The following is a 283,076-nucleotide window of genomic DNA, read 5'->3' on the forward strand; positions in this document are numbered from 1 at the left end:
CACTCATCCACACATAGACACACACACACAAACATACATGCATGCTACATACAATACACATCACAGCTGCTGCTACGTGACTCTTAATATGATTGCTAAATACTGCAAAGCCCTATCCTTGTTTGCTCCATGGCTCAGGCAGCCAAGTGGATACAAGGCTGTTTGGCTCATCTCAGTCACAAAGTGGAATAACTTTGCAGCTGTTTCTGATTATTAAGCAATGTCATGCTTGTGGGTTGTAACATTCAAATAAAGCCCTGAAAAGAAACGTAGGCTGTAAAGAGTGGGCATTTCAGATTTGTCACTTTAAGCCCAATTACATGAATATCAGACCTTGACTAAAACAATGATTTATTGACTTAAATCGTTGTGCAACATCGTGGGTAAGCTCTGGCCATCGTCTTTCAGCTCCAAAAAGTGTATTTCTGCTGGTGTGGGCATGGTAACACTTGTCCCCCAATCCCCCCTTCTGCAAAACACGTGTAGATATTGTATTATAAATTGTGCCTTCCTGTATTATACTTATGCTAAGATATTTATTCTATTCTACTGCTATTTACTTTATGTTCTTATTCTCATCTTTTCTTATTTTTTTATTGTTGTTGCATTGTATAGAAGGAACATGCAAGTAAGCATTTTGTTGGATGGTGTATACCATGTGTATCTCGTACATAGGACTCATACAACTTGAAATGTGAAACTAGATCAATGCACAGTCTTTAAAGCCAACACTTTGCCTTCAGGGAGTGTGTGTGTGTTATATAATCATAAGTGAATAGCCAAGAATATTAGAGAGTTGGTACTGAGTGCAATTAAAAGTTTCATTCTTGAGAGCAGAATAGATATGACAGAACAAACAATTATCAACAGGTGTAACCATAGACTTGCGGCCATATTCAAATTTTTGAAGATGGTGCCCGACAGAGATGGTCGCCTCGCTTCGCGTTCTTAGGAAACTATGCAGTATTTTGTTTTTTTTATGTATTATTTCTTACATTGTTACCCCAGGAAATCTTAAGTCATATTACATACAGCCGGGAAGAACTATTGGATATAAAAGAAACGTCAACTTACCAACATTACGACCAAGAATACGACTTTCCCAAATCGGTTCCTCTGTTTGGACCACCACCCAGGACAATGGATCGGATCCCAGTAGACTGACCCAAAACAACTGCACCGCAGAAGGGGCAGACGGAGCGGTCTTCTGGTCAGGCTCCGTAGACGGGCACATCGCTCACCTATCCCAAGTATACTACTCACCAATGTGAAGTCTCTTGACAACAAGGTGACAAAATTCGAGCAATGGTTGCCTTCCAGAGAGACATCAGAGATCGTAACATTCTCTGTTGCACGGAAACATGGCTCAATCGGGGTATGTTACCAGTGTCGGTACAGCCACCCGGTTTCTTCACGCATCGCGCCAACAGAAACAAACATCTCTCTGGTAGGAAGAAGGGCGGGGGTGTATGCCTTATGATAACAACATAACAACCTACAGGAACTCAAGTCCTTTTGTTCACCTGACCTAGAATTCCTTACAATCAAATGCCGATTGTATTATCTACGAAGAGAATTCTCTTCGATTATAATCACAGCCGTGTATATCCCTCCCAAGCAGACACCTCAAAGGTCCTGAAAGCACTTCATTGGACTCTATGTAAACTGAAAACCATATATCCTGAGGCTGTATTTATTTTAGCTGGGGATTTTAACAAAGCTAATCTGAAAACAAGGCTCCCTAAATTTTATCAGCATATCGAATGCGCCACCCGGGCTGGCAGCATTCTGGATCATTGCTACTGTTACTTCTGCGACGCATACAAAGCCCTCCCTCACCCTCCTTTTGGCAAATCTGACTACGACTCCATTTTGTTGCTCCCAGCCTATAGACAGAAAATAAAACAGGAAACGCCCGTGCTCAGGTCTGTTCAACGCTGGTCCGACCAATCAAATTCCACACTTCAAGATTACTTCAATCACGTGGACTGGGATATGTTCCGGATAGCCTCAGACAACAACATTGATGTATAAGCTGATTAGGTGAGCGAGTTTATTAGCAAGTGCATCGGTGATGTTGTACCCACGGTGACTATTAAAACCTTCCCCAACCAGAAGCCGTGGATTGATGCCAGCATTCGCGCAAAACTGAAAGTGCGAACCACTGCTTTCAATAATGGCAAGGTGACCGGAAACATGACCGAATTCAAACAGTGTAGCTATTCCCTCCGCAATGCAATCAAACAAGCTAAGCGTCAGTATAGAGACAAAGTAGAGCCGCAATTCAACGGCTCAGACACGAGACGTACGTGGCAGGGTCTACAGTCAATCACGGATTACAAAAAGAAAGCCAGCCCCATCACGGACACCGACGTCTTGCTCCCAGACAAATTAAACAACTTCTTTGCTCGCTTTGAGGACAATACAGTGCCACTGACACGGCCCGCTACCAAAACCTGCAGGCTCTCTTTCACCGCGTCCAATGTGAGTAAAACATTTAAACGTGTTAACCCTCACAAGACTCCTCAGAGCATGCGCAGACCAGCTGGCTGGTGTGTTTATGGACATATTCAATCAATCCCTATCCCAATCTGCTGTTCCCACATGCTTCAAGAGGGCCACCATTGTTCCTGTTCCCAAGAAAGCAAAGGTAACTGAGCTAAACGACTATCACCCCGAAGCACTCAGTTCCATCATCATGAAGTGCTTTGAGAGACTAGTCAAGGATCATATCACCTCCACCCCACCTGACACCCTAGACCCACTCCAATTTGCTTACCGCCCCAATAGGTCCACAGACGACGCAATCACGATCACACTGCCCTAACCCATCTGGACAAGAGGAATACCTATGTAAGAATGCTGTTCATCGATTACAGCTCAGCATTTAACACCATAGTACCCTCCAAACTCGTCATTAAGCTCGAGAGACTGGGTCTCGGCCCCGCCCTGTGCAACTGGGTCCTGGACTTTCTGACGGGCCGCCCCCAGGTACTGAGGGTAGGAAAACATCTCCACCCCGCTGATCCTCAACACTGGGTCCCCACAAGGGTGCGTTCTCAGCCCTCTCCTGTACTCCCTGTTCACCCATGACTGCGTGGCCATGCACGCCTCCAACTCAGTCATCAAGTTTGCAGACGACACTACGCTGGTAGGCTTGATTACCAACAATGACGAGACTACAGGGAGGAGGTGAGGGCCCTCAGAGTGTGGTGTTAAGAAATTAACCTCACACTCAACATCAACAAAACAAAGAAGATGATCGTGGACTTCAGGAAACAGCAGATTGAGCATCCCCCTATCCACATCGACGGGATAGTAGTGGAGAAGGTGGAAAGATTTAAGTTCCTCGGCGTACACATCACGGACAAACTGAAATGGTCCACCCACACAGACAGCGTGGTGAAGAAGGCGCAACAGCACCTCTTCAACCTCAGGAGGCTGAAGAAATTTGGCTTGTCACCGAAAACACTCACAAACCTACAGATGCACAATTGAGAGCATCCTGTCGGGCTATATCACTGCCTGGTACGGCAACTGCACAATGAACTGCACAATGAACCTGCCCTCCAGGACACCTACAGCACCCGATGTCACAGAAAGGCCAAAAAGGTCATCAAGGACAACAACCACCCGAGCCACTGCCTGTTCACCCCACTATTATCCAGAAGGCGAGGTCAGTGCAGCTGCATCAAAGCTGGGACCGAGAGACTGAAAAACAGCTTATCTCAAGGCCATCAGACTGTTAAACAGCCATCACTAGTATTGAGTGGCTGCTGCCAACATACTGATTCAATCACTAGCCACTTTAATAATAAAAAAGTGGATGTAATAAATGTATATTATTAAAGTTACACATGCATGCACACACACACACACACACACACACACACACACACACACACACACACACACACACACACACACACACACACACACACACACACACACACACACACACACACACACACACACACACACACACACACACACACACTGAACACTGTCCCCCTCTACATTCGATTTGTCACTCTAATTGCATTGTCTACATTGGCCACACCTTTGTAACCATGGGACCAGCTCAGATGACCGGTCAGCCTATAAATAGATGGTGGAATCCAGCCAGGCTCTCTGGCCCTCTTCTGCTTGACGTGACCCTCCTCTCCTCTCTCGCTCCTCTCTTTCCGCCTCTCTCTTCCCTCCCTGGGTTTCTCTCCTTGGCTCATCTCAGTGTGTGAGATGGGGTTCTGACAGTAGCAGTCACGATCTTAATCAATGAGAGTATCGATGTAGCACTCATCTCTGCTGTACCCGGGGTCAATGAATTGGAACCCCATTCCCACAGAGTCCTTAGACAGTGTGTGTGTGTGTGTGTGCTTGTGCTTGTGTACGTGTGTCTGTACATGTCCCAGGCATTAGACAGCGGTACAGCACCTCGGCAGTGAACTCATTTTTTTTCTCCATCAGAGACGATTGATTGAAATCCACTGATTTATCATTTTCTTATTACATTTCTGTCCAAGGTGAGAGAACACCTAAATAATGTGTTTCAGGACAAGCTTAACCTCGGGGGAGTACTGCCATCATAGTGTGTAAAAATCCAGTGTCATACATTTATATTAGCTGATGTCTTATTGAACAAGCAGGGGACATTTACAAAGTGTCTAGTAGGATACAGTAGCCATAATGATCAGTTTGGGGAGGCAGAATCTCTTTGGTCATCTAAGATCAGAAGGCTCGGTCCTACATTTACATGTTATATTTCCCTACAGGTCCTGCTCTTTGATTCATCAAAGTATTCACAGGAGTTTTACAACATCTCAAACTTTGGGCAAATGGAACACTGGTATTTCAATGAGATAAATTATTTACAGCTGAGGGACTCTCGTTGGAAGATGTAAGAGACCACTGCAGTGAAAAGGGCAACTTGATAATTTTAGGATTTTATGGAGGTGATCTGCAGTATCTGGAGTACCACTTTATAAGAGGAGACTCAGCATGCTCAGACTACCAAGGGACCTCTCATTTTACAGTTTAGTGCAGAGTGATGACATCTGATAAGTGCATAAAAGTGCATTGCACTGAAATAGATCTCTGTATATCTGCGTTCTCCAGTTTGGTGTACACCTTCAAAGCAGCGACACGCCATTGAGTTTGTTGGGAGTTGACTGTACTATTATTATACTTAGATGTCAAAGGCTTTGGCAAACAAATGTCCCTCTTCACTGACAGTGCCACCAGGTAAAGTGTCCGTTTAAGGCAGCCCCCCACACCTCTCTGATTCAGAGGGGTTGGGTTAAATGCAGAAGACACATTTCAGTTCAATGCATTCAGTTGTACAACTGACTAGGTATCCCCTTTCCCTTTCCCTTCTAAGAGGTCAATTACACCCTCTTATACCTCTATAATCTGACATAACCATGCTTACTCTGCCCACTCCGTTGTGAAAGCACAAGCACTTTACTTTCTACTTACAAAGCTAGCATCATTGATGGTTGGCTGGTAGTGCGACCCCTATTCCCTATATACAGGCCCTGGTCAAAAGTAGTGCACTACAAAGCCAATAGTGTGCCATTTGGGATGCGGACTCTGTGACTCCCTCACCTCCCTCCTCAGTCAGGAGTAGTGTGAAGAGAGCAGGCGGTTTGTCCATCCACTGAGCATCTGTGCTGACCTCATCGGAGCATCTTCCGAACTCACTCTTTGTGTTATTAGAGAGCTGTCCGAAGTCAATTGAAAACAGGACATGAAGAAAAACAACTGAATGAGAAGCATTCGTTATGGAGCCGTCATCGTTGGTCCTCCCGGTCTTGCCAGAGGGGGAACGCATCAGTAGTTAATGGTGGCACCACTACCACAGGTTCTCTCTTGAAGCGTAACTTTGGCTCTAAAGGGATTTGTTATTTATGACTCAATGCAGCGTGGCTTGCAGGAAACTCAGAAGACTCAGATAGCTTTCCAAAAGGAAAGTGTGTGATGGACTGACTGGTTCCAAGTAAATAATGGTAAAGAGGCCTAGGCTGGTTTCCCATTCAGTACCTTAGTAAACAGCAGATGATTGGTCATTTCTCTGGTGAAAGTGACCATTACTGCTTTCTTCATACTTTCAAGGTAAGTGCCCATCATGTAGACAAGACAACACTGGGGTCATTTCTCTATGTGGCCCCCACCGTGAGCTCGAGTGCATCACAATACTCTTAAGTGGTTTCTTCTCCTCTCCTTCATCTGCAAGGATGTGAAAGTACCAACCCGTATGACACCTAATGCTCGCTGACTGAATGCCCTCCATGGTAGTAGCCAATGACATTTCGACACATCACACAGGCTTGGAATGGCAACCAGATGCTGACAACACTGGCATGTCGACGTGTGTGTTTGTGTGATGGTGTGTGTGTTTGTGAAGGTCTATGTGTATTTAGGTGTGTCCGTTCAGCTTTTAAAGTATTTTTCTCTCTATTGACACAAGCTTTGGCTGTATCCTGCAGATCAAAGAGCACTTAAAAGGCTGGAGGCAAACGTCCACTGAATGTTAAAGTCATGGTTGTGAATGGGGTGCGTGTCATGAATTTAAATCTTATGGCAATCGTACGGGTAATAGGATTCTGTCCCTTTCCCCATCTCCATGGGACTCACATATAGAGCTTTGAAATGCATGAGAGACAGAAGATTTCTATGTGGGAGAACAGTAGAGGGAGAGAGAGAGAGAGAGAGAACAGATTATGACTAAATGGTGGAGAGGTAAATTAATATGTCGAAAATAAACCAGCAATGCTATATGATTTTTATTACATGACAGAATCAGACAACTAGGTTAAGTTTCTATTTTAGCTTCCCTAATGTCTTTCCTCTAGCTGGGACAAAAAGTTAATCGCTTCCCAGTTATTATACTCTGGGGGAGAAATAATCGTTTTTCTTCTGGAATGAAATGTGTTTTACACATCTGTAAATGACGAGATGATTGAGGACCTGGCTGTGCTGGAAGCTGGAGTCTGTATTTAAAGCAGTGGTCTGGAGTCTACACACACACACACACACACACACACACACACACACACACACACACACACACACACACACACACACACACACACACACACACACACACACTACACTACACCCTAGACCACAGACAGAGAAGAGACAGAGTTGGGAAAGGAGAGGGAGGGGAGAGGAGAACAGGGTCTTCTTTAGGGGCGTCTGGACAACTAATTCCACTGTGGTTATATAACCATCTTTCTGTGTGTGTTGCTGTGTGAGACAGGCAGTCTTTCAGCATATGTATAGAGCTACATAATATACTGGGAACATGCAGAAAGCATTGATGTATTGATGAACAAGCTTTCATCTTGCTGGTAGACTTCAGCCCATAGCAAAAGCTTTAAACTACTGCAGATGAAAGGGTGGTCCTACCCTGTGGGGTGTAAAGGACAGCTCCTTTCTGGCCTGCTCACACACCAACACCTCACCTTATGAGGCCCAGAAGCACAGAGAAGCCAGAGACACACACACACAGTGGTCTAAAGTACTTAAGTAAAAATACTTCAAAGTACTACTTAAGTAGTTTTTTGGGGTATCTTTACTTTAATGACTATTTATAATTTTGACAACTTTTACTTTACTACATTCCTAAAGAAAATTATGTCATTTTTACTCTATACATTTTCCCTGACATCCAAAAGTACTTGTTACATTTTAGCAAGACAGAAAATGCTCCAATTCGCACACTTATCAAGAGAACATCCCTGGTCATCCCTACTGCCTTTGATCTGTCGGACTCACTAAACACAAATGCTTGTTTGTAAATTATGTCTGAGTGTTGGAGCGTTACCCTGGCTATCCATAAATAAAACCAACAAATTAAATTGTGGAGTCTGGTAGGCTTAATATAAGGAATTTTAAATTATTCGTACTTTTACTTTTGATACAATACTTTCTATATTATATGTAACTATATTTTAGCAATTACATTTACTTTTGACATTTGTGTATATTTAAAACCAAATACTTTTAGGCTTTTATTCAAGTAGTATTTTACTGGGTGACTTTCACTTGAGTCATTTTCTATTAAGGTATCTTTACTTTTAATCAAGTATGACAATTGAGTACTTTTTCCACCATTGCACACACACACACACACACACACACACACACACACACACACACACACACACACACACACACACACACACACACACACACACACACACACACACACACACACACACACAGAGCTTTCCCAGGGGAACAGCTTTAATCCCAGAGGTTCTCCCTCCAGCTAGTTGGAGCTGTGTGAGGGAACCGGTCTGTAACAGGTCTGTGAGGTCTGGGTACATGACATGCAAACCATCGGAAAATGGAGCCCCCACCCTATGACACAGGCTAGAACCTGCCTCCTCTTTATGAGTCAATCCTTCAAACTACAACCTGTCAAGAGTAATAACTCACCAAATACATACACCACATGACCAAAAATATGTGGACGCCTGCTCGTCGAACATCTTATTCCAAAATCATAGGCATTTATATAGATTTGGTCCCGCCTTTACTGCTACAAAAGCTTCCACTCTTCTGGGAAGGCTTTCCACTAGATGTTGCAACATTGCTGTGGAGACTTGCTACCATTCAGCCACAAGTGCATTAGTGAGGTCGGGCACGGATGTTCGGTCGATTAGGCCTGGCTCGTAGTCGGTGTTCCAATTCATCCTAAAGGTGTTCGATGGGGTTGAGGTCAGGGCTCTATACAGGCCAGTCAAGTTCTTCCACACCGATCTCGACAAACCATTTCTGTATGGAGCTCGCTTTGTGCACGGGGGTATTGTCATGCTGAAACAGGAAAAGGCCTTCCCCAAACTGTTGCCACAAAGTTGGAAACACAGAATCATCTAGAATGCTGTAGCATTAAGATTTCCCATAACTGGAACTAAATTGGCACAATGCATTGGGGCAGGTAGCGTTCTCCTGGCATTACCCTAAACCAGATACGTCCGTCGGACTGCCAGATGGTGAAGCGTGATTCACCACTCCAGAGAACATTTTTCCACTGTTCCAGAGTCCAATGGCGGCAAGCGTGACACAGCTTGACCTGACGCTTGGGATTGCGCATGGTGATCTTAGGCTTGTGTGCGGCTGCTTGGCCATGGAAACCATTTCATGAAGCTCCAGACGAACAGTTATTGTGCTGACGTTGCTTCCAGAGGCAGTTTGGAACTCGGTAGTGAGAGTTGCAACCGAGGACAGACAATTATTTTCAGCACTCGGCTGTCCCGTCATGTGAGCTTGTGTGGCATACCACTTCGCAGCTGAGCTGTTGTTGCTCCTAGACGTTTCCACTTCACAATAACAGCACTTACATTTGTCCGGGGCAGCTCTAGCAGGGCAGAAATTTGACGAACTGACTTGTTGGAAAGGTGGCATCCTATGACGGTGCCACGTTGAAAGTCACTGGCCTCTTCAGTAAGGCCATTCTACTGCTAATGTTTGTCTATGGAGATTGCATGGCGTTGTGCTCGATTTTATACACCTGTCAGCAACGGGTGTGGCCGAAATAGCCGAATCCACTAATTTGAAGGGGTGTCCACATATTTTTGTATATATAGTGTACATGTACAGTACATACAAAATATAAAAGGAAAAGGTCAAACAAATAAGAATCACAGAGCTGAATAATATCCTTGACTCCAATAATGTTTCCCCTCCAAATCTTAATACAATCATTCTTAATGTCCCTGGACAGTGGTCAAAAACATGTTAAGAACATCTCTTTGACCACCGCGGACAGTCAATTGCCCTCCAATTTCACTTTGAATCTCACGCATGATAACAAAAGGCAGAGAGCTATGATTAGCCATGGTGTGTAGAGAGGCTTTAGTTAAAGGGGGAAATTAGCTCTTAACAAGAGGAGAGAATAGGGAGCGTGTGTAGGGCATTTGAACCACTCAGTACCACTGCAGAATGAGTCTATGTAATTTCTCTATTTACATAAGGGGTCATAATGGGCGCGCAACTCCATTAATCTTCCCCCAATTTAATTAATATTTGTGGTGACAGGATATTTCCTGTAGGAACCATTATTATATAACACTGCTGATGAAACAGGCCAGGGCTGAGCAGGCTAATAAGCACTGAGCCTATAGTTATTTGATGATATGGAGTGAAGCTAAATACAAATAAATCTAAAACAAACAAAAATATTTTTAAGTGAGCATAGGCATTGGTTTGAAGCCGAAAAAGAAAATTCCCATTTTTCCAGTTTACTCCATATTTGCTTAAATTGGTTTCTGTCTTTTTCCTTCCCTCTGGAAAATCAGCTGTTAATATTAAATAAATAATAACATCTACATTATTTCTGTTGCCATTTGTCATTATTGTTTACTATTAATTATCTTTTATTGCTGTATTATGCTGCTGTATTATGTTGCATAATCACCTTCCGGTGTCAAAACCATGGAAATTAGAAACAAAAAAAACGATGTTTTAAGTGAGAAAATGAAAATGAAGTATCCAATGCCAAAACACAAGCAACTCCCCCACACTTGGGAATGGGTCAGACTGGCGTTCTGTAGAAAGAGGTTCCTTGGTGATATTTGGTGTCTAGACACTTAGAGGCACTGTCTGTCATGTCTACATGACCACACTTGACTGTGACAGCGAAGTCTCTCCCGAGACACACACGCCCCTCGATGTGGAAACGATAGTGCTTGGCTTACAGAAGTTTCATCATCTTGTCATGCAAAGAAAAGAGTGGGGTTATTTGAGAGCGACCAGAGTGTACATTCTTCGAGACTGTGTGTTTAACACAAACAAAAGGCGGATAGCAAACATACCAATGTGTGGTGATGGACAGATCTATTTGACATGGCCTGTCATACAGTACAAACACACACACACACACATTGGTTTCCTTGGATACAAAGAACAAGACTTGTTTACTTCTTCAGCACCATATGCATAGCCATTTTAACTCTAGTACCTACATGTACATATTACCTCAATTACCTCGACTAACCGGTGCCCACGCACATTGACTCTGTACCGGTACCCCCTGTACAGTGGCTTGTGAAAGTATTCACCCCTTGGCATTTTTCCTATTTTGTTGCCTTACAACCTGGAATTAAAATAGATTTTTGGGGGGGGGTTATATCATTTGATTTACACAACATGCCTACCACTTTGAAGATGCAAAATATTTTTTTATTGTGAAAAGAACAAGAAATAAGACCAAAAAAATAAACTAGAGCGTGCATAACTATTCACCCCCCCAAAGTCAATAATTTGTAGAGGCACCTTTTTCAGCAATTACAGCAGCAAGTGTCTCAGGGTGTCTCTATAAGCTTAGCACATCCAGGCACTGGGATTTTTGCCCATTCTTCAAGCCAAACTGCTCCTGCTCCTTCAAGTTGGATGGGTTCCACTGGTGTACAGCAATCTTTAAGTCATACCACAGATTCTCAATTGGATTGAGGTCTGGGCTTTGACTAGGCTTGGACCTGCTTGGAGAGCTCCTTCATCTTCATAGTGCCGCTTGCTTGGTGGTGCCGCTTGCTTGGTGGTGGTGCCGCTTGCTTGGTTGTGGTGGTGGTGGTGGTGGTGGTGGTGGTGGTGGTGGTGGTGGTGGTGGTGGTGGTGGTGGTGGTGGTGGTGGTGGTGGTGGTGGTGGTGGTGGTGGTGGTGGTGGTGGTGCCGCTTGCTTGGTGGTGTTGCAGACTCTGGGGCCTTTCAGAACAGGTGTATATATACTGAGATCCCGTAACAGATCATGTGACACTTAGATTGCACACAGGTGGAATTTATTTAACTAATTATGTGACTTCTGAAGGTAATTGTTTGCACCAGATCTTATTTAGGGGCTTCATAGCACTTTTCAGTTTTTTATGTTTTCACATTTTTGGAAACAAGTCATTTTTATTTCACTGCACCAATTTTGACTATTTTGTGTATGTCCATTACATGAAATCCAAATAAAAATCCATTTCAATTACAAAATAAGAAAAACGCCAAGGGTGGTGAAAACTTTTACAAGGCACTGTATGTAGCCTCGCTACTGTTATTTTACTGCTGCTCTTTAACTATTTGTTATTATTTTACTTAACACTTATTATTCTTAAAACTGCATTGTTGGTTAAAGGATTGTAAGTGAACATTTCACTGTCATGTCTACACCTGTTGTATTCGGCGCATGTGACAAATACAATTGTATTTTATTTGATACAAACCCCATAAACACATCCATGCTAATGTGTGATCAGTTCTGATTTAAACTGCAGCAGTGTGTTTGTCTGCTGTAAATATTTCCACCAACAAAACCATTAGGAAAAGCCAATTACAGTGAGAATGATTAGCAATGTTTCTCTCTCTCTCGTTCTCTGCTTTCCTCAGCAGCTGTTCAGCCTGCTCTGCCTGATATGAATCATGTTAGAGCCAGATGCTCTATACCGTCGGATTGATTAGGGAGTAATGGCTCAGAGCAGTAGTAGTGTCCGTGTGCGCATGGTGTTATGAATCTGCACAATGTGTGTGTATAGGAGTTGCCAAGGAATTCACGAAGGAATTCACAATCCATTGGGAACAGGTTAACGTGTCTTTTAGGTGTTCCAACATTCCTAACACATATTCCCTCTAGGGCTGTCATTCACTCACCCTTATGTGGGAATGTTTTCCTCATCAGCCTACATTAGTATTCAAGCACACTACTTTTTTAGCATTGAACGACAACACACGGGAACACTAAGGTTATCATCTATTGGTGTGTTCGTAAATTCAATCTGGAGTGCGCTCAGAGTGCACTCTGTGCGTTCGTAAATTCAGAGCGTTGTCATATAGTCCATTCATAAGTTCAGAGCGTTTCGCAGTCGGAGCGTCCAGAGCACTCAATGGACGCTCTGGCCGAGGAGTAGGGTTGATCCAAGCATTCTGACCTCACAACGGCAGTCAAGCACCCAAGTTACCTGGCTAACGTTGGCACAAATGAGAGAACACCTAATTCTGACCATTTTACTCTCCCTAGCAGAGCTGGTTAGGCTGTTTTCATGTTACCCAGTGCTGTGCTGCTGGCAACAATTTAAGCTTTCATGCCGACATTTACTGACATCGGCCATATTCAACGGGTGTTGAGCGTTCGTAAATTCATCAGTTATTCTGCGCTCTGGCACACTCAGACGAGAGTGCTCTGCAATCAGAGTAGATGGCCAAAGAACATTTACAAACGCACCCTATGTCTCTCTAGCTATAGCTCAATAATCATAGTAATTTTAATTCTATGCCTATAACACCCAAGTCATCCACCGTTGGTCAGTTCAGATGTGACTGTATAGCAGTGTAAAGTGAAGCTGAAATACTGGCGTGGCCGTTTGAGGAAGTGTTTGACTCTCATCTCATGGTGAAGCTGTATGTCACGGTTGTCGAAAGGAGAAGCGGACCAAAGTGCAGCGTGTGTGTCGTTCCACATTTGATTTATACTGTGAAACTATGCAATACATAAATAAACTGAATGACAAAAACAAGAACCCGTGACGCACAGTTGAAACATACACTGCTCAAAATTAATCTCCCACAAACCCAGGTGGGAAAAAAACCTACTTAAGTATGATCTCCAATTAGAGACAACGAGGACCAGCTGCCTCTAATTGGAGATCATCCCAAACAAAACCAACATAGAAATACAAAACTAGAACATGAACATAGAAATAGAAAACATAGAAAAACACCCCCTGTCACGCCCTGACCTACTCTACCATAGAAAATAACATCTTATATTGTGTGTGTGTGTGCGTGTGTGTGTGTGTACTGTAGATAGAGGCTGGAGGAAGGGAGGGAGATGTGTTACAGGGATAGAGAGAGGGATGGAGATGAACAGGGAGGTGTAAATTGCCAGTCTGCTTTATGGGACTGGCCCCAAAGTAAGCTAGGAGAAATGGAAGAGGAGTGGAGGAGGGTGTTATGGCCTGTGAAGGGGCTAAACTGCCCCATTCCACTTCTCACAGATGGGTTCATGCAAAACAGGACCGCTTCTTCTCCAGCCTCCCAGGCTAAAAGCCCCATTGATCCAACATGTTACTTTACAGAGCAGGGAGAGAGAGAAAGGGATATAGGAGGGCGGATAAGGAGAGATATAAAGTAGTACATGGGGGGTAGGAGAGGGATTGCAGGGTAAAGGGAAGTCAAGGCAGGAGTTCAGGGGCATGCAAATTAGCAGCAACACAAGGCCTTGGACTGGAGAACACTGTGTGGGCTGGTCTTAATCTCAGGTGGAAGTTGCCTCTAAACATTGAGAAATAGCATTGCTTTCGCAACTAATTAGGAACATCAGGTTAGCTTCACCATATTCTGTTCTCACCCAGGGGTCTTGAAGAGTGTTGAACGTTCTGCCTCGGTGGTTTCCTGTGGTGTCTCATCAACTGCCACCCGGGACAATACAGCCCACGGCTACACTCGTAGCCCGTTACTCACATTACAGCAGATTCACACCTTCTAAGATGCCATGTTTTGTTCATCTCTAGAGATTAGGCGTCTATAAAGACATCGAGCCGTTGCCTTGGGAGACAAACATGGAAATTAAATGATTACGCATCTTAATCAGCCCTGTTATCTCCACTGCCCAGTTATCTTCAATCCCTAGTAAACACAGGCACGTGCACGCACACATGGATGTGTGTGGATAGTGTTCTCTATCGAATGCACTCTAATCAGTCCACACAACACACATATGCACACGCACAACTGCACGCACACACACACACGCACATATGCATGTACGGACAGACACAAACATATTCCTTTTTGGTATTGGCTGGGTGGAGATAGATGTTGGTAAGCAATGCCGACAGTATCTGCGGTATCCTGTGTGTGTGTGTGTGTGTGTGTGTGTGTGTGTGTGTGTGTGTGTGTGTCAATCAGGGCCTCTCACTGCCCCATCGGTATGCAGGTCTGCTTATCCCCCCGAGGACAGTGGGAGTGTGAGATAAGGTGCGTATGTCTTTGTATGCTTGCATACACATACAGGATACCTCAGGATACTGTCGGCATTGCTTACCGACATCAATCTCCACCCAGCCATGGAATACTAAAAAGGATATGTTTGTGTGTGTGTGTGTGTGTGTGTGTGTGTGTGTGTGTGTGTGTGTGTGTGTGTGTGTGTGTGTGTGTGTGTGTGTGTGTGTGTGTGTGTGTGTGTGTGTGGGTGAGGATCTAAGGGCAGCCCATGATATGTGGTCGATCTCTGGCTGTGACCATGCTCCCCTCTCCCCTCCTCTGACCGTGGTCTGGTTCCCTGTTTAGTACAGGATAGATGAAAGGAAGAAAGAAGAGGGTCTGTTATCTCTTATTGTCAATCTGTGCTTCTGCAGACCTCTCCTCTGTGTGCAGTATGGAAGACATGTTTCTTCTCTACAACTCTCCAACACCACTCTGCACTCACCCTTTCAAAAACTGAAACAACATATATTTCTCTCTCTCCCTCCCTCTTGTCCTCCCTCCCCTCCCCTCCCCTCCCCTGCTCCTTCACCTCTCCCCTCTCTATTTTATCCTGTTTTTACTCAGGAGTGTTCCATGTAAAGAGCACCCAGCCTGTCATCAAACAGAATGTTTTTCTCTCTCTCTCTCTCTCTCTCTCTCTCTCTCTCTCTCTCTGTCTCTCTCTCTCTCTCTCTCTCTCTCTCTCTCTCTCTGCAGCGTGCTGTGGTCTCCTCTGGCAGGTTGTGGGAAAGAATGACTGATTAGGTGGGCTAGCTGCTGGTTTCCCCTCCTTAACTGCTTCTCTGACTGTGAACAGAGCTCAAACCTTTAACTTTCACCACAAGGTCTTTGGGGTAGTAGACGTCATCTGCTGGCTTGTTTTGAGGCTGTTACTCAAAACAATGACTATGTAGTTCATACTTGAGAAAACCAGTGTGCGTGACTACACTCAAGCAGCAAAGTAGTTTAAGAAACTACTTGTGAGGGAATCCTGTCCTGCCTGAGGAGCTCAGCAAGTGTCTTTGTGTGTCAGACCTACAGCGTTTCTCTGGATTAATAGACTGCGGAAAGATCAATGTTGAGGGCCAAATGAGCTGGAAAATAAGAGACTGAGAAGAAAAGAGAGGTTTTCTGCAACTGATGTCACTTTTTATACTGTGGCTTTTTACCTCGCATTAACCAGCTATCAGGGTGAATTGTATTAGTCATGCACAATTTCACAATGTTCTGCACATTTTTTTTTCTTAAATGATAGAAATTGTGCCTGACACTGGCCTTAGGTTGTTGCAAGTGTAATGTTTGTGAAAATTAGAACCAGAGCCATATTCCGATGCATTGGAAATATGGAAATATGAAATACAAGGTAAATCTTTTTCAAAGGCAGGAAAGGTTAAGCATCGACTCGTTGCCCCTCTCTGGAGTCAAACATTAAAATTCATCTATCGACCCAAAACGTCTTCACAAGCGTCTGAATTTAATTTAAGATGTTCTCTCAGTGGTTCCCCTGGCGCTATTGAATCAATGATATTTAATTCTGTGTTAAAGATGTTGTACAGGGAATACAGATATTCAAAGCGGAAGTCACAATCACCCGAGGTAGCAATCCGCCAGCTGGTATTAGACTTGTTGTGTATCCAGCCTTTAGCATGTATGACCTATTAGCAGATTAGTGGATCCAAGTCATCCAGTTCTGGGTCCATGTCCATAAAGCATCTCAGAGCAGAAGTGCTGATCTAGGCTCAGGTCCCACGTCTCCATGTGATGTTATTCATAAAGATCTAAATGGTTAAACTAATCTCAGATCAGCACTCCTACTGCGAGATGCTTTTAACACTGGCCCCGAGTGTTTGGCGGTGAATCTGTATTTGTGTTGTTGGTGTCTCTCTTACAGCCTAATCTACTCTCCTCTCCACAATGCAGCTGTGGATTTCTCATCACCATTAGTTCATGAGAGGGGGAGGTGTGACCCTCCATAATGGTGGTGTGTTGAGTCTTAGCTGGCTTGACTACAGTAGCATTATACCTCTGCTGTGGTTCACTTTTTGCTGTTACTAGGAGCTAATAACATCTGTGTTCTTAGCCTTTGATAGCTTGCTGCTGTACAGACCACACATACTAGTCAACAGGCCTGGGCTCAAATTTTACTTGAAATAATACTTTATTTGGGCTTGACTGAGCTTGTTTGGTGCCATGGAACCAATGGAATGGTTGCAAAACCATCCACATGCGTGTGTTCCTGGGAGCTCTGATATGATATCCTCTGTATTTTATTGGCTCTCGTACCATATTTCTGATAAGCTGGAAGATTGGCTGATCAAGTCTCCTCTCATTAATATTTGTCATATGTGCCTGAGTGGTCCAGGAAATTACTTTAGGACTAAAATAAAGTAATTACAGTTGCCTCTGTCTTCCGAGGTACGAGCGAAGAATTCAAATTGCATTCCCACCCGAGAGTCAGAAAGTGATGCATTGCTGTATGTATCTACTGTAATGTTTTACTGCTGCTTTGATATATCTACCCCAAAGATGTAATCTACATTATAAGCAGTGTGAGGTATTGTTGTCCGGGTACATAGAAGGGAATCTATGGTATGGTGAATCTGCTCCAGCAACACAAAGCTTTGTTGTGCTCAGAAGGAATTGTAAATTAAAACCCTGGTTAGACCTTACAGAGAGAAATGAGAAGTATACACACACACACACACACACACGCACACAATTATATGAGGATACACACCTCATTATGGGGTAGTACATAACTTTAGTAGCCTAATCATACATTCATAAATATGATAATTAGAATTCAATGAATACCAACGACATTATCATAACCACAATATCTTGGGCCATATGTCTCGCTTTAGCAAATAGAATGTGGGTGTTATCTGAGGTTACTCGAGCAATTGAAAGTATTTCTGCAGTTGATGTCTCATCGTGTCTGTGTGTGCTGGGGGCCTTAGCCTCACCAAGTTAATTTGGAGGAACTCAGCGATCCTCTGAACTGAAACTAATTCCCCAATAAGTGACTGTTATTCAGGGTGAGGGGACAGAGGACTGACTGATAGCAATGCTGCTGGAGGTCTGTGTCAAGGAGGAGAGATATAGAGAGCGAGAGAGAGAGAGAGAAAGACAGATATGGCTGTATGTTGTATTCAATGGCACTAGCAACCCAGATAATAACCATACATAACTGTGTGTGGTAAGAGATTCGTGTTAAAAGCAGTTCTTTAAACACAGGGTCAGAGTGGTGTGTGGCAGGTTGCAGTATCTATCTGCTATCTTAGGAGAGCATGAAACAAGTGATTAAATACAGACAGAAAATGATTAGGTCTGTGGTGTGTGTGTGTGTGTGTATTTCCATGTCGGTGTGTGTACACCTCTAGGGCTAACTGGCTGCAAATCAAATCCCTGCACTAATCTCATCAACCTCTGTGTTACATTTGACAGATCATCTCAGCGAAGCATGGAGTGAAAAACACAGTAATGACACATTCAAGAGACTAATGACTAATTATAGAATATTACCCTTAATACCCTGGCTGTTAACTAACTGAGTGCTACATGGATCCAAAGCTGAGATCCTGCTGAAGATAGTTCATTAGATCCTGCTGAAAGCCTGGCTGGAAGATCAAAGGGGTTTCTGGAGACGTACTAACATCGAGAGGAACATGGAGACTCTATCCGTCAACCAAATGGAACGGTCTTTACCTGAGTTAGACACTGCAACGACCCCTATCTTTATGTCAACATGTAAGGAGGATTACATCTACTGTGTGTATGAAACGTGTCTGATTAACATGGCTGTTCGTGATCTCTCTTCTGACATGTTTCATGACCGCGTTACACAGGTCTTAGAACTGAGTGTTTGAGATGTGTTGTAGAGGCACTCTGTTGGGAATTCTAAGGCAGAAAGATGATGGCCTCAAACATAGCTACATGTACACACAAACACGGTCCCAGATGTGTGTTTTTACCTCATGTTGAAAATCCTCTGTATCCCTGCGCCTGTTCTCCGTCGTTTTGCCCAAGCCCAGCGTGCGCACGCACGCACGCACGCACGCACACACACACACACACACACACACGCACACGCACACGCACACACACACACACACACACACACTTTGTAGCTGTATCAAAGCATTAACTATCAACATGCTGTATTACCCCTAAGCTTTACAGATGGGTTTCTTATTTTTACTGACTACGATCAGCGGTCCAAAACCTGATGCATGAATAAAGGATAATGAGGAAAACGTGTGACTTCAAAGGAGTGGGATCAGTTAAAAAGCCTTAGACTTGTGGCAATGTGCCTCGCAACCAATTTGTTTACACACGACTCCAACCCCAAGAATTGAGACTGAAAGAAACACATTTGTGGAAAAATTGCTTTCTGTTTGAGAGAGAGAAAAAACATGTTGCTTTGGCAAATGTGTTTTGGAGCTATTCATAATCAAATCGGTCACATACACATATTTAGCAGTTATTATTGCGGGTGTAGCGAAATGCTTGTGTTCCTATCTCCAACAGTGCAGTAGTATCTCACAATTCAGCAGTAGTATCTCACAATTCAGCAGTAGTATCTCACAATTCAGCAGTAGTATCTCACAATTCAGCAGTAGTATCTCACAATTCAGCAGTAGTATCTCACAATTCAGCAGTAGTATCTAACAATTCAGCAGTAGTATCTCACAATTCAGCAGTAGTATCTCACAATTCAGCAGTAGTATCTAACAATTCGGCTGTAGCATCTAACAATTCAGCAGTAGTATCTAACAAACCAGCAGTAGTATCTAACAATTCAGCTGTAGCATCTAACAATTCAGCAGTAGTATCTAACAAACCAGCAGTAGTATCTAACAATCCAGCAGTAGTATCTAACAATCCAGCTGTAGTATCTAACAATTCAGCAGTAGTATCTAACAATTCAGCAGTAGTATCTCACAATTCAGCAGTAGTATCTAACAATTCAGCAGTAGTATCTAACAATTCAGCACTAGTACCTAACAATCCAGCAGTAGTATCTAACAATTCAGCAGTAGTATTTAACAATTCAGCAGTAGTATCTAAGAATCCAGCAGTAGTATCTAACAATCCAGCAGCAGTATCTAAGAATCCAGCAGTAGTATCTAACAATCCAGCAGCAGTATCTAACAATTCAGCAGTGGTATCATACAATTCTAAAAATACCAATTCAGAACTGGACTCCAATCCAGTGAATATAAAAGGCTTTGGAAAGAAGCCTGCTTCCCATCTGTCCCCATCCATCCTGTTACTGTGGAGCAGGTGTGTCTCATGTGTGAGTAACGATAGGTCTGATTTGAAGGCTCTTCCACTTCATTGGGTTGGTTTGAAAGCCGTCTATTTTTATTGGCTAGTTTGGCCAGTTCCTTTTGTGAACAACCCCGCCCCAGCCCTGAACTTTGATGCCTGCTGTGGCGAGGATAGTAGCGCGTGAGTGTGTGTGTGCGCGCGTGGGGCGTGCGGGTGTGTTTATGTCCGTGCCTATTCGCGTGTGCACGTTTGAGACTGTGTGTGTGTGTGTGTGTGTGTGTGTGTGTGTGTGTGTGTGTGTGTGTAAGTGTGTGTGTGTGTGTGTGTGTGTGTGTGTGTGTGTGTGTGTGTGTGTGTGTGTGTGTGTGTGTGTGTGTGTGTGTGTATTCCTCTGGATGAATGGACTCCGTCCACCTGTCTCGTCTCGTGCTATGCTGCCTCTCTTTCTATCATGAATCACAGTTATGAGAGACAGTTAGTCATGTTTGGGTTAAACTCAGTACCTGTTCCCATCAATACACTGCCCTCGCGGTGGAGACCAGACATACAGTATGTGCCCACACCTTTCACCTATGTGGGTGTGTATCTGCTTGTGTTGTGGGGTTAATCAGCTTTAGTGTCTTGACATGCAGGTTTTAGGATGATGGGGTTTCGTTTTCCTAACCATCCATTCACTCCTCCTCTCTATCCTTCTCTGTCTTCCTCCTCCTTTCTCTATCCCTCTCCCTCTCTCGCCCCACTCTCTCTGTCTTTCTCTCCATTGAGGGAAGCCAGGAGTGACGGATGCAATCATGGATGGAGAGTGACAGGCGGTCGCAGGAGTGATTTGTTATGCAGAGGCCAACTCCCTCTCTCACACATACACTGGGCCCCTCTCACCTTCAGACCAAGGTAGGATTTGCTTTCCCTCTCTCCTTCTCTCTTTTCTCTTCCATCCCTCTCTCCCACCTTTCCCTTACTCTCTACACACACACACACACACACACACACACACACACACACACACACACACACACACACACACACACACTGCATCAGGGCCTCAGGTAAGGGACCTCTTAGTGCCAACAGATGTTTACAGTCAGATTGAGGAATATTCATGACCTGTTGTTGACATTTTCTCCGAATCCTCTAAACGGAGATTCATGCTTGTTTACAAAGCGCTTAACATTGAAAAGGTTATGAAATGCACATACTGATTATTTATGGTCACATGGGGCTGAAACAGGGGCAATTTTAAACCTAAATATATGAATTAAAGTATTTACCGCTTTAAGATTCTTGAGTTCCTCTCAACCCTCCCACACGACGTAGCAGCCTACTGTACATCACGTTAACATTCACCACAGCAACCATTTAATTACAGTAAAATGGCTCCACTTTATCATGTTATACTTATCATAGATAAAATACTGTCAAATAATGAATTGTTCACCAACTAGTAGAGAGTTTACCGTAATTACCCCCATCTTGCTCGTATGTGTTCTACAGTATATTCTATAGTCTTTTTAATTGAACCTTTAATTATACCGGTTATTCTCATTGAGATAAAATCTATTTTTCAAGAGAGACCTGTATATCTGGTACTGTCAACACACGATTTAATGTCTGAGAATCCAAGCCTGAAAGCCTGAGTGTATTCCAGTCCCAGACACAGTGTTATATTAGCATGCTGCTCAGGCTGGACCACCGCTCACTGCTCACACATTGAATTAGTGTGTGTGTGATATAAACACATACACACACATACACACAGCCTGCAGCTCTTAGATCAGACATGCAGCACAGGGTTCGATGAGGAATCCAATAGTGTCATGCTCCTTTCTCTTTCTCTCAATCTCTCCCTCAATTCAATTTCAGTTTAAGGGCTTTATTGACATGGGAAACATATGTTGACATTGCCAAAGGAAGTGAAATAGATAGTAAACAAAAGTGAAATAAACAATAAAACATTAACAGTAAACATTACACTTCCAAAAGTTCCAAAAGAATAAAGACATTTCAAATGTCATATTATGTCTATATACAGTGTTGTAATGATGTGCAAATAGTTAAAGTACGAAAGGTAAAATAAATAAACATAAATATGGGTTGTATATTTGTTATATTTTATTTAACCTTTATTTAACTAGGAAAGTCAGTTAAGAACAAATTCTTATTTACAATGACGGCCTACCAAAAGGCAAAAGGCCTCCTGCGGGGACGGGTGCTGGGATTAAAATATATATATATATATATATATATATATATATATATATATATATATTTAAATATAGGACAAAAGACACATCACGACAAGGGAGACAACACTACATAAAGACAGACCTAAGACAGCATAGCAAGGCAGCAACACATGACAACACAGCATGATAGCAACACAACACGACAACAACATGGTAGCAACACAACACAGTAGCAGCACAAACATGGTACAAACAATATTGGGCACAGTCAACAGCACAAAGATCCAGAAGGTAGAGACAATACATCACGCGAAGCAGCCACAACTGTCAGTAAGAGTGTCCATGATTGAGTCTTTGAATGAAGAGATTGAGATTAAACTGTCCAGTTTGAGTGTTTGTTGCAGCTCGTTCCAGTCGCTAGCTGCAGCGAACTGAAAAGAGGAGTGACCCAGGGATGTGTGTGCTTCGCGGACCTTTAACAGAATGTGACTGGCAGAACGGGTGTTGTATGTGGATGATGAGGGCTGCAGTAGATATCTCAGATAGGGGGGAGTGAGGCCTATTTACAATGGTGTTTGTTCTTCACTGGTTGCCTTTTTCTTGTGGCAACAGGTCACAAATCTTGCTGCTGTGATGGCACACTGTGGTATTTCACCCAATAGAAGTGGGAGTTTATCAAAATTGGATTTGTTTTTGAATTCTTTGTGGATCTGTGTAATCTTAGGGAAATATGTGCAGAAGATCTAGGTGCTGCTGTTGGCCCTCCTTGGTTGGGGACAGAAACACCAGATCATCAGCAAACAGTAGACATTGACTTCAGATTCTAGTAAGGTGAGGCCGGGTGCTGCAGACTGTTCTAGTCCCCTCGTCAATTTGTTGATATATATGTTGAAGAGGGTGGGGCTTAAGCTGCATCCCTGTCTCACCCCCCGGCCCTGTGGAAAGAAATGTGTGTGTTTCTTGCCAATTTTAATTGCACACTTGTTGTTTGTGTACATGGATTTTATCATGTCATGTTTTTCCTCCAACACCACTTTCCATCAATTTGTATAGCAAGCCCTCGTGCCAAATTGAGTCTAAAGCTTTTTTGAAATCAACAAAGCATGAGAAGACTTTGCCTTTGTTTTCTTTGTTTGTCAATTAAGGTGTTCAGGGTGAATACGTGGTCTTTTGTACGGTAATTTGGTAAAATGCCAATTTGACAATTGCTCAGTACATTGTGTTTGCTGAGGAAATGTACGAGTTTGCTGTTAATGATAATGCAGAGGATTCTCCCAAGGTTGGTGTTGGGGTCAAATTTGTGTACACTTTTGTGGATTGGGGTGATCAGTCCTTGGTTCCAAATATTGGGGAAGATGCCAGAGCTAAGGAGGATGTTAAAGAGTTTAAGTATAGCCAATTGGAATTTGTGGTCTGTATATTTTATCATTTCATTTAGGATACCATCAACACCACAGGCCTTTTTGGTTTGGAGGGTTGGAGAAGTTCAATGTTCTGGTAGTCTTTAATAGTTGATTCTAAGATTTGTATTTGATCCTGTATGTGTTTTTGCTAGTTTGCTCTTTGTTCTTTGTTATAGAGCCAAGAAGATTGGAAAAGTGGTTCATCCATACAGTACATCTCCGTTTTGGATAGATAACTATTTGTGTTGTTGTTTGTTTAGTTTTCCAATTTTCCCAGAAGTGGTTAGATTCTATGGATTCTTCAATTATATTGAGATGATTTCTGATGTGCTGTTCCTTCTTTTTCCGTAGTGTATTTCTGTATTGTTTTAGTGATTCACCATAGTGAAGCTGTAGGCTCAGGTTTTCTGGGTCTCTATGCTTTTAGTTGGATAGGTTTCTCCATTTCTTTCTTAGGTTTTTGCATTCTTCATCAAACCATTTGTCATTGTTGTTCATTTTCTTAGGTTGTCTGCTTGACATTTTTTGATTTCGTAGGGAAGCTGAGAGGTCAAATATACTGTTTAGGTTTTCTACTGCCAGGTTTACACACTGAAACAATTTGTCCAGGAAATTATCTAGAAGGGGTTGAATTTGTTGTTGCCTAATTGTTTTTTGGTAGATTTCTACACTACTCTCCTTCCATCTATAGCATTTCTTAATATTATTCAGCTCCTTTGGCTTTGATGCCTCATCATTGAGCAAAGCTCTGTTCAAGTAGACTGTGATTTTGCTGTGATCTGATAGGGGTGTCAGTGGACTGACTGTGAACGCTCTAAGAGACTCTGGGTTGAGGTCAGTGATAAAGTAGCCTACAGTACTACTGCCAAGAGATGATCTATATGTGTACCTACCATAGGAGTCCCCTCGAAGCCTAACATTGACTATGTACATACCCAGCGTGCGACAGAGCGGCAGGAGTTGTGACCCGTTTCTGTTGGTTATGTTGTCGTAGTTTTGTCCAGTGGGGCATACGGGGGAGGGAATGTTGTCTCCTCCGGGTAGGGGTTTGTCTCCCTGTGTGCTGAGGATGTCAGGTTCTTGTCCAGTTCTGGCATTTAGGTCGCCACAGACTAGTACATGTCCCTGGGCCTGGAAATTGTTGATCTCCACCTCTAGGATGGAGAAGCTGTCATCGTTAAAATATGGGGATTATATTGGGGGGATATAGGTAGCACACATGAGGAAATGTTTCTCTGTTGAGATAATTTCCTTATTAATTTCTAGCCAGATGTAAAATGTTCCTGTTTTGACTAATTTAATAGAGTGCTCTAAACCAAATTAGCATACCCCATGAGTCTCTTCCCTGTTTCACACCTGGTAGTTTGGTGGATGGGACTGCCAGCTCTGTGTAACCTAGAGGGCAACCAGTGGGTCCATCTCCTTTATACCATGTTTGTTGTAGGATGACAATGTCTGTATTTCCAATTTCTTTGATGAAGTCTGGGTTCCTGCTCTTTAGGCCAAAGGCAGATGACCTCAGACCTTGTATATTCCAGGATGAGATAGTAAAAGCTTTGTGTTCCATATTGTCTAGTAGTTGTTTTTGTGTGGTTTAGGCCCGGACCATCACAGTAGTCTCTCTATCTCTCTCTATCTCTCTCGCTCTCTCACACACATGCAAACACACACACACACACACACACACATATCCTAAGCAAACTGCATTACAATAATCATGTCAAAGTCACAGCATTGGTATCCTGAGGATGTGTCAGTGAGAAAAACAAGCCTGTAGAGGTGTAGAAGGTGCTCCTCCAAAGTGAGACGATACACCAAACAAATGATCTGAAATAATGGTTACCCCCTTCACCATAAAGTACAGGATATGAATAGTATGATGCAGGGCTATGGTTATGGACATCATGCTGCAATGAGGACTATTTTAGGATTATTTGCAGCTAAGATTAGCTATCTGACAATGAGGTGTGTGGGATGACCATCTCTGTCTAGAACTGTATAATATCTATTTCACACACACACACACACACACACACACACACACACACACACACACACACACACACACACACACACACACACACACACACACACACACACACACACACACACACACACACAGCTTTATATTAAATAGGGCCAAGGGGATTGAGAGAGTAGGAACTGCCTCCGCTCTCAACATAAATCCTCTGAATGGTGATACAGAGCTACTATGTAGGAGGTTAGATACACCAGGGAGCTGAAGCATGTACGGACCTTTCACTCAGTGTGTATGTAGTCTGTAGCCTGCTGTATATACAGTAGAATCCCAATGCATATGTACGTAAGTCTTTATTCACCACTTACTTTGTCATTAGCCAATCTACTCCCGTCTGAAGTAGCATAGCATGCACACACACACGCACACGCACACACTCTACACCAGACAGACAGACACTAGCCACCAGACAACTGAAGGCTCTTTGAGGATTCCTCTTTTCATTTGTCTTGACTTGAGAAGGAGGTTTTATATATTACTGACAACGGGAACAAACAAACACAGTTCTCGCTTTGATGTTCTCTTCTGAGTGTCAATCGCATCCTATTGTGTGCATAGTGTGTGTGGAGGATGTGGGAGAGTGTTGTCTGTTTGGGTTTCTGCTTGATACAGGGTTCTCCTATAGTGGGGTGAGAGGTGTCTGTGGGTGGGTGGGTGGGTGTGTGCATGTAAGCTCATGTGTTTGTTAATATGGGGTTTTCCTGCCGAGCTGTTAGGTGTGTATCTAACTGTCCCCCCTGTCTAAAGGGTATGCATAGCAACATACAGCAGACAACAGACTCAGGGTGCACCAACATCCTCACTGATCAGCCCTACAGGCAGGCAGCGACAGACTACAGACCACACACAGTAATTTACCCCTCCCTGTCCTCCCATGTGAAGGATCTGCCCTGCAATTTACCCCTCCTCGCCCTTTGGCACCATGTAATACACATGTCCCAGCACACAGCGCCATGTAATCTACCTCTCATCTCCCGCTTGACTTTGCCTTGGAGAGGAACACACAGACAGAGCTACACTGGGGAATTACGACCTCGATGACGAAAGCAGTCAAAACAACAGGGCTGTCTGGCATTTGGCCTTTCGCTGTTTAATTATCTGTGTGGATGATCTCAAGCTGTTATGACTAGAGACTAAAGGATATCAGGAGGGTGGGGACGGTGGTAGGGGGTTATGTCATCTAAAGCGACATATATTTAACATGTAATAAACTTGCAACCATCCCTTCGGTTTAACCAAGGAGGTAAAATGAAGAGCCATTGCAGAGAAGCAGAGGAAAATAACATATAGTAAATGGTGGAGAATGTATGTTTTTGGTGTGAAAGGGGGGATTTAGCGATGCGCTCTCGGTTGTCTTGGAAACTGACTCGCATCCCTGCGTTGCCTCGTTTTGCCGAAAAGAGTAAAAGAAGGAGAGAGACTGAAACATCCGAGAGAGAGGGCAACCGAGAGAGAGAGCAACTGAGAGAGAGCAACCGAGAGAGAGAGCAACCAAGAGAGAGAGAGAGAGAGAGAGAGCAACCGAGAGAGAGCAACCGAGAGAGAGAGAGAGCAACTGAGAGAGCAACCGAGAGAGCAACCAAGAGAGAGAGAGAGAGCAACCGAGAGAGAGAGCAACCAAGAGAGAGAGCAACCGAGAGAGAGAGAGAGAGAGCAACCGAGAGAGAGCAACCGAGAGAAAGAGAGCAACCGAGAGAGAGCAACCGAGAGAGAGCAACTGAGAGAGAGAAACCGAGAGAGAAAGAGAACAACTGAGAGAGAGCAACCAATAGAGAGAGAGAGCAACTGAGAGAGAGCAACCGAGAGAGAGAGCAACCGAGAGAGAGAGAGAGAGAGCAACCGAGAGAGAGAGCAGCCAAGAGAGAGAGAGAGCAACCGAGAGAGAGAGAGAGAGACATTAGAAGATTCATGTCATTTGACAACAGTCATCAAAAGGTGTCTTAATCGTCTTGATGTTTACGTGACAGTAAAACATATGGCTTCAGTACATCAAAGAAACAAAAGCAACAACAGAATGGTTCTCCAGAGGGATGGCAGCCAAACACTTGTGTCGTACAGTAATCCAAGAGATCCTCCTCAAGGGGAGAGAGAAAGAGGAGGGAGAAAGAGAAAGAGTGTATCTCATTTAGCCCACCCTAGCCTGGGTAATAGATACGCCACACAGAGAGCATAGACACACACACACACACACACACACACACACACACACTCATGCACACAACTCATGCGAAGTAGAGGGGATTGATAGACTGGATAGACTCTCTCTCTGCGAGCAGAGACAGTGGGTTTGGCTGGAGGAAGACATTGTGTGGAAAACCCTTCCTCTGGGATCACTTACCACCAAAGTGAGAGCAGTTCTTCCTGATTCTGCTGTACAGTAAATACTGTACAGACAGACTACATACTGTACAGTACCAGTCAAAAGTTTGGACACATCTACTCATTCCAGGGTTTCTCTTTATTTTTGCTATTTTCTACATTGTAGAATAATAGGGAAGACATCAAAACTATAAAATAGCACATATGGAATCATGTAGTAACCAAAAAAGCGTTAAATAAATCAAAATATATTTTATATTTGAGATTCTTCAAAGTAGCCACCCTTTGCCTTGATGACAGCTTTGCACACTCTTGGCATTCTCTCAACCCGCTTGAAAAGGTAGTCACCTGGAATGCCTTTAATTTCCAGGTGTGCCTTGTTAAAAGTTAATTTGTAGAATTTCTTTCCTTCTTAATGCGTTTGAGCCAGTCAGTTATGTTGTGACCAGGTAGGGGTGAAATACAGAAGATAGCCGTATTTGGTAAAAGACCAAGTCCATATTATGCAAGAATAGCTCAAATAAGCAAAGAGAAACGACAGCATCATTACTTTAAGACATGAAGGTCAGTCAATCTGGAAAATTTCAATAACTTTGAAAGTTTCTTCAAGTGCAGTCGCAAAAACCATCAAGCGCTATGATGAAACTGGCTCTCATGAGGACCGCCACAGGAAAGAAAGACCTAGAGTTACCTCTGCTGCAGAGGATAAGATCATTAGAGTTAACTGTACCTCAGATTGCAGCCAAATAAATGATTCACAGAGTTCAAGTAACTGACACACCTCAACATCAACTGTTCAGAGGAGACTGCGTGAATCAGGCCTTCATGGTTGAATTGCTGCAAAGAAACCACTAAAGGACACCAATAATAAGAAGAGACTTGCTTGGGCCAAGAAACACGAGCAATGGACATTAGACTGGTGGAAATCTGTCCTTTGGTCTGATGAGTCCAAATTTGAGATTTTTGGTTCCAACTGCTGATTCTTTGTGAGACGCAGAGTAGGTGAACGGATGATCTCCACATGTGTGGTTCCCTCCGTGAAGCATGCAGGAGGAGGTGTGATGGTGTGGGGTTGCTTTGCTGGTGACACTGTCTGTGATTTATTTAGAATTCCAGGCACACTTAACCAGCATTCTGCAGCGATACGCCATCCCATCTGGTTTGCACTTAGTGGGACTATAATTTCTTTTTCAACAGGACAATGACCCAAAACACACCTCCAGGCTGTGTAAGGGCTATTTGATCAAGAAGGAGAGTGATGGAGTTATGCATCAGATGACCTGGCCTCCACAATCACCAGACCTCAACTCAATTGAGATGGTTTGAATGATTTGGACCGCAGAGTGAAGATAAAGCAGCCAACAAGTGCTCAGCATATGTGGGAACTCCTTCAAGACTGTTGGAAAAGCATTCCAGGTGAAGGTGGTTGAGACAATGCCAATAGTGTGCATAGCTGTCATCAAGGCAAAGGGTTGCTACTTTGAAGAATCTCAAATCTCAAATATATTTTGATTTGTTTAACCTGTTGGGGGTAGGGGGCAGTATTTACACGGCCGGATAAAAAACGTACCCGATTTAATCTGGTTATTACTACTGCCCAGAAACTAGAATATGCATTTAATTCTTGGCTTTCGATAGAAAACACCCTAAAGTTTCTAAAACTGTTTGAATGGTGTCTGTGAGTATAACAGAACTCATATGGCAGGCAAAAACCTGAGAAGATTCCTTACTGTAAGTGGCCTGTCTGACCATTCCTTGAGCTTCTTGCCTCTGTTTATTGAAGACTGAGGATCTTTGCTGTAACGTGACACTTCCTACGGCTCCCATAGGCTCTCAGAAGGCGGGAGAAAGCTGAATGATGTAATTCCAACCCCAGGCTGAAACACATTTGCGCTTTTGGCAAGTGGCCGATCAGAGGACAATGGGCTTAGGCGCGTGCACGACTCGACCCGATGCTTTATTTTCTTTCGGCTTTTTACCTAAACGCAGATTCCCGGTCGGAATATTATCGCTTTTTTACGAGAAAAATCGCATAAAAATTTCTTTTAAACAGCGGTTGACATGCTTCGAAGTACGGTAATGGAATATTTAGAATGTTTTTGTCACGAAATGCGTTGTGTTCGTCACCCTTCTTTACCCTTTCGGATAGTGTCTTGAATGCACAAACAAAACGCCGCTGTTTGGATATAACTATGGATTATTTGGGACCAAACCAACATTTGTTATTGAAGTAGAAGCCCTGGGAGTGCATTCTGACGAAGAACACCAAAGGTAATAACATTTTTCTTATAGTAAATCTGACTTTGGTGAGTGCTAAACTTGCTGGGTGTCTAAATAGCTAGCCCTGTGATGCCGGGTTATCTACTTAGAATATTGCAAAATGTGCTTTCACCGAAAAGCTATTTTAAAATCGGACATATCGAGTGCATAGAGGAGTTCTGTATCTATAATTCTTAAAATAATTGTTATGCTTTTTGTGAACGTTTATCGTGAGTAATTTAGTAAATTTATAGTAAATTCACCGTAAGTTTGCGGGGGGTATGCTAGTTCTGAACGTCACATGCTAATGTAAAAAGCTGGTTTTTGATATAAATATGAACTTGATTGAACAAAACATGCATGTATTGTATAACATAATGTCCTAGGTGTGTCATCTGATGAAGATCATCAAAGGTTAGTGCTGCATTTAGCTGTCTTCTGGGTTTTTGTAACATTATATGCTAGCTTGAAAAATGGGTGTCTGATTATTTCTGGCTGGGTACTCTCCTGACATAATCTAATGTTTTGCTTTCGTTGTAAAGCCTTTTTGAAATCGGACAGTGTGGTTAGATTAACGAGAGTCTTGTCTTTAACATGGTGTAAAATAGTCATATGTTTGAGAAATTGAAGTAATAGCATTTCTAAGGTATTTGAATAACGCGCCACAGGATTCCACTGGCTGTTACGTAGGTGGGACGATTTCGTCCCGCCGACCCTAGAGAGGTTAACACTTTTTTGGTTACTACATGATTCCATATGTGTGATTTCATAGTTTTGATGTCTTCCCTATTGTTCTACAATGTAGAAAATAGTAAAAATAAAGAAAAACCCTGGAATGAGTAGGTGTGTCCAAACCTTTTGACTGGTAGTGTACATTCTGAGTGAAATCTCCATAACCTGCCTCTAGCCAGTTCCCTGATGTATCCAGCCTCACACAATGTGGCCCTGCTACTATGACCATGGAGAGGATTTACTTTCAAAGCCGAGTGGTCGTTCCCCTTCTCTCAATCCCCACGGCCCTTATTTCTAAGTACTGGGCCTACATGGAGAGTTCGGTGTGTTTGTGTGTCTGTGTGTGCGTGTGTGTGAGAGAGAATAAGAGCTCAGGGAGGGGAGATTAAACCGTTTTATGGGAGTGGGAGTCAGAGATGGCCATGTCATTATGAAATCACCCTTGTGATAGAATCAGAACCCCGCAATGAGCCACTGGTTAATCAGTATACAGGGACCACTTTGTCCAGAGTATGTCAGTCAACCAGGAAACTAATTATGACCATGGAGATAAAGGTTTTTCACTTGTGGTGCCAAATTGTCGACCTCGTGTATGTTTTTTGCGAGCGTGCAGAGTCGTGTCTGTTTTTTGGCTTGGATGAAGGGCTGTGTTTTGCCAAGCATATGTTCCCAGGCTGTCTTCACACTCTGCACGGTCGCATGCACGCACACACACACACACCACATGGTACAGGTTGTCACACTGCCGTTAGAAAGTGGGAGATTATACAACTAAATTGACACCTGGGGCGAGCGTCAAGACACACACATGCCATGCACCTTTTATCTAGGTGTTTCAAATAATAATTATTCAGTAACTTGTTCCACAGCCTATTTTAGTTTCCATTTAAAGTGTTACCTGAACATTTTTAGTTGGCTCAAACTTCGCTTGAACTTTAGAAAACTCAGTCAATTTAAAAGGATGTGTGTCACGATTCCCACCGACGGTGGCGCCCCCTCCTGCTCGGGTGGCGCTCGGCGGTCGTCGTCACCGGCCTATTAGCTGCCACCGATTCCCTTTTGCTTTTCCCTTTTTTTATTTTGTGACACCTGTGGTCAATTAGCCATTAGAGGGGCTATTTAGTTTAGCTGGCCCGCTCCTGTTCGTGCGGGATTAATGATTGTTTCTTGACAGATGGCTTATGTTCGTGTCGACGTTGTTTGACGCCGTATGTATTTTCTCCCCTGTGTGTGGGAACATTTGTTTTTTGTGTGAGTGTATATTAAAAACACCACTACCCTGTGTTCGCTGCTTCCTGCGCCTCATTCCTCCTCCACGATTACCAAGGCGTAACAATGTGTTTGCTCAACTTGTCTAATACAGTATGTTAATCCAACTAGAAATGTATATTTGGGCATCTTAACTAAAAAGGCTGTCTGGAACACACAACCAATGCTTTTAACAAACAATGTTTTCAACTTATATATTTGACACACGCCGACCAGTGGAGGCTGCTTGAGGGGAGGACGGCTCATAATAATGGCCGGAACGGAGTAAATGGAATGGCATCAACCACCTGGAAACAATGTGTTTGATGTATTTGATACCATTCCACTGATTCCGCTCCAGTCATTACCACGAGCCCGTCCTCCCAATTAAGGTGCCACCAACCTCCTATGACACTGACATACATGATTACATTGTGCATGTTCCTTTATGCAGTAATTATTATTCAACATGTCCTCGCCTGGGATTTGAACTCACAGCCTCTTGGTTCACGGCATTCCTATCTTCCTGCGACGCCCCCATGGCTGTGTCAATTATCAGTTAATCTGATTATTCTCTCATCATTGATTTGCTTGACTTAATTTCAGCAATCGTTGTGTTTTCTGTAAAGTTGTCTAATGTTGGTGAGGGTATATTTATCTGTTTTATTGTTACCCCTTAATCACTATGATATATAATCGTTTTTCATGTGTACTTTTAACAGAGCTCAGATTGAAGTGCAAAAATGTAGCAATACAGGTGAAATCAGTAAAAAACAAACAAACATGGTGACATAGCAGGAAGATAGGAATGCTGTGAACCAAGAGGTTGTGAGTTCAAATCCCAGGTGAGGACATGTTGAATAATAATTACTGTATAAATGAACATGCACAATGTATGTCAACGTGTGTCGAATATGTAAGTTAAAAAAAAATGTCTGTGTGTGTGGGTTTCCCTAACCTTCCCCACAGCCTTGTTAAGTTAAGATGCCCAAATAATTATTTCTCGTTGAATGAACATATGAGACAAGTTGAGCAAACGCATTTTAAGATAATGGAATTTTAGCCTAAGTGAAAAGTTGAGTAAACTAAAAAAGTTACTTTAGGGTTGAGGAAGTTAGAATTTTGTCCTCATATGTACCCACATTTCTATTATACACTGAGTATAAAAAACATTAAGAACACCTGCTCTTTCCCTGACTGACCAGGTGAATCCAGGTGAAAGCTATGATCCCTTATTGATGTCACTTGTTAAAGCTACATCAATCAGTGTAGATGAAGGGGAGGAGAGGTTGAAGAAGGATTTTCAAGCCTTGAGACAATTGAAACATGGATTGTGTATGTGTGTCATTCAGGGGGTGAATCGGCAAGACAATAGTTTAACTGCCTTTGAACGGGGTATGGTAGTAGGTGTCAAGTGCACCGGTTTGTGTCAAGAACTGCAACGCTGCTGGGTTTTTCACACTCAAGAGTTTCCAGTGTGTATCATGAATGGTCCACCACCCAAAGATGACCCAAAGGACATCCAGCCAACTTTACACAACTGTTGGAAGCATTGGAGTCAACATGGGCCAGCATCCCTGTGGAAACCTTTCAACACCTCATAGACTCCATGCCCTGACAAATTGAGGCTTTTCTGAGGGCAAAAGGTGTTCCTAATGTTTGGTAAACTCAGTGTATGTAAATATTTTATGATCAGTGAATGCCATAATTTAGTTATTTTGTTAGATACTTATCCATATTAGCTGAAATATTTATTCCTTAAAATTTCAACACAATTTTCGCTGTCGCATTAGCTGTTCGGTACGAACATGGCATTGAATCATTGGAATTTGTCATGATATGCAGAAGTTGCCTCCCTCCCAGGCACATGTGGCTAGGCAACCCCCACAGACTTGCCCAGGCAGGCCATGGCTAAAGCTAGTGTGAGAAACTTGCTACCAAATGTTTGTGCTATAAAACGAAATAAACACTGCACTCTGATCCACCAAACTTATTTGCTAGATTCGGGCTAGTTTTGTTAGACAAAGAAAGGAATGTAATGTAGTTTTAATGGGATTTGCAGCTGTTGTTGGTAAGTAATGAATCTGATCGCTTCTGACATAACTTAGTCATCCTTTAATAATAGTTAGTTGAAACATCTTGAATTGTTTAGTGTGTCTGAGATTTGGCTTAAAATGTGTTTTTGCCTGAGGTGTTTACAGTGGTGATTTTAGCATGTAAATCTTGGTGGGGCAAAAAAAAATTATGTGGGCTGCCTGCTAGCAAAGTCACCACACAACACTAAACAATACATGAACTGCACTATAACGGTGACAAATGGTGCCCTCAAACTGTTAGGGCCTACATGAAGCTGTCCCAACAGCAGAGTCCCAACAGCAGTCCCAACACCTTACCACTGCTACAGTTCATTCAGCCTCATTTACTGCCTTTAAAAAAACATAGCTGATATGGCTGACTTGCTTAAACAAATGTGGCTTCTACTGACAATTGAGATGTACAAACTATGGCATAAGAGGACGATAAGAGGCAATCCGTAATTTTGATTAAGACATTAATGGGCGAGCCAGGACAGACGTAGTTTGTTCAGCACTTTTGAAATGTACAGCGACAGAATTCAGAACATTGGCCTTTCTTACAGGGGGCATATAAGCAGACAATGAAAGCTCTTACAATATTCAATGATTACATTTCTCAAAAACAGGTTATAGGCTACATGTGCACCGCCGAGACCAAATAGACCAAATTATTAGGGTGAGGCTCATGGGCTACTAACAACATACATTTAGTATTACCTTCTTAGCTACAGTATACATATCTCCCTGACATACTACATCCTTTATGCAGCAGCATATAAGACATTTTTGGAATCACCTTGTTGTGATGTGCTCACTTGAACAGGTGGGTGGCGCGGCGGTCCTTCGTGGGCAATTTTTGTCATCAAAGAAAGAGAAAGAGGCCAGATTTACAATTCTGAGTTGGATGACCATTCAAAATGTATTTCCCAGTCTGAGCTCGTTTATTCCCGACTTCCAAGTTGCAATGCTGGCAGGTAGACACTGTCACCGATTCCTTCCAAAACACTCCTTGTTGAATTTGCGATTTCCAACTTGTTGTGTAATGTTTATGTCCATTAGCACCGATACGTTTTATCTCTAATTTCTCTTCATTATTTCTCTTCATATGACAAGGATTAAAAAGGATTTGCCAGTAGATTGTTGACTTGATTCATGATGATGACTGCTGGCTAAAATTTTGAAAGTAAGATGTTGACATAATCAGTCCAATCAAAGCTACTGTACATATAACTTGATTTGACATCATTTTATATGTGGCCAATGACCTTGAGCCTTCTTGGAAGGGCACTAATAATGTAACTCTATGGCAGGACCCAAAGGGCTTGAATCTTTGGTGACGTAGTGTTCCCATGAGTGACAGAACGCTGAGCCAATCACGGCGCAACGCTCCTATTTTCAGCTGGCTTGCCCCAACACCACAGAAAGCACTGAGCTAGGCTGAAACACCTGCATTTTGGAGCTGCCTTACTCAAGAAAACAAAGAGACCATGTTTGTATGACCATGTTTTTTTTTACATTGTTTGCAAACTGATATGTGATTCGTATTAATGCCAGAATGTTTATGAGTTGCACGTGCTGTAATCAATGATGAGTATAAACCCTGGATGACTGATATGGGCGCTGTATTGAAGCGCCACATTTTGGTACTCCTCATCCGTTGTAAATTTTTTTATTTTGGAAGCCATGGAAATGCATTCGTTTTTGACTAGTACATTCTACTACAAACACATTAATGCATACTTTTAAATTATATTATGTGAACTGAACATAAACATTTTATATTTATGGAAACCTATTCCTTAAAGTATTTTTTGAGAGTACTTATGTTACTGTCCTCACTACAAAAAATAAATACTAAAATTACACGTAATCTTGTCCTTGAAATGTTATTGAAGTACTGTAGAATTCCATTCGTTCTGTCACGTCCTGACCAGTAAAGGGGTTATTTGTTATTATAGTTTGGTCAGGACGTGGCAGGGGGTATTTGTTTTATATGGTTTTGAGTGTGTGTTTATGTAGAGGGGCGTTTTATTTATGTTTCCGGGGTTTTTGGTTTAGTTCTATGTTGTACAGTTCTATGTCTGTTTCTAGGGTGTTTATTTCTATGTTTAGTATTTGGGATTGGGGCCTTCAATTGGAGGCAGCTGGTTATCGTTGCCTCTGATTGAAGGTCCTATAATTAGGAGTTTGTTTATTTTGGGGATTGTTCTTTGTATTGCTGTGTGAGCCTACAAGACTGTTTGTCGTTCTTGTTTTGTGTTTAATAAAAATGAGCATTCACATACCCACTGCGCCTTGGTCCATCCATTACAACGACTGTGACACATTCCTACAGTATGGAGGGCTGCTCCTTCTGAGGAGTACCAATATGGCGGCCGGGTTGCTTCAAAGCCTCTATACACATCCTTGGTATTAATGTCTTGTCATATTAGGGTTTGGGGTTTGGTAACACCTTAGAACTGTCATTAATAAGCCATTCTAAAGGCTCATAAATTGCTTTAGAAATGCTATTTACGGTCTCATCTATCTTTATTTTTTACCCACCATAGAAATACTATTTCCACACTGGCACTCATGTACGTACGCACACACAACCTCAGTAGGCTACAGTGCGTTTTGTGTTCAGGATAGATGAGCCTGTTTCTTGCTCATGTCTTTGAGTGAAAACGGCCCGACTATGAAAGTGCCTTTTTTAGTTGGAGAAGTTCTGCTCCAATTCCCCGGACGATATATTCACCCTGCTGTTTGAAAATAGACGAAATCACCTGAAAGTACTGCTTTCCATTTTCTTGTTGGAATCACTGTTAAGATTTTTTGTCTACTACACGTATGGGCAAAATGGAGAAAAGACCAGTTTAAAAACAAGACAAAGGTTTCTAAACCATTGGATCAATATAGTAGGCTAGGCATTTATTCATTGTTTTTGTAGTCTTCTGATATTATAGGATGTTCAATGTTTGGCCAATCAGTTGGTATTTGGAAACATCTCATTTTGGACTTGGTGTCAATTTACACTGAGTGTACAAAACATTAAGAACACATGCTCTTTTCATGACAGACTGACCAAGTCAATCCAGGTGAATGCTATGATCCCTAATTGATGGCACTTGTTAAATCCACTTCAATCAGTGTAGATGAGGGGGAGGAGACAGGCTAAAGAAGGATTTTCAAGCCTTGAGACATGGTTTTTGTGTGTGTGTCGTTCAGAGGGTGAATGGGCAAGACAAAATATTTAAGTTCCTTTGAACGGGGTATGGTAGTAGGTGCCAGGTGCACTGGTTTGTGTCAAGAACTGCAATGCTGCTGGGTTTTCCTGTGTGTCAAGAATGGTCTACCACCCGAAGGACATCCAGCCAACTTGACACAACAGTATGAAGCGTTGGAGTCAACATGGGCCAGCATCCCTGTGGAATGCAACTCAATATTAGGAAGGTGTTCTTAATGTTTTGTACACTCAGTGTATAGTTTATACAATACATGCATAATCTATTACCAGAATTACTTTCTTACCTCATTTAGCCACGCAATCCATAGTCTGTCAAACGTCTGGAACCACGGGCTGACATTATCCCAACATACGGGTCATAGAATCTCCACAAATGTTGATGACGTATACTGTCGCGTTCCGGAGCTTGGGCCTCGCCTCCTAACCATTTGGTGACAGCCAGACAGAATCACCTGAAATTGCACACACACACATGCACACACAATTCTTTTTTCTCTTTTCCTTTCAGAGTACCTGTCATCCCCCCTGTGACGGCGGTGAACTTGACACTTCCAAAGGAGCAGGAAATTACGTTTGGGGGTTTTGAAGGGACTTTTCTCCTCAGTCTCCCATTGAGAGGGCCAGACATGGCTGATTTGGGCTGCTTTCTGACTGGGAGCTGCTCTCTTCTCTCCCTCTTTTCTCTCTCCTTTCCCTCCTCTCAACTCACCTCTTCCACTCGCCATATTCCCTCATGTCACTCTCCTGACCCTGTCGTTTCCTTTCCCCTTTGTCGTTCTCCTCTCCTTCTAGCTGGACCTCTCCTCCCTCCATCCCCTCCCCATAGCTCCGTGCCTGCACCAGTGAGGTGAATAACATGAGGTCTAGATGGCACCTAAACTATTCATCGCCCCTGTCACTTAGCGCCCGCCTCAACCTAATCCTTTTAACGGGGCTATTGAGGGCAGCCATTGGGCTGGGGAGAAAGATGGCTGCATCTAAAATGGCACCCTATTCCCTACATGGTGCACTCCTTTTGAACGCAGCCCTATGGACCTTGGTCCAAAGTAGTGCACTATGTAGGGAATAGGGTGCCGTTTGGAATACGTGCATAAAGTCCCATCCATTTTTCTCAGCCGGTGCTTGTTCAAAGTGCTAATGGCCATGACAGCAGCATGTGTGTCTGTGCACAGTTCTGGTATGAATGAGTACACATGTCTCCTGTCTGGACTGGTCTACTACTCTGCTCTACTTCATAGTGAAGGCTCACCTGTTCACACGCGAGTTCTTGTTGATAAAAAATACTTACTTTAGGGGTGAAATATCTTCAGTAGTGTTGTAATCCAATTTTTATTTAGTAGTAATGCCATCAAAATTTCTCTCTCTGGCTTGTGGAAAAAAAATCACACACTCCATCTTGGCAATGGAAGAAAGTAATGATTTAAAACATGAGCATGGCAGCCAAGGTTACAGAGACATTATCACTCTGCATGGGGGTCTGTGGTTTTACACAGCGGCATCCTACACTGAAATCTGGCTGAAACAGGAAACAACACACATTTCCACAGACCTGACCGTGTTGAAATCCTCATACTGTCACGCTCTGACCTAAGAGAGCTGTTTTTTCTCTGTTTAGTTAGGTCAGGGTGTGATATGGGTGGGCATTCTATGTTTTTTGTTTCTATGTTTAGTTCTATTATTCTATTTCTATGTTGGAGGTTTTTGGGATGATCTCCAATTAGAGGCAGCTGGTTCGCGTTGATCCTAATTGGAGATCCTATTTAAGTTGTTTTTTTCTATTGTGTTTTGTGGGTAGTTGTTTTCTGTTTTGTTTAAGTACCTGACAGAACTGTCGGCTGTCATTTTATTTATTTTGTAGTGTTCGATTTTTTCATTAAACTTCAAGATGAGCACTCAACACGCTGCGCCTTGGTCCCCTTTTATATGACGCCTGTTACACATACAACTCAGGACTAGAGGAAAGCCCAGAGAGAGAGAAATGGGAACAACAGTATAGTGGTTATAACCTGTCAGTAGTTGTTATAACCTGTCAGTAGTGGGTATTACCTGTCTTAGAAAAGAAAAGCAGCACAGTCTCATGCCTCAGATGCAATACGTTTAATAAACCAACATTTTTGACAGCTATGCTGCATGCTTTCCTCAGGGTTACCTGTCTGAACCTGTCAGTAGAGGTTAAGATCTGTCACTCTGTCACTATGTCTCAACTCGGTCTCAGTTCAGTCTCAGCCCTGTTTCAGCTCCACAGCCAGAGTGTGATTGTACAGCCATGCTGGCAGCTGACAGGAATTCTAATGGAGAACACTGGGCTCTCACTCCCAGAGCAGCGCATGTACAAGACAAGGAGATAAAATGAGAGCATGAGACGTATTCTTGGACGAGAGAGGAGGAGAAAAAAAAGAGATGACGTCTGAGGTGGACTGCAGATCTGCGCTGGACAATTTATTTTCTGAAAATGTGTCTATGAAAGGGAAGGAAAGGGAAAGGGGGATACCTAGTCAGTTGTACAACTGAATGCATTCAACCGAAATGTGTCTTCCACATTTAAACCCAACCCCTCTGAATCAGAGTTCAGCTTTCAGTATGCAGCATCTGGAAATGGATGGTCTTATGTAATTATTTTTATTCCCTTCTCATTGCTAAGGTTGGGATGTGGAAAGGATATGCTGATCCAAGATCTGTGGCTAACTGGAGTTTTTCAGCAGTGACTGACCTGCGTCCCAAATGGCACCCTTTTCCTTACATAGAGCACTACTTTTGACCAGAGCCCTATGGGCCTCACTCCCCCCTATCTGAGATCCGTGCTGCAGCCCTCATCCTCCACATGCAACACCCATTCTGCCAGTCACATTCTGTTAAAGGTCCCCAAAGCACACACATCCCTGGATCGCTCCTCTTTTCAGTTCGCTGCAGCTAGCGACTGGAACGAGCTGCAAAAAAACACCCAAACTGCATCGTTTTATCTCCATCTCTTCATTCAAAGACTCAATCATGGACACTCTTACTGACAGTTGTGGCTGCTTCGCGTCATGTATTGTTGTCTCTACCGTCTTGCCCTTTGTGCTGTTGTCTGTGCCCAATAATGTTTGTACCATGTTTTGTGCTGCTACAGTGAGGGAAAAAAGTATTTGATCCCCTGCTGATTTTGTACGTTTGCCCACTGACAAAGAAATGATCAGTCTATAATTTTAATGGTAGGTTTATTTGAACAGTGAGAGACAGAATAACAAAAAAATCCTGAAAAACACATGTCAAAAATGTTATAAATTGATTTGCATTTTAATGAGGGAAATAAGTATTTGACCCCCTCTCAATCAGAAAGATTTCTGGCTCCCAGGTGTCTTTTATACAGGTAACGAGCTGAGATTAGGAGCACACTCTTTAAGGGAGTGCTCCTAATCTCAGCTTGTTACCTGTATAAAAGACACCTGTCCACAGAAGCAATCAATCAGATTTCAAACTCTCCACCATGGCCAAGACCAAAGAGCTCTCCAAGGATGTCAGGGACAAGATTTTAGACCTACACAAGGCTGGAATGGGCTACAAGACCATCGCCAAGCAGCTTGGTGAGAAGGTGACAACATTTGGTGTGATTATTCGCAAATGGAAGAAACACAAAAAAACTGTCAATCTCCCTCGGCCTGGGGCTCCATGCAAGATCTCACCTCGTGGAGTTGCAATGATCATGAGAACGGTGAGGAATCAGCCCAGAACTACACGGGAGGATCTTGTCAATGATCTCAAGGCAGCTGGGACCATAGTCACCAAGAAAACAATTGGTAACACACTACGCCGTGAAGGACTGAAATCCTGCAGCGCCCGCAAGGTCCCCCTGCTCAAGAAAGCACATATACAGGCCCGTCTGAAGTTTGCCAATGAACATCCGAATGATTCAGAGGACAACTGGGTAAAAGTTTTGTGGTCAGATGAGACCAAAATTGAGCTCTTTGGCATCAACTCAACTCACTGTGTTTGGAGGCGGAGGAATGCTCCCTATGACCCCAAGAACACCATCCCCACCATCAAACATGGAGGTGGAAACATTATGCTTTGGGGGTGTTTTTCTGCTAAGGGGACAGGACAACTTCACCGCATCAAAGGGACGATGGACGGGGGCATGTACCGTCAAATCTTGGGTGAGAACCTCCTTCCCTCAGCCAGGGTATTGAAAATGGGTTGTGGATGGGTATTCCAGCATGACAATGACCCAAAACACACAGCCTAGGCAACAAAGGAGTGGCTCAAGAAGAAGCCCATTAAGGTCCTGGAGTGGCCTAGCCAGTCTCCAGACCTTAATCCCATAGAAAATCTGTGGAGGGAGTTGAAGGTTCGAGTTGCCAAACGTCAGCCTCGAAACCTTAATGACTTATAGAAGATCTGCAAAGAGGAGTGGGACAAAATCCCTCCTGAGATGTGTGCAAACCTGGTGGCCAACTACAAGAAACTTCTGACCTCTGTGATTGCCAACAAGGGTTTTACCACCAAGTACTAAGTCATGTTTTGCAGAGGGGTCAAATACTTATTTCCCTCATTAAAATGCAAATCAATTTATAACATTTTTGACATGCGTTTTTCTGGATTTTTTTGTTGTTATTCTGTTTCTCACTGCTCAAATAAACCTACTGTCACGGCTGTTCGAAGGAGCGGACCAAGATGCAGCATTTTCGTAGTTCCACATATTTATTTAAACGTGAAACTTAATGCAATACATAAATGACTTGAAAAATAGGAACACAACAAACCGTGACGCAGGAGGAACAAACACACTCACAAAAGATAATAACCCACAAACCACAATGCGAAAAACCCCTACTTAAATATGATCTCTAATCAGAAGCAATGAGAATCAGCTGCCTCCAATTAGAGATCAACCCCAAACAATCCCAACATAGAAATAGACAAACTAGAACCTAAACATAGAAATAGAAAACATAGATTAACCAAAACACCCCCTGTCACGCCCTGCCCTACACTACTATAGAAAATGACGTCTTACTAGGGTCAGGACGTGACACCTACCATTAAAATTATAGACTGATAATTTCTTTGTCAGTGGGTAAACGTACAAAATCAGCAAAGGATCAAATACTTTTTTCCCTCACTGTATCATGGTATGCTGCTGCCATGTTGTGTTGCTACCATGTTGTTGTCATGTTGTGTTGCTATCATGCTGTGTTTTCATGTGTTGCTGCCATGCTATGTTGTTGTCTTAGGTCTGTCTTTATGTAGTGTTGTGGTATCTCTCTTGTCGTGATGTGTGTTTTATTTAATGTTTTATTTTTAATCCCAGCCCCTGTCCGTGCAGGAGGCCTTTTGCCTTTTGGTAGGCCGTCATTGTAAATAATCAATTGTTCTTAACTGACTTGCCTAGTTAAATAAAGGTCAAATAAAAAATAAAAAATAAAAAGCAGTGCACTATATAAGAAATAGGTTGCTTGGGACGTACCCCAGGTGTAATAAAGCTCCAAGCAGCAGTGGTCTGAGACCAGGAAGTCATCTGACTGAAGCTCTAATAGAAGCTGACACGTCTCTTCTCCTAACAGGTGGAAAGTACTCTCCTTTCTTCTTCTACCTCTCATTTTCCCCTTCTTCCTTTCTTCTCTGAAACAGAAGCCCTGGAGACCTGATTTCCACTGCTGTCTCTTTCTTCCTTTCTCTCTCTCTTTCTCATTCTCTCTCTCTCTCTATTTCTCTCTCTCCACCCATCACACTGACTCTTTGACTCTATGCTAGACAGCTGAGGTAGAACTTTCTGGCCCTTATATTAGCCTGTATGAGAGGAAAATACCACAGTAACCCACCCTTATGCTGGTCTTTTAAATTTCCTCCTTGGGAGGACAAAATAAACTATTATATTATAAATTACAGTTGACATATTCAATACAGCATAAACCTGAGCTAATGTATATAACATTCTACATCACCGCCACAATACTACTGCACATTGTGGCAGGGGACATCGATTAGTGAGTGTCACACTATGTGAACACAATCAATCACATCATTTCACGGGAGAACAAACTGCAAGGGAAAAAACGTATTGCATAAATGTTATGACACTGCAAAGTGTTGGTATGGCTGCAGGCTGTGTTGCCTTTACATTTTCTGTAATATGTAAGTAATGATGCACAGGAATCGTGGAGAGAGAACAGCCATTCATTGTAGTTGGAGGCGTTTTGTCATTGTGGCATTGAGATCTGTTTGTGGACCCTGTTTAGTTTTCTCATAGGTTTCTTCATAGAGGAAGAGAAGCAGCATTTAGGGATGGAAATATGTGGATTGTTGGTTTATTATGTATGCTGTGAAATCTTCTCTCCATTGACAACAGAGGAACCTTATCGTCAATATAGTATGTTCAACATCAAAGCAAATCTTATGTTTTGTGACAGCCTCAGAGCAGACATAGAAAACACACACACACACACACACACACACACACACACACACACACACACACACACACACACACACACACACACACACACACACACACACACACACACACATACACTGACATTCTTCTCCCTGTAGTGAAACCAGAGCTTAGTGCTTCTATTTACACACACACTCACACGCAAATACACGTGCACACACAATCCTCTCCGTAGCGCTGTGAGTAACTCTGAAAATACCATCAAATTGTGTTGCCTGGTGTAATATTGCAGTTTTGTCTCCTCTCTGTTGTTCACTTCCCTTATCTCTCACTGGCTTGTTTTCAATTGAGACCAATGCTAGAAGGAACACAGCTCCTTTCTCTCTCTCTCTCTCTCTCTCTCTCTCTCTCTCTCTCTCTCTCTCTCTCTCTCTCTCTCTCTCTCTCTCTCTCTCTCTCTCTCTCTCTCTCTCTCTCTCTCTCTCTTCTCGCTGTCTCCTCCCTCTCTTTATTCTTTGTCTCTCTCTTTCTCCTCCTCTCTCTCCCGCGCTCTCTGTCTTCTCCCTCTCTTTCTCTATCTCCCCTCCTGTTCATCTCAGATGGCGTGTAGGATTCTCCTCACATCCTCAGTTCTCCCTCCCTCTTTCTCTCTTTTCCTCTTTCCCTCGCTCTAACAGCGTGGTGTATGACTGCAGCAAGCCACAGTTCCTCTCCAACCTACCTGCAGCACACACACGCACACACACTGTGTTTCGAGACAGCGTCGACCTATGTGCAATGCAGTCTCAAACAACCCAACTCTCAACCCGTATGATTGAGCACGTCTGGCAAATGTATTTTTCGTGGTCAAAACCAGGGGTTGGAACCAACAAAAAAAATCCAATGGTTTTGTTATGAACATAACCATATTTCTTTTCATTCCGTTCGACTGTTCCGGCCACTGTTCAAACAAAATAAAGTAACGGTTTACATCATTCCTTTCTGTTCTTTTTTAACATTTAATTAGACATTAAATTACTTCAACAATCAGTGTGGATAGAGCAGCTTGCGATGGAGAGGGCAAGCTATTCTTAATGTGCATTGAACAGACAAATGTAGGGCGCGAGATGCAACTAAAATTTTGCGGGTGGGGAGAGAGCCAGAGATGATGGAGGAGGAGGCTTGGCTTGAAGTGCTGGGCATCATGTTATGACATGCATTATCTGAATTAGGCCCACACAATTAGGAGCGGCTTTTAAGAAGGAACTTTGAATGTCTTTGAACTTCTGAGAGATGGGTTAAAGGTCGACTTTGGACATGTAAAACTCTGCCCCGTTCTACATTTTCAAACAGAAATGGGGTGTGCCTTTGATGGTTTGTCGATGTGTCATTCTGGTCAGGCGCGCCGCGTCAATCATATCTAGTTCGTTAGCTAAGCTAGCCAGTAACTCTTTCAGTATGTGTTGATGTCATTTTACAGGAGTGGTTTTTGGATGGAAGCATTAGAGATCAGTAAGAAATGGCACTTCTGTAGACAAATATCTTATCCATCTTTTTTTATAAGCATTAAATGGCCTGGTATGATGGTGCATTGATCAGTTATATACTGAACAAAAATATAAATGCAACATTCAACAATTTCAAAGATTTGACTGAATTACAGTTCATATAAGGAAATCAGTCAATTGAAATAAATTCATTAGGCCCTAATCTACGGATTTCACATGACTGGGCAAGGGTGCAACCATGGGTGGGCCTTGGAGGGCATAGGCCAATCAGAATGAGTTTTTCCCCACAAAAGGGCTTTATTACAGCCAGAAATACTCCTCAGCATGCTGTGCTGAGGGAATAAACACACGCTCATGCACACACACAGACACACACACACAGTCTTGTATAACTAACCTTGTGGGGACACACAATTCAGTCCCATTCAAATTCCTATTTTCCTTAAACCTAACCCTGACCTTAACCCTAAACCTAACCCTAAAACTAACCCTAGCTCCTATCCCTAACCCTAAACCTAACCCTAATTCTAACCTTAACCCTAAACCCCCTAGAAATAACATTTGACCTTGTGGGGACTAATAAAAAGGCCTCAGTTGGTCAAATGTTTGTTTGTTTACTATTCTTGTGGGGACTTGTGGTATAGTTAAACACTCCCCCCCCCACCCCCCCCCCCACACACACACACACACACACACACAAACATGTCAATGTCAATGATTCAATGGAGGCCACGTCATTAAAAACACACACTAACCTGCAGAGTGATAAATGATCACATCTAAATTTGGAAAGACATAGATACAAACAGATCACTCTGGAGTCAGATGTTAACAGAATGTGTCATTTAGCCTATTCAAAACAAAAACTATGTTTCAAGTCAGAATTGGGCAGTTCTGATGCCGAAAAATATAGGAAATTCTTGGCTACTTCAACTATATTTTATTTTGGCAAAAAAAGTTTGGCTAGATGGCAACAAAAACGTACTGAAAACCCTACCAAGATTATAATTTAGTTCAACTACCACCAAGCTACTGCATAATGTAGTTACAGCTTTTAAGAATCACTTTGGCACTAATTTCAGAACCTTGTGGTCATTTTTCAAAACTCTTGACACAAAACTCAAAACGGTCATCACTTGTAACACAGGCTGTCCACTGTTCAATACATTGCATTGTGCATTCATTTCTTTAAAGAAACCTTGCACTTGCAGAATCATTGGTTCAAATAAGTAATTTATCATGAAATACCATAGGAACATTAATTTAGATCACACACACACAAGAGACCGATAGTTTCACTGTGTAGTTGTTCATACAATCATTAAATATTGTAGTACAAAATATGTGATACATGTTTCATTACGCTACTACATGTAAATACATCACTGTAAAAGGACTAGTAGAGAGAATACTACAGACACAGTGGAATCATTGAACAAAATATGACATTTATTGATGAAATACAATAAAATCACAACATAGGTTTCTTTGAATCAAAGCAAAAATAATTAGCTACAAAAAAAGAAAAAACAGTTAAAGGTCAACTGCAGTGTTACTGTAAAAAGCAAAACAAAAGATTGATTACTGTACTTCTATATTTCCATCAACCCTGTCTTGTGGATTTGGCCACAGGTTCTCATCCACATCACAATGGATGTTTTCATTGGCCAAACATCTTGGGAAGAGTCTTCGGGCGTGGCAAATCCAGGCCTGACGCTGGTCTGCCGTGATGTCATTGCATGCGTCATCCATGGCCTGGAGAAGGGTGGCTTGTTCGTGAGGGCGCATATCATATATGCGCCCTCCTCCATGTGGAGAAAAAATCCTCAATCGGGTTAAGGAAAGGAGAGTATGGGGGTAAGTACAGGGTGGTAAATTGTGGATGGGCCTGAAACCATGCTTGCACCATTTGAGCATGGTGGAACCTGACATTATCCCACACAATGACATAGGTCATGCCATCAGCTCTACAGACCTGATTTAGCTCATCAAGGAAGGTTACATTTGAACAGCAAATCATGTGGCTGCCTGCAACTCAATATATAGAGTATATAGAGTAGAGCACTTTAGTTGTTGTTCGACCTAACATTAGAACGGGCAAGATGCGTGATCTAAGCAACTTTGACCGTGGTATGATTGTTGATGCCACACCTGGTGATTCCAGCATATCAGAAACAGCTGCCTTCCTGGGATTGTTACGCACTACAGTCTCTAGAGTTTACAGAGAATGGTGCGATAAACAAAACACATTCAGTGAGCGGCAGTTCTGTGGGCAAAACACCTTGCTAATGAGAGAGGTCAGAGGACCTCCATACTCATTCAACCTAACAGAAAGGCCACAAATGCTCAAATAGCAGCTGTTTAAAACAGTGGTGTGCAGAAGGGGACCTCTTAACGTACAACACCGTGAATAATTCAGGCTGTTGTGGAGGTAAAAGGGGGTCCTACACAGTACTAGATAGGTGTACCTAATAAAGTGGCCAGAGTGTACAGTAATGTCGAATCTGAAAACATGGTCTGGAAAAGTGGTAAATGGGACCATAGAAACAGTGTCTGATAAAGAATGATGATGAAATATTACATCCATAGATAATGTAGTCCAATTGGTTCATGTTCCACGGTAATTGGTGTCAATGGATCTTGTTATCCTGAAACTTTCATGATCTAAACATGGAATATTGTTTGTCAGTTTCCATAAAACTATGCATTAAGAGTAATGTAACAGCTACTCATCATTTTGATCAGTTGTATCAATTGATAGTTAGATCATTGTAATGAAATGAATAGACAGTCATTTCAGATGTAATGTGTGAATTGCATTTTGAAATGGTAATACTTTGATGTTAAGTTGTGTCATTTTGAACAGGTGATTTTAGTTCAATGAACAAATGATCTTTACTGTATGTGTATTGTATCCAAGCAATTGGAAAAAGTGTTAGAGTTTTGAAAAATAGGCATTTTGATCATTAGTTATGAGTTTTGTGTCTAGAGTTTTGAAAAATGACATCAAGGTTCTGAAATTAGTGCCAAAGTGATTGTAAAAAACTGTAAAGTACAAGTTCAAATTAATTCAAATCAAATGTATTGGTCACATACACAGGGTTAGCAGATGTACTGCTAACCTACAAAGCATTACATGGGCTTGCTCCTACCTATCTTTCCGATTTGGTCCTGCCGTACATACCTACACGTACGCTACGGTCACAAGACGCAGGCCTCCTAATTGTCCCTAGAATTTCTAAGCAAACGGCTGGAGGTAGGGCTTTCTCCTATAGAGCTCCATTTTTATGGAATGGTCTGCCTACCCATGTGAGAGACGCAGACTCAGTCTCAACCTTTAAGTCTTTACTGAAGACTTATCTCTTCAGTAGGTCCTATGATTAAGTATAGTCTGGCCCAGGAGTGTGAAGGTGAACGGAAAGGCTGGAGCAACGAACCGCCCTTGCTGTCTCTGCCTTGTCGGTTCCCCTCTTCCCACTGGGATTCTCTGCCTCTAACCCTTTTACAGGGGCTGAGTCACTGACTTACTGGTGTTCTTCCATGCCGTCCATGGGAGGGGTGCGTCACTTGAGTAGGTTGAGCCACTGACGTGGTCTTCCTGTCTGGGTTGGCGCCCCCCCCTTGGGTTGTGCCGTGGCGGACATCTTTGTGGGCTATACTCGGCCTTGTCTTCGGACGGTAAGTTGGTGGTTGTAGATATCCCTCTAGTGGTGTGGGGGCTGTGCTTTGGCAAAGTGGGTGGGGTTATATCCTGCCTGTTTGGCCCTGTCCGGGGGTATCATCGGATGGGGCCACAGTGTGTTCTGATCCCTCCTGTCTCAGCCTCCAGCATTTATGCTGCAGTAGTTTATGTGTCGGGGGGCTAGGGTCAGTCTGTTACATCTGGAGTATTCTCTTGTCTTATCCGGTGTCCTGTGTGAATGTAAATATGCTCTCTCTAATTCTCTCTTTCTTTCTTTCTTTCTCTCGGAGGACCTGAGCCCTAGGACTACCTGGCATGATGACTCCTTGCTGTCCCCAGTCCACCTGGCCATGCTGCTGCTCCAGTTTCAACTGTTCTGCCTGCGGCTACGGAACCCTGACCTGTTCACCGGACGTGCTTGTTGCACTCTCGACAATTACTATGATTATTATTATTTGACCATGCTGGTCATTTACGAACATTTTAACATCTTGACCATGTTCTGTTATAATATCCACCCGGCACAGCCAGAAGAGGACTGGCCACCCCTCATAGCCTGGTTCCTCTCTAGGTTTCTTCCTAGGTTTTTGGCCTTTCTCAGGAGTTTTTCCTAGGGAGTTTTTCCCAGCCACCGTGCTTCTTTCACATGCATTGCTTGCTGTTTGGGGTTTTAGGCTGGGTTTCTGTACAGCACTTTGAGATTTCAGCTGATGTACGAAGGGCTATATAAATAAATTTGATTTGATTTGATTTGATGTTATTGCGAGTGTAGCGAAATTCTTGTGCTTCTAGTTCCGACCATGCAGTAATATCTAACAAGTAATCTAAAAATTCCACAACAACAGACTAATACACACACATCTAAGTAAAGGGATGGAATAAGAATATATACATATAAATATATGGATGAGCGATGACCGAGCGGCATAGGCAAGATGCAGTAGATGGTATAAAATACAGTATGTACATATGAGATGAGAAATGCAAGATATGTAAACATTATTAAAGTGGCATTATTTAAAGTGGCATTGTTTAAAGTGACTAGTGATCCATTTATTAAAGTGGCCAATGATTTCAAGTCTGTATGTAGGCAGCAGCCTCTCTGTGTTAGTGATTGCTGTTTAACAGTCTAATGACCTTGAGATAGAGGCTGTTTTTCAGTCTCTCAGTCCCAGCTTTGATGCACCTGTACTGACCTTGCCTTCTGGATGGTAACGGGGTGAACAGGCAGTGGCTCGGGTGGTTGTTGTACTTGATGATCTTTTTGGCCTTCCTGTGACATCGGGTGATGGAGGTGTCCTGGAGGGCACCGGTGATGCATTGGGCAGATCGCACCACCCTCTGGAGAGCCTTGCGGTTGTGGGCAGTGCAGTTGCCGTACCAGGCGGTGATAAAGCCAAACAGGATGCTCTCAATTGTGCATCTGTAAAAGTTTGTGAGAGTTTTAGGTGTCAAGCCAAATTCACCACGCCTTCTTCACCACGCTGTCTGTGTGGGTGGAACACTTCAGTTTGTCTGTGATGTGTATGCCAAGGAACTTAACATTTTCCACCTTCTCCACTGCTATCCCGTCAATGTGGATAGGGGGCTGCTCTCTCTGCTGTTTCCTGAAGTCCACAATCATCTCCTTTGTTTTGTTGACGTTGAGTGAGAGGTTGTTTTCCGAGTGCCCTCACCTCCTCCCTGTAGGCTGTCTCGTCGTTGTTGGTAATTAAGCCCACTACTGTTGTGTCGTCTGTTGTGTCGTCATCACTTGATGATTGAGTTGGAGGCGTGCATGGCCACGCAGGCATAGGTGAACAGGGAGCACATGAGGGGGCTGAGCATGCACCCTTGTGGGGCCCCAGTGTTGAGGATCAGCGAAGTGGAGATGTTGTTTCCTACCTTCACCAACTGGGGGCGGCCCGTCAGGAAGTCCAGGACCCAACTGCACAGGGCGGGGTTGAGACCCAGGGCCTCAAGTTTAATGATGAGCTTGGAGGGTACTATGGTGTTGAATGCTGAGCTGTAGTCAATGAACAGCATTCTTACATAGGTATTCCTCTTGTCCAGATGGGATAGGGACATGTGCAGTGTGATAGCGATTTCATCGTCTGTGGACCTATTGGGGCGGTATGCAAATTCAAGTGGGTCTAGGGTGACATGTAAGGTGGAGGTGATATTTAGTTCAGTTACCGTTGCCTTCTTGGGTACAGGAACAATGGTGGCCATCTTAAAGCATGTGGGGACAGCAGACTGGGATAGGGAGAGATTGAATGTGTTCGTAAACACAACAGCCAGCTGGTCTGCGCATGCTCTGAGGACGCGGCTAGGGATGTCGTCTGGGCCGGCAGCCTTGCGAGGGTTAACACATTTAAATGTCTTACTCACGTCGGCCACGGAGAAGGAGAGGGAAGGCCCGCAGTCCTTGGTAGCGGGCCGTGTTGGTCACACTGTACTATCCTCAAAGCAGGCAAAGAAGGTGTTTAGTTTGTCTGGAAGCAAGACGTCGGTGTCCGTGATGTGGCTGGTTTTCTTTTTGTAGTCCGTGATTGCCTGTAGACCCTGCCACATACGTCTCGTGTCTGAGCCGTTGAATTGCGAGTCCACTTTGTCCCTATACTGACATATCGCCTGTTTGATTGCCTTGCAGAGGGAATAACTACAGTACACTGTTTGTATTCGGCTATATTCCCAGTCATCTTTCCATGGTTAAATGCGGTGGTTTGCGCTTTCAGTTTTGCACGAATTCCGCCATCTATCCATGGTTTCTGGTTAGGGTAGGTTTTAATAGTCACAGTAAGTACAACATCTCGAATGCACTTCCTTATAAACTCACTCACCGAATCAGCGTATAAATCGATATTATTCTCTGAGGCTGCCCGAACATTCCCAGTCCGCGTGATCAAAACAAGCGTGGACGCGTGGATTCCGATTGGTCAACCAGCATTGAATAGTTCTTGTCACGGGTACATCCTGTTTGAGTTTCTGCCTATAGGATGGGAGGAGCAAAATGAAGTCATGGTCAGATTTGCCGAAGGGAGGGCGGGGGAGGGCCTTGTATGCATCGCGGAAGTTAGAGTAGCAATGGTCCAGTGTATTGCATGCACGAGTGCTACAATCAATATGCTGATAGAATTTAGGTAGCCTTGTTCTCAAATGTTCTTTGTTAAAATCCCCAGCTACAATAAATGCAGCCTCAGGATATATGGTTTCCAGTTTGCATAGAGTCCAGTGAAGTTCCTTGAGGGCCACGTCGCGGTATCTGCTTGAGGGGGGATATACACGACTGTGACAATAACCAACGAGAATTCTCATGGCCGATAATATTTTCGGCATTTGATTGTGATTCATTCTAGGTCAGGTGAACAAAAGGACTTGAGTTCCTGTATGTTGTTACGATTACACCATGAGTTGTTAATCATGAAGCATACCCCCCACCCTTCTTCTTCTCAGAGAGATGTTTATTTCTGTCGGCACGATGCATAAAGAATCCTGGTGGCTGTACTGACTCCAACAACATATCCCGAGAGAGCCATGTTTCCGTGAAACAGAGTATGTTACAATCCCTGATATCTCTCTGGAAAGCAACCCTTGCCCTAATTTCATCTACCTTGTTATCTAGAGACTGGACATTGTCGAGTAATATACTTGGAAGCGGTGGGTGGTGTGCACACCTCCAAAGTCTGACCAGGAGACCGCTTCGTCTACCTCTTCTGCGGCGACGTTGTTTTGGGTCAGCCTCTGGAATCAGATCACATGCCCTGGGTGGTGGTGTGAACAAAGGATCCGCTTCGGGAAAGTTGCATTCCTGGTCGTAATGTTGGTAAGTTGACGTCGCTCTGATATCCAATAGTTCTTCCCGGCTGTATGTAATAACACTTAAACTTTTCTGGGCTAACAATGCAAGAAATAATACATTAAAGAACAAAATACTGTATAATTTCCTAAGGACTAGAAGCGAGGCGACCCTCTCTGTCGGCGCCATCTTGCTACTAGTTGAACTACAGTACATGAAGTTCACTATTCCCCAACACTGGTATGCACATGGCATGGTATGTGTGTACGTGCGCGCCCGATGTGTGTGTGTTGGATTTGATGAGATGAGTCAAGGACTGAGTTCAGTCCTATGTGGGCCTTACAGTACAGCTAATCCCTGACTCTGGTTCCAACTCACTGACTGTCTGCATCTCTCTCACTCGCTAAGTCTCTCTCTCTCTCTCTACACCTATTTCTCTCTCTCTACAGCTCTTTCTCGCTACACCTCTCTCTCTCTACACCCCTCTATCTTTCTCTCTCTCTTTCCATCTCTTTCTGTCTCTCTTTCTCTCTTCGAATCCCAAGTCCCCAATTGAGCAGTGGAGGCTCCTCAGAGGAGGAAGGGACCGTCCTCCTCAGTGAATTTCATAAAAATAAAAATGGTCAAAGTTATCATTTTTAAGTAAAACTATGCTAAATATAATCACATCAACAAATAATGTATTACAGTTTTTCCCAATTGTTAACACAAGTTTGCTGAAGCTACATCTCATGTACTCAAAACTCTAAACACAAAACACAAAACAGTTAGCCAATTTCCCCAAACCCCACAGTATCACGCCCTAACCTCAGATTGCCGTATATTTTCTCTTTTTTGGGTTAGGTCAGGGTGTGATGTGGGGTGGGCATTCTATGCCATTCTATGTTTTCTATTTCTTTGTGTTTAGCCGAGTATGGTTCCTAATCAGAGGCAGCTGTCTATCGTTGTCTCTGATTAGGAATCATACTTAGGCAGCCCTTTTTCCCTCCTTCTGTGTGGGATCTTGTTTTTGTCAGCTCAGTAAGCCTGCAGTACGTGACGTTCGTTTTTCCTTGGTTTGTTATTTTGTTTGAGTGTTCTGAGTTACAATAAATATAAATATGAGCACTTTCCACGCTGCACCTTGGTCTACTCCTTTTGACGATCGTCACAGACAGACATCTTGCAAAATGAAACACAGCAATCAAAATCATGTACTCCCTGCTCAAAATAGAACTCTGCCTACAAATGAGACACCCACACACATCAAATGAATCTAACTTAGTGACAACCCGAGATCGCACTAATGTGACATGTTCGAAACACTAATATGAGAACCTATTTCAGTGTAAAGACTAAGATGTTCTTGTTATACTGTATATTGTTTGTGTGTACTCAAACAAGAAAGGAACACAAATGAAGAAAATGTGGTTTTATATTTCAACATGACTCAATACATGTCAAACAGCATACTGTAAGCACACAGTAAAATTGCAAAAATACAGTAAATATATGTTGCATATGCAAAGGAATAAAAATAGGCCTATATTGTACTGTATGTCAGATCAATTGTACGGAATAGATACAAAAAACTGTCGAAATACAGTTAAATCATAAATCAAGAAACAAATACTCCATTGCGAAAACAAAACCAGTCATGTCTGTTTTGGTCCAGCCACAGTTTTTCATCAACATCAGAGGCGATATTCTCCTTGGCCAGACAGCGAGGGAAATATCTTCTGGCATGACGCATCCACCCCTGACTGGCATCCACCACAGGCCATTGCCTGGAGATGGGCCATATGTTCATGGGGTTTGTGATCATACACCTTCCACCGCCATGCTAAAAACAACTCCTCAATGGGGTTGAGAAATGGGGAATATGGTGGGAGATGTAAACCAGTAAACCTGGGATGGTCATGGAACCAGTTGTGGACCTGAGCAGCCCGTTGTCTCAAATTAGAACATACATTTGCTACTCAGGATCACATGGCCCTCTTTGCTCTGGCTGAAAAAGATTATCATGTAAGGTGTTGAGGAAATGAAAGAGATGGGCAGTGTTGTATGGTCCAAGGGTGGCATGGCGGGGGAGGACCCCATTGTGGCTCATAGCTGCGCATATGGTGGAATTTCCCCCGCGCTGGCCAGGTACCTTAACGATGGTGCGTTGACCAATGATGTTCCTTCCTCTCCTCCTCATCTATGCTAAATTGAATCCAGCCTCATCTATGAATAATAGTTCCTAGGGGATGGTACTTGCATCCAACTCCATGATTCTTTGAAATGACAGTATATACTGTAATTGCTGTGTAGTAACGTTCACTGGCAACATCAATGAGTCTCTAATGTTTCAAGAGAGTAACACTGGTACATTACCTACTTGCACATATCGTACCGTTTATCCTTCACTCTTTGGGAATTCCTTTCAAATGGGTCTCTGTGGATCTGCTTCCTCCGAAGACAGTGCTTCTTAAGGATGGTTATAAGCTCACTCTGATGTTATGGAAGACGGCAGTGTTTTCAATAATCTGTCGTTGGAGTTCACAACGGCAGCCCCCTGTTGGTCTGTAAATAGACGCGTTCTACAAAAACAAAATAGCATCCAGTACAGTAAACACTACAGTAATACAGTATGCAAGATAAACATGTTACCAAGTACTACAGCTCCCAATTGTATACATACAGTAAAACATGAAACGTTTACTTTGTTTCCCCTTACAGTATGTATTGGAATCTACAGTCTTTACTGTGCTTTATGTTGTACTACTGTTAAGTAGTAAAAGTAGTAGATAGGTATGTATGTACTGCAGACGTTGGACCTGTTCTCATCTTGGAACGTCCAGATGATGGATGCTATGGTGAAGCTGCTCAGATTGGGCTGCACTCTTTGCCCAGTCTCTCTCAAGGTCAAAGCATGGTTGACCACATGGTCCACCACAGTCGCCCGAATTTCATCAGAGATTACTCTCTTTGTTCTTGGTCTTCCTCCACCTCCACCTCCACCGCTACCTCTACCTCTCTCTGCCAAGTTTTGCTTCCATTGTTCTCCAAACACAGGAGTACTCACCTGTGGCCTTTTTATCCATACCAAAGGTCTGATTGCAAAGTGAACATTTACGCATTTAGTGTGTGCACGTGAAAAGGGATAGTGATGAATTGGTAATTGAGCCTGGCTTGTTGACAATGTGGCTTTTAATTTGAACACAAGATATTTTAGTTGTGAAGGTTGTGCCAAAGGTAGAGAATTGTGTGTTGTGTTTTGCCAAATGTTTGTTATAGAATTGAAATCTGAGTGCAAAACAAAACAACACTATTTTGCACTGTCTGTCACCTGTGTCAAGATACAACTGAATGCTCCAAAGTCTCATAATTATTGCACAACTTAAGATTTCACTGCACAAATGCCATACACGGACAAACACACAGGGGTTTTAGCACCATCATAGAAGACACTCTCTGGCGCAGAGCGGGCCGTTGTCTGGAGAAGACTTTAATAAGATGAGAGTGAATTACCCTGCTCTTGTTCTCCAGCCTCGTCTCAGAGCAAAACGTATTATATTTTACAAAAATCCATACCACTCTATTTAGTGTGATATGTTACTTTATGATAGGTTTCAATATTTTATCCGTTTAGTATGATCTATTACGTTCGACTGTTTTAGTTTGGTATGGTTACATAAGACAGTAGGATACTTAAGGCAGAAATTTCAAAAGGGTTTTTGGAGGGTGGTTGGTTGCACATGGCGTCTACTGTTACCAACCCAAAGGTTGCATGTTTGAATCTCATCACGCACAACTTTTGCATTTTAGCTAATTAGCAACTTTTCAACTACTTACTACTTTTTAGCTACTATGCAACTACTTAGCATGTTAGCTAATACATCTCCTAACCCTAACCCCTAACCTATTGTAGCATATCATATTAAAGCAGTCGAATGTAGCATATCATAACGAAGCAGTCAAACGTAATATATCGCTAAACAGGTCAAAGCAAACTGGTTCAATCAAGATGTAGGATACACTACGTCCTACAATTCGGAATATATTGTGTGACTGCAATTACATTTGTAGGCCAATGTCATTTAACCTAATGTAAAGTAACATATCATACTAAATGGAGTGGCACGGATTTGATAAAAATATAATACGTTTTGCTCTGAGACCAGGTTGCTCTCTCTCTCTCTTCCCCTTGTAAGACAGGATCATGTAATAGCACAAGTACTCTACTCCTCTAACCTCTTTCTCTCTTTATTTCTCTCTCTCTCTCTGGCCTCACCCATTATCATCCAACTACTACGCACTATTCACAATTATTATATCTACTACATGGAGGGAAAGGAGAGAGAGACTAAGAGATGAGAGAAAGTCCCTCATTCACTGTGCTATCTATCTCTCCTTAGACAAGGGACAGAAGGGTTGAGAAAGAGAGAACTCCCTTGAGAAGCCTGTACAGCCTCACTAGGCCAATGCAATCTATTTGTGAATCTGGGGGCCTGGTGATAGGACATCTGCTCCTTTCTGCATTGATTAGTTTGCCTGGTCAGATAAAACTGGAGGATGATGTAACAGTGAGGACAAATGGAGAATGTGGGATCATGTATGAAATGTCAAAATCAAATCAAATTTGATTTGTCACATACACATGGTTAGCAGACGTTAATGTGAGGGTAGCGAAATGCTTGTGCTTCTAGTTCCGACAGTTCAGTAATATCTAACAAGTAATGTCTTCATTATTTTGGAACTTTTGTCAGTGTAATGAGAGAGAGAAAGAGAGAGAGAGAGAGAGAGAGAGAGAGAGAGAGAGAGAGAGAGAGAGAGAGAGGAGGGTCATACAGACAAGATACAGCACAGAGGAGCAAAGAGAGGAGAGGAGAGAGGAGCGCAGATGATAAGCTTCTGCTAAAGATGTTCCCTCCTGTCCCAACTAGTCCAAGTGATTAATGACGTTCTCTCTCTCTCTCTCTCTTCTCTGTTTTAGCACAGTGGACACTGCCTCTCTGAGTGTAGTTGGAGTGAGCAATGTTGGTTTGGTGTATAAGGCTGCCATCTAGAGGTGCAGTAATTGTAAGAACACAATTGTTATACAGGATCATCTTTCTCTCCAAAATATCCACCCAGAATTTTAGATGTATCGCTTTGGATAGAGCAGGAACATCCATCTCCTACTTTACCACACACACACACACACACACACACACACACACACACACACACACACACACACACACACATCCTTAACAGAAGAAATACTCCCCCCTCCACTCTCTCTCTGAAATATATATGAATACACTTACCACATTGCTTTTCCCAAAACAACTTTTATATTTCTTCTCTCTACTTTATTCTGTGTTTCCCAACTGAGTCCCTAAGTAGGAAGTAGCTCCCAAAGTTCCTGTGGGGTTCTGGGAATCAGCTCTGTGTAACATTTTTTATTTATTTAACCTTTATTTAACTAGGCAGTTAAGAACACATTTTTATTTGGGGCAGCAGGGTAGCCTAGTGGTTAGAGTGTTGGATTAACAACCGAAAGGTTGCAACTTCAAATCCCTGAGCTGAAAAGGTACAAATCTGTTGTTCTGCCCCTGAACAGGCAGTCAGCCCACTGTTCCTAGGCTGTCATTGAAAATAAGAATTTGTTTTTAACTGACTTCCCTGGTAAAATGTATAGTGATGGCCTACACCTGCCAAATCCAGATGATGCTGGGCCAATTGTGCGCCCCCCTATGGGACTCACAGAGGGTTGTGATACAGCCTGGAATCAAATCAGGGTGTCTGTAGTGATTCCTTTAGCACTGAGATCTGGTGCCTTAGACCGTTGCGCCACTCGGGAGCCCAACATGAATACTAACGTCATTTCCTGGACTAGTGTTGTCTTATGGATACATGAGACAGAGTAGAACTCATAAACAGTGACTTTCTTTCTAATGACCACATGGAGGTGCTATAAAACCCCACCTAAGTCAGGTCCTAACTGCAGAGCCTATCACTGGATAGAGGGTGCATCCCAAAAGTCTAAATTGGCTTCCTCTCCTCCTCTCCTTGTCTCCCCTTCTCCCCTTCTTATGCATTGAAGGAGACAGAATAGACGAAAGCAGCATAACAATGTTTACCTATCAGGTGTTCGCCCCAAACAGAACAAATCTTCCATATGGGTGCAAAGGAATGAGAGAAGATGAGGAGAGGAGGAGAGGAAGCCAATTTAGACTATTGATACGCAGCCAGAGTTCACCAAAAGGCCACCAACTATTCCGTAGATAGATAGTGTTATTAAGTCAGCTAATTGCGCATCGTAAACCAACACAACACGTAAACACATGAGCCAAAACGCTATTATGATCAATGAACACATTGATCTTTTCTGGGCTTTTCTAGTAGCCCCATCCTCATTATGAGGTATCATTCATTTTGACTCATTTTGCAATTAAACACAAGGACACCTCGGAAAATAGAATATCATTCCGGGGATGTTTATGAGTTTGGCAAAGAGGTTTAGCTGGCTTACTCTGGTTGCTAAATCTCTTTCTGCTGTAGCCAACTTTGTGGCATGTCAACAACAAAGAATTTGGCCCGAGCAGAAACAGAATTTATAGCTTATAGCTTAGCTACACTCCTGAGTCTTAAATGATCAAATGATAATCTTCAAAGTTTCTCGACATTGAATGAGAACAGTCAGCTGTCAAGGTAAAGGAGTTTATGGCAGTGTGTGAGTTACACAGTAAACCTGCTCCTCCTTCTATTGATCCCAATGATCCACTGTATTAGCCTACAGACCCTATCTGTCTTTACCTGGGGACACAGTTATGACACCTGATAGGAGTTACACGACAGAGAGGTAGCGAGACTAGGAAGGAAGGTAGACAGACAGAAATCGACCTACGGCGAGAGAACAGGCTGGACAGAAAGAGACACAGAGAAACAGACAGAAGGAGGTATACAGATAGAAAGGGAGGAAGAGAGAGACCGAGAAGAAAAGAGCGATAGAACAAGACAGCGAGAGAGAGAGAGAGAGAGAGAGACACACAGAGAGACACAGAGAGAGCGAGAGAGAAGCAAGTCTGAATTCTAGACTACAGACAACCAGTGAGGGGACCAGGAGGTGTGACAAGGAGACAGTTGTACCCCGTCTACAGAGCTCTGATTAGCAGGCTGGGTCACCCTCTACAGAGGAGACTGGAAGTCAGTGGAGGGGAACCAGATAGGCCGGTGGTGCAGGATATGTCAGGGCACCATGGAGTCCCACAGAGACAGACTCCAGAGTGTGTCCCCCCCCAAGGTGTTGTCTCACTCAATTGAGCGGATCCTGAGGAGAGCACCGTGTCTGGATGGGGAGGAGAGGGGGGGCGGAGGAGAGGAGGAGAGAGGGAGCATGGCGGGAGAGACGGGGTCTGTGTGTGTGAAGACCACCGCTGAGCAAGAGCCTAAAGTCAACAGATGCCCAGGTGTGTTTAGTCAGTGGTTCCAAAGGCTCAGTTTGTTGGAGCACGCTGTGGATTTGATTAACTGTTTGCTGCGGTTTTGATCAAAGTATCTGCTAAATGACCCTATTAGTAGCAGTAGAAAACTTGAATATCCAAAATACAAGGGGAAAACTCATTTCAATGAAGCAAGATCAATAGATAAGGACATCATATTTTCAATAGTGTGGATTGTGTTTCTTGTGCTACAGCCTTCTAAACTGTGGAGTTTAACTCAGAGTTTGGAAGCAGAGTAAGTGAATGGAATTGTAACAGTATTGAATGAGGAAAGAGTGCTTTATATTTCATTTGAAGAAGGTTTACATTTGTTCTGGCTAAGTGTTTCTATCCTCTCCGGTGTACTAAAGCTCAAGTACAGCAGAGGCAAGAGTCAGAGGTTGTTTTATGGTTTTGTCCTTTTTTTCTACCCTTTTATATGGTGGTGCTTTGATGTTGATTTTGAAAAATGTCTTGTTCGTGATTCATAAATGCTCAATGCTCCGTCTTTTCTAAAAAGCCGCTTAGGGAATTGGATTACTTCAAATTCCATTCTGGAGGAACATAAAAAACCGACAATAAACAAAACAATTATGATTAGAAATACACTTGAGACACGGTAATGGGAATTACTGTATAGCTATGGGTTGTTTTAACCTTTACTTAAGGACAAAAATGTTCTGCAAATGTGTTTCCCCCTGTATATTTAGTGCACAAATAATAACTTATTTCCTGTCATAACCGTTTCTGTAACTGTCAAGGTCTAATTGTATTTGGATAGTTACCTGTAAATACTGTAGACTTTAAGTGCCATATTTAGCTAAACGGCCAAACACATTTACAGAGTTTGCTAAATATCTGCTTTCCATTTCGAAAGCAATAAATTGTGTTTGTGTGTGTGTGTGTGTGTGTGTGTGTGTGTGTGTGTGTGTGTGTGTGTGTGTGTGTGTGTGTGTGTGTGTGTGTGTGTGTGTGTGTGTGTGTGTTTTGTTTGGAGTAGTGTCACGGAGAAGCAGTCGGCGGGTACGAACCACATTCAACTCGGCCCAGCTAGAGGTGCTAGAGAGGTCCTTCCAGGATAGCCAATATCCTGACATATATTCCAGAGAACTACTGGCCTCCCAAACACAGCTGTCAGAGGCACGAGTACAGGTACGTACACTACTGTGTGGATTTGCGCGTGTGTGTGTGCGCATGCATTTCTGTGTGTTTGGTTGGTTTCTTGATGGTCCTCTAACATACAGTGAGCACCATAATTCATTGGACAGTGACCATTATTTTGTTATTTTGGTTCTGTACTCTAGCACTTTGAGTTTGAAAGGATACAATGACAATGAGGGTGAAGTGCAGACTGTCAGCTTTAATTTGAAGGTATTTTCATACATATCGGATGAACCGTTTAGAAATTATAGAAGCTTTTGTACATAGTCCACACATTTTCAGGCATCAAAAAACATTGGACAGTTTAACATAATGTAGAATAAAGTAACCATTGTTAATATTTGGTGGCATATCCTTTGCATGCAATGAGTGCTTGAAGTCTGCGATGCATCGACATCACCAGACGCTGGGTATCTTCCCTGGTGATGCTATGCCAGACCTGTACTGCAGCCATCTTGAGTTCCTGCTTGTTTCGGGGACTTATTGCCTTCAGTCTCCTCTTCAGCATGTAAAATGCATGTTCAATTGGATTCAGATCCGGTGATTGACTCGGCCAGTCAAGGATTTTCCACTTTTTGGCCATCAAAAACCCCTTCGTTGCTCTAGCAGTATGTTTAGGGTCAATGTCTTGTTGCATGATGAAGTGCCGTCCAATGAGTTTGGAGGCATTTGGTTTTATCTGAGCAGATAAAATATTTCTGTAGACTTCAGAATTCATTGTTCTACTTCTGTCTGCAGTCACATCATCGATGAAGACAAGTGAGCCTGTTCCACTGGCAGTCATACAGGCCCAAGCCATAACACCCCCTCCACCATGTTTCACGGATGAGGTGGTATGCTTTGGATCATGGGCATGTCATTTTTTCTCCACACTTTCCTCTTTCCATCACTCTGGTACATGTTAATCTTTGTCTCATCTGTCCACAATACTTTTTTTCCCAGAACTCTTGGGGCTCTTTTAGGTGCTTTTTAGCAAACTGTAATCTCGCCTTTCTGTTCTTCAGGCTTATCAGTGGTTTGCATCTTGTAGTGTACCCTCTGTGGTCCTGCTGGTGTAGTCTTCTACATATGGTAGACTTTGACACATCTACACCTGCATCCAGGAGAGTGTTTTTGATCTGTTGGGCTGTTGTCAGGAGGGGTTTCTTCACCATAGAGAGTATTCTCCGGTCATCTACTACAGTGGTCTTCCTCAGTCTACCGGTACTTTTAACATAATTGAGTTCACCGGTTGTTTTTTTCTTGTTAATGATGAACCAAACTGTTGACTTGGGCATGCCCAGGGTTTTTGCAATGTTCCTGATTGATTGATTTTCATTTCTGAGTCTTATGACGGCCAGCTTCATTTGCATCGACACTGCTGTCCTCCTCATGTTGTCACACACCAACAACAACCTCCAAAGGCAATAGCAAAGTCTAGAATCAATACTATTCATCAACAGCTCTCCTGCATTCACTAACGACACAAATGAGTACACCTGCCTAACGACACACATCTGTGAAGCCAATTCAGCAAATGCTTGTAGTACCTTAAAATGTGTGGACCATGTACAAAAGGTACTGTCATTTCTAAACGGTTCATCCGATATGTATGAAAATACCCTCAAATTAAAGCTGACAGTCTGCACTTCACCCTCATTGTCATTGTATCCTTTCAAACTCAAAGTGCTAGAGTAGAGAACCAAAATAACAAAAAAGTGGTCACTGTCCAATGAATTATGGTGCTCACTGTATCTGCTGTGTGTTGTCATCCTGACCCAGATATGGTTCCAGAACCGCCGGGCCAAGTGGAGGAAGACTGGAGCTCTGGGAGAGAGCAGAGGATTGGACAAACTCTTAGACATCAACCAACAGCCTGAGAGGATTGTGCCGCTTCCTCCCCTGATTGGATCCTTCCAAACCAGGCCACACCCACTACGGCACAAGCTCTTCATCTCCAGGCCACCCTACCATCCCATTGGTGTTTACCAGAACTTCCTGCCCAAGCTCCACCCAGCCCTGGTACCCTACTCTGAGCCCTACCTGCTTCCCCTCCCAGCCCAGTCCTAATTGACCCCAATGACACACACCATACCTGGACACACACTCAGCTGACAGACGCACATACCGGACGCCTTGTATGTCAAATATGTCTGTCCCTGTACATATGTGTTTTCTGTACGTAAAACAATTCTACTCATACAGAAATCGGCTATTTTCATTAATTTCATACAAAGTATCATAAATAAAGGTCTTCAGTCTGAGCATGATTAGCTGAATCAGGTGTGTTATTGTAGGGCTGGAATGAAACACCCAGTAGGTCTCCAGGACCAGAGTTGGAGACCCATGTCCCAGACTGATCCTGGGTTCTCGGGGATTCTGAGAAACACTCTGACTCAGTCATCATCATCAGTGTTACGTCACTTCCATAGTCAACCATATAGTTCCTTGAATCTGAGTCGTCCTCTCAAAGGGTAAAGTAGTTTATGTGATATGATATGATTAATAGGACAATGCTCTGGAGTCTTTAAACAATGAACATTTATGGGTGACGATTGCCAAGGAAACTATTATATATTATCTTGAGGTATTTATAGTAGAAACTCAATAAATTACATGTAGCCCACACATACGGTGCCAGGGTTTGAGAGAAAGAAAGATAGAGAGAGAGAGAGAGAGAGGGGGAGAGAGAGAGAGGGTTATTTCAGATGATATGGGGCCTATAAAAGGGATACTGTGTTGAGATTTCAGATTATTACTCAATCGATTTATTGCACTCTACGTATATGGTACTACCTTATCTTAATTCACCTGGGGTGAATCTGGGGGCAGGGCGTGTGTACAGTCATCATCTGAGACACACACACACACACACACACACACACACACACACACACACACACAACCAGGTGTAGAGTCATCATAAAACAATTGTGTAAGATGGTTCAATGTTTCAGTGTTGCAGACAAAAATAGAGTAGATCAGTAGATCTCTGAGAATTATGTTTTTAACTGCAAGTTCTGGAAATGTCATCCCAACTGAACACATGATCATCTACAGTGCCATGCAAAAGTATTCATCCCTCTTGGTGTTTTTCCAATTTTGTTGCATTACAACCTGTTTTATTTGGATTTCATGTAATGGACATACACAAAATAGTCCAAATTGGTGAAGTGAGGGCATTAATCAGAGAGGCAACAAAGAGACCAAAGATAACCCAGAAGGAGCTGCAAAGCTCCACAGTGGAGATTGGTGTATCTGTCCCTAGGACCACTTTAAGCCGTACACTCCACAGAGCTGGGCTTTATGGAAGAGTGGCCAGAAAAAAGACATTGCTTAAAGAATAAAATAAGCAAACACGTTTGGTGTTAGCCAACAGGCATGTGGGATACTCCCCAAACATATGGAAGAAGGTACTCTGGTCAGATGAGACAAAAATTTAGCTTTTTGTCCATCAAGGAAAACGCTACGTCTGGCGCAAACCCAACACCTCTCATCACCCCGAGAATACCATCCCCACAATGAAGCATGGTTGTGGCAGCATCATGCTGTGGGGATGTTTTTCATCGGCAGGAACTGGGAAACTGGTCAGAATTGAAGGAATGATGGATGGCACAAAATACAGGGAAATTCTTGAGGGAAACCTGTTTCAGTCTTCCAGAGATTTGAGACTGGGACAGAGGTTCACCTTCCAGCAGGACAATGACCCTAAGCATACTGCTAAAGCAACACTCGAGTGGTTTAAGCGGAGACATTTAAATGTCTTGGAATGGCCTAGTCAAAGCCCAGACCTTAATCCAATTGAGATTCTGTGCTATGACTTAAAGATTGCTGTACACCAGCAGAACCCATCCAATTTGAAGGAACTAGAGCAGTTTTGCCTTGAAGAATGGGCAAAAATCCCAGTGGCTAGATGTGCTAAGCTTATAGAGACATACCCCAAGAGACTTGCAGCTGTAATTGCTGCAAAAGGTGGCTCTACAAAGTATTGACTTTGGGGGGGGTGAATAGTTATGCACGCTCAAGTTCAGTTTTTTTGTCTTATTTCTTGTTTGTTTCACAATTAAAAATATTTTGCATCTTCAAAGTGGTAGGCATGTTGTGTAAATCAAACGATAATAACCCCCCCAAAAAATGTATTTTAATTCCAGATTGTAAGGCAACAAAACAGGAAAAATGCCAAGGGGGTGAATACTATCGCAAGCCACTGTAATATTTGCTCAACTCCAGACCTAGAGAAACAACTGGTCAATGGCTTGATGATTAGTTGAATTTAATTGAATCGGGTGTGTAAGAGTCAATGAATGGGCTGGAGTAAACATGTGCAGCCCTATGCTGTGAGACCTCAGGGCTGGTGTTGAGGAACCCTGATTTAAATATTTCAGTGAGGTGGTTTGTTCCATCCTTCGCCTGACCAGGTTAGTGTAGCACTAGCCTATTTACGACGGCGCTCTTGCTTTGACTCAACAACACTTCTTCCCTCTGCTGAACTTTTGACCCCCTCTTATCTGTATTTTCAGGCGCTTAGCATTCGGGTGAACCCTGTGTTATAACAGTCTTATCAGACGAGCTATGATGTGTCCCCATCCACAGGCTAACGTTAGAACACGCACACACCAGTTTGGCCAAAGGCTGGCAGATTTTTGTGGGTGTTATTGAATTTTCCAAGAATTTGTTTGGTGTGTTTCCGAAAAGCCTGAAGTGCTGAGCTTTATCCAACGTCCAAAGTTCAAAGTCATGCATTCCAAATGGAGGAACATTTCATTTTTATTTCACAGTTCTGTATAACTGGTTTATTATGGTGTGAACAGTGAGTGGTACGCTGTATATATATATATATATATATATATATATATATATATATATATATATATTAATGTATTGATTTATTTTTAAATAAGTTGTGCTTGTTGCTATATCACTTCATTTTCAAATGTATATCAGGAAACAATAAAAATAGCTAATGGACTGAAGTAGGCTACTGAAAGCTGATAAACATTACAAAGACGGATAATTCAAACTCATATTTGAAAATAAATTGGACATATATTTTGATGAGCTTGGCATGTGTGTCCTCTTGTGGTTCAGTAAGGGTGTCACAGCTCTGACATCGTGGTGTTCCTGGTTTGAACAGGTGGTGGCGCTGTAGGACTTAGAATAAGCTACTGTAGAGATGCTATCTCCACTTCTGTTTCCTCTCCTGGCTCGAACATTATATTGTTTCCTGTCATCTTTCTCACAATGATTTGTATTAGTGGCCTATCTGGAGCAACTTATAAAAGAACATCATAGGGGCATTGCAGTTGACAACTTAGGATATAGACTAAAATATACCAGGGGTCCCAATAGGGACCATATACAGTGCCTTCAGAAAGTATTCAGACCCCTTGACTTTTTAATTAAATCGTTTTTTTCCTCCTCCTCAATCTACACACAATACCCCATCATGATAAAGCAAAAACAGGTTAATGAATGTTTTGCCCCAAAAATATAAATAAAAAAAATGAAATATTACATTTACATAAGTATTCAGACCCTTTACTCAGTACTTTGTTGAAGCACCTTTGGCAGCGATTACTACAGCCTTGAGTCTTCTTGGGTATGATGCTACAAGCTTGGCACACCTGTATTTGGGGAGTTTCTCCCATTCTTCTCTGCAGATCCTCTCAAGCTCTATCAGGTTGGATGGGGAGTGTTGCTGCACGGCTATTTTCATATCTCTCCAGAGATGTTTGATCGGGTTCAAGTCCGGGCTCTGGCTGGGCCACTCAAGGACATTCAGAGACTTGACCCGAAGCAACTCCTGCGTTGTCTTGGCTGTGTGCTTAGGGTCGTTTTCCTGTTGGAAGGTGAATCTTGTCTCCAGTCTGAGGTCCTGAGCACTCTGGAGCAGGTTTTCATCAAGGATCTCTCTGTACTTTGCTCCATTCGTTCATCTTTCCCTCGATCCTGACCTGTCTCCCAGTCCCTGCCGCTGAAAAACATCCCCACAGCATGATGCTGCCACCACCATGCTGCACCGTAGGGATGGTGTCATGTTTCCTCCAGATGTGACACTTGGCATTCACGCCAAAGAGTTCAATCTTGGTTTCATCAGACCAGAGAATCTTGATTCTCATGGTCAGAGATTTTTTAGGTGCCTATTGGCAAACTTCAAACGGTCCATCGTGTGCCTTTTACAGAGGAGTGAGTGCCTTCTGTCTGGCTACTCTACCATAAAGGCCTGATTGGTGGAGTGCTGCAGAGACGTTTGTCCTTCTGGAATGTTCTCCCATCTCCACAGAGGAACTCTAGAGCTCTGTCAGAGTGACCATCGGGTTCTTGGTCACCTCCCTGACCAAGGCCCTTCTCTCCCGATTGCTCAGTTTGGCCGGGCGGCCAGCTCTAGGACGAGTCTTGGTGGTTCCAAACTTCTTCCATTTAAGAATGATGGAGGGCACTGTATTCTTGGGGACCTTCAATCATGCAGACATTTTTTGGTACCCTTCCCCAGATCTGTGCCTTGACACAATCCTGTCTCGGAGCTCAACGGACAATTCCTTCAAACTCGTGGCTTGGTTCTTGCTCTGACATGCACTGTCAACAGTGGGACCCAAATCATGTCCAATCAATTGAATTTACCACAGGTGGACTCCAATCAAGTTGTAGAAACATCTGAAGGATGATCAATGGAAACAGGATGCACCTGAGCTCAATTTTGAGTGTCATAGCAAAGGGTCTGAATACTTATGTAAATAAGGTATTTGTTTTTTTTGTATACATTTGCAAACATTTCTAAAAACATGTTTTAGCTTTGTCATTTGGGGTATTGTGTGCAGATTTGTTTTTATTTAATCCATTTTAGGTTAAGGCTGTAACATAACAAAATGTGGAAAAAGTAAAGGGGTCTGAATACTTTCCGAAGGCACTGTATAGGGACTATATACAGGGATATATCAGGGGTCCTTCGGTGAAAAGGATTGGGAACCCCTGAACCTCTGGTGTGGGGGGATGGTATAAAACAAATGATTAGGCCTATAGCTTTCTTGCCACATTTGTTTATTAATAATCCGTGATCACCAACGGTGAAGAAAGGGTGTAAAAGCAACAGATGTCATCATCAACATAAACATGGTCCTCCTTGTCTGTGGACCAACAGCGTGACGAGCAGTATCCATACCGTACAGCAGAGGGAGAGATGTGCGGGTGAACGGTCGACGTCACAGCCATAGGCAGCAGAAGGATGGGCGAGAGTTGTGTGTGCCTTGCCGCTGCTTCATGGCAATAGAGAGAGATGGCGTCCGCATCCCGATGAATAAGCAAAAAAAGAAGAGGAAAAAGGGTGATGCTGGACCCTACTACGCCTAGAGGGGAAGCCGTTTAATTCAACACATCAGCTATGGAGGGATTCATCTCTCTTTCACAATCATTTCGCTCGGGGGATGTTAACGCCCTTTTCATGCGTTTTTAAACTCCTCGTCTGATTCCTTCCAACGGAGGTGTGGGGATTGTTGTCCGGTAGGCTACATCTGTTGTCTTCCTCCGCTTCTCTGCCCATCCGACGCAGGGGCGAGGAGAAGAGGAGAGAAGGGGAAGAGAGGGAAAGCGATGGCTGCTGGAGGAGGATGCGGGGAGACGGTGGAACAGTGCCGGGCAGAGGTGGAGCGTTTGACCCGTGAGCTGGCGGAGGCAAACCGGGAGAAGATCCGGGCTGCGGAGTGCGGTCTGGTGGTTCTGGAGGAGAACCAGACCCTGAAGCAGCAATATTCAGATCTAGAGGCCGAGCAAGAGGCGCTCCGACAGGAGCTGGAGCAGCTACAAGAGGTATCAACCACTTCAAACACGCTATTAAATAACACCCTAAGTTAACCATAAACATTGGCGCATGTGATATAAGTTCAGTGCTTCCTGGAAATGTATTCGTAAACATGCATTTATTAGTTAGCCTCCAAATCCAACTTCCTTCTGCCCCCCAGGCGGGTAGGCTTCATCCCTTCCAAGGAATGGGTGATGTCACCCCCTCCCTCTCTCTCCTCATCCACAGAAGTTGGCACCAGTGTCTGACTGGTGCCTGAAGTTGGCACCAGTGTCTGACACCACACAGCGGGTCTGAGTCTGTCAGAGATACACAGGCCTCAGCAGAGAACTGGGAGGGGACGGAGAGGGCTTTGTTGTCCGAGCAGGGAGTAGCGTAGTAACTTGATGCTATGCGCAAGTCTGACGCGCAGGTATGGGCTTTCCAAGGTGTGCTAATGATGCGCATTTTGGTGCAATGGAATATCATATATTTGCGGTGGTAGGCTACTTTGTGTGTGTAGATGGATGTAAACTATGGTTGTTAATTTTGTGTCAAACAGCTTTTGCATGCCTATTTTAACAGATTTTTAAAGAGATACTGAATTCTGCAATACACTTGAACGCCTATGGGGGGAAGTGTTATCCGTCTATTCAAAAAGTAGGTCTGTGGAACATTGTATAAGTTTTACAGTACTTAGTACCACTGTAGTACACAATTCCCTATCTGGCTGGCAGACTCACTAAGTGCTAAGTGGCACACCCACATTTGGGTTAGTCATGTCCTACTCTAAGAGACACACCTCTCTAAAATCATTGGAGGAGGACAGTGCTCTCTCTCCTCTCCTCTCTTACTCTCTTCCTCTCACTCTCTCTCTCTCTTCTCTCACTTTTCTCCCTGTCCTCTGTTCTCATATTTTTTTCTCTCTCTCTATCCTTTGTTCTCTGTTCAGAATTGGTGTCTGTCTCTCTTCTTCCCCACATCTTTTTCTCTGATTGTTCCCAGTGAGCATGTGCTTCACAGTAAATCAGTTAGTATTTGTAAATTCACTAGAGTTTGATATTAAAACAAATTGACATTACAAAGCAAATCAAGAGCATCATCAAGCCTGACAGAACTTCATCTAACCAGAATGCTATATTACTGGTGTAATCAAAGCAAGCCTTTTCACCTTTACACTACATATAACCATAATACATATTTCTCCATCCGACCTGGGTTCAAATACATTTGTATATGAGTATCTGGTGTAAAAGTTTTTAAAAAATCGGAGTATTTGAGTATTTTCAAATACACAGCCCAAAACAAGTACTTTTTAAAAATTTCAATGGTTATCTGTATAAACCAAACAGTTGACCAACTACTCATTTCAAATACTATTTTCAAATACCTGGGTAAATGCATGAGAGTGTATTTGAGTCAGTGTACTGTATTTAAATTTTTCAAATACTTTCCAAGAGTATTTCCAAATATATTAAAATTACTTTTCTTTTCAAAGATTTTTTATTTTTTTGGAATAATTCGAATATATGTAAAAGTAATTGAGATATTTTAATAGTATTTGAACCCAAGTCTGTTCTTCACTACCATGGTTGGTAATTTATTCCTGTTCATTTCAATAATCAATTCATGCTAATTAGCTAAACTGTGCCAAGGTGTAATATATTTTTTACAAATACTCCGTCGATCTGCAACAAACAGTATTTTCTTTGCCGTATGGAACCCTATGGCAGTATTCATTCGCTGGTTTGCTAGCTATAATACAGATGGGTGTGTCTGTAGGCAGCTGATGATGCATTTACAGTAACTGAAGGTCAGTGTGTGTGTGTGTGTGTGTGTGTGTGTGTGTGTGTGTGTGTGTGTGTGTGTGTGTGTGAGAGAGAGGATTTGGCATACATTCTGGAGTGCTATTAGATTGGTTTGGACGTGGTGTAGGGAGCCAACAATGAAGGCATGCCTGTGACTTGTCCTGTTCACTCTGTATATGTCGTATGCATGGCAACAATAACGCCACACAGTGAGGCCATTTTAAGACATCTCAGGTCAGTTTAAACCATGTGTATTTAGATGTCAATCAGCTCAGCATTTGCTGTAGTACCCCGTCTTCCACTCTCTCTATCTCCCCCTCTCTTTTTCCCCCCACCTCATTCTGTTTTCTATAATACTGTGAAGGACATCACACTGCTTGCTGAAAAGCTATATATTCACTGGTGCAAGTGGGGACACTTCAGGCTGAGGAGTAAGTTTCACACATCCCCATTTGCTACACCACCACCAGTTCTCTCTCTATTTCTCTCTGTCCCCCTTCTGCTCCTCTCCACCCTCTCCCCCTTGCCTCTCCTCCTCTCTCCCCCTTGCCTCTCCTCCTCTCTCCCCCTTGGTCATGGACACTGATCCTTAGAGAAAGTCTTCATCTGGTCTAGGTTTCCATCAGAGTCAGCTCAATACCTAATTTCATCTCAATTAACTCCTATCGATCACTAGGTTTCTCAGGCATACCGCTGCTACTGGGGAAAGGGCTAAACCGATCGCAGAATGACCTATCTAGATTGGACTATTTGTTGACAGTTATCTCACGTCGTTGTAATAAGAGGTTGTCCTTACCACGTTGAGAATAGGTAGATTTCCTACCTTTACCAGTCCTGTGGGTAGTAGTCTTCCACACGGTGGTCTGGTCCACTTGGTGTAACAGGGAAAGGCTCATGTAGCTAGAATTGCCTCATCAGCTTCCCTGAGACCTGAAGTAACTGAATGAACTGTCACTTTGTAAACTGAAGCTGAGCTTTGATTGGTTTATTGGGGCTGACAGTTGGCTATGGGGTGCAGAGTTATACTTGGGACATATGGCAGTATGCAGGGTTAGTACCTGCTACAATTGGAAGTATCAAACATCCACTTCTATAGGTTTTTCTTGATGTGTTGTGAGCTGGACTACTCTGTTCCTCATTGCTCATTTAGACCAGGTTCAGTTCAGAAGGAGAGCTACTTTAGCACGGACGTGCATGCTGGAAACAGTCCACCGTGTTCCCTCTCTGAGCTTTACTGGAAACAGTCCACCATGTTCCCTCTCTGAGCTTTACTGGAAACAGTCCGCCATGTTCCCTCTCTGAGCTTTACTGGAAACAGTCCGCCATGTTCCCTCTCTGAGCTTTACTGGAAACAGTCCGCCATGTTCCCTCTCTGAGCTTTACTGGAAACAGTCCGCCATGTTCCCTCTCTGAGCTTTACTGGAAACAGTCCGCCATGTTCCCTCTCTGAGCTTTACTGGAAACAGTCCGCCATGTTCCCTCTCTGAGCTTTACTGGAAACAGTCCGCCATGTTCCCTCTCTGAGCTTTACTGGAAACAGTCCGCCATGTTCCCTCTCTGAGCTTTACTGGAAACAGTCCGCCATGTTCCCTCTCTGAGCTTTACTGGAAACAGTCCGCCATGTTCCCTCTCTGAGCTTTACTGGAAACAGTCCGCCATGTTCCCTCTCTGAGCTTTACTGGAAACAGTCCGCCATGTTCCCTCTCTGAGCTTTACTGGAAACAGTCCACCATGACCACCGTGTTCCTTCTCCGAGCTTTCCTGGATGAAAGGGCAAAAGAGAGACTCTGTCATAAATGATTCATCATAGCATGCTCCGCTTTCATCATGGTAGTGTTGTGCTAGACTGTCCATTTTATTTAATGGGAATGCACAAATCTGATTGGTAATTATCAACTCAATTACCTCACAAGGTCTCCTCAGTGTAGAGGCAGCAGGAGTCAGTGTTTCTAAGCACTATTGGGTCTGCAAACCTTTCATCACTAATTGCTATCAGCAGGTTTGATGAAAGGATGCTCATGAAAAAGCAACGGGAAAAGTTAACTTTTGGTGGTGGTCGTGGTACAGAATGAGTCACAGATTAATTAGTTAATCAATGGAATGGAAATGTCTAATTACAAAGGTTCAATTGATAAAATGACCATATATAATAACACATTTGGGATGTATAATTTCTTTCTTCAAGAGAATGTTCAGGTGCCAAGTGGTGATGCTAGATATTTCCCTTAGTCAAATTGAAGCCTGCATTTAAACCACCATTTTCTATTCAGACGTTAACCTACAATGACATAGTCTGTCTTCTGCTCTTCTGATTCTAAAACATTAGGTAATTGAGTCCTGGTATAATATAATCTAATAGCCATTGGTTAACAGCAGGATATGACCCAGAAGGACCAGCCTTGGCAGTAAAGATCTACTGACTACTTAATGTTAATCAGCTTGCTCCACAGTAGCCCATTAGATTGGTTTTGAAGGGAGGTATATTTAGGTCTCCACTCATGTTATTTATTGCTTTAGGAACATAACGTACACTCACTCCATCCAGGAATTGGTGCATTAATTTGTTCATTGGAAGTGGTTTTCAAAGAGTAGGCTATAGTACTATGTACTACAGTGAGCTCCAAAAGTATTGGGACAGTGACAATTTTTTTTGTTTTGGCTCTGTACTCCAGCACTTTGAAATTATACAATTACTATGAGGTTAAAGCTTTAATTTCAGATTATTTTGTGTTCAGTAGAAATGAATGGGAAATTATGTTTTGTGTCATTTTGGAGTCGCTTTTATTGTGAATATAGTATGTTTCTAAACACTTCTACATTCATGTGGATGCTACCCAGTGGCGACCCGTTATTCAGGGCAGAGCCCCACCTGTTTTGAGCCCAACACTTTTAGGTAAAAAAGTGTTGGGGGGCTTGCCTGTTTTGCTTGTTATTTTGGCATTAATACGTGTCATATATCAGTTTGCAAACAATGTAAAACAAAAAAAATGTAATTGAGTTAATAAAGCCGCATACAAACATGGTCTCATTATTGCTTTCTTGAGTAAGGCAGCTCCAAAATGCAGGTGTTTCTGTGGTGGTGGGGCTAGCCAGCAGAAAATACAGAGCGTTGTGCCTGATTGGCTCAGTTTTCTTTCATGATTGGCTCAGTTTTCTGTCACTCATGGGACATTATGTCATCCCCAATTCAAGGTTAAAGCTCGAAAAATGTTGCCCCTTGGGTTCTGCCATAGAGTTAATATTAGAAGTGCCCGTCCAAGAAGGCTCAAGGTCATTGGTTACAGATAGAATGACATCAAATCACGTTATATCTACAGTAGCTTTGATTGGACTGATCATGTCAACATCATACTTCCAAAGTCTTAGCTTGCAGTCATCACCATGAATCAAGTGACAATCAAATCTTTTTCAGTCCTTGTCATATGAAGAGAAATTAGAGATAAAACGTCTCGGTGCTGATCGGCCATTAGACATAAACATTACACAACAAGTTGGAAATCGCAAATTCAACAATGAGGGGTTTGGGAAGGAATCAGTAGCTAACTGTGAGTTCAAGACAACTGGGAACTTGGGGGAAAAAACGAGCTACGACTGGGATAATACGTTTTGAACAGTCATTCAACTCGGAATTGTAAGTTCAGCATCTTTCTCTTTGATGACAAAATTTGCCCACGAAGGACCGCCTCGCCACTTTCATGTTCAGTCACATCACAACGTGAGTCCAAAATGTCTTGTGCTGCTTCATACATTTTATAGGATGCCAGAGAGATATGTATACTGCAGTTAAAGTAACACTAAGTGTATGTTGTGTAGTACACCGTTAGTAGCCCATGTACCTCACCTTAATAATTTGGTCTATTTTCACCAACCCGGTATTGTAAACACATCGTTCGTGGCCGGTGTGTGCTTGTTTGCCTATAACCTGTTTTAGAGAAATGTAATAATGGAATATTGTAAGGGCTTTCATTGTCTGTTTATATGTAAGAACGGCCCATGTTCTGAATTCTATCGCTGTACATTTCAAAAGTGCTGAACAAATAGTTATATTGACTACGTCGGTCGTCTCTCGCTCATTAATGTCTTAATCAAACTGATGAATTGCCTCTTATCCGCTTGTCGTCTCCTTATGCCATAGTGTGTACATCTCAATTGTCAGTAGAAGCCACATTTGTTTAAGCAAGTCAGCCATATCAGCTATGTTTTTTTTAAAGGCAGTAAATGAGGCTGAATGAACTGTAGCAGTGGTAAGGTGTTGGGACTGCTGTTGGGACTCTGCTGTTGGGACAGCTTCATGTAGGCCCTAACAGTTTGAGGGCACCGTTTGTCACCGTTATAGTGCGATTAATGTATTTAGTGTTGTGCTGTTGCTTTGCAGGCAGGCATCCCACATTCTTTTTTGTTTGCCCCACCAAGATTTACATGCTAAAATCGCCACTGACGCTACTATGATTACAGACAGTCCTGAATTAATCGTGAATAATGATGAGTGAGAAAGTTACAGACGCACAAATATCATACCCCCAAGACATGCTAACCTCTCACCATTACAATAACAGGGGAGGTTAGCATTTTTGTGGGGATATGCCTATAACTTTCTCACTCATCGTTATTCATAATTCATTCAGGACTATCTGTAGTCATGGTAACATCCACGTTAATGTAGAAGTGTTTAGAAACATATTCTACAGTAAAAGTGACTCCAAGATGACAAAATAAATTATTTACCATTCATTTCTATTGGGCACAAAGTAATCTGAAACACAACCAAAACAAACAGCAAATGCATCCAACAAATGTGTAGAGTCACAAGCTTGATATGGTCATTGTGTGCTAGGAATATGGGACCAAATACTTAACTTTTTACTACTTTAATACACATTTAAGTGAATTTGTCCCAATACCTGACAGTCTGCACTTGTATAATTTCAAATCCAAAGTGCTGGAGTACAGAGCCAAAATAACTTAAAATGTTTCACTGTCCCAACACTTTTGGAGCTCACTGTATATGTACTGTGCTGTATGTTTACAGAGCTACTATAAGGCCAGGGAGAGAGGGAGGGAGGGAGGGAGAATGAGAGAAGTGTTTAAGGAATATCAGTAACTGTTAAGAGTCCTTGAAGTGAGCGTTTTCCATTTCCTGTGTAAAGTGCCTCAGTGTCTGGGAGGAGCTGGGTGGAGTATCTACACCTCTCTGCTATACATTCCTTTATCTCAGCCTGTAAAGCCTCCCTCACTCTATAGCTATACATTACACACATATTACATCATGCTACATACACACACCTGTATCTAAATCTGCCCCATATTCCTCTCTGCTATACATATTGCACACACACACACCTTTGTGGCCCTAACCCACTTAGAGTACTGCTGTGTTATCGACTATATTCTCACCATCAACATTTTCCTAAATCCATCCGTCTCGCCATCCTATGACGTGGTCCAATAGTCTTTATATTGTTCAATAAACCCTAGGCTATCAGTGATAGTGTAATGAGCTTATTGGAGTGCATTGTCTCTCTACTTGTCTCTTCTTGCATTAAGAATAAAAAAACTTCAGCGAGCAGGCCTTTCTAATCGACCTGGCCCGGGTATCCTGGAAGGATATTGACCTCATCCCGTCAGTAGAGGATGCCTGGTTGCTCTTCAAAAGTGCCTTCCTCACCATCTTAAATAAGCATGCCCCATTCAAAAAATGTAGAACTAAGAACAGATATAGCCCTTGGTTCTCTCCAGACTTGACTGCCCTTGACCAACACAAAAACATCCTGTGGCGTACTGCATTGGCATCGAATAGCCCCTGCGAAATGCAACTTTTCAGGGAAGTCAGGAGCCAATATACTCAGTTAGGAAAGCTAAGGTTAGCTTTTTCAAACACAAATTTGCTTCCTGTAGCACTAATTCCAAAAAGTTATGGGACACTGTAAAGTCCATGGAATATAAGAGCACCTCCTCCCAGCTGCCCACTGCACTGAGGATAGGAAACACTGTCACCACCGATAAATCTACGATAATCGATCATTTCTACGGCCGGCCAACAGCTGATGTTCTGGAAGAGCTGCAAAATCTGGATCCCTACAAATCAGCTGGGCTAGACAATCTGGACCCTCTCTTTCTAAAATTATCCACCGAAATTGTTGCAACCCCTATTACTAGCCTATTCAACCTCTCCTTCGTATCGTCTGAGATCCCCAAAGATTGGAAAGCTGCCGCGGTCATCCCCCTCTTCAAAGGGGGAGACACTCTAGACCCAAACTGTTACAGACCTATATCCATCCTGCCCTACCTTTCTAAAATCGTCGAAAGCCAAGTTAATAAACAGATCACCGACCATTTCGAATCCCACCGTACCTTCTTCACTATGCAATCTGGTTTCCGAGCTGGTCATGGGTGCACCTCAGCCACGCTTAAGATCCTAAATGATATCATAACCGCCATCGATAAAAGACAGTACTGTGCAGCCGTCTTCATCGACCTGGCCAAGGCTTTCGACTCTGTCAATCACAGCATTCTTATCGGCAGACTCAATAGCCTTGGCTTCTCAAATGACTGCCTCGCCTGGTTCACCAACTACTTCTCAGATAGAGTTCAGTGTGTCAAATCGGAGGACCTGTTGTCCGGACCTCTGGCAATCTCTATGGGGGTGCCACAGGGTTCAATTCTCGGGCCGACTCTTTTCTCTGTATATATAAATGATGTCGCTCTTGCTGCTGGTGATTCTCTGATCCACCTCTACACAGACAACACCATTCTGTATACATCTGGCCCTTCATTGGACACTGTGTTAACAAACCTCCAAACGAGCATCAACGCCATACAACACTCCTTCCGTGGCCTCCAACTGCTCTTAAATGCAAGTAAAACTAAGTGCATGCTCTTCAACCGATTGCTGCCCGCACCCTCCTGCCCATCTAGCATCACTACTCTAGACGGTTCTGACTTAGAAAATGTGGACAACTACAAATACCTGGGTGTCTGGTTAGACTGTAAACTCCTTCCAGACTCATATCAATTATCTCCAATCCAAAATTAATTCCAGAATCGGCTTCCTATTTCGCAACAAAGCCTCATTCACTCATGCTGCCAAACATACCCTGGTAAAACTGACCAATCTGTAAATAGCACACCCAACTACCTCATCCCCATATTATTACTTACCTTCTTGCTATTTTTCACCCCAGTATCTCTACTTGCACATCATCATCTGCACATCTATCACTCCAGTATTAATGCTAAATTGTAATTATTTCGCCTCTATGGCCTATTTATTGCCTACCTCCCTACTCTTCTACATTTGCACACATTTTACATAGATTTTTCAATTTTTCTTTTCTATTGTGTTATTGACTGTGCGTTTGTTTATGTGTAACTCTGTGTTGTTGTTTTTGTTGCACTGCTTTGCTTTATCTTGGCCAGGTGGCAGTTGTAAATGAGAACGTGTTCTCAGCTGGCCTACCTGGTTAAATAAAGGTGAAATAAATCAAAAATAACTGAATGATTAATGTGTGACCCTTGTGAAGGGGGTTTAAAATGGGAAAGGTTTTATAGTCACATGTTGGAAGCAAGGTCTGTTAAAGGGGAAGTAGGGGGAAAGGGTTTGTGTTTGATTGAAAAAGAAATATGAAATATTGAGCGTGCGTTAGCACTGCTGTCAGGCTAAAAGCAGAAGCGCCCAACCCAACCCTCAACTCCCATGATGTCATACACAACCAATGGGATGTATCCTTCTCTAGCTTGACAACTCTATTATGAACTGTATATAATCAAGTTGTCCCTAGACGCTGATCCCAGGTCAGTTTTGTGTTCTAAGGCCTGATGGTTCATTTTAAGCTGATCCTAGATCAGTGTCCGAGAGCCACTGCTACATGGACCTTACCTTGACAGGAAGCAAATGGATCCATGTCTGCACCTCTGTACTAAGGCATTAGTGTGAGTTATGGTATAGCTACTGACGGTCTATCATTGACTCTCAGAGCAAGTAGAATGGCTTAGATCTATTAGGAAATACCATTAGCCACACTTGGGTACCCAAATGCATTATGTCTTTCCCACTGTGGGGTATAGTGTAGTTGGCTGGGAATCTATCCCTCATCTGATCGTGCTGCTACTGTGCAGAATGATCTAACTTACAAAAATATGTACTTCTTCAACCTTACTGTATGTAGTATGTCAGTGAATCTTTTCAGTTTATTGTGGATTCACTGTGGGCAAAAAAATAAGTGAGGCCTACTTTGACTGAATGGCTAAAGTCTCACAGACCTTTCAATCCCCAGAGTGGATGAAATCCCTTAACAGTAGGCTAACTGTTTTCTTCAACAGCTACTGTAGCTGGGCTGCATCCTAATGGCACCCTATTCCCTACATAGTGCACTAATTTTGACCAATCAATCAAATGTATTTATAAAGCCTTTTTTACATCAGCTGATGTCACAAAGTGCTGTACAGAAACCCAGCCTAAAACCCCAAACAGCAAGCAATGCAGATGTAGAAGCACGGTGGCTAGGAAAAACTCCCTATAAAAGGCAGGAACCTAGGAAGAAACCTAGAGAGGAACCAGAATCTAAGGGTTGGCCAGTCCTCTTCTGGCTGTGCCAGGTGGGGATTATAAGAGTAAATGGCCATTAAGGCCAGATTGTTCTTCAAAATGTTCAAACATTCATAGACGACGAGCAGGGTCAAATAATAATCACAGTGGTTGTAGAGGATGCAACAGGTCAACACCTCAAGAGTGTCAGTTGGCTTTTCATAGCCGAGCATTTAGAGGTCGAGACAGCAGGTGCGGTAGAGAGAGAGAGTCGAAAACAGCAGGTCCGGGACAAGGTAGCACATCCGGTGAACAGGTCAGGGTTCCCTAGCCTCAGGCAAAACAGTTGAAACTGGAGCAGCAGCATAACCAGGTGGACTGAGGACAGCCAGGAGTCATCAGGCCAGGTAGTCCTGAGGCATGATCCTAGGGCTCAGGTCCTCCAGGAGGGGAGAGAGAGAGAGAGAATTAGAGAGAGCATACTTAAATTCACACAGGACACCAGATAAGACAGGAGAATTACACCAGATATAACAGACCGGCACATAGACTATTGCAGCATCGATACTGGAGGCTGAGACAGGGGGGGGGGGGGGGGGGGGGGGGGGGGTCGGGGGACACTGTGGCCCTGTCCGACGATACCCCTGGACAGGGTCAACAAGGCAGGATATAACCCCACCCGCTTTGCCAAAGCACAGCACCCACACCACTAGAGGGATATCAACAGACCACCAACTTACTACCCTAAGACAAGGCTCAGTATAGCCCACGAAGATCTCCTCCACCTGCCCGAGCCTGAGGGGGCACGAAACCGGACAGGAAGATCACGTCTCAACCCACTCAAGTGACGCACCCCCCTAGGGATGGCATGGAAGCACACCAGTAAGCCAGTGACTCAGCCCCCGTAATAGGGTCAGAGGCAGAGAATCCCAGTGGAGAGAGGGGAACCGGCCAGGCAGAAACAGCAAGGGCAGTTCGTCGCTCTAGTGCCTTGCCGTTCACCTTCGCATCCCAGAGCCAGGCTACACTCAATCATAGGACCTACTGAAGAGATGAGTCTTCAGTAAGGACTTAAATGTCGAGACCGTGTCTGCGTCTCTCACATGGATAGGCAGACCATTCCATAAAAATGGAGCTCTATAGGAGAAAGCCCTGCTTCCAGGTGTTTGCTTAGAAATTCTAGGGACAATAAGGAAGCCTGCGTCTTGTGACCGTAGCGTACGTATGTACGGCAGGACCAAATCGGACAGCTAGGTTTGAGCAAGCCTATGTAATGCTTCGTAGGTTAGCAGTAAAACCTTGAAATCAGCCCAGAGCCCTTTAGAGTGCCATTTGGGACACAGATGTCTCTGCACCTCTCGTTAAATGATGGATTCTTCGTCTAGGTCACATGTTCACAGGCACTTAAGTGACGTCTGGAAAAACCTCTGGATGCCTGATGTCAGTCTGTATTCCCCACATAGAGCACAGGGATAGGCTGAATAATTCAACAATATGAGGGGGGGGGGGGGTGGAGAACAGTATCATAAGTGTCCCTAGTGTGGTAGTTGATGTGGTGGTTGGAGGGAAGGGGGAGACGATGTGACCTGACTGAAAGATTCATGTTAGTGTTCCTCCCTCCCTCCCTATCTCAGAATACCATCCAGCTGTTTCTCATTAGAGACCCCCCCTACAGAGAAGGATATGGATACAATACATAACTCTGTGAATGAGAGACGCATATTTGCAGGTAACTGCCAAAGTAAAGGAAACACCAATATAAAGTGTCTTAATAGGGCGTTGGGTCGCCACGAGCCAGAACATCTTCAATGCACCTTGGCATAGATTCTACAAGTGTCTGGAACTCTATTGGAGAGAGGTGACACCGTTTTTCCACGGGAAATTCCATCATTTGGTGTTTTGTTGATGGAAAATGCTGTCTCAGGCGCCGCTCCAGAATCTCCCATAACTGTTCAATTGGGTTGCAATGGTGGTGTTTCCTTTTGAGACCCATATTTCCAAGTCACAGATCTCTTCTTATAGCCATGGTAGTCAAGATAATGGGCAACTGGGCATGACCCTAAGCATGATGGGATGTTAATTAACTCAGGAACCACACGTGTGTGGACTCACCTGCTTTCAATATACTTTGTATCCCTCATTTACTCAAGTGTTTCATTTTATTTTGGCAGTTACCTGTACAGTGCAATGTCTACAGAATTAATTGTCCTTGAATCCCCACACCACTCCACTCCCTTCCCTCCAGCCCACCTCGTGTGTTTTAGAGCTGGGCTGGAATGAAATCCTGCATTGTGCATACTAGGGGGTAGAAGAGGGGCTGTGTATCTAACAGGAGTGTTGTAACGGTTTTGACTTGAGGTTATAATTTATAGGGGTGCCAGGTAGGTTGTGCCTACCAGAGAAAATATTAAGTTCTCCTTTTAGTTTGATAGGGAATGAGTCCCATCTGGTCCGTCAAGTCTACACCAATACAAAGGACTCATGTAAATGTCAGGATGGACATACACTTTTCATAAACCCTTAAAACAATGGAAATAACTTCAAAACAACTGGATTCTTTTGCGTGGTTGTATTACCAACAAATGATCAAACATATAACAATAATGAGCTTTAAACAGCTCTGGTTCCTCCATAAATGTCCTGTACCTCGGGCCTAAAAAGAGTCCAGCCCGGTAAACAAGTTCAGGGAACTCAACTGACCTTAGTCACGCAATGGTTGTCCGTTCATACAGTGTAGCGTAAACCCAGTGTCAATCATACAATGAAAAGAACAAATATTTTACCACACATTTCAATAAATCCTCAACTACAACTAACTACATAAATCATCACAGTATACATCCCACCCAAAACAAATGAAATACCGTATACAAAAAAGGTTGTAGTCAGTCGGTCAGTCAGAGAAGCCAACCCGCCGACAGATCTCCAGCAGAGAAAGGCCACAAAAACCAACGGAGAGGTGTAGTCCACAGACGCAAGAGTGGATCCGATCCTGGGTAGATTTTCTATTAGGCTACACAAAGCACACTTTTACATCAACACAACAAACGGAAGAGCGAAGCTTCAGACTTGAGGGTCGAACACATCCTCATTCATGTTTCCATCACAACTCCACTTTTGCGCAGCTGATGCTGGCTATTTAATTGGGAATTAAAGGGGAAGCGCCCTATTGGAAGGAGAAGCACTAATTAATTGAGAATTAAAGGGATAGCGCCCTATTTGAAGAAGCACTAATTAATTGGGAATTAAAGGAAAAGCGCTCTATTGGAAGGAGAAGCACTGAGACGGTTCAGGAAAATTCAGGGCCGTCACAGTGTGTGTGTCCAGAGCTGTAGACCAGTGTTTCTCTCCACAGGTGCTGTATTAGTCTGGCACGGGTCAGATGGCTCCTGACAGATCCAAGATGGCGTGAAATGGAGAGTTTAACAGGGTGTCACTGTGCCAGAGCATGGCCCTGTGTGAGCTCAAAGAGCTGCTAATGATGACATCGTCTGAGGGAGAGGGGACGGGGAAAGGGTACTGTCCATCCATGATAAAGAGAACCGAAGAGTGAAGAAGGGTACAGAGACAGGGCAGTATGGTGAATCCGTCTATTGTCTTGGGAAAGGCCTGTCTGTGAGAATGGTTGCTGAATGCCGCTGTGTGTATGTGAGTGTCCACTTATGTAACATAGATTTTTTTTAATCATTCGACCCCTTTGGTTGACGTGTGTTGTTTGGTCTGTTGATACCTCAGCTGAAAGCTCTGTGAATCCTTGGCGCTGGCAGTCCACAACACTGGCTAGCTCTACGGGGAGGGACAGTGTGTGAAACTCAGAGGTACGGCCCACTACTGGTCTCTTAGAGTAGTTGTCTAAAGACACAAAGGAGAGGGGAAAAAAGGAGCGATAAAGAGAAATGGAAGAGGGAGGGAGAAAGGCAAAGTGAAGAACCAATTTCAAAATGCTAATATCTCTCCCATTCTTTTCTGTCTGGCTGGCCGTGAGAGAAAGAGAGAGAGTGGTTGGGAGAAAGTCAAATAGTCTGTGATTATAGTAATCCAAAAAGCGACTTTCCCTGCCATCCTCTCCGCAGACCGGGGTATCCTTTGAGATAATAAAGACTGCGAGGGCCTCTGTCAGAGGAGCAGACAGTCTGTCTCAGAGGGGCAGACAGTCTGGTGGCTCTCTCCGCAGGGTGTGGTCTTTTAGTCTCCGTGGTCCAGTCCCGTGTGGCTCAGTTCGATTACTGGAATTTTCCAATACTGGAAATCTATGTGTAAAGGATTTCACGCTGCTTGCTTAGCGAGTAATGCGTCCTTGCGATTTGGCCCATACCTGACGCCAACTCGGGACCTCTGTCTCACAAACACACGTGACCATCCTCCCTCAAGCGTCTTAGCTGATCGCGCCACCTAAAAAGCTAGCTAAGGAGGCGACGCAAGCGGGACACCTTAAGGCTGAGGAGTACGTCTCACACATCCCCATGTGCTACATATGCACTCACTACTGTGAGTCGCTCTGGATCAGAGTGTCCGCTAAATGACAAAAATTCTCTCTCTCTTTCTCTCTCTCTCTCTCTCTCTCTCGGAGCGTTACACCTCCGTTTGCATGAGGGGGGCCAAGGGCCGGTGGACATTGGGTCCAGAGTGACAGCTTCCTGTGCTTTGGGTGTTCACAGAGACGTTTCAAAGCCAGGAGCATGGATAATGGCTGAGCAACATTTTCACAACCCACTTATCCAGATCAGAGTGCTGACCCTGTGAGAGCGTCGTTCACTAAGTCGGGTGACCTGCAAGAAGAGGCTGGGTGGAAATCTGCCAGCGACATGGTGGAGGATTCCTCCATCAAGTCCACCAGGCTGCTTCAGCACGTGGTGGAGGGCGTCCATTCTGCACTGCCATGCTTGTTTGGAGAGATGCTGGGGATTAAGCAGAGATTGGACTGTCGGGGGAGATTGGACCGTCGGGGAACACCATGAGGGTGAGGGAATGATCCTATGGTTCAAGGCTCCGGGCTGAGGATGGGCTGAGGGCAACATGGTGGCCGGCCGGGGGGATTTGGGACCTGACTATTCTCTGAGAGGATGTTTGCGCTCCCTGTATACGCCTCCGATAGAAAAAGCGCACTGTTGATCTACAGTGGAGGATAATTATCACTACGAACAGATACGTGTCGCACCTTCATCCATCTGTGGGGAGGCGGAGTCTTCTGCTGGGAGGAGGAGACAGTGCAGCGTCTGGTTTTTGTTCTGTCCTGGGTGGGTGGTGTCCAGGGCTAGGGTCGGGGGTTGACTCTGGACCTATACGTTGGAGGGCCTAGGTCTAACGTAGCCAACGGAGAGGGACTGCCTAGTACACTACCTGTTGGGGCAGATAAACATGTCAATGTGGAAGACCAGGAAACATGGGGGCGGGGTGTACGGACACCAGAGCTGTGCTGCTGGGGCTGGGGCTGCTGCGGGCTCGGCTCACACTGGAGCATGTACAGTATATGGGGGCTGGTGAACCGTCTGGGGGACTGTGGGGGGCATCAGGGGGTTCTATGTACAGTGGACAAGGAGGGAGCTTAGTTTGAACTTTCTAGGTGCGTTAAAATGAAGTAAAGTTTTAGCTTTTAATGATGGAACTATTGGGCCAATAAAGGTAGTATTTTATTTTTCTAAGTTGAGTGGGTGACGGAGATGTCCCTAAGGTACTGTGTCAGCGGGACTAAAGCCCTAAAGCCTCTGTGCTCTTAATACCTCTCTAGACTACAGCCCTAAAGCCTCTGTGCTCTTAATACCTCTCTAGACTAAAGCCCTAAAGCCTCTGTGCTCTTAATACCTCTCTAGACTACAGCCCTAAAGCCTCTGTGCTCTTAATACCTCTCTAGACTAAAGCCCTAAAGCCTCTGTGCTCTTAATACCTCTCTAGACTAAAGCCCTAAAGCCTCTGTGCTCTTAATACCTCTCTAGACTACAGCCCTAAAGCCTCTGTGCTCGTAATACCTCTCTAGACTACAGCCCTAAAGCCTCTGTGCTCTTAATACCTCTCTAGACTACAGCCCTAAAGCCTCTGTGCTCTTAATACCTCTCTAGACTACAGCCCTAAAGCCTCTGTGCTCTTAATACCTCTCTAGACTACAGCCATAAAGCCTCTGTGCTCTTAATACCTCTCTAGACTACAGCCCTAAAGCCTCTGTGCTCTTAATACCTCTCTAGACTACAGCCCTAAAGCCTCTGTGCTCTTAATACCTCTCTAGACTACAGCCCTAAAGCCTCTGTGCTCTTAATACCTCTCTAGACTAAAGCCCTAAAGCCTCTGTGCTCTTAATACCTCTCTAGACTAAAGCCCTAAAGCCTCTGTGCTCTTAATACCTCTCTAGACTAAAGCCCTAAAGCCTCTGTGCTCTTAATACCTCTCTAGACTAAAGCCCTAAAGCCTCTGTGCTCTTAATACCTCTCTAGACTAAAGCCCTAAAGCCTCTGTGCTCTTAATACCTCTCTAGACTAAAGCCCTAAAGCCTCTGTGCTCTTAATACCTCTCTAGACTAAAGCCCTAAAGCCTCTCTGTGCTTCTCCCTGACTAGATCATCCTAGCAGTACGTCTGCTGACTCACCCTCTTCCTGTAAATGATGTCATTTATTTATCTTTAGAAGGAGCAGAGAAAGTGTCCTCTCCTCTGAGGACTAATATACTGAGACATCTCTTCTCCTCTCCTCTCAGCACTTCCTGACATCAAAAAGCAGGAATTCATGTCAATGACTCAGTGTATAACAAACTGAAACGTGCAAACCAGGTGACCAGTTTGTAAGCGTTTGTACCGTTGCTGTCGCTGTCCGTGGTGCTGAAATACTAACAGTCATGCTGAAGTGTTAGCCCACGGATGCAGTTCAACATGATCTCTATCCCATGGAATGGGACAGCCAGGCAGAGACATAACCGCACTAGGATAATGTCTGTCCTAGCCAGGCAGAGACATAACCGCACTAGGATAATGTCTGTCCTAGCCAGGCAGAGACATAACCGCACTAGGATAATGTCTGTCCTAGCCAGGCAGAGACATAACCGCTCTAGGACAATGTCTGTCCTAGCCAGGCAGAGACATAACCGCACTAGGATCATGTCTGTCCTAGCCAGGCAGAGACATAACCGCACTAGGATAATGTCTGTCCTAGCCAGGCAGAGATAGCCACACTAAGATAATGTCTGTCCTAGCCAGACAGAGCTAGCCACACTAGGATAATGTCTGTCCTAGCCAGGCAAAGACATAACCGCACTAGGATAATGTCTGTCCTAGCCAGACAGAGATAGCCACACTAGGAACATGTCTGTCCTAGCCAGGCAGAGACATAACCGCACTAGGAACATGTCTGTCCTAGCCAGGCAGAGACATAACCGCACTAGGAACATGTCTGTCCTAGCCAGGCAGAGACATAACCGCACTAGGAACATGTCTGTCCTAGCCAGGCAGAGACATAACCGCACTAGGAACATGTCTGTCCTAGCCAGGCAGAGACATAACCGCACTAGGAACATGTCTGTCCTAGCCAGGCAGAGACATAACCGCACTAGGATAATGTCTGTCCTAGCCAGGCAGAGACATAACCGCACTAGGATAATGTCTGTCCTAGCCAGGCAGAGACATAACCGCACTAGGATAATGTCTGTCCTAAGCCAGGCAGAGATAGCCACACTAGGATAATGTCTGTCCTAAGCCACGCAGAGATAGCCACACTAGGATAATGTCTGTCCTAAGCCACGCAGAGATAGCCACACTAGGATAATGTCTGTCCTAAGCCAGGCAGAGATAGCCACACTAGGATAATGTCTGTCCTAAGCCAGGCAGAGACATAGCCACACTAGGATAATGTCTGTCCTAAGCCAGGCAGAGACATAGCCACACTAGGATAATGTCTGTCCTAAGCCAGGCAGAGACATAGCCACACTAGGATAATGTCTGTCCTAAGCCAGGCAGAGACATAGCCACACTAGGATAATGTCTGTCCTAAGCCAGGCAGAGACATAGCCACACTAGGATAATGTCTGTCCTAGACAGACAGAGACATAGCCACACTAGGATAATGTCTGTCCTAGACAGACAGAGACATAGCCACACTAGGATAATGTCTGTCCTAGACAGACAGAGACATAGCCACACTAGGATAATGTCTGTCCTAGCCAGGCAGAGACATAGCCACACTAGGATAATGTCTGTCCTAGCCAGGCAGAGACATAGCCACACTAGGATAATGTCTGTCCTAGACAGACAGAGACATAGCCACACTAGGATAATGTCTGTCCTAGACAGACAGAGACATAGCCACACTAGGATAATGTCTGTCCTAGCCAGGCAGAGACATAGCCACACTAGGATAATGTCTGTCCTAGCCAGGCAGAGAGTGCCTCGAGAGAGGCTACATATTGGGATTTGCAACAAATAAAAAGGCTTGGTGGCACCGTGGCTTGTTCTGCTCTGCTCTGTAGCGCCCCATCTGTCTCTAGTCAAGCGGGGAGAATGTTCTACTCTACTGTCAGAGGAAATTGGATGACCAGCGTTAGGGTATGCATCCCAAATGGCACCCTATTTCCTATATGGAGCCCATATGGCTCTGGTCAAAGTATTGCACTATATAGGGAATAGGGTGGCATTTGGGATACTTCCTCAGCTTCTCTTCTCCACTTAAAGTGAGTGGCTGCGATAAGAGTTGATGCCATTGTAATGACATTGGAGGGGGACATTGTTTCTTTTAGGATGACATTTACTCAACCCGTAGAGGTGTAAAAAACAACAACTATGATTTAATGTGTCTTTTAGCTTGGTGTATGCAGTCATAGTGTAAGTTATTCCTCATGCATGTATATAGGTATGACCCACCTCTTCGACCATAGATTGGTAGACCAGTTGCTTGCCATGGGTAATATATTCACTGTATTTTACTTTACTGTGTACTGTACTGTACATGCGTTTTGGAAATCCATCTTTTTGTAAGCTGAAATTTGATGTGCTCTCTTTATTAAAGGACACCTTTCATAAAACGCTAGCATATAGTGACATCTGACTGTGTGTGTGTGTGTGTGTGTGCGCGCGCGCGCGTGTGTGTGCGCGTGCGTGTTTGTGTGTGTTGGCAGATGAAGGGCAGTGTATCATCATCAAACCACACACGACCTTTAAACCTTCAAAAGCTGGAGGACAGGTCTCGTCCCTTTTCAGCCGCAAACAGCTTCAAAACAGAACATATAACAGCCATAACGTCAAGACTTCCGCCCAAGTCGGCTCCTCCCCGCGTTCGGGCAGCGCTCACCGGTCTTCTGCCAAATAAAGTGTGCGCCTGATCACAACTCTCTGCTCTCCTGCACCTGACTTCTATACCAGTAGCGCACAACCTGACACACAAACTACACAACACCCGAACGGTCCTCAGGATCTCCAATAGTTCTTATGTTTGATTATGCTGAATCTGTTAGTTTACACACATACAAATGTGCAAAATCATGACTCTCTCTATTACAGTGTGGACATGTGAGTCTGAATCCCACTGTTGAAGCTGAACTAATAGGAGAGTGATGTGGTGGTCTACTGTGGTGGTCCTCTCACCCTGTGGTGGTCTACTGTGGTGGTCCTCTCACCCTGTGGTGGTCCACTGTGGAGTCCCTGCATGGCTGTTTCTGTAGACTGTACTTATTCAGTGGCCCTGTAGGGAATATTACCATTGTCTTTCCTCTTGTCCGACTTTACGTTAAGTGCACTTAATCCTATGTATTTACATGATCATTGTATTTAGGTTCAGCGCCACATCATTTAAAGTGCTTCCCTCTACACTGAAAAGTGAGTAAAATGTGCTTTGTCTTTCACCTGTGTTCTGTTGCTAGAAGCTCAGAGGACAGCAGGATTCTTTGCCTCTCTCCGTTTCTCTATTTTCCCCCAACAGTCTTTGTTTTATCCCTCCTTCCCTTGAGTTCACCGTCGCTCTGCACCGTAAATAGATGTACCTACTCTATGATGTTCTTCCCCTCAGCCTCTTGCTGAGCTGTGTATTGATTGGTGGAGGTGTGTGTGTGTTTTGTGTGTGTTTTGTGTGTGTTTTGTGTGTGTGTTTTGTGTGTGTGTGTGTGTGTGTGTGTGTACACCAGACCAGACTAGGCCGTGGAACAGTTTCACATGGTGGTTGCTCTTTACCTCTCCATGTATGTTGTAGGAGTCCGAAAATAACATTTACATAACCAGGACAAAACAAAAGGCTATGCTACTGAAACGTCATAACTTCTCTCTCGCCCCTCCTCTGCCCCTGCCCAGGCGTTTGGCCAGACCTTCTCCACCCAGCGCAAGGTGGCTGCGGACGGGGAGACCAACGAGGAGACCCTCCTGCAGGAGTCAGCCACTAAGGAGGCGTACTATACGAGTCGCCTGCTGGGGATCCAGTCAGAGCTCAAACAGAGCCGGGCCGTCACAGTCAACACGCAGGCCGACAACGAACACCTCAGTACCCTGCTGCAGGAGCTCAGAGAGGTGAGGCACCAGGGGTTAGAGGTCAGGGAGGGTGGGGTTTAGAGGAGACTCAGAGCAGTGGCTACTTACTGTATACATGTATGCACAGTTACTGGTGGTGGTGGGGCCACTATTTGATCTTAAACACAGTTTAGTATGTGTGGCTTATATATCCCTATCAATGCCAATCGGTCAATCAATAAAACGTATTTCGGATATCCTAGGCTATAAAGTCCTTTTCACGTCAACATTTGTCCCAAAATGCTTTACAGTAAATCCTTGTTGTGTTTGATAGTAAACAGGTCCAGTGTTGTTTTGTGATAATAACCACAGGTCTTGTGTATTTGATAGTAGCCAGGGTTGTGTGTGTTAACTAAACCCTGGTGTTTGTGTCTGTCCTGTAGGGTAATGAGATGTTGGAGCTGCAGCGGAGCCGGATGAGAGAGGAGATCAGGGAGTATAAGTTCAGAGAGGCTCGACTCCTACAGGACTACACTGAGCTGGAGGAGGAGAACATCACCCTGCAGAAACTCGTGTCCACTCTCAAACAGAACCAGGTGAGAGAACACACAGTACATACACACGCATGCGGTTGCACACACACACACACACACACACACAGAAACGTACACCTACACGCGCATGCACACACAGACACACTCAGACTTACACATACATGCGGTTACACGCACACACACACACACACACACACACACATACACACACACACACACACACACACACACACAAACGTACACCTACACGCGCATGCACACACAGACACACTCACACTTACACATACATGCGGTTACACACACACACACACACACACACTGTGTCCCCATCCCTAACACCACATTATGCCTCTCCCTCTCTGCTTACCTCTTCCTACCGTCCCCCCTTCCTTCCCTCCCTCCCTCCTTCCCTCCCTCCTCCCTCCCTCAGGTGGAGTACGAGGGGTTAAAGCATGAGATCAAGGTTCTGGAGGAGGAGACCGAGCTGCTGAACAGTCAGTTAGAAGACGCCTTACGTCTCAAAGACATCTCCGAGGCCCAGCTAGAGGAGGCCCTGGACTCCCTGAAGAGCGAGCGGGAGCAGAAGAAGCACCTCCGCAAGGAGCTGGTCCACCACCTCAGCCTGTGTGACGTCCAATACACGGGCAGCGCCCACCTCACTTTCACCTCAGCTCCACCTAGTGGCACGGCTACGCCTGTCTCCGCCCTGTCGCCCAGCTCAGAGGAGCCGGGCAGGTGTAACGGGCATCTACATGGAGGGTCAGGAACTGGGACGGGGACAGGGTCTCTGCCCAGGGCCAACGGAGAGTGTCGGGGAGCGGGGAGGAAAGGAGAGGGGATGGTGTCGGACCTGTTCAGTGAGATGAACCTGACAGAGATACAGAAGCTCAAGCAGCAGCTGCTACAGGTGGGTGGAGAAGTACAGTTCACTCAGTTTGAATGAGTAGAGTGGAGTTTCGAGCCTCTACAGTTTGGGGTTCAGATTTCTCAGTGTTATAAGCATGTAACAATGACATACAGGAGGACATCAGAACAATGTGGCAAACAAACATAGTCATTCTAACTCATTAATGTATATATAGACAATCTTGCAAAGTGAACCCACCGATGCCGTACAAATGAACACGTCAAGGTCCCCTCAGCAGCCCCATATTGTAGATGTAGGAATAAGTGTTGAATTATTCAGGGTGAGAGAGACGGCTGACATAACCTCACTGCACACAGCTCTCTCTCTATTCCTGCTCTCTCTCATCTCTCGCTCTCTATTCCTGCTCTCTCTCATCTCTCTCTCTATCGCTCTCTAACTTCTCAGTCTCTCCCCATCTCTCTCTCTCTCTCTCTCATCTCTCTCTCTATCGCTCTCTAACTTCTCAGTCTCTCTCTATCTCTCTCTCTCTCTCTATCTCTCTATCGCTCGGCCTGCCTCTCCCTTTCTCTGCCTCTTTTAAGACTATAAATAATAAAGTTTATCCCAGCAGTCAAATAAAGTGTTGTAGCACCAGTGAGAAGCTCTGGGATCAGCTGTTACTGGACCACTGGCTGTTACATGGACTCGAATCAAAATGGCCACCATTTTGTTTCATAGTGGGTTATCTTCTGTAGTTTCCTCCAGCCCAGTGGGCCAGTGAGATGAAGATGCAGTAGGATGTGTGTGGGGTTGATGTGTGTCCGACCATTTACTGCAGTCCCTATAGGTGAAACTGCATCTCCCTACACATTCCCTCAGCCTCGCTCCGATTGCCTGGACTGGAGGAAAGGCTTATTTATATCCTCACTGACACACTAGACTATTGATTCACCCTCAGTAGTGTGCAAGGTTCACTGTTCCCTCTGTAGTGTGCAGGGTTTAGGCCCTGCTGAAAAAAACAGCATAGACCAGCATACATTTCAAGCTGGGATTTGCTGGTCTATGCTGGTTAGTGCTGGTCAAGCTGGTCTGACAAGCATGGTCTAGCTGGTCAAGCTAGTCTGTCCAGCATGGTCTAGTTGGGTATGATGGTTTACTAGAATAGTCGAGCTGGTTTTGCTGGTGACCAGCCTTCGCTGTGTTTTGGTCACTGGTGACCAGCCTTCGCTGTGTTTTGGTCACAGGTGACCAGCCTTCGCTGTGTTTTGGACACATACCAGTTTATGCTGGTGATGTTGGTATGCTGGTTACCAAGCTGGTCAAGCTACCTTGACCATGCCCATCATTATTACACTTCCCAGCATGCTCTATTGCAGTAGATTTTTGAAATTGTTTGTCTCAATATCTCTCTTGTTTGTTGTTTTTGCATGTACATTGATTGATTAATTAATCTTATGCTACACAAAGATAAATAACATAATTATTTTCTAAACTAATACAATATGTTAGTTGGACTTATTGCTCCAGTTTAGATAATTTGGGTAGTCTCATTTATTCTTCTTTCTGCCCCTGGCAGTCATTCTGAATGCATATTGTGGGTGAAGAAAAGTTACAATTATTGGATATCCCCACACTGGCTGGATTCCAATAGAAATTAAACATCACTTTTAAATCCAGCATGATATGACTTGATACTGGTTTTGCTGGTGACCAGCTTATGCAGGTCACTGTGTCCAAAACACAGCGAAGGCTGGTCACCAGCAAAAACACAGCGAAGGCTGGTCACCAGCAAAAACACAGCGAAGGCTGGTCACCAGCAAAAACACAGCGAAGGCTGGTCACCAGCAAAAACACAGCGAAGGCACCAAGAAATCAGAGTGAAGGCTGGTCACCAGCAAAATCAACACCTATGCTGGACCAGCCTATGCTTGTCTGTGCTGTTTTTTTCAGCAGTGGGGTGCCTAAGGGATGAGGTGGACTGTGCTGAGTGTGCAGGGAAATGATGCAGCTTATTTAAGGTTATGGGGCTGGAGATGATAAAGAATGCCACTAGTTTAACAATAGGCTGAAAATAGCTGTTTGTGTGTGTGTGTCCATAGGCAGAGCGGGAGAAAACAAGGCTGTTGATCAGCCTGCAAGAGTGTCAGACGCAGCTGCAGCATACACAGGGTGCCCTGAACGAGCAGCACGAGAGGGCCCTCCGCCTCAGCGAGAGAGTCACCGCCCTCAGGCACCTGCACCGGGAGGCCCATCTTGCCCAGGAGGCCCAGCACGACCAGGAGGCGCACCTCAACCGAGAGGCCCTGATGGAGCAGGGAGAAGAGGAAGAGGAGGAGAAAGAGAAGGGATTAATACACAGCAGGGGCCAGGCATTCTGCCACCAGACCCCGGGTCTGGAGATCCTCCAGTGTAAATACAGGGTGGCTGTAACCGAGGTGGTCGAGCTAAAGGCTGAGCTGAAGTCACTGAGAGAGAGGTATAACCAGTGTGTGGAGGGCGGGGTGGAGGAGAGGACGCGCGGAGAGGCCCAGCACAGATCTCTGGAGCAGCAGGTGGGGAGGCTGGAGAGGAGCTGCCGGGAAGGTAGGGAGAAGGTGGGGGGCCTGGAGACGGAGCTGAGAACAGCCAAGAACATGGCCAGCGAGAGCCAGGGGGCGCTCAATGCAGCACAGGACGAACTGGTCACCTTCAGCGAGGAGCTGGCTCAACTTTACCACCACGTCTGCCTCTGTAACAACGAGACGCCCAACCGGGTGATGCTAGACTACTACAGGCACGGCAGAGGACTAAGGGGTATCAGTGCCTCGCTCAAGGGTGACGACACCCGCGTTCTACTCACGCCCCGCCTTGCCCGGCGGCTCGCAGCCGTTGCCGCTGCAACCTCGTCGCCCACGGCGGAGTCTCGTAGCCCCTCGGAATCCCCATCCAAAGAGCGGTTGTCAGGAGAGGGAGGCCGGGACGGGGGGAGGGACAGAGACAGTCCTGTACCCCGCACCCCTCCTACGGGCTCCCCCAGCATCAGTGCCTCTTCCTCATCTTCCTCATCATCATCGTCGCCTGCAGTAGAGCCACCTGGAGACCTGCGTAGGGAACCCATGAACATCTATAACCTCAACGCCATCATCAGAGAGCAGGTGACTCCGTTTGAATCATTTGAATAAACATGTCAAACTGTGTCTTTGCCATACTTAAACAGAATATAGTTTCACTATTCGCAATACATTTACTAGCAAGCATATTTCGTTACACCTTTTGATTTCATTGGCATACCGTTTGTATGCCAGGTGTCACCTTTAACCTTCCAAATGGTCATCATGAAGCTTAACAGACACAGATTTCATTGTATATGACTGACAACATTAGCTAATGTTCGCTAACAATCTCCCTTGATGAACATGCTGTAGGTGAGGCACCTCCAGAGGGCAGTGGACCGGTCACTCCAGCTGTCCAGACAGAGGGCTGCAGCCAGGGAACTGGCCCCACTGTTTGACAAGGACAAAGAGGCCTGTATGGAGGAGATACTGAAGCTCAAGTCCCTGCTCAGCACCAAGAGAGAACAGATAGCTACCCTCAGACTGGTGCTCAAAGCGAACAAACAGGTCAGACATGGATATGGTATCCGAGATATGGATAGCTATGGACTTGGATTAAGCATCACGCTGGCCGTTCGCTGTCTAACACGGCCTTGCTAGAATCTACTTTGAGGCTCGTCACAAGAAATCTCCGAAAGCTGTCGATGGGTCTCACAAGGCTACCAGGCTACAGTAGCCATTAGGATATATAGAGTATACAGAGGCTGCTGTCACAGTCACACTAATGTCATCACTTTGAATTTTCTATTGTTTTCTAACTCCCTTGGGGGAAAAAATGTATTCTGACATCAATGGGACTTCCTGTTGAAATAAAGGTTAAAGAAATGTCCCTGTTCCCTTGTTCTTACAGACTGCAGAGAATGCCCTGGCCAACCTGAAGAGTAAGTATGAGAATGAGAAGCATATGGTGACAGACACCATGATGAAGCTGAGGAACGAACTGAAGGCCCTGAGGGAGGACGCTGCCACCTTCTCATCGCTCAGAGCCATGTTCGCCACCAGGTGACTATTTCCCTCCTCGCTCTATCCCTTCATCTCGCTTTCTTTTATTGACTTCTAACTGTTCACTACCAGGTGAGAGACCAAGGACCAGGGATAGATTGTTAAAGGGATAGACTAGTTCTACATCCTACCTTTACTATTTCTCCCTGGCTCTCTTCATTCTTCTCGACTTCTTCTGATCACGTTATTTCTACTGAACCCATCTCCACCTACGCTGTGTAACCAAAACTTTTGTTTTTTGCAAGCACCCAACCCCTCTCCTTGAAACTTCTCAGGTGTGACGAGTATGTGACTCAGCTGGATGAGATGCAGAGGCAGCTGGCTGCGGCGGAGGACGAGAAGAAGACGCTCAACTCCCTCCTGCGGATGGCCATCCAGCAGAAACTAGCCCTGACCCAGCGTCTGGAGGACCTAGCGTTCGACCAGGAGCAGTCGCACCGCACCCGCGGCGGCAAGGTGGCCCGCATGAAGAGCAGCACCCCCAAAGTAAGTCCTGCTCCTCCCTCCAGCCCCACCACCGGCGCTGGCGCCCCCTTAAGCCTGACCTCTGCTACTACAGACGCCCTAGCTCTGAGCTCCCCTACGTCACATCATAGACACTCCGTCAGCCCCTCCTCCACGGCCCCCTCAGACCCTAAAGTACCAGGCAGCCCCCCCTCCCTGGAGGCGCCCTCCTCCTCCTGGACCCCCCCATCCACTCCCCACAGGCTGGCTCACTCCCAGTGGGCACTAGGTGTCCGGACGTTAGAGGTCGACTCCCACAGTTTCGGTTTCGACTCCCATAGTTTTAGTTTAGAAAGTAGCAGTACTGGCCTCTCCAGGCATTACTCCTCAGACTCACGGCCGTCTCCTAGCAGGGGTGCTCAGCCTGGCTCGGCCCCCTCCTCCCCCTACCGTTCTCCCATACTGGGGTCTCGCCGGTTGACATGGAGCTCCCCTCGAACTCGCCCCCTTACCAACCTGACGCGTACCTCAGCCCTTTATACCCCCTCTTCTTACACCCCTCCTAGTTCCTATACCCCTTCTAGTTCTTACACCCCTTCCTCCCTTTATACCCCCTCCAGTTTCTACACCCCTTCATCTGCTCATTACTCTCCTTCATCATATACCCCGCCCTCTTCGTACACCCCCCACACTTCATATAGCCTCACCAGCAGCTACAGTCCACTCTACCCTAGGTACTACGGTTCCCATCGGCCCCCTCACTGACACTAAACCACAGTTCCCATTAACCTCCTCACTGACAACACTACAAATCCCATAAGTCCCCTCTCTAAACAGAACTACAGATTCCATCGGCCCCTTAGCAGACAATTCCCATCAACCTCCTCACTGACACTACTACAAATCCCATCAGCCTCTTTAATGATGCAAAACTACATTTCCCATCAGCCCCTGGGAGAGTGGGTGGGGCTCACAGAGAGGAGGACAGACTGGTTTCCTGTTTCTTGTGCCTATGCCTCTGGCCTCGATGCAGCATGTGGATGTGGCTCTGTATCGGCGTGAATGTTCAGACTGACTCTGCTCAGGGATTTAACACAACATGGAGCACAAGTGGCCCTGCCTTCCTCTTATTCACAGACTGTTGATCGGTCTAAACTACAGGAGAGACAGGACCCTTTACAGACTATACATACACGGTAGTTTTGGTCTTGCCCTTTAAATCAAATCACCATCCACACAAGCAAGTGAACATGTGTGCAGGACCTTACTGCTGTATGGAAAGACGGATGAGAAGGACGTTTAGGGTAACTGGACATTTGAAGGAATTTGTTCACATGTTGGACTGAGGTCTCCACAGATCAACCACTTGACAGTGTTATTCGCTCTCTCTGTTTTTTTTAATGAAAATCACAGATACTGTAACCAAATGTCATTCAAAGCAAGTATTGGATAAGACGGATCAATGATTATGCATTGTTTGCTATTTTTAATTGTTCAGTTATTACTCACAGCTCTGTACACACTGTCCTCACAATGCTATTGCAGTCATCCTCACATCTGCTGTGTAAACCTGGCACATATTTAGAGTCTAGCACCACCACTCAATGGCAGTTTGTAATATCACTGTATATTCAGAACTTAGACCGAAGACTTCCGTCGAGGTTGAATATCATATTAAACCTGTAACATAAACGACCTGGAATCAGCACACCGTGATGGTTTTAATGTTAGCATTATGAGACAGCGCGAGATGGGTGATTCTGGGTTTCATATCAGTAGGCGAGACACAGTGAGCTGTGGCTACGTAGCGCCCCTAGTGCCTCGGAGGGTAACTCCAGAGGAACACAGCAGCATAGATGGATGAATGTAATCGATAGAGAACTCACTTACCACCAAACTCAGGGAAGCTGACACACACACACACACTTTTCAACTGGGGTTCAACAAGGAATTATCCTTACACTGTTCTAGAAATATAGACAAACATTTGAATGACATTTAGGCTATGGGTTAGTTAGTATAGAGCTACTGTATGATGCATAGATGGGATTCCACCGTTTCTGCACACGTGAGTGTGTCACCTGTGTATGTGTGTGCCTTAACAACTACGCACCTGATCAGTACAACCTGATCGTGCCAACAACAGTTTTCATATTTTTATTTGTTTTTTTTTTGGCCCTATCCAATAGGTTAGAATGGACAATAACAAAGCCTTGCCAAATGATCCGCATAAGTGTCTGTAGACAGTCCTCTTGATGAGGGATACACTGCTACTGGGTGTTGGCCAGTGAATAGCCTTTGCCAACTTTGGCCCAATCCATGCACAGTTTGGCTTTGACGGGAAGAACTAAGGGGACGTGGCTGACGTGCAAACCGATTATTTAATTTTTGAATTGGTTAAAACGACGTTAAGGTTATGAGTTTGGTTAAGGGTCAGTTCTAGATTTTGGCTAGTTGGGTTGTCAATGGGATGCTGGTCAGAAAAGTCTCCTTAGTCTCTCCCTCGTTTTGACTCCCGTCTCTAGTATTGACCCAGTCCGGTCTCCCCCTCCCCCACCAATCCCAAGTCTGGAGCCCAGAGTACCACAACAACACTGTGTCTATACTCTAACAACTCCAGTCTCCATTGGTTCAAGTGATCTACATATACCCCAACATGTTGTTATAACATGCAATATGGAGCAAAAAAAAACGCATTTGACAGGACTCCTCTCAGCTACTTTGTTGACAACATTAGGTGAACATTTTACATATTTCTCATAACAGAAATACTCACTGTTCTTGCACTCATTGTTGGGCTGATTGAGCTGGTTGAATGTTTTTTTTCTCCCAATAGTCATCTAATGGTGACTGTACAGAAACACAATGAACACTGTAGATTTGGAGTGAGAACCACCTCAGTGACCTTCACGTTTTTATACATGGAGTTTGTATTACTCTGCTTTATTTATTACGCTTCATCACGTTAGCAACTACTTGACCTGAGTCTGTCCTACACTCCAGTTTCTACATCTGCACCATCTACCTGCCTTGACACAACACTGTATGCCTGTTACTTTGAGCAGAAGACCTTTGTAGTTGTGGTATAGTGTAGGTTATAATATAGAACATTTCCATCGTAGGGTAAATTAGCTGGATATAGATCTATTCTGCAATAAGGGAATGAAAAGTGAAGGATTGTCAAATATCAAATAGATGCTAGGGGTCGCTGCCTTAGCTTCTCAAGAAAGGAAACCGGTGTGACCTCCTCTCTGTGAAACCCTCCTCGTTCCGCCCGACTCGCACACACATCACACACCCACCAAAACTCATTCCAGTTTTCGGTCCCGCTACATCATAATTCCATCCGTACATGCAAGAGGATTTTAATCCTGTCAAATGCGTTTTTTTACCTCCTTCCCCTTTCCGATTTATTCGTTTACCACCGCATCTATTGGCCTGTGATTTCTCCCTCCTATGTGAATACGGTGAATGCCATTTTCCCCTTCTGCTCTCTGTTTCAGGAGTCTTTCATAATGTGGAACATTGTCAATCTAAACATCCTTGCCTGTGCTAACGACATATCCATTTCCAGGCAGACTGTTAATAGTTACCACTGATTGTCAGCCTGTTAGCTTTTGAGCACTTTATATGCATGTGTATATAACACAGAGTATTGGAAAGCTGTATGCTGTGTGCAGTGCTATGTTCATACTCTTCGTATATACTGTAAATATCATGTATAAATGACCTGTATTTTGTGTGTCGTCGTCTTTTCTGTTTTGAGTGGCCTTGAGCATCTCTCTCATGTGTTCTAGGGAGGAATGCCTTATAATCTCAGTTTCATGAAGTAGCTGTCTTGTGTTCCACTCAGATATGAATAGGCCTACTTTACACAGCCTGCTCAGTTAATGCACAAGCACACGGGTTCATCATAGCATACTGTAAGCGTACATTCCATTGAACAGTACAATATATCAAATACATGAGTTGTTAGGCGTTTGGCAATATTTAAGAATAGGAACATTCTTGCAGAATGTTTTTTTTTTTTTTTACTAAATGTACTTCTTGAAAACGCTGACACTGGGATGATTTTCTTGGTAAGTAGTCTGTATTTTTCCCTTGGATATGATCATCTGTGATGTCCCCTACTCCTCATCCCCGTCACCTCTCTACAGTACTGTCTCTCCATCTAATCTGTCAGTCTCTCATAGATCGTCAGAAGTCTGCTGCCACAGTGCCGCCAATCTCCTCACAGCTAAGGTGGGAGAAGGCCTCCCAAGCCAGCAGGTAAACAATTTAGACCGGAATTTAGTGCCAGTCTGTTTGTGCTATCATCCCAACTCCTCACTCATTGTCATGCCACAAAGAAACAATGAGTTGGCAAGAGCACAAACAGATCTGGAACCAGGCTAAAACTGTACATGGGACTGAAATGTGTTTACAGTATATGTTAATTATTCCATGTCATTTTGCTTGTACAGTATAGCCAGGGTACAGCATCAGGAAATCAATCCTGTGTGTTTTGGGTGTGTGAGTTTTTTTAATGCCTTTCTTGACCTTCCATGAACACTATAAATGAGTCTATTTTAAATACTCATTGATACATCCTTTTGTCTGTGAGTGATTGAGGTAGATGTCAGAGATCTTGATGTCTGAGATCTTTGTCAGGTACAGTGTATCTCCTGTTATCTCCTCTTGTCTTCTGGTTGTCTCTGGTCATGCTCCTCCCAGACGTAGCATTGTGTCGGCTATCCGGGAGTACCGAGCTCACTGCCCCCTGAGCAGCTACAGCAGCAGCCCCCCACGAGTGCCTCTCCTTTGGCTCGCCCAGCCGCCTTGTCCCCCTGGTCCTCTATAACCCTGGAACTCCTACACCCTGACCCTAACACAGGACTCTGCAGGGAAGAGCCAGAGCAGTGCCTCTCACTGTGGAAGAGAAGGATGACACTCACAAAGACTTATAAGAGACTGTCTGACTGAGGGTCTGTGGGAGAAAAAGAGCGACGTGCCACCATCTTTACTACCGCGCTTGCTATTAGTCATTATTCATCATGTATTTGTCTATGGTGTTTTGGGGGTTGTTGAAACATACTTTTATGTTACGACCAGTGATGATGATTTTGTTGGGTTCAAGAGGTGGACAACTGTTGGGTTTTGCTGAATGTATAGCTAGCTGTACAATCATTAATGGTACCGTACAGTATGTAGTGAACACCAAGGTGGCAGAGGACAAAGCCATAACTGTGTATTTGAAATGCATGTAAAAGGTATTAGCTTTCGCAAACCCAGATTGTTTGAGTCATTTTCTGCTCTTTTTGGATTGGATTCATTGCTTGTCCCCACCCCTCCCCAAGATTGTAGCTTGTTTTTTAAATTCTATGGAATTTCTTTAAAATGCACTTTCCTCACACACCCTACGGTGTGTGTATATATATATATATATATATATAAATGTTTCTATTGCACTTTGAATGTGTTTTACAGGATAAGAGATTTCCAAACATTGTAAAAGCTGACAGTGTTTGTACCGTTATCATCCTTCCTTGGTTCTACAGCATCTATGTTGAAACATACGTCTACGTCCCAAATGACACCATATTCCCCCAGAGTAGTGCACTACATAGGGAATAGGGTGCCATTTGGAAAGTACTTTTGGTCAACCTGTTTCTCTGAAGGCCTCAATCAACCTCCTGATTTACAAGCACAAACTGACCAATGCATTCCAATACTAGTTGTGATCGACTGTTAACCCCACTGGGTTAAATAATGATGTTGAAAGTACATCTCTATCCAAGATTGCCTCTTGTTTTCTACATCCTGTATATGGAAGTGACCATGCTGGATTGGCGTGTAGACAGATTTCACTATAGAATAGTAGTACTAGTAGCACTGTAGTTGTAGTAATAGTAGAGGTAGTTGGCAGTTTATGCTGTACTGTATTCAACCATGATGCTATGTATGCTAACCTAGAAATACCATTTTGGAGCTTTTCTCAAACCACCACCCAGCAACTTTTAACCATCTATATAAAACGTCCACTCACAGTCACAGCTCAGATGCGTGGCAATGGTATGAATTCACACACCTCAACCTGGCTTTAGACTGAACATTCTGTTTCTACAGGATCTCTGACCAGACCTGTGGTTGCTAACTACAGTAAGGTTTGAAAAACGTTGGGTTTTGTCATCCTTTTGTGTTATTCTGGTGAATGCTGTCCTATCTGCTCCATTCCCTACATCTATTGCAACCGGAAGCCATGTAACAAACTGCCAAAGATCGCACTTGGCTTCTTAGACATCACATGAAACAGATGAAGGAGAGGGGTCTTGTGTAACCCGCCAGAGACTGTATTAAACTACAGAGCTAAAACCCTAGGCATTAGTTTGGGAGAGCAAACTGGCTTTGGAGCCCAAGGGCGAGAGTAAGGGAAAGGGGAAAGGAGTCCGTTTCACAATTGAACGCGTTCAAACGGAATTTGTCTCCCGCATCTGTTTAGCGGATGGCACAGTTAGCAGTCACAATGTCTCCTCAACAATGAGGATATCGGGAGTATTCTGTATGTTGTAACACCGGTTCGCTCTGTCAATTTTCCCCACCATATGTATTTCTCATGTATATGAAGGTTTCTTTAAACGTATCAGATGGTTCAAAACCATTGAAGTTGTACATAGGCCAACTGGACATACTGTAAGCTATGGAGAAAATTATGAATGTTACTAGCTACTTCTCCTAGACCTGGAGAGTGTATAGTAGACGGGGCACAAAGACGAAGCACTGAACGTGGTTTGCACAATTTCAACACTACTCGACAACTCAATAAAAAACATTAGACATTCGGACAGCAATATATAAAATGTATGGTATCTTCAAATCATTTTTATTGCATATTAAACCATGTAAATCCTACATTTCAAAATACAATAAATTCCCCCTAATCTTATAGGGGACTGCTAAACACGTGTGTATCTTTTTGTAAAACATTACCATCAACACCTTTAGGAAAATGGCCTAGAGTTTTGGAGTTTCCTCTACCAAAGGCTCACAGGGGCGGGGGGTTTATAAAACGGGGGCGGTGTTTGTGCCATTGTTAAGATCTATCGGATGCCATTTCACTGATTGAGACTCATGGTATGTGAAAATCGGTATTGGACTTTTGGAATTTGGTACGCTTATTTACGTTTTTGTTGGAGGAGCAGCTCGGTAATTACCTGCGTAAAGCCCTCCGGCGTTCGTAGACAACGCGCCTCGAATCCGATCATTATTCACGCTCAAGGGAACAACAAGTGGTATAAAGGTTATCATTATAAATCATATTACCATGTTTGACGGTGACCCGAGGGAGAGTGTGAAGACCACTCATCGTGAGACGGAGGAGTTTAGGCGGACGGCGGTGAGGAGAAAGTCGAAGGGAATACAGCGGGAGACTGAAGGTCAGCCTTCTCAAACTGCAGTTGTTTTAGGAAACTTTTGGAAACGTTGAGTGAGCGCGTTAGCGCAAATATAACTCACTGGACAGATTTCAAATGTATCCTACTATAGCCTAGGTTGTCTGTGTGTGTTTTTTGCAATGCATGTTATGATGGATTTAACTCATTTTGAGCAGAATAGTGAAGATGGACTCCAATGTCATATTTTGAGGAAACGGTGAAGCTGCTACAGCCAAGTTATCTTTAGATAGACATTCTGACCAGAGAGAGGCAAACACTGGTGTGCTGTGTTGACATGGACGAAGTTTGCATGTCATTGGGGAGCCCAATCTAATGCTGTAGGAACTGTCTGCTCAACCCTGCACAGGAGTGACGGCCCCAGTGGCTCCTATTTAGTCTCTAGCTGAGGGCTTTCAGTCATGGCCACAATGGAGACCCGCTATTAGCGCCTATTCTTTACAAAATAATCCACTGTGCCATTCTCTTATTGTAAACTACTCAGGCAATGTATTATTAGTGGTTGAATTACCCTACACTTGTTTTTAGTGACTATCTCAAGTTCATTGAACTGGGTGAACTCAGCCATGTCTAAGGCAGAAGAGGAGCATGTCAGTAGTTTCACTGGTTATGCTAATCTACCACTGGCATGCCCTGGAGGCTGTGTCCTGACATAACAACACTGGTTATGCTAATCTACCACTGGCATGCCCTGGGGGCTGTGTCCTGACATAACAACACTGGTTATGCTAATCTACCACTGGCATGCCCTGGGGGCTGTGTCCTGACAACAACACTGGTTATGCTAATCTACCACTGGCATGCCCTGGGGGCTGTGTCCTGACATAACAACACTGGTTATGCTAATCTACCACTGGCATGCCCTGGAGGCTGTGTCCTGACATAACAACACTGGTTATGCTAATCTACCACTGGCATGCCCTGGAGGCTGTGTCCTGACATAACAACACTGGTTATGCTAATCTACCACTGGCATGCCCTGGGGGCTGTGTCCTGACATAACAACACTGGTTATGCTAATCTACCACTGGCATGCCCTGGGGGCTGTGTCCTGACATAACAACACTGGTTTTTTGTTAACAACGTTCTAGGTATTGTGTGTTTGTGTGTGCAAATTGTCAGCAGCTGGGCTCAGCTCTTCGGATTACTGAAGTTGAGCTAAACTGAAGTCTCCTTCTTTCACCTGCACAAATCTGACTGGGTTTTGCCTGTGGCTCTCTAGACCTAGTCTGTGTAGTTCTGAAGCCATAACATAGTGTCTGTGATGTCTGCCAAGGCATTGACTGAGCACAGCTGACTGGTATAATATGTTACAGTGATTTACTGTCCTGTAGACGCTGATGTACAGCTTGTCTGTGGACATAACTATATTTCTCATCAACGTCTCCTCACTGGACAATAGTCTGACGTTTCTGTTATTTCCCCCAGTAATAAGCTGGAGGCGGTGGGGAAGTAAAAGGTTGTAGATTCAACCTATGTAAGATGCTAACCAAATACTCTGAGTTATTGATGGAACTGTTTTGTCACCTGATTTCACTCAGGAAGCTCCTCCCCTTTCACTTCCTCTGAGGAGACAGTCATACACTGACCACTCAGAGTCAGAAAGGACACTCGCTGATGAGCAGGGAGTGAGTGTGTAGGAGTCTTCGAGACCGATGCAGGACTCAATTCAAGGTGTGTGTGTGTGTGTGTGTGTGTGTGTGTGTGTGTGTGTGTGTGTGTGTGTGTGTGTGTGTGTGTGTGTGTGTGTGTGTGTGTGTGTGTGTGTGTGGTGCTCCTCTGTCCTCTCTGGAACAGTGTATATGAGAGGAGACTTCTGTCAGAGACCGACAACCCGTCTTGTGAATTTAAGTTGTGGTCTTTTTCTTGATCAGGAACATGCAAACGCTGATCGTTCAGTGTGTTTTACTATTTCACAGTGCCATTTTAAACCAGCGAAGTAACGTTAGATTTAACCGGCCGCTGTATGACAAACACAGGGTTTGAGTGTGTCTGTGAACACAAACTGTGCCAATACCGCAGAGTCAGTGTTATTATGCTAAACTCATGTGTTGGCACTTTCCATCAAATGTTGACCTAGCCTGGGTACCGGTCTGTTTGAGTTATCATGCCACTCCTTATCATGCTAAACAGCATGACACAGAGTGGAATGTTAGCCTGAAATCCAGAACCTGTTTTGCTAACTTTTTACCCACTTCAAAACAACAGACTGTCAGTTTGGCGGTCCTCTCCTCCTCTGTAGACATATAGACACTGACCGCAGTCTGTTAAGACATGTCGCCTATTATCTCTCCAGCGACGAAAGAAAGGCTTTAACGTGTTGAGGGAAGTGAGAATGAAAAGCAGTCCGATGACAGGGAGGAACACCATCTCAGCAACACGTTGTTGAGTTTAGCTCTGTATCACTTTGATTCCTGGCATCAGTTATAATATCAGTGAGCTTGGCATTGTTTATGTCCAGGGATGCGGTTGTTAATCTTTCATCTCTCCTCACATCATTGGGGGAAACTCCTGAAAGCATTGGAAAATCGTAGAATAAGCACGCTAACGACTTTAGTGAAAGAACAATGTCCTCTTACCATAAATAAAGGCCACTTCATTTACAAAGGAATTCAGAGGCACCACATTTGGAGTAGACAACAGTCGAGTAGTGAGCTACACCCTATGAATACTGTAACAAGGTGACACAGTTCTCCTGCTCAAACACTTTCTTCTTATTTTACACTGTTTATTCAGTTTTACACACAATATAATTAAAGAGGGGAAAAAAAGCGGTGGGGGGGACAAGTCAAAACTTTTAAAGATACCCAACTTTACACAAGGTACAACTGTTAAATGGGCAAGCTGCAGTTCAAACAACAACAAAGCAGCCACCGTGCTAATGTTCCTGTAAACAGCTGACGAATAGGGGTGGAGAAATGCAACCACTCTCACATTCATAGGCCGCGCTATGGATGCAAAGACTGACCATCCACTGGACCAAAACTATATAGTTTGACCAATTTTTCTGAGGCTAGGGTGTTTGTTTTCAAGTACATTGTTCACAAACAACGGCGCGAAACAAGCTTACGTTTTGGGTTCGGTCTGGGTAAGACGGTTGAACCCAGCTCATGAGGCATCTTACATTGATTCAAGAATCAATGGGCACACATCACCAATCTCGAAATCCCAAAATGGATGTCGCAAACACAGATTGCCCCTCTAACCAATAAGTCACAGGGGCGTCGATTTACAGATTGATTTAAATTGAACCTTTTATTTAACTAGGCAAGTCAGTTAACAACAAATTCTTATTTACGACGACGGCCTAATAAGTATGCCATCAGAGGATGGACTGTTCAAAGTACGGTAACTTCCTCATACCCTCACTGTATGTCACTATGGCAGGTGTCCATTGTCACTCTAACTAGATCTCTCGCTGTCCCTCAGTACTGAGCAGCAGTACATGTGGCTCTGTGTATAGAGGAGGTCAATGGAAAGAGCCCTGCTAAGAAATCCCTACTCAAAGCAAAGCACAGTACGGGGGACTGAGGGGAGTGTGGTTGGTTTAAAATGCTGTGTTAAATACCACTACAAATGCCCAGTAGACTGCACTGCAAGATAAATGTAGCCTGGTCCTAAATCTGTTTGTGCTGTTTTGCCAACTTCTATGGTCATTGTCATGCCAATACACTGAACAAAAATATAAACGCAAGAATTTCTAAGATTTTACTGAGTTACAGTTCATATAAAGTAATTAGTCAATTGCTTATTTCAGCTCAAGAAACATGGGACTAACACGTTGCGTTTTATATTTTTGTTCTGGAACCCGGCTAGGATAGATCCCTTACTCAGCTTCTCCCTCCCTGTCTCCAGTGTCTCCTAAACCTGCCCATCCCCAGAGCCCTGGGAAGAGCCCTGTCAAGGGGCCAGAAGGAGCTCTTCTCACAGGGAAGGGATCAGGACCCCAAGCTAGGGGGCTAACAGTCCACAGCCCAGGAAAGTGTCATGGGACCAGGCCAAGCCACAGCCTGGTGAAGGGGGTATCACCAGGGACCCAGAGCCCAGGAAAGGGTCTACGTGTCCACAGCCCAGGAAAGCGCTTCAAACTAGGATCTCCGTCCCCAGGGAAAGGAGCAGGATCCAGGCTGAACCAGCTGAGAAGCCCTGGGGCCAGGATGAAGAGACATGGACACGTGGCAGGATCACCCTGCAGCCTGCCTGACCTCATTCACCTTGAGGAAAACCAGTCTGTGCTCAGATCAGCTAACAGCAGCCCAACACATACCACCACCTCTATAAGCCTGGACCAGCCTAGAGACCCAGACAGTGGGTCTACCGACAGCTCCCACACAGGACTGGATGCTCACAGACACAGTCCAGACAGGGCAGTAGTAATGGCCCATAGGGAGGGCAGAGAGAGGGAAATCTCTCCCATAAATATGAACAGTTTGGACCTGATGAGGGACGCTGTACTGGTCGATGGCCATGTAGGAGACGGAGGGAAGGTGGATACAGGGCTCAACGTGGACCTGTCCCCCTCTCACAGAACTGAGATTGGGACTGAGGAGACCAAGCTTCAGGAGAGCTCTTCAGATGAGAAGAAGATGGAGGGAGGGAGTGAGGAGGTGAGGGTGCAGGAGAGCTCTTCAGATGAGAAGAAGATGGAGAGAGGGAGTGAGAAGGTGAGGGTGCAGGAGAGCTCTTCAGATGAGAAGATGGAGGGAGGGAGTGAGGAGGTGAGGGTGCAGGAGAGCTCTTCAGATGAGAAGATGGAGAGAGGGAGTGAGGAGGTGAGGGTGCAGGAGAGCTCTTCAGATGAGAAGAAGATGGAGAGAGGGAGTGAGGAGGTGAGGGTGCAGGAGAGCTCTTCAGATGAGAAGAAGATGGAGAGAGGGAGTGAGGAGGTGAGGGTGCAGGAGAGCTCTTCAGATGAGAAGATGGAGGGAGGGAGTGAGGAGGTGAGGGTGCAGGAGAGCTCTTCAGATGAGAAGATGGAGAGAGGGAGTGAGGAGGTGAGGGTGCAGGAGAGCTCTTCAGAAGAGAAGATGGAGAGAGGGAGTGAGGAGGTGAGCGTGCAGGAGAGCTCTTCAGAAGAGAAGATGGAGAGAGGGAGTGAGGAGGTGAGCGTGCAGGAGAGCTCTTCAGATGAGAAGAAGATGGCGAGAGGGAGTGAGGAGGGGAGGCTGCAGGACTCCACTGAACAGAAGCTATATAAGATTGCTAACGAGCTTCTACTCACAGAGAGGGCCTATGTTGCTCGCCTTCACCTGCTAGACCAGGTCAGTGTGTTTGTGTTCATCCACTGTCGTTATCACCACATGACTTGATCATTATGTATTAATTAGCAGTGTTTTAACACTGCGTGTGTGTATGTGCAGGTGTTCTGTGCGCGGCTGACTCAGGAGGCCGGTAAAGGCTTGTTCCCTGTAGATGTGGTGAGGACCATCTTCTCCAACATCTCCTCCATCCACACCTTCCACAGCCAGTTCCTACTGCCAGACCTGGAGACGCACATGGGCCAATGGTGAGACAACCCAAATAGATGATGTTGCAATTGAAGTACATGAAGTGATTATTTACAATGGAACTGAAGGACATGATTGGAACCTTGTTATTAAATGAAAATATTTTATGTAATTCATCCAGCCTCACAAAGACCACAGTGGTTTTAACATTCCTACTTTAAATCATATCTAAACAGTGATTAAATAATCATTTTTTGACCTTTGATCTCCGACCCTTGACCACACAGGTCTGAGAGCCCTCGTCTGGGTGATGTCATGCAGCAGCATGCTCCCTTCCTCAGGATGTATGCTGAGTACGTGATGAGCTTCGACCACGCCATGGAGCTGCTTAGAGTCTGGACGGAGAGGTCCGCGCCATTCAGGAACATCATACAGGATATACAGGTATAATGGCTGGGCAGGGACACCAAGTAAAACCTCTTCACACTTTACCTGAATATCTTTATTCATTCTCTTAATCTTATCACCATTCACCCAATGGAAATCAATAGCTGCTGACTTGGCAGTGGTGGAAACATTTAGTCGGTCTTGCCCTGTTGTTGATTTTGAGTTATCTTCCAGAGTCAGGAGGTGTGTGGTAGTCTGACCCTGCAGCACCACATGTTGGAGCCGGTCCAGAGACTACCTCGTTATGAGATGCTGCTGAGAGACTACCTCAAGAGACTGCCTGATGATGACTCGGACCACAGTCATGCAGAGAGTGAGTTGACACCTGCCTTACTGTAGCATATAGTCCAACATACTGTAGATCCACAAAGGCTGGCCTCACTCTTACTGTAGCATATAGTCCAACATACTGTAGATCCACAAAGGCTGGCCTCACTCTTACTGTAGCATATAGTCCAACATACTGTAGATCCACAAAGGCTGGCCTCACTCTTACTGTAACATATAGTCCAACATACTGTAGATCCACAAAGGCTGGCCTCACTCTTACTGTAGCATATAGTCCAACATACAGAAGATCCACAAAGGCTGGCCTCACTCTTACTGTAGCATATAGTCCAACATACTGTAGATCCACAAAGGCTGGCCTCACTCTTACTGTAGCATATAGTCCAACATACTGTAGATCCACAAAGGCTGGCCTCACTCTTACTGTAGCATATAGTCCAACATACAGAAGATCCACAAAGGCTGGCCTCACTCTTACTGTAGCATATAGTCCAACATACAGTAGATCCACAAAGGCTGGCCTCACTCTTACTGTAGCATATAGTCCAACATACAGAAGATCCACAAAGGCTGGCCTCACTCTTACTGTAGCATATAGTCCAACATACTGTAGATCCAAATGCTGGCCTCACTCTTACTGTAGCATATAGTCCAACATACTGTAGATCCACAAAGGCTGGCCTCACTCTTACTGTAGCATATAGTCCAACATACAGTAGATCCACAAAGGCTGGCCTCACTCTTACTGTAGCATATAGTCCAACATACAGTAGATCCACAAAGGCTGGCCTCACTCTTACTGTAGCATATAGTCCAACATACTGTAGATCCACAAAGGCTGGCCTCACTCTTACTGTAGCATATAGTCCAACATACAGTAGATCCACAAAGGCTGGCCTCACTCTTACTGTAGCAGAGATCAGGTAGTCCTCATCGCTAGCGAAGACTCACGCAGTGTCATCACAGTTACAAGTCTGAGGAACTGTCACAGAAACCATAATAGAGGAGGTTTTGTGGTTTTGCTATCCTAAAAAAAAAGAAATAAGGTGTTGATCTCTTTGTCTGCCTTCAGAGTCTCTGCAGGTCATCTCCATGGCAGCAACACACTCCAACAGCGCCATCCGCCAATCAGTACGTGCAGAACTAATATGCTAATCCTCTACTTACTGCAGATAACATTTGTCCGTACAGTATATCTAGAGACCATTTTTCTTTAGGCATCGAGAGTAAAATGTTACTACTGTTAACCACTGTTACCATCCTGTACTTTGTTATTTTGCTATCGGTTGGGACAGAAGTTTGTGATCTGCTTTGTTGTCTAACATCCTCTGCTGTGTTGTCCTCTAGGAGAATCTGAAGAAGCTGCTGGAGATATACGAGATGTTGGGGGAGGAGGAGGATGTGATGAACCCCTCCAATGAGTTCATCCGGGAGGGACGCATCCTGATGCTGGCTGCCAGGCACTCCGCCACGGAGAGACACCTCTTCCTGGTTAGACCAGTTCACAGTATTTTAACCTTTATTTTACCAGGAAGTCACATTGCGATCAGACCACGTCTTTGACCAATGGAGACCTTATGGCATTTAGGAGGACGCAACATTACATAATGTTGCTCCAGAAATGTATAGTGTAGAACAGACATGATTTTCTGCTATGTATAATCTGAAATTAAATCATCTCTATTTCATCAGAATCTTGCACTTTACTGACTAGGAATCACTCAACATCTATCCATTTAACCCACGCATGTCAAACTCATTCCACGGAAGGCAGGATTTTGCTCCACCCTTGCACTTGATGAATTAAGGTCACCAATTAGTAAGGAACTCCCTCACCTGGTTGTCTAGGTCTTAATTGAAAGGAAAAAAACGGAAATCCGCAGACATTCTGCCCTCCGTGGAATGAGTTTGACACTCCTGCATTAACTGGTCATTCAGGAGACACTTAAACTCTCATGTCTGTCTTGCCTCTCCCTCCCCCTGCTGTCCATCCAGTTAAACAACATGCTGCTGTGCTGCACTCCTCGGTTCAGCCTGGGGGGGCAGCGGTTCACCGTGCGGACACGGATTGATGTGGAGGGCATGACGGTGCAGCGCACCACCAACGAACACCACCCCCACACCTTCCAGGTATCTGGCAAGGAGAGGACCCTGGAGAGGACCCTGGACCTACAGGCCAGGTGAGGGGGGGAGGGGGGGTCACAATAATATAACTCACCTGCAGGTCTTGGATGGATGTATATACGCTGCTCAAAAAAATAAAGGGAACACTTAAACAACACAATGTAACTCCAAGTCAATCACACTTCTGTGAAATCAAACTGTCCACTTAGGAAGCAACACTGATTGACAATAAATTTCACATGCTGTTGTGCAAATGGAATAGACAATAGGTGGAAATTATAGGCAATTAGCAAGACACCCCCAATAAAGGAGTGGTTCTGCAGGTGGGGACCACAGACCACTTCTCAGTTCCTATGCTTCCTGGCTGATGTTTTGGTCACTTTTGAATGCTGGCGGTGCTTTCACTCTAGTGGTAGCATGAGACGGAGTCTACAACCCACACAAGTGGCTCAGGTAGTGCAGCTCATCCAGGATGGTACATCAATGCGAGCTGTGGCAAGAAGGTTTGCTGTGTCTGTCAGCGTAGTGTCCAGAGCATGGAGGCGCTACCAGGAGACAGGCCAGTACATCAGGAGACGTGGAGGAGGCCGTAGGAGGGCAACAACCCAGCAGCAGGACCGCTACCTCCGCCTTTGTGCAAGGAGGAGCAGGAGAAGCACTGCCAGAGCCCTGCAAAATGACCTCCAGCAGGCCACAAATGTGCATGTGTCTGCTCAAACGGTCAGAAACAGACTCCATGAGGGTGGTATGAGGGCCCGACGTCCACAGGTGGGGGTTGTGCTTACAGCCCAACACCGTGCAGGACGTTTGGCATTTGCCAGAGAACACCAAGATTGGCAAATTCGCCACTGGCGCCCTGTGCTCTTCACAGATGAAAGCAGGTTCACACTGAGCACGTGACAGACGTGACAGAGTCTGGAGACGCCGTGGAGAACGTTCTGCCTGCAACATCCTCCAGCATGACCGGTTTGGCGGTGGGTCAGTCATGGTGTGGAGTGGCATTTCTTTGGGGGCCGCCCAGCCCTCCATGTGCTCGCCAGAGGTAGCCTGACTGCCATTAGGTACCGAGATGAGATCCTCAGACCCCTTGTGAGACCATATGCTGGTGCGGTTGGCCCTGGGTTCCTCCTAATGCAAGACAATGCTAGACCTCATGTGGCTGGAGTGTGTCAGCAGTTCCTGCAAGAGGAAGGCATTGATGCTATGGACTGGCCCGCCCGTTCCCCAGAACTGAATCCAATTGAGCACATCTGGGACATCATGTCTCGCTCCATCCACCAACGCCACGTTGCACCACAGACTGTCCAGGAGTTGGCGGATGCTTTAGTCCAGGTCTGGGAGGAGATCCCTCAGGAGACCATCCGCCACCTCATCAGGAGCATGCCCAGGCGTTGTAGGGAGATCATACAGGCACGTGGAGGCCACACACACTACTGAGCCTCATTTTGACTTGTTTTAAGGACATTACATCAAAGTTGGATCAGCCTGTAGTGTGGTTTTCCACTTTAATTTTGAGTGTGACTCCAAATCCAGACCTCCATGGGTTGATAAATTGGATTTCCATTGATTATTTTTGTGATTTTGTTGTCAGCACATTCAACTATGTAAAGAAAAAAGTATTTAATTAGATTATTTCTTTCATTCAGACCTAGGATGTGTTGTTTAAGTGTTCCCTTTTTTTTTTTGAGCAGTATATTTTGTATCAATGTTAACATGTGGCATTGTCTTTCTAGCTCTGAACAAGACGAAGAGGACTGGATAAGGGTAACAGTGCTTTGTCATATTTTGAAACGCGTTTCAATTACCAATGGCACATAATGAGTATATAGGGAGAGTACACAGGGTCTGACGCGCCTTGTACTTTCAGGCTTTCCAGGACACCATCGATGTTTTCCGGCAGAAGAATGAGACTTTTAAGTCAGCTTCTAAAGAAGTAGAGGTATCTGTAATGATCCCTTATTTTTGTGCAAAACAGAGACCAATAGAATATTTTCTTCCATTCTTTTGTGTGTGTGTTTCTCCATCTGTACAGTATGCTTGCTGTAATCATATAGAGGGATAAATCACAGGCAAATGGGTGTGGAGGGAAACTGATCATTTAGCAAAAGGGAAGGAGAAGCAACTCATTTGAGATCCTCTTGCAGGTACGGGTGGAAAAACAACTTGGCGAGACAAACTGATTTTGTGTGTGTGTGTGTGTGTGAACAGACGGAGGAGCTGGGTCGGCGTGCCCCTCGATGGATCAGGGACAGTGAGGTGACCATGTGTATGAAGTGTAGCGAACCCTTCAACGCCCTCACCCGATGGAGACACCACTGCAGAGCCTGTGGCTGTGTGAGTTACACACACACACACACATATATATGCACACATTCACTTTACCTAAGGCTGGGGGTAGGATTAGTTGAAATGGCGTTCACGTTCCGTTTCCTTCCATTCTGTCTAACATAACCAGACCGATATGACCATGACTTCCTGTGTGTCCACCTGTTTGTCAGGTGGTGTGTTGGAGGTGTTCAGACAACAAAGTAACTCTGGAGTACGATGGCAACAAGGTGAACAAGGTGTGTCTAGACTGCCACTTCGCCCTGACCCTCCGGGCCAACAGAGGGGAGAGGGCAAGGAGGGGGGCCATTGTAGAGGTTCCACACCCCACCTCCCCATTTCCATTCCTTTCCCCAGGATCCGAAGGCCTTATCTAGGGTCCCCTTGCAGGGGACAGGTGACGGCGGTCGTCAATGAAAATGGGATGGTGGTTAACGGGATGACAACGCCATGGTTGGTAATGGCAAGGGGACTTTCATCTATAGCAACGGAAGTGTCACTGGTAATGGTTACGGGAGTGTCACCAATAGAAATGGGATGGCTGTCAATGACAGTGAGGAGGCTCGCTTGAACAGCCTCCGTGTTCACACACTATCCCCAAGTGTCTGTACTTGTGTTCAGTGTTATGGCCTTAATGAGATGGTGAGCTCAAAGTATTGGGACAGTGACAATGTTAAAGTGCAGACGGGTGACACGTTTAGAAATTACAGCACTTTTTGTACATAGTCCCCCCATTTTAGAGAACCAACAGTATTGGGACAAATTCACTTATGGGTATTAAAGTAGTACAAAGTATTTTGTCCCATATTCCTAGCACACAATGATGACATCAAGCTTGTGACTCTACAACCTTGTTGGATGCATTTGCTGTTTGTTTTGGTTGTTTCAGATTATTTTGTTCCCAATAGAAATGTATGGTATATCATTTATTGTGTAGTTTTGGGGTCACTTGTATTGTAAATAAGCATATAATATGTTTCTAAACACTTCTACATTAATGTGGATGCTAATACAGATAAGTGAATTTGTCCCAATACTTTTGGTCCCCTAAAATGGGGAGGACTATATACAAAAGGTGCTGTAATTTGTAAATGTTGGATGAAAATACCCTCATTAAAGTCGACAGTCTACACTTTAATCCCATAGCCATTGTATCATTTGAAATCCAAAGTGCTGGATTACAGAGCCAAAATTACCAAAAATGTCAATGTCCTAGTACTTTTGGAGCTCTCGATACTGTAATGGGTTGGCAATGAGATGTATTTTGTAGAAAAACTCAAGAGATGCAATGTAAGAGTATTCTGGCTATTCCCTATCTGGATCAGAAAATCAAGTAACCTTATAGTTTGTATTTGAAATGATTTACCTTTTGAAAAAATAAAGTTCAAGTTGTTTAAAAGTGAAGCAAGGTGTTCATTGGACTAGAAAATAAAAGTTTGAAACTTATCAGTTAAGTTTCTTATGTTAGCAAAATGTGTTATTAAAGAGATTCTCCTATACTTTTTTGCCAGTAGTTCTGAAAGTAGCACTCATGACCCAACAATGGTCCATCACATGTGCAGGTACAGTTGAAGTCGGAAGTTTACATACACTTAGGTTGGAGTTATTGAAACTTGTTTTTCAACCACTCCACAAATTTCTTGTTAAACAAACTATAGTTTTTGCAAGTCGGTTAGGACATCTACTTTGTGCATGACACAAGTAATTTTTCCAACAATTGTTTACAGACAGATTATTTCACTTACAATTCACTGTATCACAATTCCAGTGGGTCAGAAGTTTACATACACAAAGTTGACTGTGCCTTTACACTGCTTGGAAAATTCCAGAGAATGATGTCATGGATTTTAGAAGCTTCTGATAGGCTAATTGACATCATTTGAGTCAATTGGAGGTATACCTGTGGATGTATTTCAAGGCCTATCTTCAAACTCTGTGCCTCTTTGCCTGACATCCTGGGAAAATCAAAAGAAATCAGCCAAGACCTCAGAAAAAAAACAACATTTTAGACCACAAGTCTGGTTCATTCTTGGGAGCAATTTCCAAATGCCTGAAGGTACCACGTTCATCTGTACAAACAATAGTACGCAAGTATAAACACCATGGGACCACGCAGCCGTCATACTGCTCAGGAAGGAGACGTGTTCTGTCTCCTAGAGATGAACGTACTTTGGTGCAAAAAAGTGCAAATCAATCCCAAAACAACAGCAAAGGACCTTGTGAAGAAGCTGGAGGAAACGGGTACAAAAGTATCTATATCCACAGTAAAACGAGTCCTATATCGACATAACCTGAAAGGTAGCTCAGCAAGGAAGAAGCCACTGCTCCAAAACCGCCATAAAAAAGCCAGACTACGGTTTGCAACTGCACATGGGGACAAAGATCGTACTTTTTGGAGAAATGTCCTCTGGTTTGATGAAACAAAAATAGAACTCTTTGGCCATAATGACCATCATTATGTTTGGAGGAAAAAGGGGGAGGCTTGCAAAGCAAAGAACACCATCCCAACCGTGAAGCACGGGGGTGGCAGCATCATGTTGTGGAGGTGCTTTGCTGCAGGAGGGACTAGTGCATTTCACAAAATCAATGGCATCATGAGGGAGGAAAATGATGTGGATATATTGAAGCAACATCTCAAGACATCAGTCAGGAAGTTAAAGCTTGGTTGCGAATGGGTCTTCCAAATGAACAATGACCCAAGCATACTTCCAAAGTTGTCCTTAAGCCATTTTGCCACAACAAAGTCAAGGTATTGGAGTGGCCATCACAAAGCCCTGACCTCAATCCTATAGAAAATTTGTGGGCAGAACTGAAAAAGCATGTACGAGCAAGGAGGCCTACAAACCTGACTCAGTTTTACCAGCTCTGAGGAATGGGCCAAAATTCACCCAACTTATTGTGGGAAGCTTGTGGAAGGCTACCCGAAACGTTTGACCCAAGTTAAACAATTTAAAGGCAATGCTACCAAATACTAATTGAATGTATGTAAACTTCTGACCTATTGGGAATGTGATGAAAGAAATAAAAGCTGAAATAAATCATTCTCTTACAATTATTCTGACATTTCACATTCTTAAAATAAAGTGGTGATCCTAACTGACCTAAGACAGGGAATTTTTACTAGGATTAAATGTCAGGAATTGTTAAAAACTGAGTTTAAATGTATTTGGCTAAAGTGTATGTAAACCTCTGACTTCAACTGTATGTGCACCACGTCATTGCTCTCTTGATTAATCCCGGGTGCCCGTGGAGGTGTGTTTTGCATCGGCTGGAAGTTGATTGCCTTCTATTTGAAAGGGTTTGAGCCAGGTGCACTTTTCTAAGCCCCCTGCCTTCCTAATTAGACATTTTTGGAAAATTCTAATATTTCATTTATGGAAAAGAGATGCACCATGCTGCCTTGTTGACAAAATGACAGCAGATTACTGTTCCATTTGAGAAAGGCGCTCCTCCCTCCCCGCTGTCGCCCAATGATGTAAGAGGACATAGACCGGTGCCTCGCCAGTTTATAATAATTGAATACGCCCTTTCTCTACTGTGGTCACTGAGCCGTTGGGCCCGCCCTGCGACATCATTGGATAACGCTAGGCAGGCCGCTTGCTAGCTCAAATACGAGAGGCTGAAGCTCATTGGCTAGAACTTGAATTGCCAGGAGGCTGGCCCATGTAGGGGGAAATGTAGGGAAGTGGTGCAACACAGCTTCAAGAAAAGTCGCTTTCAATGTAGGGATTTCGTGGCTAATTGATGTAGAAAAGTAATTATTCTCATAGATTATGCATGTATGAACTAGAGCGTTGGGCCAGTAACCGGAAGGTTGCTGGATCAAATCCCAGAGCTGACAAGGTAAAAATCTGTCATTCTCCCCCTGAGCAAGGCAGTTAAGGCAACATATCTCCAACATATCTCAAAGGTGTTCAATTGGGTTGAGGTCAGGGCTCTGTGCAGGCCAGTCAAGTTCTTCCACACCGATCTCGACAAACCATTTCTGTATAGACCTTGCTTTATGCACAGGGGCATTGTCATGCTGAAAACAGGAAAGGTCCTTCCCCAAACTGTTGCCAGAAAGTTGGAATCACAGAATTGTCTAGAATGTCATTGTATACTGTAGTGTTAAGATTTCCCTTCACTGGAACTAAGGGGTCTAACCCGAATGATGGAAAAACAGACCCAGACCATTTTTCCTCCACCACCAAACTTTACAGTTGGCACTATGCATTTGTGCAGGTAGCTTTCTCCTGGCATCCGCCAAACCCAGATTCATCCATCGGACTGCCAGATGGTGAAGCGTGATTCATCAGTCCAGAGACACATTTCTTCTGCTCCAGAGTCCAATGGCAGCGAGCTTTACACCACTCCAGCCGACGCTTGGCATTGAACATGGTGATCTTAGGCTTGTGTGCAGCTGCTCGGCCATGGAAACCCATTTCATGAAGCTCCTGACAAACAGTTATTGTGCTGACGTTGCTTCCAGAGGCAGTTTGTAACTCGGTAGTGAGTGTAGCAACCGAGGACAGATGATCTTTACACGCTTCAGTACTTGGCGGTCTCATTCTGTGAGCTTGTGTGGCCTACCACTTCGAGGCTGAGCCGTTGTTGCTCCTAGAAGTTTCCATTTCACAATAACACCACTTACAGTTCACGGGCAGCTCTAGCATGGCAGAAATGTGACGAACTGACTTGTTGGAAAGGTGGCATCCTATGAAGGTGCCATGTTTAGCAACATCACGCCGACAGAGATGGTCGCCTCGCTTTGAGTCCTTAGAAAACTATGCAGTATTTTGTTTTTTTATGTATTATTTCTTACATTGTTACCCCAGGAAATCTTAAGTCTTATTACATACAGCCGGGAAGAACAATTGGATATAAGAGCGACGTCACCTTACCAACATTACGACCAGGAATACGACTTTCCCAAAGCAGATCCTCTGTTTTGACTTCTGTCATCATTGTGGTCTTGTGGACCTTCAATGCTGCAGAAATGTTTTGGTATCCTTCCCCAGATCTGTGCCTCGACACAATCCTGTCTCGGAGCTCTACAGACAATTACTTCGACTTCATGGCTTGGTTTTTGCTCTGTCATGCACTGTCAACTGTGGGACCTTATTTAGACAGGTGTGTGCCTTTCCAAATCATGTCCAATCATTTGAATTTACCACATGTGGACTCCAATGAAGTTGTAGAAACATCTCAAGGATGATCAACGGAAACAGAATGCACCTGAGCTCAATTTTGAGTCTCATAAGAAGGGTCTGAATACTTATGTAAATAAGGGATTTCAATGTTTTATTTAATCAATTTTAGAATAATTTTAGAATGCACTGTATGTATAAATATGGAATTTGCTTCATTTTGATATCGGTTCAGTGGAGGACAACAGCTTTTGAGTGTTTATTTTAATTGTATTTTTATTCCAGCCATTGGTGCCAGATTGAGTGCCAGTTAGAGGGAGGTAGGGGAGCTGAAAACTGATAATACAGGTATCGGACTGACCAATACAGATCCCTGTGGGTTTGTTGAATGTTTAACCTGTTAGGTATTTTAATGTCTACTTGCTAAGTGTTTGTCTACTACAGTCTTTCATTGTAAATTGTAAAGTGTTATGTCTGTAGTGTATGTTTTGTTGTGTTTATGGACCACAGGAAGATTAACTGTTGTCATGAGGAACCAAATAAAGATACAGATCTCACTGGGGACAGACGTCAGTTTAATGTCTAGTTGTGATTTACATTTGGTTGAGTTGTCAAGTAATGTGAATTTATTGTGAAATGAACCAAAAGAAATTCACCATGTCATTGGATTTAGGTGAAAATTTGGTTGAAAAAAAGACTAAATTCCCTTATGTAGATTATTTTTTTCAAATACAATCAGTTTTCCACGTTATTTCAACATCATCACATTGATTTGTTTCGTTGAAATGACGTGGAAACAACAATATTGATTCAACCAGTTTTTTCCCAGTGGGATATAGGCTACTGTATGTGTAGGCCTACGGATGTTCATTTGGTTCACTGCAGATGTTCATTTGGTTCGCTATGAGTTTGGTTCAATGAGTATCAACATTTTTTGAGCATTGTTTTTTTTCTCCATAATTCCAGCCATGGGGGTCAGACTAAGTGCCAGTGAGAAGGAGGTATAGGAGCTGAAGACCGAAAATTCAGGTAATGTGCATTCTGTATAAGATTGGAAGTTAATTTGGTTCATTATTATATCGGTTCGTGAAAGATCTGTGGCTCTATTCAATCTGTATTGCTGAAGCCTTACAGATTGCGCTATAGAAATGTAAAGATAATTTCCGATTGAGCCGGCAAATGCAGTCTCCGCTAATGTGAGAACATTGCCTTTCAATCACCCTGTAGCGCTGAACTTCCGCGATACGGATTGAATAGAGCCTCAATGGCTTTTGAGAATTTCTGACCATAATTCCAGCCGTGAGTGCCATACTGAATGCCAGTGAGCTGAAGAGAAAGAATGCAGGTTCAAGTCAGTTGGCCAACAACTGTTTCTCATTTATTTTTTATAGGCAGTTTATTTTATGGGTATTTCTCATATTATTTTTAGTTTGTTTCCTTTCATATTATTTTAGCCCTGGAGGCCAACGTGACAGGCAGTGAGTGGCAACACAGGTAATTAAACTATGTGAAAAACATTATACTTAATAAGGTAGGTTTAACAAATGTTAAGTTTACTAATTTATCCTTTCCTGCAATCACAGCATTGGAGGCCAGACTGTCAGTGAGAGGGAGGTGGAAGAGTTAGAGAAAGAGAAGGCAGGTATAACCAATACAAAAAAGGAGTTGTTTTCCAGTCAAAAGGGCTGCACTTGTTTGTAACCCGAGAAGGAGGTGGCTGTTGGTGAACGCTTTTTTGTTTAGCTTCTTAGCAGAATAATGTTGGCTTTCACAGGCTTTATTTATCTTCCAATACTGATACCACACTTCTACAGCAAAGTCTTCACCAACATCAGCAAGGCCTGCTACCCAACTACAGGTAGCCTACTAACAACACAAATCAACACACACTGAATCCAGCATTACCAACAGTTTCTCTAGCCCTGTTTATACCTGCTGTTAACATGTGTCCTAGCTTGTCTTTTTACACTTTTAAGATTTGGTCACAGTCACATCACAATGTGTCTTTTAATCGTCTACACCTGCTTACAAAATGTGGGCACAATCAGAATGTGGACAACATCAGTACAAAGGCCGCATGTTAGAACCAAGTGTAAACAGGGCTTCTGAGAGACGGACAATGCTGATCCCTCCCTCTCCTCTGATGCAGGTATCTTCACACCGCCAGTGAGAGGGAGTCTACTACATCAGATTCACTGCAATGGATTACCTCACATCGCCGTTCGTCTTTACCACAATGACAAAAGTGTTCCGCTAAATGACTAATACGGTACCCATGGAGATCTACTTGTCTAATGCATTGACTCTAGAGCTGGAGGAGGGGGATGAGATCTACATGTCTCCCCTCAGGCTGGGTGCTCTTTTATAATTCTGATAACTACAACACCTTTAGTGGCTTCCTTCCCTTCCCTATGTGAAGGGAGCGCCGTAAATAATGTCATGATTTCTGATGTGAACTGTTCTGATGAATCAATAAGGAGCATCATTAAAAAAAAGCCAGACAATTTTTTTGTTTACATTTTTTTTTCAACATTCTTTGTAATTTAGCAGACGCTCTTAGGGTTAAGTGCCTTGCTCACGGGCACGTCAACAGATTTTTCACCTATTCGGCTCTGGGATTCAAACCAGCAGACCATTCGGTTAGTGGCCCAACGCTCATAACCACTAGGCTACCTGCCACCCTCAGTCATTCACAGTTTACCATCATTGGCGTAAAGTGTCTCCGTCACAGGGGGTTGGTGGAACCTTAACTGGGGAGGACAAGCTTGTGGTAATGGTTGGAGCGGAATCAATGGAATGGTATCAAATACATTGTTTCCATGTGGTCGATACCAGTCCATTAACTCCATTCCTGCTGTTATTATGAGCCGTCCTCCCCTCAGCAGCCTCCACTGGTCCATTACTGTTCATCTGCTTTTCTTTGTATTTCTGACAGTCAGAATTACAGAGGCGCAAACCAAAAAACAATTTTAAACCTCAACAGAAATGGAGACCGTATTTTTTTACCATTCCCTTCATATGTTTGACATCGAGAGCTGCGGCAACACTTTGTTTTGAACCCACAACCTCTAAGCTTTGAGGTAGAGATTGAACCACCACCATCGCATTGTTTACCCTTCTCTTTGTATGTTTGACAATGAGAGTTGCGGAAACGTACACAATAGCTGAATAGATGAGGTTCAGAAGCTAGAACCTCTTGGTCTCAAGGCAGTAATTGAACCATTGCACCACCATCTCCATCACATTTTATACCATACTCTTTGTATGTTTGACATCGAGAGTTGCTGAAAGGTACACAACAGTATAAGAAATGAAGTTTGAACCTACAACCTCTTGGTCTGAAGGATAGGATATAACCACTGAGCTACCAGCTCATTCACATTTTTCACTCTTCGTATATTTGACAGAGAATTGAGGAAACACACAAGCATATGTTTAAATTTGAGCCCAAAACCTCTTGGTCAAACCGCTGTGATTAAAAGTACATTTTTAAACTCACATAAAGTTGTTACATTTCTATGTTGGACATCATAAGAAAGTGTGCTGGTGAGTCCAGACCCCTCTTTCACCAGAAACCACATCCACACGTGAGCTAGTGTTGTGTACTTAGGACTCGATTCAGTCCGTATCACGGAAGTTGCGTGACTGAAATGTAAAGGTCATTTCAGAATGAGTTGACATATGCAGCGGTTACCGTGAATGCAGTCTCCATGAACGCGTAAACATTGCCTTTAAATGTATATCGCACTGTAGCGTGGATCTTCAGCGCTACGGATTGAATCGGGCCCTTAGTATCATGATTTTGGATGGTGTCGGTGGCCATTTCTATACAATGCTGACCACAGTGGTTTTGGGTTTAGTAGTGACTTAATGGGATCATTTCATAACAAAACACATACTACAGATCCCTTTCTATTTACAGACAAAAGTTTGGTGATTTCTTCTCTCAAAAACATAAATAAATAGATGTCCTATTAAGAGAAGGGACAAATCCTCCCTCCGTTCGAGGACATGACCACAGACTTTAGATTTGACTCCCCATTTGAAAACATAAGGAAACCTAAGCATGACTTCCTTGGTAAGTTCTGCTCATAGGCACCGAATCTCCAGAGTTCCAGGATGTTTCTGGTTGGCTCCACTCCTCCAGAAAAAGAGGGTTGGGGATAGACATGAATGACATTCCTCTGTAAAGTACATTTTATTGACAGGCAGGAAGGCGATGGTTAACAATCCAGATTGAACATCCATGAATGTCATAGGACAGTACCAAGAACCAAACTCCATTAGTCTTTTCTTGTTCAGTGGCTCTCTCCATTCATTTGCTTTTTTTGGCCTGAGGGTCTCCCTTATTCATAAAGCATCTCAGAGTAGGAATGTTGATCTAGGATCAGGTCCCCCTTGTCCACGTAAGTCTTATTCAATGAGCTCTAAAAGACTAAATGGGTGCGAGATCAGCACTCAAACTGAGACGCTTTATGACTACAGGCCCTTGTCTCAGCCTTGCCAAAGTATTCTGACCTCTCAGTCCAGACTCCAGACTGTCTGCATTGAGTCTGTGTGTGCAGGATCCTGTAGGTCAGTCAGTGTGCCACCCAGGCCTCAGCTGCAGCAAGGGTGCTCGGTGACCAGGAGGCTGTCATAGCCGTATGTCTCCAGCAGGTGGAGCAGGAAGAGCCTGTCTCCGTGAGGGTCTAGCCCCATGGCCCTCACACTCTCCTGGGTAAGGATGGGCTCAGGTCTCCCTGCCACCTCACTCAGTGTCTGGAAGATACGGTTATTCTGCTCCAGGAAAAACCTACACGGCAGGGAAAAAATGAGAAACACTTATTTTTTAAACAATGTTTTCATGGACATTTTATTTTGTTTATAGAAATAAACTGCTTAAGTGTAAAAAAATATATATATAATAATTTTGAAGGGTTCTTTATAAATGGCAGTTGTAGACTGGGTCCTGGTGTAATATACTGACAGAATGAAGTGGTCCTCTTCACTGGACACACAGTCTCCATTCTCCTCCTGAGAATATAACAGCATCTGCCTGGAAACACAATGTTGTCATTATTATCGTCACCTCTGTGTCGACTACAAGAAGATAACATGAACAACATTCTCCCCCTCAGGTTGGTTTGCGGACGGTAATGTACCTCTGTTCAGTGAGTTTGCGGTACTTCTCTCTGTCTGCAGCGCTGAGCCGCAGTAAAGGCTTCAGACTCTCTCTGGTCGTCCTCACATTCTGGTTATCCACATAGACGTCGTACAGGTCCCGCTTCTCCTCAAAGATCTTCTCTGTGGTGCCTACACACACACACACACACACGCCCCTCAGTCTTATTGAAATAGTCTGAAGTGTATTCCGCTCTGTCTCTCACCGATGTGAAAGAAATAGACGGGTTGCAGAAGTGATAGCAAAACCCTACAATGCATCCACCATATTGCTTTCACCCATCTTCAGTTTTCAGATCAGTGCAGATGAATGGAAGGGGATGTTTAAGACTACGTAGATGCCCTCTTCTCTGACTCCAGACACTCACACGCTACGTAGGACAGTTCCGTATCCAGGGTATCGATGTCCGCCACGTTGACATAGAAGAAGGGGCGGAACTCTGGCACGGCCACGCCCACCCCCGGGATGGACACGTTGGCCAGGCAACAGCAGCAGTACACTAGGGAGGACAGGAAATAGAGAAGGTTAATGAAAATGAATATAAAATGTGTATAACATGTGTATAAAAGTGTATGTTTAAGAGTACATAGGGGAGTAGCATTGTGTTCCTTTGAGCATGAAGAAAACAAACGCAACTGAGAAGTTACTGAGCGTGTCTGTGTCTGTGCTTGCGTCCGTATCAGTGTGTGTGTGTGTGTGTGTGTGTGTGTGTGTGTGTGTGTGTGTGTGTGTGTGTGTTAGTGCTCCCCCTCACCTCTATAACAGACCACCCCTACAGGTGGAGGAGAGAAGATGAGGATACGTCTCCTCAGCAGAGCTAACTTCCACAGGACCATGATCTGCTCCCCAAAGAACTGGATGAACTGAGACATGCAGCCAGCTGGGTGGGTGATCTGGAGGGAGGAGGAGAGCTACTGTCATCATCATCATCATCACCACCATCAATACTAGCAGCACAAAAACACGCACACAGAATCCCGCCGCCTGAAGTACCATTTCAAATTGGCGTAATAGTAAACCGCACCCTCTCACCTTCATCTCAGGGTGCATACAGTGGTTGAGTGCTGCTCCCCAGGCACTGCCAGGACATGCAGTAACCACACTCTCCCCATCGGGGGGCAGCACTGATCTCTTATCCTCAAAGAACGCCTCCAGAGGAGAGTACTGGCCAGGAGTTTTCAACTGGAGCCTGGATCAGACACAGACACAGACACAGACACAGACACAGACACACACACACACACACACAAATTGAAAGTAATACAGGCAATGTAAGCAGAATGCATGCAGGTAATTATATTCGAGCAAGGGCCTGAGATGGACAGGAAAAGACAGGCAGACAGAAAGAATGAGACTGGGATTGGGATTCACATCAGGGGGCTCTAATATCACCTCTGAAGGGTTAATCCCAAAATATGGTCCATTTAACCCAAGATTAACCAGTGGTAATCCAAGACTTGGGTTCATTTGTAGTTATCTAATGTAAAGCCATTGTGTATCTGTCTAGGAATGGGTCTGTTTATGTGTCTGGGGGAAGATTACCATAGTGGGGTCTCTTCTTGTCACGCTATAATAACAGAGTAGGTAGAAGTTGCTCCTCAACACTGACACAGGAACAGTTGTTTCCATCCCCCCTAATGATAAATGATTGGGAGTAGGGTAATCTGATCCTAGATCTGTTGTTAGGGGCAACTTCTACTTCAAGTTATGCTAACATCGTCAGCATTCTCTCTTCAACTCTACTAAGGGTTGACATCTAAATTGCAATCTGTGTGTATAACATTGACAACTGAAAATTTGAGTTATGCATGCAGAGTAGGCCTCGTGTTAGGATTCATCCTGGACTATCAATGCAACAGTAGTGTCCTTGAAATAACAGATGAGCATGCTACTCACACTAAAAATGATGGGCTAAAAACAACCCACTGTTGGTTATTTGGTAAGCCAGAGCTGGTTAAATAATGGACAGAACATATGTTGGGTTATTTTGACCCAGCCAGTTGGGTTGCATGAATAGACCAACAAATTGGGATTACCCAAATATGGGTTAATTTAACCATCAATTGGTTATTTTTACTCTATGCTGGGTTGACCTAGCAGCTGGGTCTTTTTTAATGTCATCCTTTGGTTATTTTCAGGAGGTGTGGTTTATTAGGGGCGTGGCTTTCAGATACCTCTTATTGGCCACCCATGAGAGTAAATGTCATTCCTGTTCATCATGTTAAGTTTACATACTGCAAATAAAACTCTTCCTTTTTTATTAAAGATGCACTATGCAGAAATTGCTCTGCCATTTTCTGGTTGCTAAAATTCTAATAGTTCGCTTAATTTCAGTTTCTGTGACAAAACAAGCAAGTATAGTGTAGAGAATCATTGTACCATCTAAACCAGGGTTTCCAAAACTCGGTCCTGGGACCCCCCCAGGGTGCACATTTAGTTTTTTGCCCTAGCACTATATAGCTGATTCAAATAATCAAAGCTTGATGAGTTGGTATAATAAGGTATACCACCTTATTGGATCTCATAGGCTTTTAGGGAACACTTCTGTAAGCAGCTACAAAAAATGCCAATGTTCAACCATAACATGTGATAACTATGCAACAGAAGAGATGAATAGGAATTACATTTACACTCGTGGGTGGCTAAAAAGAGGAAGTGAGAGGAAGAGCAAAAAAGAGAAAGGGCTATCTGGAAACTACAGTATGTCTGTGTCCAAAATGACACCCTATTTGTACAATACTTTTGACCAGAGGGTGCCAGCACAACTTTTGACTCTGGTCAAAAGTAGTGCACTATATAGGGAATAGGGTGCCAATTTCAGACTCAGCCTATCTTGTTGAGCAGGATATGTGACAGATTGCATGTGACACCCCTCTCACACACCATGTTTAATGCATGAGATAATTATAAATACCAGGGAGACGACTGTGACTTGAGGAGAGAGAAAGAGAGACTGACATGAGAGAGGATACAGAGAGTGACAGAAAGTGAGAGTTAAAGAGAGAACGGGGGATATAGAGTACAAGAAACAGAGAAAGAGAGATCCAGAGACAGACTGGGAGAGGGGGAGAGAGGGCAGAGGGTGAGTGAAAGAGAGAGTACAAGAAAGAGAGAGATCCGTTGACAGAAATCGAGAGAGTGAGGGGGAAAGAGCATGTGTGAAAAACAGCGACCAAAAAAAAGAGACAAAGACAGAACAAAAAACACAGAAAATGTATATTATCGATAGATAACATAACTTAAACGGGTTCTACCTGACTTGGTGTTCCAGGAAGCTCATGTATCGGTACAGCAGGGTGTAAGAGGTTGACAGGATACCCACAGACTTCATTCTTGCCCCCCTCTCCACCACACTATCCACCGCCATGTTGGCAAAGCACGCCAGGCCAAAGTACCCGCCCTTACGGAAGTATCTGTGAGGGCCAGAGAGAGGACCATGAGTCAAGCCAAGGGAACATACTGCCCTGCCAGTTGGCCGATTTTTCTGCTGACCATCAGTTCTAAAGTGTTGCTGTCCTGCCAAGGAGGCACAGGGGGTGCATCTAAATGTTCAGTCTAAAAGGTCTTCCTCGCCTTCATTTGTATGCTTTCCTTCATCAGCTTTGCTATTAAATAACAGGGCAGAAGGCTGATCCCTGGTAGCGTTCCCCCATTTCAGATGAGTTTAAATGAAGGAGACGAGGACAGGACGCCTATTAGACTACTGCGATGCATCCAGGATAGGATACAAAGAAAGGATGCCACTTTATACTATTGATATGCACTCAGGACAGGTTAAAAAAATAAAGGATTCAAGTTTATATGATTGAGATGCAGCCGGGTGTACTTACATAAAGTCGCTGGAGACTCTGTGTGAGCCGCTGGCCATAGCCTTGAACTCTACTCCCTCCAGGTTCATGTCCCCTGGCAGACACCACTCTAACATGTTACCTAAACAGTAAACACATGCACACACACACATACATAAACGGGAGTGAATTTAGGCAACACCGTAGCTATGGTTATCACAACAACTGTCCTAAAATGTGAACGTTTTCACAAATGTGCAAATCTGCATGTAGATCAACCATAAGCCTCAAACTATTTTGAATAGTTACCATCATTACCAAATGAAGTCAATGCCCTCATTGATTAAAGTAATTCAATCTGCAGTGAAATCCACAGGCTGACTCCCTCTCTCTCCTACTCACTCATTAAGAATGTATAGTCCCAGACGGTCTCGAGACCGGTGGTCAGACATTACCAATAGATGTGTATATCTAGCCTACTATGGCTTTATACCTCTCTGATATTCCGGGGTGAACGACAGGGGTTGCCTTTAGGGTGTGGTCATAGAGAATCCACACATCCCCTGTGACTTTGGAGTTCCTGAGTAAGAATATAGAGGTCTTTGTGTTGAAGAGCATCCCCAAGGCGTAGGCGAATACCACATATGACCAGTGCATCCAATGGTTGGGGACATCGATTATCTGGCCTATAGTTCAAATGAATCCATCCCAAGCTCTCTGATGCAATTTCTGAAAATAATAACCAGTAGGCCTATAATGAACAATAAAATAATTATTATATGCATGGATGCTATAGGCGTATAGGTGTTACAAATTGATGGGTGTGACCATGCAGCTGCTTCTCTAGGCAGCAGCACAGCACGAAAAAAAGATCCGAGGTCCTCGACTCGACTCACCTGATCTTGTGTCAAATGTCACCACAAACACGGCCACGATCGGATCTTTTTCCTCCCATTTCACCATAATATCGTGCGGCACCTCTCCTTGTCCTGAGGCCGGGGTATGGTCATCCTTGTCGGGACACTGAGCATCCCATTCCGCAGGGGTGGGGATCGTGCTCCTGGATGAGAGGGATGTGTCTATGCTAGAGACTGCTGATGTTAAAAACCCAGGACCCCCCGGACTGGTGCTCCACCCTATCCCCGGCGCAGTGCATCCCGACGCCCGACTATTGGCGGGGCTCGGCCCCTTGACGTCCTTCTCCTGTTCTGGTGTGGGAACAGGCTTCTCCGCCGGAGGAACCTCCTCCCAGTCCAGTAGCGGTGCCCGGTCGGACTTCTCCACCATTGCGGCTCAGCTATCGGCGACCCCGGGCTTGACTCTGTGACGAAGGGATGCAGGGGAACAGAATCGTGTACAGACACGGAGCGGAGAGGCCATTCGTAATGCATTAGATAAGCGTTGGTTGAAATAAATCCATACTCACAATTGCAAATGTTAAATTGATTGATTCCGTTGAAACACAAGCTGTCTAATTTGTGTATCATAGCCTGCTCCTTTTGCATAGGGCCATCCAATGATGTACATCCACTTAGGTATAATACGAGTGTACATAAATTATTCTTCCGTTCTTTTGGAGTGCGTTCATGATTCCACAGTATTATACGTGCTATTTGCAGCTCTTTCTACAGGAAAAACGATTTGAAACGTTGGCATCTTGAATACAGCTCATTGTAGGTCTCCAGTTCCGAATCAACGCACATCCAATATAGTATTTTTCTATCGGAACTCACAACTAAATACTAAGCTGACAATTTTCTATAAAACAAATAATATTTATCGTTTTATGCAACTGTGTTTGAACTATTTAGCGTTTCCAAAATATTTGTCTGACGTTGAATGTGCGGACAATGAACCCGGATTAACCATTAATGACGTGTTCCTGCGACACGTCACTGAATGCCAACAGCTACGGAAGCGGTGCCGTGTCGAGATCTACAACGTCGTTGATCAAGGGTTCAGTGTCTTCAGAATGGGTACGTTTTTAAAATATATTTTTAATCTATTTGAGAACTATAATGGGAATTCTCACGGTTGTGTTTTATGTAGAAATTCAGGCTATTCTACCAGCTCCTGCTACGCACCATGCAACTGGGCCACTTGCTAAGTAACAAATAGAAAACGTTAGCTAAAACATGCATACATGTAATAATTATTGTCGTCTCGCGGACAGCGAAAGTTGTTAAGTTGATAAAGCTATTAAATCCCTCTAAGGTGTCTGAGTCATTAATTGTTGTCGTGATTCGTAAATACTGAGTCTAGCCAAGCATTCTAGCTAACGTTAGCTTTACTGCTAACTCCCTGTGGCAACATGCTGAGTACTTGTAGCCCAGCTAACGTTACAGCGTCAAATAGCCCAATAATTAGTTGACTAACGTTAATCAGTATCTATTCGACTAGCTTTTTAATGGTAAAATGCAGGAATGTGACACGGCATGTTTGTCATAGTAACCATGTGTAGCCTCCCTGTATGGTGACTTCGTCTACCAATAGGTATTTTATAGCACAGACAGAACAGGAAATAGCCAGCGACACTAGCTAGCTAATATAGTCATTAGGTAGTGTGCTTACCCCTGCTGGTTTGCACATTTTGTTCACTCCCCCACAAAAGATGAAGGGGGAAATCTTAAATTGCACCACCATCTAACCCTGCACCTATACACTATCCCCGCTCCCAGTCGAATTGCTCACTCTAGGGCTATCATCTACTCCCTTTACTACCTCAGCATAGGAAACTTTCTGCCCCACTGGCAATCTCAACCTGTCTCTCACAGGGCAATTGGGATCCACAGCTGCATAGGCGCTCCCACAGTTGACACGCAGTGCTTTCTCTATCCCAAATGTACACTCCCTCAGATTATGCCCTCCGGCACTTCTCTCACATCATGGGATCTCCCATACTCACTCCTGCAACATGTCTGAATCCTTGGCACCTGAAGCACCGTAGCGGGTTCAGAACATAGGCCCTCACAGAAAAGCAAACCTGACCTTATCAGGTATAAATTCTGTGTCAAAGCTCAACAAGACAGACGGGGTATTCTCAGTCTCGCCGGGGTATTCTCAGTCTCGCCTTTGCCTCCGGGTCTACGTCTCACCAAACGGCCGGCGTCTCAAACGCCAGGATATTATTTTTCATTTGGTCCACCTCTACACTCAGCTCTACCCCACTGATCACGTCTTTGAGCGGTCACTGCTCCGGAGAGAAAAGCACAGGTTGAGCCCCAAGACGCGTCGCACACGCTTCCGCTGACTACCTCATGAAGCTGGTTGAGAGAATGCGAAGAGTGTGCAAAGCTGTCATCAAGGCAAAGGGTTGATACTTTGAAGAATCTCAAATGTAAAATATGTTCATTTGTTTAACACTTTTTTTTATTTTTTGGGTTACTACATGATTCCATATGTGTTATTTCGTGGTTTCGATGTCTTCACCATTATTCTACAATGTAGGAAATCGTAAAATATAAAGAAAAACCCTTGAATGAGTAGGTGTGTCCAAACTTTTGACTGGTACTGTACATTTACATTTTTACATTTTAGTCATTTAGCAGACGCTCTTATCCAGAGCGACTTACAGTAGTGAATGCATACATTTCATTAAAAAAAAATCTGTGCTGGCCCCCCGTGGGAATCGAACCCACAACCCTGGCGTTGCAAACACCATGCTCTACAGGGAAGGCTACGTACGTCCTGCCACCTGCATCCCTTCTGGAAACTGGGGGAGCATCAAAGACGTCATTATCTCAACTGTTCGGCACAGTCCCGTTTATCATAGCGGGTTCGCTTCGCCCACGGCTGGCCGTGTGATCTACAATTCCGACAGTGTTAGAAACAATCATCGCTTGCTAAATGCTTTTCTGAACATATGGCCCTTATCGTTCATATCGGCGATAAATAATATTTTAAATAAAGATACACTTACTGTGTGTGCCTCGAGTTGACGAACAACACTCCCACCCCAGTTAAACTTACACTCAGGTTTTCGGAGCGCTAGATTGATAGTTAGCACAGGTGGTCACCTCTGTCTTATGTCTGTCTTCCGTAAACAAGCGCTGTAACGTGGCGGTATAGGGTTAGTGTTCCCAACACGGCCAGAAAGGCGCGTGACTTTCCAAAACCCGTACCGCATGTTAACACTTCGAGCAAGCGTCAGGGCTCTTGACAAGTCAACCGGGAAGAAGATGCCTTCATCGATAGGCGCTAAAGGTAGTTCACGTCTGTCTAACTCCATCTCATGTCCATGTGCTGTAGGTGGGTGGTTTTCCAGTCTCTTCTCTGGCTTGTTTGGCACCAGAGAGATGAGGATCCTGATCCTGGGGTTGGACGGAGCCGGTAAAACGACCATCCTGTACCGCCTGCAGGTCGGAGAGGTGGTCACCACCATTCCAAGTACGTAACTCTTTTTCTTTCTACTTCGAAACACTGCTCACGCAATATCAGTTGCCCAGGTGCATGCATGGAAAATCAACTGTTAGTGTGCTCCCCAGTGAGTTGAATTGGTCTTCCCACGTGTTTGTCGACGACGTCAAAGAGGGGGATGGTTAAAGTGCATTCCTTTCTTTGCCAAGGTTTTTAAATCTCTGCCATTGTGCTGATTGTGTTGTACAGCAATCGGCTTCAACGTGGAGACGGTTACGTACAAAAACCTGAAGTTCCAGGTGTGGGATCTTGGTGGACAGACGAGTATTAGGTAATTATATGAATATCACAAGTGTTTCCTGTTTATCAAATTAAATTGTATTAGTCACATGCACCGAATACAACAGGTGTAGACCTTACAGTGAAATGCTGAATACAACAGGTGTAGACCTCACAGTGAAATGCTGAATACAACAGGTGTAGACTTTACAGTGAAATGCTGACTTACAAGCCCTTAACCAACGAGGCAGTTTAAAAAAAATATGGATAAGAATAAGAGATAAGTAACAAGTAATTAAAGAGCAGCAGTAAAACAACAATAGTGGGACTATATACAGGGGGGTACTGATACAGAGTCGATGTGCAGGGGGCACCGGTTAGTTGAGGTAGTATGTACATGTAGGTAGTTATTAAAGCGACTATGCGTAGATGACAATAGAGTAGTAGTAGTGGTGTATATACACACAGACGTTGTTGAATTTAAAAGGTTAGACAGAAGCTTCCTCAAGACAGCACAACTTTCCATACATTATTGTGCCAAACCTCTTTACAATTTAGAGGGTTTGGCCTATTTGCCTCTGCCCTTCGCTCTCCCTCTAACCTTGGTCTCTCTCCTTCAAACCCTTGTATCTCTCTCCCAGGCCATACTGGCGTTGTTACTACTCCAACACAGATGCTGTCATCTACGTGGTGGACAGCAGTGACAGAGACAGGATGGGCATCTCTAAGTCTGAACTTGTTGCCATGCTGGAGGTAGGTCATGTGGATAGGCTTGCATGCATTGATAAGAGTGGAGGTGTCATTTGAGTGAGGCAGGTATAATGACCATTGTTTGAGGTGCTCTGGAGGGCAACTTTGGGCAAATAGTCATGCTCAATGTATTTTCTCCATATGACTGACTCTCTCTCTCTCTCCCTGTGTGTGTGTTTTTTGTCTCTTCAGGAAGAGGAGTTGAAGAAAGCCATCCTGGTGGTGTTTGCTAACAAGCAGGACATGGAGCAGGCCATGACCCCGGCTGAGGTGGCCAACTCCCTGGGCCTCCCCGCCCTCAAAGACCGGAAGTGGCAGATCTTCAAGACCTCCGCCACCAAGGGCACGGGCCTGGACGAGGCCATGGAGTGGTGAGGGTTTGCTTTTGGTTGACATTATAGTCATGTAGCAGATGCCATTTTATTTTTTTCAACAACGATTTTATTATACTTTCATTTAACCTCACTGAGTTCTCATGGTCTAGAACAGGCTGTCAACCACATAGCATATCAATAGGTAGAATAGAGGTGTCCTGTCCTCGTGTCACCCCCCCTTCTCAATAAACCCACAGATGACATTGTGCAACACCATGTCATCCGCATGTTGTAATAATATTCAACAATGTTTGCTCTCTCCCTCTCTCCATAGGCTGGTGGAAGCCCTGAAGAGCAGGCAGTAGAGACAGCCCACACCTCTTGTTCTCTGTAAATACTCCTGACCTCCTGTATAAAATACTTCCTGATTGGACCGCTCAGGAGGACCAGTGACTGCACTCCTTCCAGGGGCACGTTCAGTACGCAAACGTTGTAGATAGAAATGTCATGAATAGAGCTGACGTGATTCCTTATTCGACGTGTCACGTGTGTTTGTTCTACACGACACATTTCTATATGAAGGTTCCACAACGTTGTGCCCTGCTGAAAACAGCCCTGAAGCCTTCACCATGCCTTCCAGCCTGGGATAGAGAGGCTGCAATATAGTATACTACCTGGTCCCAAAATAATGTTATCGCCCCAGCCCATAGCCCTGGTGTTTGCAGATCTGAAGGGAACCAGATGGGTGTAGGTCAGACCAGGTCATGTGGTGATGGCTTCACACATAATGAAAAGTATCTGTTGTGGAGCTTCTGCCGTTTTTGGTGAACCCTTCTGATCTGTAAACACCCAAGGGAAAGGGGGTTGGTGTTGGCTCAGGCTCAATTCTCAGTGGTAAAGAACTGACCGGCCCCTTCAAGGAAGAGGACCTGAGCGATGACAGACGGACCTATGGCGATGTTACTGCAGCTGGTGCTGTTTTTGTATTGTACTACTCATGCTGAATCATGTCTTTTTTTTCTCCCTTTTCTAAAACTTCTGTTGGGGTGTGTAATTAAAGTTTGAGGTTGTTAGTTTAGCCCTTCTCATTGGAATGCTCAGACTTTAATCAGATTGTGTAAATGCCACTAGTCAGTTGTTGAACACTAACTGCTTAATTTGTATGCTACAACTTTTATTGCATATTTATAGGAGCTTGTACAGTGTAAACAACCCACAGTAAAACTGATTTCACACTGAATATATAAACCTTGGTCGTCAAATTACTTTCATCCCACCCAAGATAAGCAATATCCAACAGGACCACTGATACTTTTCCAATAACAAGATTGTTCAAAGAAAGTAGCACTTATTTTTAATGAAAAAAGTTACAATTAACTGCACAAACATATAAACCCCTTCTCAAATCCTTGACTGAGAATTCATACAGAGGTGGCTTGCTCCTGCATTAAGCAGGACATGATTGCCTGGTCTTCTCATCCATCCTTGCTATATAATAACATCATTTCACCATAGCCAAGTCCTTGAGTGAGTTCCTCTGTCTCTTGGCTTTGTAGCCAGGCCTCAGGAACTCAATCTTCCTCTTCTTGGCCTCGATCTTGTTCTTGTGTTTCTTCAGCTTCTTCCTGGCTGCAATGTCGGGGTTAGCCACCGCCTGAGAGAGAAGGGTAAAAGGTGAGATGCTTGGTATCCAACATTACCCTGCCATTGTGATAAACAGTGTCTGATGTATTATGGCAGGTTGTCAAAATATATTTAAAACAAAACATGTAAATAAATATTAACAGATTAAATTAATTTTAGCCAAGGATCTGAGGAATAAGTTTAGGGTGTAATAAAATGTAATAATCTACAATTTATGTTCTTAACTGTGGGTAACAGGGATATTGGTATCCACAATACCTTTTGTATTAAAGTCTCTGCCACATGACACAATCTGTAGAATTGCAGGTAACGAGGTTGAAAACTGCTAAATTGTCTCTCTGTGCCAAGAGGCGGGCCTTTAAAATGTTATTTCCCATGGCCCGAGACTTTGGCAGTGAATGTATGCTATTTTTTTATCTCACTCGAGTTGTGTTCTGATTATGAGGGGGCCTCTGATGAATTTGTCAAAAAAGGGGTCCCAGAGCACAAAAAGTTTGAGAACCCCTGCCGTAGAGTACACACCTGCATAGCCTTGTGTTTCTTGCGGTTGGCCCTCCTCTGTGAGGCATCCTTCTGAACGGCTGAGAAGGCCAGGGAGAAGGTCTGCAGCCCCACCTGCTTCTTCAACAGCTCGATCAGCTCCTGGGACAGGTTTTTCAGGGTGGGGTCTGGGGAGCAAAACGTCTAATTAAATAGAGCACTAACTTTATGCTTCTCTGTGACCGACACCTACTGAGGGATCAGTCGGAAGAGAACGACACAGAGTTGAGTTGTGTTGACACAGAATAACAAGACAGCAGTCAGACAACACGGCAGCCACAATGAGCACACGGAACAGAGAGAAAACTGAAAGGCCAGAGAGAGCCTAGTTATGATTAGGATGATGAATTTGAGAAGTGGTGAAAGGGAGAGGACAGTGTGTTAGCTTGATCCTCGTTGTGGTTATTAAATGATGAGGACAGTATTACAGGATGCTACCTTGGTCTGCATAGGTGCTGTCCAGTTCTCTGTAGAGAGGGGCGATGATGGTGGTGAGGTAAGGACCCAGCCTGTCCTTACCCAGGTCCACAGCTATAGCTCCCAGGAACTTAAACACACATGTTCTCTATGGGGGGAGAGAAAGGACAAATAACAATATGAACATTTATTGCAGATATTCGTCAACTCACCATCAGTAAATAAGCAGTGGTGTTGGGAAAATATATAAAAGGACCACGTATTGGGGGGTTTGTGTGTACCTTGAGGGGTATCTTGGGCGTGTCTGCAGCTTCCCTCTTAGCCATTAGAGACAGCTTCTTCATCATCCACAGTAAGGATGGAGGACGATCATCCTTCTCATCCTCCTCTTCCTGCTTCTCTTCCTCTTTTTCTTCATCACCTTTCTCTCCTTCGTCATCGTTCTCCCTCTCTCCTCCGTTCTCCATCTCTTCCTCCTCCCCTCCCTCCTCCTCCTCTACTTCCCGCGCAGGTGTGATTTCAGACTCAGGTGAGATCAGGTAGATCACCTTGGCGACGAACAGCAGGTTCTTGATCACCTGGGGAACGGCAGACGAGGCGGTCAAACCTGTCAATGGAACTACTGCCTGACGTGTGACACCTCAGACTTAAATAGTCTGTTTATAACGTCATCAGTGTAATATCGTCGTCCTTACCTGTTCTCCTGTTGACGTGTCCAGGTACTTCGACTGGAGCTGGTGACAGAAAGACAGGACCAACTCTCTCATCTGGTGGAGGGAAGGAGTGGGGAAAGCCAGGTAAAAGACACATAAATCAGTATTGCTAAACATCACTCGAGTCAAACCCTTGTTTACAATACAACGCATTAAATTCTCATTGTTATTCAAACCCCCCAAAAATGTTGCATGCCATTCTAGAAAGTTGTTCTCCCTGTTTCCGCCTCATTCACTGAGTAGCCCATCTTGATGACGCGTTTGACCTTGGTCACTCTAAGCGGGTCAAGTCATCGGTCTGTGTCTTTGGTTAAGTGATGTTCAGACCCGTCTCACCTTCTTGTCTAGGTTGGTCGTAAGGAACGTGGTCGCCACAGGTTCTGGTGTGCTGGTGTTGGCACTGCCCTTCTCTGTGGTCTCCTCTCTCCAGCGGGCAACCAGCTGGTCTGGCCGGTGGGCAGCAAACAGCTGACCAAACAGTTGAGAGGCGGTCAGCCACACCCAACAGTGAGGGTAGCGCAGGTGGGTCTCAACATGACCTGGTGGGGGGGAGACGCATTTCTCCGTTACACAAAGGGGAAGTCAGCAGCTTAGATGGTAAAATATTACATTCAATGATCGATGAATTGATGTAGATCTATAGGTTCTAGACTTTATCATCAACCCATAGAACAAGAGAGGCATTTCAGGTGAAAACGTGTAGGCACATGGGTTTAACCACACTGCTATACAGAGCAGGCAATAAGCTTAACATACCACAGTACTGTAGGCTTATTTATCTCACCCCAGACAACAGACCGGGCCCATCTGATAGATATACGTGATGTTTGATCTACGACCATAGGAAACGGCAAGACCGCACAAACAGATGTGGGACCAGGCTAGAGGTAGTAGTGTCTTACCCAGGATGTTAGTGAGCGTGTCTTGAGGCTTGCTGAGCTCCAGTAGGCTACAGTCCTTGGTGAGTTTGGTGACCAGGGTCAGGAAGCTGAACAGCAGTCTGTCTGCTGCCTTCTCATCCTGCTCCTCCTCAATCTGACACACACACACAGATGTAGCACAGGTGATAGAAAGTAGTCAATAAAAAAACGAATACCCGCGTCGTGCTTAGGTAATGCTTCTGAAAGTGTAACTGTTCACATAGTTTATATTAAACAGTTCATGTTCGACTCACGTCTTCAAAGTTGTCGGGGTGGATCTCTTTCTCGATGAGGGGCAGCAGGGCATCTAAACGGCGGCCAAACTGAACCCCCTCTACCTCCACAAACAGCCCACACACCTGGGCCCCCAGACGACGCAGAGACACCTGGGGGTCGGGGTCAGAGGTTACAGCAGGAGGACATGGGGTGCATCTCAATAGTCTGAAGTGGATTTCTCTCCTTTCCTTTATTTGCACTTCATCAGACATTTACATTGCTTTATTAGACCCGTAGAGAAAGACAAGACTAATGCGTGTGTGTGTGTGTGCGTCCATACCTTGTCTCCAGACAGCCAAGCGTTGACCAGGGTGAACAGGGTGTTCTGGTGTTGCTGGTCCAGTTGACTCAGCAGTGATTTGATGGCCACAGCGGCCATCTTCTTACAGCGAGCCGAGTCATCGTTCACCATGGCCAGGGCCAGAGGGACGAAGAACAACCCACTGTGCTCCAGCAGCAGGTTCTAGGACAGAGACGAATCAGTTACACACAGAAGTAGAATTAGGTTGTGCCAAAAGACTGATCTAAGGTCAGTTTTGAGTTTATTCCCTCTAATGGTTAGGATGTGGGATCTGCTTCTATAGGCAACTTCTACCAGGAGCAGTGGGTATAGAAAGCGACCAGAGTTACTGCAAATCTAACTCAGGTAATTATGGGATGTGTGTGTCAGGGGGATTGTTGTGGATACCTGAGGGAAGGTCTGGAAGATAAAGGCCATCATCTCCAGGGCAGCCTCTCTTCCTGTGTTAAACTCATAACTAACACAGAGAGAGAGAGATTTTAGTATCAAAAGTTACAAACGATTTACATCTAAAATAACGAATCCCTTTAAACACAAATATATCCTACCTGAGCTGGGCCACGATGAAGTCCAGATGTGATCTCAGTTTCTTCCCCAGAGGATAATCCAGGATATACTTCTGGTAAATCTACAGGTGAAAATAACAGAAAAAACTCAAATAACAATCTAAAAATACAAAAATGTGTTGCCTTAATTAAGCACAGTTAAACCACTGTTTTAACAAGGCACCTTCAATAATACAGTACAAACGGTAAAATACAGGTTTAAAAATGAATATAAAAAGAAACAAAACCGTACATGTCTGCACTGGACCCTGATCATGCCGTTCTGCCCGGTAACAGACAGCTTGGCCACTTTCTTCATCAGCTCCTCCATCTCTGGTACTACCAGCTTCCTGGACAGGATGGCCTGTATGGGGAGATAGAGATACAGTACAGAGGATGACAGATTAAGAATTTCATTATACACTTTGAATGCAAATACATATATATGCCTGGTTAAATAAAGGTGTAAAAAATGTTGGGGTCTGATGTATTAGCTGTAGCAATAAAGTATGGTCTCCCAACGCCATCTCTCTCCTGGATTTGGACAGGTGGAGAGGGAGGGCGTTAGCTACCTTTAGCAGGCCGAAGGCTGTCGCCTGACGCGATTGGTCGTAAATGTCCTCCTCGGCGTATCCCAGCAGCACTTGCAGCTGCGTCTCAGTTATCTTGTGTGTCTTCGTGTTCTTTACTAGGATGGTGATGGACTGACAGCGAAAATAAGGATCATTCAATTGTTTGATATAGCCACATTTCTGTCATTTCAAATCATTAAAACATTAAAGCCTCATTGCTATTATAAACTGGTTACCAACATAATTAGAACATTAAACAAGTCGTCATACCCGTGGTATATTTAAGCAATAAGGCCTGAGGGGTTGTGGTATATGGCCAATATACTTAGCTGTGGAATATTTGCCATATATCACAAACCCCGAGGTGCCTTATTTAAGCAATAAGGCCCGAGGAGGTGTGGTACATGGCCAATATACCACGGCTAAGGGCTGTTCTTCCGCACCTCGCAACCCGGAGTGCCTGGACACAGCCCTTAGCCGTGGTATTATAAACTGGTTACCAACGTAATTAGAGCAGTAAAAATATGTTTTGTTATACCCGTGGTATATGGTCTGATATACCCCGGCTGTCAGCCAATCAGCATTCATGGATTGAACCACCCAGTTTACAATGTCTCATATACCACGGCTTTCAGTCAATCAGAATCCAGGGCTCGAACGGCCCCGTTTATAATTGATACTATAGTAAAATGTATTAATTCAAACATTTCCAGGATAGAAAAACACTTGTGCTACCTTGAAGCAGTTCTGGACAAGTTGGAAGTTCTCTCCACGGGCAGCGCCAGCCTTGGAGTAGTCTTTGAGCAGGACGAACAGCTGCTTAGTGAGCTGGTCTGCATTCTGCTCTACAGCTGGCAGGGGGAACCGCAACAGGAACGTAAAAGCTAAGAGAGCCTCTGTTATCACCTGGAGGCACGGAGAGAGATATACACTCAGATACAGACACACACACACACTTCTCAACACACACACACACACACACACACACTACTGACCTTGACGTGCATGGAGTTGAGACAGTCTAGTAACAGAGCAAAGAAGGGATCCAGCATCTCAAGAGCAGAGGCCTCAGAGGAGTTGACCTTGGATTTCTTCAGACTCATATGGAGTAGCTGGACAGAGAAAGAGCGACAACAGTCAACCAACATTCAACTGACCACAGATGAATGAACAGCAAACCACTATTGAGCCATTGGTTACTATCTATTCACGGGACTGGTCGTTGTTTATCTTAATGCCTGCCTGCCGCAAAACACTATTTCATCTTCTAGTCAACCTGTGTGAAAGCCTGTGAGAAAGTTTCTGAAGGTTTTAGGGAGGGTAGATAGGTTGGTTTACCCGGAGTCCAGTGTCCACTAGGATGTGCATGTTGGTGCGGCTGCTGACGGGGGCTTTAAGTCCCCCTCTCTTTGGGGTGGGGGGCAAGAGGAGACAGCTGGGAGGGGGCAGGCGAGGGTCCGGAGGCGCCTGGGGCTTTTTGTCCCTACACACAAACAACAAAGACACGACGTCAAATATTTGCGTGAGACTCCGTGAGTGAGTGAGAGACAGAGCAAGGAAACGGGAGCGTGCATGCAGTGTGAGTGTGTACATACTTGTTCCGCTTGGTGACGAGGGGCAGGCTCTCTGAGACCAGGCCGTGGCTGAGCAGTAGTATAGCCTGATGGTCCATGGCTTGGTTCACCAGTAGACCTGACACTATCCTCTTCAACACCGCATGGGCACGACGGGCGGTCTTCAGATTGGCTGTGTTCTCCAGGATCTAGAGACAGATGGAGAGAGAGACGGAGAGAGAGAGAGAGGGAGACGGAGAGATTCAGACAGGAGAGAGAGACAGAGAGAGTCACATACACACCGTTTGCGGAGTAATCTGTTGTTGTCCCTGCTATCTGAGGAATTTCAGACACGTCTAAGTCATACTTACATCTTTCATCGGCAGTATGAGTTGTATGACTCTGTCCTTGCCAGAGTACTGGCCCAGGAACTCATAGGAGTCCATACTCTTACTGTGGCGAGCCTCCATCAGCTTCGAGACGATCCCCTTCACCTCCTTCTCCTCAGCCACTGCACCAAACAGCTCGTTGTTGAAGATCTACAGGAGAGGAGTGGAACAATGGTGGATGTATGAGACGTGTGAAAGGAGAGCTGGCAAGGTTGTGTATCAAAATGGATTATGCACAGTGACACACACACACACACACACACACACACACACACACACACACACAAGAACCAGCATAAACATAGAAAACCACACAAAAATAGACATGTATAGGTTAGAATAGTTACATCTATTAGCAAGCCCATGCAGTGGTCCAAGTCTCCAGGCTTCAGTATAGCGGCGAGGTGAGACAGGAGTTGGTACACTGTGAACGTCAGCACATGGACCTGAGAGAGAGAGAGAGCCAGTGGGTCAAAACAAAGTCATATCATTTAGAATAAATCACTTAATGATTGAATACATTTACACAGACAGAGATGGAGTCTCAGTCTCAAAAACATAGTCGGTAGTCTAAAAAATATATAAATTGTTTTTGTCAAACTTGCTCAGTAAATTTGGTTGGAAATCGTTTATGAACAGCAATGACCTTTTCTCTGACTTCCAAGCAAATTTAAGTTAGAACTTGAGACTGGACCACTCAACACCTACAGGAAAGCCATTCTGGTGTGTCTTTGGCATAAAAATGTGCGTAATTGTCCCACTGAAAAATAAAGCTATCCCCTTTATAGACTTTCACTAGGCACTGTAACTAGTGGTCTTGGAGTAGCCTCCCAAATAGCACCCTATTCCCTTTGTAGTGCCCTACTTTTGACCAGAGGCCATTTGGGACGCAAGCCTGGGCCTCGTACCCAAGGTCTGAGGCGAGGGTGTTGGTCCATCTGTATGAAAAGACAGAGGAACCTATTCAGCTGTAGTGATCACCTGGTAGCCCTTAACCAGAATGGACTTCATCTCCTTCAGTAGGTACTGCAGGTATTTGACCCCCAGAGTCTCGATGATCTTAATCAGGGTGTTACGAGCCACGTCTCTGATCTCCTGGAAACGATTCCTCAGCAGCACACACATCTTCATCAGGATGCTGTCAACACACACAGTGTTTATTATATACTGCGCACACTCCCAGACACGGACACACAACGACACAGCCACATTTATAGGGCGTACCACATCAATGTTTACATTAACTGGGTGTACATACCCGGGCAGGTTGACGTCCATGACAGTCGTGGGTAGTGTCTGCATCAGTTTGACCATGGCGAAGGCTATAGGAACTCTGGCCACCTCCTCCTCCTTCACATCCTTAGACTTCACCGCCTTGCACTCATCATCTCGCTTCACCTACACACACACACACACACACACACACACACACACACACACACACACACACACACGATGTCATCACTCTGCGACAATACTAAACACGCATTGGTGACACATTCCAAAAGATCCCCGACAGCGAGTACAACTGGTGTGTGTTTGAGCGTGTGTGTACCTTGGCAGTCAGACACTTGTGTAGCCTGGGCAGGACAGCATTTTGAACAGTGGCATGGATAGAGGTGATCAGAGCCTCCAGCTCCGCTTTGTTCTGGGGTAACCCACTGGGAGCCGCAGGGGCTCTAGTGGAGGGGGTCGGCTTCTTCACCGGAACAGCTTTAGGCCCCGCTGTAGATTCTGTGGCGTTCGTTTCCATAGCAACACCCTCAGCGGTCTCTGCGACGTCCGTTTCCATAGCAACAACCTTGGCCGTTTCTACGGTGGTTGCTTTCGTGTCGGTTTCAGTTTCCATGGCTTCCTCAGTGTCACTCTCCTCTGATTCGACAGCTGCCACCTCATCCTCATCACCTTCTTCATCAACGACGGTGCTCACAACTAAACAGAAAGAGGCAACGCCGATCAATACATCACACGCTTGGGATGGAAATCATATTCTACTTCATTGGGACCTCTTGGTCACCGATGTCCAGCCTGTTCCCTCACCCTCTTTGGCCCTGGTCTTAGCTGCCTCCATTTCTCTCTCCAGAGTGTCATGGTCAAAGTGGAACGCTTCCAGAACAGTCACCAACAGACTGTGGATGGACACAGGTGTGAGACAACAGTACTACTGGAAAACAAACATATATATATCACCCTCCGATACACACAGACACACACATAGCACCTACCTGACAGCCAGCTTCTGTTCAGCCTGTCCAGTTTGCAGTACGTGAACAAAGTGTTTAAGGTAGTAGAGGTATTTAGACCAGGTCAGTCTCCTACACACTGCTCCTATCACCTCTACTGAGGCTGCCGTCATACCCTCATTCTGCAGGACAGAGAGAAACACACAGGTTACACACACACGGCCAGTCACTCACACACCAGAAAGAAGGACAACATTATTCAGTGTGCTGTGTAACTGACCTTGAGCATCTTCTCGTCGAAGAGGGCGGTCACGGCGTAGGGCATGATGTAGTTCTGGAGGGAGCGGGATGACAACACAACCGTGCCCTCCGTCAGCTGCTTGGCTAACTTCCTCAGAGCGCGACCTCTACGGTGGATCTGAGAGACAAAACAGGAAGCACTGGGCTGAACACCACGCGTCCTGACTCGTTTGAAGAGCGTCGGCCGTACGGCTACAATCCAAGTTGCCCTGCGCCAGACTAAACGGTGCATTTTCCCATGTTCCGATATCTATACTAGCGTACACCACTTGGAACGCACGCCCAACACGATGCTTCGTTCCACGTAGTACGCCGGTGTGAATACTGGAACAGTGACTGAAGTCTTACCTGGATGTGCTTCATGTGCTCAAAGAAGTCAGACTCGGGGTCGTTGTAGTCGGTGAGCTGCACCAGATCTCTGAAGTCTCTATGGGTGGGGAAGGTCTTCACCAGACACGCCAGCACTGTGGTGTAATCGTGCTGCACACTCTGAGAACACAGGAGACACACACTGGACCCAAGTTCACTTTAGTGTGTGTGTGTGTGTGTGTGTGTGTGTGTGTGTGTGTGTATGTGTGTGTGTGTGCACTAACCTCCGTCTTGCTCCTCAGGCCTTTCCTGACTGCGTCCAGTATGGTGTGTGTGTGTGTGTGTGTGTGTGCACTAACCTCCGTCTTGCTCCTCAGGCCTTTCCTGACTGCGTCCAGTATGGTGTGCTGTACGATCTCCTTGTAGTCCCTGTCTCCACGACCCACTGCAGCCAGGCGTGTAAGGACAGCAGACAAACACAAGGTGGCGTTGTCTGCCAGGGACATGTCTCCAATCTACAACACAGGGAGGCAGAAGGTTGAATGTAATGAATGGACGAATTACATTACTGTTATCAATCCTTTGAAGATTCAATTATTTCCGCAACTCGTCAAATACATTAAGAGCAAAAAACCACAGACATGCATGGACACGTGTTAAGCAATACGCGCCACAAATGTTTTGTCAAAAGCTACATACAGAAACATTTATTGATTCATAAAGCGAATAGGACATCTGAAATAAGACGTGAGCGTTCCAAATTACTACCAAAGCCGACGCAATAGTCAAAAGATCAGACTGTAGCGTAACCCCCATCTGTAGTGTCGGATCTCTCCTGTGTGTTTTGTCGTGCGCGTGTTGGGTCTCACCTCGAAGGAGGCGAAACAGTTGTGCATCATGGTGTAGATGAAGTTCATATCCAGCGTGTCCATGTCGTTGATCCTCCTGGTGGCCTCCTGGAAGGCTGTGAGACGCACGTCGAAGTACACCTCGTCCAGGTGACGACTGTCAAACGCATTCAACTGGAGGGAGAGAAAGGGGCGATGATCATACATGGCTGTGTGTGTGATCAACATGGGTTGTTTGTTCCTGTGTGTGTGATCAACATGGGTTGTTTGTTCCTGTGTGTGTGATCAACATGGGTTGTTTGTTCCTGTGTGTGTGATCAACATGGGTTGTTTGTTCCTGTGTGTGTGATCAACATGGGTTGTTTGTTCCTGTGTGTGTGATCAACATGGGTTGTTTGTTCCTGTGTGTGTGATCAACATGGGTTGTTTGTTCCTGTGTGTGATCAACATGGGTTGTTTGTTCCTGTGTGTGATCAACATGGGTTGTTTGTTCCTGTGTGTGATCAACATGGGTGGTTTGTTCCTGTGTGTGTGAGATAAACATGGGTGGTTTGTTCCTGTGTGTGTGATAAACATGGGTTGTTTGTTCCTGTGTGTGTGATCAACATGGGTTGTTTGTTCCTGTGTGTGTGATCAACATGGGTTGTTTGTTCCTGTGTGTGTGATAAACATGGGTGGTTTGTTCCTGTGTGTGTGATAAACATGGGTTGTTTGTTCCTGTGTGTGTGATAAACATGGGTTGTTTGTTCCTGTGTGTGTGATAAACATGGGTTGTTTGTTCCTGTGTGTGTGTGATCAACATGGGTTGTTTGTTCCTGTGTGTGTGATCAACATGGGTGGTTTGTTCCTGTGTGTGTGATCAACATGGGTTGTTTGTTCCTGTGTGTGTGATCAACATGGGTTGTTCGTTCCTGTGTGTGTGATCAACATGGGTTGTTTGTTCCTGTGTGTGTGATAAACATGGGTTGTTTGTTCCTGTGTGTGGTTTTTTTTCGAGCCTTACCTTAGCAGCTGTATCTGTGATGTACTTCAGTCCACTATCCAGGTCTCCCAGAGTCTGTTGGGAGACAGTAACACAGGTAAACATTCTGCTATTCACATCACATTCATACGGACCACTAGATATGAGTAGTGGGAAGCATGTAAGGCCTGGCTTCAGCAGCTAAAGCTGTGAAAATGAGTGAGCGCAACAGAACACGCATGTCGAGTCAGGCTACGGGGGCTTGAGGTCCTACCTGGAAGACGGAGGTGAGGGCCTGTCTGGGCAGCTTGTTGTGGAGGATGGAGAACAGTCTACTGATAGGCTTGAGGAAGGAGGCGGGATTAGAACACTGTCTCAGCAGGTTCTGGACTGTAGCCAGGATGTCAATCTCGGTCTCCTGAAAAACACGGGAAGGGAAATACATTTACATTCGAGTCATTCAGCAGACGCTCTTATCCAGACGAACTTAAATCGCGAGTGCACACATTTTCGTAGCGGTCCCCGGTGGGAATCGAACCCACAACCCTGGCGCTGCAAGCGCTGTGCTCTACCAACTGAGCTACACGGCAAATACTCATGAGTGTAACATTATAACATATAACCTACCACAATGCAAGGAAATGACAAGACAGATCAACAATGAGTGGGAGCTCATGTAACACATACCATGGTATAAACGTAACACAAGCTTAACATGACGCGACCTGGCACGACGTTACCTTCGAACAATCCAATACAGCACGAACGCCTAAACAAATAACCACAACACAGACATAGCATATCACTAGAAGAGTAACACATTGTTGTACCTGTGGGTTGCGGGCCTTCTGGAGGTATGGCAGCAGCAGGCTGATGAGCACTGAGCTCTGGTCCTTATCACTCACAAACCTGCTGAGCCTGGAGAGGAGAGAGATCATTACATTAGCCTATAGAAACCATAACTATCATCATCGCCATACAACGACCTTAAACCTGAGAAGGAGAGCTGTGATAAGATCACAAGGAGCAGAGGCTAGAATACGCCATCTATGATCAGTTGGCATTGGAGATATTCGACTGTCTACAACAGGGCTCTCCAACCCTGTTCCTGGAGAGCTGCAGTCCTGTAGGTTTTCGCTCCAAACATAATCTAGCAGATCTGATTCTAATAATTAGGTGGTTGATAAGCGGAAGCAGGTTAGTAAACAACAGGGGTTGGAGTGAAAGCCGACAGGACGGTACAGTAGATCTCCAGGGGTTGGAGTGAAAGCCGACAGGACGGTACAGTAGATCTCCAGGGGTTGGAGTGAAAGCCGACAGGACGGTACAGTAGATCTCCAGGGGTTGGAGTGAAAGCCGACAGGACGGTACAGTAGATCTCCAGGGGTTGGAGTGAAAGCCGACAGGACGGTACAGTAGATCTCCAGGGGTTGGAGTGAAAGCCGACAGGACGGTACAGTAGATCTCCAGGGGTTGGAGTGAAAGCCGACAGGACGGTACAGTAGATCTCCAGGGGTTGGAGTGAAAGCCGACAGGACGGTACAGTAGATCTCCAGGGGTTGGAGTGAAAGCCGACAGGACGGTACAGTAGATCTCCAGGGGTTGGAGTGAAAGCCGACAGGACGGTACAGTAGATCTCCAGGGGTTGGAGTGAAAGCCGACAGGACGGTACAGTAGATCTCCAGGGGTTGGAGTGAAAGCCGACAGGACGGTACAGTAGATCTCCAGGGGTTGGAGTGAAAGCCGACAGGACGGTACAGTAGATCTCCAGGGGTTGGAGTGAAAGCCGACAGGACGGTACAGTAGATCTCCAGGTGTTGGAGAGCCCTGGTCTACAATGATCACATAAAGTCACCACAGCACAGTAGTCAACGCTTCATAAAGGACGCAGGGGGATGTGAGGACCCGAAGGACTTACTTTGAGAGGATGTTGAGCTCCTTGGCCACCTGGGACCTAAACCTCTTCTTCTTGAGTCTGTCAGAGTTGCGTATGATGCCACTGAGGTACTGTAGCAGGGTGGAGATGAAGGGCAGGAGCAGCCTGGCACCCTGGGTCAGATGCTCTGAACAACACAAACAAACCATTCATTTCTGCACTTTTATCAATGTGCATGCTTTGTATTTGCTATTATTTACGAGTTATTTTTTTCATATAAACGTTACACTTTGCGGATACTACCCATTTTGCATTTGCTTATACCTACTAGGGCCCATAGTTTTTCCATAGTTATACTGTTTAGTATTTACTTTTATTAGTAGCATTTGCATATTCTAGCAGTGGCCCTGTAAACATTGCATTTGCGTATTCTATTCGTCGTCCATAGGCCTCACCTGAAGAGATGTCGGCTCCCTCTGGTGGCTGGGGGAACACACTGCCGTTGACGCTCAGCTCCGCCTCCTCACCCTCCGTAACCAGAAGGTCCTTCGTGGTCACCAAGGACTCGGCGATGTCCATCACCATGGCAACGGTCTGGGTGGAGACATTCTTGGCGGAGAGCAGGGCGAACACGTTGCGGAGGACGTCACACTCCGGGTGACCAGACTGCTGCTTGGCCAGGAGGGGGAAGTACCTGAGAAGGAAGGTCGTCACTTTCAGGCGGGTTGAATCTGCCACCTACCACTGGGTCATGGCAAATTCCTCCTAGTTCCACACCGGAAACTGGATTGTTGCGAGAAACATTCTCCCATTCATTTACTGATCTCAGGACTTAGTGTAGCTGAAGTCTCGACACAAAGACTGTTTGATAAGTGATAAGGGATGTATATGTTTAAATGTAATGATTAAATAATTCTACCCTGAAACTTGACTATTAGTGATTATTAGTTCATGTAGCATGTATAATGAATGATTAAAGTACTAAACGTAAGTCCCATAAGGTTTAGTAGAGATCTGTGATGAAGAGAAATGTATGTGTGTATGTGTGTATGCCTAAGAGGACACCGAGAACAATGAAAACTGTGTTTGACCCGACCTGGCTAGAACTCTGAGAAACTTATGATAGGACAGGGAGTACTTCTCAAGGTTCCTCTAATCTCGGGGGAATGGGACTGACAGCGCTGGGTAGTGATTAACAGTGGGGAGAACTCTGGGGAGGGATACAAATCGTCTACTGTTCGTGTGTATGTATGTGCGTAGGATATCTACTGTTTGTGTGGAGGTATGTGCGTAAGTAGGGAGTGAGTTATAAAATGAATGTCTTTGTATAATGGACTTCAGAACGTTCTCTGAATAAACTGTACAGACCTTTTGCAGAAGCTGAGTCTTTGACTTATTAACCCAGTGTCTTACAAACCTTGGGGATTAGTCAAAGCTTATTGATTGTTAGTTATTATCATTGGGATTCAAAATTCTCTCGACAATAAGCTTACCTGGCATTCTTGCTCCAGACGTGGATGAGTTTGAGGAGGGGGGTGGGGGAGTAGGGGCTCTCTGTCGGCAGACGGCAGACCTGGGGCCAGACGATAGCCTGGAAGACGGCATCTAGCTCATCTGGAGTGAAGCTGTACGAGTCGAAGCCATCAAAGAAGTCCTGGATCCTCAGGACGCCCAGGCGCCTCAGGTTCTTCAGAGGAGCGATACAGCCCACCTTTAACTGGGCAGTGAGAGAAAAAAACCAATTTAGGAGTTTTTAAAACCTGTTAATCTATTTTTAGCCTTTCAGCTACAAAGACTAGAAAAAAAACAAGAGGCGACAAAACAACTTTAAGGAGTTACTGACTTGTCCTAAAAACTCATGTTTGTGTGCAGTATCATACATGAACATCAACATGCTTTATACATGCTCACACCTGCAACTGCCAGGGCAGGCTTCTCTGAGCCTCCTGTTCTAGTATCGGTCTGAGGGCGAGCTGCGGCATACTGCCACAATGGCTACACTGCAGCTCCTGCCCAAGACCAGAGTTACTGACTTGAAACTTTACTCAACGTTTTTCTCAAGAGACATCAAATCAAATTTTATTTGTCACATGCGCCCGAATACAACAGGTATACCTGTTCACCTTACAGTGAAATGCTTACTTACAAGCCCTTAACCAACAATGCTGTTTAAAGAAAAATAAGTGTTAAGTAAAAAATAGATAAGTAAAAAATAAAAGTAACAAGTAATTAGAGAGCAGCAGTCAAATAACAATAGCGAGGCTATATACGGGGGGGTACCGGTACAGAGACAATGTGCGGGGGCACAGGTTAGTCGAGGTAATATGTACATGTAGGTAGAGTTAAAGTTACTATGCATAGAACCCAGGAGCTTACTATCGAGCTTCTCGGAGTAGGAGTGCTGATCTAGGATCAGGTCGCCCCCTGTCCATATAATCATATTAATTGTGATCTAAAAAGGCTAAACTGATCGTAAATCAGCACTCCTACTCATCCAGCAGCCTCTTGTTAGATACCTCCCCTGGTCCTACAGTAGGTTTCTCAAGACTAAGCCTATATGAGACTCCGGCTGTGTATATACCTGTTCTCTCTGGTTGAGGATGGTGGAGACAGAGGCGGTGACACACAGTAGGATCTGCAGCACCTTGGGCAGGTGTGTGTGGATGAGGTGGCCCAGTTTACTGATGACTGTGTTGACTATGTTCATCAGGCTGTGCTGCCGACCCAGAGGAAGGACGGCAGAGAAGTCTGTCTCGGCTATCGCCTTGTCTACTGCAGCTAGACACAGACCTGGAGAGAGGGAGGGGAGAGAAAGAAGAAGAGTTCTATGTGTTCATATGTCATACATTTAAAACAAAACACAGGTCCACACACACACACACACACACACACACACACACACACACACACACACACCTAGGCTAAAGCTACAATATAATGGCAGAATAGACCAATGAGACAGAGGGCAACAGAGCCGTTCAGTGAGGAATAAGACGAGAAACACTCCACTCCCATACAGGTTGTATATCACATGGCGGAGGGCGCCCTACCTTGTCCGTGGTGGCAGACGGGCTCCAGCAGGAGGTCAATGAACATGCCCAGCTCCTCAGACTGGCATCCTGCCAGGAACCTCAGCACGATGGAGGAACGCTGCACAGCGCCAGACTTGCCCTGGAACTTACTGCCAGTCTTGCTGCGCATCCGCCCAAACAGAACCCTACAGAGGTTAGGGGGGGGGGGGGGGGGGTATATTGGAGTGGTAAAGGTGACACATAAATAGGCCACAAGTTTAAGTTCACTTGAAGATGTGACACACACACACACACACACACACACACACACACACACACACACACACACACACACACACACACACACACACACACACACACACACACACACACACACACACACGAGTAATAACAAACGAGTGTAACCGCACACACACACACCTCATAAGCAGCGGGATAAGCTGGGCCCTGTGTGAGGCGTCCACCACGGCCTGGTCCTCTGAGACGTTGAAGTGAACGATCTCGTCCTTGAAGTGTTTGTCATCCAGCAGCCTCTCCAGATTCTCCCTGGACACAAACAGCCACGTCAAAGACATTCAATAGCGCAGGACTTTAGGTCCAGAAGCACAAAGACATTTCAGATACAGAAAAAGACGTCAGATGAAGACATTGTATTACTATATCACATCAAACACAGAAAGACAGTGTATCAAATGGCCTGCTACCAGATACTGAATCAAGATATATTAGCAACTCTAAGCCTATCGTCCTGTACAGCTTCAAAGAGGCACCAGAGCAATGTTGTTGACAGGGTCTCCGGGGTGATTCTGTGAACCTTGTCTGTGGTACATTATGGGAAATGAAATAACAGAACAACTCCGATTTCCTTCCTTCATTCCGTTTTCAGTGCCGTTAGATGGTTAGTAAATGGATAGTTTAATAAGGGAAGTGAATAGAGGAGCTCCTGTCAGATCTGTGGTCCTGGGTGGAGGTTAACATTCCTGCTCAGTGGAACCTGAGAGGGTCAGTGATGTCTCTGATCTCTATCAGCACTGGTAACAATGACTCCCATTGAGAGACCGGGCAGTCCATAACAGTTATTACAGTATCCCTTTACTCTTACTCCGATCATCTGAACAACAACAAAAAAGTTAAATGGTGATTTTGGAAGGTACGCTTTATGCCTGGCACACTGTATAAAAGGACTGAAGGTATGTTAAAACAAGAGATAAGATGAGATGTTGAGCGACAGTGTCGTTCGGAAACAAGCCGAAGAGCAAACCTACTTGTAGGGGAGGACGTTGGGGTCTTTGTAGGTCAGGACACACTCCAATGCTGCCCTCTGGATCTGCTGGTCCTGGTGGCACAGCAACTGGACAGACACACAGACACACACTTATAGCAGTACACTGACGGAGGCTACCTACTGCTGATAACGGGTCGGAGAAGTACGTTTAACTGAGTACACGGTTGACGCAGGGTAAATAGGCATATAGTGAGAACAGCTGAGAGTGAATTGATGCGAGTAGCCGATGTGCGTAAGACCTTTAAACAGGTCAACATTCACAAGGCCGCCGGGCCAGACGCATTACCGGGACGTGTACTACCAGCATGCGCTGACCAACTGGCATGGGTCTTCACTGACATTTTCAACCTGTCCCAGACTGAGTCTGTAATACCAACATGTTTCAAGCAGACCACCATAGTCTCTGTGCCCAAGAACACCAAGGTAACCTGCCTAAATGACTACGACCCGAAAGGGTTAACGTCTGAAGCAATGAAGTGCTTTGAAAGGCTGGTCATGGCTCACATCAACACCATTATCCCAGAAACCCTAGACCCACTCCAATTTGCATACCGCCCCAACAGATCCACAGATGACGCAATCTCTATTGCACTCCACACTGCCCTTTCCCACCTAGACAAAAGGAACACCTATGTGAGAATGCTGTTCATTGGCTACAGCTCAGCGTTCAACACCATAGTGCCATCAAAGCTCATTACTAAGCTAAGGACCCTGGGACTAAACACCTCCCTCTGCAACTGGATCCTGGACTTCCTGACGGGCCGCCCCCAGGTGGTAAGGGTAGGCAACAACACATCCGCCACGCTGAACCTCAACACGGGGGCCGCCCAGGTGTGCGTGCTCAATCCCCTCCTGTACTCAATGTTCACTCATGACTGCATGGCCAGGCACGACTCCAACACCATCATCAAGTTTGCAGATGACAACAGTAGTAGGCCTGATCATTGACAACGATGAGACAGCCTATAGGGAGGAGGTCAGAGACCTGGCCGTGTGGTGCCAGGACAACAACCTCTCCCTCAACGTGATCAAGCCAAAGGAGATGATGTGGACCGAGCACATCCCCATTCTAATCGACGGGGCTGTAGTGGAGCAGGTTGAGAGCGTCAAGTTCCTTGGTGTCCACATCACCAACATACTATCATGATCCAAACACACCAAGACAGTCGTGAAGAGGGCACGACAAAGCCTATTCCCCCTCAGGAAACTAAAAAGATTTGGTATGGGTCCTCAGATCCTCAAAAGGTTCTACAGCTGCACCATCGAGAGCATCCTGACTGGTTGCCTCACTGCCTGGTATGACAACTGCTCGGGCCTCCGACCGCAAGGCACTACAGATGGTAGTGCGTACTGCCCAGTACATCACTGGGGCCAAGCTTCCTGCCATCCAGGACATCTATACCAGGCGGTGTCAGAGGAAGGCCCTAAAAATTGTCAAAGACTTCAGCCACCCTAGTCACAGACTGTTCTCTCTGCTACCGCACAGCAAGCGGAATAGGAGCGCCAAGTCTAGGTCCAAAAGGCTTCTACCCCCAAGCCATAAGACTCCTGAACAGCTAAGCAAAGGGCTACCCAGACCCCTCTTTTACACTGCTGCTACTCTTTGTTTATTATCTATGCATAGTCACTTTAACTCTACATACATGTACATATTACCTCGACTAACCTGTACCCCCGCACATTGTCTCTGTACCGGCCCCCCCTGTTTATAGCCTCGCTATTGTTATTTAACTGCTGCTGTTAAATTATTTGTTACTTTCATTTTCTATTTTTTACATTTTTACTCAACACTTATTTTTCTTAAAACTTCTTAAAGCATTGTTGGTTAAGGGCTTGTAAGTAAGCATTTCACTGTAATGTCTACACCTGTTGTATTCGGCGCATGTGACAAATACAATTAGATTTGATGATGATAGGTGAGATAGGTAAGTTTACCTGAGTATACAGCTCATTGAGGCTATTCTCCAGGTACAGAGAGCGAGGGTTGGTGAACTTGGCAAACACCTTCAGGTGAGCGATGAGTTGCCTGGGAAAGAAATTAAATGTCTTTAGAAAATGCTATATTTGCTTTAAAAAAAAAAAATAGCACTGAAAATGTATTGTGAAACAAAAATAAAATGTTTTATTTCCAAAATCTTACTTGGCTGCTGCTCTTTTTGGTGGCATCTTCCTCTCTGGTCTAGCCTTCTCCTCTTCCTCCCTGTCCTCCTCTTCCGTCATGCTAGCCTCCATGGCAGCAGGACTGCTCCTCTTCCTCAGGTCCTGAGTAGGCGCCACCAGCAGGTCAGCTGGGTAGAACTCATTCCTGCCAATCATGAGAGGGGAGGGGCATAGGGTCAGTTAAGACAGTGGACAACGGTGCTCTTTCTCAAAAAGCCTTTCCTAGATTGATTGCGTCTTGTCTCCTCGCCTCCTCCTCATAGGAGGGCGGTGTAGTGTGTAAGGCTGCGGTACCTAGTCGTGTGTAGGGTATAGTGTAGGACGAACCTGATGAATCGTAGCAGCAGTGGACTGAGCTCCCTACTGCGTGGTTCTACGCGGTCAGGGACCAGAGCCATGGCCCTCCACAGCAGGCCCCTGAAGTTAGTGAAGTCTGTCCTCTCGCTGGGGTCAGAGGTCATCTTCAGACGCTGCAGGAACAGCACCCCCACGTCCCCGCTCTCGATGACATCACAGCCCGGCTCCCCTTGCAGCTCCGAGTCGCCATCTTCATCATCATCGTCGTCGCCTTCACGCAGCTCCTTTTCTGTTAGACAGAACATTTTCTTGATCGTTTTATACATCGACACAAACAGCTCATCACCGTGTTAAAAAAACAGATCCCCAATGAGCACGCACTCACCAGCAAGACCTGCCACCAACTCCAGCTGCTCATGGTAGACCTTCCAGAAGTCTTTGTTGTCCATTCCTCTGGCATGGGTCCTGGAGAGAGAGACACAACACGAGGAAGAGATGAACTGCGTTATTGGGGGGGGTTAAAAGATCATAAGAGTATAATCCTTTAGATTTATTGTGGTTGTGTGCTCTTACACTATGAGTTCAATGACTGGGTCCCACAGGGGTTTGAAGTTGATGAACAGCATGGAAATAAGATAGCGTAGAGGCACCTGCAAATGGAAGATGCAGAACGTAACTTAATCATCCACTAAGATAATCAAACGTTAATCAAAGGTCCCAAGTCTGTTCGAAATCTAGGTTTCCCATATCTACGTTTTAGGTTCCAAATCTATGTTTTATGTTCTGGGTACCTGTTGGAAGGTCCCTTGTGGCCCCCGGGGTAGTGATCTCTCTACCAGGTCATGTCTGAGCTTCCTGAGGTGCAGCAGCTTCTCTCTGTAGTCCTGCACGGAGGCAGGGACCAACTCAGCCTGAACACACACTGCAAACACAGGCTGGACCTCCACACTCTCCTCACTCTGAGAACACAGACAGAATCAGAGTTCAAATGTGTTATTATTGTCCATTTAGGCTCAAAATGGAAAGTTCTCTCAATTATCTTCTGCCTCGTGAACGAATTCAATTAACTTGAGCAAATAAAGTCATAATTATCAATTTACAAGTTATCATTTGGTTGTTCTGTACCAACCTCTGACGGTTTGAGCTCAGCCTCAAAGTGGGTCAGAATCCTCAGTGTCAGCAAGCGGATCTGAGGGAGGAAGCATGGTGGAGAGGGTTAGGTCACAGTTTAAACACAACTAACAAAGTACCCAAAATAATAAATCTAAACAAATAATTAAATCTACTTCCATACTTTGGAGCTGTTGGAGGATAGGTTGACGTGCAGCATCTGGTGCAGATCGAGCAGTGCACTGTGGGATAGGTGATCAGAGAAGCCGTTGACTGACAGCCGGGTGTAGTAGAGGTCTCCTAGCAACAGAGCCGACATGTCTGTAGGGAACTTCCTGTGACACACACAAACACAGGAAGTTGATCAGGGTCAAAGTGCACCAATTACAAGAACAAAACCAGTTACCACATTATATAACCAAACATTAATGGCACCAACAAACACACACAGACTTACTGTACCAATCCAAAGCTTTATCTCTGGTCACAGCAGTTATTCCCACTAAATGGGAACTACTCTCTAAGAGCTGGTGATATTTCTCTACTTTTAGTACTTACTGGATGATGGGCTTGACCCGCTCCACTGGCACCAGGGAGAGAACCTCAGCAGATCCATTCAGACTGAGCAGGGAGCTGAGGGCCTGCCTGGCCACAAACAGACCGCCTGGAGGACAGGAAAAAGGAGAGATCTTTATTGTCCCAGCTCCTGGGTTACTACTGGAGGGACGGTTAGGAGCTAGAACAAATTGGCATCGAATGGAACACAACGTTCATCTGTACATCAGATAAGAGCAAACAAGGGCAGCCCATACCTTTCCCCAGCTCTTCTCTCTCCACGTTTAGTAGCAGGCGATTGAGGAGGGCTATCAGACTGGGAACGACACACCCTGCTGCCAGTGGTCTGAGGTGGGGCAGGAGGACCAGGGCTGCCCAGGGCAGGGACAGGTCAGTGATGGTCTGGTTTGGGTCCTGCGGTAGGCTGATCAGAGAGAGGATCAACTCTGGTACTGACACCTCTGTCCCATCACCTGGCTCCTTACCGGGGGTCTTTCCGGTGAAGACCAGGGGGTAGGTCTCGAAGGCCATGGAGCCGTCTGTAGGGGGCGGGGCTTTAGCCAGGATGAGACTGACCAGCACCTCCATGGCAGAGTGACGAGACACAGAGTCTAGACTGGAGAAAAACCCCTCTAGGTACTGTAGCAGGCTGGGCAGGAAGAACTGGAGAGAGAGAGAGAGAGAGAGAAGAGGGAGGGGTGAGGAGAGATGGAGAGAGAGAGAGAGATGTAGGGGGTGGCAGAAAGGAGAGAGAGAGAGATTACGTTATCTATGTCCTGTGAAGGAAGCTTTCTCTACCGGAGTCAGCTAGGATGACATTTCCTGGTGTATTGATGAGATTAGTCGATGTACCTGTTCAAACCCTTTCATGGTGAACATCTCCTTAGTGAACTCCAGTATCAGGTCCTGGTCCACCCCACTGCTGAACACCTTTTTGACCGTGTCCTGTGTGAGTGTGTTAGGCAGGGAGACATTCTCCCCCAGCAGTAGAGAGGAGATGATCTGGAGCACGAGTCTACAGCAGGATCCTGGGAGGGCTGGGGTCTGGAGCAACTCATGAACTGTCTACAGAGGCACAGAGAAGGACAAAAACATCAGAGGAATCGATACATATGATACCAACAGTCAGATTTGAAACCAAACTGGGTTCAGGCAAAAGTGTGATCTGAAAAGGAAATTGACACAAAGTATTCTTCTTTTTTGATTCGATTGTTTTATTTTATTTTTAAATGTATACAGTATAAATGGAGACTGTCAAATACATACAGAGATACACACAGCCTCTGAACACAGAGCAAACTCTATGCTTATTCTTAGTTTTACTTATTCATGTCGCACAGATAAATGGCGAGCCCTACCTGACAGACAGCGTCTGGCTTGGTGATCTTGGCTCCATTGCGGTGTCCCACCAGGGTATGGAGGATGAAGAGCAGACGCTCCAAGTGCTCGGAGGCCTGACCCTCCTCATCAACATCTGTCTTATTCAGGTTCCGTAGGGCCTCACTCACACACGTCTAGAGAAAGACAAAAACATGATTTAGACATGGGACACGTCCTCAGTCACAGTTAAACAGCCCTGGACCAGGATAATGAACAGTATCACTCAAACAGTCCGACAGACAGATGACAACAACCCATCTGTCACACAGGCCTTGAGACAGACAAGACAACCCATTATTCAGCCACACAGACCTACAAAGAGTTTATATTGGCACTATGCAGAACCAGTTGTGAGGTAAAAATGCTCCGTAACCTGTAGAGACTCCCACAGAACCAGGAAGTGCTCTTTCTCTACGTGATTGGCTGCTGCCTGGGCCATTTGATCCAGTGCATCTCTGACAGCGTCCCAGGGTAGAGATACTTCCTGGTCAGCACTTGGTCCAAGCTTCCTCAGAGCTATTGGGAGGGCCTGGAGGAGAGGAAAGAAGGATATAACAGAAAAGGGTTGTGAATGAAAGCTCTTTCAACTGAATATACATGCATAAGACTCCACTTTGTTAACCTTTTTCGCAAAGAGTCTAATCTCCTATTTCCTACTGTATAACCTAATGAACTCACCGTGCCAGCGCAGGAGTGGAACATGTTGCGGACTCCTTTACACATCTCAAACAGCAGCTGTCCCACCCCCCCTGCCTTCCCAGGGTGCTCCTCCAGGTCCAGGAACATGTGGTTGAGAAGGGCGTCAAGATCTGGCACCTGGCGGGTATCAATACAATTTATTCAATCAGATCTGATTTCATCGCCACTGGATGTCACCTAGTTAATAAGACCAAAACACACCTTTCTCATCAGAAAAGAAAAACTCTCTGCCGCAAACTTTCGTATGTGTTCCTTCTTGTGTGCCAACAGTGTACTGTACAAGCTGTAGGGGAGAAGGAGAGATAATTAAACACTGATGTAATATATGCCAATATGACTTGGATAGGAGACGATGAGAACAATAACGCTGGAGCTTCTAGCACCGTCTGTCTACTACTGCAGCCAGGTAGGCCTAAGGCCCAGTCTCACCTGTACATCTTGGTCATGTCCTTGACCATGAGTCTCCAGAGGTACTTGTAGAGGTAGGAGAGGCAGGTGAAGGCCCACTCCAGTATCTCGGTGTTCTGGGTTTCCAGGAGAGAGGTGATGAGGACAAAGAAGTCAGGGAAGTGGGGGTAGAAATCCATCTGGAGGTCCCTAGCCAGCTGGACCACCAGGCTGATGCATAAGGGAGGAAAAAGTTGTGATTTGCAGCACACACACACACACACTGCAAGCAACAAGCTTGCCAATGAAGAACAAACATGACATTTGTTTCCACATGATATGACGCTTGTGTGCATTATTTATTGGCAAATTTAGGAACATTCTACAGAACATATTCCTATTGATAGTTTGTACCTTCCTCATTAAGCCTCACACAGTAATCTCAGGTACACACACATATACACACACAGTAATCTCAGGTGTACACACACACACACACACACACACACACACACAGTAATCTCAGGTACGTACTCCAGTAGAGGCTGGCAGGCAAGGCTGTTCCTGGTACTAAGGTGAGTCTTCAGGCTCTCCACTATAGACCTCTGATGGAACACCAGAAGGTTGAAGGACTGGCTCTTGTTGGACACCTCCCTCAGGAAGGTGGCTGAGGAACAGGTGAATGGGTTTCAGATTAGTCACTGGGTTCTGCTCATGTTTGGAAGCTTGACAAGGACATGTATTGGGCCAGATGTGATAGTAGTAGTGAAGCTCCTGGGTGTGACGAGTTATGTACTTACTGAAATGCTCTGTCAAATTCAGGTCCCTCCATTTTGTCAGTCCTTCTGAAAAGTAAGTGTCTACCTCCTACAACGGAAAACAGTGTTACATGCCATGGAATGATATTAACAACGACAAAAACGTCATTTTGAACAAGTTTAATAGGGGATCTGCAGTCTCAAGAGAACGCATACCTCATCATAACTCCCAGTTCTGTCAATGCGATGGATGACATCGATATTGACATTGGCAAGCCTTTCAGCAAACGTGAGAAACTGTAAAGCAAACGATCGTGAGTTAGCTACTTTCTGTGGTGTACTAACGTTACAGTAAGCGATACAGTAATGAAATGACTCGCTAGCTAGGCTACATATGATATTTAACATATCCAAGCAGCTACGCTTGTTGGTTCATTAATCGTAGCAATGGGAAAACATGTTTAATTTGAAACTGTTCAGACATTATGAAAACCAGGCATGAGAGATAGCTATGCATATTAACAAATATTTTGTTATTTTCAATGCAATAGCTAAGCAGTCGTCGCTATCTATGCTAACAACTGTGCTACACGAGTTCCCAACAACACTCACCCTGAATGTGTTCTCAGATTTATGATACGACGACTTGGATTTGATCTTCATTTTTGACGTGTCTATTTTTCTAATGTATGTTTAAAAAAGATATGTAATCCACGATTAAAATGTGTATGAAAACTACAATGTATAGACTAACTGTGTTTACACACATGCCTGGTGCCGGGGCGCAGCCATATTGGATGAAGCATCATGGGAACGTTTCGCTTTTCCACGTGGTGAGAAGACAGAAGGTTGCGTGGTTTTGCAATAACTTCAAGGATTACTTCCTGGATACTTTTGTTTCTCAAGGACACCTCCATACAAGGGGCGGCTGCTGAGGGGAGGACGGCTCATAATAATGGGTGGAACAGAGCAAATGGAATGGCATTAAACACATGGATGTATTTGCTACCATTCCACCTATGCTGCTCCAGCCATTAACACGAGCCCATCCTCCCCAATTAAGGTGCCACCAACCTCCTGTGGTCCGTACATGTACTGACCAGTGGACATGACATACTGGACACTAGACACATTATACTGGACTGGACATGTTAGTATAAAGATATGTTAGTATATTTTCTCTGGGGTTCAAACTTTTTCAGAAGTGTGTGTGCATGCTTGTGTGTGTGTGTGTGTGTGTGTGTGTGTGTGTACGCATGCCTCTGTGTGTGTCAGTGTGTACCAGCCATCCAGGGGGTAGGGCTGATGACAGGGGTACTTATCGGTTCAGCCAACAGAACAATCCCAGCTCTTGATTTTGTGGAGAGGTGGAGAGGTGGGCTCACTGCTACCTGCTAGTAATGTCTTTGAGAAACACACAGGCAGTGAAGACATCATAGCTCACTGCTATCCTGTTTCAGCTCATATCCTGTCTGTGACAAGGACATATGGACAAGGACACCATTTTATCTGAAAACACAGCAGCCTACTGTGAGCTATCATAGATTTCATAGAGAAATACAAATTCTCTGCCGTTCATTGCATTCCAATAACAGAAACCACAAGGGACTACAAGTTGTGGAATAGGACAATCTTCCACTGAGTACAGTCGCCTATACCTCACAATCAGAAGGCTACAATGGCAGCCTCTCCAGTGATTGGATCCTTTGTCGCTGCGGACTATGCTGTCTTTGCTCTGATGCTGCTGGTGTCTGCAGCCATCGGGGTGTACTATGCCATCGTCGGAAGGGGCCAGAGCAGCTCCAGAGAGTTTCTGATGGGGGGCCAGAGTATGACAGCCGTACCTGTGGCTCTGTCCCTGACTGCCAGCTTCATGTCGGCTATCACAGTGCTGGCCACCCCAGCCGAGGTGTACCGATACGGGGCAAGCTACGGTCTCTTCAGCCTCTCCTATGTGCTGGTGGTGGTGGTCAGCTCAGAGGTCTTCCTCCCTGTCTTCTACAGGCTGGGCATCACAAGTACCTATGAGGTTAGAATCAATCCACCCTGTTGAGTTGAGTTGTGATCTATTCTATTCAACAGAAATAGTATAACATGTTTGGTAGTGATTATCCAGATGAATTGCAATGCAAATTCTAAGTAATTCTAAATCCCTGAAATAAATATCTTGGGGGTCACAACGTTTTGTTCAAAGTGACCAATTGACAAATGCAATCTATTCAGGAAATAAAATACTGACCTAATTGTGTAGTTTTTCTATAAAACAAACAGATTGCTGTTTCAGGTATAGTAATCTTACAAGTCACGGTTCCAGAACTTAATATCGCTGCACATGTCCATTCCTTAGTCTTGTTGAGAGGCTGATGATTAGATTATGATTATGATTCAAACAGCTAAAATATGGGTCAGTGTTTTATCTTCATTAGCTGACGGAAACAATCCTGGCACAGTCTTGTCATCTCATCCTCTTACTGACTATACTCTTTGCTTTGTCATTTGGGCTTCACACATGAATTCATGTCACTGTCCTGTCCATGGGAAATGTAACAGAAAAGTGTCATATTTCTTTTTTCTCTTCATGGTCATCATTCTGCAGTATCTGGAGATACGGTTCAACAGAGCCACCCGTCTGTTAGGGACAGTGATGTTCATTGTTCAGACTGTGAGTACCTTATCACAACACTCTCACCCCACATATTATGAATAACATGAACATGAGAACAAACCTTGTGCTACAGATGATTATACGAGCCACATATTATGTCTCTCTGTCTCCCAGATACTCTACACGGGAATAGTAATTTATGCTCCAGCTCTGGCATTAAACCAAGGTGCAGTAGTCTCTAAAAGTCATGAAAGAATTTCATTTCATGCCCCATCGGCATTGAGTGCACTTGAAACCACTCCTCTGCTAAATGACGTCCCTCTCTCTCTCTCTCTCTCTTTTTTCCTCCTCTCTCCAGTGACTGGGATGGATCTCTGGGGTGCTGTCATTTCAACAGGAGTGGTTTGCACCTTTTACTGCGCTATGGTACTGGACAGGCAGTGATGTCAATAAATAATGCTATAAACACCATTTATCCCCTGATGTAAGGGAAATACAGATGGAGGTTAGATTGAGACATGTAGCACTGTGGTGACCTTTGCGGTGACCTTTAAACCATATATGTAACACGGCTGGGGTGTGTATTGTGACAGGGCGGTCTGAAGGCGGTGGTGTGGACGGATGTGTTCCAGGTGGGCATCATGGTGGCAGGCTTCCTGTCTGTCATCATCAGAGCCGTGGTCCTGCAGGGAGGAGTCTCCAACATCCTCAACCACGCAGAGTTCGGAGGACGACTCAACTTCTGGGAGTGAGTAGATTGTCATGGAGATTATAAATGTAAAAGAGCAGGAGAAGAGTCTGCACCTGGACTTTGTGCAGAATGTTGGCACAAAATACAAGACATTGCAAAAGGGCGTACTGAATCAATCTCTCTCTCTCTCTCTCTCTCTCTTTCTCTCTGTGTCTCCTTTATAGCTTTGATGCTAGTCCACTGAGGAGGCACACCTTCTGGACAATCACATTTGGAGGCACGTTTGTCTGGACCAGTATCTATGGGATCAACCAAGCCCAGGTGCAGAGATACATCTCTTGCAAATCCATGACTCACGCCAAAATGTGAGTCATCATCTTCCTGGAAGGATAGAGTAGAGCATGAAGATCTATTTCCTGTTTGCCCCAGTGTTAAAAGTGGAACTGACAGCACTTTAGCAACATGAAATCTTATTCAAATGTGTTCATCTACACCCCCAGGAAGAATATGACACTTAAAAAAAAAGATCTGGCAAGCGAGCACTTAGATATGGTATTTTTAACGTTAATCAATTCTTAGAATGTTTGGGAATCACGTATACTAAGGCATTTGTGAAAATTCTATAAAAATAGTGTGTGGCGCAGCGGTCTAAGGCACTGCATTGCAGTGCTTGAGGCGTCACTACAGACCCGGGTTCGATCCCAGGCTGTGTCACAGCCGGCCTTGACCAGGAGACTCATGAGGCGACGCACACATGGCCCAGTGTCATCCGGGTTAGGGGAGGGTTTGGCCAGCCGGGATTTTCTTGTCCCATTGCACTCTAGCGACTCCTTGTGGCGGGCCTGGCGCCTACAAGCTGACTTCAGTGTTTCCGCTGACACTTTGCGGCTGGCTTACGGGTAAGCGAGCAGTGTGTCAAGAAGCTGTGTTTTGGAGGACGCATGGCTCTCGACCTTTGCCTCTCCCAAGTACGTAAGGGAGTTGCAGTGATCGGACAAGACTGTAACTACCAATTAGGGGTAAAAAGTAAAAAAATAATAATATAGAGTGGGAAAGTGGGCGAGCATTTGGACCATTAATAGACACTGCAGTAAATAAAATAGAATAAAAACATCTGTCTCGTCCAAGACTCCAAGTCTACACAGACCGGTGCGCTATAGCAAATCAGAGATACAGTAGGGCTTTATACAAACAAGCCATTTGAGTAAAAGTCTGAAAGTATTTGGTTTTAAATATACTTAAGTATCAAAAGTAAACCGGATGGTGCGATTTTCTTGTTTTTTTTAAATTTAGTGATAGCTAGGGGCACATTCCAACACACATAATTTACCAAAAAAAAAAATGGTGTTTAGTGAGTCCGCCAGATCAGAGGCAGTAGGGATGACCAGGGATGTGAATTGATCCATTTTCCTGTCCTGCTAAGCATTCCAAATATAACAGGGACTTTTGCGTGTCAGGGAAAATATATAGTATAAAAAGTACATTCTTTCTTTAGGAATGTAGTGAAGTAAAAGTAGTCCAAAAAATAAATAGAAAAGTACTGATACCCCAAAAAACTACTTAAGTAGTCATTTAAAGTATTTTCACTTAAGTACTTTACACCACTGGTGTTTACAGGCAGTTGCAACAGCACAACTTTAGATTGTTAGCTAGAACGCATTCGCCAAAAGCCACAAAATACACCTGAATGGATTTCTGCAAATATGTAAACACCACGGGAGTCCTCTTACTTTTGGGACCCACCAGTCTTATTGATCAACCAACCATGAAAAGGTAGGCTCTCTCTCCCTCAGTTATGCACATCAACAACAAGATCAACAACTAATAGCAGCCAGAGCAAAATGAGCTAAAAATCTAACAAAGGAACATTAGATAAACCCCTTTTTCAGATCGTTGGCCACCAAAATTGCACTGATAAACGATGGGGAAGTGTAGCCTACTCGTCCTTCTGATAACACAAACTCTCTCTCTCCCCCTCCCCGTTCTCTCTCTCTTTCTCTCTCTCCTTTCTCTCTCTATTCCCTCTTTCTGTCACTCTTCTCTCTCTCTCTGTATTCTATTCCCAGGTCTCTCTACATAAACCTATTAGGACTGTGGGTCATCTTGCTGTGTTCTGTGTTTGCGGGGCTGTGTCTGTACTCCGTCTACAAGCACTGTGACCCCTGGACAGCAGGCATGGTGTCTGCTCCAGATCAGGTTGAGGACACAAACCAGGAAATAACACTTTAATAAGGACTGCAGGTTGATGTTTATTGGGATGAGTCTTGTCCTGGAGGCAGAACTAAGCAATTTCTGATAGATGGGCCAGGTTAGGTATTAGGGTCAGCAGTGTGATTAACATTAGGGTTGAGATTTTATGACAGATTTTGTGGCTGTGTCAGCTAGTGACCCCTCTGCAGAGCTGCCTCCAGAACAAGATTCATGATGAAAAATGCTAACCTACATAAATACCAGGCACGATCAATATTACTATTCTGCCAGACTGCCACTTTACAGATATATTTTCTAAAATATTTTTTTAAACTGATAACATTCACCGCCACTAAGTGTAACCACCTTAAACTATTTTTTTTGTGGGAAAACTGTTTTTTTCCCCGCACCGGCCACTCATCCAGATTGTTCCCAGGAAAATATCTCAAATAACCCAAACCCAGTGGTACCACTCAGATAGACACTGACTACTGACCACGCCCTCTTTCTCTGTACAGCTGATGCCATATATGGTGATGGACATCCTGAGAGACTACCCTGGACTGCCAGGATTGTTTGTGGCTGCAGCCTACAGTGGGACCCTAAGGTTACTATTCCCATCTAGTACTTATACTGTATGTCAAACTTGATCTTAAGTTTGATTATGTTAGTATGTTACATTATGTTATATGTCTACTAGATTAAGTACCCTTTTGTTACTATTTGTACTGTATGCAATATCTCATGGTTCATAATATCACGACTATGACTAAATGTTTACTCTCGCAGCCTATGGTGGGACAAAAAGATGACTATTTCCATAGCACTCACACACACTGTATGTTATATTTCTAGGTAAATAATGGCATTATATTTGCTCTCTCTCGTCCACAGTACGGTATCGTCCAGTGTCAATGCTCTGGCTGCCGTGACTATTGAAGACCTGATCAAGCCGTACACACACATGTCAGAGAAAAACCTGTCCTGGACCTCTAAAGGCCTCAGTGAGTGTATAATATCAATAGGTGTCTTTGCGTTTACCACAGAACTCAGAGAGCTATATTCATGTTTGATGATATATTTATCTTCTTATTGATATATTCTTGCTGATATTAGAAATGAATAAACCATGATTTATCATGATTTTAACTGCTATCCCTATGTTCCATTCTAGGCTTTCTGTATGGGGCTCTCTGTATTGGAATGGCTGGCATAGCCTCACTCATGGGAAGTCTGCTGCAGGTATGCGATACAACAAAAGTAGTATGTCCTTCTACAAAGAATATGTTGTCTTGAGGTTCGCAACTCTAAAATATGTCTCTGTCTCCTCCTGTAGGCAGCTATCAGTATCTTTGGGATCATCGGAGGGCCTTTACTGGGTCTCTTCTCGCTGGGGATCCTCTGTCCATACGCCAATGCCACAGTCAGTACAGTCTCTTTAACAAAAGCAGGATTATAAGTGTCTAACTGTTAGCTAACCTCTCTGAATGTTTATGTTGAAGTGTTGATGTGTTATTTCTGTGTGTTCTGTGCTGCAGGGGGGCTTGGCTGGTCTGCTCTCTGGGCTGGTTATGTCTCTGTGGGTGGGGATAGGGGCCCAGTTTTACCCTCCTCTACCAGAGCAGAGCAGGCCTCTGGGTCTGACCACACATGGCTGTAACTTCACAACCGCAGCCGATGCGTTCAACTGGACCGCATCCCCAACAGAACCAGGCCTATACACTACAGTACTACAGCAAAATACAGCAGAGAGGTACGTTGGGGGCTTCAGTATCTTTGGTTAAGGACAGGACACACTTTTGCTGAAGGGAACAAGTATATTGATATGGGCACAGTTAAAACAAATGTTCAGTTAGAAATGTACTGTAGAACAGGAATAATTTTGTCATGTTAGAATAGCGAACTGCATCAGCTGTAAAGAATATATGCAACGTTATAGCTGTTGGATGCCACTATGTTTGTCTCCTCTACAGACCCTTCCTGGCTGATAACTGGTACTCCCTGTCCTATCTCTACTTCAGTCCTATTGGGACACTTACAACACTGGCTGTTGGACTGGTGGTCAGTCTACTTTCAGGTACTCTTTCCCAAATGGTAGTGTTGCTTCTTACCATATTACATGTTGTGTCTAATTAACATGTTTTTTTTACACTAAAACGTGTCTCTTTCCAGGGGGTATGAAGTTGAATTTGGAACCAAGGGTGACTTTGATGAAAGAAGATACAATGTTATTTTGCTTTTACAAGCTCTTTAAAGAAAGGGTAAGTGATTTGAGTGTTTCAATAAATAGCCTCCAAGATGTTCTCTCTCTTTCAACCACTTTCCTGTATTAATTTAGCTCTCATCCATACCTAGGCCATGAGACGAGCAGGAAAGCTGGACCTCACAAAAAACAGAGAGAACAAATTGGGAAACAATAACCCTGGCTTCTGCAATGTCCACGAGTTGGATTTCACAAAGAGCAGTCTTCCTACATAACATACTGATAAAACCAGGACTTAACAGTTGCTCTTTCTTCTCATACTTCTCCCTCCCCAGTGCCGCTGTTTTTCATGTGACTCATGAATGTCCTGACAGATTGTGTCAATATCTCATCTATATCCTCTATATCCAGTGTCCTCAGAAAGTATTATTCCACATGTTGTTGTGTTACAGCCTGAATTTAAAAAAGATTCTCACCCATCTACACACAATGCCCCATAATGACAAAGTGAAAACTTGTTTTTAGAAAAGTTAGCAAATTGATTGAAAATGAAATACAGAAATATCTAATTTACATAAGTTTTCACACCTCTGAGTCAATACATTTTAGAATCACCTTTGGCAGTGATTACAGCTGTGTGTCTTTCGGGGTAAGTCTCTAAGAGCTTTGCACATCTGGATTGTACAATATTTGCCAATATTTTTACAATTCTTCAAGCTCTGTCAAATTGATGGTTGATCATTGCTAGACAACCATTTTCAAGTCTTGCCACATATTTTCAAGCAGATTTAAGTCAAAACTGTAACACGGACACTCAGGAACATTCACTGTCTTCTTGGTAAGCAACTCCAGTGTAGATTTGGCCTTGTTTTAAATTTTTGTAATTTAATTTATTTAACTAGGCAAGTCAGTTAAGAACAAATTCTTATTTACAATGACTGCCTACACCGGCCAAACCTGGACAATGCTGGGCCAAATGTGCTCCACCCTATGGGACTCCCAATCACAGCCAGTTGTGATACAGCCTGGATTTGAACCAGGGTGTCTGTAGTGACGCCACAAGCACTGAGATGCAGTGCCTTAGACCCCTGCGCCACACCTGCTGAAAGGTGAATTAATCTCCCAGTGTCTGGTGGAAAGCAGACTGAACCAGGTTTTCCTCTAGGATTTTCCCTGTGCGATTAATTTTTTATCCTGAAAAACTCCCCAGTCTTTACTGATTACATACAAGCATATGCATAACATGTTGCAGCCACCACTATGCTTGAAAATATGGAGAGTGGTCCTCAGTAACATATTGGATTTGCCCCAAACATAACTCTTTGTATTCAGGACAAAAATTGAATTGCTGTGCCATTTTTTGCAGTATTACTTTAGCGCCTTGTTGCAAACAGGATGCATATTTTGGAATATTTGTATTCTGTACAGGCTTCCTTCTTTTCACTCTGTCAATTAGGTTTATTATTGTGGAATAACTACAATGTTGTTGATCCATCCTCAGTTTTCTCTTATCACAGCCATTAAATTCTGTAACTGTTTTAAAGTCACCATTGGCCTCATGGTGAAATCCCTGAGCAGTTTCCTTCCTCTCCAGCAACTGAATTAGGAAGGACACCTGTATCTTTGTAGTGACTGGGTGTATTGATACACCGTCCAACGTGTAATTAATAACTTCCCCATGCTCAAAGGGATATTCAATGTCAGATTTGTTATGTTTACCCATCTACCAATAGGTGCCCTTGTTGCAAGGAATTGGAAAACCTCCCTGGTCTTTGTGGTTGAATCGGTGTTTGAAATTCACTGCTGGACGGAGGGACCTTACAGATAATTGTATGTGTGGGTAGAGATGAGGTAGTCATAAAAAACAATGTTAAACACTATTATTGCACACAGAATCCATGCAACTTATGTGACTTGTTAAGCAAATTTTTACTCAACTTATTTAGGCCTGCCATAACAAAGGGGTTGAATACTTATTGACTCAAGACATGACAGATTTTTAATTAATTTGTTACAATTTCAAAAAATATAATTCCATTTTGACATTATGGGGTATTTTGTGTAGGCAAGTGACCCAAAATCTAAATGTAATACATTTTAAATTCAGGCTGTAACGTAACAAAATGTGGAAGGGTGTGAATACTTTCTGAAGGCACTGTATGTAGCCTACATCACATCAACTTGAAAAGACAAGTAGAGTTAGGATGGTTAATAATGAAATATCTTTGACTTGACTTGTTTCCCATTTATTAAAAAATATGGCTATCAGTGTTGTACATTTAAAATAAATATTAATTTGAAATAGCTGTGTCTCGTTTATACTTAGATCATTAAATTACATTGTACAAGTTATCAATACATTCTATAATGTATTATTTACAATTATATACACAAGAGAACTGGAGGCATTTGAACTGTATGTAGTCATTTGGTGGATGTCATTCCACAGCTCGAGGTGGGTAAGAGAGGCAAGTGTAGCTCATTTGGGGAGGCAGGTAGCCTAGTGGTTAGAGCCTTGGACTAGTAACCGAAAGGTTGCAACCGAGGGGCTGCAAGATCGAATCCCCAAGGTAAAAATCTGTCATTCTGCCCCTGAACAAGGCAGTTAAACCCACTGTTCCTAGGCCGTCATTGAAAATAAGAATTTGTTCTTAATTGACTTGCCTAGTAAAATAAAAATGTTACTGTAATATTTAGCTAACATTTGTGTCTAAGGATGTTTGTGTTGCTAATAACACTCTTGTTCATGGACGGCTAAACTAAAACTTGCATACTGAAGATTTAACTGCCAAACATCTAGGATATCAATCTATCGGTCAGCCTATATTCAGCATGGTGGACAATTCTTCTTCATAGTAACGCTTCTTCATGGCTCTGTACTTCCTCAGATAGTACAGGGCCTCCAGTTCCTTTATCACAAACTCCCCACGGTCGACTAGCTTTTTGATCTCCTGAGGGTCTGTGACATCTTTGTTCTTCATAAAGGCTCTCTTCAGACGTTCCCCGAAGTAGTCTGCTCCTTTGGGGTATTCCCGTCCCAAAAACAGGAGCTGCCAATGGAAGAAGACCGGTTACCAATTATAAATCCAGGCTTTGGGAATTGTTTTGGAAAGATAGCTAAATATTGCATGAGTGGAAGCAAATCTAGTGTGCGGGTAACAACAACGGTTGGGTGCATTGACAGCAGTCAATCAGCGTTTAACTTACGTTCTTGTATAGCTGTCTAACCTCACTCCTCAGAGGGTTGGCCATGTCACTGCCTGAGACTGTAGCAGCCTTCACTACTGGGATGGAAGAAAAGTTCAGAACATACAAGTGATTTAGCATACAGCAGCTGATTATGTAAAACAACAACAGCTCAGAAATGTGCATATGTCTGATTGCTGGCACACGTCACATATCCTGTGAGCCTCACAATCTTAGCTGTGTCATGCATACATTTGACCTTACATTGGTTCACTTAGCAGGTAGGATAGTTAACAGTGCAAAAGGGCCAAAATGCGACAAAGTCGCAAAGCGAATGATTAGCTAGCTGGCTAGATAATTGGCAGCTGCAATTTAACCAATAATTGTCTTTGTGCTGGAATAAAAGTTACGTTGTCTCCCAGCACAACAACGTCAACAGACAATTATTGTTCGAATCGTAGCTAATTAGCTAAACACCCTCTGTTACAAAAACATCCATTGTGATTAATTCACACGATATAATCAAGATTCCATTACATTATAAGGTCCCTTATAAATAAATCCTTGCAATTAAGTAGTGTCGACAACTGGTTACGTTGCCCTTCCGGAGTTCATAAACAACGCCGTAAATCCTTTGACATGTCGCAAACCAAAACATTGTTCTACTGCGCGTGCGGTGGCATTTCAATAGTAAATTGGACGCGAAAAGAGTTGAAAGATATCCCACCAAGAGAAGATAGTAACCAGTTTTCCAACAAATGTTATTTCATTACCTATATAGCAAGCTAACCAGTTAGAAAATTAATATTGTGGTTAGGTTGATATGTTTACAAGCCAAGTAGCTAGTTGCATAAGTAGCCATGTGTTACTAGCCAGAGTAAGTTAGATTACCAGTTAGCTAGGACTCAAGGTGAACAAGTGACTGCAAATCAGCTTCCTTTTACTGGAAGCGTGCTGCAAGTCTGTGTTTTGCTTCTTTCAGCCTTATCTTCCTACAACTAAATACTATATCTCCTAACTTTCTATTCTCTGTCATTTCCTTGTAAGCCACCCAAGGATGCAAAGTTAACTTTGTTATTAATAGCATCTCTCTCTCTCTCAACATTAGATTCATGAGATATATTAAATCTAGTAGATATAAACCTAGCTAGCTAAATTGAATATAACATGTTTCAATTTCTCCCAGGCAACCCGAGTCTAGTCTTTAGATATGTTCTTTACTTTTCCAATGCCCACAAATTACAAGCATACAGTAGTTTGCTAATTTGTTTATGATCACATTTATGTTCATCAAGTTGAATTGTTGATTTGGTTCAAGTCTGCCAAAAAGAAAGGAGGCAAGCTCATTAAGGCTTAGGCTGAAAAGGAGCAACTTCAGAAAGAATAGGTGAGAGAAGACAAAAGGAAGAGGGTACTCGAGGACTTCTCATTTCATTCAATCAGAGCTCATCGAGCATAACATGTCAACCCATAGATAGGTTAGAAATATTTTTAAAACAGCTTGCATTCCAATCCCGCTTCCTGTTGCTCACAATCATTATTTTTGGGGGACCATGTTAAACAACTCCAAATGTTCTCAATTCATGGAGCAACCCACATACTGAAGATTCAGCTGCCAAACATCTAGGCTATCAGTCTATCGGTCTGCCTATATTCAGCAGGCCTAACAATTCTTCTTCGTAGAAACGCTTTTTCATGGTTCTATATTCCCTCAGATAGTACAGGGTCCCCAGTTCCTTAATCACAACCTCTCCACAGTCGACAAGCTTTCTGATCTCCTTAGGGTCTGTGACATCTTTGTTCTTCATAAAGGCACTGTTCAGACGCTCCCTGAAGTAGTCTGCTCCTTGGGGGTATTCCCGTCCCAGATACAGTAGCTGTCAGTGGAAGGAGGCAGGTTACCAGTGATAATCCCAGTGCTTTGGGGATTGTTTGGGACAGACAGCAAAAGATTGCATGAGTGGCAAATCTCATATTGAAAGTAAGTGTGGGTAACAACAAAGCGTGGGTGCATTGACAGCAGTCAGTCAGTGTTGAACTTACATTCTTGTACAGCTGTCTAACCTCTCTCCTCAAAGGGTTGGCCATGTCACTGTCTGAGACTATCAGCCTTCAATACTGGGATGGAAGAAAAGAACAGAAGATACAACAGGTGAATTACTATTCAGCAGCTGATGATGTAAAACAGCTCAGAAAGAAATATGCTTGTCTGATTGTTGTCACATCACATATACCGTGAGCTTACAATCTTTAGCTAGCTATGTGTCATGCATAGTGCATTTTAGCTTGTTTTACCTTGGTTCACATAACAGGTAGTTTAGGTAACAGTACAAAGTCTGCGGATAGGTAGCAAAGCACTGGTAAAGCGAATGATTAGCTACCTAATAGTAACGCAATTGGCTAAACACCCTCGGTTATAAAAACATTCATTAGCTTTGTGATTAATAGATTTATTCACACGATATAATTTAGCTTTCATTACATTGTATCTAGGCTCCCTTACCGACAAATCATCGCAGTGCTGAACGCTGTCTACCTTGCTGAAAACTGGCTACATGGGAGCATTACGTCAAACAGCGCGTCGATTCCAGGGTTACCGCTAGAAGGGATCCATCTTTTCTCAAATTAACATCAGATTTGACTTTTCATAGCAGTTTAGGATAATTTACGCAGCAGGTTAGGCTACGGTTAGAAAACGGGTTAGGATTAACCAAAATGAAATAAAAAAAAAATGAACATTTTAAATGAATTTGACAAAAGTTGGATCCCTTCTAGCCATGACCCGATAACAGCTGGTTGAGGGACGAGCGTCGCATCGGAGTGACATGATCTGACTATTAGACGTTGGGCTTGTTCGATGTTGCAGGCAACTGCCGTTTAATGCCCGTTCACATGCTAGTCGAAACTAGGAAACTCGGACATTTCCGATTTGACGATTCGTTGAATGCTGCACGTGTATTACTACAACTAGTTAACAAGTCGGACATTTTAGAGTTTCCTCGTTCCAACTAGCACATTAACGCAGCATGACTGATCTACAAAGAACGTTGCATTAGTAGTTCTACTCATTGAAAAATAATAATAATAATAATAATAATACTCTTTGGGCGCGTTTGAGTGGTAAGGCTAAAGCACCCGACTGTAAAGGAAAGTCGATGAGTGATGTCGGGGGAGGTGCATCTGCGACAGCTGAAGTCAGACACCAATCTGGTTTTCCAACAGCAACTCTGATATTAATATGGCAGTGTTGCCATTGTTTATATGTTTTTCTTTATAATGTCGAAATAAACATGTCTTCAAATCCCGTATCATACACTAACAAACTGAAATCGTATGTGTGTACATTGTACAATCATTTAGTGTGAGGGCCTCAAACATCACATTAGTTTGTCCACTGTATACATTAATCACGGCAAAGTTGGTTCCTGTTTCAATTATGTCTTTGGTTACTTTTGCATGAGTAAAAAAACAACAACTAATGATTGGTTAAAAATATACAGTAGCCTCCCACAATGCAGGCGGTGGCTGCAGGATGAAGTTGGTGAAGAGCAACTGCAGAAACTTGCAGTCTACTGCAGTCAAAACGTCATGATCACATGATTTTTGTAAAGTTCATGCAGTCGACATGTCGGCGCAAGTCGGACACATTTTTCTTCCGATAATGCAACACACTTTGGTCAGCGACTTGACAAAAGTGATCGGCTTGAACGTGCCCATTATTATTCGTAGAGTCAGTCAGTGGCCCTGTTCAAGAGCATAAAGCGGTATTGTATCATGTGTACATTTTGACCTAGAGAGACTTACAGTTATCAAAACGTCACACCAGGGTACATGAAACACGGCCCTTATTTTAAGTGTTTCTAAAATCCCCAATGGGAAAAATGAATGGTGAAAAAACGATTGGAACCATTTCCCTGTTTGACTGCTAGCTTGTATGGGCATTATGATTCATACTGTGGTACTCTATTAGGTGATTTCTTCCCTTATCAGTGGTCGATCGCGGACTCCTGGTTTCAGCCAATCGGTGTGCCCGAATGGACATTTGTACTCCGGCCCCTCCCACTCTAGCTCAGAGTGGTTATCGTCTTTAGCTGATGAGTGTGTTTCAGTGTGTTTTCTAGAAGTGTTTGTGCGTGCATCTGCAATAACAAGTGTGATCTTGTGTTTCTATATGCGCTAATGTGTGGTGGTGAACTAGAAAATAAAACTAAGGATATGGACACATCTGCCCGGTTCTTGCCGACCGCCTGTAGTGGGTCTGACCAAAGTAGAGTCAGCTTAAGTTACTAGCGGGTGAGGGCATCTTCAGCCAACCGCTCAGACGGGTCCTGCTAGCCGTTTTACACCTGTTTTTCAAAGATTTCTCACAAAAACAAGCATATCTCTGTGAAATGTCAACAGAGCACTGAGTGTATACCAAGTTATTTTCAAAGCCTTTTACTTTTAAATCAGCTCGTGTCATCCTAATTTAGCTTTTAGCGACCCGCGGAAACAATTTTGAGGACGACGACCGCAAAATGTAAAATCTTCAAAAGATGTTACTAGAAACCTGCACTGTTATGTCAACAAAGCTCGGTGCTTATTACCGGATGTATTTGGTTATGAAATCCGAGTTTTGGGATATAATGTCAATAAAATGTTAAAAAGCCCACTGAACGATCATATTTGTCTTTGTAAAATGGGCAGAGTGGGTGGAGACCCTATGTCATTGACCGTGTTTGAGAGCATCAAAACAACTGCAGGTGACTGCGGACTGACTGATCTACAAATCACCTTTCATTATAAATAACGACTCATTATTATTTGTAGATCAGTGTCAGTCACAGTTTACCCATGATACGGGTTTGATCCTCTCGAACAGGGCCAATGTCAGATAGCACGAGGAGCATCACTCTCGGTGACGCCATCTGATCCGACGTGAGACAATATGCACCCGATGTATTGTTCCATTCAAAACAACCTGGAACTCATAAAATCCGCAATCAGACTTAAGCGCATTCAAGATAACTGAGAAAAAAACGAGCTCCAACTTGGAAAAATCGTTTTGAACGGTGATCCCGCTCAGAATTCCATGTCGGGAACTCAGGCCTCTTTCTAGAGTGCAGACTTTGCGACCTGAAGCTCACCGACGTCATGATTTGACCTTGTATTTCCCTTGAAAGCACAATAAGATACAGTACATTATAGTTGTGATCCTCTCAAAACACGTGCATACATGGACCTGTGTGTCAAGATTTTGATTGTATGACTTAATTAGCCTTTTTCTTATTTATTTCTTATTTTGATTGTATGACTTAATTTGATAGTAATGCAAAAAAAATATTTAAATTAAATCATACAATCAAAATGTAACACTATGAGTTCATAAACAACGCCATAAATCGTTGTACATGTCGCAAACCAAAATATTGACCTGCCTGCGTTGCCGTTTCCATGGTAACATTGACGCGAAAAGAGTTGACCTCTGACATATATCCAAGAGAAGATGGTGAGCAGTTTTCAGTTTATTATATAACTAGTGAGTTAGAATGAATATCTGGTTAGGTTGTTAAGATATTAAGTAGCTAGATACAACTAGTTGCTTAAGTACTTGCTCTGGCAAGTAACAAATTGGCTACATAGCTAACGTTAGTTAGCTAGCTAAACCAGAGTTAGCTAAGTAATCTAGCTAACGCTAGCTATCTTGCAAACAAGTCACAGCTTTCTCATTACTGCAAGTGCTACTGCAATTATGATGCTGCTGCAAGTCTGTATTTTTATCTTTTTGCTTCTTTCAGCCTTATCTTGCTACAGCTAAATACTATATCCCCTAACTTTCTATTATATATGTTCTCTCCTTGTTAGCCACCCAAGGATGCAAATGTAACTATGTTAACTACTGTTATGAACAGCATAATATTGATTCATGAGAGATATAACAAGCTAGACCTAGTAGATATAGCTAGCTAGCTAGCTAGCTAAATTGAATATAATATCATGTTCTCAATTTCCCCCAGCATCTCAGAGTCTAAGTTCTTCAGATAGCTATGTTCTTTACCTTCACACTCACTTTTGTAATGCCCACAACTTGCAAGAATTCAGTAGTTTGCAAATGTGTCTATGATCACAATTGATTACATTTGTTCATTAAGTTGAATTGTTGATTTGGTTCAAGTTTGCCCAAAAGAAAGGAGGCAAGCTCAGATAGGCTGAAAAGGAGCAACTTCAGAAAGAGGAGGATGAGGGAAGACAAAAGGAAGAAGGTACTGGTCATTTCTCATTATCATTCAATCCATAGCAAAACCTCTGTCACATGCTAATGGTTGTCTGTCTGTGTGTGCATTTGTACCATTTGATCTGTGTTATTGAACTGCCATTTGTATTATGAGATGCTTCAATAGTTTGCACAGTGATACATCAGTAATAGATACACTCATGGGGCAATAGCATGTACTGTATGTTTGACGCATGACTCCTTTCCCCCTCTGCTGTGTAGGGGCTCGACTCCTGGCTGAGAAAGAGGAGCAAAAGAGGCTGGAGCTAAAAGTATTACCATCACTGACCTTTATTGTTCATGGTTATCAGTGTCTTTGTGTACGGAGAGGGCTCTTGAAGTTAAACCTGTTGATAATGTCCTAATGAAAAAGAGTGATCATTGCTGGTTTTCTGTGACAGCACAAAGATCGCAGAGAGGACGAGCTGAACCAAGTGCGTCATCTACTGGAAGAAAACCAGATTGCAGTCACCAAGTGGGTGACTGACTCCAGAGCGAAAGCCAAGGTGTGTGATTGTTCTAAGCTCTAACTCTGGCCAGACTTTTGTATAGTTACTGAAGATATTAGCCATGCTAGTCCTGTTATGGTTTTACCAGACACTGTGTCCAAGAGACTACCATAATGGCAGGCCTTGGTAGACGTAGATAAATAAATCAGATGAGCCCTATTTGACATAGTTAACACTGCTTGTTTTCTCCCCAGTGAGACAGGTACATGCGTTGTGATGGGAGTCCAGACCCGTCAGTCCAGCAGGCGATCATCACCTTCATCAACCTGTGGTGGGAGGACCCAGAAGTCCAGATCAAACCGCTTCTAAAGGAGTGTGCCCTGGCTCTACGGGTAGGTTTGCTATTAAACACCAGGGTCACATTATGGAGACATGAAACAGGAGAAGGGGGTTCTACCGATTCTGTATGTGTCCGATAAGAACGCTCAATTCAGTTTTGCATTTGAAAACACTTGTTCCTGTTTAAGCCCACTTAAAGTGACTGTCAAGAGCACTTCTATTTGAGACCGGTATTGATCTGTATAAGGATTATACCAAATGAATGATGAACATAAACACGGCTGCACATTATCTCCGCCTGCAGCTGCTAGAGGAGCTGGAGGGTATGCTGGAGGGTATGCTGAGGGACCAGCCTGAACCAGCTGATGCCCTGAGGTACCAGGAGACCCAGCTCTCCATCGACTCTCATCCAATCCAAACATGACCACAGCACTGAGGAGATACTCAAGGTAGGGTTACTGATGATGTTTAAGACATGCAGAAAACATGTCTGCCAGTTTGTTTTGGAAACGACTGTATTTAAGTTTTGGAATGTAAGATGAGCATGTTTTGCTGATGTCTGTTTGTGTGTCTCTCTGGCCACAGTGCTCACTCGGACATTGAGACGGGGAACATGCAGACAGTGGTCCAGGATGACAACATCACACTGTGTCTGTGGGCCAACCTTAACAAGAACCCAAGGCACGTCACAGACGTATGTCTGATTTTCGCTCTATTCACTTCACACAAATAGAGAATTTCTATCTAGTCTCCTTGCTAACAGTCTGTTTCTACTCAAACCCATTCTTATGGATGTGTTGGATGAAGTGAAAACAGAACAATTGAGTATTTTCAATTTGTGACAGTGTTTCTCTCTTTGTGGCTCTTCAGGTTTAAAGGGTTCCAGTTCGAGGAGGTGGGGCTGGGCTTTAAGCTGCCCAAACAGCTGGCTGTCAGTGACATCGCTGTGAGAATCCTCCACACCCACTACAACCACTTGTCTCACCTGGCCAACCTGAAAAGCCAGACCCCCAGCAGGATGTCTCTGGGCCTGGGGGCCAGTGAGGAGCCCCCTTCTGGAGGGAGCGACCCCCGCGGGGGGAGACGGTGACAGGGGAGGGAGCACACAGCAGGGAGGTGCAGAGGAAGAGGTGCAGTCTGTCAGAGGGTCCAAAGGCAGGAAGGTAAGCTGGAAACAAGTCATAGGATTAATGGAAAGGTGTTTAAAAGTGACATAGGCTAACGTCTGTGTGCGTGTGTGTGCGTGTGCATACGTGTGTGCATGTGTTTGTGTCAGAGTGCGGTGAGTGTGATGTCTATGGAGGAGGAGAGGAGGCGTGGTCAGAAGCAGCTGGAGGATGTGAAACAGAAGCTGGAGGAGAAAGGGAGTCAGATAGATACCATGCTAGTCGGAGATGACTCAGGTGAGAGACTACAACTGGCTCAGAGGACAAAGTAGGCAAATAACATTCCCATTATATATTTCACTGTTCTGTTTGGATTATTTTTACTGTCATGTTTAGGGTTGCAACATTCCTGGAATCAGTAGGGAATCTGGGAGTTCTCCAAACAAGATTTCTGGCAAAAATTGAATTTTAGGAATGTTACCAGAATTTTGCAACCCTAGCCATGTTACTATAAACACTGCTTGAGAATTAACCAGCGCCTTTCATTCCATATTGTGATTCCCATGTTCACCTGTACGTGTGTCCTGTCCAGGTGAGGGAGACTCCTCCCCTACACCGATGGACCCAGTGAATGACAGCTATGAGGGTCAGGTGGTTGACCTGCAGCAGTACACACCCCTGGGAGGAGTCTTCTACTGCGATGTGTTTCGTCTGCCGCCACAGTCCCAACAACTCAACGGATGGGAGATGAGAGGTGAACCAGAACCACCAAGTACAGCACCTATGCTGAACAAAAATATAAACGCAACATGTAAAGTGTTGGTCCCATGTTTCATGAGCTGAAATAAAAGATCCCAGAAATGTTCCATACGCACAAAGCTTATTTCTCTCAAATTTTGAGCACAAATTTGTTTACATCCCTGTTAGTGAGCATTTCTCCTTTGCCAAGATAATCCATCCACCTGACAGATGTGGCATATCAAGAAGCTGAATAAACAGCATGATCATTACACAGGTGCACTTTGTGCTGGGTATAATGAAAGGCCACTCTAAAATGTGCAGTTTTGTCACACAACACAATGCCACAGATGTCTCAAGTTGAGGGAGCATGCAATTGGCATTGACTACAGGAATGTCCACCAGAGCTGTTGGCAGAGAATTGAATGTTAATTTCTTTACCATAAGCCGCATCCAACGTTGTTTTAGGGAATTTGGCAGTACGTCCAACCGGCCTCACAACCGCAGACCATGTGTAGCCACGCCAGCCCAGGACCTCCACATCCGGCTTCTTCACCTGCGGGATCGTCTGAGACCAGCCATCCGGATAGCGGATGAAAGAATATTTCTGTCTGTAATAAAGCCCTTTTGTGGGGAAAAACTCATTCTGACTGGCTGGGCCTGGCTCCCCAGTGGGTGGGCCTATACCCTCCCAAGCCCACCCATAGCTGCGCCCCTGCCCATTCTTGTGAAATTCATAGATTAGGGCCTAATGAATTTATTTAAATTGACTGATTTCCTTATGAACTGTAACTCACTGAACTCGTTGAAATTGTATATTTATGTTCAGAAAGTGCCCTTTCTGACAGCAGTTTCCCTTCCTACCGCTCAGTGTAATGTACTCCATGGACTGTCACTGGGCACCCCTTCTGTGGGTTACTGAATGTGTAAACTACTCTTTGCAGTTGTTATGATGCATTAATCAAGGGGACTAGATAACCTTGAGGAAAGTAAGAACCACTTCTGCCTTTAATTCTCTAAGTTAACATTAGTGTCTCTCGCCCCAACCCCCAGCTGTTGGACACAGGGCTGCAGCCGTTCCCCTACCCCACGGAGCAGTCCCAGATCCAGGGCTCTGCCTCCATGAAGCTGGAGGACAGTGGGGTCCTGACCTGTCCCCCTGTAGGGGTCACAGTCACCCTGCCTGACTCTGTCCTGTTCCTGGAGGACCCACAGGTCCGCTGGGACCCTGAAGGTGAGAGACACCTGGAGGAGAACTGGACGGGCCCCACATTGACTGGGACTGATAGTGATACTGTTAAAACATGTATTTAATAACCAGGCATCCTCTACTGACGGGATGAGGTCAATATCCTTCCAGGATACCCGGGCCAGGTCGACTAGAAAGGCTTGCTCGCTGAAGTGGTTCAGGGAGCGTTTGACAGTGATGAGTGGAGGTCGTTTGACCGCTGACCCATTACGGATGCAGGCAATGAGGCAGTGATCGCTGAGATCTTGGTTGAAAACAGCAGAGGTGTATTTAGAGGGCAAGTTGGTTAGGATGATATCTATGAGGGTGCCAGTGTTTACGGCTTTGGGGTGGTACCTGGTAGGTTCATTGATCATTTGTGTGAGATTGAGGGCATCAAGCTTAGATTGTAGGATGGCTGGGGTGTTAAGCATGTCCCAGTTTAGGTCACCTAGCAGCACGAGCTCTGAAGATAGATGGGGGGCAATCAGTTCACATATGGTGTCCAGAGCACAGCTGGGGGCAGAGGGTGGTCTATAGCAGGCGGCAACGGTGAGAGACTTGTTTTTAGAGAGGGGGATTTTTAAAAGTAGAAGTTCAAATTGTTTGGGTACAGACCTGGATAGTAGGACAGAACTCTGCAGGCTATCTCTGCAGTAGATTGCAACACCGCCCCCTTTGGCCGTTCTATCTTGTCTGAAAATGTTGTAGTTAGGGATGAAGATTTGAGTTTTTGTTGGTCTTCCTAAGCCAGGATTCAGACACGGCTAGGACATCCGGGTTGGCAGAGTGTGCTAAAGCAGTGAATAAAACAAACTTAGGGAGGAGGCTTCTAATGTTAACATGCATGAAACCAAGGCTATTACGGTTACAGAAGTCATCAAAAGAGAGCGCCTGGGGAATAGGAGTGGAGCTAGGCACTGCAGGGCCTGGATTCACCTCTACATCACCAGAGGAACAGAGGAGGAGTAGGATAAGGGTACGGCTAAAAGCTATGAGAATTGGCCGTCTATGACGTCCGGAATAGAGAGTAAAAGGAGCAGGTTTCTGGGGGCGATAAAATAGCTTCAAGGTATAATGTACAGACAAAGGTATGTTAGGATGTGAATACAGTGGAGGTAAACCTAGGCATTGAGTGATGTTGAGAGAGATATTGTCTCTAGAAACATCATTGAAACATCATTGAAATGAGTGGAGTTGACATGATTCCCTATTCTACATTATTGAGAGCCATGATGTCTAAAATTATACGTCAATCAATAGGTCAGAATAATCTAGAGGCGAAAGAAACGCACACCTATTTAGGCGAGGTGCTGGCTAGCAGAGTGGAACAGTTGAAAAAATAAAGGAGAGCTGCACACCCTAGGAGCTCAGATGCAAAGTCCAATGTTTCGACAGACAAGCTGTCTTCATCAGGGTACAAGGATCAAAAGACACACAGGTGTCTGTAATCATGGATGGGTGTGGCCTGATATCATTGGTTAATTCTCATATATTAAAATAGCATACAAAAAACATAAATGGATAGTGTACGATCATAGATACAAATTGGCTACATAAGTCTACAAACATTTACAACAGCAAAATCACAATAATCACAAGAATGGCTTCAGATCAAAGTCTACGTTGAGACCGAAGGGAGCAAGGGTCTTTAAATTAAAGATCCAGGCAGCCTCTCGTTTTAACAATAAATTATCGCGGTCAGGCCTCTCCTAGGGAGGGTGACATGTTCGATGCCAATATAACGTAGAGACGAAATTGAGTGGTTTGCTTCTAAAAAGTGGGCCGCAACTGGGTAAGTCAAGTTTTTGCACCTAATGGTGCTACGAAATTCATACTTTTAATTCACGCTTTGTTTGACCCACATCATTTTTACCACAGGGACAAGTTATAAGATAAATAACTGCCTTAGTGGAGCACGTGATAACACCTTTGATTGGGATCTGTTTCCCTGTTTGGGGGTGTATAAATACATCTACATTTATAAGTGCCATTGCATTGAGCACAGCCATTACACTTGTAGTTTCCATCCAGTAGGGGCGCAAATAGACATTGTTCAGGGACATCTTGGGGTGGTAAATCAGAGTTTATAAAAATCTAAAAATAATTTGAAGCTATCCTCGGTTATTAGGTCTGAGTAGTCAAGTATGTCTAATACTAGTCTGATATTGTTAGAAATATATCTGTTCCTCATAAAACGAGACTGTGTTTCATCAATGATTGCATCCAGGACTTCTTTAATTCTTTTTGCAAGAAGTAAGGCTAATATCTTATAGTCATTATTAAGAACACAAATTGGACGCCAGTTATCGATGAGCAGCACTTCTTTTTTAGGCTTAGTGTTATTAACCCCCGACTCATTGTAGGAGGGAGAACATTGTTTTGAATACTCTCTAAAAATACTTCAAATAGGAAGGGAGCTACTTGTTCAGAAAATAATTTGTAAAATTCTGATGTAATTCCATCAACACCTGGTGATTTATTGTTCTTTAGATGTTTGATAGACTATAATCTCTTCAACTATGATGGGTTCATCACACTGTTAGATTCTATCACTGATAGAGTGAACATTATTCAGTGAGTCAAAAAACATACCTGTGGATTCCTGACAGTACGTAGAGCTATACAGTTTTCTGTAAAAATTGCTACAGTATTTAGCGATAAATTTTTGGTCATCTGTAATAACACCAATGTTTAACTTATGGATAGTGTTATTTGTAGAGTGAAATTTCTCAAGTCTAAAGAAAGAATTTTACATTTAGATTTTTTGATTTTTATAAAGCATTTGACACAGTATTCCTCTTCCACTCCCTTGAGACTTGGCTTTGGGGATTTCTTCTGTAAGGCTATTAAGACTCTATACAAATGGTAACAGCTCTATCAAATTGAAATATGGCACCTCACCTAGATCTCTCCGTACCTGTTTTTATTAATCACCCAACTTCTTACAAATTCTTTAATAGTCCTGTACAAGGTATTTCCATAACTGGTAAAGAAATTATTATAAGCCAGCTGGCTGACGATACTACACTTTTTCTGAAAGATGCTAACCAAATTCCCATATCGATCAATGTTATACAATCCTTTTCCAAAGTGTCTGGTCTATATCTTAACATTAATAAATGTGAACTCATGGCTGTCAAAGATTGTGTGACACCTTCATATTATGGTATTCCAGTAAAATAACTTACAGTCTAGAGGCTTACTAAATTTTAACCCTCTTATAAAAAAAAACCCAGAAGAAGCTAAATCAATGGCTACAGAAGGACTTATCTTTAAAAGGAAGAGTCCTAATAACCAAGGCTGAAGGCATCTCTAGACTAACATATGGCCCTCTATCTTTATATCTTGACGGTAAAATAAGCAAGGAGATAGACCAGATGCTTTTCAACTTTCTGTGGAGAAACCGTACCCATTACATTAGGACAACTGTTGTAATGAACACATGAGAATGGTGGGCTGAATTTTCTGGACTTTACTACCTTAAATAATACTTAAGATCAATTGGATAAAACAATTCCTAAGAAGACCCACTTCTATGTGGAATTTTATTCCTCATGTCTTAACTTCATGTTGGTTTTCAATTATAATATTGACAAAGTTCCAGTGAACCTGCTGATGAAAAGCAGAAAGTTTTTCTTGTCATGGTCCTTAATATATAAACATAATTTTTCTCCACAGAGATATTATATATGGAATAATCGGGATATATTGAAAAAAATACTTATTTGTTTTTAGAATATTGGTTCCGAAATAATATCCTATTGGTGAGCCAACTGGTAAATGCAGAGGGTATTTTACTTAGTTATAAGGAACTCTTTACTTTACAAGGTCCCAGTAAGACCTAAAGATTATGCAATTGTTTTAGATGCCATTCCCTCAGGTGCTGCTTTATTATTCAGGAATGTGTCAAGACCTGATCCTCAGAGCCCATCTTCTGTTCACCCTGTTGACTCATCAGTAGGAAAGATTTGTTTCTCTTTTGGTCCATTCAACAACAGAGCGATACGAACCTTGTTTCAGCAGGATGTTGTATCTATACCTTATGTCATGCCTTATTGGAATGGATTTATTGATAATATCTGTTGGAAAAAAGTTTGGATGTTGCCACACACATATCTACTTGTTAACAAAATTAAGGAAGTTTCCTTTAAAATGATTCATAAATATTATCCTGTCAACCACTATATGAAGAAGTTTAAGGAAAACGTCAACTCAAATTGCTCCTTTTGTAATGACCACCCAGAAACAGCGTTGCATCTTTTTTTGGCATTGTATTCATGTAAGGAAACTGTGGCAAGACATCAGTAGATTTATAATTGAACACATTTATGAAGATCTTACACTATTGTGGAGAGATGTACTGCTTGGATTCTTTACCTACGATAGAAATAAGCTGAAACATTATGTAATTAATTTCATTATTCTTTTGGCCAAATTTCATATTCACGAATGTAAACTTCCAAACAAAACACCACATTTTCTTACCATACAAAAATAAATTGAACTAACAACAGCTGTTAGAATAATAAGTGTATGTATGTCCCTTAAGGTCCTTGTGTAATGTGATATTGTACCCCCTAGCCCAATTGTCTACCCCTTTATTAAGCAAGGAGACATGGGCAGGGTTCAATATCTTGCTTGATAAATTAACGACACACAGTCCCGTGGGTTCTGGGACCGTGTGAACGGTCCCCTCTGGTAGTCGTTTCTTCTTACTCCGTCGGGTGCGGCATCTTATTGGTGCGCGTGCCTACGGCCACCTCCGCCCTTCCGTCGGCCCAGTCTCTCGTTGGATAAAAAAAAAAAAATGGCACTAGAAGCGGATGAGGCGCTGGTTGTAGAGCGTTGGTCAGACTGGGGTGGATAGAAGTAAGCGGCATCCCTCCTGCGTCTGTCATGGAGAGGAGGAGCAGGACCTCTTTTGTCAGGGTTTCTCCAGAAGTAGACTTTATCCTCGGCCTCGTCTTTTTTTGTCTTGGTTGAATTTAAGTTCCTTTATTTCTGTAGACAACTTGTCCTGGAGCACTTGGTTAGTTTACCAGTTCATCGAATATGCCATCATCATGCAGAGCTGTGCGTTAGTTCAGCACTGGAAGACAGACTGCATCAGTGAGACGTACGACAAGGCAGAGCGGAAGATCTCGTTCAAGATGGACTCGTTCTACAGGACTCATATGCCAACATGCCGTTCCACAGCTGGGAGCTCAGACCACTGGGCCAGGTCTCTGCCCTGCTCACCATCACGGCAAGAACTCACAATCTGTCATGCTCCGTCTCCTCCATAAACTCAGGGTGCGTCTCAGTCTAAAATGGCTTACTTTATTCATGAACATTCCTCAGTGATTCATATCAGGGGAAACAGTATTGTGGAAATCGAGCCAATGTTTTCAGTGGTAATGAAGGAAACAAGGCTATTATTGTATCTAGGCATTGCCCAAATCCATGACATAACACATCCTGACTCCTTGCTCCGCTCTCTGACACGGCAGCAAGTTTATGCTCCAGTCAGACCAGGAGAGAGGACTGAACCACATCCTGGGCCAGTGGATGAGTCCCTCTGGACTGCAGAAAGCCATGGTCAGCGCCGGGGTCACATCTTCGTCAACCAATACTCTGACAAATGTGTCAGCGTAAATGCAAAGGTGAGTGCCATCAACCTGCATACTGTGGATTAGATGATGAATGTTACACAAAGCAATGTGGGCACACAATTCATGTTGCTTGTAACACCGTTGAACCTGTATAGCTTTTTGCAACAAAAACATATTAGCAACTCATGGGAAACCTACAGTGGAATGCTAGATTGGAGTGCGAAACGTCTGATGCAGTATCCTTCTCCCTTGTAAGACCCTCTGTCAAAAAATAATGTACAACAAATCAACTCTTGGAATTGTAAATCCTGTTAGGCTTAAATGGTGTCGAGTTGTTAAGCTTGTGTCATAACATTAACCTTTTCTCCAGGACCCTCTGATAGAACACGCGGTGTATGAACAGATGGCGCTGCTCTCCTCTGCCTTCTCCTGGAGCCAGTGGAACACAGTGTGGCCAGGAGCATCTGGTGCTGCAGGTACACACACACACACACACACACACACACACACACACACACACATAGTTTAAACACAAACACATCCTCTGTCACACAACACACAGAATGAGGAAGAGTCCTTGGATAGAGGACCTTCCCAGAAAGTAACAGAAGTAGCTTCAGAATCAGGAACAAGGAAAGAGCTCCAGTGCATATAGGGGAAACATTGAGCTGGTTTACTGGACAACTAGATTGGATTGAGATTCACCTCTGATACTGACATTACCCTGCACCTGCATTTGTACTTTGTCCATGCAGATGGACAGGATATTTACCGTACTATTGGCACCTTCTCTCCAAAGTATGTGAGCATCTAGCAGCCATCCCAGTGTCGTCGTGGTGTGTGTGTCGTAGTATGTGTGCAGTAGGATTAACCTCTCTCCCAGGTGTGTGAGCACCTAGACCCAGTCCGAGAGGACTTGTGGTGCGTGTACCTACTGGGGGCTCGGAGGTGGCTGAGGAGCAAGGAACACAGGGAGGCATTCTCTCCAGAGCTGGACCCCGGCAGCGAGTTCCACTCTACCTTCCTGCACATGCTCCGAGACGGCATGTCCCGCGCCGGACAGGTGCGACGCTCTCACCACCTGTTCGATGCCGTGCAGACTGCTGTGTGCCACACGGCCTCTCACATACTCCTGACTACAGTAGATACTAGACCCCCAAGCTCTATGTAGGAGTAGGCAACAACCACAGATCTAGGATCAGATTTGACTATTCCCAATCATAACTTTAACCAGTAGGGGGAATATATATTTATCTGATCTTGTATCAGAGGTTAGAGGCAACTTCAACCTACTCTGTGCAGAACACCGTGGGTATGACAGACTGCTCACTGTGAACGTTAACCCTTACAACAGATGGACCCTCATGTAAAACCACAAAGCTTATTTGTGTAGAATAAAGTTCCTTTATTGTGTAAAGTTTGACTCCCCCTCTTTGGAACATACAAAAGTGGATTAATTTCATAAGTGAGCACTTAAAGTAGAGTAAAAACCATTTGTTTGAGTTTGTAACAAAACGCTGGTTATAACAAAAACAGATGCAGTATAATAGATATTCATATCCCCACACAGTCTAATGCTGTCAAACGATAAATTAAACATAAAAACGGCAGTGTATTACCAAGGTTCATAAATGTAATAAAAAAACAACTATTTCACCTACAACAACTTAACAAATGAATGCTAAATAATTCTTAATGCTGGCCTCTTCAGGCAACCGCAAATGCCATAGATTCAGAAGTTTACTATGAAATGTGTTTTAAAAAGCAAAAAACTGCTAAATCCACAGTCCATGAGCAAGCATGTTGATGGACCAACAAACGCTCAAAAAGGTGTGACGTAATTGGATAGCATGCGCTGAAGTCCATTACATGACTGGACAGCCCAACGCTGGTGTCATCCTTGACTTGATTGGACAACATTGTGCCCACATATATAACGGCCAATAACATTACCATCTCCCTTCCGTAACTGTGTGGCAGAATGTCTCCGGGCACCAATAGCAAATTGGAAGTCAGTGTTCAGAAACTCCAGTACCAACACACCGACTGCGTCGGTCTTCAAGTGCTCTTTCTTCACACACTAACTAGTCTAACACACGTGATGGTTCAAGTTACAGAAGACCTTCCAGGGGTTGACCATAGCCAGATGCCTGCCCGTCCATCTCTGTCTGTTGGGGCCACAGCCCCTCTAAACCGGTGGCTGTCCGTTGTGCCTCAGCCCTGTGTAGGGCCACAGGAGCTGCTGGATGGTCACCCAGGAGTCCCCTGTCCCCACGGGCGCTGCGTCTACGGCCGGCTGCAGCACCAGGCTGGCTAGGAGGGCCAGGAGGCCTGCTAGGACCACTACTAGGGCCAGCCACAGCCACAGTCCCCGGGACCCACTGGCTGCAGACGCAGGCTGGGAGGAGTAGCCTGAACCCGGGGCTGCTGCAGCCTGCTCTGCCAGGATGGGACTGGAGAGAGAGAGGGAGAGAGGAAAAGAGAAGATTTAGAATGGATGCCAAAATAAGATTTAGCCTGGGTTAGGTGAAGCGAAGTTGATGTCTGGATGAGACGGTCAGTCTGCTTTAGCCAGCTGGTCGTCTGTCCGTATTCCCAAAGCAGTGATGTAGCGATGCAGAAACAGACTGGTGCCTAGGCTAAGTTAGGATGGCGTTAGCAGCGTGGACTGACCACCACTTTTAAAGCGCTCTGTATAGCACACACCTGGTACACAGACAATAGAAAAACAGCACTAAAGCACTGCAGCATGTTGAGCGGCGAGGCAATGCATGTCTCACATACACTCTCCAGGGCGCACACACACACACACCAGTTCTCCTGATGGGAATGGATGGAAGAGATTAGAGCTGAAGGAGAGTTCGTTTGAAGCAGAAACACTGAACCGAGACCCTCACCACAACCACACATCCAGAGACTGCCCAGGCTCAGAGACCAAGGGCCAGATTCACAAAGCATTCGCTCTAGACCAGGTATATTGTTTACACCCGTCTTTCTGCTCAGTCAATCTGGACCAGAGTCTGCTCCCTGGACCTAAAGCAGCACAGCCTGGAAGCCAGATGGGCTTATGATTTAACCAACTGCTTTACATTTGTCAAGCAGTTGGCTGAAGCAGAAAACAGACAGGAATCCAGGCTACAGCATCTAGAACCCTTTTCACACTACTGAGCTAAGCTGAGCTGTACTGCTCTGGCCACGTTACGCATCCACGGTAGTTGGCAAAAAAAAACTTATCTGAGCCAGCACAGTACAGTATGATTCAAGTGGGCACGATGGTGTGAAAAGTATATAAGCCTCAGGAGCAGCAAAGAAGCAAAACACTAGTGGTTGGTTCACTACTAACGTCTTGTTGGGCATAATCAGGGCGGTGATTTTGTTGCCCAGCTCAGTAAGACTGGACTTCCTCTGAACGGGCACTTCCCTCCTCTCCTCATCTGAAGGGGAGTCTGTGTCGTAGGCAGGCCTGTGGGACAGTGTGGGCATGCACGGTTCACATACACACATAGACACTCTAATGCATGTCACACACACACACACTTGTTTAACACAACACACACTAAGGACCCACATTTTGATACATACCTACTCAGGGCATGCACACAAAAGCACACAGATACTCTGCAATCAATGTTCCACATGCTCTTGTTATGTACGTAGGTTGTTCTCCTGCTGACTACGTATAACTACAGACTTGTTACATACATACAGTACATGGTTGGGCAAATGAAATGGGCACATCATGCAGAATGTTTGTTTTCAGGTTGAGGTCAAGTGCGACACGCGCGTGTGCTTCTGACACACAGCTGATATCAGCACTTACCCCTTCATCAGCATCACGAGTGAGGGCTCGTCAGTCTCAACCCAAGCCCCGGAGCTAACGAAGCGCTTTAGAGGAGGACGCCCCGTGCTCTTCCCTGTCACATTCCTGTAACCGCGCCACATACATACACAATCCACACGTCACATTCCACACTACACCGAACACAGACTGCACAGCCCGCAAGTCATGTTTTAACAAAAGGCCCCGAGATTGAAATGTCTTCCTCAGAAATCCGGATGGTGTTTGTTTTGCAAAACAGGGTCACAGGGTGCGTTTAAATATTCTTCAACCACTCCCTATTTCCCCCACACAGTGCTGTAGTCTACCTACCAGGGAGATCTGCGGGTGAGTCTCTCCGCCTCCGTCTCTGTGGTGTCCTGTTCCTTATTGGGCCTGTCATAGTGCATGGGTCCCCCTCCCCCACCGGATCGGGGAATAGCTGCTATGCTGACCCGTCGGGCTGATGCCTGAGGAAAGGAGGAATAGGGAAACAATACAAGACATTGTACAGATGCATAGACAGTGACTAAAACAGCAGCACATCATATACACTGAACCTAAACTGACCTACCTTATAGTACGTTGATCCAGATTGTTTCTTGCCTCTGAAATCATCTGAAGGAAACATATTCAGTATTAGAAAGAAACATAAGATAGAGGTGTGTGTGTGTGTGTGTTCCTCACCGGAGTGTGTTCCTCCAGAGTGGGATCCGAAGGACCTCTCGTTCTGCAGCATGTTCTCTCTCAGCTCAGTGAGCTCAGCATGTTCCTTAGTGTACATCCTCCTCAGGTTCTCTACATGCTGGATCATTATCTCTACTGCCTTGCCTGTACGAGACTCCTGGAGGGGGAGAGAGAGCGAGAGGTTACACACACCCCCCCCACCGCCTAACCAGTACCCATACGAGACTCCTGCAGGGGGAGAGAGAGACATCACACAGACGCCGACCTACACCGTCTACCTAGATGACTCTCCTTAAAAAGAGGGGAGAGAGGGGGACAAATCACACAATTAAATTGTACTGTACCTGGTGTATGGCGCCCAGCATCTCTGAGCGACTGGACACTCTGGTCATGGACTGGATGAGGATGTCCAGGTTCTTCTGAAGTCTCTGGATGATCTCCATAGACTGGTTATCATCCTCACACAGAGGGGCCAGGGCCTGGGAAGAGCAGACACGAGGAAGGTAAAAAAGGAAATTGTATACCCCTCTCACCTGTAGCAGGTCCTGACAGCTACATTTGGACACCTCGCTCCTTTGTCTCCCTCTTCAACCTCTCCCTTCTCCCCAGTCCCTCCCTCTCTTAAACCTCTTGCCTGTAGTAGTCCCTGGCAACTGGACACCTCCCTCCGGACGTTCTCCTCGGCCAGGTCCCGTGACCTCTCCTCCAGCCTCAGCCTCTTCTCCAGGGTGAACAGGTCACACTTAAAGCCCAGGGACAGGCGCTGGAATTCCGTCTTGACAGATAGACAACACAGCCTTAGCTCTATGATGGTACATCCAGAGAGATAATCAAGAGAGAAAATGTTGGAAAGCTTACCACTACCTCAATCTCCTTGTCGTTAGGGGACAGGCTGCAATGAGGAAAACAGAGTGAGTATCACACTATCTGTCACTAGAAAACAGCTATGAGTGTCACAGTACCTGAGAGCATTTATATTATCATCTTGCAATGCATCTCTAAAATATGAGGTATTGTACTGTATTGTTGAGTTGCCTACCTGCTTCTGTCGCCGACGGTTGAGTCCTCAGAAACAACAGAGGTTTCAACTGGTATGAGACACAGAGAAACACAGAGAGAGCGAGAGAAAGAGGTTCATGGTTTAAAATATCGAAACATTTGTCTTGCTATTGATCTCTCTTTTACAATAGAAAAAGATAGTTTTTCTAATCTATAATCGACCACACAATGTGACAATTGAATTTTGACTTCAGTCAGTAATTAGACTTATACTATCATCAAAATATTAGGAACATTCTCAGGTGAGGTATCTGGTGTTAACTCACCATCCTTCTCTGTGGTAACACTGGTTTCACTCAGGTCCTCTCGTACCTTCCCTTCCTCGATGACATCCATACTGTGAGACAGCTCCTGGATGATTTTGGTGAACGTTACACACTCCGTACACACACACACACACACACACACTTCTCCCTCACTGTACACACACTCTTCCCGGTCTCGCTGCTATCCTCCGCCTCAGACACACACGATTCTTACAGACTGTATCCAGGAACCAATGTCACATTGTACAGATCTAGCTAGGTATACTGTAGGACCATCATTCATTCTGCCAGAACGCTGTGAAGTGCTTCCCTGTGTAGATAAGCAGAGCCGACTAAAGTGAAAGAATGTTCACTCCCACACAAGGCAGGAAAGACAACATTTTCTCAATAAGTCACAAGGTCATGATACTATTTATGCAATGTTCTCACTATCACAGAGCTCTCATCTCAAATGATTTGTGCACTACTTTTGATCAGAACCCCTTGTAGTGCACTAGGGATTAGGGTGCCATTTGAGACAGGGAGCCATATATCATTAAATAGACAGCTCACCAGTTCCTTCTTGAACTTGCTCCTGAGAACCAGGGAGTCAATTTTGGCTCCTGAGGGGTCAGGCGTCGTAGCATCCCTTGGACCCTGTGATGGGTCAGTGGGCGCAACATTCAGTCCATCCATGGTCTGAGAGCCTCCATTCTCTGCCAGACTGACTGTCCCTGTAGAGACAGTGAAAGGAGTGTTACACACACACACTCTCCCTCACACACAATGTTGGCAGGAGGCCATAGCTCTTCTATTTCCTTCTACCTGCCAAGTCCACTTCCACTGTAGGCACCTGCACCACTGACTCCTGTATGCCCTCCTCCTCCTCCTCTAGTACTGGTAACAGGCTGGTACTGGAACACACACACACACACGCGAGAGCGCTGCAGCAATTCCACCATGCCAAAACAATTGCACATCTTGCCTTTATCACTACCGTGTGCCTCTATCTCAACCAAAAGCAAGAGTAATGTTCTAAACAATTCCAAACAAAGCCAACATTAACCTCCTAACAGAAAATACATCTCAGCACACAGACAGCATATGTCGGAGGAAAGTACACCACTTCCATCATGTAACTAGGACACAACCATGTATACACACACACACACACACACACACTCACCTGTCCTCTGCTAGCACTCTCTCAGCCAGCTGGTCCTGGGTTAGCTTCTGAGAAAGAGCGAGAGAGGTGAGAGATAAATACAGGTGGCCTTGTAACATACTTTCAGCACCATTTGTCAGAGGAAGTTAACGATTAAAAAGAGAAACACGCGCACAATTGCATACCGTACCTGTCCCATGGCATCAGAATGTTATCTCTGCTCTGTACAGTGAATATACAAAAGGTGGAATGGAGAATGCTCATTTCTTACATAATGTGCTGGTTGATGGAGTGCCCTGCAGCGGAGTGTGCGGTGTGTGTATGTGTGTCGGGGGCTGCGAGTATGAGTGTTGGACAGAGTAAGTGTGGACAACGCATTTACACTGGCAGGGCAGTAAGTAGTGGGGGCGGTGGAATACAGCACACACACTTCAGCTACGTAAGAGTGGAAGTCACTGACTATATAAAGCTGGACACTTGAGCGCAGGGCTATTATACAACTGGTGGGTCTAATCCTGAATGCTGATTGGTTAAAAGGTAAATGGAACTGTGCATAACAATCAAGAGGAGAATGACACTATAAAACCAACCTCAAATCTCACTGCAAAAACAGATAAAAGAGATCTGGATTGTATGTATTATCTATGAAGCTTTTAAACTCTACACAACCCATGTTTATAAACAAAACGGTTATTCAGAAGGGAGGACACAGGACAATCAAAGACTGTTGCATTTATTCATGCAACAACCGGTCCATGACATTGCCTATGCAAATACGGTGTTGAAGTCAAGCAGATTTGGCCAATAACACCAGTCTTCGTTTCCTGCCACTGAATAACTGCCAAAGCTGATGTTACCATGTGTCATGAAGTGTTCATAAAGGGATTATAAAGTTTTAAGTGTGTTCAACCAAGTTTCAGTGCTGGGAATAATGCATATTTAACCCGAGAGTCCCAGGAAATACCGCAAAAATCAGTTGTGACCATTTAAAGCCAAGATACTAAGCCAGGGATAGTCATTGCGCCACTAGCCTATGTAAAGATTTCACACCAAGTGAAATTGATATTTAGTAATGATAGAGTAACTTTGTTAGCCAATTACATTTTTGTGAATTGCGAAACAGGCCGCTCATACATTCTGAGCGTTATGTTCCTCAATTAATTCAGCATATTTCAGCAGTAGGCTAGGCTATGTCAACACAGAGCGCACTCTTTGAGTTTTCGAATCATACAGACTTTGTAACGGCAGTCAAACAAAAGTAAAATGACCAAAGTTGCCAAGCTTGGAATATAACCTCCAACGAATAGCATAATATCTCCTATTTGGCTAAATCGAGTAGATGATTATACAGATAGCAGGTCAGCTCATGAATAACAGAGAAATTAAGAGAGGAAATTGTAAGGTATCTTAACGGGAACCAATTGTTAAAAATCTAAAAAATCCCATATCTACTCTCATACCATTTGCTGATCACACATTCTCTACCGATGCTCTCATATGGGCAGCAATAGGAGACAGCGCAGAGAAGCCTGGGAAATGTTAAAACGGTATTGTGACACTCATGAGACGTGCTTTAATAATGAAACTGATGATAACTTAAACTGCATTCCGTTCTCTGTGTGCAGTCCGGCAGTGTCAATTATGTGCGTGATTTGAATTGATGGCGACTTTGTGTTTAGTAAATATGTTTGGCTTCCGTGCTATTTTTTTTTGCCAATCTGCTGCTGCACATGTATATTTTGTGGAATTGCGTTAGTGCGACATTGGGGGAAAATATTGTAATGTCCTGGGTCTTGTCATATTTTGTTTTCTGGAAATGTGAAGAGTGAGACAGTCCTGGGATCCTGGTTATCGTTGTTAATTAGGTTTTAAAAACTCACATAAGTCAAACTGTTGATTACTAGCCTACAAAGAGATACATAATAATAATAATTGGGTGGGTGCTTATTTCTCCTGTGTTTTTCTCCCCAAGACACACTCAGAGAGTTGGGTCAAGGTCAGGCATCATTGGCTACCCTTGAGCAATTAGGGTTTACTGCCATGCTCAAGGGCAAAGACAGATTTTTCACCTGGCTCAGGGATTCAAACTAGCAACCCTTCGGTTCCTGGCCCAACGCTCTAACCGCTAGGCTACCTGCTCTCCAGTTTACCAAACTGACAGACAGATCCATCTCTAACCGCTAGGCTACCTGCTCTCCAGTCTACCAAACTGACAGACAGATCCAGCTCTAACCGCTAGGCTACCTGCTCTCTCACTACTCTCCAGTCTACCAAACTGACAGACAGATCCAGCTCTAAGCGCTAGGCTACCTGCTCTCTCACTACTCTCCAATCTACCAAACTGACAGACAGATCCAGCTCTAACCGCTAGGCTACCTGCTCTCCAGTTTACCAAACTGACAGACAGATCCATCTCTAACCGCTAGGCTACCTGCTCTCCAGTTTACCAAACTGACAGACAGATCCAGCTCTAACCGCTAGGCTACCTGCTCTCTCACTACTCTCCAGTCTACCAAACTGACAGACAGATCCAGCTCTAACCGCTAGGCTACCTGCTCTCTCACTACTCTCCAGTCTACCAAACTGACAGATAGATCCAGCTCTAACCGCTAGGCTACCTGCTCTCTCACTACTCTCCAGTCTACCAAACTGACAGACAGATCCAGCTCTAACCGCTAGGCTACCTGCTCTCCAGTTTACCAAACTGACAGACAGATCCAGCTCTAACCGCTAGGCTACCTGCTCTCTCACTACTCTCCAGTCTACCAAACTGACAGACAGATCCAGCTCTAACCGCTAGGCTACCTGCTCTCTCACTACTCTCCAGTCTACCAAACTGACAGACAGATCCATCTCTAACCGCTAGGCTACCTGCTCTCTCACTTCTCTCCAGTCTACCAAACTGACAGACAGATCCATCTCTAACCGCTAGGCTACCTGCTCTCTCACTTCTCTCCAGTCTACCAAACTGACAGACAGATCCAGCTCTAACCGCTTGCTAATCCTCGCCACAGACAGAAGAAACTTGCACTCTCAACTCGATTAGAAGGCATTTGTTCGCTCCCCCTGGAAACATTTCTCACAGGAGTGCCACTCCGCTGTGCCTACACAGAGCAGGAGACTGGAATAACAGAAATAGCATGTCTGTCTCTGTGGATTGAATCACAGCTAGCCCCTGTAACAAGACTGAAATAACCAAACACAAACCGGCTCAGAAAATATAGAGAAAGGTTTACAGTAGACTACACAATGGTATACACGTAAACATAAAGACTGCATTATTACACAGACATAACATATGTGCACAATCTGGAGCTAGGAACCAAATAAGCCATACTTGCCTCCCTTGGCAAAGTGTACAGTGCAGTGAAGCAATTGGGGCAGAATACTCACACAGGAGTTAGGGACCATGGTCCTCCTCCACCCTAACCCCCTCCTCTCTGGGCACAGCCCTCAGCCAACCAGCCCCTGTCCATACCCCTCCATCCCATCCACAACACAGCACCACTCAGCCCAACCAGGAAGAGAATGAACAGAGAGAGTAAAAGACAGAGAGAGGGAAAGAGCGAGCGATAGAAAAGGGGAAGTCAAGAGGAGAGAGATGGTGTCACAGTGGCTGTGACTGTCAATGAAGGAAGTTAGTTTTCCCATCATTGTGCCATCAGTAAAATACTTCCTGTGTATTGTACTGACCTGCGCGTCACTCATATTGGTTGAGGTGATGTTGTCCTCTCCTTTTCCTCTTTCACTGCCATCTGTCTGCTGGGGGCTGACCCAGAGAGAAAGGTGAAAGGTCAGTGTATCAGTGTCGCTTGGAGCCCAACCAGAGAATTTATAAATGCTTTGGTGGGTGTTTATCTCTCTCAGATAGTAGGAAGCAGCTGGGGTCACTGACTGTGACTGCACCAACCTATGAGAGCAGTCACTGCCCCAGCCCCGATTACAGGTGCATCGTGGGTATGCAAAGTATCGCTAAAGGGGCCCAATTACACAGCCAACATTTCCATCCTCACAGCTTGGAAAACACTAATTTGACTGGCAAATGTGTCCAGAGGAAGAGAAGCGTGCTACAGTGCACTCACATACACCGAAACTACAACTGTACAGTAAAAGCCACTGAGAGCTCTGTTCTCACCTTCCAGTCAGTAAAATGGTCTCATCCATCACAGGGTAAGTGCAGCTGGGAGATACCTTCTCAGCCAGCCTGGGGGGTGGACTGTTCCCAGCAGTGACAGTCCTGTCGTGTTCTGGTGAGCCAGGCTGAGGTGTGTCTTGAAGAAGAGGCACTATGGTGTCAGGGCTCATTGTATCTGGACAAAAGGGTGAGTAGGAGTCATAAGTGAAATGGCATTGGAGAGGGCCATCCAACTGAATGCATGAAGAGAAATACTAATTTGCTGTAGTTGCAGGCTAGAGTGAGTCAGGGATTGCATGGTGCAGAGAGAGAAAGACTGATCAGAGGGGAAGAAGAGAGAGAGTGATGGAGACAGAGTTGGTCTTACCCAATAGAGAAGAGTGGGAGGGAGGGAGTGGATGCTCCTCGGTGTCAACAGCCTGCTGGTGGGTGTCCTCAGGCCCAAAGCATTCTGGTAGTTTGGCACCCTGAGGCACAACACATACAGATCATTTAAAAAAAGAAAGAGTATGAATATGATAAACAGACAAGCATCAATACATAACAGCCACCTGTCCATTCAGTTAATGTGAAAGGATGCAGCGATAGACTGGCAAGCAACAATGCCTTTGCTTACCCAACAACAAACCATAGAAAAACAACCTCATATCACCTCTGTGTCAGTGTGAGTCACCGTCCATTCCCCATCGATCCGATTAAGTAAGAAAGCTTGACTTCAGAAGATGAGCCATTCTGTTTTGTCTATCTAGAACTAATGACATGAGCAAATAAGTCCATTTGGTAGTCAAATAAAAGCAAGGTTGTATGAGTTATGTCAAGTGGGAGGAAAGTAAAAAGTATGAGAGAGGAAGATGGAAGGAAAGAGTGTGTTCCAGCCTGGAGTGGTCCATGTCCTGTTGTCTATTCACAGAGGTGTGGTTAACACTTCTGCTCCTGTTCCAATACTCTTAAAATGCTTCCTTCCTGTGTTCCTTCCTTGAAGTGGTCACTGATCAGACATGACAGGACTGGTAAAAGCTACACAAAAGTGACCAGGATAGATAAGTGATTCATTCAAGGAAGAGGTGCGGGAAGGATGCATGTTCAAAGTATTTGAATGGGGCCTATGACCGTTTCCCCTTTTCCTGCCCACCAGCACCAAAGGAAGAAGTGGCCTCTTAAAACTGCCATCATCATCACCACATACGGTCACATGCACTCCAACGACTACGTAGATCTACATACTAGAAGGAACATCCCCATTCAAAGCAATGTTCCAAGGTGGGGTTCTACTCAAATGAACACCCATTATTTTATATGACTAACAAGTGCCAGTCAAATCTTAACAGCGACAGAGCTGTGTTCCTTTCACAAAACGCATGACGAGGGCAACCCCCCAAAAACGTGCCTTTTTTTATATGGTTCTATAGTTCAGTCTTTTAAGTCTGGAGTGGATAACCACCAAACTAATCCAGAGAAAAGCTTTAAAGCACACTGACACAGTAAGAGTACATACACAGTAATATGTTTTAAAGACCTGTGGGGATAGACAGTGACCAGAAGGTGAACAGTCTGGTGACGCTGTCGTTTCTGAGAGAAAAAGGCAGAGAGGGGGGTAGAGAGAGGGAGGGAGGGGGAGAGAGAGACAGGAAGGAAGAAAAAAAGCTAATTAGTTAAAGTTGAAAAATAATCTCTGTGATATTCAGCTGGGGTCACTGGCATGGTCAAACTAAGCCCCGCCCACTACCATCTTAGACCATAATATTAGACCATTAAACTCCCTGTCTGTGTTAGAGTGGCTTTAGAGGCAGTAATAACCACATTCTTTGGGTTCTGGCAGCCAGTGATGCAGGGAGACCACTGGGGATTACTGAACACTTCCACTAGGTTTGGATGACTTTAACACCTGGCCATAGAAGGCTGGGGCCTAGAAGACTTACCAGCGAACAGCTACACACACACACAGAAGGCTGGGCCGTCTAGGGGCTTTTAACCAGGACACACACACACACACAGGTCCCTAGCTGGAGACCCTGGCCATCTATGGCTGTCCTTGCCACAAACCCCAGAGGGCTGGGTGGGTGTCTGGGCCTGATTCTTCAAGGGTGGCTGAGTGCTCTGTGACTCCAGGGATTACACGGGTAATCCACACAGGCTTTTGACGGACTCACTAGCCCAGAACCATAGAGAAAGACCTTACAGGAACTCCTGTAAACTCACTAAAATACAGCCCAATATGGAGTTCTAATAGGATATCATCATCATTACTAATCTGTGGAATCCTACTCACTCACCTCTCAGATCCTCTCCCTCCGTCTGGTCGGGTTCACTTTTTTCCGAGAGAGGAGAGAGAAGGGAGAGCCCCCTTAGTCCCCCCTCCTGTCCCTCTCCCCCCACCACGGTCCACCTCTCCCCCACCTCCCCCTCCTCCCCCTCCCCAGGCTGATCCCCTCTCTCCATCAGTCTGTCCTCGTCCGTCCTCCCGTCCGTCGGGCCCGTCTCCTGACTCTTGAAGTCCCTGTACGTCTCCACCCCCTCGTTCTTCAGGAAGTCTTGGAGGACAAACTCCTCGTCCCAGTCCAGGTCCTCCCCAGCCTGACAAAGTAAATAAGCTGAATTAAAACCTGCTCAGGGAATTGATGCAAGGTCAAATCAATCCAATCTATTTCTAAAGCATTTTTCACATCAGAAGTTGTCAGAGGTTTTCCAGTAACTCTGCCTAGACACTAAAGAGCACGTAGAAGCACGGTAGTGCAGGAAAAACTGTCTAAAAAGGTTCAAGAATACAAAACCGATTGAATAGAATAGAACCTCAGATCACATCAGGAGCAAAACAAACAGAACGATAAAGTTAACTTGTTAATTCAATGTGTCAATGTTTTAATTGCATCTGTCCCTACTTAAATAAATGATAAACATATACATAGAATGGAGCCTGTTCAATGTGCTAATGTGATGTTTCAGAGTTTACCAGCAAATCGAACATGGAGTACAATGAAGTGACATTTTCCCTGAATGCTGATCAAAGATTAGTTGAGTTTCTCCTCCCTAATAGTTAAGGTTGGGGAGATGGTAAACTGATCTTAGACCTGTGCCTATGGGCGATAATAGACAATAAAGGCACTCCCAAAATAACATCACAGAATAGGACAGAGATGAACACAGAATATTTTTTCCTGATCAGAAAGTGTGCAAAGTGTCCACACAGCCTCCCACTCCATCCTTTAGCATCTCTATTAAACAGCCTCTCCATCTGGATGGAAAACGTACTCCAAAGTTACACAACTATTCACCATCTGAATTAGAGTTCTGTTCTCTGCTATGTTTCATGGCTCTCAATGCCCGTGTCCTAACAGTAGCCCAATATCCACTATACCCGACATCTTTCTCCCATACAAGTGGAGTGAAACGCTGACCTTTTCCTTTCTTCCTACAACAAGATATTCCAGACATTCAAAAGCTACATGCCATCTGTGGCGCACAGGGGACACCACCTCTTTCCCCACGTCTCCCCATCCCTCAATTAGTCCTACCTGTGGATCATCAGGGTCAGGGGTTTCACAGCTAGCCTCACTGCTGTCCTGTCTACCTCGTCCCTCCCTCCTTCCATCTCTGTATCCCTCCCTCTCCCTCCTACCTGTGGGTCCTCGTCGGGGGTCTGGCAGCTGGCCTCCCTGCTGTCCCCCGGGGTATTTAGCTGGTCCAACTCTTCACGCAGCTGCTGTTTCTGATTCTCCTGCTCCTGAACCCTGCACGGACGGACCCACGTAAATTACACACATATTTACACAGACAGACACGTAAAGCAACACCCCCCCCCCACATCCATCTACCCTAAAGTCAACAATAAAATGGTCACTAGCCACAAATACTTCTGAAACCATGGCAATCATGCATCCAGTGACTACAAAGCAAATGAACAGATTCTTCACTCTCACCCAGCCCATTGACAGCGTAGTGAAGGGTCCATAACATAACATACTGTACCCAATCCGCAGGCCCATGCAGTGTCCCATGCTGCTGTTGCCCAGCCTGTACTAGGATGATAGGAGCTCTGGAGAGCCCCTAACTCCCAGTATCGGACAGCTCCTAACACCCAGTCCAAGAGTAGTCCAGAGTAGTTTAGAGGGCCTGTGCACAGCTGGCTAGCCCAGACAACGTTCCCACAGCCTGGCCTGATAACGGCCCCCCTCCCCCTTTTATCCTCCAGAGCAGGGCGGCAGTGTGGAACGGGCCCACGTGGCAGTGAGGCAGCTACAGACAGAGAGCCATACTGGGCCAGGACCCAACCACTACTTAGACAGGTTAGAGGTCACCCAGTCAGACCCAGAGCACAGAGACTTCAGGAGAGCAGAGGGAAGCAGACAAATATGACCAGATTCCTCCCTAGATCCCTCCTGCCACAGGGTCTGTAGTATCATAGGCAATGACAGCCCCTCCCTCCACACTATAACCCTCTCTTATACAAGACCCGCAAAACCTACTTCACCAGTGAGAGAAGAGCAGCACCGTTTCCTCTTGACCCTCACTTCCAACAGGTGCGCACACACACACTCAACCCCCACTCACCTGACTGACAGGTGTAGTATCTCAGTGCGGGACCTCCTTATGTTGCTGGCCATCTTGATCAGTTCTTTCTCCAGGGAGTCGGTGTACTGGTCCAACTGCTCCAGGCTGAGGCCCCACTCTGTCCTCCTCTGATCCAGCTCAGACTGCACCGCCTGGGGGGGAGAAAGGGCAGGGAGTCAGCCTCTTCCTGGAGCTGCTGGGTCTCCGGCAGTCAGACCGATAGTCTATCCAGCAGTACTAGACATACAGTAAAGTGTGTCCATCTCTTAGTCACAGTCAGTGACACTACTGCACTCACTCTTTACTCAAGAAGAATGTTTACTGTGGACGTGTCTGACCAATGCAGATTGGAGAGAGAAAGGAGGTGGGAGAGAGGAAAGGGAGTGAATAGAGTGACAGGGAGGGAGAGAGGGGGAATGAAAGAGAGAGACAGAGGGGGGCAGAGGGAGGTGACAAAGACAGAACGAGAGAGCAGGAAGAGGGGGGGAGAGCGCGTGCGTGTGTGTGTGTGTGTTGAGAGAGAGACTGCATTTACGCTACAGCACACTAAGCCGCACAGCATTAATATGCATTGATGGGCTAGAGATAGTTATATAACATTGGAGATTAGGGATCTCTTGAGAAGAGAGAGAGAATGGCCATATTATGTAATCCTATAAAAACTACGAGCAGAGAGAGTCCTATTCAGCTCAAACTCCTCCCTACATTGAACTCAGTAGGGTGCATCTCAATAGCCTAATTGCTCTTTTCCTTGTCTCATTTCCTGTATCTGCATTCTGCACTGATCTGAAAGAACAGGATAAGTGAAAAGCAATATGGTGGAAAACCAAAATGAATTTGCTCTCTTCTCTTGCATCTCTGAACCTAGAGAAACACCAACCTCCGCTTTGGTACACATATTTGACCCCCAGCATGCCTACGCACAGACACAAACACCTACACACACCGGAGAATATGGAGAGTTCTCTGGTACAGAGTGACTCAGTAACACTGGGCTAGATAGTGGGTTGATACAGCCACTCTAATGGTTCTCTAGTGTGTGTGTGAGTGTGTGCGCGCGCACGAGAGAGAGAGAGATCAAGATAGTGTGTGGGTGTGTATGCACCTCACCTGCAGTCTGGGGTCTTTACTAGCCCCTGGTCCTCCATAGTGGTGTATGAGTCCTCTGAGTGTTGACAAGATGGAGAGGCCCTCGTCCTTAAAATCGCTCTTCTGAAAACAAACAGAAAAACAATGAATGCGTTTCAGGCGTAACTACTTTAAGTATTCATCAAATTCAATTTGCTATGGAAGAAAATGAGTAATGCATCTACACCACATAGTCAAAGAACAATGACATCATAGACGCACAAAAAGTCGATTTCTCCATGCACACTGCTTTTAAAATGTGTGCTTGTTAGATACCATTCCCTGCATAGTGTATTGACTGCATAATTAGGACCGTAAGGGCTGAAGATATCTAATGAATTATCAGGACTGCTGTATCTATAGTGTATAATTGGGACAATGTCTGCTGTATCTACTGTATAGAGTACCAGTTTGTTGACGAGGCTCTTGAACTCCAGGGACATCTGGTCAGGTGTGGGGCCCTGCAGGAGCAGTAACACCTCCCTGTCCAGAGTCTCATCTAGCGCAGATGCAAAGCTCAGCGGCGACACACAATCCGCACCCTGGAAATAAAACAACACGACTTGGTCATTAACCCTGAAGTGGATAGGCTGATGGTGTCAGTAAACTACAGCCTAATAGGGTCCCTGGAGCTGATGTTTTGGGTGAATACAGTGGGTTGGTCCTCAAAGGTGTGAGCGTACTCAAACAGAGAGAGTGGGTGTTCAATTCACAGGCCGCAAACATGGAACTAGGGGATATATTTAACTAACCTCCAGAGGTGTTTGAGCAAGGGCCAGTTCTGTCTGCAGGGATCCTGAAGTGCTCTGGTTCAACCTGTATGCCACCGACAGGGAGAGACCTGCACTGCAAGAGGGAGAGAGAGGGAACGAGAGAGAGGGAACGAGAATGCAGAGACAGAATGAGAATGAAAAAAAAAAGGTCATCCCACTCCACAGAGAAAAGACTGCTTCTCGGCAGAAAGAGAGAGCAAACCAAACAGAACAAACTACGACGACAAAAGGACAGAGTTAAACAACAGAGAGAATACACAGCATTCCCCAATCCTGCTACTAGAAGGCGCCATCTCTAGTGCAGTGTACTTACACTGCCATGTCTGGCTGCATCATGTGCATCTGTCTCTCCAGCTTGGTCTTGTCTGCTCTCAACAGCTGTCAGAGACAACAACAGACATCAAACACGGTTAGATAACAACACTACTGCTGCAGCTAATACATGTTCACTGCAGCTGACAGAGACAGAAAGACATGGATATCCATAGTGCTCTGCTGAGAGAGACAGAAATACTTTTTATACCCCGTTTTCACCCCAATTTCGTGGTATCCAATTGGTTGTTACAGTCTTGTTTCGTCGCTGCAATTCCCGTACGGAATCGGGAGAGGCAAAGGTCGAGAGCCATGCGTCCTCCGAAACACAACCCAACCAAGCTGCACTGCTTCTTAAAACAATGCCCACTTAACCCAGAAGCATCAATGTGTCGGAGGATACACTGTGCATCTGTCAACCGTGTCAGCGTGCACTGCACCCGGCCCGCCACAGGAGTCGCTAGTGTGCGATGGGACAAGGACATCCCTGCCGGCCAAACCCTCCCCTAACCCGGACGACGCTGGGCCAATTGTGCACCTCCCTGTTGCGGCCGGCTGCGACAGAGCCTGGACTCAAAACCACAATCTCTAGTGGCACAGCTAGCACTGTGATGTAGTGCCTTACACCACTGCACCACTCGGGAGGCCTGACAAATACTTTTGCAGAGCTCTCTGGTCGGCAGTTCAGAGCAGTGGGTTACAGTGTTGCCGCTTGTACCCATCCACTCCTTTATGGTCTAGTGCATGGAACTAGGGGCTAAGGGGAGATTTGGGATAGGGTAATGATTTCCAGACAGCCTCCTCACCTCTGTGACCGACGAGTACTCCACCACTGCACCCTTCAGCTCCTCAATCTGTCTGCACTTCTGTAGAGGGGCGACAACATGACAGCAATATTCTTGATTTTCATCAACAATATCATATTTCCCCCAAGACAATGTCTCTGGAACGTTCTAAATGTACGGTCATATGAACGAACAGATCAAAAATGTTAAGATCAAAAGGCTTCCATACCCTGAAGCCTGGGTTATTACTGATCTCAGGAACCCAATCTACAATGTGACTTTCGCTTTGTACAGCCGTGTTACCATGGCGAATGTAGGGGACAGCACGGCTACAACAATGATACAGCTTTATTCATTACTGAACAGATACTGAACAAAAAGTACTAGAAAGAAAAGCTTTGTTCTTTATTCAGATGATACTGACCTGGAGTATGAGGGATTCCTTTTCACTCACGACAGCATCGAAGGAATGGTTTTGGACCTGTGGATGAGAGAACAGACTGGCACTCTTCCGCAACACAGACAGACCAATCAGGAGCAGGCGTGGGGGATCACTTTGATCCTAAAGGACAGTTACGTAGGTCCATAGCACTGCACTCCAGGCCTTTTCAGAAGACCATGAAAGGCAAAACAAACATGAACACAACCTTTACTTTACTTCTAGGTGCAGTTAACCAGAAACAGATTACCGAGAAGCATTCTAAACGGAGAACCTTAATTGAAAGTGATTTTTTTTTTGTCGAGAACTAGGCTTAATCTGTTTCCAGGAAACCGCTTTCTAGTTTGCCTACCTTGAATCACTTATTCCCTCAACGGTGCAATAGCTTGTTCACTTTTATTCACTGCAGACACACAACAGTTATGTGGACCCACCTGCAGCTCAGCGTTTAGGTCACACAGTTCAATCATCCTCTTCTGGAGGTCATCCATCTCCATGGTGACCTTGATGTTCTAGTCCAAAGGTAGAGGGGGGTAGGAGGAGGGAGAGATGAGTAATTCTACCCAAAACAAATGGCTTATTTTACCCTACCATGTCGCCTAACAGCGGACAAGGTACATTAGACTAGATAGCTATGGAATGGCATTTCCTAAATCGGTGTTTCCCAACCCTGGTCCTCCAGTACTCCCAACAGTACACATTTATATTGTAACGCATCGGATTCAACTTGTCAACTAATCATCAAGCCCACAATTAGTTGAATGAGGTGTGTTTGTCAAGGGCTACAACAAAACGGTGTACTGTTGGAGGTACTCGAGGACCAGGGTTGGGAAACACTGTCCTAGATCCTGGAAAAACAGCGGACAGGAAGTTCCCAGGGGAAGCAGGTAGTCCTGCTGCTTTGTTGTTGTTTCGCCCTAGTAGGCACTTAACTGATCAATGACACTGATTGGTCGGAGAGCACAATCCTGATGACTTGCCACTAAATCCATCTCTCATTAAAGGAATGACAACCACATAGAAGCACCTTTTAGATGCCTCCAATTAAATACATGATAAAGTAATGAAATGACCCAAAATCAATGTAGATCTTGCTGAAAGGGGTTATGTGTGCAGAGAGAAAGGTATCCAGTACAGTACCTCATCCTGAAGACAGCTTATCTTTGCAATCAGACTCTGGTTCTCTCTCTCCTGTTGGGGAGATGTTGGGTTAGTATATGGCTCTGGACATTGTATAGTTAGTTGCATACAGGTAACTGCCAAATGAAACACCGAAACGAGCCAGCTTCAGTGCACCTTGGCATAGATTCTGCAAGTGTCTGGCACACTACTGGAGGGATACGACACCCTTCTTCCACGAGAAATTCCATCATTTGGTGTTTTGTTGGTTGTGGTGGAAAATGCTGTCTCAGGCACTGTTCCAGAATCTCCCTTAAGGGTTCAATTGGGTTGAGATCTGGTAACTGATCATTTAAGTAGGAAAGTCAGTTAAGAACAAATTCAATGACGGCCTACTGGGGAACAGCGGGTTAACTGCCTTGTTCAGGGGCAGAACGACAGATTACACCTTGTCAGCTCGGGGATTCGATCCGGCAACCTTTTGGTTACTGGCCCAACGCTCTAACCACTAGGCTACCTGCCGTGGCATATGGTTAACATATTTTTTTCATGCTCATCAAACCATTCAGTGACCGTGCCTTGTGGACCGGGGCATTATCATCCTATGGCAGCATAGCCATGGTAGTAAAAATAATGGCCTGCCCAGCATCTTAATAGATTACCCTAATAGGAACTCAGGAACCACACCTGTGTGGAAGCACCTGTTTTCAATATACACTGAACAAAAATATAAACGCAACATGTAAAGTGTTGGTCCCATGTTTTATGAGCTAAAATAAAAGACCCCATAACATGTTCCATTCACATGCATTTCTCTCAAATGTTGTGCACAAAATTGTTTACATCCCTGTTAGTGAGCATTTCTCTATTGCCAAGGTAATCCATCCACCTGATAGGTGTGGCATATCAAGAAGCTGATTAAACAGCATGGTATTACATAGGTGCACCTTGTGCTGGGTACAATAAAAGGCCACTAAAATGTGCAGTTTTGTCACAACACAATGCCACAGATGTGTCAAGTTGAGGGTGCATGCAATTGGCATGCTGACTGCATCAATGTCCACCAGAGCTTTTGCCAGAGAATTGAATGTTAATTCCTCTACCATAAGCCGCCTCCGTCGTTTTAGATAATTTGGCAGTACGTCCAACCGGCCTCACAACCATGTGTAACCATGCCAGGTCAGGACCTCCACATCCAGTATTTTTCACCTGCGGGATCGTCTGAGACCAAACACACAGACAGCTAATGAAACTGTGGGTTTGTACAACCGAAGAATGTCTGCACAAACCTTTTCAGGGAAGCTCATCGGAGTGCTCATAGTCCTCACCAGGGTGTTGACCTGACTGCAGTTCGGCATCGTAACTGACTTCAGTGGGCAAATGCTCACCTTCGATGGCTACTGGAACACTGGAGAAGGGTGCTCTTCACGGATGAATCCCTGTTTCAACTGTACCGGGCAGATGGCAGACAGTATGGCGTTGTGTGGGCGAGCGGTTTGCTGACGTCAACATTGTGAACAGAGGGCCCCACGGAGGAGACGGGATTATGCTATGGGCAGGCATACTGTAAGCTATGGACAACGAACACAATTGCATTTTATCGATGGCAATTTGAATGCACAGAGACGCCGTTACGAGATCCTGATGCTCATTGTCGTGCCACTCATCAGCCGCCATCACCTCATGTTTCAGCATGATAATGCACGGCCCCATGTCACAAGGATCTGTATACAATTCCGGGAAGCTGAACATGTCCAAAGTGCTTCCATGGCCTGCATATTCAGACATGTCACCCATTGAGCAAGTTTGGGATGCTCTGGATCGACGAATACAACAGCGTGTTCCAGTTCCCGCCAATATCCAGCAACTTCGCACAGCCATTGAAGAGGAGTGGGACAACATTCCACAATCAACAGCCTGATCAACTCTATGCGAAGGAGATGTGTCTGGCCGCATTAATGGTGGCACACCAGATACCGACTGGTTTTCTGATCCACACCCCTACCTTTTCTTTAAGGTATCTGTGACCAACAGATGCATATCTGTATTCCCAGTCATATGAAATCCATAGATTACGGCCTAATGAATTTATTTAAAATCGACCAATTTCCTTATATAAACTGTAACTGAGTAAAATCTTTGAAATTGTTGCATGTTGCCTTTTGTTCAGTGTAGATGGTCGAATAGCATGACAGTGAAGATGGTGTGTGTATATATACACACCATATGTTTGCTCTGAGCCGAGGCCCTGGCTCTGCCCTCCTCTGTACAGCTCAGACTCATCTTCATCTCCTCCACCTCATCCTTCAGCATCTTCTCATTCTGGGCCAGCTGCTGGCCTCTACAGGGGGGAGAGAGGGACATTATAATTGGGGATGTGTGTGTGGGGGGCCTAATAAGAGGTTAAATTAAGAGAATTGAATAGGAAGATGGGCATTTAAAAACTGCACGTGTTAGTGTGTGTGTGTACAATCCTTACAGTCTGGCCCGTGACTTGAGCTCCTCGTTCTCCTCTGCCAGTTTCTGGTTATGGTCCTCCATGGTCTCCACGCTCTGCTTAAGCTTCCTCACCTCCTGCTGAAGCTTCTGGTTACTGAACTGCAGGTCGGACACACAGAACACCAGGTCTGACGTCTCACTGGGGAGGAACACACACAACAGGGTAAAACACGGTTAGTCAAATGTAGAATTGGACAACGTCACGCACGCACACCCGAACATTACTTACAGATCTGCTCGTGACACCTCCCCTCCGAATGCCTCCAGGCTGCCTGAGGTCATGTTGAGCAGGACAGACCTCTTAGCTAACAGAGAAGGCAGAGAGAGATGAGTGAGAGAAGGAGAGAAATGATCTATGCTTAGAGAACGAGGGAGAAAATACATTGATTTGATAAAATGAGACAGAAGGAGACGTTCTCTTAGATGGAGAACAGAGAGATAGAGAGAGGGCAACATGGCTACTTGGAGACATCGTAGAAGAGAATATCAACTGGAAAAACTTCACGCCTCAGAACAGTCATCCGTTTCTCTGATTAGTCCTCTAATGTCTGTGTCAACTCACCTGACATGTTGTCTTGGAGTCTGACAGACTACAGTTGAAGTCGGACGTTTACATACACCCATACATTTAAACTCAGTTTCCACAATTCCTGACATTTAATCCTAGTAAAAATTCCCTGTCTTAGGTCAGTTAAGAATGTGAAATGTCAGAATAATAGTAAGAGAATGATTTATTTCAGCTTTTAATTGCTTTCATCACATTCCCAGTGGGTCAGAAGTTTACATACACTCAATTAGTATTTGGTAGCATTGCCTTTAAACTGTTTAACTTGGGTCAAATGTTTTGGGTAGCCTTCCACAAGCTTCCCACAATACGTTGGGTGAATTTTGGCCCATTCCTCCTGACAGAGCTGGTGTAACTGAGTCAGGTTTGTAGGCCTCCTTGCTCACACACGCTTTTTCAGTTCTGCCCACAAATTTTCTATAGGATTGAGGTCAGGGCTTTGTGATGGCCACTCCAATACCTTGACTTTGTTGTCCTTAAGCAATTTTGCCACAACTTTGGAAGTATGCTTGGGGTCATTGTCCATTTGGAAGACCCATTTGCGACCAAGCTTTAACTTCCTGACTGATGTCTTGAGATGTTGCTTAAATATAGCCACATAATTTTCCATCCTCATGATGCCATCTATTTTGTGAAGTGCACCAGTCCCTCCTGCAGCAAAGCACCCCCACAACATGATGCTGCCACCACTGTGCTTCACGGTTGGGATGGTGTTCTTCGGCTTGCAAGCCTCCACCTTTTTCCTCCAAACATAACGATGGTCATTATAGCCAAACAGTTCTATTTTTGTTTCATCAGACCAGAGGACATTTCTCCAAAAAGTACAATCTTTGTCCCCATGTGCAGTTGCAAACCGTAGTCTGGCTTTTTTTATGGCGGTTTTGGAGCAGTGGCTTCTTCCTTGCTGAGAGGCCTTTCAGGTTGTCGATGTAGGACTCGTTTTACTGTGGATATAGATACATTTGTACCCGTTTCCTCCAGCATTGTCACAACTTTGCTGTTGTTCTGGGATTGATTTGCACTTCTCGCATCAAAGTACGTTCATCTCTAGGAGACAGAACGCGTCTCTTTCCTGAGCAGTATGACGATTTTTTCTGCGGGCTGATTTCTTTTGATTTTCCCATGATGTCAAGTAAAGAGGCACTGAGTTTGAAGGTAGGCCTTGAAATACATCCACAGGTACACCTCCAATTGACTCAAATTATGTCAATTAGCCTATCAGAAGCATCTAAAGCACTGACATCATTTTCTGGAATTTTCCAGGCACAGTCAACTTAGTGTATGTAAACTTCTGATCCACTGGAATTGTGATACACTTATTTATAAGTGAAATAATCTGTCTGTAAACAATTATTGGAAAAATGACTTGTGTCATGTACAAAGTAGATGTCCTAACCGACTTGCCAAAACTATAGTTTGTTAACAAGACATTTGTGGCGTGGTTGAAAAACTAGTTTTAATGACTCCAACCTAAGTGTATGTAAACTTCCGACTTCAACTGTATATGTCTGTATCAACTCACCTGACAGGTTGTCTCGGAGTCTGACAGACTTTACGTCTGTGTCAACTCACCTGACAGGTTGTCTCGGAGTCTGACAGACTTTACGTCTGTGTCAACTCACCTGACAGGTTGTCTCGGAGTCTGACAGACTATACGTCTGTGTCAACTCACCTGACAGGTTGTCTCGGAGTCTGACAGACTTTTCGTCTGTGTCAACTCACCTGACAGGTTGTCTCGGAGTCTGACAGACTATACGTCTGTGTCAACTCACCTGACAGGTTGTCTCGGAGTCTGACAGACTATACGTCTGTGTCAACTCACCTGACAGGTTGTCTCGGAGTCTGACAGACTATACGTCTGTGTCAACTCACCTGACAGGTTGTCTCGGAGTCTGACAGACTTTACGTCTGTGTCAACTCACCTGACAGGTTGTCTCGGAGTCTGGCAGACTCTTGAGTGAGGTCCTCTGGTGTGTCGTCCCTGTGGTTGTGGTGAAAACAAGGAGACAGGCACCCAGAAACATGACATTACACAGTCACAATATCACAGGCTTACTTACACACACAGCCAGGAATGCAAAGGTTTTGTACCGGTTACCACACAAAAGTTACAAAAGCTTATCTGATAGACAACAAGCTTGTTGATAAGAATATTCGGCTGCAAAAATTGGTATCCATTTGCCCTTGCGACAGAACACATGAATTAGAACACAGCACCCTCTACAGACAAAAGTGGAACAAGACGACACTGCTATGTAGCGCACTACATTTGACCAGAGCCCTGGTCAAAAGTAGTGCACTATAAAAGGGAAGAGTGCCATTTGGGGGGGGGACACAGAAAACAGCTCCAGTACCCATTCTTTCTGCAGTCATCGATCCACTCCTTCATGATGGCGTGGTAGGTGTCCAGGTCTATGGAGACATCTTTGTGCTCCGGGTCCAGCATATTACACAGGTCCTCCAGCCCGCTGTCTTCAGAACCACGGCTGGTGGTGTGACGCAGGTAGTCCACGATACAAGACACGTACACCTTACCTGAAGGAGCAGGAGGGGGCCCGGTTACTGTCTTTACCATAGTCATTTACTGGGTTACTGTGGTCAGTCTGTTGACTAGCATGGTAAGGGACCTCCCAAGGCGTCATAGCAATCTCCTTCCTCCGCCTGAGGTTGTTCAGCTTTCAGTAAACAAAACTGGACTGTAAAGAAAACCACCCACAGGGAATCTAGAGCCCTTGTACCACGTCACTGACTGCTTCAGAAACAAATAAAAGAAAGCAGACTTGGCTACACCCCAGTGGAGCAAATTATTGACTGCCTTTTTTACAAAACATTATCACAGCGAGTATGAGATTGTGCCTCCTACTGTGTGTGTTCGATACTGTGAGTCTTGATAGAAGAGTGTGTGCTTCGCAATGTGCTAGATTTGATATTTCCAGTGTACTTCTGTGTTCAGTATATATTTGATACTTTGAGAGTTCAGTACTGTATGTGAGTGCGTACCTCTGCGCTGGGTGTCACAAGCGTGGAAAATGGTGTCTAGTAAATCCTCTTCACAGATCAGACTGACCTCAGCCATCATCTCCTTCCGGTTCTCAGAGGACATGGCTCCTACACACACACACACACACACACACACACACACACACACACACACACACACACACTTTCTGTAACTACACTGGCCAATTGCCAATTCATCCACAGACATCAGTTGCCAATAAACATATGACTGTTCTGTCAGTTGCATAACTTTCCTTGAGGCAAGATAATAAAATGTGCATAATGTGTGTGACAGAAGAGATGGCAAATGGAAAGGAGTGTGTGAGAGGCCTGAGGAATGCTCTTAAACTCCTGTGATCAATAATCCATCATTGATATCATTGTTCACTGAGAACTGAGCAGTGCTTTCGTAATCCCACAGTGAGTGTGTGTATTCCCCTTACCGTCTCCCGTGGACAGTCTCGTGACAACCAGGGCCGGGTAAGGCAGCTCACTCTGCAGCAGGTTGGCAGTGGAGTCCGAAGAGCAGAAGTTGAGGTTATAGGACAGCAGGCTATGTGCAGGTGTGTGAGTTTGGGACAGAGATGGGGTCCTGTGCCTCTCACTGCCGTTAGACCCTGTCCCCGCCTCAGGCTGAGTAAACTGGGGACCATGAGAGAAGCTAAAAAACGTGTCTCCAGTCTGGACAGTCGGGGTGGAGCAGTTTCTCTGCCATCCTCTCCCTCTCCCTTGCCCTCCTAACCCCAACCCTACTCCTGTGCCCCTCCACTCCCCGGGATTACTGGTGATTGTGAAAGTAGCATTGACTGGGTTTGGGGGGTTCATGGTGGGGTTGACAGAGGTGGAGTTGGGACAGTGGGAGCTCCTGGGAAGCTGGGGTGAACCCTTGGGGGTTAACAGCCCCTCCCTCTCTCGCTTCTTCAGGATGACTTCAAGGTTGCGGCGCAAGCCGGACTGGGGGCTGTCGTAGCTGCTGGAAGTGAATTTGGGGATCTGGAAGGGCGAGGAGGGGTTAACCTCACGGTCGTGCCGCTGGATGGTCTGCAGCTTACGGCAGATGCTGTCAACAGGGTTGTGGCGTTGACGATGGGTCATTCCAAGGTCCATGCTGGAGCAGAGGGTGACAACAGGACAAGAGCTAGAGAGGGGAGAGGCTGTCAATGGAGACCGGCCGTCATTATAAATAATTTGTTCTTAATTGACCTGCCTGGTAAAATAAATAATTAAAAGGGAGACGGGCTTAGTGAAAGGAGAGGAATTATACTGACAGTCCATCACACCACATACTTCAAGTTCATCACATTTCAAAACATCCAAAATAGAGTATTTACAGTTGTTGATTGAGGTTGTTGTAGTCTATCTTTCTTGTGTTTATTGTGTGTAGACTATAGGGTTATAGTTTTTAAATGGGAGCAACAGAGAACAGCACACCAGCAGTCTACCTGGATAAAAATAAGGAGCTTACTTGAGCCACTAATTGAAAGGACCCTTATTATTAAATTAAATATTCTGTAATCTAACAAATGTTTCTAAAAACATTAAACTAACAAGAGATTGTTACCCTAAACTATATTTTGTTGACAAGACAAAAATGTTGTAGCCTTGTGTTATGCAAACTAGGATGACAAGGACTACCATGAATGATTGACGCCAATTTTCTTTTCATTTTTTCAATAAATATGAACGACAGACTGTCGTAGTTTATACTTGGATTTTGATGTAGGCTACTAACCTCTCTTTACCGTGTAGCCTATCTTTTGTAAACGTAAATAGTCCTCGTTGAAGTGTCAATTCGCTTGATATAGCCTTCAAAGTCAAACCACACTCGGGAACTCAATCAGAGCGCTTGAGTGACGTGAATGCAATTTGAAAGGGACGAGGTAGATCCCTCATCTAAAACCAAGCCAACACTGACCCTATGTGGCCAATAATATTGTTGCATCCCCATTTGATCACAGACCTACAGACTCACAAGTCGAAAGTCAGTTATTTTGCAGTGTAAAAATTCACAATAGGAGATGTGTGATTGGAGAAAGTGGTAAAAACCAACAAATACAATGCGCCTGCCCTGTGTTTTTGTGTATCTTTAGCTAATATTGTTTATGAAGTTGATTACAGTGCCCTGCAGTTGTATAAAGTACTTAAAGTAAAAAATACTTTAAAGCACTACTTAAGTCGTTTTTTGGGGTATCTGTACTTTACTATTGATATTTTTGTAACTTTGACTTTTACTTCACTACATTCCTAAATAAAATGATGTACTTCCTACTCCATACATTTTCCCTGACACCCAAAGGTACTCGTTGCATTTTGAATGCTTAGCAGGACAGAAAATTATCCAATTCTCACACTTATCAAGAGAACATCCCTGGTCATCCCTACTGCCACTGATCTGGTGAACTCACTAAACACAAATGCTTTGTTTGTAAATTATGTCTGAGTGTTGGAGTGTGACCATGGTTATCTGTAAAAAATATATAAAAAAATAAATAAAAAGATATTACTTTTACTTTTGATACTTAAGTATGTTTTAGCAACTACATATACTTTTGATACTTAAGTATATTTAAAACCAAATACTTCTAGACTTTTACTCAAGTAGTATTTACTGGGTGACGTTCACGTTTACTTGAGTAATTTTCTATTAAGGTATCTTTACTTTTACTCAAGTATAAGAATTGGGTACTTTTTCCACTACTGCTGCCCTGTGTTCTTTTGTATCTTTAGCTAATAAAGAGACTGCACCCTGTCTTTTGATTAGAATATAATAGAGCTGAGATAACTTTGAAGAATAGAATATCGTGCCAACTAATGCCAAATCCATGTGCCTATTTTGCAGTAGACATGCTGTGATCCAATGTAAACATCACACTTCAATGTAAGCTAATGGATAACTTTCAAAATGTTACTGTTTATATCAATACAAACATGGTTCTGATGTCTGTGCGATAGGACAATCAATCATTACCAGGGTTATGCATGGAGAAATGTGTTCTAAGAGTGAAGAACAGGTTAGGTCACATCATTTCCTCAGAGAGAGCATAGAGGCTAGTGACGATCTACACCAAAGGCCAATGAACTGGTTGGAATATATTTTGTACAATACAAGTTCAAATCTCTCACTCTCTCTGACAAAGTGCGTCTCTTTAGACCCATGCTAAGGATTGGCCCCTTTTTAAAAAATGTTGCCTAAAATGACATACCCAAATCTAACTGTCTGTAGCGCAGGCCCTGAAGCAAGGATATGCATATTCTTGGTACCATTTAAAAGGAAACACTTTGAAGTTTATAGAAATGTTAAATTAATGTAGGAGAATATAACACAATAGATCTGGTAAAAGATAATACAAATAAAAAATTACGTTTGTTTGTATTTTTTTGTACCATCATCTTTGAAATGCAAGAGAAAGGCCATAATGTATTATTCAAGCCCAGGTGAAATTTAGATTTTGGCCGCTAGTTGGCAGCAGTGTATGTGCAAAGTTTTAGTCTGATCCAAGGAACCATTGCATTTCTGTTCAAAATGTTGTATCAAGACTGCCCAAATGTGCCTAACTTGTTTATTAATAACTTTTCATGTTCAGAAATGTGCACTGTAAATTGGACAGTGCAGTTAGATTAACAAGAATTTAAGCTTTCTGCCAATATCAGATTGGTCTATGTCCTGGGAAATGTTCTTGTTACTTACAACCTCATGCTAATCGCATTAGCCTACATTAGCTCAACCGTCCCGCAGGGGACCCACCAATCCTGAAGAAGATTATTAACATGAACAGTGTGTCCAAGTCTGCAGACAGAGCCTGCCTGTTGGTAAGTACACACACAGAGCACATAATATGGTATCACACCAACTAAAGTACAATAATAATAGTTAGATACACTGTATTACATATATCATGTACACTGAAGAATGAAACACTTTAACACTTTTCACAGCATATTTTGTCTTGAATGTTGTCCTCATGCTCTCTCTCTCTTTCTCTCTCTTCCTGCCTGTCTTTTGAGACGTCTCTGTATCTTTTAGCATCAACAATGGTATGCTTTATTGTAGTAGGCTTTGATAAACTTAGGGTAGTACATGCATGGAAGACAATATACAGTTGAAGTCGGAAGTTTACATACACCTTAACCAAATACATTTAAACTCAGTTTTTCACAATTCCTGACATTTAATCCTAATAAAAATTCCCTGTCTTAGGTCAGTTAGAATCACCAATTTATTTTAAGAATGTGAAATGTCAGAATAATAGTAGAGAGAATGATTTATTTCAGCTTTTATTTCTTTAATCACATTCCCAGTGGGTCAGAAGTTTACATACACTCAATTGGTATTTGGTAGCATTACCTTTAAATTGTTTAACTTGGGTCAAATGTTTTGGGTAGCCTTCCACAAGCTTCCCACAATAAGTTGGGTGAATGTTGGCCCCTCCTGACAGAGCTGGTGTAACTGAGTCAGGTTTGTAGGCCTCCTTGCTCGCACAGAGTTCTGCCGAACAATTTTTTTTTATAGGATTGAGGTCAGGGCTTTGTGATGGCCACTGCAATACCTTGACTTTGTTGTCCTTAAACCATTTTGCCACAACTTTGGAAGTATGCTTGGGGTCATTGTCCATTTGGAAGACCCATTTGCGACCAAGCTTTAACTTCCTGACTGATGTCTTGAGATGTCGCTTCAATATATCCACATAATTTTCCATCCTCATGATGCCATCTATTTTGTGAAGCGTGCCAGTCCCTCCTGAAGCAAAGCACCCCCACAACATGATGCTTTCACCCCCGTGATTCACGGTTAGGATGGTGTTCTTCGGCTTGCAAGCCTCCCCCTTTTTCCTCCAAACATAACGATGGTCATTATGGCCAAACAGTTCTATTTTTGTTTCATCAGACCAGAGAACATTTCTCCAAAAAGTACAATCTTTGACCCCATGTGCAGTTGCAAACCGTAGTCTGGCTTTTTTTATGGTGGTTTTGGAGCAGTGGCTTCTTCCTTGCTGAGCAGCCTTTCAGGTTATGTCGATATAGGACTCGTTTTACTGTGGATATAGATACTTTTGTACCTGTTTCCTCCAGCATCTTCACAAGGCCCATTGCTGTTGTTCTGGGATTGATTTGCACTTCTCGCACCAAAGTACGTTTATCTCTAGGAGACAGAACGCGTCTCCTTCCTGAGCGGTAGGACGGCTGTGCGGTCCCATGGTGTTTATACTTGCGTACTATTGTTTGTACTGATGAACGTGGTACCTTCAGGCGTTTGGAAATTGCTCCCAAGGATGAACCAGACTCGTGGAGGTCTACAATTTTTTTCTGAGGTCTTGGCTGATTTCTTTTGATTTTCCCATGATGTCAAGCAAAGAGGCACTGAGTTTGAAGGTAGGCCTTGAAATACATCCACAGGTACACCTCCAATTGACTCAAATGATGTCAATTAGCCTATCAGAAGCTTCTAAAGCCATGACATCATTTTCTGGAATTTTCCAAGCTGTTTAAAGGCAAAGTCAACTTAGTGTATGTAAACTTCTGACCCACTGGAATTGTGATACAGTGAGTTATTGTCACGTCCTGACCATAGAGAGCTTGTATTTTTCTATGGTAGAGTAGGTCAGGGCGTGACTGGGGGGGTTTTGTCTAGTTTATTTATTTTCTATGTTGTGCTCTAGGTTCTTTTTTCTAGGTTGGGGTTTTCTTATGATTCCCAATTAGAGGCAGCTGGTCATCGTCGTCTCTAATTGGGGATCACATTTAAGTTGTTGTTTTTCCCACTAGTGTTTGTGGGAGATTATTTTGAGTTTATGCATGTAGCACCTCTTCGTCACGGTTTGTTGTTTTTGTTTCTAGTTTGTCTTGCATAGTTTCACATGAAAATGTAAATATGTGGAACGATACCCATGCTGCGCTTTGGTCCATTCCTACACACAATTGTGACAGTTATAAGTGAAATAATATTTCTTTAAACAATTGTTGGAAAAATTACTTGTGTCATGCACAAAGTAGATGTCCTAACCGACTTGCCAAAACTACAGTTTCTTAACAAGAAATTTGGGGAGTGGTTGAAAAACGAGTTTTAATGACTCCAGCCTAAGTGTATGTAAACTTTTGACTTCAACTGTACATTTAATATATAAATGAGAGAAGAACAGTAAGTGAAAAGCCATAAACAGCAGGGATAATCCAGGGAGGAAAACCTGTTTGTTGTATACTACAATGCATATTATATACTGAACACAAATATAAACGCAACATGCAACAATTTCAAAGATTTGAATGAGTTACAGTTCATATAAGAAAATCAGTCAGTTTAAATAAATTCATTAGGCCTTACAGATATTCATCTGTAGGTCACAGATACCTTTAAAAAAAAGGTAGGGGCGTGGATCAGAAAACCAGTCAGTATCTGGTGTGACCACCATTAGCCTCATGCGGCGCGACACATCTCCTTCGCATAGAGTTGATCAGGCTGTTGATTGTGGCCTGTGGAATGTTGTCCCACTCCTCATCAATGGCTGTACGAAGTTGCTGTATATTGGCGGGAACTGGAACACGCTGTCGTACAGGTCGCTTCAGAGCATCCCAAACATGCTCAATGGGTGACATGTCTGGTGAGTATGCAGGTCATGGAAGAACTGGGACATTTTCAGCTTCCAGGAATTGTGTAGAGATCCTTGCAACATGGGGCCATGCGTTATCATGCTGAAACATGAGGTGATGGCGGTGGATGAATGGCACGACAATGGGCCTCACAATCTCATCACGGTATCTCTGTGCATTCAAATTGGAAGTGGCTTATTGTAGAGAAATGAACATTCAATTCTCTGGCAACAGCTCTGGTGGACATTCTTGCAGTCAGCATGCCAATTGCACGCACCCTCAAAACTTATATGACCAAGCTGCACATTTTAGAGTGGTGTTTTATTGTCCCCAGCACAAGGTGCACCTGTGTAATGATCAGGCTCTTTAATCAGCTTCTTGATATGCCACGCCTGTCAGGTGGATGGATTTCTTTGGCAAAGGAGGAAATGCTCACTAACAGGAATGTAAACAAATTTGTACACTAAATTTGGGAGAAAAACGTTTTTTTTTTGCGTATGGACAATTTCTGGGATTTTTTATTTAAGCTCATGAAACATAGGACCAACACTTTACATGTTGCGTTTAGATTTTTGTTCAATGGTGCAACATACCTCTGGACACATATTGTCAGGTCCAAAATGATTGACAACTTTCATAAAGATGAGAAAAAAGATTGTATGGGGGAAATTATATTATTTTATTCTAATACAATTGCTCAGAGAAAGAGAACTTGATTAAAAAAAATCTAAAAAGATAGGGGTACAAATTATTGGAACCCATACTTCCAATAAACTGTACCTCACCCTGCAAGGATAATGGCACTGAGCCTTTTTCTAAAATATTTTATGAGATTGGAGAACACATTGGGAGGGATCTTCGACTATTCCTCCATACAGGATATTTCCCAGTATCCTTTGTTTGTGCTTATCGACCACTCCATTCAATTCAAACCACAGGTTTTCAATGGGGTCAAAGTCCAGAGACTGAGATGGCAATTGCAAAATGTTGATTTTGTGGTCAATTAACCATTCCTTTGTGGATTTTGATGGGCTGCGGCCAAGTTTAAGCCTCCTGGCAGAGGCAAACAAGTTTTTGTCTAAAATGTCCTGGTACTGGGTAAAGTTCATGATGCCATTGCCCTCAGCTCTGTCGTTGTTTGTCGTTTCATCAGCAAACTTGATAATTGAGTTGGAGTCGTGCGTGGCCACGCAGTCGTGGGCGAACAGGGAGTACAGATGGGGGCTAAGCACACACCCCTGGGGGGCCCCGTGTTGAGGATCAGCGTGGCGGAGGAGCTGTCGGCCCGACAGGAAGTCCAAGACCCAGTGGCACATGAATGAGTTCAGACCCAGGTGTGATAGGGCAGTGTGTAGTGCAGTGGCGATTGCGTTGTCCGTGGATCTGTTGGGACGGTATGGAAATTGTAGGGGATCTAGAGTGTCGGGTAAGGTGGAGGTGATATGGTCCTTGACTAGCCTCTCAAAGCACTTCATGATGACAGAAGTAAGTGCTACAGGGCAATAGTCATTTAGTTCAGCTACCTTAGCTTGCTTGGGTACAGGAACAATGGTGAAAATCTTGAAGCATGTGGGGACAACAGACTGGGATAGGGAGAGATTGAATATGTCCATAATATACAAATAAAACAGCTTGTCTACGACTAATAATTGGAGGACAGTTGGACATAAGCTATTGTAGTAAAAAGGACATATGCCTATGTCCACACAAGCTTCTATAGATAACCTTATGGAAAATCTATGACAGCCTTGCTTGACAAAGCCCTGGTTAAGCCTTATAATGTAACTGTCCCATGTGTGTGAAGGTTTAGCATTACTGCTGTTCCACAATAACATTTGTCCCACAGTCCCACAGAATGTCATTCACCAAAAAGTGGCCAATACATTACACATTTGCAACGAGAACCAATGTTGTGGTTGGCCCAGGCACCTAGATCTAACATTATACAATGGGTTTGAAAGTGAACAAATGTTTAATCTGTGAGCGGTTTAGGAGAGTGTGTTGGTGACAGAGAGCGAGTGCGCGACTTCGGTTGCGTATGATTCATCATGGCGAGTGTTACAGCCGTTCCCTCATCAGCGAACGCTCCATCTCTCAAGATAAACGTCTTCTTTCCAGTAACCGAAAAACGGTCATGCTGGATCTCACCGCCACTGCTAACCTATACGTTATCGTTGCCTATTTCTGAAAATGACTGAATAAGAATTCCTGACGCAGGCGCACAATTCAATACACTTGTTTCAACTGCGTCCGTTATATATATTCTTTCATAAAAAATGATTTAACATATCTATACTGCTTAGCCCTATGTGTTTTGAGAAGGCAGCTGTAGCATATGATGACACATTTTATATAACTGCATCACGCCGACGACATGTTATTCGCATGTCGCTCTTATAACCAGCATGTCTATTTGTTAGCTGCCTATCAATGGCTCATAATAACTATAAGGGGTAATCAATGACGTTATTTCACAGTATTTACTGCATGATCACATGTTAAAATAGCTTGTATTATAGAATCTAAATCAACCACAATTATTGTTCTGATTATTATGCCTGTTATTATTATATGATTAGGCCTTTGCTTGTGGAGTAATGGTAGCCTAATATAAATGCAAGCCTTCAGTTCACCTGGCGACAGACTATCGTCTTGCTGCAGGTAAAAGGAGCTCCTGTGCTGAGCAGAGCAGGGAATTTAACCCTCACAGACAATACCTAGTCCTATCCTCATTCAATTCACGTTAGCAAACCTCACTGTTCTTTCCAACAACCCCATCTCTCCCTGCTCCCCATCCCATGCTGTTACCAATTATCATTTTTAAAGAACTAACCCTGTTACTCTCTCATTGTCTGAATACACTACCCGAGTGGGAATGTTTTAATGAGCTTAGGCTTATATGTAGTTGATTACATCCTATGTAAAGTTGTCATCTATATAAAGTTGTTTACAATGTCCTCCCAGGGCTCTGGTGATGATGTATCCACCAGTAAAGGCATGGAAGACAGCATCCACAGCTTCAAGGTAACGTTCTAATCATTTACCCTGTGGTATAATGCATAGCAATGAGCATTGGTTCCTCGTTCATTTCAAGTGTGTGCAAAGGCATGTGTTACAGCAATGGTATTTTAACGTGGAACAGTTCAGATATTGCACATACTGCTACGCTAGTGAGTTTATATTGCGTGTGAACTGCAATCACAAGACATTTGAAGTTTGTCAGTGCATGGCAAACTGGAAACGCCATTCCCTCTAACAGATGAATCAGATGAATCACTTGCCTTCAGTGAGGTGCCCAGCTGCACCATCTTGATGTTTCCTGGATATGATTCTGATATTCATAAAACCTCCCCTGGTTGTCAATCAAAAGGTCCAGATCACACCAACAGCATGGACACCTCCCCCCACCCACATGGCTCTCCTAATGCCTCTCAGTCCGTTAGATCCAACAAAAAAACACATCCCCCTACAAAAACAACAATACGGCCGCCTCAGCAAAACTGAGTCAAAGACATCCACCGGAGATCCTGAGATGTTCATTTTATAGATCCATGGGGGTTAACTCCTTTTGGGGCCCCTCGTTTGGCTTGTGCTCCCCAGACCCCTGTGCTAACCACATACTCAATGTTGTGGCCCTTTGTGGCCCTCAGAGAGGTATAGAGAAAGAGAAGGATGAGGGCCCTGGTCTATCTAGGAGGTCCTGTGTCGTCTCCACAGAGAATCCACTTTCCCAGATAACGCTAAGCACCACCTGTCAATCAGGCTGTGACCTGTGATCTGCCACAGGCTTTAGCTCTGATTTACTCTGCTCTCTAACGCTGCACAGGGAGGAGACAACCAGGCAGGCGGTAGTCGCAGGTGGTGATTTGGTGATTAGGAGAAAGAGAGGGGGAGAGAAAGGGGTGAGAGCGAGGAAGAGAAAGAGAGAGAGAGAGAGAGTTGTCATGGGCTGTGCAGGACCATTTTAAGATGTGGACATTCACGCCTGGATTAAGCCTGTTATTAATTAATCAATGTCTGAGAAAAGGGCCTCATAGATGCTACATCCTCATAATTGCATCAGGTCTGTAGTCTTGAACTACAAGCACCTCTGTAGTACTGTATCTGAGCCTAGCTTGTGTACACTATAGACCCCCGTGTTGTTACTGTACACACTTGTAGGAATCTGACTCCTGTTTTGGGACCCACCTGAGCTGGATGTAGAGTATTTATAGTTTGGTAATCCCTGACCAAGGAAGCGTGTGATGTTACGCTGAACATGGATTACTTGGAACTCATTCACCTCACCTAAGTCGTGCTCTCTTGTGCAATTATATTAGTTAACAGAGTTATCAGGATCTCTGTAAATGGGCCTATCTCAGATTCTTCACAGCAGGTCAGAAGTGATTTGTCATGCGCTTCTTAAAAGATGTGTGTGAATTCTGAACTAATGAGAAGATATAGTCACTAGAAAATGTACTGTATTTTATCCAATTTTTTCACACTGAAGTTTAAAATATCAATATATCAGATTCATGTCTGGGTAAGTAAATGGCGATATTAGGCCAAAACATTGGTAACCAATGCTGTAGTCACAGTGTGACTGTGAGAAAGAGAGTAATCTGACAGTGCTCTCTCAGACTGTTGGCCAACACTACCCCTCTGTAATCTGAGATTATGCAATGCTGCAACAGGTCTGCATTTACGCAGGCAGCCCAATTCTGATCTATTTTCCTCTATTTGGTCTTTTGACCAATCCCTTCAGATCTTTTCTTGTGATACCCTTTTCAGAGCTGATTGGTCAAAAGACCAATTCGTGAGAAAAAAGATCAGAATTGGGCTGCCTGTGTAAATGCAGCCCAGGAAAGGTAGATCTGAAACAGGCCTAATCCAGACAGGCACTGAGAGCAGAAAAACCACAGCAGAGCATTTGCCTTTAGCTACTGATCTAGACTAAGTTTGATATTTACTCCCACCCTCATGGTTAATGTTAGGATTGGGGGAGAGTTATCTGATCCGAGAACTGTGGTAAAGGCAACTCCCACACTGAGAGCGGTTGTGTCAGGTGTCCTCTGTGGTTGTGTTTGTTTATTGAGTGGCTCATGTTCTTAGAAGTTAAAAGCCTGGAGTGTCCTTTACTGGCCAGCGGGAGAATTGCAGAACTATGAAGCGCCTGATTAGATACAGTGCATTTGGAAAGTATTCACACCCCTTGACTTTTTCCACATTTTGTTACGTTACAGCCCTATTCTAAAATTGATTAAATCGTTTTTTCCCCTCATCAATCCACACACAATACCCCATAATGACAAAGCAAAAACAGTTTTTTAGACATTTTTGCTAATTTATAAAATAGGGAAAGGGAAAGGGGGATACCTAGTCAGTTGTACAACTGAATGCATTCAACTGAAATGTGTCTCACATTTACATAAGTAATCAGACCCTTTACTCAGTAATTTGTTGAAGCACCTTTGGCAGCGATTACAGCCTTGAGTCTTCTTGTGTATGACGCTACAAGCTTGGCACACCTGGCTCTCTCCGGATATACTGTCCCCGTCCATACAGCCAGCTGGGTTCTCAGTACATCGCGCAGACAGGAATACAGAACTCTCTGGGAGAAAGAAAGATGGGGGTGTATGTTTCATGATTAACTACTCATGTTGTGATTGTGATAACGTACAGGAACTCAAGTCCTTTTGTTCACCTGATCTAGAACACCTCACAAATCAAATGCAGTCCGTATTACCTCACAAGAGAATTCTCTTCGGTTATAGTTACAGTCGTGTATATTCCCCCTCAAGCCGATACCACGAAGGCCCTCAAGGAACTACACTGGACTTTGTGCAAACTGGAAACCACATATCCTGAAGGTGAACTTGTAAGGAAGTCTGTGTGTAGCTGGTGTATAGGAGTCAGGCGCAGGACAGCAGATATGAGTAAATAACCGTATCTTACTCAACATATAATAAATGCTATACAAAACAGAGCCCACAATAACGGACCTTCCTATATAGAAACAATCACTCACAAGCAAACATGGGGGAACAGAGGGTTAAATAATGAACATGTAATTGGGGGATTGAAACCAGGTGTGTAAGACAAAGACAAAACAAATGGAAAATGAAAAGTGGATCGGCGATGGTTAGAAGGCCAGTAACGTCGACCGCCGAACGCCGCCCGAACAAGGAGAGGGACCAACTTCGGCGGAAGTCGTGACAGAACTGCTCCCAAGGACTGTGGGCTCTCGTTCTCCGTGGCTGACATGAGTAAGACATTTAAGCGTGTTAACCCTCGCAATTCTGCCAGACCAGACGGTATCCTAGCCGCATCCTCAGAGCATATGCAGACCAGCTGGCTGGAGTGTTTACGGACATATTCGATTTCTCCCTATCCCAGTCTGCTGTCCCCACTTGCTTCAAGATGTCCACCACTGTTCCTGTATCCAAGAAAGCAAAGGTTACTGAACTAAATGACCTCCGCCCCGTAGCACTCACTTCTGTCATCATGAAGTGCTTTGAGAGGCTTAGTTAAGGATCATTTCACCTCCACCTTACCTGACTCCCTAGACCCACTATATATTTACATACCACCCCAATAGATCCACAGATGATGTAATCGCCATTGCACTGCACACTGCCCTATCTCATCTGGACAAGAGGAATTCCTATGTAAGAATGCTGTTCATTGATTATAGCTCAGCCTTCAACACCATAGTACCCTCCAAGCTCATCATTAAGCTCGGGGCCCTGGGTCTAAACCCCGCCCTTTGCAACTGGGTCCTGGACTTCCTGACGGGCCGCCCCCAGGTGGTGAAGGTAGGAAACAACACCTCTATTACACTGATCCTCAACACAGGGGCCCCACAAGGGTGCATGCTCAGCCCCCTCCTGTACTCCCTGTTTAACCTTGACTTCATGGCCACGCACGCCTCCAACTCAATCATCAAGTTTGGAAAATAAACCTCAACGTTAACAAAATGAAAGAACTAATCAACAGAGAGAGAACGCACCTTTTCACATCGGCGGGGCCGCAGTGGAGAAGGTGAAAAGCTTCAAGCTCCTCGGCGTACACATCACTGATAACCTGAAATGGTCCACCCACACAGACAGTGTAGTAAAGAAGGCTCAACAGCGAAATTCATCTTGGCCCCTAAGAACCTCACAAACTTTTACAGATGTACAATTGAGAGCATCCTGTCGGGCTGTATCACTGCCTGGTACGGCAACTGCACCGCCCGTAACCGCAGAGCTCTCCAGAGGGTGGTGCAGTCTGCCCAACGCATCACCGGGGCACACTACCTGCCCTCCAGGAAACCTACAGCACCCGATGTCACAGGAAGGACAAAAAGATCATCAAGGACATCAACCACCCGAGTCACGGCCTGTTCACTCCACTATCATCCAGAAGGCGAGGTCAGTACAGGTGCATCAAAGACGGGGCCGAGAGACTGAAAAACAGCTTCTATCTCAAGGCCATCGGACTGTTAAATAGCCATCACTAGCCGGCTACCACCCGGTTACTCAACCCTGCAACTTAGAGGCTGCTTCCCTATGAACATAGACATGGAATCACTGGTCACTTTAAATGGAACACTAGTCACTTTTAAATATGTTTACATACTGTTTTACTCATTTCAAATGTATATACTGTACTCTACTGTATTTTAGTCAATGCCACTCAGACATTGCTCATCCTAATATTTATATATTTCTTAATTCCATTATTTTACTTTGAGATTTGTGTGTACTGTTGTCAATTGTTAGATACTTCTGCACTGCTGGAGCTAGGAACACAAGCATTTCGCTACACCTGCAAAAACATCTGCTTAAAATGGGTACGTGACCAATAAAATTCGATTTGATATGATTTAGGGAGTTTCTCCCATTCTTCTCTGCAGATCCTCTCAAGCTATCTCAGGTTCGATGTGGAGTGTCGCTGCACAGCTATTTTCAGGTCTCTCCAGAGATGTTAGATCGGGTTCAAGTCCAGGCTCTGGCTAGGCCACTCAAGGACATTCAGAGACTTGTCCTGAAGCCACTCCTGCGTTGTCCTGACTGTGTGCTTAGGGTCGTTGTCCTATTGGAATGTGAACCTTCAACCCCGGTCTGAGGTCCTGAGTGCTCTGAGGCAGGTTTTCATCAAGGATCTCTCTGAACTTTGCTCCATTCATCTTTCCCTCGATCCTGACTTGTCTCGCAGTACCTGCCACTGAAAAACATCCCCACAGCATGATGCTGCCACCGCCATGCTTCACCGTAGGGATGGTGCCTGATTTCCTCCAGACGTGACGCTTGGAATTCAGGAAAAAGAGTTCATCAGACCAGAGAATCTTGTTTTAGATGCCTTTTGGCAAACTCCAAGAGGGCTGTCATGTGCCTTTTACTGAGGAGTGGCTTCCGACTGGCCACTCTACCATAAAGGCCTGATTGGTGGAGTGCTGAAAAGATGGTTGTCCTTCTGGAATGTTCTCCCATCTCCACAGAGGAACCTTGGAGCGCTGTCAGAGTGACATTCAGGTTCTTGGTCACCTCCCTGACCAAGGCCCTTCTTCCCCGATTGCTCAGTTTGGCCAGTCGGCCAGCTCTAGGAAGAGTCTTGCTGGTTCCAAACTTCTTCCCATTAAGAATGATGGAGGCTGTGTTCTTGGGGACCTGCAATGCTGCAGAAGTGTTTTGGTACCCTTCCCTAGATCTGTGCCTCAACATAATCCTGTCTTGAAGCTCTAAGGACAAATCCTTTGACCTCCTGGCTTGGTTTTTGCTCTGACAGTGTCAACTGTGGGACCTTATATCGACAGGTGTGTGCCTTTCCAAATCATGTCCAATCAATTGAATTTACCACAGGTGGACTCCAATGAAGTTGTAGAAACAAGGATGATCAATGGAAACAGGATGCACCTGAACTCAATTTCGAGTCTCATAGCAAAGGGTCTGAATACTTATGTAAATAAGGTATTTCTGTTTGTTATTTTTAATAAATTTGCAAAAATGTCTAAAAACCTGTTTTCACTTTGTCTTTATGGAGTATTGTGTGTGTATATTGATGAGGATTTTTATTTATTGAATCAATTTTAGAATTTGTATGTAACGTAACAAAAGTTTACGTTACTGTACAATGGCGAAGGTGCCTAAAGATGTCGGAATTCAGGTATGACGTCATTGTTTTTAGCACTATACACAGAATTTTTAAAACTACGGCACACGACATGGTTCAATGCGCCAATATATCAGCACTTTTTCTAAATGCCGGCATCTTGGAGCTAGAATTGGGATCATGTCGGCCTACACTGTACTAATGATGATACAAAAATGAACACAGAATGAATTCACTTTGAAATGTCCCCAAAGTACTCCTTTATCAAATGGACATTGTTTTGACCTATACATGTTACAACAGTGTTTGTGGACAATGACATACAGTATATTACACCTAAAGCAGTGTGTATAATGAGTTTACTTCTAAACCATGTCCTCTATATTCCCCCCAGGTAGCTGATCTGGTCATTGAGCTGTCCCAGACCCACAAGGCCAAACCTGACCTGACCAATCTGGTGTTTGGAACTGTGTTTTCTGACCACATGCTGACCATAGAGTGGACCAACGCTGGAGGCTGGCAGAAACCTCACATCAAGCCCTTTGGTAACCTGTCTCTCCACCCGGCCAGCTCAGCCATGCACTACGGTGTGCAGGTAGGAAACGCCACCTTGTTAGGCCTTGTTAGAAAGTTAATGTATCTCACGCTCATGCTGTCCATTCTTGCTGCCCACCTGATAGTAATGAAGACTACAGTAGACATATGTTGGTAGATTTATGACATACATTACATTTTTTTATGTATTTATTTTGTACTAAAATAACTTAGGCAATCTATATGTATTTTAAATAGGTCTAATAACATGAATTAATTCAAGGATATAAAAAAGCAGCAGGAGGAAAAGTTAAAGGTGCAAAATCAGGTGCCGGTTCATTAAACTATAGTGTTCGAAAATGAATGACGGCAGAAATATTAACAAAACATGTGCAAAACGACTGTCAAAACAAACGAAAAGTCTGAAAAGGTCCCAAATAAAAAGGAATAGGCTTAAGCAGGCATGTGTAGCTAATGTAACGTACTTGGCACAGGAGGGGTTTAACAGGCTCTAACCAGCCTACCAATGAGCAATTCCAACACTGGTGAAAATGTACAGGTCAGCGTCTACACTACAATTATGTATAGGACCTTCCCCATGGTCTTCACATCTTACAGCCCCAATTTCAGTGTCTTCAATCGGGAAACAGACTGTGCTGCTGAGATGCTGAGAGTTTGTGCTGAGAGCTTAAGATGAATGTACTACACTTTAATTGTAGCTCTGATAAGAATAGGCACAGCTAGGATAGTTGAAGGACAGTGGATTGGACATAAATGGCCAACACAGGTACGCTCATATGTACTGAAACTTACTATCACACACACATAGGTTCAGGAAGCCAATTTCACATTCTGGACCTCATTCATTATGTTTACATTTACATGTTAGTATATTCACTCTGTTGAGAGAATGACTAGAGGTCAGTGGTTCTCTCCTGTCAGCCAGTCTTAACCCCTGTCTATTTCCTCTCCTCTGTTCTGTGGTCAGTTGTTTGAGGGTATGAAGGCATACCGAGGTGCTGATGACAAAGTCCGTCTCTTCAGACCCATGCTCAACATGAACCGTATGGCCAAGTCTGCAGAGAGGGCCTGCCTGCCGGTAAGAACACATACAGGCAATGGTACTGAACAAAAAGTTCAGAATTACATCCCTGTTAGTGAGCATTTCTCCCTTGCCAAGGTAATCCATCCATCTGACAGGTGTAGCATATCAAGAAGCTGATTAAACAACATGATCATTACGCAGGTGAACCTTGTGCTGGGGACAATAAAAGCCCACTCACATATGTATCAAGTTTTGACGGAGCATGTAATTGGCATGCTGACTGCGCTAATGCCCACCGGAGCTGTTGCCAGAGAATTTAATGTACATTTTTTCTACCATAAGTCGCTTCCAACGTTGTTTTAGAGAATTTGGCAGTACGTCCAACCGCCCTCACAACCGCAGACCACGTGTATGGTGTCGTGTGGGTGAGCGGTTTGCTGACGTCAACATTGTGAACAGAGGGCTCCATGGTGGCGGTGGGATTATGGTATGGGCAGGCATACTGTACGCTATGGACAACAAACACAATTGCATTTTATCGATGCCATTTGAATGCACAGAGATACCGTGACGAGAACCTGAGGCCCATTGCCGTGCCATTCATCTGCTGCAAACACCTCATGTTTCAGCCTGATAATGCACGGCCCCATGTCACAAGGATCTGTACACAATTTCTGGAAGCTGAAAATGTCCCAGTTCTTCCATGGCCTGCATACTCACCAGACATGTCACCCATTGAGCTGTTTGGGATGCTCTGGATCGACGTGTACGACAGCATGTTCTAGTTCCTGCCAGTATCCAGCAACTTCACACAGCCATTGAAGAGGAGTGGGACAACATTCCACAGGCCACAATCAACAGCCTGATCAACTCTATGCGAAGATGTGTCGCACTGCATGAGGCAAATGGTGGTCACACCAGATACTGACTTGTTTTCTGATCCACGCCCCTACCTTTTTTTTTAAAGGTATCTGTGACCTACAGATGAATATCTGTATTCCCAGTCATGTGAAATCCATAGATTAGGGCCCAAGGATTTTTTTTCAAATGACTGATTTCCTTATATGAACTGTGACTCAGTAACATATTTGACATTTTTGCATGTTGCGTTTATATTTGTGTTCAGTATAGATACAGTGTCTAGTATCTACAGTGTATCATATCATGTAAAGTACAAGACTGGAACAATGTTCCCCAGTACATCAACAAAATTGCTTTTCCTACTAGTACTGACTTTGCAGATAACTAATTAATTGAGAAAAATGTACTTACTACAACTGTGGTATGTGGCTGTCTCACTAAGCTATCTTAAGATGAATGCACTAACTGTAAGTCACTCTGGATAAGAGAGTGTGCTAAATGACTTTCTGTAGCGTCTGCGGCAGTCACTGAATGTTCTGTTTGTTCATATTTTTGTCCCATTTCTCCTTTCCTGGCTCAACCTCCCATTTTTTCCTCTCTCCATCTCCACCCTCCCTCCTCCAGGCATTTGACAGGGCAGAGTTGGTAGAGTGTATCAGGAGGCTGGTGCAGGTGGATCTGGAGTGGGTACCCCAGTCAGACTCTGCCAGTCTCTACATCCGACCCACCTTCCTGGGTACTGAGGTGAGGAGATGACCAACCAACCACTCTCTGTCTCCTTCTGTGAGGGACTGTCTCATTCACTCTCATATGCTGTGACAGGGCTCTCCCTCTGTCTAGCTTCCCCTATACTTGTTGGTGAAGTAGTAATCATTAAGTTGTGAAGAGCTCAAGAGTATGTCAACTATTGACATGTGTGTGTGTGTGTGTGTGGCCTGTGTCCCTTCCTAGCGGTCTCTAGGAGTGAAGAAGCCGTCCCATGCTCTACTTTATGTGATCCTGAGTCCTGTTGGTTCTTTCTTCAGCACAGGAGCTAAACCTGTCTCTCTCTGGGCCGACTCCAAATACATCAGAGCCTGGAGAGGAGGGACAGGAGATTGTAAGAGGGGAGGGTTAGAGGAGGGACGGGAGACCGTAAGATGGGAGGTTTAGAGGAGGGACTGGAGACCGTAAGATGGGAGGGTTAGAGGAGGGACTGGAGACTGTAAGATGGGAGGTTTAGAGGAGGGACTGGAGACTGTAAAATGGGGGGGTTAGAGGAGGGACGGGAGACTGTAAGATGGGAGGTTTAGAGGAGGGACTGGAGACCTTAAGAGGGGAGGGTTAGAGGAGGGACGGGAGACTGTAAGATGGGAGGTTTAGAGGAGGGACTGGAGACTGTAAGAGGGGAGGTTTAGAGGAGGGACGGGAGACTGTAAGATGGGAGGTTTAGAGGAGGGACTGGAGACTGTAAGATGGGAGGTTTAGAGGAGGGACGGGAGACTGTAAGATGGGAGGTTTAGAGGAGGGACTGGAGACCGTAAGAGGGGAGGGTTAGAGGAGGGACGGGAGACCGTAAGATGGGAGGTTTAGAGGAGGGACGGGAGACTGTAAGATGGGAGGTTTAGAGGAGGGACGGGAGACTGTAAGATGGGAGGGTTAGAGGAGGGACTGGAGACTGTAAGAGGGGAGGTTTAGAGGAGGGACGGGAGACTGTAAGAGGGGAGGTTTAGAGGAGGGACGGGAGACTGTAAGATGGGAGGTTTAGAGGAGGGACGGGAGACTGTAAGATGGGAGGGTTAGAGGAGGGACTGGAGACTGTAAGAGGGGAGGGTTAGAGGAGGGACGGGAGACTGTAAGATGGGAGGTTTAGAGGAGGGACGGGAGACTGTAAGATGGGAGGTTTAGAGGAGGGACTGGAGACCGTAAGAGGGGAGGGTTAGAGGAGGGACGGGAGACCGTAAGAGGGGAGGGTTAGAGGAGGGACGGGAGACTGTAAGATGGGAGGTTTAGAGGAGGGACGGGAGACTGTAAGATGGGAGGTTTAGAGGAGGGACGGGAGACCGTAAGAGGGGAGGTTTAGAGGAGGGACGGGAGACTGTAAGAGGGGAGGGTTAGAGGAGGGACTATAGACCGTAAGAGGGGAGGTTTAGAGGAGGGACGGGAGACTGTAAGAGGGGAGGTTTAGAGGAGGGACTGGAGACTGTAAGAGGGGAGGTTTAGAGGACGGACTGGAGACTGTAAGATGGGAGGGTAAGAGGAGGGACTGGAGACCTTAAGATGGGAGGGTTAGAGGAGGGACGGGAGACTGTAAGAGGGGAGGTTTAGAGGACGGACTGGAGACTGTAAGATGGGAGGGTTAGAGGAGGGACTGGAGACCTTAAGATGGGAGGGTAAGAGGAGGGACTGGAGACCTTAAGATGGGAGGGTTAGAGGAGAGACTGGAAACTGTAAAATATCCAACATATCACCAGATAGGATTGGATTTGGTTACTGCACCCTTTGAGTAAAGGAAGATCAGACATGGTAGTATTCTTTTGAGATGCAGTAAAAATGCTTGCTTTGCAATGTGTGGTACTAATTTATCCTGACCCTAATATTCCCACCCTGCCAACAGTACTAACACAGCTTTACACCAGATTCAACTCTAAAGAGCTTTGGATTTCATTGTGACACGATTTATGTACAGTACACAATAAGATCACACGCTAGTTAACTCTAACGAACGGAACAGTGTCATATCATTTGGATTACGACACATGGAATTATAATGTAAACGGACAGCTCTCGTTTGTGGATTAAAATGAACATGAACATGGTGGTTTGTTTACAGGAACTATGGAGCGTCTATCTACGCCCAGCATGAAGCAGTGCATTATGGGTGCCAGCAGGTCCTCTGGCTGTACGGAGACGACCATCAAATCACAGAGGTTGGAACCATGAACATGTTCCTCTTCTGGAATAATGAGAAAGGAGGTAATCATGATCACTTTCAGTGTCATGGCCAATGAGATTAGGGATAATACCTTTGCCTTAATCGGGCTATTGCAATTGGACAAGGCCAAAGGAAATATAGGTTGCGTTCCCATGTTCAGACATTCCATGCATCAACCAATGTTTGCATGCCACACCATTTCTAGAACATATGACGTGGTTAGCTGATACTTAAAATACCTATCCAGGCATTGTAAGATCTGGCATGCGTCAGCAACATCTGAGCGGGGGAACACGACCATCCTCTTCTGGATCTGTTGATGTGGACATAATGTTACCGAACAGGAAACTGATCTTTGTGTCTGATTGTACAGTGGTGGTTAGAGTGTATATCACCGCAGCTGCAGTCTTACATAGCCAGTGCTGTTCTTCACCTCTTCTCTTATCTCTGTAAACTGGGTCAGATTGGATATTCCATTGACACTAAATGATCTGTTTAATTCATTTGTTCATCCAACGTTTTTCTCTCCAGAGGAGGAGCTGGCAACGCCCCCTCTGGATGGACTAATCCTACCTGGGATCACGCGGCAGAGCATCCTGGAACTCACCAGGAAATGGGTATGAGAGAGAGAGAATGAATATACAGTACATTTAACATGTATTCAGACCCCTTGATTTTTCCATATTTTGTTACATTATAACCTTATTCTAAAATGGATTAAATCGTTTTTCCCCCTCATTAATCTACACACAGTACCCCACAATGACAAAGCAAAAACAGGTTTTTAGATTTTTTTTGCAAATTAGGGCTATCTTCTGTATACCACCCCTACCTTGTCACAACACAACTGATTGGCTCAAACGCATTAAGAAGGAAAAAAATTCCACAAATTAACTTTTAACAAGGCACACCTGTTAATTGAAATGCATTCCAAGTGACTACCTCATGAAGCTGGTTGAGAGAATGCCAAGAGTGTGCAAAGCTGTCATCAAGGCAAAGGTGGCTACTTTGAAGAATCTAAAATCTAAAACATGTTTTGATTTGTTTAACACTTTTTTGGTTACTACATGATTCCATATGTGTTATTTCATAGTTTTGATGTCTTCACTATTATTCTACAATGTAGAAAATAGTAAAAATAAAGAAAAACCCTGGAATGAGTAGGTGTGTCCAAACTTTTGACTGATACTGTATATAGAGAGGGTAAGAGGGGGGCAAGTACAATGTGTTCTCTAAGGGTAAGACATAAGATTGTTCAACAACACCACAAGCTAGGGGGCAAGAGAAAGATAGAGGGTTGAACTTGCCATGGCACTCGGGGTTTAATTAAGGGAAAGATGGATTTGACACTTGCATGGACATACCACCAGGGGTAATTCCATCTGCTACAGGGGCACAGGCACTATACCAGTGGCTATCACTGGCCATTAAACCAGTAGCCTGGTTGCCAGATCAGATACATGTATAGTATGACAAGGAATCTTGGAGGACTTGGCTAAAGCACAGGCAGATCTGGCAACTAAGATGCCACAGTAGGGTGTGAGAGAGAGAGAGGGAGAGAGAGAGAGAGAGAAGGGCTCTCCAGCCCTATTCTTGGAGAGCTACCGTCCAGTAAGTTTTCACTCCAACCCTAATCTAGCACACCTTATTTGAATAGCTAGTTGATAAGATGAATCAGGTAAGATACCACTGGGGTTGGAGTGAAAACCTACAGGAGGTTAGCTCACCAGGAACAGGGTTGGAGATCCCTGACATATAGAGAGAGATGAATAGGGAGAGAGTGAAATATTGTGCAGAATGCAGGAAGTCTTCAGCAGAGATGAGAAGCTAAGCGTTTACAGAAGCCTGCCCTTGTATGAGTTTCCTTATATATATTTTCCTCCTCCACCTCCCTCTCTCCTCATCCACCTCCCTCTCTCCTCATCCACCTCTCCCTCTCCTCTTCTAGGGGGAGTTTAAGGTGTGTGAGCGGTACCTGACCATGGCAGACCTGCGCTGTGCTCTGAAAGAGGGCCGAGTTAAGGAGATGTTTGGCTCTGGTACTGCATGTGTGGTCAGTCCTGTGGGACGCATACTCTACCAGGGAGAGGTACACAACCACAACTCACTACCCTTAAAACATATGGATGGATGGATGAATGACTGGATGGATGGATGACTGAATGGATGGATGGATGAATGGATGGATGGATGACTGAATGGATGGATGGATGACTGAATGAATGGATGACTGAATGAATGGATGGATGGATGAATGGATGGATGACTGAATGGATGGATGGATGAATGGATGGATGGATGACTGAATGGATGGATGAATGAATGGATGGATGACTGAATGGATGGATGGATCAAATCAAATCAAAATCAAATCAAATCAAATTTATTTATATAGCCCTTCGTATATCAGCTGAAATCTCAAAGTGCTGTACAGAAACCTAGCCTAAAACCCCAAACAGCAAGCAATGCATGTGAAAGAGGCACGGTGGCTAGGAAAAACTCCCTAGGAAAAACTCCCTAGAAAGGCCAAAAACCTAGGAAGAAACCTAGAGAGGAACCAGGCTATGAGGGGTGGCCAGTCCTCTTCTGGCTGTGCCGGGTGGATATTATAACAGAACATGGTCAAGATGTTAAAATGTTCATAAATGACCAGCATGGTCAAATAATAATAATCATTGTAGTTGTCGAGGGTGCAACAAGCACGTCCGGTGAACAGGTCAGGGTTCCGTAGCCGCAGGCAGAACAGTTGAAACTGGAGCAGCAGCATGGCCAGGTGGACTGGGGACAGCAAGGAGTCATCATGCCAGGTAGTCCCGAGGCATGGTCCTAGGGCTCAGGTCCTCCGAGAGAAAGAAAGAAAGAGAGAAAGAGAGAATTAGAGAGAGCATATTTAAATTCACACAGGACACCGGATAAGACAAGAGAATACTCCAGATGAAACAGACTGACCCTAGCCCCCCGGCACATAAACTACTGCAGCATAAATACTGGAGGCTGAGACAGGAGGGATCAGAAGACACTGTGGCCCCATCCGATGATACCCCCGGACAGGGCCAAACAGGCAGGATATAACCCCACCCACTTTGCCAAAGCACAGCCCCCACACCACTAGAGGGATGTCTACAACCACCAACCTACCGTCCGAAGACAAGGCCGAGTATAGCCCACAAAAATCTCCGCCATGGCACAACCCAAGGGGGGGGGGCGCCAACCCAGACAGGAAGACCACGTCAGTGACTCAACCCACTCAAGTGACGCACCCCTCCCATGGACAGCATGGAAGAACACCAGTAAGTCAGTGACTCAGCCCCTGTAATAGGGTTAGAGGCAGAGAATCCCAGTGGAAAGAGGGGAACCGGCAAGGCAGAGACAGCAAGGGCGGTTCGTTGCTCCAGCCTTTCCGTTCACCTTCACACTCCTGGGCCAGACTACACTTAATCATAGGACCTACTGAAGAGATAAGTCTTCAGTAAAGACTTAAAGGTTGAGATTGAGTCTGCGTCTCTCACATGGGTAGGCAGACCATTCCATAAAAATGGAGCTCTATAGGAGAAAGCCCTACCTCCAGCCGTTTGCTTAGAAATTCTAGGGACAATTAGGAGGCCTGCGTCTTGTGACCGTAGCGTACGTGTAGGTATGTACGGCAGGACCAAATCGGAAAGATAGGTAGGAGCAAGCCCATGTAATGCTTTGTAGGTTAGCAGTAAAACCTTGAAATCAGCCCTTGCCTTAACAGGAAGCCAGTGTAGGGAGGCTAGCACTGGAGTAATATGATCAAATTTTTTGGTTCTAGTCAGGATTCTAGCAGCCGTATTTAGCACTAACTGAAGTTTGTTTAGTGCTTTATCCGGGTAGCCGGAAAGTAGAGCATTGCAGTAGTCCAGCCTAGAAGTAACAAAAGCATGGATTAATTTTTCTGCGTCATTTTTGGACAGAAAGTTTCTGATTTTTGCACAATGTTGCGTAGATGGAAAAAAGCTGTCCTTGAAACAGTCTTGATATGTTCTTCAAAAGAGAGATCAGGGTCCAGAGTAACACCGAGGTCCTTCACAGTTTTATTTGAGACGACTGTACAACCATCCAGATTAATTGTCAGATTGAACAGAAGATCTCTTTGTTTCTTGGGACCTAGAACAAGCATCTCTGTTTTGTCCGAGTTTAAAAGTAGAAAGTTTGCAGCCATCCACTTCCTTATGTCTGAAACACAGGCTTCTAGCGAGGGCAATTTTGGAGCTTCACCATGTTTCATTGAAATGTACAGCTGTGTGTCGTCCGCATAGCAGTGAAATTTAACATTATGTTTTCGAATGACATCCCCAAGAGGTAAAATATATAGTGAAAACAATAGTGGTCCTAAAACGGAACCTTGAGGAACACCGAAATTTAAAATTGATTTGTCAGAGGACAAACCATTCACAGAGACAAACTGATATCTTTCCGACAGATAAGATCTAAACCAGGCCAGAACTTGTCCATGTAGACCAATTTGGGTTTCCAATCTCTCCAAAAGAATGTGGTGATCGATGGTATCAAAAGCGGCACTAAGATCTAGGAGCACGAGGACAGATGTAGAGCCTCGGTCTGACGTCATTAAAAGGTCATTTACCACCTTCACAAGTGCAGTCTCAGTGCTATGATGGGGTCTAAAACCAGACTGAAGCGTTTCGTATACATTATTTGTCTTCAGGAAGGCAGTGAGTTGCTGTGCAACAGCTTTTTCTAAAATTTTTGAGAGGAATGGAAGATTCGATATAGGCCGATAGTTTAGTTTTTTATAATTTCTGGGTCAAGATTCGGCTTTTTCAAGAGAGGCTTTATTACTGCCACTTTTAGTGAGCTTGGTACACATCCGGTGGATAGAGAACCGTTTATTATGTTCAACATAGGAGGGCCAAGCACAGGAAGCAGCTCTTTCAGTAGTTTAGTTGGAATAGGGTCCAGTATGCAGCTTGAGGGTTTGGAGGCCATGATTATTTTCATCATTGTGTCAAGAGATATAGTACTAAAACACTTTAGTATCTCTATCTTGAGCCAAGGTCCTGGCAGAGTTGTGCAGACTCAGGACAATGGAGCTTTGGAGGAATACCCAGATTTAAAGAGGAGTCCGTAATTTGCTTTCTAATGATCATGATCTTTTCCTCAAAGAAGTTCATAAATGTATTACTGCTGAAGTGAAAACCATCCTCCATTTGCGAATGCTGCTTTTTAGTTAGCTTTGCGACAGTATCAAAAAGAAATTTCGGATTGTTCTTATTTTCCTCAATTAAGTTGGAAAAATAGGATGATCGAGCAGCAGTGAGGGCTCTTCGATACTGCACGGTACTGTCTTTCCAAGCTAGTCGGAAGACTTCCAGTTTGGTGTGGCGCCATTTCCGTTCCAATTTTCTGGAAGCTTGCTTCAGAGCTCGTGTATTTTCTGTATACCAGGGAGCTAGTTTCTTATGACAGATGTTTTTAATTTTTAGGGGTGCAACTGCATCTAGGGTATTGCGCAAGATTAAATTGAGTTCCTCGGTTAGGTGGTTAACTGATTTTTGTCCTCTGACGTCCTTGGGTAGGCAGAGGGAGTCTGGAAGGGCATCAAGGAATCTTTGGGTTGTCTGAGAATTTATAGCACGACTTTTAATGCTCCTTGGTTTGGGTCTGAGCAGATTATTTGTTGCAATTGTAAACGCAATAAAATGGTGGTCCGATAATCCAGGATTATGAGGAAAAACATTAAGATCCACAACATTTATTCCATGGGACAAAACTAGGTCCAGAGTATGACTGTGGCAGTGAGTAGGTCCAGAGACATGTTGGACAAAACCCACTGAGTCGATGATGGCTCCGAAAGCCTTTTGGAGTGGGTCTGTGGACTTTTCCATGTGAATGTTAAAGTCACCAAAAATTTGAATATTATCTGCTATGACTACAAGATCCGATAGGAATTCAGGGAACTCAGTGAGGAACACTGCATATGGCCCAGGAGGCCTGTAAACAGTAGCTATAAAAAGTGAGTGAGTAGGCTGCATAGATTTCATGACTAGAAGCTCAAAAGACGAAAACGTCATTGTTTTTTTTTTTGTAAATTGAAATTTGCTATCGTAGATGTTAGCAACACCTCCGCCTTTGCCGGATGCACGGGGGGTATGGTCACTAGTGTAACCAGGGGGTGAGGCCTCATTTAACATGGATGAATGGATGGATGACTGAATGGATGGATGGATGGATGGATGGATGACTGAATGAATGGATGGATGGATGGATGGATGGATGGATGACTGAATGAATGGATGACTGAATGGATGGATGAATGAATGGATGGATGACTGAATGGATGGATGGATGAATGGATGGATGACTGAATGGATGAATGATGCAATCAAGAAAGCAATCAAAACATTAGAATCAAGCACTTTCATGTTTAACACTTTGTCATAAACCGCTGAACAGCTACTCCAGAAAGTAGTATTTTTAAACTGTGTGTGTGTGTGTGTGTGTCTAGAACCTACATATCCCCTGCCAGGAGGATTTCCCCCAGCTCGCCTCTAGACTGATGAAGGAGCTCACAGATATACAGGTAAGGTGGTCACAGACATCAATTCAACATCTATTCCACGTTGGTTCAACGTCACTTAATTCAACCAGTGTGTGCCCAGTGAGACGTGTAACAGAGGTAGATTGTATTGTAACCTCCACTCGCGCTATCAAAGTGGAACCTCTTCGGAGGCGCAACTGGCTAAGAAGTTGTCGAGTCGACGGTCACGTGTGTGTTTGCGAAGCAGTGGATCACTCATTTGAGCCCAGCAAGTGGAATACCTTTGCTAGTGGGGGTGTTAAACTGAGTGGGTCATTCATTCAGTGTAGATCTTTCTCAGTATCTCTCTCTCTCTCTGTCTGGCCGTCTCTCCGTTACGTCTGTGAGTTTGTGTTCCTCTCTGCCCCGTATCATTTCACCCTGTCGGGGCTAGGTCAGGTGATTATCGTTTGCCCTCTAAATCTCCTCATCGCCACGGCTTTGTGTGAGAGCTTGCGTGTGTCTCCTCTTCCCAACCACTAGTGCTGTGTGTGTATCCGTGTGCGTGCCTGCCTGCCTGCCTGTGTGTGTAAACCTTATCTGAGCGTACGTGTGGCCCTAGCGATAGCTTCTCTCCCCCCTGTAGCTCATTGTGGGGCCGACACACAGCCAGACAGAGGAGATAGGAGGAGGTTCATGTAGTAATGGCTGGGCAGGGATGGGAGATAGAGCAGACACACAGTCCTGAAAGCTCTCATTAAGATGCCTGCTGTAATTACACAAACCTAATTATTGTCTCGGACTTTGTGATCAAAGCCAAGATGCTGCAAATGACACTGAGAGAGAAAGAGAGAGAGAGAGAGAGAGAGAGAGAGAGAGAGAGAGAGAGAGAGAGAGAGAGAGAAGCCTAATGAACAATAACATCGACAAAATGCAACAAAAAAACTCCAGCCTGATGTTAAATCTGTTGACATTTAATTTGGATGAAAAACAGAACGGCGTCCGCCTCCCCAAGAAGAAGACATTGGGCACAAACAAACGCGTTGTCTAAGACAAGGGGAGCGAGGGATGAGAAGAGGGATGAAAGATGGGTTTACTAACACGGTCCTCCGTTTCTCTTTCATGTTAATTACAAATTGCATTGCTTTTGTTTCTCTTTGCGGGCGCTTATTTATTTTCACGACTCTGTCCATTAGAACTAATTTGCAACATGAGACGTAAATAATTGGATTTGTCTCCGCGGTTGTCGCAGTTGAGGAACATTCTGTTATTGATTTTGGTCGTTGTTTTGTGTGGGGCTGAGTTCGCAAGATTTCTTGGGATATTTGTTCTTTTTTTTGTTTTGTGTTTTCGGTTGCGCCATTCACTGTGTTGTAGGCAAGGAGATAAAACAGTTTGCGACTGCTACCGGAATTGTTTGCCTGTGCTTTTATGCCTGTTTGACCCCAGTTTAACCTTTGACCTTCTGATGATCTTTTCTCTCCTTGGTCACAGTACGGCCGGACCCAGAGTGACTGGTCTGTCCTCGTGTAACCAAGACACAGTGGTGTGGGTATCTGGGACAAGCACACACAAACCGTATATGCATATACGCAGACATACATGCACACACACACACACGTGTAACCTCTATATCAGTACAATGTTGTATGTGGGTAAGCTCTTTTAAATGTGCAATAATCTTTCTCAGATTGCAGTATACTGGATGTTCAGTTTGAAATCCCATAGGGTCAGTAGCAATATTATTCCACTCTAACTCTGCTCGAAATGTGCACGACTTCCCCGTTCACACGCCCTGCGCAGAACTGACCCACAGACGGTGCAGATCTCAACAGTCTGCCCTGGTGTGGCAGCCCCGCTAAAGGGTTCACTCTAAAATATGACCAGCAGAAGATTGAGAGGAGTAACGTTAGCAATGACCAGCAACTCACGTTAAACCACTTTGACTCAACAGACCTTTAAAAGGGGTCATGTTACACAGGCAGATGTTATGTAGTTCAGGATCGTTACATGCAAGTGTGTGTTTGAACCGCGTCATGCGAAAAAACGTTCTTTTTGACTATGGTATTTCTATTTTGAATAGAGCGTTTTAGAATTTTATTTTCGAACAAATATAACAGTTTTAAAGTGAGCTTAAATGGCGGACCAAGTTTCTCAAGGAAAGCGCTTTAGTACAGCTAAAGGAGTATGATTAATGAATTCTAAGAGGGCACTGGAAATAACCCTTGATATATCAGAGTGAGAGAGATCCCTGACGTCTGAAGCTCGGAACCTAGAGTGGCAGAATGATACACAAACCACTGGTATCAAAGAAAGCACAAGTCGAAGTAGCACTACAGGCAGTAGTAATATCATTCCATGCCAGTTGCTGTGCGCGAACAAGTGTGTGGCGTTTAATGTCAAAATGTATGCTATATCTACGATCTGTTGATAGTGATATCTTATCAAACATAATGCTGGCCGTTTGTGTGGTGATGTACTATCTTTGACCAATGTCTGTAATTTACTGTAGACCTGTATTGCCTTGATTGACAGATATCTCTCTATCTGTACCTAGAAAGTGAAGCACAATATCTGTTTTATGTCAAGTTCTATATATACTTAGATGGAAGAGATATATTTATGTCATCGATGCAATGCGTCGAGTGATACAATATTGCCTGTTCTGTTGATCCAAATAATAAATACGCACCGAAACATTTGTGTCTACTGCATTATGTTCAGTGTGTGTGTGTGTGTGTGTGTGTGTGTGTGTGTGTGTGTGTGTGTGTGTGTGTGTTTGTGAGTGTGTACCCTTGTGTGTGTGGTTCCCCAGGGCAGGGCCCATGGTTCCTGGCTGAGCTGCCTCCCAGTGAAAATAGGGCTGTTTGGTGCTGGTTCCAGCCCTGTGCCCTGCGGCAGGCTGGTATAGCGCCCAGCACACACATCTTACCAACTTACCCCATGGTACAGCTCCCAGCTCCCAAGGCCTTAGATACAGTACTTTTCCCCTTGTACTGTAGTCCTTTTTAACTGGCTGTTGATCGCATGCAGGACAGGAAACTGTAAACAAATTCCCCAACATATGTCTGTTTGCAGGAGCATACTTCTCCTTTCCATCCCATCTCCTTCTCCCTCTTCTCCCTCTTGACTCTAAGGATACATCTCATCTCCCTCTATTCTCTCTCTCTTCTCTCTCTTAGTCCTCTCCATCATCTCTTTCTTTTCTCTCCTTCCCCTCTTTATTGTCACTCTTCTTCTGTTTTCTTCTTTGCCTCCCTGCAGAGTGCCTTGGAGCGAGGAGCTTACACCCACCCACCCCTCTCTCTCTCTCTCTCTCTCTCTCTCTCTCTCTTTCTTTCTATTCAATTTTCAATTTAAGGGCTGCATTGGCATGGGAAACATATGTTTACATTGCCAAAGCAAGTGAAATAGTTAATAAACAATACAAAATGAACAGTAAACATAACACTCACAAAAGCTTCAAAAGAATAAAGACATCCCTCTCTGTCTGTCTCACACCCCAGGGTGGTATCTTAGTTTCCAGATCTGCCTGTGCTTTAGCCAAGTCCTCCAATTTTCCTTGTCAAGCTATACATGTACCTGATCTTGTAGTGTTTTTGTGGATTGCAGTATACTGTAGTATTTACTGTAGTGTTTTTGCAGACATTACTGTAGTATTTACTGTAGTGTTTTTGTTTTATTATCTTTGACATAGAATACTAAAAGAAAAGGTTTCGTAACCTGTAGGTCGGTAGGACTGGGTTCTGAACGGAGAGTTCAGAGCTTCTGCTCTTTTCTATAACCTGTAGGGAACACAATATATGGTCTATACTTGGAATGTAGGTTTCTCACTTATGTGTGCCACAAATTGGGATATGGGGGAGGGAAATGGGCAAGGTATATGCAAATTAAATACTGCAGTATTTACTATAGTATTTTCTGTGTGTGTTTTTGCGGACTGTAATGTTTTTGCAGACATTACTGTAGTATTTACTACTGAGTGTTTTTGCTGATAATACTGTAGTTTTTACTATAGTATTCTCCAGTATACTACAACATTCTATACTAAGTACTACACCTTATTGAGGGATACTAGTGTGTAGTATAATATTCTACAGTATACTACAGTTTACTACAGAATACTATACTAAGTACTGTAGTTTTCTATAGTAGACTGTAGTATTTTTTCATGTGGGTCTCCTGGGGTGTCGTTGCCCTACACCCAGGGACAAGCAAGGACCCTGTCCACCCTCCTCCGCTCTTCTCCTCCTCTCCTCCTCCTCTTAGCCTGAAGATAAGATGATGTTTTAATTGTCACATCTTATTTAGACAGCAGTGACATTCACTAGGGGACAGCACAGAGTGGAGGGGCGGGCCAGAGTAATCAGAGGAGATGAGAGAAAGAGAGAGATAGAGAAAGAAACCGCTGGCGCCCAGTCATCAAGCAGCTGCAGCAAGCGGAATTTAGCTCTGAGCGCTCTCCCTCCCCTCCCTCTGTCGTTTTTCTCATCGCCGCTCCTTCTCTCCCACAGCCAGGGCATGATCTGATTTGACAAGCACGACGCTGTCATCTTGAGTTTGTCCAATTTGAAATGCTAATTAATGAACTCGCAGCCACTTTGTGTTTCGTTTCGCTCGCCGCTGTTGTTTGTCTTTGCCATTTGTCTTCTCTTTACCCTTTCTCCTTCCCCTCTGCTCTTTCTTAGGCTGGAACTTCAGACCCTGGTCTGTGTCTGAGACGCAGATAGTGGAGGAAGATGGTATCGGGGTATTTGGCACCATGATGAGTCACACAGGGTCGGGGACAAACAGACGTCACGATTGAGACAAACAGAGGTGTCACGATTGAGACAAACAGAGGTGTCACGATTGAGACAGAGGTGTCACGATTGAGACAAACAGAGGTGTCACGATTGAGACAGAGGCATCATGATTGAGACAAACAGAGGCGTCATGATTGAAACAAAGAGAGGCGTCATGATTTGAGACAAACAGAGGCGTCACGATTGAGACAAACAGAGGTGTCACGATTGAGACAGAGGTGTCACGATTGAGACAAACAGAGGTGTCACGATTGAGACAGAGGTGTCACGATTGAGACAAACAGAGGCGTCACGATTGAAACAAAGAGAGGTATCATGATTGAACACAAACCTCTCTGATTGAGAGAGCTAATGGCTGGGAGTAATGGTACTCTACGGCCATGCCCCACATCGCCAGCAGGTGGAGGTAGCAGCGTACAGCAGCTGTGGTTACCGCCACTGATCCGTCCGTCACAGCATCAGAACCAGCCTGCCTCATGTTCCTCATTTCCCCATTTCTGGGATCTTGGATCGCTGCCAATCAGAATGAAAATGGATGTAGAAGTAATGTATGTCATGGCTGTCTTAATACCCTAATACAGTGATCAAATCGTTTAATCACAAATCATCATCATCTCCCTCTCCCCTCTCTGTTAAACTCTGCTGTTACATTCAAATGTATTTTATATATATTTATTTTAAATAAGAGCCTCTGTGTGTGATTAAGAGGAGATTTAAGAGCTCTGACAGACAGACAGCTCCTAGCCTAGCTCTCCCTGTCTGATGCCGTGTGATGGGTTTTGTTAGCACCCGGGACAGAACGTTGGGTGTCAGTTGTAGAGATGACATTATATCAACGTTATCCTCGCCTCACACATGTTATCTGCCTTAACAGAGTTTTAGGGAGTTTTAACTCCCAGCGCTGCTTAAGGGCTTAAGGATGGAGGGATGGCGGTAATGCAGGGATAGACGGATAGAGATCACTCTTGTCTCTTCACTCACAGTCACACTAAAGGCTACTGTGGTTTGTGTGACATGCCAATTGTCCTAGCCACAAAACAGACCGGTTATATAATACTCAGATTCCACTGACTTCAGATCTGTTGATAAAGGTCTAAGTGATTTCTATTAGTATTGTCAAGGTCCAAAATGTAGAACAATCCTACTAGGCACAGACGTCAATTCAGCGTCTATTCCACGTTGGTTCAACGCAATTTCATTGAAATGACGTTGGAAACGACGTTGATTCAACCAGTGTGTTCCCAGTGGGATGGAACCATGCCATTGTTCAGTTGTAGGCGTTTCAGATTGTTATTCCTCTTCATTCATTGCCATATACAGCCGTCTCAGTGCATCACCCCCTGGCCAACGCTACACTGTCCCGCTCCATCTCTCCACCTCATCCCTCACTTCCTCCCTCGCTTCAGGGACACAACACAGACACAGAAGAAAAGGGGTCTAATGTGGGGATCCAAATATTTTCCATGTCTTGTGAGTTGGGGAACATATTAGTGATGAGGATTTGATTCCGTTTTTCATGCGCTATTTCTGTCCTGCACCTGAACCAATGGGAAGCGTGTATATTTTATTTTCCAAAGGGTCATGATAAACTGGCAGTGGAGTTTTGTGTGTGTGTGTGAGAGTGTTTCTGTCTCTGTGTGTCTGTGTGTGTGTTTCTGTCTCTGTGTGTCTGTGTGTGTGTTTGTGTGTGTGTGTGTTCGTGTGTGTGTGTGAGAGTGTGTGTGCGTGAGAGTGTTTCTATCTGTGTGTGTGTGTGTGTTCGTGTGTGTTCGTGTTTGTGTGTGTGTGTGTGTGTGTGTGTGTGTGTGTGTGTGTGTGTGTGTGTGTGTGAGAGAGAGAGAGAGAGAGAGACGAGTCCTGATGGTGAGTAATGTTCTCCAGGCCTGGCGGCTGGCACTGCTCTGTCTCCCTGCAGGTGGGCATGAGTCACCATACACACACACACACGCACAGAGACAGAAACACTCTCACACACACACACAGAGACAGAAACACTCTAACACACACACACACAGAGACAGAAACACTCTCTCTCACACACACACACACACACACACACACACACACACACACACACACACACACACACACACACACACACACACACCACTCTGCCAGAAGAGAAGCCACCCAGAGCGCCTTGACCACCTCAGCCTCCTTCCTCTCACTCACTCTTTCCCTCAGTTTCTGTCCCTCTTGTTTTGCTCTTTCCCTCTCTGCTCCGCTCCTCTCTGCTCTTTTTCTCCCTCCCTCCCTCCCTCCCTCCCTCCCTCCCTCCCTCCCTCCCTCCCTCCCTCCCTCCCTCCATCATCAGTCACTCATATCTTATAGAGTCATATTTAATGGTCTATGTGCTGTACAACACTAAGAACCAGCTGTAAATCAATGTTGTTTAAGAGATGACTTCTCTCTAGGTTGATGGATTCATCCATCAATAGAACACAGTATTTTATAGTCGGCTGATTGGTGTGTGTGTGTGTGTGTGTGTGTGTGTGTGTGTGTGTGTGTGTGTGTGTGTGTGTGTGTGTGTGTGTGTGTGTGTGTGTGTGTGTGTGTGTGTGTGTGTGTGTGTGTGTGTGTGTGTGTGTGTGTGTGTGTGTGTATGTATGTAAATGTGTGTTTGTTTTAAGTACCATAACATACATGGGCTTGGCAGTGTATAGCTGCCTCTAAGTGCCGATAAAACGGTTAAACACTGTAATTGTAATTTACTCCCAGCTGTGCTGATATTCCCAAGAGAGGTAACACCACTCGACATACACACACACTCACACACACTCACACACAATCACTCGTCTCGTCCTCTGCATGTTTTAAAAGGCTCCAATTGTAAAGAAGACACCACACACAGCAGTTCCTCTCTCCATATTCAACATCTCTCCCCTGCAGAGTCAGTGGTTTGACCTTTACATGGGAATAGACTTCAGTCCTCTCCACTCTCTGACTACCACTGTGGCCTGGCACACCCTGCTGGGAGTTGAGGGTCCCTACTGGTCTTTTAGGGTGCGTCCCAAATGCCACCTTATTTGCTTTACAGTGCACTACTTTCCCTACATAGTGCACTACTTTCCCTTTATAGTGCCCTATTTTCCCTTTATAGCGCACTACCTTTGGTCAGAATTAGTGCACTCTAAAGGGAATAGGGTGCCATTTGGGACATAGTCTTACCGGGTCCTACTGGTATTTTAGGGGCCACAGGGTTAGAGCGGTAGCTGTGATTTATCGTGATTCATCCCATCTGCTATGAACTAAAGAATAGCAGAGCTGGTTACAGAGTCAAAGGGACTCTTTCTCTTAATGAAGATAGAAGTTACCTTGCTCCTACGATCTCTGTGAAAGTGCAATCTCAGAGTAATGACTATATGTGTGCATGTGTGGGTAGCGTTTGATTGCAGACTCAGGTTCTTTTGTTTGTGTGTGTGTGTGTGTGCGCATGTGTGTTTGTGCTTGTGAATGCATGTGTGTGGTCTCTCACCCCTCATATCAATATTGCACTATGCCATGGGGCAGCTCAGGGACTGAGTTACTTTGCTCTCCTCCTTTATCTCTCTTCTCCTTCTCTCCTCTTCTCCCTCTTCTTCCTCCTCCACGTCCTCTCTCGCTCCCCTCCTGAACCTTCAGCCTTGTTTACTGTCAGCCTCCCTTCACTCCCACAGAGAGTACTAACACAATAGCAGCCTAACCGTACAGAGAACACTCTCTTAGTCAGAACATCCGTTCCCATTAGTTAGTTCAGATGAAACATCAATGAAATGCCATTTCACAGAACTCCTCTTTGAATCGACTGTGACCCCGCATGTTCAGGTAGCTTCACAGTGAGATGACCAATGTCAGCTGTAGACAATGCCAGCTGGAAGCAGGGTTGTAACCTTGTGTGTTCCAGGCTTTGAGGCGAGCGGAGTGTGAGGAGATGTGAGAAGAAGAAAAACACAGGGAGCTTGGACAGGGCCAGGGACAAATAGTAATGAAGACCTATCTTTGTTTTCTCTTGGAGCTACAGAGTTATGGAAACTGCTGCCGTACACAGATGCAGACCCATTCCTTTGTCTTGCCTCCCGTGACCTCTTCTGATGTTCTCAGACCTGTGGTTGGAGGCTGAATAGCAGCAGATCGTTGTGTTTTCTTCCTATTAGCTATAAAAGCATCAATAGCCCCATCCCTCCTACCTACCTACCTACCTACCTACCTACCTACCTACCTACCTACCTACCTACCTACCTACCTACCTACCTACCTACCTACCTACCTACCTACCTACCTACCTATCTATCTATCTATCTATCTATCTATCTATCTATCTATCTATCTATCTATCTATCTATCTATCTATCTATCTATCTATCTATCTAGGTAGGTAGAACACTACCTCTCTCTCTCTCTCTCTCTCTCTCTCTCTCTCTCTCTCTCTTCTGGTTGATTCTCCATTTGTCCTCTCTTCCCTTCTCTTCTCTTCTGTGTGTGTGTGTGTCTGTGTTGTCAGCATAGCTAATCTGTTCCAGTGTCACTGCTGTTAATCCCTGCTGTAGGATGACACTGTGTCTCTCTTTTAACCTCTCTGCTGTGACAGGGACAGACGGGGGAGGGGGGAGGTAGAGAGAAATAAAAAGATGGAGAGAAGAGCTCTAGCAGGAGCGAGAAGGGGATGGAGAGGGGGAGGGAGAGAGATTGAGGGATAACGGGAAGGCAAGACAGTCAGAGTGAAAGGGAGAGGTTAGTTAAGAGAGGAAGGGGGGTTACCCCACGGCAGTGTTTCCTGATGTTTAAATGAAGACCACATACTGTACCTCTCCTCTATGTCACTAAAACAACAGAGCTGTCTCCGTCTGAGGATTTATGAATGTAGGCAGAGAGAGAGGGTGTGGGGGTTCACTTAAACGGCCCATTGTGTGTGCGTGTCTCATTGTGTGTGTGTGTATCTGGACTATATTTGTGTGTGTGTGCGTGTGTCTACCATGTCTGCCCGTGTGTGTGTGTGTGTGTGCATGTGTGTGCGTGTGTGCATGTGTGTGCGTGTTTGTGTATGTGTGTGTGTAAAAGCGTTGCGGTGGCGAGGGTTAACTGAGCTGCTCTGTCAGTGCAGTTTGATTAGGTGATCTCAGCTTCATATTCCCCACAGGAGAATAAAGAGCAGCTATTTCCTCTGCAAACACAGAGCAGGACAAAGGAGCCATTGACGGGAGTGGGGGGCCTCTGAAGGCCCTCTCCGAACCCCCCAGCCCCAGGCTCTGTTAGTGGGGCCTGACGCGACCTGTGTGAAATTGTATGTTTGTGAATCTGTGTGTGTGCACTTGCATGTGAGGGTAGGAATAGGACTGTGTGTGTCTGTGTGTGTGTGTGTGTGTGTGTGTGTGTGTGTGTGTGTGTGTGTGTGTGTGTGTGTGTGTGTGTGTGTGTGTGTGTGTGTGTAGGACTGACTGGGCCCAGGCAAAGACAACATTACTCACGGTGCCCACAGCCCTGGTCCTGGCTAGTACTGCTGACTGAGGCTGGGTAAGGCAGAGAGGAGAAACACTCCCCCCAGACTGTTTACTGTATAAGGGACACACTAGACTAGAGGTGGGGCCCAAGACTAGAGTTTGACGTGTGGTGCACTGAGATCAGCTTTACATACAGTACAGACGCACACACACCCCTTCCCCACACACACCTAAAACATAAATCCGTATGAAACAAAATCCATACTGTATGTGTGTGTTAGGGTGGTAATACAGCAGGGGTATATAGAGATTAGGACGATAGTATTACTGTAACAACATTGGCCTGTTTTATTGTTATTGACTGTAATTGCCAATATTTTCCTTTTTTAATGAGGGCTTCACATAAAAGCTAAACAAAAATCACCAATGACCTGCTGTGATTGTGAGTAGACAGAAACGGCTGAAATGCACTTAACCGAAGCATTCCAACGTGAATTCCAGTGAATGTGAGTTAATATGGCCATAACTACATTACAGGGACAGCAGTCAGACATATTCAGTGGCCGGGGTTTGGCTGGACTCCCAGAGACTGCGAGGGAGCGAGCGAGCGAGGGAGGGAGGGAGGGCGGGAGCGAGGGAGAGGAATGTATGTAGAGATAGAGAAGAGAGAAGGGGACAGAGAAATACAGTGCCTTCGGAAAGTATTCAGACCCCTTTACTTTTTCCACATTTTGTTAGGTTATAGCCTCATTGTAAAATTGATTACATTGTTTTTTCCCACTCATCAATCCACACACAATACCCCATAATGACAAAGCAAAAACAGGTTTTTAGACATTTTTGCTAATAAAAAAAAGAACTGAAATATCACATTTACATAAGTATTCAGACCCTTTACTCAGTACTTTGCTGAAGCACCTTTGGCAGCGATTACTACAGCCTTGAGTCTTCTTGGGTATGACGCTACAAGCTTGGCACACCTGTATTTGGGGAGTTTCTCCCATTCTTCTCTGCAGATGCTCTCAAGCTATGTCAGCTTGGAATGGGAGCGTTGCTGCACAGCTATTTTCAGGTCTCTCCAGAAATGTTCGATCGGGTTCAAGTCCGGGCTCTGTCTGGGCCACTCAAGGACATTCAGAGACTTGTCCCGAAGCCACTCCTGTGTTGTATTGGCTGTGTGCTTAAACTCGTTGTCTTGTTGGAAGGTGAACCTTCACCCCAGTTTGAGGTCCTGAGCACTATGGAGCAGGTTTTCATCAAGGATCTCTCTGTACTTTTCTCTGTTCATCTTTGCCTCGATCCTGACTAGCCTCCCAATCTCTACCTCTGAAAACTTTCCTAAAAAGGCCTGATTGGTGGAGTATTACAGAAATTGTTGTCCGTTCTTGGATCATCTCCCACCTCCACAGAGGAACTTTATAGCTCTGTCAGAGTGACCATGGGTTCTTGGTCACCTCACTGACCAAGGCCTTTCTCCCCCGATTGCTCAGTTTGGCTGGGCGGCCAGCTCTAGGAAGAGTCTTGGTGGTTCCAAACTTCTTCCATTTAAGAATGATGGAGGCCACTGTGTTCTTTGGGCCTTCAATCATGACATTCTTTGGTACCCTTCCCCAGATCTGTGCCTTGACACAATCCTGTCTCGGAGCTCTGCAGACAATTCCTTCGACCTCATAGCTTGGTTTTTGCTCTGACATGCACTGTCAACTGTTGGACCTTATGTAGGCAGGTGTGTGCCTTTCCAAATCATGTCCAATCAATTTAATTTACCACAGATGGACTCCAATCAAGTTGTAGAAACATCTCAAGAATGATCTCATAGCAAAGGGTCTGAATACTTATGTAAATAAGGTTTTTCTGTTTTTTATTTTTTATACATTACATGTTTTCGCTTTGTCATTAATGGGTATTGTGTGTAGATTGCTGAGGATAATTTCAAAAAAATCAATTTTAGATAAGGCTGTAACTTAACAAAATGTGGGAAAAGTCAATGGGTCTGAATACTTTCCGAAGGCACTGTATATAAAGATAATAGGGGCAGCTCTAGCCAGACAGAGACAAAATGAGAGAGGATATTTTGTTTTTAATTTTAGTTTTACATTTTAGTCATTTAGCAGATGCTCTTCTCCAGAGCGACTTACATGAGCAATTAGAGTTAAGTGCCTTGCTCAAGGGCACAGAAATATTGTTCACCTAGTTGGCTCGGGGATTCGAACCAGCTTGTTTTTGGTTACTGGCCCAATGCTAGAATACCTTTAACAGGTTATCCCAATTCAGACCAGGGTCTCTTTTTAAATGATGCCCTGTGTTATAACAATCAACAAACCAAACATTTTAAACAGATAAAATTGCATACAGAGCCGAAATTCTATACACAGAAAAATGATTTGATTTTACAAGTACATTTCACAATGAACAGGTCCTATATTAAAGTCTTAAAGTGACCCAATGAAATCAGGAAACCAAGCTCTAATATTTGCTGAAGGTCATTCCAGAAATGAGGAGCACTAGAACTAAAAACACTAATTAGAACCATGTAGGGTTCTTTAGTTGGTCCCTATAGGGAAACTCTTTTTGCAGAGGATTCTACCTAGAACCCTCTATTGTAGTGTTCTTCCTAGAACCCCCCGTATATTGTTCTACCTCGAACCCTATATGTAGGGTTCTGCTCATAACCCTCTATTAAGGGTTCTACCAATAACCATTTTGTAATCTCAAGGTTCTTCCTAGAACCATCTGTGAATGGTTCCACAAGCCTTATTATCCTTCAAAATGTATTTCTTTATGACAATACATAACATATATCATAAGGCCTTTCTTTGAGACCCTAGTTATACCCTGACATAGTGGTGTTGGGAAACTCCTGGTTTACAAGCCACATCAGGCCTGCAAGTCATGATGGTGACAGGTGTGCGCCATAACGAGCAGCCTGGTGACCTAGAGGCGGAGAGGGAGCACACATGACAGTACGACGCGCAGCTCCAGCCGCAGGACGCCGACCAGAATGACGATCCCGGGGTTCAGGAGCGGACTGGCCACCTCTGCTGAGGAGCGGGAAACCTGTTAGTCCGGCAGAGACGCGGGAGCATGGCGACCTAGAGCGCCGGAGAGAGCATACCTGACGGTACCCCCTCCCCGGTGCGTTCGGCTCCAGCCGCAGGACGCCAACCAAAGGGACGATCCCGGGGATCAGGAGTGGACCGGTCACCCCTGCTGATGTGCGGGATCCTGTCGCCGGCTGGGTGCTGGAACGTGACAGACCGGCTGAGGCAGGGGAGCCTGGGCAGCCGGCTGAGGCATGAGAGCCTGACGAGCCGGAGGAAGCAGGGGAGACTGGTGATCCGGTGAAGGCATGAAAGCCCGACGAACCGGCGGAGGCAGGGGAGTCTGGCGATCTGTCTCAGGAGGCGTCATTCTTTAACGTGTGCGCTGAGAGTCGGCAAGCAAGTTCAGGGAGTGAGTGTTTAAATAAATAAACATGACACAAAACAAGAAAACACGAACAACGCACAGACATGACACTAGAACAGAAACAATAACGCCTGGGGAAGGAACCAAAGGGAGTGACATATAAACTCAGCAAAAAAAGAAACGTCCCTTTTTCAGGACCCTGTCTTTCAAAGATAATTCATAAAAATCCAAATAACTTCACAGATCTTCATTGTAAAGGGTTTAAACACTGTTTCCCATGTTTGTTCAATGAACCATAAACAATTAATGAACATGCACCTGTGGAACGGTCGTTAAGACACTAATAGCTTACAGACGGTAGGCAATTAAGGTCACAGTTATGAAAACTTAGGACACTAAAGAGGCCTTTCAACTGACTCTGAAAAACACCCCCAAAAAATGCCTAGGGTCCCTGCTCATCTGCGTGAACGTGCCTTAGGCATGCTGCAAGGAGGCATGAGGACTGCAAATGTGGCCAGGGCAATAAATTGCAATGTCTGTACTGTGGGATACCAAAAGACAGCGCTACAGGGAGACAAGACGGACAGCTGATCATCCTCGCAGTGGCAGACCATGTGTAACAACACCTGCACATCCGAACATCATACCTGCAGGACAGGTACAGGATGGCAACAACAACTGGCCGAGATACACTAGGAATACACAATCCCTCCATCAGTGCTCAGACTGTCCGCAATAGGCTGAGAGAGGCTGGACTGAGGGCTTGTAGGCCTGTTGTAAGGCAGGTCCTCACCAGACATCACCAGCAACAACATCGCCTATGGGCACAAACCCACCGTTGCTGGACCAGACAGGACTTGCAAAAAGGGTTCTTCACTGACGAGTCGCGGTTTTGTCTCACCAGGGGTGATGGTCGGATTCGCGTTTATCGTCGAAGGAATGAGCTTTACACCGAGGCCTGTACTCTGGAGCGGGATTGATTTGGAGGTGGAGGGTCCGTCATGGTCTGGGGCGATGTGTCACAGCATCATCGGACTGAGCTTATTGTCATTGCAGGCAACGCTGTGCATTACAGGGAAGACATCCTCCTCCCTCATGTGGTACCCTTCCTGCAGGCTCATCCTGACATGACCCTCCAGCATGACAATGCCACCAGCCATACTGCTCGTTCTGTGCGTGATTTCCTGCAAGACAGGAATGTCAGTGTTCTGCCATGGCCAGCGAAGAGCCCGGATCTCAATCCCATTGAGCACGTCTGGGACCTGTTGGATCGGAGGGTGAGGGCTAGGGCCATTCCCCCCAGAAATGTCCGGGAACTCGCAGGTGCCTTGGTGGAAGAGTGGGGTAACATCTCACAGCAAGAACTGGCAAATCTGGTGCAGTCCATGAGGAGGAGATGCACTGCAGTACTTAATGCAGCTGGTAGCCACACCAGAAACTGAGTGTTCCTTTTGATTTTGACCCCCCCTTTGTTCAGGGACACATTATTCCATTTCTGTTAGTCACATGTCTGTGGAATATGTTCAGTTTATGTCTCAGCTGTTGAATCTTATGTTCATACAAATATTTACACATGTTAAGTTTGCCGAAAATATATGTAGTTGACAGTGAGAGGACATTTCTTTTTTTGCTGAGTTTATAAGGAAGGTAATCAGGGAGTTGATGGAGTCCAGGTGAGTCTGAAGATGAGCAGGTGCGCGTAACGATGGTGACAGCTATACGCACACGTGACAGCCAGCATGGGGAAAATTGAATACTGAGACTACCTTAATCATCTGAACTGGAAAAACCATCTCAGTAATGGGTGTAATAAGTCCAACTACTAACAGATTGGATTATTTATCGAAAAATGTATGGTTTTTATCTTTGTGTAGCATAATATTAATCAACCAATCAATGTACATGCAAAAGCACAGATATAAAAAAACTATTCCGAAATTCACCCTGCAATGCCTTCCAAAGAACTGTTATTGCCTTCCAAAGAATCCTTCTTGCCTTCCAAAGAATCACCAAAGAACCCTTTCATCCAAAAACGGTTCTTAGGATGTTTAAGGTTCTAGGTAGAACCCTTTGCCTTACAAAGAACCCTTGTCTTCCAAAAAGGGTTCTTCAGATCAAAACAGTTCTGGGTAGAACCCTATCCCTCCGCAAATAACCCTTTTGGAAGTGGAGGCCTTTTTTCTAAGATACTGCCATCCATTTGTACTGCCATCCCACATTGTTTATGAAAATGTATAACACTCCAAAATATACCGTAACCCTAAAGATCTTTATTTATTAAATGCATTTAAGTTATGGCCTGAATGGCCTAGTGTAACATGAACTCCTTGTTGGATGCTGCTGGTGTTTTTGTTGGGAAACGTTATGAGAAAGTTATTTTCTGATAATGCCTACTTTTTAGTTGACAGTTGACAGCCATAGAGGGAGTTTTTTCTAAGAACATGGAAAAGTAGCCTACTTTGGGTGCTTGTATGATATTCACTAGATCTCCAGGATAGAAGGGAAGTGAGGTAGATTGGGACTTGTAGAAGAACTGCTTTGTAAACAAATAAGAGCTAACGCTGAGGTCTTCCGGAGGATGGCCAGCCCATTCACAATCAATAAGAAAGTCCTAATCTATGTTTGAGATAATACAATAATGTTATCTGAGGAACAAGCATAAAGGGTTTCTCTCTTTTATTCTTCCTTTGTCCTCTCTTTCTTCCCTCTCTCTCATTGATCCTTGAACACAATGTTCTGCTGTTCATTGTATATCATCCAGCCATTAATACATCTTCCTCAGCCTCAAACACATGTGAAGCTCTTGCTCTTCTCTCTCTCCTCTCTACAGCAAGAGGTTAATAGAGGGGCAACCGGTAATGTAGGTCTGTTAGTGAATGACAGGCTGCTGCCTCACTGGGCCTCACACAACAGCTGGGGGCTGATAGATAGATAGAGAGATAGATAGATGGATAGATAGACAGATGAGACTGATCTCCCTCTGGACTCCCTGCTCTGGTCAAAAGTAGGGCACTATATATGGAATAGGGTGCCATTTCAGACTCAGCCATAGAGGGAGTTATTTGGAGAAAATTCCTGTGCATTTGTTCCGGAGTAGAATTGCCAAGAGCCCAGTGATTCTGCTAATGTCTCTGTGAAAGCCACAATCTGCCAACAAAACCCTGCTTGGCGGGTCAAAAGCCTTTCAGCGGCGTTACAAGAAACCAACAAAACGTTCCAACTGACACCCTATACCGTTTACAGTCCCTATGAGCCCTGGTCAAAAGTAGTAAACTATATAGGGAATACACTCTTAGAAAAAAGGGTGCTATCTAGAACCTAAAAGGGTTCTTCGGCTGTCCCCATAGGAGAACCCTTTGCAGAACCCTTTACACAGAGGGTTCTACATGGAACCCAAAATTGTTCTAACTGGAGACAAAAAAAGTTCAAGCTGGAACCAAAAAGGGTTCTCCTATGGGGACAGCCGAAGAACCCATTTTTTCTAAGAGTGTATGCTATTGGAGAAAAGCCTTCGTGCTTGCTTCTAGAGGCAAGCTCTAGATTGTTACCATTACCTTTGGAGAAAATAGACAAAATAAATGATGAATGTGGTTATTTCCTATTCAATTGGACTGCCCCCTTTGCATGATCAAAACTGGATTGTGTTCAGATATTTTGTTTCTATTACTGAGAGCGAGAGAGAGAGCGGGAGAGCGGGAGAGCGGGAGAGCAGAGAGAGAGAGAGAGAGAGAGAGAGAGAGAGAGAGAGAGAGAGAGAGAGAGAGAGAGAGAGAGAGAGAGAGAGAGAGAGAGAGAGAGAGAGAGAGAGAGAGAGAGAGAGAGAGAGAGAGAGAGAGAGAGAGAGAGATTAATCTTTGTGTGACAGACCATGTTGCTGTGTCAGGTTCCTGTTTGTGTCTTTTCCATTGAGGTGGTGATGTGAAGGATGTGTGCGTGCAGGTTTGCTTGTGTATAGTTTGTGTATGTAGGTATACTGTGTGCGTGTGTATCCCTCTGTCTCCTGGCACACACTAAATAAAGCTGTGTTCAGACTGTGAGGCTGGGCTGGTTCCGGTGGCCCGTATTCAGATCTATATTAAGGCTGTGGGACTGAGGACTGGGTTTTCGGGCTGTGGTCGGGCAGGGGCTCTGTGTGGCTGGGAAATACAGAGGCCCCTAGGGACCTACCTGGAAAACAATGTGATTAACCACATGCACTCACACAGCCCACACACCTCTGTCTACCGGAGAGTTAGAGTATCAGCGACAGGAAGTCCCACACAGCCATTTCCTGTTGGGTCCAGGAACAATGGCCATTGTCGCTATGGCGACTCGGTGAGCTGATATGGTGTGACCTCACCTCCGTACACCCATGTACCATTGAAGGGCGATAGTGTGTGTGTATTCTCCATTGAAGGGCGATAGTGTGTGTGTATTGTCCATTGAAGGGCGATAGTGTGTGTGTATTCTCCATTGAAGGGCGATAGTGTGTGTGTATTCTCCATTGAAGGGCGATAGTGTGTGTGTATTCTCCATTGAAGGGCGATAGTGTGTGTGTATTCTCCATTGAAGGGTGATAAATTGCCCATCCTTTAAATAGAGCGAGCGATGAAAGATTGACTAGGATGTGGAGCCGCATAAATACGAAAAACAAAACAGAGCAAAACAAAAAAGGTTTCAAAACAGCATTGCTGTCCAAAACTCAGAAAGGCTCATTTGTCTGACAGGTTGATGTTTATCCATTTTTTTAAGGTCTCTGTATCCAAAATGTCTCTATCATTCTGGTCAACCCCAGTGTGACTGTTTCAGAGATGGGTTGTTGATAGGCCTTCACTGAATTTTTTTTTACTCTTGATACTGCACCCACTGTCATCATAAAGATGATGTGAGGGCCTGTGTGTGTGTGTGTGTGTGTGTGTGTGTGTCTGTGTGTTTCAGTAGCTCTCTGTCCCCATCTGGAGTCAGCAGCTGCTGTCAGGATGCTTCTGGGGATTAAACTCTTCACACAATCTGTTTCTCCACCTCTCCATCTCTCTACCTCCATCACTGTACCACTACATCCTTGCATCTCTCCGCGTATATCAGTCTACGTCTGTCACTCCAACTCTCTACCTATGATTCTCTCCATCTCTCTACCTCAATGACTCCACCTCTCCATCTCACTACCTCAATGACTCTACCTCTCCATCTCTCTACCTCAATGACACTACCTCTCCATCTCTCTACCTCAATGACTCCACCTCTCCATCTCTCTACCTCCTTCCCTTCACTGTCACACCATCTCTTTCCCTCCACCTCTCCATCTCTCTACCTCAATGACACTACCTCTCCATCTCTCTACCTCAATGACACTACCTCTCCATCTCTCTACCTCAATGACACTACCTCTCCATCTCTCTACCTCAATGACTCCACCTCTCCATCTCTCTACCTCAATGACACTACCTCTCCATCTCTCTACCTCAATGACACTACCTCTCCATCTCTCTACCTCCTTCCCTTCACTGTCACACCATCTCTTTCCCTCTATCTCTCCATCTCTAACTGATCCCGATAGGACCTAGGGTAGAACTCAATGGAGTTGGAGGGACATCAAATGTGTGTCTGTATGTGTTCTGCGTGTGCTTGAGTGTGTTTTTGCATTCTGTTCTGTAATGCGTGTGTATGCGTGTTAATGTGAGTGTGTGTGTGTGGCTTTGGGGGTGATTGAGTTTTATCCCACTGCCACAGAGGATGTGTCATTCTGACTTCTTTGTTCAGTGTAGCAGAGCCTTGTCGCTATGACTCTGTGTGTGTGTGTGTGTGTGTGTGTGCCATGTGCCTGTGTGTTTTCACCCGCTGTCGGCTTTAGTTATTAGTCACTCAGTCTGTCTCGAGACGCCTATTTTCTTCAAATCATTTCTAAGTAATAAATCCATAAGCAGACAGATGTAAGCTGGGGACCAAATACACCCATATATAAGACATCTACTATATTAGACATATATCTCTCTGGATGCTTGATGTTAGCTGATGAGGAAGAAGTGCAGTCAAATTCCTCTCTGTAAAATCCTCCAGAGATTTAGCTATTCTCATTCCTCCACATGTGTTGGACTGTTAAGACAGAGGCTAAGTAAAATATGTCTGTTCTAACTACTTAACGTGTGTATCCTCTTCTAAATCCTAATGTTTTGGAGGGTTTTGATAGATTAAAAACATTGTGTCCATCAGTGGAGGCTTCTGAGGGGAGAACGGCTCGTAATAATGGCCAGAACAGAGCGAATGGAATGGCATCAACCATATAGAAACCATGTGTATGATGTATTTGATACCATTCTACTGATTCCGCTCCAGTCATTACCACAAGCCCGTTCTCCCAAATTAATGTAGAAAGACACATTTCACCGATTCAACCCCCCCCCCCCCCCCGACACGATGAACCTTGAAGCTAGAAAAAGAGGGTCTCTGAACTGATAACAAAAATGAAAGAGAAACACTAAGGTCATTCATTCCCTAATCTCTCTGAAACAGATTTGACCAAATCACACTCTATTTTAACCAGGATTATTTATTCCCTGGTTTACAATGACTTTACTCTTTGACATTGTCACAATCACATTAGAGGGAACTATTATAAAGAAACAGATGCTGTGTCCCCTTTTTTAGCATAGCTGTGTCCTAATTACACCTACTTTGAAATGAGTGTTTGTATTATTGTAATTGAGTTGCACAATGATATAGCAAAAAGCCTCAGTAATAACAGATTATAATTCATTATGATTTTCTGTAATACTGTCCAGCTGCTGTGTTTTCTCGGTCCTGCAAATGAAACTAATCCGGACATAACTGGGCATTTGATAAGTTGAATTCTTGTTCTTTCAGCAGGTCTGCCCAAAATCAAATGGAATTGAGTGCGTGTGGCTGTGTTGTCTGGAGGGGTTTGGGAGAACAGGAAAAAAACGAATTTCCTTTGCAAGACGGACAAATAAGTCCTCTTCTATTTTATTGTTTTCAGTAAACACCTGTAAAGGTAACAGTATAATTGACATGGTACATGACTGAAATGTCTTTGTTCATTTCTTTGTAATGCTGTTTCAAAACAGTATTGGTTTGTTCTGTGTCTCAGTACAAACATATTGATTGTTTTGAGGAACCAGAAGCCCATCTGCATCTGTTTAGCCCAGATTCTACATTTGGCCTACTTCTGTCCCGCAGACCACACACACACACACACACACACACACACACACACACACACACACACACACACACACACAACCACACTGGCCTGGATCCATAGAAGGACACACATGTACACAGGCCTGTTTGCTTAGCCTCTTTCAACCCATTCCCATCTCACACAGGCCTTACAGATATAAAGTAGATGTCATATGGTACATGCAGTACATTCGGAAAGTATTCAGACCCCTTCCCTTTTTCCACATTTTGTTATGTTACAGCCTTATTCTAAAATGGATTATGACTTAGTCATTATGGGTTATGACTATTCTAAGTTAAAACAGGTTTTTAGAAATGTTTGCAAACGTATTACAGATAAAAACAGAAATATCTTATTTACATAACTATTCAGACCCTTTGCTATGAGACTACAAATTGAGCTCAGGTGCATCCTGTTTCCATTGATTATCCTTGAGATGTTTCTACAACTTGATTGGAGTCCACCTGTGGTAAATTAAATTGATTGGACATGATTTGGAAAGGCACACACCTTTATGGTAGAGTGGCCAGACATTAGGCTCTCCTCAGTAAAAGGCACATGACAGCCCGCTTGGAGTTTGCCAAAAGGCACCTAAAGGACTCAAGACCAGAGAAACAAGATTTCATCAGACCAGAGAAACAAGATTCTCTGGTCTGATGAAATCAAGATTGAACAATTTGGCCTGAATACCAAGTGTCACATCTGGAGGAAACCTGGCACCATCCCTACGGTGAAGCATGGTAGTGGCAGCATCATGCTATGGAGATGTTTTTCAGCGACAGGTACTGGGAGACTAGTCAGGATCGAGGGAAAGACGAATGGAGCAAAGTACAGAGAGATCCTTAATGAAAACCTGCTCCAGAGCACTCAGGACCTCAGACTGGGTCTATGCCCTCTGACGAACCATGAAACAGGCAAAGTGTCAATACAGGACTATTATTAAATCCTACTACACTGGCTCCGACGCTCGTCGGCTGTGGCAAGGCCTGCAAACTATTACAGAATGCAAAGGTAAGCCCAGCCGTGAGCTGCCCAGTGACACAAGCCTACCAGATGAGCTAAATTACTTCTATGCGCGCTTCAAGGCAAGCAACACTGAAGCGTGTATGAGACCACCAGCTGTTCCGGACGACTGTGTGATCACGCTCTCCGTAGCCGATGTGAGTAAGGCCGCAGGGTCGCAGGGCCAGATGGATTACCAGGAAGTGTACTCAGAGCATGCACTGATCAACTGGCAAGTGTCTTCACTGACATTTTCAACCTGTCCCTGACTGAGTGTGTAATACCTACATGTTTCAAACAGACCACCATAGTCCCTGTGCCCAAGAACACCAAGGTAACCTGCCTAAATGACTTCCGACCTGTAGCACTCACGTATGTAGACATGAAGTGCTTTGAAAGACTGGTCTTGGCTCACATCAACACCATCATCCCAGAAACCCTAGACCCACTCCAATTTGCATACCGACCCAACATATCAACAGATGATGCAATCTCTATTGCACTCCACACTGCCCTTTCCCACCTGGACCAAAGGAATACCTATGTGAGAATGCTGTTCATTGACTACAGCTCAGCATTCAACACCATAGTGCCCTCAAAGCTCATTACTAAGCTAAGGACCCTGGGACTAAACACCTCCCTCTGCAACTGGATCCTGGACTTCCTGACAGGCCGCCCCCAGGTGGTAAGGGTAGGCAACAACACATCTGCCACGCTGATCCTCAACACGGGGGTAATCTAATAGAAGTTAACTGCTTAACGTTACCCTGAATTGTGAATTTCTCTGAATGTTGTGCCTCTTATCCAGATCAGTGGTGCCTGCATAGTACTTTGCCTGGTTGGAAAGATAAAAGTACATCTCCTCGAGGGATGCCATTGAAGTGCAAGCTACATACAAATAAAAAGCTACAATAACAGTTACATTTGCTAGCTAAATAAAATGGTTTGGCTAGCTAGCCAGCTACTGTAGCTGGTTAGCTGACTAGGCAGGCTGAGGTAAATAAGTACTGTAGCTAGCAACGTCAATCTAAAAACAGCTTAAATGACGTATTCCTATTTAACAATACGTTCTTATATAAAGACAAATATATGGTAAAGAAAGAGTATTCTCTTACCTATCTTTTCGGTTTTCTGAAGCAGTAAGTAGTCACCGTCAATATCACCATCCTTGGAGAGCAATTCTGAGGTAATAATTATGCAAGTGTTTATGAGATTAAATAGAATTAGAACTGCCTGCGTCCTCTGTCCTTCGCGACCACTACCAGGTAAAATAGAGCCAAGCAACCAGCATAGCAATGGACGCTTTGGTTCATTACGTAACCCGGTCAGAATTTGGTGGTTGCATCCCACCTGGTATGGCAACTGCTCAGCCTCCGACCGCAAGGCGCTGCAGAGGGTAGTGCGTACAGCCCAGTACATCACTGGGGCCAAGCTTACTGCCATCCAGGACCTCTACACCAGGCGGTGTCAGAGGAAGGCCCTAAAAATGTCCAAATACTCCAGCGACCCTATTGATAGACTATTCCCTCTGCTACCGCACAGCAAGTGGTACTGGAGCACCAAGTCTAGGTCCAAAAGGCTTCTTAATAGCTTCTACCCCCAAACGGTAAGACTGTTGAACAGCTAATCAAATGGCTACCTGTATTATTTGCATTGAACCCTCCCTTTTTACGCTGATACTACTACTCGCTGTTTATTAAACTGTACCCCCGCACATCGGTACCGGTACACCCTGTACAGTATATAGTCTTGTTATTGTTATTTTATTGTTACTCTTTTATTTTTTTACATCAGTTTATTCAGTAAATGTTTTCTTAACTCTTATTTTTCTTAAAACCTCATTCTTGGTTAAGGGCTTGTAAGTAAGCATTTCATGGTAAGGTCTACACTTGTTATATTCGGCGCAGGTGACAAATACAATTTGATTTGAGGTTCACCTTTCAACAGGACAACGACTCGAAGCACGCAGTCAAGACAACGCAGGAGTGGCTTTGGGACAAGTCCCTGAATGTCCTTGAGTGGCCCAGACAGAGCCTGGACTTGAACCTGATCGAACATCTCTGGAGAGACCTGAAAATAACTGTGCAGCAACGCTCCCCATCCAACCTGACAGAGCTGGAGAGGATCTGCAGAGAAGAATGGGAGAAACTCCCCAAATACAGGTGTGCCAAGCTTGTAGCGTCATACCCAAGAAGACTCGAGGCTGTAATCTCTGCCAAAAGTGCTTCAACAAAGAACTGAGTGAAGGGTCTGAATACTTACGTAAATGTGATATTTCTGTTTTTTTATACATTTGCAAAGATTTCTTAAAACCTGTTTTTGCTTTGTCATTATAATATATTGTGAGTAGATTGATGAGGGATTATTTTTTTTAATCCATTTAAGAATAAGGCTGTAACTTAAAACTTCTTCAGGATCGGTGGGTCCCCTGCGGGACGTTTGAGCTAACGTAGGCTTATGTGATTAGCATGAGGTTGTAAGTAACAAGAACATTTCCCAGGACATAGACATATCTGATATTGGCGGAAAGCTTAAATTCTTGTTAATCTAACAGCACTGTGCAATTTACCGGTAGCTATTACAGTGAAAGAATACCACGCTATTGTTTGAGGAGAGTGCACAGTTTTGAACATGAAAAGTTATTAATAAACAAATTAGGCACATTTGGGCAGTCTTGATACAAAATTTGAGCAGAAATGCAATGGTTCATTGGATCAGTCCAAAACGTTGCACATACACTGCTGCCACCTAGTGGTCCAAATCTAAATTGCACCTGGGCCTTTCTCTTACATTTCAAAGATGGTACAAAAAAAGTTTTTTTTTCCTTTGTATTATCTTTTACCAAATCGAATGTGTTATCTTCTCCGACATTACTTTCACATTCCCACAAACTTCAAAGTGTTTCCTTTCAAATGGTACCATGAAAATGCATATCCTTGCTTCAGGACCTGAGCCACAGGCAGTTAGATTTTGGTATGTCATTTCAGGCGAAAATTGAAAAAAAGTCAAGGGGTCTGAATATTTTCCGAATGCACTGTACATCAAAGAAAGAAAAACAATAGAATCCACAAAATATATGTTGTGCACTTCCTTCGCTGTATTCAGTTATTTTCTATCATTCGGCATTTGAGAGTAACAAAATATTGTATACTTCAAGTTGAAGCCTACTTGAAAGGGTGAAATAGCAACAAGTCTCACAGTCTCATTGTAAAATGAGACATTTGTCCACGTTTCTCTAAATGTCAAATTTCGAAGTTGCTCTAAATGTCACATTTCGAAGTGTTTGTTGACACAGCACTGCCTATCACTGGGATTGAACATGCCACCCTCCAATCCAGAGTCTGTGGATTACCCCTAGCTCTCACAGTCTTACTGCAAAATGTTACATTTGCCCACGTTTCTCCAAACATAAAATTAGGAAGTTTCTCTAAATGTCAAATTTGAACTTGTTTGTTGACACAGAACTGCATGCATATTACTAGGATTTAACACTCCGATCATGAGTCTGCAGATTACGCCCATCTGCCATCTTTGTCCACAACACCCTTACAAAACCCAAACCTGCTAGATGGCAATAGCTCACAGTGTTGCCCCTAGTGGAGACGATGGGTTAAATTAAAGGATGTATCTGAAAAAGGAGTGGAGGAGAAGGAAACCCTTCACCTGGCACTATATTATTATTTTTCATTCAATTTATTAACGTTTGATCCTGCAAAAATAAACAATATGAATTTTAAACCAACAGTTTGCAATGTACTTTTGAACGTTCTGGACGTTTTGCGTCCTGGAACAAGGGACTTTGACGTCACTCAAGGAACGAGTCTATAAATAGCAGAGGCAATAGAAATAACCGGGAAAAGTATGAATATTTTGGATGAAATCGATATCCCATTGCCCAATAATACCAGATTTAAATTGGACCTGCCTATTCATTCATATAGGTATCTGATTCTACATATTTTGAGCATCCACATTATGCAACAGGCCTATATGATCAATTGCTCGCGCTTCACATTTGCAACATTGATCATGCAATGCATGCCTGGAGCTAAATTACTGGCCATAACCTTACCTACTTTGTCGGATAATAATCACCATTGAAAAATTCATCATAAACTCATTTAGGCCTACTGGAAAATGACAGCCAAGAGGCTACCTCTTTCTGAACAACTTCATTGATTCATTAAAATGACCGTAGTAGCTTCTGTAATACTGTACTGTAGTAGCTACAGTAGCCTAGTAGTTGAAAGTTGGCTGTGGCACTGATATGTGAAGACGAGGGTGCTCAAGTCCATTACAAGCGGCGCCCGGTCCATCAATCAGGAGAATGGTGCATTTTTTCCCATGTCCACCAGCTTTCACGGTTGCTGTAATCGACATACATACCTGCATCTAGCTATTCTTTACAGTAGCTAGTTAGACTAGCAAGTACTTCATTTTATTACAAGTAGCTTAGGTTTTGAGAGGTGGAAAATGTGAGCACCTATACAGTGGGGGGAAAAAGTATTTGATCCCCTGCTGATTTTGTACATTTGCCCACTGACAAAGAAATGATCAGTCTATAATTTTAATGGTAGGTTTATTTGAACCGTGAGAGACAGAATAACAACAAAAATATCCAGAAAAACGCATGTCAAAAATGTTATAAATTGATTTGCATTTTAATGAGGGAAATAAGTATTTGACCCCCTCTCAATCAGAAAGATTTCTGGCTCCCAGGTGTCTTTTATACAGGTAACGAACTGAGATTAGGAGCACACTGTTAAAGGGAGTGCTCCTAACCGCAGCTTGTTACCTGTAAAAAAGACACCTGTCCACAGAAGCAATCAATCAATCAGATTCCAAACTCTCCACCATGGCCAAGACCAAAGAGCTCTCCAAGGATGTCAGGGACAAGATTGTAGACCTACACAAGGCTGGAATGGGCTACAAGACCATCGCCAAGCAGCTTGGTGAGAAGGTGACAACATTTGGTGCGATTATTCGCAAATGGAAGAAACACAAAAGAACTGTCAATATCCCTCGGCCTGGGGCTCCATGCAAGATCTCACCTCGTGGAGTTGCAATGATCATGAGAACGGTGAGGAATCAGCCCAGAACTACACGGGAGGATCTTGTCAATGATCTCAAGGCAGCTGGGACCATAGTCACCAAGAAAACAATTGGTAACACACTATGCCGTGAAGGACTGAAATCCTGCAGCGCCCGCAGGGTCCCCCTGCTCAAGAATACATATACAGGATACAGGCCCGTCTGAAGTCTGCCAATGAACATCTGAATGACTCAGAGGACAACTGGTGAAAGTGTTGTGGTCATATGAGACCAAAATTGAGCTCTTTGACATCAACTCAACTCGCCGTGTTTGGAGGAGGAGAATGCTGCCTATGACCCCAAGAACACCATCTCCACCGTCAAACATGGAGGTGGAAACATTATGCTTTGGGGGTGTTTTTCTGCTAAGGGGACAGGACAACTTCACCGCATCAAAGGGATGATGGACGGGGTCATGTACCGTCAAATCTTGGGTGAGAACCTCCTTCCCTCAGCCAGGGCATTGAAAATGGGTCGTGGATGGGTATTCCAGCATGACAATGACCCAAAACACACGGCCAAGGCAACAAAGGAGTGGCTCAAGAAGAAGCACATTAAGGTCCTGGAGCGGCCTAGCCAGTCTCCAGACCTTAATCCCATAGAAAATCTGTGGAGGGAGCTGAAGGTTCGAGTTGCCAAACGTCAGCCTCGAAACCTTAATGACTTGGAGAAGATCTGCAAAGAGGAGTGGGACAAAATCCCTCCTGAGATGTGTGCAAACCTGGTGGCCAACTACAAGAAACGTCTGACCTCTGTGATTGCCACCAAGGGTTTTGCCACCAAGTACTAAGTCATGTTTTGCAGAGGGGTCAAATACTTATTTCCCTCAATAAAATGCAAATAATTTTATAACATTTTTGACATGGGTTTTTCTGGATTTTTTTTGTTGCTATTCTGTCTCTCACTGTTGAAATAAACATACTATTAAAATTATAGACTGATCATTTCTTTGTCAATGGGCAAACGTACAAAATCAGCAGGGGATCAAATACTTTTTTCCCCCACTGTAGCCCAGGTGCCTAGTGGTCCCGTGGGATGACAACTCCCCTCTCTCTCTGCCTTGTTTCGTGTGCTGTGCTGTCCCTCCAATAATGGCTTGAATAATAAGCTACCTAGTCCGATTATGTTTCTAGACAGAAACTATGGTGTTTTCTAAGATGAGACTGAGGCAGCTAGTAGCCTTGTTGACATATAGGCTACTCCCCTGTATAGGCATTGAGTTGGCCAGCGGGTTGTTTGTTGAACTAACATCCCCTGATCAATCCATCCCTGCGTCTCATATTTTACATGAGAAAATTGCAGTGTTATTATTATGATCATATCAAAATCATTGAATCAAATTGTATTAGTCACATGCACTGAATACAAGTGTAGACCTTACAGTGAAATGCTTACTTACAAGCCCCCAACCAACAATACAGTTACATTTTTTTTTTTTTATAAATAAAAGTAACAAGTTGTTAAAGAGCAGCAGTAAAATAACAATAGCGAGACTATATACAGGGGGTACCGGTAGAGAGTCAATGTGCGGGGGCACCGGTAATTGAGATAATATGCACACGTAGGTGGAGTTATTAAAGTGTCTATGCATAGATAATAACAGAGAGTAGCAGCGGCATAAAAGATGGTCAGGAGTCTTATGGCTTGGGGGTAGAAGCTGTTTAGAAGCCTCTTGGACCTAGACTTGGCGCTCCAGTACCGCTTGCCGTGCGGTAGCAGAGAGAACAGTCTATGAATAGGGTGGTTGGAGTCTTTGACAATTTTTAGGGCCTTCCTCTGACACCGCCTGGTATAGAGGTCCTGGATGGCAGGAAGCTTGGCCCCTGTGATGTGCTGTTATGATTGGCACATTTCAGTGATGAATAGGCCAGCTATACCTTGCAAATCACCTTGTCATGTATTTATCACTCTATGGACATGTAAATTATCCAAAACATTGTGACATGTAATTTGACTGCTGGGCTATTGGTTCAGAATATTTTGTAGCAAATGGTTTCATAGGATAGCTACATGAAATGCTGAACAAAATGTTTCCAGTGCTAGCGCACTCAGTGGTTCCCCCAATGTTATCACAGAGCACTTGACAGAAATCCAACAGCTTTTCAAAATGTTTGCAAATTTTTTTTTTTTTAACCTTTTGGGGATAGGGGGCAGTATTGAGAATTTTGGAAAAAATATGTTCCCATTTTTAACTGCCTCCTACACCAACTCAGAAGCTAGAATATGCATATTATTGTTCAGGTTTGGATAGAAAACACTCTGAATTTTCTAAAACGGTTTGAATGGTGTCTGTGAGTATAACAGAACTCCTATGGCAGGCAAAAACCTGACAAGGTTTCAAGCAGGAAGTACCCTGTCTGACAAGGAGTCGTGCGTCTTGCATCTTTTTATTGAAAAGTAAGGCCAAATCCAACAGCTTTTCAAAATGTCTGCAAATGCACGTAAACATTTTTTTTTTTTTAATGAGGTGAAATCAGATTACTATTGGTTGTGAATAGGCTACTGGGTGGTTGTTGAGTTGTTTTGTAACGTTGTTTGCCTTGTTAAAATGTTTCATATACACCATTTTAAATGAAAGGTTTAGCAATATTAGGGTTTAGACACACAGAAAAAAGTCTACAGTTTAGTTAAGGTATTAATTCCGACTGGGTTAAGAGATACAGAAACAGCTCTAGGTTTAACGTCAGACATTCATTCCGATTGGATAACATAATGTTAAAACAGAAAAACAACTTTAATTTAGCCATTTATTAAAGCCTTTCCTGGAGTCTTCTGAGGGAGCCTCCAGACGTCCTGGGGACCTTCGAAAACGTAAAAAGGTCGACTTGAATTTGGAGAGATCTCCCTGGAAAGAGAGATTGTTAGTATTATGTGCAAGGCTGAAGTGTTCGGTTAGTGGTTGTGGTTTTGGAACAGGACGCAATGCATTGAACTCTGCTTCCTTGTTGCGCATTGTTTATTTTCCAACTACTTCCTTCATTATTCTGTTTTGAATAGAAAAGATGGTTCCGCATTTCCGAAATAGTCACGGATGTTATATTTGTTCTAACGCACATGTGTAAAAAACGTTAGCTGTTACTCGGGTCAATGCGCCTCAAGCTTTGGAATAGACAATATTAATTTCCACCACTTGGCTGCAATTGCCCTTTCCAACCGCTAGAGGTCTGATAAACCTGTCACTTTGGCACGTTGGAAGCAGTCTGCAGTCTGTAGTTTATAGACAGAATGCTTTTCAAAATATGTAATTATTTTACCAGGCAGTCAGTTCAAACGAAATGTCCGGATCCATGTACTGTAGGTGGGTGATTAGACATGCTTCGTTAGGTCCAATAATTTGAATCACTGTGTAGGCCTTATTAACTGTGCATTGGGCTTACAATGTAAGACAAACATGTAAATAGGTATTGTTTTGTGTTATAATACTTGTAGGCCTATACAATGTTCTGATTGCATGCAGTTATTTTAATTAGGCCTAATGAAATGCATGTTTTTGAAAATGTGGCTATGCTGTAGCCTGCGATTGTGTGCAGGCTATGTAGGCTATAGGCCTATAATTGACGATTCAGGTTCTTATGGAATCAAATGCAATTGATGTTACAAAAATCTTAGCCTACTTTTATGTATTATTATGTGTTTTTTTTTTAAATGAACTATTTAAGGTAATCAACATCACATCAAATCAAATGTGTATTGGTCGCATACACATATTTAGCAGATGTTATTGCAGGTGTAGCAAAATGCTTGTGTTCCTTGTTGCAACAGTGCAGTAGTATCTAACAATTCACAACAATGCACACAATCCAAAAGTAAGAGAATGGAATTAAGTAAGAACGTTCATAATAATGTAAGAAATAACACAACAACAACAAAAACACTGCAAAGTTGCTTAGGAGCAATAAGCAGAGCTGCCACGTCTGTCGGCGCCATCTTTCTCAACTCACATGGGCCTCTCAAGAAACACGGTCAATACTGTCCTAAAATAAAAGGCCAGGGGTTCACATCAACTCCTGATTTTCTTAGGGACAATTTCTACCCTCAATAGCCTATAGCGTAGCCTAGTGGTTACAGCGTTGGACTAGTAACTGAAAGGTTGCAAGTTCGAATTCCTGAGCTGAGAAGATAAAAAAATCTGTCGTTCTGAACAAGGCAGTTAACCCACTGTTCCTAGGCTGTCATTGAAAATAAGAATTTGTTCTTAACTGACTTGCCTAGTTAAAAAAAAAGGTAATAAAATTAGAACACTAACACACACGTAGTGTACATTCATTTCTCTGGACCTGTGCTCGTAAACATGATTATTGAAATCCCACGCTCAGAGCAGCACATTGTGTAACTAAACTCATGCCTCTTTGAAAGTCTATGATTGATTTCTTTTTCGCACAGGAGGCTGACGTTAACTCGTAGGCCTAATAGGCCATGTTCTATCAACACAAATGATATCTTACCGTACTGCTCCCACTTCTCTGTCTCTATCAAGCTGTATGTGTGCCTGCACACTTGTTTAAATGAGTTGTGACTTGTGACCATAGAATTAGGAATTAGAATACTAATTTAATAGGTTCTCTATGGTTGTGACAACTACATAGAGTGATGGAACGTGGATAAATGCACACGGACAGCATGAATAGATAGAGACGCCACATCGCACACCTGACGCAATTTTCTATCTAATTTTTTTATTTGACCTTTATATAACTAGGCAAGTCAGTTAAGAACAAATTCTTATTTACAATGGCGGCCTACCCCCGGACGATGCTGGGCCAATTGTACGCCGCCCTATAGGACTCACAATCACGGCCGAATGTGATACAGCCTGGAATCGAACCAGGGTGTCTGTAGTGACGCCTCAAGCACTGAGATGCAGTGCCTTAGACCACTGCAGCACTCAGGAGCCCAATTAGGCCTATGCATTGCATGAACACCTCTAAAACAATAAGACAATAGGAAAAATATACATAACTATTTATACGTTTCACACAGGTCTATAACCAAACAATTCTTAGGTCTATTGGGTTAACATTACATTCACATTTCATTTGGTCTATTGGGTTAACATTACATTCACATTTCATTTGGTCTATTGGGTTAACATTGCATTCACATTTCATTAGGTCTATTGAGTTAACATTACATTCACATTTCATTTGGTCTATTGGGTTAACATTACATTCACATTTCATTAGGTCTATTGAGTTAACATTACATTCACATTTCATTTGGTCTATTGGGTTAACATTACATTCACATTTGATTAGGTCTATTGAGTTAACATTACATTCACATTTCATTTGGTCTATTGAGTTAACATTACATTCACATTTCATTTGGTCTATTGGGTTAACATTACATTCACATTTGATTAGGTCTATTGAGTTAACATTACATTCACATTTCATTTGGTCTATTGGGTTAACATTACATTCACATTTGATTAGGTCTATTGAGTTAACATTACATTCACATTTCATTTGGTCTATTGGGTTAACATTACATTCACATTTCATTAGGTCTATTGAGTTAACATTACATTCACATTTCATTTGGTCTATTGGGTTAACATTACATTCACATTTCATTAGGTCTATTGAGTTAACATTACATTCACATTTCATTAGGTCTATTGAGTTAACATTACATTCACATTTCATTTGGTCTATTGGGTTAACATTACATTCACATTTGATTAGGTCTATTGAGTTAACATTACATTCACATTTCATTTGGTCTATTGAGTTAACATTACATTCACATTTCATTTGGTCTATTGGGTTAACATTACATTCACATTTGATTAGGTCTATTGAGTTAACATTACATTCACATTTCATTTGGTCTATTGAGTTAACATTACATTCACATTTCATTTGGCACCTGGCCTACATGAGGCTCTATTTCTTTTGCAATTACATGTAGGGGACTTGGCCTGTTGGTTTTGATAGTCACGCTCTTCAAACCGACCTGTGGATGTAGAGCCGTCTGTTCGGGGAGAGACCTCTGCAGTAGCCCCAGCGGGGTGTCATTTGGCTGGGGTGGGTAGCAGCGGAACCCGGGGGATCTGGAGGAGCACAGAGACGCTGGGAAACATGGAGGATAAAAGACAGCCCCATGTCAAAGTTGTGAGAGAAACATGTTCTGCCCAGGGTGGTGTGTGTGTGTGTGTGTGTGTGTGTGTGTGTGTGTGTGTGTGTGTGTGTGTGTGTGTGTGTGTGTGTGTGTGTGTGTGTGTGTGTGTGTGTGTGTCAGTTGAACAATATCAAAGAAAAGCTGCAAGGGCCAGGGGTAGACATTTGGTGGAGAAGAAGGGTTTCTTGTAAACAACAATATGTGGGCCTAAAATAACTGTTTTACTTTATTCAATAAAGTCCAGAAGTTCCATGAAATGGGATTTTTCAGTTGTGGGCTACAATTAATTATTACATGAAACATCTGAAAATGGCCAAAGATCATAACCACAATGTCCAAAGAAATTGTCTATAAAACTTCAAAGGCAGCTATTGAAAATGATGTGTGTTCAGAATTCTTTCTTGAAAGTGAGATATAGCCTTGTGCTCTTGCACTAGTCTTGGGTAACAGCCTTTTTAGCTAACATTCCTCTCCTTGTAACTCCGTGGAATGCTAGCTAAAACGTCTGGTAGGTCTACACAGGCTGCACATAGCAATTCAACAATAGCCGTCATCTTCTTTGTGGGTTTTTGGACATGAACCTTTTGTCCAAATGTAGTGGTACCAAGTGTAGGCTGTAGCTTATTAGGCTATTTATATATTTAAACTACATACAATGTGCAAGGATAAAGCCCGCACACACACACACACACACACACACACACACACACACACACACACACACACACACAGAGTTTTGTAATGGAGACATCTGAGCAGGCAGGCACCGTTGCGTGGCAAACGGAAGAGGCTCAGCAGATGTGACAGGTGAATTAGAACGCTCCGTGGAGTGGGGGGAAACACCGGCTCATTATCGGAGAGATGTGCGCCAGCGGTGAATAACACCTGGGTACCATCCAACCAACTGACTGTTCTCTCAGGGCATACCCTAGCTTTCTGCGGGGCCTAAGTAACATTTTGTTTGGCCCTCCAGGGCCCCTCCCAGCTTGATGGCGGAGAGAAACAAATGTTGCAGTTTTAAAGAAAGTTTGCTGCAATCTTACACATTTTGCCATAGGGTGGAGAGACATTTTTTCAGTCTTAAAGCTAATTTCCTGTAATTGTACCCATTTTGCCATTACTTTTGTCATGTTAATATGACATCTGAGCTAGAGTAACTAACAGGGCCCCTTGGCCCGTGCCCTTTGTGCCTGGTCATAAAATCGACCATGATTACTACAAGTTTAGATAGCTGGCTAGACTAATTTACCCATATAAAACAAGTTAGATGACATGGGCTAATTGACCCTCGACTGAGTTCCTATTTTTTGGGTCGGCCAGCTAGTAGATGGCGCAGCGTGAGCCGCACCTAGGGGCTAGCCAGGGCGGACGGTGCTCTGATGAGCTGCTAGTGCAGAGCAGCTGAGGATAAATAATAAAGTGTGTCAAACCTGACTTATGCGGTCACTCCATTTAGACATCCCGTTACTTGACACATTTGCACCCCCTTCTCTCCAACTTCTCAGCGCAGTGAGGGAAATTCTCTCATATGGGCTAACTTTGGAATAGAACAGTGCCTCCGAGTTTCGCTTTGCTCCTTGTGTTACAGAATTGCGACGTAAAAGGCCCATCTCTTGAACCGTGAAAGCGAAATGGACAGGAACGAACATTTGAGTTTTTTGACAACATTAGAAGCACATTTTCTATGCTCTGCTGCCTATCACCCCTAGTCTCTTCTGCACCATACTGTGGCATTAACAAGGTAGGCTACAATGCGCAGGAAAACACACCTTTGAGCTGAGAGCGCACGCAGAGACAATCTAAAACTGTTGTTCTAGCCTACAGTTTGATTTATAGGCTTGGCCACTATTATATAACCTATCTCCAGTTTTAAACCACCTCCATAGGTGACAGTTATTTTTTGTCTCAGTGCCACTAAACAAATTGACTTCTCCTCCCCTCTGTCCCTTCCTTGCCTTTTTGTATATTGTTCTTGCCGCTGCGTGTTGGTTTTGTCTGCCGGATGACCAGCGCACGGATTTCACCTCGTCCTTGAGAGAGAGACAGGAGAGATAATAAGAAGAGAGAGAGCGACACACACAGCGACCGACCCGATACCGAGACACGAGGAAGACGCCATCGTCACAGAGACCCGGTAAGTGATGGGGAGGTTTTTCCGGGGGGGGGGGGGGGGGTGTTCCCGGTGCTGATCGTGCTGTTCTCGGTTAGTGATTCTCTAAAGCCTTTTGGGATTAACTCCCCAACGCTGCTGAATAGTTTACCTCCGGAGATATTACACTCCAGACAGAGAAACAGTTGACCTCTTACACCGATAATTCTTGTGCATATTGTATATTTCAAATTGTATTAATCCAGGTTGCATTTTAGATGCATTTCTCACTCCAAACAAGTTCTCTTCCTCCACAGCAAGTGCGTAGGTCTGTTTCAGAGATGACAGATAGTGATTGAGAGAGCCCAGTTTTGTCCCATCTCCTCATTATCTCCTCTCTTGTCTTCTTCCTCTCCTCCTCTCCTAGTCTTTCTCTCCTAAAAAGCGTTCTAATAACTTTGAGCGTCCAGTCCAAGTGTGTGTGTGTGTATGTGCGCGTGTTCACACTGGTCTGTCCACTCTAATGACCATCAACACGGCGTGGAGTCCAGTATTTATTTCGTCTGTCTCCCTGTGTCTCTCTGTGACTGATCTGTTCTTTGATATCTGTATAGTTTGTAAAGAGTTGTGTGACGCCGCAGCACTGGCCCCTTGTTTATGAACTATTTGAGGAGACTGAGCACTCTGGCCATAAAAGTCACTGCTGTTACACTAGTGAGAGTTAGTGTGTGTGTTGGGACTGCTTTTATACAGCATCTTTATATGGCTATGTATGGTTAAAGACGGGCTACATGAATATGTTTCTGTTCTGAATATCGTGGTTGCAGTACTAATATATGTAAATACCTATGTACATAGATAATGAATTAAGGTTCATGCTCTTAACGTGTTTATATATAGCCTATTGTTGCAATATGAATCATATGGTTAAAAATGGTTTATTTCCTTGCTGGGAGGGTTTGATATTTCCTCAGTCTCATGCCAGTGTAGCAGATATGATATAGTGGGTACAGTGGCTGTTATTTTGGGCAATGTTGGTAGAAGTGACTGTTCTTATCTCCTTGTTAAATCAGGGATTGGTTTCCGACCATGGGCAGACAGGGAGGGAACACAAACAACATGCTGTATACACGCATATACACACACACACATGCACGTTCATAAACACACACACACGCACACGCACGCCATATGCATGCACACGCACATGCACGTTCATAAACACACACACACGCACGCACACACACACGCACGCCATACGCATGCACACATACATGCACGTTCATAAGCACGCACACACACACACGCGCAAGCGCACACACACAAACACACAGTTTTGTATTGCTATCCTTGTGGGGACTAAATAATTGATTCCCCTCCAAAATTGTTTTTTCCCTAACCCCTAACCCTTAACCATAACCTCAACCCCAAACCCTAACCCTAACTCCTAAACCTAACCGTAACTCCTAACCCTAACCGTAATTCTAACCCTAACCTTAATTGTAACCCTAACCCTAAACCCAACCCCTAAGCCTAAAATAGCATTTTAACTCGTGGGGACAGGCAAGATCCCAATTTGCCTTGTAGTACTATCCTTGTGAGGACTTCTGCTACCAACAAAGATAGTTAAACACACACGTACACACACACACGTACAGTGAGGGAAAAAAATATTTGATCCCCTGCTGATTTTGTACGTTTGCCCACTGACAAAGAAATGATCAGTCTATAATTTTAATGGTAGGTTTATTTGAACAGTGAGAGACAGAATAACAACAACAAAAATCCAGAAAAACGCCTGTCAAAAATGTTATAAAATGATTTGCATTTTATGAGGGAAATAAGTATTTGACCCCTCTGCAAAACATGACTTAGTACTTGGTGGCAAAACCCTTGTTGGCAATAACAGAGGTCAGACGTTTCTTGTAGTTGGCCACCAGGTTTGCACACATCTCAGGAGGGATTTTGTCCCACTCCTCTTTGCAGATCTTCTCCAAGTCATTAAGGTTTCGAGGCTGACGTTTGGCAACTCGAACCTTCAGCTCCCTCCACAGATTTTTTTATGGGCTAGGCCACTCCAGGACCTTATGTGCTTCTTCTTGAGCCACTCCTTTGTTGCCTTGGCCGTGTGTTTTGGGTCATTGTCATGCTGGAATACCCATCCACGACCCATTTTCAATGCCCTGGCTGAGGGAAGGAGGTTCTCACCCAAGATTTGACAGTACATGGCCCTGTCCATCGTCCTTTTGATGCGGTGAAGTTGTCCTGTCCCTCCAAAGCATAAAAAACACCCCCAAAGCATAATGTTTCCACCTCCATGTTTGATGGTGGGGATGGTATTCTTGGGGTCATAGGCAGCATTCCTCCTCCTCCAAACACGGCGAGTCGAGTTGATGCCAAAGAGCTCCATTTTGGTCTCATCTGACCACAACACTTTTACCCAGTTGTCCTCTGAATCATTCAGATGTTCAATGGCAAACTCCAGACGGGCATGTATATGTGCTTTCTTGAGCAGGGGGACCTTGCAGGCCTGCAGGATTTCAGTCCTTCATGGCGTAGTGTGTTACCAATTGTTTTCTTGGTGACTATGGTCCCAGTTGCCTTGAGATCATTGACAAGATCCTCCCGTGTAGTTCTGGGCTGATTCCTCACCGTTCTCATGATCATTGCAACTCCACGAGGTGAGATCTTGCATGGAGCCCCAGGCCGAGGGAGATTGACAGTTCTTTTGTGTTTCTTCCATTTGTGAATAATCGCACCAACTGTTGTCACCTTCTCACCAAGCTGCTTGGCGATGGTCTTGTAGCCCATTCCAGCCTTGTGTAGGTCTACAATCTTGTCCCTGACATCCTTGGAGAGCTCTTTGGTCTTGGCCATGGTGGAGAGTTTGGAATCTGATTGATTGATTGCTTCTATGGACAGGTGTCTTTTATACAGGTAACAAACTGAGATTAGGAGCACTCCCTTTAAGAGTGTGCTCCTAATCTCAGCTCATTACCTGTATAAAAGACACCTGGGAGCCAGAAATAGTTCTGATTGAGAGGGGGGTCAAATACTTATTTCCCTCATTAAAATGCAAATCAATTTCTAACATTTTTGACATGCGTTTTTCTGGATTTTTTGTTGTTGTTATTCTGTCTCTCACTCTTTAAAAAAACCTACCATTAACATTATAGACTGATCATTTCTTTGTCAGTGGGCAAACGTACAAAATCAGCAGGGGATCAAATACTTTTTTCCCCTCACTGTACACACACAAGCAGGTGAGGCAGGGACAGGACAGATATGACAGTCTGACAGGCAGTGAATGACAGAGCCTGAATGGTACTGATGAGGATGGCAAGAACAAGAACAACTGCTAACATAGAACTGATTGCAGGAATGCAGGAAGCAAATGTCAGGGGTAGTGTAGAAAGGCCTTAGATACAGTACTTTTCCCCTTGTACTGTAGTCCTTTTTAACTGGTTGTTGATCGCGTGCAGGACAGGAAACTGTAAACAAATTTTCTAATGTGTGGCGGCTTGCAGGAGCATACTTCTCCTTTCCAAAAGTATGTGGACAGCCCTTCAAATTAGTGGATTCAGCTATTTCAGCCACACCCGTTGCTGACAGGTGTATAAAATCGAGCACACCGCCATGCAACCTCAATAGACAAACATTGGCAGTAGAATAGCCTGTATTGAAGAGTGACTTTCAATGTGCCACCGTCATAGGATCCTACCTTTCCAACAAGCCAGTTCGTCAAATTTTTGCCCTGCTAGAGCTGCTCTGGTCAACTGTAAGTGCTGTTATTGTGAAGTGGAAACGTCTAGGAGCAACGACGGCTCAGCCGCGGAGTGGTAGGCCACAAAAGCTCACAGAACGGGACCGCCGAGGGCTGTAGTGTGTAAAAATCGTCTGTCCTCGGTTGCAACACTCACTACCAAGTTCCAAACTGCCCCTGGAAGCAACGTCAGCACAAGAACTGTTCGTCAGAAGCTTAATGAAATGGGTTTCCATGGCTGAGCAGCCGCACACAAGCCTAAGATCACCATGCGCAATGCCAAGCGTCGGCTGGAGTGGTGTAAAGCTCACCGCCATTGAGTTCTCTGGAGTGATGAATCACGCTTCACCATCTGGCAGTCCGGTGGACGAATCTGGGTTTGGCAGATGCCAGGAGAACGCTACCTGCCCCAATGCATAGTGCAAACTGTAAAGTTTGGTGGAAGAGGAATAATGGTCTTGGGCTATTTTTCGTGGTTCAGGCTAGGCCCCTTAGTTCATACAATAACATTCTGTGCTTCCAACTTTGTGGCAGCAGTTTGGCCATGACAATGCCCCCGTTCTCAAAGCGAGGTCCAGAAAGGGTTTGTCGAGATTGGTGTTGAAGAACTTGACTGCCCTGCACAGAGCCCTGACCTCAACCCCATCGAAGACCTTTGGAATTAATTGGAACGCCGACTGGGAGCCAGGCCTAATCACCCAACATCAGTGCCCCACCTCACTAATGCTCTTGTGGCTGAATGGAATCAAGTCCACGCAGCAATGTTCCAACATCTAGTGGAAAGCCTTTATAGCAGCAAAGGGGGACCAACTCCATATTAATGTCCGTGATTTTGGAATGAGATGTTCGACAAGCAGTGTCCACATACCATGTAGTGTATCTCCTTCTCCCTCTTCTCCCTCTTGACTCTAAGGATACATCTCATCTCCCTCTATTCTCTCTCTCTTCTCTCTCTTAGTCCTCTCCATCATCTCTTTCTTTTCTCTCCTTCCCCTCTTTATTGTCACTCTTCTTCTGTTTTCTTCTTTGCCTCCCTGCAGAGTGCCTTGGAGCGAGGAGCTTACACCCACCCACCCCTCTCTCTCTCTCTCTCTCTCTCTCTCAGCCCCAGCCAGAAGCCAGTGGGAGAAGAGCTAGCTCCCAGAGCTTTGGACTGGGCTAAACAGCGTTTGCCAAGACATATGAATTATAAGACTAATGGGCTTAAGTGGCTTGTCCTAACATTGTCTTCTGTTACCAGCGCACAGGCAGGCTTAGGGAGAATAACACCAATAGAATGGAACCAAAATACCCCCAGTTCCTTTTTGAGGTCAGGATTAAGAATTCATAAAAGGAACTGCTAACTTTCTCTCTTTTTTTACAGATCCGCAAAGTGTTCCATTGTTATTCAATTGAGAGATATGCCTGCTTATATTCCAGAGAAGCTTTTCTGTGAGTGAGTCGTTACAATATCTGTCATTATAAGAAAGAAAAGCTGCTTAATAATCCTAAACCGGGACAGAAACACATTCCCTAAGAAGAAGAGAAAAAGATATACTGTTGAATATGTTCATGAATTACAATAAAATTAAAATAAGTAAGGCGGGTTGTGTTTAAAATCGGGTAAACGTTGATATCTCTATATACGGTGTTAAGTCTATGAACGTCTTGGACCTTATACCGCGGTGGAATGGGACGAGTTGGGATTCTGCAGCTGTGTCTTCTGTTTGAACAGTGACTCTGTTCATCTCTCATTTACTCTGTTGCTTTTTGAAAACTCTTGAACGGCCTGATGTAGCCTGGCTTCGTATTGTGATTGACAAGGCACAATAACAGCCTCGCGTTTTATGATTGGAGAATGAATGGCTGCCTGCTTTGCAAGTCTCCTCTGTTGTCTCTTTTCTTTCCGACCTCTTATAGTGGATGGAGGGGTGTACACATCTGAATCCTGAATTGAGGTCCTCACATGAACCTTGTAATGTCTAACAACCCATTGACAGCAACACATGATTTACACAAAGGTCTGTGTAAGGCTCGTATTTTTCCAGTCATCTTCCAAATTACAGTACGACTTCACTCCATTTGTGTGTAAAGTTACGCATACAGTGTATCTGTTCTCCTACAAAAAGGAGTTCATAGTTTGTTCTTCTACCTTTTAAGTCAGCAAAACAGCACTTTTTCAGTCCTTTGTGGATCAACTCCTCAAAAATGAGGCCCAATCGCTTAGATCAAACAGAAACCACTTCCATTGTGCCAAAGAAAACAGTCCGTATACTCCGATACCTTCTTTATTGTTATCAAAGTATAGCCAGTTTCTTTGCTCTTCTGGGACCTTCTCTCTCAGACTAAACACTCCTGGGGGTTCTAACATGACCCATCTCCGCCCCTCTCTACCCCCCCCACCCCCCACCCCCCCAGAACAACCACACGTAGGCCTGTCTCCTGTCTCCACCACAGGAACACAGCGTTTCATTTGTGAAATTAGTCCATTCTCTCTGACCTTGTCTTTTCATCAGGATGCTCGGTGAATATTTTAGTCCCTATCCTGGGCTTATTTTACTAATTGGTGGCTATACTTGCTCAACACCGATTGCCTTTGATCACGGCAGATCATTACGTTTACCTCATTAATTTGCTCCATGTGATTTTTCTCCGAATTTAAGGGTCCACGTAAAATTGGATTAATAATACATCATATGTGCCAAGAGAAAATGGAATTCCTTTGTGATTTCTGGCGCCTCTCCTTTCTGCTCATTCCTTTCTCTATAGTGATTGGAGTGAGATGGTCAGGGTGTACAATGCGTGAGGAACAGGCTGTTGTGTGATCACACACACACACACACACACACACACACACACACACACACACACACACACACACACACACACACACACACACACACACACACACACACACACACACACACACACACACACACACACACACACACACACACACACACACACACACACACACTGACCTGAATCAATAGAAGGACACACGTAAACACATTGGCTTGCTCAGCCTCTTCCCACCAATTCCCATCTCACATGAGCCCTATAGACATAAAGTAGATGTCCTACGGTACATGTGAGTCACTCGTGTACCTCCGTCACAGATTGTCACTGTACCATGTGAATATATGAATGAACATTGGAACAGGCTGTGTCTCTACCTGTTACCTGTCACAAAGTGTTTCCCCTCCACTGCACTTCCTCTGAATATCAATACTCTCTCTCTTTCTCTTTCTCTAACGCTAACTCTCTTTCTCTCTCTCTCTCTCTCTCTCTCTCCCTCTCTCTCTCTGCCAAGCACAATGTCTCTGCTCGTCTAACAAAACACTATCATCTTCTTTGTTGTCGGGGCGCTTATTGTCTCGCGATCCAGAGCCCAACTCTGCACATGAAGACGGTTGGCAATCTATTGAGCAGATTGTATTACAGATCATTTTGTCTTTAGGCGCTGCCGCTACGTTATGTCCCTCTTATATTGTGGCGAGCCAGACGTGTTTGTCTATTATCATATAGATAACTGAACATTTGTATTCAGACAAGAGGGGAATCTCTAATGGAATGTATTGTGTATGTGTTTAAATTACCCCAGTGTTTTTTTGTAATTCAATCATTGCGTTGTCTGGAATAGTGAACACAAAGCAGGAAGGAGGGAAAAAAAGAGGTTGGATGATGTGAATTGATGCTTCCCGAAGATTGGATGTTTAATTTTCAACGAACTCTGATGCTCTGTCTGCTTTGTTCTGCCTTGTGTGTCATGATTACAGTGCTACTGTATTCATGGCATTGTTTTCACAAGAGGAGGAATTAGACTGTGTGTGTCTGGTCTACTGTATAGGGATTGTCTGTGGGTTTTTATGGATATGTGTGTGACGCGTGACGTGTGTGTGTGTGTGTGTGTGTGTGTGTGTGTGTGTGTGTGTGTGTGTGTGTGTGTGTGTGTGTGTG

At 44.3% G+C, this 283,076-nt stretch overlaps 12 protein-coding genes, 1 non-coding gene and 1 pseudogene across 27 annotated transcripts; 7 read left to right on the top strand and 7 right to left on the bottom strand.

Annotated features, from left to right (window-relative positions):
* Positions 1-18,606: 18,606 nt before the first annotated feature.
* LOC115198770 (homeobox protein aristaless-like 3) lies at positions 18,607-63,863 on the top strand. 3 transcript variants are annotated; one of them, XM_029761035.1, is made up of 3 exons: positions 18,607-18,699; positions 61,451-61,605; positions 63,376-63,863. In XM_029761035.1, exons 1-3 carry the CDS (start codon positions 18,618-18,620, stop codon positions 63,661-63,663), a joined length of 525 nt encoding a protein of 174 aa, XP_029616895.1. In that variant the 5' UTR covers positions 18,607-18,617; the 3' UTR covers positions 63,664-63,863. The 3 variants fall into 3 exon arrangements, with proteins under 3 accessions (XP_029616895.1, XP_029616893.1, XP_029616894.1); XM_029761033.1 differs by lacking the exon at positions 18,607-18,699 and adding an exon at positions 60,007-60,441; XM_029761034.1 differs by lacking the exon at positions 18,607-18,699 and adding an exon at positions 60,007-60,441 and having other exon boundaries at positions 61,454-61,605.
* Positions 63,864-68,626: 4,763 nt separating this feature from the next.
* LOC115198771 (protein bicaudal D homolog 1) lies at positions 68,627-102,983 on the top strand. 7 transcript variants are annotated; one of them, XM_029761039.1, is made up of 10 exons: positions 68,628-69,396; positions 89,955-90,167; positions 90,551-90,703; positions 91,092-91,568; positions 93,608-94,642; positions 94,913-95,107; positions 95,451-95,602; positions 95,878-96,088; positions 100,230-100,315; positions 100,760-102,983. In XM_029761039.1, exons 1-10 carry the CDS (start codon positions 69,181-69,183, stop codon positions 100,884-100,886), a joined length of 2,865 nt encoding a protein of 954 aa, XP_029616899.1. In that variant the 5' UTR covers positions 68,628-69,180; the 3' UTR covers positions 100,887-102,983. The 7 variants fall into 7 exon arrangements, with proteins under 7 accessions (XP_029616896.1, XP_029616899.1, XP_029616900.1 ...); XM_029761042.1 differs by having other exon boundaries at positions 68,629-69,396; positions 100,240-100,315; positions 100,760-100,842; XM_029761040.1 differs by lacking the exons at positions 100,230-100,315; positions 100,760-102,983 and adding an exon at positions 96,995-99,788.
* Positions 102,984-103,094: 111 nt separating this feature from the next.
* LOC115198773 (FYVE, RhoGEF and PH domain-containing protein 4) lies at positions 103,095-115,508 on the top strand. 3 transcript variants are annotated; one of them, XM_029761045.1, is made up of 13 exons: positions 103,095-103,458; positions 107,329-108,080; positions 108,138-108,734; positions 108,834-108,979; positions 109,208-109,364; positions 109,542-109,680; positions 110,728-110,786; positions 111,003-111,146; positions 111,651-111,835; positions 113,513-113,543; positions 113,647-113,718; positions 113,988-114,113; positions 114,278-115,508. In XM_029761045.1, the coding sequence occupies exons 1-13, from the start codon at positions 103,347-103,349 to the stop codon at positions 114,479-114,481; spliced, it is 2,724 nt and encodes a 907-aa protein (XP_029616905.1). In that variant the 5' UTR covers positions 103,095-103,346; the 3' UTR covers positions 114,482-115,508. The 3 variants fall into 3 exon arrangements, with proteins under 3 accessions (XP_029616905.1, XP_029616903.1, XP_029616906.1); XM_029761046.1 differs by having other exon boundaries at positions 103,096-103,458; positions 107,329-108,359; positions 108,633-108,734; XM_029761043.1 differs by having other exon boundaries at positions 107,329-108,734.
* A 5,486-nt stretch (positions 115,509-120,994) lies between these two features.
* Positions 120,995-129,913, bottom strand: LOC115198776 (protein LCHN). Of its 2 annotated transcripts, none has more exons than XM_029761049.1 (10): positions 129,612-129,913; positions 129,082-129,506; positions 128,228-128,327; positions 127,652-127,810; positions 125,430-125,586; positions 125,152-125,290; positions 124,765-124,896; positions 124,378-124,528; positions 124,203-124,271; positions 120,995-124,028 (listed from the first exon to the last, which is right to left on the bottom strand). In XM_029761049.1, the coding sequence occupies exons 2-10, from the start codon at positions 129,470-129,472 to the stop codon at positions 123,833-123,835; spliced, it is 1,494 nt and encodes a 497-aa protein (XP_029616909.1). In that variant the 5' UTR covers positions 129,473-129,506; positions 129,612-129,913; the 3' UTR covers positions 120,995-123,832. The 2 variants fall into 2 exon arrangements, with proteins under 2 accessions (XP_029616909.1, XP_029616910.1); XM_029761050.1 differs by lacking the exon at positions 129,612-129,913 and adding an exon at positions 128,679-128,936 and having other exon boundaries at positions 129,082-129,157.
* Positions 129,914-130,037: 124 nt separating this feature from the next.
* On the top strand, positions 130,038-135,124 carry LOC115198777 (ADP-ribosylation factor-like protein 1). Its single transcript, XM_029761051.1, has 6 exons — positions 130,038-130,161; positions 132,434-132,571; positions 132,791-132,872; positions 133,462-133,573; positions 133,763-133,941; positions 134,219-135,124. The coding sequence occupies exons 1-6, from the start codon at positions 130,158-130,160 to the stop codon at positions 134,247-134,249; spliced, it is 546 nt and encodes a 181-aa protein (XP_029616911.1). The 5' UTR covers positions 130,038-130,157; the 3' UTR covers positions 134,250-135,124.
* A 97-nt stretch (positions 135,125-135,221) lies between these two features.
* Positions 135,222-161,147, bottom strand: utp20 (UTP20 small subunit processome component). Its single transcript, XM_029761047.1, has 58 exons — positions 160,507-161,147; positions 160,111-160,191; positions 159,937-160,003; positions 159,671-159,803; positions 159,179-159,367; positions 158,951-159,032; positions 158,729-158,866; positions 158,424-158,579; positions 158,029-158,184; positions 157,523-157,735; positions 156,928-157,333; positions 156,674-156,779; positions 156,300-156,450; positions 156,135-156,194; positions 155,797-155,964; positions 155,579-155,655; positions 155,391-155,470; positions 155,036-155,294; positions 154,689-154,853; positions 154,484-154,574; positions 152,529-152,614; positions 151,684-151,809; positions 151,282-151,448; positions 150,813-151,021; positions 149,725-149,948; positions 148,687-148,925; positions 148,274-148,418; positions 147,186-147,273; positions 146,630-146,773; positions 146,398-146,451; positions 145,416-145,568; positions 144,906-145,061; positions 144,586-144,726; positions 144,218-144,355; positions 143,980-144,119; positions 143,795-143,883; positions 143,310-143,686; positions 143,013-143,152; positions 142,736-142,892; positions 142,102-142,200; positions 141,737-141,904; positions 141,408-141,574; positions 141,151-141,295; positions 140,808-140,924; positions 140,548-140,718; positions 139,813-139,944; positions 139,494-139,604; positions 139,244-139,323; positions 139,083-139,152; positions 138,675-138,857; positions 138,373-138,504; positions 138,101-138,233; positions 137,535-137,737; positions 137,181-137,252; positions 136,767-137,063; positions 136,507-136,633; positions 136,051-136,196; positions 135,222-135,538 (listed from the first exon to the last, which is right to left on the bottom strand). Exons 1-58 carry the CDS (start codon positions 160,555-160,557, stop codon positions 135,386-135,388), a joined length of 8,508 nt encoding a protein of 2,835 aa, XP_029616907.1. The 5' UTR covers positions 160,558-161,147; the 3' UTR covers positions 135,222-135,385.
* On the bottom strand, positions 137,894-138,016 carry LOC115199282 (small nucleolar RNA ACA64). The gene has a single exon (XR_003879376.1). It is a non-coding gene; the product is annotated as a small nucleolar RNA ACA64 (small nucleolar RNA).
* Positions 161,148-161,401: 254 nt separating the features above from the next.
* On the top strand, positions 161,402-168,107 carry slc5a8 (solute carrier family 5 member 8). The gene is made up of 15 exons (XM_029761048.1): positions 161,402-161,923; positions 162,491-162,556; positions 162,674-162,725; positions 162,858-162,925; positions 163,093-163,247; positions 163,415-163,555; positions 165,257-165,386; positions 165,899-165,987; positions 166,275-166,384; positions 166,555-166,622; positions 166,717-166,803; positions 166,919-167,133; positions 167,354-167,457; positions 167,553-167,641; positions 167,736-168,107. The coding sequence occupies exons 1-15, from the start codon at positions 161,573-161,575 to the stop codon at positions 167,856-167,858; spliced, it is 1,848 nt and encodes a 615-aa protein (XP_029616908.1). The 5' UTR covers positions 161,402-161,572; the 3' UTR covers positions 167,859-168,107.
* Positions 168,108-169,807: 1,700 nt separating this feature from the next.
* LOC115198780 (electron transfer flavoprotein regulatory factor 1) lies at positions 169,808-172,867 on the bottom strand. 3 transcript variants are annotated; one of them, XM_029761056.1, is made up of 3 exons: positions 172,813-172,867; positions 170,791-170,867; positions 169,808-170,633 (listed from the first exon to the last, which is right to left on the bottom strand). In XM_029761056.1, exons 2-3 carry the CDS (start codon positions 170,833-170,835, stop codon positions 170,400-170,402), a joined length of 279 nt encoding a protein of 92 aa, XP_029616916.1. In that variant the 5' UTR covers positions 170,836-170,867; positions 172,813-172,867; the 3' UTR covers positions 169,808-170,399. The 3 variants fall into 3 exon arrangements, with proteins under 3 accessions (XP_029616916.1, XP_029616915.1, XP_029616914.1); XM_029761055.1 differs by lacking the exon at positions 172,813-172,867 and adding an exon at positions 171,307-171,756 and having other exon boundaries at positions 170,791-170,864; XM_029761054.1 differs by lacking the exon at positions 172,813-172,867 and adding an exon at positions 171,307-171,600.
* On the bottom strand, positions 171,971-173,601 carry LOC115198778 (electron transfer flavoprotein regulatory factor 1-like). 2 transcript variants are annotated; one of them, XM_029761052.1, is made up of 3 exons: positions 173,273-173,601; positions 172,813-172,887; positions 171,971-172,646 (listed from the first exon to the last, which is right to left on the bottom strand). In XM_029761052.1, the coding sequence occupies exons 2-3, from the start codon at positions 172,855-172,857 to the stop codon at positions 172,401-172,403; spliced, it is 291 nt and encodes a 96-aa protein (XP_029616912.1). In that variant the 5' UTR covers positions 172,858-172,887; positions 173,273-173,601; the 3' UTR covers positions 171,971-172,400. The 2 variants fall into 2 exon arrangements, with proteins under 2 accessions (XP_029616912.1, XP_029616913.1); XM_029761053.1 differs by having other exon boundaries at positions 173,252-173,580.
* A 793-nt stretch (positions 173,602-174,394) lies between these two features.
* Positions 174,395-187,889, top strand: LOC115197951 (protein CASC1-like; annotated as a pseudogene).
* LOC115198781 (lymphoid-restricted membrane protein) lies at positions 187,858-199,933 on the bottom strand. The gene is made up of 19 exons (XM_029761058.1): positions 199,858-199,933; positions 199,101-199,153; positions 197,952-198,051; positions 197,585-197,759; positions 197,143-197,218; positions 193,471-193,517; positions 193,110-193,198; positions 192,858-193,018; positions 192,306-192,390; positions 192,020-192,068; positions 191,839-191,872; positions 191,615-191,755; positions 191,325-191,459; positions 190,981-191,137; positions 190,868-190,911; positions 190,627-190,763; positions 190,297-190,401; positions 189,820-189,939; positions 187,858-188,929 (listed from the first exon to the last, which is right to left on the bottom strand). The coding sequence occupies exons 4-19, from the start codon at positions 197,752-197,754 to the stop codon at positions 188,665-188,667; spliced, it is 1,815 nt and encodes a 604-aa protein (XP_029616918.1). The 5' UTR covers positions 197,755-197,759; positions 197,952-198,051; positions 199,101-199,153; positions 199,858-199,933; the 3' UTR covers positions 187,858-188,664.
* Positions 199,934-199,981: 48 nt separating this feature from the next.
* Positions 199,982-214,854, bottom strand: LOC115197952 (lymphoid-restricted membrane protein-like; the record flags this gene model as incomplete). The annotated part of the gene is made up of 19 exons (XM_029759618.1): positions 214,485-214,854; positions 213,196-213,906; positions 212,753-212,860; positions 212,107-212,287; positions 211,675-211,733; positions 209,417-209,492; positions 209,168-209,326; positions 208,912-209,029; positions 206,710-206,760; positions 206,004-206,081; positions 205,555-205,611; positions 205,152-205,211; positions 204,347-204,411; positions 204,013-204,106; positions 203,668-203,802; positions 203,243-203,344; positions 202,133-202,284; positions 201,201-201,312; positions 199,982-200,158 (listed from the first exon to the last, which is right to left on the bottom strand). Coding segments are annotated over exons 2-19 (2,448 nt in total), but the record flags the coding sequence as incomplete, so codon positions are not given.
* A 5,718-nt stretch (positions 214,855-220,572) lies between these two features.
* On the top strand, positions 220,573-242,959 carry LOC115198782 (branched-chain-amino-acid aminotransferase, cytosolic). The gene is made up of 11 exons (XM_029761059.1): positions 220,573-220,763; positions 222,302-222,361; positions 228,804-229,004; positions 229,932-230,042; positions 231,474-231,593; positions 231,801-231,961; positions 233,662-233,804; positions 234,295-234,380; positions 235,712-235,852; positions 240,251-240,325; positions 241,757-242,959. Exons 1-11 carry the CDS (start codon positions 220,656-220,658, stop codon positions 241,793-241,795), a joined length of 1,245 nt encoding a protein of 414 aa, XP_029616919.1. The 5' UTR covers positions 220,573-220,655; the 3' UTR covers positions 241,796-242,959.
* Positions 242,960-283,076: the final 40,117 nt, after the last annotated feature.

The sequence above is a fragment of the Salmo trutta genome, chromosome 8 (genome assembly GCF_901001165.1).
Source record: "Salmo trutta chromosome 8, fSalTru1.1, whole genome shotgun sequence".
Taxonomy (NCBI): domain Eukaryota; kingdom Metazoa; phylum Chordata; class Actinopteri; order Salmoniformes; family Salmonidae; genus Salmo; species Salmo trutta.

Bases quoted from the DNA above. Each gene is read 5' to 3' on its own strand.
- utp20 (XM_029761047.1), bottom strand. From the start codon at position 160,557: ATGAAGATCAAATCCAAGTCGTCGTATCATAAATCTGAGAACACATTC. The intron at 159,804-159,936 runs GTAAGTACATAA...CCTGTTCCTCAG, and splicing joins GAATTTGACAGAGCATTTCA to CCACCTTCCTGAGGGAGGTG. The intron at 140,719-140,807 runs GTCAGTAGTGTG...CCGTGCCTCCAG, and splicing joins TCAACTCCATGCACGTCAAG to GTGATAACAGAGGCTCTCTT.
- LOC115198770 (XM_029761033.1), top strand. From the start codon at position 60,231: ATGGAGTCCCACAGAGACAGACTCCAGAGTGTGTCCCCCCCCAAGGTG. The intron at 60,442-61,450 runs GTGTGTTTAGTC...TTTTGTTTGGAG, and splicing joins TAAAGTCAACAGATGCCCAG to TAGTGTCACGGAGAAGCAGT. The intron at 61,606-63,375 runs GTACGTACACTA...ATCCTGACCCAG, and splicing joins TGTCAGAGGCACGAGTACAG to ATATGGTTCCAGAACCGCCG.
- LOC115198773 (XM_029761043.1), top strand. From the start codon at position 103,347: ATGTTTGACGGTGACCCGAGGGAGAGTGTGAAGACCACTCATCGTGAG. The intron at 108,735-108,833 runs GTCAGTGTGTTT...GTGTATGTGCAG, and splicing joins GCCTTCACCTGCTAGACCAG to GTGTTCTGTGCGCGGCTGAC. The intron at 113,544-113,646 runs GTAACAGTGCTT...TTGTACTTTCAG, and splicing joins ACGAAGAGGACTGGATAAGG to GCTTTCCAGGACACCATCGA.
- LOC115198771 (XM_029761036.1), top strand. From the start codon at position 69,181: ATGGCTGCTGGAGGAGGATGCGGGGAGACGGTGGAACAGTGCCGGGCA. The intron at 91,569-93,607 runs GTGGGTGGAGAA...GTGTGTCCATAG, and splicing joins TCAAGCAGCAGCTGCTACAG to GCAGAGCGGGAGAAAACAAG. The intron at 94,643-94,912 runs GTGACTCCGTTT...AACATGCTGTAG, and splicing joins ACGCCATCATCAGAGAGCAG to GTGAGGCACCTCCAGAGGGC.
- slc5a8 (XM_029761048.1), top strand. From the start codon at position 161,573: ATGGCAGCCTCTCCAGTGATTGGATCCTTTGTCGCTGCGGACTATGCT. The intron at 161,924-162,490 runs GTTAGAATCAAT...ATCATTCTGCAG, and splicing joins GCATCACAAGTACCTATGAG to TATCTGGAGATACGGTTCAA. The intron at 162,557-162,673 runs GTGAGTACCTTA...TCTGTCTCCCAG, and splicing joins TGATGTTCATTGTTCAGACT to ATACTCTACACGGGAATAGT.
- LOC115198781 (XM_029761058.1), bottom strand. From the start codon at position 197,754: ATGAGCCCTGACACCATAGTGCCTCTTCTTCAAGACACACCTCAGCCT. The intron at 189,940-190,296 runs GTAAGTGCTGAT...ACTGTCCCACAG, and splicing joins CTCGTGATGCTGATGAAGGG to GCCTGCCTACGACACAGACT. The intron at 188,930-189,819 runs GTTAGTAGTGAA...CTCTCTCTCCAG, and splicing joins CTGATTATGCCCAACAAGAC to TCCCATCCTGGCAGAGCAGG.
- LOC115198782 (XM_029761059.1), top strand. From the start codon at position 220,656: ATGAGTTCAGACCCAGGTGTGATAGGGCAGTGTGTAGTGCAGTGGCGA. The intron at 229,005-229,931 runs GTAGGAAACGCC...TTCTGTGGTCAG, and splicing joins CCATGCACTACGGTGTGCAG to TTGTTTGAGGGTATGAAGGC. The intron at 231,962-233,661 runs GTTAGAGGAGGG...GTTTGTTTACAG, and splicing joins GGAGATTGTAAGAGGGGAGG to GAACTATGGAGCGTCTATCT.
- LOC115198776 (XM_029761049.1), bottom strand. From the start codon at position 129,472: ATGGTGGAGAAGTCCGACCGGGCACCGCTACTGGACTGGGAGGAGGTT. The intron at 124,272-124,377 runs GTACATTACCGT...TTGTGTTTCCAG, and splicing joins CGCAAACTCACTGAACAGAG to GCAGATGCTGTTATATTCTC. The intron at 124,029-124,202 runs GTCAGTATATTA...CCTGCCGTGTAG, and splicing joins GAAGAGGACCACTTCATTCT to GTTTTTCCTGGAGCAGAATA.
- LOC115198778 (XM_029761052.1), bottom strand. From the start codon at position 172,857: ATGGCCAACCCTTTGAGGAGAGAGGTTAGACAGCTGTACAAGAAT. The intron at 172,647-172,812 runs GTAAGTTCAACA...TTCCACTGACAG, and splicing joins TTAGACAGCTGTACAAGAAT to CTACTGTATCTGGGACGGGA.
- LOC115198780 (XM_029761056.1), bottom strand. From the start codon at position 170,835: ATGGCCAACCCTCTGAGGAGTGAGGTTAGACAGCTATACAAGAAC. The intron at 170,634-170,790 runs GTAAGTTAAACG...TTCCATTGGCAG, and splicing joins TTAGACAGCTATACAAGAAC to CTCCTGTTTTTGGGACGGGA.
- LOC115198777 (XM_029761051.1), top strand. The intron at 132,572-132,790 runs GTACGTAACTCT...TGTGTTGTACAG, and splicing joins GGTGGTCACCACCATTCCAA to CAATCGGCTTCAACGTGGAG. The intron at 133,574-133,762 runs GTAGGTCATGTG...TTGTCTCTTCAG, and splicing joins AACTTGTTGCCATGCTGGAG to GAAGAGGAGTTGAAGAAAGC.